General features: G+C 53.4%; 7 protein-coding genes across 9 annotated transcripts; 3 read left to right on the forward strand and 4 right to left on the reverse strand.

Annotated features, from left to right (window-relative positions):
* Positions 1–621: 621 nt before the first annotated feature.
* Positions 622–73,401, reverse strand: LOC141977494 (putative PIP5K1A and PSMD4-like protein). The gene is made up of 25 exons (XM_074939014.1): positions 73,272–73,401; positions 56,180–56,214; positions 54,826–54,915; positions 51,063–51,193; positions 50,291–50,408; positions 48,664–48,816; positions 47,002–47,301; positions 45,859–46,064; positions 45,112–45,195; positions 44,207–44,255; positions 43,684–43,768; positions 43,256–43,387; positions 42,122–42,251; positions 41,066–41,146; positions 37,477–37,561; positions 15,919–16,166; positions 9,763–9,903; positions 8,979–9,093; positions 6,701–6,787; positions 5,176–5,244; positions 2,991–3,206; positions 2,788–2,896; positions 2,045–2,176; positions 1,342–1,409; positions 622–958 (listed from the first exon to the last, which is right to left on the reverse strand). Exons 1-25 carry the CDS (start codon positions 73,327–73,329, stop codon positions 791–793), a joined length of 3,090 nt encoding a protein of 1,029 aa, XP_074795115.1. The 5' UTR covers positions 73,330–73,401; the 3' UTR covers positions 622–790.
* On the reverse strand, positions 19,758–19,996 carry LOC141977287 (small ribosomal subunit protein eS28-like). Its single transcript, XM_074938685.1, has one exon. The coding sequence runs from the start codon at positions 19,980–19,982 to the stop codon at positions 19,773–19,775; it is 210 nt and encodes a 69-aa protein (XP_074794786.1). The 5' UTR covers positions 19,983–19,996; the 3' UTR covers positions 19,758–19,772.
* Positions 73,402–87,062: 13,661 nt separating the features above from the next.
* VPS72 (vacuolar protein sorting 72 homolog) lies at positions 87,063–91,896 on the forward strand. The gene is made up of 6 exons (XM_074938684.1): positions 87,063–87,257; positions 87,786–87,938; positions 88,838–88,949; positions 89,221–89,400; positions 90,220–90,364; positions 91,130–91,896. The coding sequence occupies exons 1-6, from the start codon at positions 87,144–87,146 to the stop codon at positions 91,518–91,520; spliced, it is 1,095 nt and encodes a 364-aa protein (XP_074794785.1). The 5' UTR covers positions 87,063–87,143; the 3' UTR covers positions 91,521–91,896.
* Positions 91,897–94,941: 3,045 nt separating this feature from the next.
* TMOD4 (tropomodulin 4) lies at positions 94,942–112,147 on the forward strand. 2 transcript variants are annotated; one of them, XM_074938270.1, is made up of 10 exons: positions 94,942–95,077; positions 99,111–99,285; positions 99,730–99,886; positions 103,793–103,915; positions 106,008–106,097; positions 106,545–106,675; positions 107,689–107,796; positions 108,982–109,125; positions 111,079–111,223; positions 111,952–112,147. In XM_074938270.1, exons 2-10 carry the CDS (start codon positions 99,163–99,165, stop codon positions 111,972–111,974), a joined length of 1,044 nt encoding a protein of 347 aa, XP_074794371.1. In that variant the 5' UTR covers positions 94,942–95,077; positions 99,111–99,162; the 3' UTR covers positions 111,975–112,147. The 2 variants fall into 2 exon arrangements, with proteins under 2 accessions (XP_074794371.1, XP_074794372.1); XM_074938271.1 differs by lacking the exon at positions 106,008–106,097.
* A 6,070-nt stretch (positions 112,148–118,217) lies between these two features.
* On the reverse strand, positions 118,218–124,874 carry SCNM1 (sodium channel modifier 1). 2 transcript variants are annotated; one of them, XM_074938186.1, is made up of 8 exons: positions 124,738–124,874; positions 123,497–123,567; positions 122,194–122,282; positions 121,738–121,835; positions 121,556–121,656; positions 120,479–120,666; positions 119,564–119,690; positions 118,218–119,090 (listed from the first exon to the last, which is right to left on the reverse strand). In XM_074938186.1, exons 1-8 carry the CDS (start codon positions 124,786–124,788, stop codon positions 119,036–119,038), a joined length of 780 nt encoding a protein of 259 aa, XP_074794287.1. In that variant the 5' UTR covers positions 124,789–124,874; the 3' UTR covers positions 118,218–119,035. The 2 variants fall into 2 exon arrangements, with proteins under 2 accessions (XP_074794287.1, XP_074794285.1); XM_074938184.1 differs by having other exon boundaries at positions 118,218–119,095.
* Positions 124,875–125,512: 638 nt separating this feature from the next.
* Positions 125,513–133,089, forward strand: LYSMD1 (LysM domain containing 1). The gene is made up of 3 exons (XM_074938114.1): positions 125,513–125,896; positions 129,462–129,778; positions 131,632–133,089. Exons 1-3 carry the CDS (start codon positions 125,717–125,719, stop codon positions 131,789–131,791), a joined length of 657 nt encoding a protein of 218 aa, XP_074794215.1. The 5' UTR covers positions 125,513–125,716; the 3' UTR covers positions 131,792–133,089.
* Positions 133,090–136,793: 3,704 nt separating this feature from the next.
* On the reverse strand, positions 136,794–151,008 carry TNFAIP8L2 (TNF alpha induced protein 8 like 2). Its single transcript, XM_074938439.1, has 2 exons — positions 150,874–151,008; positions 136,794–137,398 (listed from the first exon to the last, which is right to left on the reverse strand). Exon 2 carries the CDS (start codon positions 137,391–137,393, stop codon positions 136,833–136,835), a length of 561 nt encoding a protein of 186 aa, XP_074794540.1. The 5' UTR covers positions 137,394–137,398; positions 150,874–151,008; the 3' UTR covers positions 136,794–136,832.
* Between the last annotated feature and the right edge of the window lie 104,563 nt (positions 151,009–255,571).

A 255,571-nucleotide genomic window follows, 5' to 3' on the forward strand; every position in this document is an offset into this window, starting at 1 on the left:
ATACTGTGGAGTTAGGGGACCGACCTGCACGCTAGAGGGGCTGCAGACTATGCAACGCAGCTTTCCATGGCAGAAGCCCTGTCTACACACAGGCTGTACTGGTGTAGTTAAAGCAATTGACCCCGAGTACACGTATAGCTCTATACAAAGGTGCTTCATACAAATATAGCTATTCCCACACAGGAAGGGGATGCAATACCCCAGTATAAGGCTCCTCTATCCCAGTATAACCAAGTCCAGACTAGGGGCTGTTCTGGTAGATCAGTAAAAAGAGAAGCATTCCCCTAACCGATGGTTATATCAGTACAAAATCTCTCTCTAAACCAGACTTAAGAGATGCAAGGAATTCCACTTGGACCCAACTAATCTGGTTTAAGTGAAGCCCTCTCCCACTCTGTAACCTCATGGGCCTAAGGGGGCAGCTTTCCCTGGAGGCGGGTCACCCCATCACTGCAGGGATTCTTGCACCCTGCTCTGAAGCAGCTGGTTCTAGCTTGGAGTCAGGAGACTGGGCAAGGTGCACCCCTGCCAATTCCTATGTGGCTCTAAGAAAATCCATAAGCATGTTCTATAGTTACTTTAGGAGGGAGATGGAAAAAAATTTAACGTTTTTATTAACTGTTACATCAAGAAAAAAAAATTCCTACCCTCGCCCTGTGATCGCTCCACAGCTACCTGGAGAGCAGTGATTAAGTAAGTTGAAGTTATTAGGTTACATGGACTGGAACATGCAGGGCTGAGATTATCCCAATCGCTTGGCAGCGGCAGGGAGGTCAGTACCCCAGTGCCATCACTTCTTCTCCTCTTCCTTTTTGTCCTTGTTCTCCTTGGAGGCCTGAGAGGCCAAGGAACCCATGGCATTGCGGATGGCCTCATTGTTGGGGTCGACGCCAGGCAGGTTTTCAAGCACGCTCTGTAGGAACTCTGGATCTTGCATCACATCATAATCATCTTCTTCCTGCACATCCATGTAGAGAGAGTCACTCCCCACTCCCTATCGAGAAGATTGGCCGGGATCTAACAGGCTGACACTGCTTGCTTGAAACACTCCACCCTGTTAGCAGGTGCTGAGCATGCTAGGGAAGGTTTAAGTGGATTCCAGGAACTCACTGAGCCTGGTAGCTCTTGCTAAGGGAGATGGGAGCGGCTCTGTGGGGAAAGGGGAACCTAGGGTGCGAGCTGAGGAGCCCTGAAGGAGGAACCCCAGCAGCAGCCAATCCTACTGACAACGCTTGAACTGAACTGTTATGTTAACCAAGTCTAAGGAGAGGGGGAGTTTGGACTCCACACAGAGTGGATGTCTTGAGAGATTGGGAAAGGGGTGGCTGGGGAGACCATCACCTTGGTAGGTTCTGATGTGTCCATGGCTGCACTGCTATCAACCTCTCCTGATTCAGCTTGGGCGAACTCTGGAGAGAGAAAAGAAATGTCTTGGCTACTGAGTATTCACCACCACCACCTTTACTGCAATCGTATTTACGCTGGGTTGTCAGCAGGGTGTGTATGTAAAGATATTGAAGGCGACTTGCCTGTGGCAGTTAGTGGGCCAGGAGTTTCACAAACCAGACATCCACAATTCCAGGCCTTCAGGTCAGGAGTCTGTCAGCGCTTGATCCCATCCTTGCCTTACCCAGCTGTGCTTATGCATAGCAGCATATGGCAAATCATTCCCTCCCCACTGATCTGCTGCTCCCTGCTACAGACACCATATCAGTCAAGACGTGCCTGGGATAACACCGATGGATGCAGAAGGAAGCCTCAAGGCAGAATAGTGAGAGTTGAGAAAGGAGATTCAGGCCTGAAGGCCTGACGTGAAGGTTCTGACACCCCTCGCCCCCAGACAGGTAGGACATTCATGGAATTCAGGCCCACTCAGACAAGCACTCACTAACTTTGTGCCTCTCCATTTTTGGGTGCCCAACCTCTGTCAGACGTTGATAGGTGTCGAGAACCTGCTGCTGTCTCTGAATTCACTGGGACAGCTCAGTCAGCACAGGATTTGTCTTCAGGGATTAGACAGATGTGCTACATTCTAGCCACTCACCTGGCCCTTGCAGAGACATCTGCATGGCATAAGCAATCTGCTCCTCTTCTGTCATGCTGCTAAGGTCGGGCAGGCCAGCTCTACCAAACTCCTGCTGGGTGATCGTCATCTTCAATAAGGCATCGTCTGAATCTAGCACAGGGATAAACAGAGTACACATTCCTAGAGCAATTCCCCAACAAATTCTATATTCAGAGAAGAATCCCTGCCCACCACTGAAGGGCAGCCACTTCTGGGGTGGGATGAGACAGCTGCACAAAGCGCACAGCAACAATGCACAACAATTCAGGACAGGAAAAAATACTGCATCCAACTGAAAGTGCAGGGGCAGTTTTTTAGGGAAGGCAGAATGTAGATACCCGAGTAGGGAGTGGGCTGAGATACTGGGGCTAACCGTATTCTTGTGGAAAGTGCCATGGGATCTCTAGCCAGTACAAGTGATCAGGGCCTTCTTTTACATCTCAAGTGAAGAGGAACACCACACTGGAGGGATATAAGGAACTACCATGTTGAAAGGAAGTGCACCCCTCCCTAATGAATCCCCTGCAGCGCGTAGGTGTCCATCCCATCCAAATGCAACCCAGGCCCTGCTTAGCACTGGAGGCTGGACACAATCTCAGTACAAAATGATCTGGCTGCATCAGCAGACTCCCCCGCCCCGCTGCACTGAACTCGCTGCTTTGCTCTGCTCACCCCGGCTCCTCCAAACGAAGAGGGATTAGATCCCCCGCCTGGTTTCTTACCATCCCCACCAGTGGCTGTAATTCCTGCCTCAGCAGCGGAGGCAGCTGCAGCTCTCCTGGCCTCTTCCTCCTGCCGCTGCCTCTGCTCCTCCATGGATACACGCAGTGCCTGTGGAGCAGACAATGGGGTAAACTCAAAGCGACAGCACGTTCACAAACAGTTCGGCTCCTTCAAAGCCATTCTTGGTTCCACCATCTCTTACCAGAGCCAGTTCTGGGTCCGCACTGGGATCTACTCCAAACTCAAAGTCGCTAGCGCCAAGGCCAAGCATGGCACCACCCTCCCCAGCCAAAATGGGGGAACTGATGAGGGCATCGGCAAGGCTAGGGCCAGGGGGAACAGTCACCAGGTGGGAACCAGTCCCATCCTTGCCGTTTAAGGTGTTAATGAAGGCAGTCAGCTTGTCTGTGTTGGCTTCCTAGGGGAGGGAGAGAGAGAGGGGGAGGGAAAGAGAGAGGTTAGAACCCAGACTGACTTCCTCCCGTTGACTTGGCTCAAAGGAAACGATGCTGGGCTGCCCTATGAACTGTAATAACCCTGACGTCCTCTTACCAGCTGGTGTTCAGGAAGGGAACTCATCTATAAACACAGAAGTACAGAGAACAGTGATCAGTATGCACCAGGGGTACGGAGACACACCACATTTCAGAGCTGGAAGAGGCCATCTATATAATGGGCCCCCTCCAATGGGCAACTAATTAACCCCCCCAGGAAGTCCCTGTGCAAAGTGAGGACAGTTGACCTGGAACATTGCTCTATTCAATTCATCCTGAGTTTGCTCATGTTTTAGAGTCCTGCTCAAAGGAAGTGCCAGTAGTTTCCTTTCATAGTGCTGTGACATCACTGGAGGATCAGGAACCTTATGGCCTGGGTGTCATCTGACAGTCAGCCTGAAGGTGTACCAGCAACACTAGAAAAGAGATTGTTCCCAACAACCAGAACAAACTTTGGCCTATTTCTCCTCTAACATGGGCACCACATGTCTTGAATACAGCACAAATTTTCATACAATTGCCCTCCACCAGAATCCATGTTACACTGAGGTTTTGCTCTGTCTATCCAGATAGAGCAGTTCAATGTGATACGGCAACAGGCCACTCTGCTTTGCAGCTTGCTCATCAGCTACGCTGGGAATGGTTGTGGTAAATTTCTGGGATTCAGCCATCTCAGTTTAGGGAATAAAACATCATTCTCCGCTGAGTACGAGTTGGCCTGTAGGAAAGACGGTTGGCTGGGGTATCATCCTGGCATCACTGATGCCACCCACACTCTAATGCTCAGGAAAGAACAGTCACAGAACTTAAGTAGGCCCTGTGAAGGCTGCTCCCTCCGGAAATCTGGAAGTGGAGTAGGGATTATTGGGGAAGAGAAGGGAAAACCACCAAACCAATTATTTTTCCCTCTCACCTGGAATGTCATTACCAGCTTGGTTCCAAAATCAACCAAAGTCTTTTAAAGTGGTGATAAGATTCTTTCATAACCACAGTGTTGCAGCTCAGAAACACCACTCGGACACATGGGGTGAGAGACCCTGGATGGAGAGGGGTCACCTCACAGGACTAGATGCCAGACCGACAAAATTCAACCACACTTTTATTCGCAACTATCTCCACTGTTCCTTAGCCTTATACCACAATACAGCCCTCTGCCCAAGGATGTCAGAAACCAGCACTGACTAATGTAGCCTGTGACTCACAGAGGTGTGTTCCAGATCATTAACTATATTTCATGAACAGTAATTGAAGTCTTTGATGCGTGGTTGCAAGGGAATATGGGAACTTCACACTGCCTTAGAGGTTTCATCCTAAGGATGGGTTGGGGTTTTTCATACAAAGGGCAAAGTATGTTTTGCATACAAAGGTTTGTGCCACCTGAGTGAAACTCAGAATTACAGCTGGCTTTCTATTTTCAGCCAGAACGCTGTGAGAAGGCAGGTGACTAAAGTATGCAGAAAAGAAGTTAAAAAAAAATATTAAAAGGCGTCCTTCAGTACCTTCATTTATGGAAACAATTTTAAAAATCCAATTTGTTTTCTTTTTGCCCTTCACGGATGGTGAGTCTAGACCAGTCAATTTCACTTTTAGTTAGAGTCAGTTTCACTAAAGCATTAGCAGAAGCCTGAAATGTTTGGGTAGGAAACACAGCAGGGGAATATTTGAGAAGAGAGTCTCCTTTGGAATCTGCAAAATATTAATGGAAGGATTTCTGTTGTCTGAACAGATCAGCCTTAAAATCCCTGCTGAAGAGATTAAGATGGGGGAATTGTGATAGTATTCTTCACTGGTGTTCCCAGATAGATAGGAGACAAGTGTTTGAAAATGAGATGTAAACCCCTGGCTGGAGTTTGTATTTCAAAGACTCTTGGGAGATCAGTTTAAAACTCTCACCTCTTCTCCAAAGTTGATAATGTCAACATTTACTTTCTCCTTTTTAAGGCGCTTTGCCAGTTTCACCAGCTGCAATAAAGAGAAAGGAGTGTTAGCCTTTCATCACTTGTCTTCAGCTCCTACATCTCCTCCACATAACAGAAAGCAGACAAAAGTGCGTGGGATTCGTTCATCAGGACACAAAGCCAGATATAAAAGCACCTAATTTACAGGTGCCAGTCTATACAAGCTTCATAGTAAGAGATTATTTCTGAACAGTAAAATGTTTGAGAGGTTTCATCTCCCTTATACTCCTATGAAAACCAAATAGGCCAGAACTTAAAATCAATCCTTAAAGCCAGCAAGCTTCTTTTAAAGAGACACACGGACAATCTGAATTACATTACGTCACCTTTTTAATTGTATGTACTTTGACTTAATTAAAAAGGCACCTATCTAAAATTCTGAATGTTTTTTTATAACAAAAAAAAAAAAAATCCAGACAAATACAATTAAGAGTTCAGACTTCTGACTGTTTGATACTTGAAGGCTTTTTTAATACTGCAACAAGACATTTAAGCATGTTCTGATGCATGATCCAATTTAAATGCCCTCACCTACTGGGGGCAGATTTAAATTTTCACAGTTGCAGGGAAATTATGGGGCGGTCAGACAATTATTTAATCACAACATATATTGAGATTCAAAAAGTTAGAGAGTTATAACTGTTAAAACACAAATTGTCAACATCACATCAAAATATACAAAGTAAATATCCTTAAATCAAACTAAGTTCTCAAGCAGCATTTTTCAATGGAAATATTTTTTCATGGGTTTGTATGTGTATAGCGAAATCAGTGTTTACCAACATTTACCTACAGAAATGGAATCCTTCCAAGCCTATGTATAGAATAGGCTAAACGAGGCTCTGTTTTGATAGAAACCTGTATTGCCTGGAAGCTGAGTTAGTTTATTTGCATCATTCCTTCTTTTCCATTTTCACACCCACCCTCCCACCCCCTTTCAGTAGCTCACATTCTAGTAGCAGGATTTATCAGCTAAAGAGTCATCTCACTGGGACATAAGCTTTGAGCCTTGCAGTTCTTGATACAGATTCAATAAGATTGCTGTAATATGAACGCTCATTAAGATTTCTTAGAACCAGGTTTTCTGGATATAAAGACTGACCAACATAGTCAGTTCAGAAACACATTGAACAGTTCCAGTTTCAAGAAAGCAGCTGTTATTAGGTACTTGATATCAGGGTGATGAGAGCAGTATAAACACCTAGATAAAGAAATTCCTGTGAAAACTGAAGGCACGTCTACATTTAAAAGGCTGCACTGGCTCTCCCATCGACACAGAGCTGTCTACACGGGGGTTAGGTTGGTATAACTACGTCGCTCTGAGGAGTGGATTTTTCAGACCGAGTGAGAGTGCCATAGTTATATGACATAAGTCTGTAGTGTAAACCAGATCTGAGGGTTCACCATTACGGATTAAACACACCCATGAAATTGCATCTAACTGGTCGTGCTTTACTCACATCTTTCTCGTTATCTTCCACAGGGCTCCCAACAAAGGCAATGATACGCATCTTGTGATTCTTGCCTTGACGATGTTTCAAAGCCAACTGGAAAATAAGAGTTGTCATCCAAGGTGAACATAAGAAAGGCCATACTGGGTAAGACCAAAGGCCATTATCCTGTCTTCTGACAGTGGCCAGTGCCAGCTGCTTCAGACGGAATGAACAGAACAGGGCTATTATTGAGTGATCCACCCCAACGTCCTGTCTCAGCATCTGGCAGTCAGAGGCTAGGGACACCCAGAGCATGGGGGTGCATCCATGACCATCTTGGCTAATAGCCATTGATGGACCAATCCTCCATGAACGCATCTAATTCTTTTTTGAGCCCACTTATACTTTTGGCCTTAACAAGATCCCCTGGCAATGAATTCCACAGGTTGACTGTGCATTGCGTGAAGTAGTACCTCCTTTGGTTTGTTTTAAACCTTCTGCCTGTTAATTTCATTTGGTGACCCCTAATTCTTGTGTTCTGTGAAGGGGTAAACAACACTTCCCTGTTCACTTTCTCCACACCACTCATGATTTTAGAGACCTCTGTCATATCCCCCCCTTAGCCGTCTCTTTTCCAAGCTGTACAGTCCCCGTCTTTTTAATCCTCAAAAGGAAGCTGATGGTGACGGATGTATCAAGAAAATGTAAATGCCCAGGAGGGAGAGGAGTTGCGTGGGATGGAAAAAATGGGACATTGTACACACACACCTTGGAATAATGGGATGAACCTGAACTAAATACCACTAAATACCACTTTTATGAAGCAAGATTCGTTAGACTGAGGAGTATTTTCAAGATGATATAAGCCGTAGTGTAATAAGCTGCTTTTAAGAGTCTGCTGCTTCCACAACATGCTTTATAAGGAACTGGCACTAGTAATGCCACTTCTCTATCAAAGGATTCCAGCATAACAAACATTAGTTTAGTTGCATTTGTGAGGCAGGTATTATGATCCCTATTTTGCACCCAAGGAAACTGAGGCAAAAGAGAATCATTAAGTGACTTACTCGATGTCTACACGGCAACTCCACACCCTCAGCTAGCCCGTGCAAGGGGACTCAGGCTCACAGGGCTCAGGCTGCGGGACCGTTTCACTGCTATGTAGATGTCTGGGGTCAGGCTGGTGCCCAGGCTCTAGGACCCTGCGATATGGGAGGGTCCCAGAGCTGGGTCTGAGCCCAGAAGTCTACACAGCCATGAAACAGCCCTGCAGCCCTAGCCAACTGGCATGGGCCAATGGTGGGTTTTTCTTTGCTATGTAGACATAAGTAAATCTGTGGCAGAGCTGGCAACAGACCAGAAGGTCGGCCTCCAAGTCTTGTGCCTTAACTACAAGACCATCGTTCCCCCCAGGGCTTTGGAGCGGAGCCCGGAGCAGCAGGTTTCTGCCTGTAGCTGGAGCGGAGCACAGCTCCAAAGCCCTGGTTCCCCCTCTAAATATATAGAGTAATAGCTTTCCAGATGTACACACCAGAGGATGACATGAGAAGCGCATATACCAGTACACAGCGAAAGTACAGGACAGAAGGGAGTGACTAAACTTTGAGACCTATTCCAGATGTTTCCGGGTAACAAATGCACTTCTCCTTTGTGGGTGCGAATTGACGGAATTTGGCCCCTGTAAATTGGCTGCACATACACGAGATATATTGCAACTGTAACCCAGCAATTTGGTAGCAAATAAAAAGCCATCTCCACAGACTCAGATTCTCTCTAGTTTATATTTCTCTTTCTTCCCCTTCACCAAACAGCCTCATTGATTTTCCCACACTCAACTTCTCAATAGAATTATTCACCACGGTAGCAGACTGGATTACATTAAATCCCATAACCTGGCTCAATTCCAACTCGGGCAGTTACATGTCACTTGTCTAAATTCACCTCACACTTTCAGATGAAGACATTTAGTGTCCTAAACTATGATGAGACTTTATTACAACAATACCAAGCCCTTATCTAGCACTTTTCATCCTTAGATCTCAAAGTGCTTTACAAAGGAGGTCAGTATCACGATCTCTATTTTACAGGTGGGGAAACTGAGGCACGGAAGTGGCATGAATTATTCAAGGCCACCCAGCAGGCCAATGGCAGAACCAGAAATAGAAGCTAGGTCCCCGAGACACAGTCCAGTGCTCTACCTATGAGACCACACTAACCGTAAGCAGAATGCTTTAGGATGAGAGGGGTTATAGAAATACAAGACGACGACTCATTTAAGAAAAGTCACGAACAAGGTGTCACTTACATGAGCAACTCGGATTCCTGTACAAAAGGTAATTTTCCCTTTGGGTTGCACCGTGTGTAATTTGGAAAGGATCCGTCCTGTGTCTGGGGTAAGTGTGGTCAACACTTCACAGTTACTAGAACAATATAAATGGTTGCATTGTTATACGAAGTCCTATCAAACTTCCCAATACCCCTTGTAAGGTAGTATCCTTTTGCAGGTGGGGAAACTGAGGCACAGGGTCACCCACAGTCACATGGAGAAAACAGCAGAAGCCAGTTATCCCTAGATCTGTGCTCAATACACTAGATCAGTGTTTCTCAGCCTTTTCAGGTTGGCAACCTGAAATGTGAGGTCAAAAGTGTGTGTAACTCCCTTACATTTACTATAAAAGGGTCAGAACTGCATCGATAAGCCTATGTAATTTGTGTTTTTTGAGAGGCTGACAGAATACTTAACCTTGCAGGATGAAGGTGTGCAGGGAGCGGGATCTCTGTTGTAGATTGTATTATAATCCCCTCCCTTATCCCCCGCACTGCCTTTCATGACCCTCTTACCCACATCGGGGTTGCAACCCACTGGCTGGGAAATACTACACCAGAGCAGTGTTACTCAAAGTGGTGGTCCACGGACCGGTGCCAGCCCGCGAGCCATCGGCTGCCGGTCTGCGCGCACATTGGGAAAACAAATTGCCGGTCCCCCACATCAGATAGCTCGAGAAGCACTGCCCTAGACCACACTCATTATTTGGGTGGGAGAGCAGGAGTCATTTTGATTTCTAGGAGGGGGAACTCTACAGACGTACTTAGCTAAGGTAATGAGCCCCACGTTGTTCTCTGGGTTGCTACGGGTTTTCGAGTGGCACACGATGTTGACAGCATCTTGCTGGGCCTGCAGGCGAGTAGGTAAAAAGTCCCCATTTCTCATGTATTCACTGTTGTCAACACTGAAATACAGAAAGAATCAGACAAGGTCAGAACTAAAAAACAGGCTTGTCTGGTTTTTACCCTAAGCTGGTTCATGAAAATGAAGCCTCAGGATCCTAGATCTGTGGCCAGATGGCTAACAACATACATGTCTCCTCGTCCTTGTCAATTCTTAAGGCAGAGAGGGAGAGAAGGAAGCATACAAGTAGCCTGCAAAAAAAAGTCAAAGGCTCTTCAGCCAAGGCAGAACCGACCTACAGAAATCCCATACTTTACATGCTCAAGAATCTTGAAATTCAGATGCAAGAACTAAACCCATTTTAAAGCCCTGGTTATAGTAGGACAATGCAGAGGCCTGTCCTTTGGGCCTATGGCACAGACTCTGAGAGCCCATAGTCCAGTCCATGAGTCCTAAAACTGGGCATGCAGCTCCCCCCTCCCTGTAACTGCCAGCTGAAGAGCACTCAACATCAGCTGCATGTTCTGAGATTCGCAGGTGAACACAAAGAACAAACAATTTCTCTTCATCCATCAGCAGTATTAGCTATGGCTGGAGACAGGACAAAGAATAGCTGGACCAATCTGATGGGGCAATACCCATGTTCCTATCAGTATGTATACGCAAATCTCTCTTAGGGTTATGAACATTTATTTGACGTTTTAAGAAGTAGCCTGCAGCTTTTTGATATTATAGCCACTTAGCACTGCTATAGTTGTAGGTTCCAAAGTGCTTTGGCAAAGGTGAACAAATATCCACGCCCTCATTTTACAGAGAGGGAAACTGAGGCACAGACAGGGGAGACAGGTCACACAGAGTCAATGAGAGCTGGGACTAGAACGGTCATCTGGTGTCTCACAGCCCCAGGCGCTAATGAAACATTTGATGCAGCTCAGGCTCCTGGCAAACTGTCAGCATGGTGGTGTCCCAGAGTCCAAGCACCCCCCGTTATACAGATTCGATTGTCTGGGATACGGTAACGTCTAGGGGTTAAAAAAGGAGACTGAGAAGCAGAGCTTCTGGGCTCTATTCTGGACACTGCCACTAACTCACCGGAGGGAGGGACTTTGGGTGAGTCACCCCTCTGCGCTTCAGTTCCCTCCCCCTGTGTAAAATGGGGCTAATTCTCCCTTGCTTTTTGCAACAGGCATTGAGCTCCTTGGGTGAAAGGTGCTAAACATGTGCCTAGTATTATCAAGCAGTGAATTACCAGCTCTGTGGTTTCACTTCTGTTCCCAACAGAGAACGATTAACATCCCAGCTCCCCCTCAGTTAACAGGAGCTGTTGCACTGCAGTTGTGACCTGTTAGCTACACTGACAGCGTAAGTCAGATTTACTCTCCACCCACCAGCCGGCTGACCCATTCCATGCAAGCTAGCACATCTGCAACACTGATGGCTTGCTACGATAGTGCTTTCATTGAGGATTGGCTGAACAAAGAGGGGCTCTACGCCAGTGGTCTCCGACCTTTTTATGCACAAGATCACTTTCTGAATTTAAATGCATCCCAGGATCTACCTAGCCCCTTCCCCACGGCCCCATCCCACTCACTACATCCCCCCTCCCTCCGTTGCTCGTTCTCTCCCACCCTCACTCACTTTCGCCAGACTGGGGCAGGGAGTTGGGACTGAGGTGTTTGGAGTGTGGAAGGGGGTTCCGGGCTGAGCCTGGGGCAAGGGTGTAGGAGGGGTTGAGGGGTGCAAGCTCTGGGAGGGAGTTTGGGTGCAGGAGGGGGCTCTGGCCTGGGACAGTGTTGGGGTCAGGAGGGAGTACGGGGTGCAGGATCTGGGAGGGAGTTTGGGTGCAGGAGGGGGTCCAGGCGTGGGCAGAGTGTTGGGGTACAGGAGGGGGTACAGTGTGCAGGCTCCAGGAGGGGGTTCAGGGCTGGGGCAGGGGGCTGGGGTGCAGGCTCCTGCTGTGGCGCTTAACTTGGGTGGCTCCCGGTCTGCGGCACAGTGGGGCTAAGGCAGGCTCTCTGCCTGCTCCAGCCCCGCGCTTCTCCTGGAAGCTGCCATCCCTACAGCCCCTGGTAGAGTGGAGAGGCATGTGGCTCTGCGTGCTGCACCCAGGCACCGCTCCCACAGCTCCCATTGGCCGCAGTTCCCCGTTCCCAGACAAAAGGAGCCGCAGGCAGGAGCAGAATGTGGAGACCCCCCGATCCCGCCCCCTTTCCAGGACTCAGCGGCGCGGGACCAGGGCAGGCAAGGAGCCTGCCTTAGCCCTGCTGCGCTGCCGGACTTTTAGCAGCCGGAGATCACGATCAACTATCAGAGACTCCAGGATCTACCAGCTGGTGACAATTGGTGACATTCAACTTGATGGCATGTTTGTCAATAACGTGATAACTTTGGAATGCCAGAGCTGATCCATTCTAAAAATGTCAGCGAATGTTCAGTCTAGGCATTAATGGGCAGAAACCTATGGATTTTGGTGAAAAACAAAACTGGGTCACTGATGCCTTCCGTGCCCCCCACATCTCAGCTCTTCCCAATAGAGTTTAAAATGCTGTGCCCCTGAATGACGTAACTCCCAGACAGAAGAAATAATGGAGGGCACATAGAGCCCCATGGGGCAATGAGGGGTTGCAAAGAGTTCCTGAAATAAGGCACACAAACAGCTTGTGGGGCAAATGGAGGCAAGGAGCCCCTGATGTGTGCAATGAGCTCAGCAGACAGAAGCAACTATGTAGTAGTTTTGTCTCTGTGCGATTTTAAACCTTTCACATACAGAATGTCACTGCACAGGATCCAGTTTTAATCCTTGCTCTCCTGGCTGTAGCACACAAAGCCACTTTCTCATGCCAGAAAGCATCATTTGTATTAAAATGCAAACCCTGTGTGCTGCTGAACACAAATATTCTTTACTACAAAAAGCAGCCATTCATTCACACACAAGAATGGAAGTGGATGCGTGTAGTAAGAAATAGCACATGGCATATGGACTTCAAAGTGCTTTGCTAACATTAATTCTAACAACCCTGAGAAGCAAGTTAATACTCTTATTTTACGAGACACAGACATCATGACTCCTCAAGGTGACAGTACCAGTGGCATGATGTGGGCCAGAAACCAGGACTCATGACTCCCAGTGCCCTGGTCTAACCCACTACACCCCCCCACCCACATGGCCCAGCTCTTCTTGCCCTGCACCTTATGCAGTTATTGTCACCATGTGAACCTAGTGTAACAATGAGGGTAAATACATTGCCAGACTAGAATGGTAGCCCACTGCACCCATTCTGCACTGGTGTAGGTGACCATACAATGTACAAGGCAACAATGGACTGGACTCACTAGATCTGGGATTTTATATTCCGATTTCAGAACTCACTCTACCAAAGTCATGAAATCAACAGCTACAAGAGAACAATAATTAACCTGACACTGTCTCTTATTTGAATCTGACATAGTTACTTAGCAAATCAAGCTACTGTGATGTCTCTATCCAACTAACTGAAGAGCTATTTAGTTACCATATACAAAGCACAATGGAAGTTTTGTGCATCTTATGAATCTCTGCCATTGCTACATTTGGTAATTAGACTACAGCAACTAATGGGTCTGAGGTATTGTAGTAACCATAATCTTTATTGTGCTCTGAACAATAGTAAGTTTAGTGATTTTTTTATGCATCTCTGAAGTATAAACTTATTTTATATGCCTGATTTTAGCTCTAGCTATCAGCTGGGTAATGTAGAAAGCAAAACTGACCACCATTTTACTTAGGTTATTTATACTCTCCAGTTCTTGGGGAGTGGGGGAGAAGGGTCAGACACTGTATCCTGTGAACAGTCTCTATTGTCTGCTCTTGTTACAAGTTACTCTGGGCCACATCAAACCCGAACCAGCCTTGGTTGTGCTATGAGATAACGTGTGCGGGGTGGACAGGGAGGAAGGTTGGGGGTCGAATCCAGACCGTGCTAAAGGTGAGTTAACACAGAGGAGGCCCTGGCTATCTTTGTTGATCCAGTGTGAAGTGGATTCTAGTCCAGCTATGTCAAATGCTCCCACTTCTCAGTCCCAACTGATCCTCCCAGAGGGCACCCCTCCCCATCCTCCAGAGTCTGACCACCACACTCTGCCCTGAAGATTCTCAGATTCTCCACAGCATCAAGCCCTCCCCAACCAATGTCAAATATTTGCCTTATCGCACCTGACCCAAATGTCACCACATCCCAGCACTGCCCCCCTCTGAATCTCCTGTCCCAGACTATCATCCATTGCCCACTAAACTAAAGCCCTCCACAGCCAAGGAGAAGCTCCCCATCCAAACAGCGGTCATCTCTATAGCCCTCCCAGCCCAGCCTTACATCCAAGTTAACAACTCTCCCTGCCCTTACCTCAGCCAGCACCAAACCACCTTCTAGCCTGGAAGGGACAGCCAGCTTAGTCCCCTCACCAATCCAGCATTAATCCTTCCTCCCATAAAAGGGCAGTGATTCCCTTCACCTTGTGACCACCCACTGATCCCCTCACTCTACTACTGTGCCCCACAGTCCAACCTAGAACTCAGTCACCCAACAGATCCCACTTCCCCCCACAGCCTTCTATTGATGCTGCCCATTCATCTTCTCCTATCCCATCCCCAGCCCAGAACTGGGATGGCCTCTGCCTCTTTCACATCCCTGCTCCCAACCTGCCACTCATCTCCCACTCTCAGAAATCTCCCCAGCCAGGGTAAATGCTCCATTTACCCCCTGCATGACTTTAACCCAGCCCTGCTCCAGACCCCCTTTCTGGCACCAGCCCTCCCCAACTCCCTCTCACCTCAGACTTTTCCCCACACTGAAATCTCCCCAGCCTGGGGCTATTCCACCCCCGCTTGCCCCGTCCTGACTGATTCAAATCCAGCCCTCCCCTCTCCTAGTTCTCCCCAACCCCATCAAGTCAGCCCTGCTCCTCTTCCCCATCCTCTTACCAGATTCTCACCCTGGTCCTGCCCCCACTTCCCCCACAGAGCCTCTCCAGCCTGACCCTGCTCCACATCCCGCACAACTCAACCCCAACCCTTCCCTTGCCACCCCCCCACCCCTGCTCCTCTTCCCCACCCCACCTGGGCCTCACTCTCCCCTCAGCCTGGCCCTGCCTCAGAGTCCCCCCTGCCTAGGGATATTCCACTTCCCTCGCATAACCCTAATCCACCCCCACCTGCCCTCCTCCAACCTCCCAACTAGCCCTGCACCCCTCCCCCCAGGACCCTAAACATATGTGCCCCCTACTTAGTCCTGTTCATCCCCCCCAGATTCTCTCCAGCCTGACCCAGTGCCATATACCCATTGCTCAACCCTATCGCCCACTCTGACAGCTCCCCCGGCCCCGCACTCAGTGCAGTTCTCCTCACCCCAAGCTGGCCCTGCCCACAGGAGTCTCCCCACCTGGGGATATTCCACCCCCTCACCTGCCCGCTGCTCTCCCCCATCCCCCCACAGCCAGCACTGAACCAGCCCCCAGCTCCACATCCCCCCCCCCCCCCGGTGCCGCTCTGCTCCACCCCGGATGAGCCCCCCTGCCTGACCCTGCTCCCCCTCAGCCCACCCCCACACCCGGCCCCGCCCCACACCTGGCAAGCCCCCCTGCCTGACCCTGCTCCCCCTCAGCCCACCCCCCCAGCCCCACTCCACCCCCAGAGCCCCCCTGCCTGACCCTGCTCCCCCCACCCAGACAGCCCCGCCCCGCTCCTCCCCCAGAGCCCTTCTGCCTGACCCTGCTCCCCTCAGCCCCCCACCCCAACAGCCCCCCGCAGCCCCACTCCCCCCCCAGCGAGCCCCCCCGCCTGACCCTGCTCCCCCTCCACCCAGACAGCCCCACTAACCCCCCTGTCCTGTTTCGGGCGAGCCCCCACGCCTGACCCCGCTCCCCCTCATCCTGCCCCCCGGCCGGGCCTGGACAGCGGAGCAGGAGCCGGGATGACTCAGGGAAACCCCGCGGGGGCCCGGTCCCCGCTCCCCGGGCCCTGGCCCGGCCTATCCTCGGCTCCTCCCCGGGGTCCCGGCCCGACCTCGCCCCGCAGCCCCCGGCCCCGGCCCCGGCTCCTCACCAGACCATAGTGCTCTCCAGCACCATCTTGCCTCCCTCCGAGACACCGGCCGGGCTAGGCCCCGCCAACAAGCCGCCCTCGCACTGGCCCAACCTCCAGCCAATCACCGGCGCCCATCTTAAAAGGTCGGCCGCAAGGGCCGCTGGGAGTTGTAGTTTCTTCGCGCCTTCCCAAGGGGCTACAGGAGGACAACTTCGTCCCCGGCCGGAGGGGGAAGGGCTCGCGTTGCAGCTAGAACCCACCCCCGCCTTGCAAGAAAAGTGCGTGCAGGCAAATCCTCTCACGCAGTGGGATTAGTTGCGTTTTATTCCTCCAGCAGGAAAAGTTACTTGGCCCTGAGGAATGGGCTTTTGCCCTGGAGGAATTGCCAGGTTTTTCCAAACAAAATTGCTTTGGAAATTTCCTGGCCCTGATGCAGAATTCACTTGCCGGCCCTTTGTTGCGATAATAATGGGGGGAAAGAGGAATGCGTGAAATACAAATAATGGGACTTACAGAGCTGGGAGGGAGGGCACTTGTACGTTGTAGGCCTGCGTGGAGCTTGCAGGCATTATTTTGAGAACGTTCTCTGGCCTGGGCTAGACAGGAGCTCAGACTAGATGGTCACAGTTGTCCCTTCTGGCCAGTTAAAACTGGCCTTGCAGGAATGGACAAGCACTTTATTCCCAATTAAAGCTTTGTAGATGTGCCATTGCGACAACAATTCCTGACGTGGCTGCCTGCCAACAAGTGAGCGATTTGGAATGTGTGTACCCACAAGTCAAGTACATGGAGGAGCGCAGCATCTGCTAATTGTTTGGGAGTAGTGCATGGATGAGTTAAGAGCATAAGAATGGCCATACTGGGTCAGACCAATGGTCCATCTAGCCCAGCATCCTCTCTTCCAACAGTGGTCAAGGCCATGTGCTTCAGAGGAAATGAACAGAACAGGTAACAGAAGTGATCCATCCCCTGTCGCCCATTCCCAGCTGCTGGCAATCAGAGGATAGGGACACTATCCCTGCCCATCCTGGCTATGAACTTATCTAGTTCTTTTTTCAATCCTCTCCCAAATCCCCTGTCCTCGCTGCGTCTCCCATCAGCTGATTGACCCTGCTAGGTCTCCGAGATCCATCCTACCCATTCCCCCATCCCTGCCCATCCTAATAACCATTGATGGACCTATCCTCCATGAATTTTTCTAGTTCTTTTTTGAACCCTGTTATAGTCGTGGCATTTACAACATCTTCAGGTAAAGAGTTTCACAGGGCGCCTGCACATTTCCTTGATCAGTATCCCATTTAGCTTCAATCCATCCCATCCCTGCCAGTTAAAATTAGCCGGAGGATGGTAGCCTTGGTTTACTAGGCTTGTGGTAACTGAAAACTCCCACATGTTGGGCACATATAGATCTTACAGTGTAAGCAAAGATACCAAACTCTTTTGTTAATTGTTTTAAAAGCAGCTGGTGCAAGAGAGATGTCCTGACCGTATTTGGCCATTGGGGGTCACTGCATTACCAGCTCAAGAGGACCGAACAGGTACTTGTTTTTCTCTGGAAGAAACATTTTTAAAGGTGGACTTGAGGTTTAGATGGTGAAATTCAAACCTGGGACCATTACGCATTTTGTTTAGGGAGTCCTTCTGCATGAGTGGCTTGTGATGATCTCTCTACCCCATGTTTAAAGTCAGCCCCAGTAACAAAACAATGAGCTTTGTTATTTTAACTTGCTTCATCCATCTATAATAAGGGAGACAACGTGATCTAGTGGGTAGGGCACTGGATCAGGAGTCAGGAGATTTGGGTTCTTCTATTCCTGGCTGTGAGGATGGGTGAGTCACTTCCCCTCTGTTTCCTCTCCCACCCTTTGTCTGCCTTATCTATTTAGATTGCCTAAGCTCCTTAGGGCAGGGAATGGCTCTATGTGGCTAGGTCTACACTACAGAATTACTTCGGTATAACGATGTCACTCAGATCCACACCCCTGAGTGCCCTAGCTCTAAGCGCTGATGTAGACAGTGCTAGGTGGACAGGAGATCTTCTCCCACTGACATAGCTACGGCCTCTGGCGGAGGTAGATTAATTCTGCCAACAGGAGAGCTCTCCCATCGGCGTAGCCCGTCTTCACAAAAGCACTACAGCAGCGCAACTGCATTGGGGCAGCGTTTTAAGTGTAGACCTGCTCTTAGTGTAGGTACAGCACCTAGCACAGTGGGGCCCTGATGTCACGTAGGGCCTCTAGCCACTATTGTCATATTAATAGTCAAAGAATAGTGAGTGCTTTTTAATCAGGAGATCTCCAAGCACTTTACCATGGAGGTCAGTATCCTTATTCCCATTTTACTTGGGGAAACTGAGGCACAGATAAGGGAAGGGACTTGCCCAAGGTCACCCAGCAGGCTAGGAGCAGAGCTGGGACTAGAACCCAGGTCTCCCAAGCCCCAGTCTAATGCTGTATCCACTCCAAGGCAAGTGTGTACATGGCTATGAAATTGCATCTGTTTTCTCATCACCATCTGCTGTCACTTGTCTCAGGCCCTGGTCCTGCTGCGGGGGCCCTGCCCAGAACCAGTTTCAGGATCCGGGCCTTGGATTGTGAGCTGTTCAGTGCAGAGAGAATGGGTTTCTCCAGCGTGCAGCACAGTGAGGTCCTGACCCTGTTTGAGGCCTCTGGCGATTACAGCAATATAAAGTAAGTCCCCCTTCTGAGCCAGCTGGGTCACACACATGTCAGAAGCCCCTCCCCTGCCAATTTGGACAGTTGTTGGTACATTCTGAAGGCACATGGGGGAGTGCAGAAGCACTTTGATTTCACCAGGTACCCCCTTCCCAGGACCAGCTCTCTAATTCATTGTAGAAGGAGCTGTTAATGACAAGGAGGTCATGCCAAAAAGGTGTGTATGGACAGTGACACGGAGAAGGCAAAATCCCTTTGAAAAACAGGGTTTTCCACCACAAGAGATGCTATGATTCAAACAGACCCCAGCTCTCGCCACCCGTCAGTAGGACATAGGCGGGGCTGCCCGCAACCCGGAAAGCAAGAGAGCCGGTCCAGTCAGGCCCCCACCCGGTTCTCTTTAGCTAATAAGCTAGCCAGGGCTTCCCCTAACAGAGTTATATGTACCACTGGGGGTACAGGAGCTTGATACTCCAGTCACATCACAGAATATTTTTAAGGGGCCGGTATGTGAATCAAGGAAGGCTGGGAGCCGCTGTGCCAACCCCATAAAAAATAATAGCTCGAGGGGAAACGTGAGCCAAACGGCCTGCATTCTGCTACCCTCAGCAGACAGCTTAGCAAAGCAAGCACACAGCATATGAAAACATACCATGTTCTAGCTAGGCCAATTTGTTGTTCAGCAGAGTTCAGCTGACATTTGACCTCTCTTTTTCTCCTTCCTTACAACTAACTTTGGGCCTTGTCTCTTTCATCGAAGGGTTGCAATATACCCTTGACTGCAGTGTGGGGTGATTTTCCGAGGAAGGCACTGCTGTCTGTCTAGTTCTTAGCATTGAGCCCTGGGATTGCATTCTGTCACCAGCTTGGCCACAGATTTTTGCACTGTGACCAAAAGCAGGTAACTTCAGCTCTCTGGGCGTCCATTTCTCCATCTGTAAAATAGGCTTATGCTCAAGAACCAGCGCTAGGCACTGTACAAACACTGAACAAAGTGTGACAGGGTCGGGCTAGATGGCTATAGGAGAGTTTTTTTTTTTTTTTTTTTTAACTGGAAAAAAATCCTTTACTGTAGTCTCTGAAACACAACATTCCTCTTCACTAAGTCAAGCGGAGTAGGGATGAACTGTCGCTTCTTCATTACAGGAAGTTGGAAATGATAGTCACATCAGGCTTGCCAACCAGCTGCAGCATAGATCAGCGTAATCGCCTTGCTTCACGCTCACACTCCAGCAGCGTCAGGACATCCCCCTCACGGACAGGCCCCTTTACGTTTCGGATGATGGATCTACTGGTGTCGTCCATGAATTCAACATGAACCTGGGTGCACTGGCCCTGCGAGCCCGTCCGGCCCAGCACCTTGGTGACCCGGGCCAGTTTGATGGGCTGCACGCGGTTTGTATCCATGGCGGCTGCTGTGGGTACGATAATTTTTTTTTTTTTGAAGCAAAAAAGGTATTTTTTTATTTGCATAACACACAAAACAAAACAACAGCATATGCAATGTGTAACACAGCAACCAATCACAATTGTTTTCTCATTAGCTTCAGGGGAGGGAAGTGTTCAAGCTTGCCTGGGCTCAGAGCAGGGGGCTTCCTCGACTCTCGTGGTCTTCCACCCTTCCGAATTACCTGGTGATCCAGAGCGAGGGGGCTTCATCGACTCTCAAGGTCTGCCACCGCCTCGAGTTACCTGGCGCCACGCCCGAGTGTCACCAACAATTCCCTCCTCTGAAAGCACCCAACAAAAGGGGCAGGCTGTGGGGTGACAACCCCGGGGGGAAGGGGGCACGTGCACCCACGTGTGAAAGGACCCCTCTAAGGTGGTGGTGTCCGCAGCAGCAATGGCTGGGGCTGGGGTCCCTTACTCTCTCCCCCAATCAAAGGGTCAAAACAAAGGGAGCCAGACGGGGACACCGAGCAGAGCGCCTCGGACAGCGCCCACCGCTCCTCAAAAGCATCAAGGGAGTCAGTGGACGCCGCCCAGAAGAACTCCGCCCAGATACATGAACGGACCGAGGTTCGGAAAATGGCCCCACAGTCACAGGAAACTCCATCGGCCAACCTCCTCTCTGGTTTTATAGATGGCCGTTTTAGCCAGGGCCAGGAGGAGGTTAACTAGGAGATCCTGCGACTTTGTGAGGCCACGGATGGGGAGTGCATAAATAAAAAGGTGAGGGGAAAAATGCAAACAAAAACATAATAGAAGAATTTTGAGGAGCCGGAACAGGGGCTGCAGCCTGGTGCACTTGAAATATACGTGCGCCAGGGTTTCCCTCAGACGGCAAAAGGGACAAGTATCTGGGATGGGGTTGAACCGCACCAAGTACGTGCCCGTGCTCACAGCTCTGTGAAGGAGCCGCCAACTGATGTCCCCGACAGGCCTCGGAACCAAGGTGGAATATAGGCTAGCCCACCGGGGCTGCTCACCCTCCAAAGGTGGGAGAAGGTCTTGCCACTTTATGTCAGGGTGGGACACTAGGGTGAGGGCGTGAAGGGTGTGGAGCACGAGTGTGTATAGATGTTTCCTTGGCGCGGTTTGGAAGCGTACGGGCTGCAGTTCATGCAGCCGGCTCGCCATAAAGGGATGAGGGGGTCGATTGGGTCTACGGGGCAAGGGTCCAATTAAAAGGTCCGGTGGGCCTGGGGTAGAGGGTGGGCGGGGCGTGCCCTCGAGCAGGGCCCGATCGAGGTAAGCTCTAGCAGCGGGCGGCAAAGCGGCCTTCACCTCCTGAAGTACACGCTGGGGGTACGAGGTCTGGAGAGCCCCATGCGCCGAGCGAGCGTCAGGGGATCCAGCCACTCTCCCTGGTCGTAGTCCAGGAGGTCTCCGATTCTCATGACTTCTGCCAGGATCAAGCTGTGGCGCACCGAGCGGGACTCCGCCACCTGCACACGGAGCTGGGGGTTGTGTAGCAGGGGCTCCGCGAGGAGATCTGTCCCCTCGGTGGCCGCCACAGACCTGGTCGTTAAAAACAGTTTCCAAGTCCGGAGGAGGTCCTGATTGAAGACTGGCAGCCTGGAGAGGTCTCGCGGAAGACCTCCCGGACAGAGATAAAAGAGCTGCCGGTCATATCAGAGCCTTCGGTTGCGGCACAGGATGGCGTGCGCCAGTATGCTCCATGCTAAACTGCCTGCACCATAAAGGAGCCTCTGTAGGGCCTGGAGGCGGAAGACGCAGACCTGAGTGTGCAGACACTTCAGGCCCTGTCCTCCTTCCTTCAGGGGTAGATGAAGAACCCTTATAGGGGCCCAGTGCGTTCCTGACCAAAAGAACCCCAGAATCGATGTCCAGAGGTTGGTCAGGAAACCCGGGGCTGGGACCAGGGTGTTGAGCGGGTACCAAAGCACGGACAGGACTAGTTGATTAAGCACCAGCGCTCTCCCTCAGAGGGAGAGACATCGGAGTAGTCCCGTCCATTTCCGGAGCCGTTCTATCACCCCGCCCTCTAAGTTTTCCCAGTTCTCCGGCAGAGAGGGATGCATGGCAGAAAGGTAAACGCCGAGGTAGAGCAGTGGACCCGCACTCCACCGGACAGTCTGAAGCGCGGGTGGGAGGGAGCTCGCCTGCCGCCAGTCTCCTACCGCCAAGCCAGAGCTCTTGACCCAGTTGACCCGGGCGGAGGAGGCTGCCGAATAGATGGTCTGGCAAGCCTCCACCCATGCCAAGTCGCCCGGGTCCTGGACCACGAGGAGCACGTCATCAGCGTACGCCAACAGGACCAGCTGCAGCTCCGGCTCCCGCAGCACCAACCCTGTCAACTTCCTGCAGAGGAGACAGAGGAAGGGCTCGATTGCCAGAGCGTACAGCTGGCCCGAGAGGGTGCACCCCTGCCGTACTCCTTGCCTGAAGTTGACCGGTTCGGTCAGGGTCGAGTTGAGCTTAACCAGACACTCTGCGGAAGCGTACAGCACCCGGAGAAAACCCACAAACTGGGGTCTGAAGCCAAACACCCTCAGAGTGCTCAGGAGGTACCCGTGGTCCACTCTATCGAAAGCCTTCTCCTGATCTAGGGACAGGAGGACAAACGACAGACCATCTCTACACCCGAGTTCCAAAAGGTCCCGAACCAGAAATAGGTTATCAAAGATACTGCAGTCCGGGACGGTGTAGGTCTGGTCTGGGTGGATCACGTCCACCAGCACAGACCCTAGCCGCAGCAAGATTGCTTTCGCTACGATTTTGTAGTCCGTACTGAGGAGCGAGACGGGATACCAATTTCGTAAATCGCGGAGGTCCCCCTTCTTCGGCAGTAAGGCGAGCACAGTTCGCCTGCATGAAAGAGGGAGGACCCTGCTCTGCAGAGACTCGGCCCAGACGGTGACTAGGTCTGGGCCGAGGACGTCCCAAAACACGGGGTAGAGCTCCACGGTCAGCCCGTCCATGCCTGGAGACTTATTAGTGGGCATACGACGGAGGGCTTCCGAGAACTCGGCCAGAGTCAGAGGCAACTCTAGCCGGTCTCGGTTGCTCGCGCTGACCATAGGGAGCTCCTCCCAGAGCACTCTGCAAGCGCCAGGGTCGGTCGGATCCGGGGAGAAAAGACTTGCGTAGAAGGCTGGGCCCTCCCGCACATCTCCACCGGTTCCGTGAGGGGGGTGCCGTCTTCTGCCAGGAGGCAGGTGACGTGTTTCTTGGCCCCCCCTCGTTTTCTCCAGGGCATAGAAGAAGCAGGAGCCACGATCCATCTCCCGAAGGAGGCGGATGTGGGATTGAACAAAGGCGCCCCGGGCCCGATGGTCCTCGAGGGCCCGGAGCTCCTCCCGCTTCTCCCGGCACACTCCGCAGAGGAGAGGGTCCTCGGGGCTGGCGGCCAGACGCCTCTCCATCTCTAAGACCTCCCGTTCCAACTGCTCTATCACCTCATTTCTCCGTTGGCTGGTACCCCGGGTGTAGTCGCGGCAGAAAAGCCTGGCGCGCACCTTCCCCAGGTCCCACCATCGCTGCGCCAAGGGAAAGGCACGCCGCTGCCCTCGCCAGGCCAGCCAGAATTCCCGGAAGGACGTCACGAAGCCCTCATCCTCCAACAGGCTGTTGTTAAAATGCCAGTAGGCCGGCCCCGGCCTCTCCGCACAGAGGGAGGCTGTCACGGTGGCTAGATGATGGTCAGAAAATGGGGCCAGCCAAATGCTGGAGGAGTGGGCTTGTGAGAGATGGGAGCGTGATAAATAAATGTGGTCCAACCGGGAGTGGCTCGACCGATGGGCTTCCACCCGGACAAAGGTGAACGTGGAAGTGTCATCCGGGTGGTGGTCGCGCCAGATGTCCAGTAGGGAGTGATGTTCGACTATCTCCCGGAGGGTGTCCGCGGCGGCCGGGCTCTGCTCGGTCCCCAAGTGGTCCTGTTCCTTGAGGATGGTATTAAAATCCCCTCCCAGGACCAGGCACTCGTGAGAATCTAAGGTGCCGAGGAAGGCGGACGCCCGCTGGTAGAATTGCAGCTGCTCCGGGCCCGATGTCGGGGCATAGACGTTAACGAGGTTAACCATGAGCCCCTCCATACGGACCTGGAGATGCAGCAGGCAATCCGGCACGGCCTCGGCGACCCCTAGTACCTCAGGCCGTAGGTTGGGGGAGAACAGGGTCGCCACTCCAGCCTGTCGAACCGTGGCATGGCTAAAGTAGACCCTGTCCCCCCACTCCAGCCGTCAACTGTCTTCGGCGGTCGGGTCCGTATGGGTCTCCTGCAGGAAAACCACAGAGTACCCTCCTTCCCGAAGGAAGGAGAGCACCTGGGACCTGCGCAGAGCCATCCTACAACCCCGGGTGTTCAACGTTGCGATGGTGAGAGGTGTCATGGGGAGGGTCGGGGGGGTCCTCACTGGCAGGGACGCTTGCATCTCCCAGCGGGCCGCGCAGCAGTCCGTGACCCATCCCGTAGGTGAGTAATTGTTCACAGAAGACGCGGACTCGCCAATAGGTCATGGCATCCTGCTTTCCTGTCCCTTTACCTTTCCCCATGAGGGCCCTTGTGGCCCGGAGGATTTGAGAAAAGTCCCCCCATCCCTGGAGAGCAAGTTGTACCTTGTTGCAGGAGCCACGGACATCCTCTAAAAACTTCCGCAGCTCTCCTCGCGGCTCGTGGGGGGTGGGGTTACGGTTTCCCGGTTGTTCCCCGGCAGGGCCCTTGGTGCAGCCCCGTGGTCCACTAAAACGGACAAGCAGGGTGCGGACCCCCAACGGGGTGCCTGATGGGCTGGAGCTTCTAGGCCCACCTCAAGCTCTGAGGCAATATGGGGCGGTGGAGGGAAAATAGCTGCTCCTAATGGGTCGGGGCAGGAGAACACAAAGGCCGCTCCCTGGGGGTCATCAGTTGGGAAAGGAAAGGAGACAGCCCCAGGGGCGGTGATAACATCACAGGAGGTAGACTAGATGGGGTAGGGGCACGGGCACGGGCGAGGTTCTGGGTTTCGGGAGGCAAGCAGCTGGATGGTGGCGCCTCCCGATCAGGCTCAAGGATTAAGGGGGTGGGGAGGGAGCTCTCAGTGACACTGGGCGCGCGATCTGTGGTGGATTTAGTGGCCACAGCATCAGGAGGTGGATTATCTTCTGTAGGTCCCCCGCCCGGGAAGGAAGTCGATTGCTCCGCACCAACGGGGGGTGCCCCGGTGACTTGTGTCCCGGCTGCGTGGCACCAGCTGTCACCTGAGCAGGCTCGGTGGTTGTCAGCGGGGTGCCATCAGCGGCCGGGTCGGTGGAGGAGTCCAGGGGCTCCTCGGAGGTGGGAGCGGAAGCAGCAGTTAAGGGGAGGGAGCATGGGGAAAAGAGGGGTGGAGTGAGGTTGCCCAGATCGAGAATTGCTGGTAAAAGGTCATCCTCCCCCTGGGCAACCGGGGTCAGATCTAGGGCCTCGATCTCCTCGAACATGGAGGAGAGGACACTTTCCACCGCCCCGGGGTTCTCCCCACCGGCACCCGCCACGATGGCTGCCTCGGGGTTCACGGGGGCTTCGGGTAGCGTCAGGACAGAAGGGGCTTCCTCGAGGGTCTCGGAGGGGAGGGTCTCCCATGGAGGGGAGGCACTACCCTCCAGTGCTGCCATGTCTTTCCCGGCTGACACTGGTGGATGGGACGCACTCGTGGGCAAAGCGGAAGGTTCGGCATCAGTGCCCCCCTTCCTGGTCTTCTGGGGGGCCTCTGCCTCGGGTGGATGAGGCGGAGCTTGAGCCTTCTGCTTGCCTCGCTTCCCCTGGACTAGGGCCCAGCCCTCCATGGCATCATCTGGGGGCTGGTTAGCAGGGGTCGTGTCAGGGGGCAAAGGCGATGGCTCAGGGACTTGGGGGGGATGATGGTGGGGTGGCATAAGGGAGGGAGGATTCTCCCTGGGGCAGGCTCTCTCCCATGCCTGGTGGTATCTCTGCCACACCCTCCTCCATAGGCCCCGCCAGATTGTCAGCAGTGAGGGCGGGGCTCTCCCACTCATCTGGGTGTTGTAGGGGAGGTGCCCCTTGGGCCTGAGCAGGAGAAGTGGTGGTCCGAAGGGGGGGGGCGGGTTCGGGTACCAGGCGGCCAGGGGCGTTGGCAATGATGGGGCCGATGTCCTGCCGGGTCTCGGGGATCCCTGATGCCCCTCCTTGCCGGGCTAAGGGGCAGTCCCTCTGGACATGCCCCGACATCCGGCAGAGGTAGCACCAGGCTTCCCCCATGGAAAAGTACACCCGGTAACGAGCCCCCTGGTGGGGGACTAGGAAGGACCCCTCGAGCGCCTTCCGTCACGTGCCGCCGACGGCAGTAAAAGTTGCACATGCCCGCGGAAGGAAAAAATGTGACGGAGGGTGGGGTCCTTGCAGCCCAACGGGAGAAGACTGATGACAGAAACAGGTTTCCCCAGGGTGGAAAGGGCGGGTAGCAGGGCAGCATTGGGGAGAAAAAGAGGGACAGAGGTCAGGACCAGGCGGACGCCCAGGTCCTCTAGCGGCTCTAGGGGGACAAACACCCCCCTCACCGCCAGGCCCCTCTCCACCGCTTCCTGGCTGGCAGCCTCCAATGCTAAGAAGAAAACGACCTTCCCATACATTTTGGAGGCCACCACAATGGCTGAGGGCCCCACCACCCTCGCCAACACCCACACGTAGGTCTCCACGTGAGGCGAGGCGGGCACCAGGAGGCATACGTCCTGGGGGCTGAGGGAGGGACATCCGCAGAGCTGGTGGAGGGGGCAGCGGGGGAGGACGCTGTGGTCGGTGGCGGGGCTGCAGCAGTGGGGGTTGCCCCTGCCATGGAGGGCCCAGTGGTTTTAGCGAGGCCCTTCCCCTTATTCTTGCCCTGGCCTTTCCCGCTGGCTGGGGGGGCTTCCCTAGAGTCTGGGGAGGTGATGAGCATGGCAGAGGTCACCCCGGTGACCTCCATTGCCGATGCCCCAGCGGGGGCAGTGGCAGGTGATTAACAGGAGTTGGAGTCAGGTAGAAAGGGACAAGCTGTGGGGTGGACAATTCGGGGGGGGGGGGCACATGAACCACCGTACGCTTGTCCAGAGAGTCCTGTTTGGTTGGCTGGTGCTTCTGGCCCACGCGGTGGAATCAGGGCGAGCAGCTGAGTCCAGAGGCAGATGTCAGACAGCCAGCAAAGATGGTGGAGTGGGGGGGGGGGGGGGTGAAGATCGTAGTGTGGGGGTTGGGAGGACACAGATGGATCGGGGGGCAGCTCCATGCCACACCCCTGTGTCCCTACAAACACAGTTAAGACACAGTCAAGGCCTCCCCCCACATGAGAGCACAGTTCGAAAGTTACTCAGTCTTAGGCCCCCTCCACGGCAATTTGTAGATTCCCCGGGCGGTGTTCCTCCGGTGGACGGCTTTTTCTCTGTCTGTTCCGGGCTTTCTTTTTTGCATTCCAGAAATGCCGGAGCAAGTGATAAGAGTCCTCTCGACCGGAGACGGGTCCGCAGACAAACAGCAAGCGGCTGGGTCTGGGGTCTGGGTCCGGGGGCTGGGTCCTTCCACTCCCCCACTCTGGGGAAGCGGGCTGGCAGGCCCCCCTCTCTCAGGCGGGGGGTTTTCAGCTGGAGCAGCAGCAGCGTCCGAGGGCGTGCAGGGGGGGCTAACAGCCGGCCGGCAGCCGGCCAGCACTCTAGCAACAGCAGAGAAAGAAAAAAAAACAACAAAAAGAAAAGAAAGGGGGGAGAGCATCTGGTCTGGTCGGGGGAGAGGGGGGAAGCCGAAAGCAGGGGCAAAAAGCAAGGAAAGCCCAGGCCAGAGGGTGGTGGCAGCAGCAGGAGAGCAGGCTAAGTAGGTCCCTTTTCCCTGGGTAAGGTAACAGGGAAGGTTTCAGAACAATCAGGAACCTTCTGGAGACAATTAAGACAGGCTGATTAGAACACCGCAGCCAATCAAGAAGCTGCTAGAATCAATTAAGGCAGGCTAATCAGGGCACCTGGGTTTTAAAAAGGAGCTCACTTCAGTTTGTGGTGTGTGTGTGAGGAGCTGGGAGTGAGAATGCGGACTGTTGGAGGACTGAGGTGTACAAGCATTATCAGACACCAGGACGAAGGTCCTATGGTGAGGATAAAGAAGGTGTTGGGAGGAGGCCATGGGGAAGTAGCCCAGGGAGTTGTATCTGTTGCACAGCTGTTCCAGGAGGCACTCTAGACAGCTGCATTCCACCGGGCCCTGGGCTGGAACCCGGAGTAGAGGACGGGCCCAGGTTCCCCCCAAATCCTCCCAACTCCTGGTCAGACACAGGAGTCATCGACCGGGACTGTGAATTCAGAAAAACGGCCAAGCTGAGGGCTGCCGTGAAGCTCCAAGATGAGCAAATCCGCCAATAAGCGCAAGATCCACCAAGGTAGAGCAGGAATTTTGTCACAAAAAGACAATCCCTACCCCCAAAAGCTTCCAATCTAGGCATAAGACAAGAGACAACAGCTGGATACAGACAGCTGGAGGAGTGCAAGAAAAAAGTGAGGCCGTATGGTCAGCAAAACTGGCTTTGCACACCAACAGCCTAACTGTTGTCAATATTTTTGTAGGCCTTACAGCAAAGGAGAGTTTTAAGGAGGATTACAAATATAAGAACGGCCATACTGGGCCAGACCAATGATCCATCTACCCCAGTATCGTGTCTTCTTACAGCGGCTGGTGCCAGATGTTTCAGTGAGAATGAACAGAACAGGGCAATTCTTGAGTGATCCATCCCGTGGTCCAGTCCCATCTTCTGGCAGTTGGAGGTTTAGGGACACCCAGAGTGTGGGGTTGCATCCCTGACCCTCTTGGCTAATAGCCCTTGATGGACCTCCCCTCCAGGAACTACTCTAATTTGTGTTATAACCCAGTTATAATTTTGGCCTTCGCACTATCCCCTGGCAACAAGTTCCCCAGGTTGACACTGTGTTGGTTGAAGAAGTTCTTCTGTTTCTTTTCAATCTGCTGCCTGTTAATTTCATTGGGTGACCCCAGGTTTGCGTGTTCTGTGAAGGGGTAACTAACACATCCTTATTCCCGTTCTCCACACCAGTCGTGAATGCATAGACCTCTATCCTCTCCTCCCTCAGTTGTCTCTTTTCAAAGCTGAACAGTCCCTGTCTTTCTTAATCTCTCCTCGTATGGAAGCTTGTCCACCCCCCTAGTCATTTTGTTGGCCTTCTCTGCACCTTTTCCAGTTCACATCAATCTTTGTGCCAGAGGAGAACACTGTAGCTTTGCAACAGTTTACAGGGCGCTTGTCCCAGGCATGAGGGGCCGAAGGGGAGAAAGCACAAAGGTGTTTGAAAATGTAAGAAGTGGGTGACAGAGACTATCATGGGCTGATTGAAAGGTCGACTCCCACCTCCGATACCGAATGAGACATGACAGGGACAGTGGGGATAGGCTGTGAAGGGCCTTAAGCAACCTACGTCTCGGTGGGATGTATAAACAGGGAAATCTCGAGTAGAAGCAGGGAGATTATTTTACTCCTGTATTTGGCACTGGTGCAACTGCTGCTGGAATCTTGTGTCCAGTTCTGGTGCCCACAATTCACAAGGATGTTGAAAAATTGGAGAGGGCCAGGAGCATGAATAAAGAATTAGAAAACATACGTTATAGTAAGAGACTCAAAGACTTTCTATTTAAGCTTAAAGAGAAGGTGAAGGGAAGACTTGATTACAGCCTATAATTATATAGGGAACAATATTTAATAATGGGCTCTTCAGTCTAGCAGAGAAAGGTCGAACACAATCTAATGGCTGGAAGTAGAAGCTAGACAATTTCAGACTGGAAATAAGGTGTAAATTTAAAACAAATTAACCAACCATTGGAACAATTTACCAATGGTCATAATGGATTCTCCATCACTGACTTTTTAAATAAAGATCGGATGTTTTTCTAAAAGACCTGCTCTTGGAATTACTTGGGTCACGTCTCTGGCCTGTGTTAGACAGAAGGTCAGACTAGATGACCACAATGGTCTCTTTTGGTCTCGTAATCCATGCAATTGCTCTGTTTCAGAGCCTGCAGACAAACAATAGTTTTGAGAGGTGCGAACTACTTAATCATGTAAATGGATTGTTGATTCTGAAACCTAATGACAACTGTGTGCAAATACTATCAACTGTATGGATTAGAGCATGAGTTCCATGTCACATGAAAGACACAGGAAGAAACTGTCTCACTCCACTCAGCACTGGTGTGGCTTACGCTGGAGTAACAGATCCCGTATGGGACACCTCGCTTTAAGAAACGTGGACTAAATGGAGAGAGTCCAGAGGAGAGCAACAAAAATGCTCAAAAGTTTAGCAAACCTGACCTATGAAGATTGGGCACATTTAGTCTGGGGACCTGTAACAGTCCTCAAACATGTTAAGGACTGTTATAAGGATCAACTGTTCTCCATGTCTGTTGTAGTCATTTAGATGGAATACAGGGGCCCAAAGAGTCCAAGGTGTTAACATGATTCTGTTACTCTCCAACAGCGTAAAACAAGGTTCGGGGTTTGGTACTCAGATCTCAGCCTGTTTATACTATGGTGCAAACACCATTCAAAAATCACTAACTGCACTAACTTTAAGAAAAATGCAAAGCTTTAAATAAGGCTTTCATTTTAACACCCCTCCCTCTTTCCTTTGAGCTGGAGTTTTTAAAAGGACCCTCCCCCCACCTCAGCTGACCGTCTTCTAGATGGCATTAAAGATGGCCAGAACTGTCCTTTTGGGGAAAAGAGACACTAATTGAAATGGACTGGAGCTGGCATTGTTGTTATTCAAGTCCAATCCTGCTTTCCAGAAAACCAAACAAGACGAGCACACTCAAGGTGAAAGGAAAGAACAGCAAAAGAGAGACAATGCAGCTGGCTCTTTGGTGGAGCCTTGCTGCAGAACAAACACAAGACCACACAATGTGCCTATCAGTCACTCTGAGACCTGGCAAACTTGTGCCAGCAGTAGGCCTTTTAGAGCATTGCACTTTGCATATTTTGCAACAGTAGTGTAAGCTGTCCTTGCAATCACAGGCTGTCTTGGTCATTTAAGCCAGCCTCTTCTTAGACAGAAGGAAAAAGGGGACAGAGGCAGGAAAGAGAGGAAATAAGGTAGGGAAGGGAAAAAACATATTGGGAGAAAGACAGTCTCACAACTCAGGTGCTGTTTGGGATTTAGTTGGAGCTGGCAGAGGTGGTAGTGTCATCTGGGTCCCCTCTCTCTGGTCTGGTGTTGGATCATATTAAAGAAGTTCTGTATTAAAATCACAAATGAGTTTGATTTCCCCATAGTTTAAATTCCAGGGTATTACTAATTAAGAGGTCTCTTGGTTTTTGGTACTGTTTCTCTCCCTCTATGTGTGAAACTTGCAAGCTGCTAATTGTGTTAGTACATTCTAAGACAAGAGTCTGTTCTCAAAGCAATTCTTTGTAACAACTACTCCTCTCACAGAGAGAGACTCAAAGCAATACTCTGTAACAACAGAAATAGCACCCAGAGACTCCCCGCCCTTTTGTTGTATTCATCTCGCTTTGTTAACAATTGTGATTAAAATAGAGCTAGAGGATGTATGTGGATGGATGCTTGGTGTGGATAATAACTGAATGATCAGGGAGGTGCCAGCCTAAGAATCCAGTGTCCATCAGCTGAAGAAGGCATCAAGTGGAAATAACCAGAGGACCCCCAGAGGGCAGACTGGAATCCACCAAACAGCCTCAAGAATGGGAGAACCAAAGAACAAGATAACATCTGGCAGCACAGAGCCATCAGGAACGTCGACTGGCATAGGAAGAAATTCCTATAAAAATGGACTCTAGAAAGTGAGAACTTTGGGGTCTGATTCTGCAAACCAACTTCCAGGAGCATCAGATGTGCATCTGACAAGGCCCTGCTCCCTCCTCGTGTCCAGGCCACCTGGCCAGTGGCTTGGCATGAGCAACTCTAAGGCTGGTAACTACGATAACAGCCATGCAGAACCTGTGTGTGTGTGTGAACGAATGAATGAATGTGTGAATAAATTGAGATTGAATGGAATGTTATAGCTATAACTAACTGCTTACTATGATTCTTTCTGTATTCACAATAAATGTGGTATTTTGCCTTTTCCCCTTTAATAAGATCCTGCTGGTTTTTATTTTATTGGTATAACATTTGCCCAGTCAAGACGTCTCTCAGGATTAAGACGAAGAAGGTTCAAGGTCCCGGGAAATAATGGGGTGGCAGCTGCAATGGTGAAACCCATTCCTTTCCCTTCTCTTATCTTTTAGACCGTGTTTGCATCCCCTCCTTTCAGTAGCCAGCTTCCCCCCCTCTTGTCTTTTGAGGACCCCCAGGGAGGAATGATGGGTGGAATGGCTCCTCCCCCTCATTTTGTGCACCAATTATGCTTAATTTGACACCAATTTGAGTTAACTGATTTTCAGTCCCACACTTCTCTCATTTACTAGGCATGATCTTAACACAGTCCTTGAATTGGATCAGGAGGACTTGGGGTTTGGACTAATTCAGTCCATCTCCATTTTTATCTTCTCCCATCAACACTTGTAATAGGTTATCGTGACACTTTTATGAACCTTCACTTGCTCTTCACAGTTGAGCTGACAATTAAGATAAATTTGTAGGCCTAATCATCACAACACATCCACTGAAGGTAGGACAAATAGTAATAGGCTTAATCTGCAGCAAGGGAGATTTAGGTTAGAGAGTAGGAAAAACTTTTTTAACTGTAGGGGTAGTTATGCTCTAAACTAGGCTTTCAAGGGAGGTTATGGGATCTTTGTCATTGGAGGTTTTTAAGAACAGGTTGGACAAACCCCTGTCAGGGATGGTCTAGGTTTATTGGTCCTGATGCAGGGCAGGGGACTAGACTTGACTTCTTGAGGTCCAGTAGTGACCCTGAGGAGGAGGAGAAGATAGAGAAGAGAGGTAGGAAAGAACGCAGGGAAACAAACAGGGTCGGAACTGAAGCAGACTGGTTGATGGGCATATGGGCTCCATCCACTACTCCAGGGACAGGTTCCCCTAGGGGGCCACAAGGAAAGTGGCATAGTCTTGGAGGTGAAGCAGAAGACCGTCTGAGACTGCAGATAGTTTGTCCAGGGAGAGTTTGATACTCTGGCAGGGCACGGCTACAGTGACCTGGCCAGAGGGCTGTCACAAAAATGGAGCACTCCAAGTCCAGTGTCTCTACAGGGCGAATAACCAAATGAGGAGGCACCAGACTGGTAGAGAGCTGATCCCCAGACCTAGATGCAAGGAGCCGCCGCACTGGTGAGTGAATCCCATCACAAGGACAAAATTAAGCGTTCAGTGGGACACCTCTCAGGCCAAGTCTAGGCTACAAGCACCACAGCAGCACAACTGCAGCACTGTCGCTGTAGTGTAGACACTTCCTCCACTGATGGAAGGAGTTTCTCTGGAGTTAACCCATCTCGCTGAGATGCGGTTAGCTAGGTCAGCGGAAGAATTATTGTTGACCTAGCTGCATCTACACTGGGGTTAGGTCAACTTAACCGTGGCACTCGGGGTGCAAAATTCTTCACAGCCCAGAGCAACTGTTAGGTTTATTTAACTTTTCAACTGTAGACCAGGCCTAAATCGAAGCAGTGAACAGAGTGTTAGCTAGAGCCGCTGCAGACAGCTCGCTCCAAGCCAACAGGTCTCAATAATTCTCCTTTTAACAAGCACAGCTCAGAACTCAACACTTCAACAGCAGTTCCCTGAACTTAGTCCTTACCAGTGCAGACCCTTCCCAGCTCTCCTTGTCTCGCACATCTACCATCTCCATTGCTGCATGCTGGGAGACGGCTGTATGAATGTTATGAAATGGATGAAGTATAGTTTCAAGTCCCCCCAAGCCACCCCTCACCACCAAGAGGAATAAATAAAATAAAAATACACACCTTTCTGGGTCTGGTAGCACACTGTGTATTGTAATATCCCATCACAGCGATATTATCCCCTGTGTAGGACAGGCTCCTAAGAGACAGCTTTTGTTTTTAATATTCAATTTAACAGCCAACGATGGCAAAAGTGTTACAAGGTTAAAATGACAATATTCACAACACGGCACAAGTTGTTTCATAAGGATGTATGCTTGACAGGTCAGATCCTCCCTGGTGGACTGACGAAGCAGCAATGGACCCTGCCGTGTGGAATCAAAGCTGTCAGCGTAGACTGAGCAGGAAAGAGGTCCAGCCATCAGCAGCTCTCGATTCCTTCGCCCCGCATTTCAGTCCAACAATGGAGGGGTAAGGGTAGGGTGAGAGGCTTAAACAGGGAGCCAGGATCAAGGGTGTTGACCCCTCCCTTCGCAGACCCAACTCTCTGAGCCATTAGCCAGACAGCGAACCCCTCGTGATGGAAATAACCGATCAAGTTTTAATACCTTACACCAGTTATCCTGCCACTTTTAGAATGCAAGAAGCCTTTGCTGTTAAACCATTGCAAAGCAGAGGTTGATAATTATGATATATAAATGTCAACGCCCTCCCTCCCCCACCCTCTGAATAACTATTCCCGGAATAAAACATTTAAATACAACTTCATAAATATTAAATCATGAACAAAAAAAAACAAAACTGAATTGGTTTCTTTCCTCCTGGTAAAAAAAGGATTTGAGTGCGGAGGGAAGATCAGAAAGCGTGTGTCTAATATAGACGATTCATCAGGATATGAAGAATAACCTGCCGAGTAGAGGGGAGAAAGAGGGAAATTGCACTAGAGCGGTTTCCCATTGTCACTACACTGATCTTCAAGGTACAGGTCTCATCAGGACATTGCTTGACGTTTAAATCTAGATAAAGAGGTTCCAGACGTTACTCAGAGACCACCGCTTTCCTGCTTGACTAAACGCCTTTGCGTTTGGACACCTGGCTGGCTCTCTGTGAGAAAGGCTGTTCTGCCTTTCAAAGCTCTGTTTGTTTGTTTGTTTTTTAAACTAACAGCTTGAACTCTATCCACGTTAAATGTGGTTGGAAAAAAAAAACCCCAAACACTCAGCCCTGATACATCAACTAAAAAACCCCTTCTAAGCCGCTACATTCTTCGGCTTTATTAGCAACGACTGCTAATCGGCATACAAAACTCTTGCATCTGCAAGAGCAACAATTTGAATTTCTCTATTTTTTAATCTGTGAAAAGGAGGTGGGGGAGGGTCACTGTTTTTAGGGAAAAAAGACTAAGATTCATTTAATTTAAAAAAAAAACTTTAGTGAAAATAAAAATCAGTACAACATATGCTCAGGTTTCTAACCATGTGTCTGCAGCTGGTAACTTGGTAAGGACTGCCACAGTCTTATGTACAGCAAATGGCTAAGGTAATACAGCAATGCGTCTTTTCAGCTGACTCTAATAAGCCGCAGCCTTGGAATCAGAGCGCAACACACACTTTTGTTGAGGCAAAAAAACCCGCAAAATCTGTTGCTCTGCACAGAGACCCGGCAGCCATTTATATGGAGTGGCATTATGGGAATCTCTATTTGGAAGCAGTCAGAGCACTGTGCGCAAAAGGTAACCCTGATGCCAAGGGGTAAGACACAAGCATAGCTATCAAAAGGGAATTTAGCTATTAAAAAAAAATGCAGATTTTACAAGTTGTGTCCCAAGGAGGACACATAATACTGGGAAAAAACCAAGCAGGATTGGTTTGGTCCATTTGCTTAAGAAACACTGAAGGCTTAAAAATGTGCCAGGCACCAAGATCTCCCCAAATCTCTGTTGCTTCTCATTCTGTGGGAGGATGAGAGAATAAAGGGGTCGTTTAAAACAGGACAAAGCAAAGCAAAAACCTCTCTGACATCTTAAAAGTGTCGCACATTCCAAATCCTTCAAGCACCAAGCCGTGATAAAGCACCAAGTCTTGTGGGCAGGTCTGTTCCATGTCACCTTCTCAGGATGATGATGATGATGCAACGTCATAAATGCATTAGAGACTACTGCTCTCAAAATTAGTTTATAGAAAAGACATCCATGATCAATACCTTTCATGTGTGACCAAAAAAATGTCGCTCCCCTTTCTGCTTCCCTCTGATGCGGGACATTTTTGGTGGAACACTGATAAAACTATTTTTAAAAAGAATAGATAATTGTCGCAGCCTAAAAGAAACGATATGACTGAATTCAAGAAACTTAAATTAATATAAAAACCAAACACCATGTTGATCTGTTGCAAAAACTGTTCCAACAAGGCTCCAATGTCCATTTCCCCTGGTGCTCTTCAGAGTTGACCTTTGTTCTTGCAAGGTTTGTGATGTCCTCAGTCCTAGGTAACCAACTCCCCCAAAGCCAGTTCCTTTTCTCCAGAGGACTCTGGCCTGCATGAAGCAGCTCCTGCTCCTCCTTGGAGATGAGAAGCCTTGCTCCTGCCACTATTCGAAGAGAGGACAGCAGCAGAAAAACCAGATGCAACCAGCCACAGGTTGAGGGCTCTTTTTCAGAAGAGGAGGTTGCTCTGGGCTCAGTCATTGTTAATACTATGACACTAAGTATGTCCCAAGCCTTCCACCTTCTATGGATTCTGTCCGGATAAGATTTCTAGGATCAGCCGCAGGGGCTGAATGTTTGTCAGACTCTACGGCCCACGCAGAGTACAGAGAAATCTTCTGCTCACATCATAACTGTCCCTCTGTTATTTCACTGTAAAGAGAAAAATCAATAGGTAGAATATTCAGGAAGGTTTTCTAAACAGTTTGAGTCAGTTTCTTCCTTGGTGAAAGGTGCTGGATTGCGAAGTGGTTGTGGTGAATAAGAGACAAGTCCAGTAGCAATGCAAAGCCTCACTGACATTTCAAAAGCTAGTCTCTGAACAGGCACAACCACTCTGTGCTAACGTGAGTGTCTTAAAGCGCTTCCTTCCTGTCCTTGAGCAGTTAGGGCAGTGGTTCTCAACCTATTTACCATTGTGGGCCACATGCAATACTACCTCTATGGCCCTGAGGATGTCACATGGGCCGCAGCTCTGTGCTGACTGGGCTGCAAGTTGAGAACCACTGATCTAGGGCCTAGCAATTCTTGGCCTCTCCGAGGCAGACACTGTATTAAAGGATGCTGTCTAGATAGGTCATAGGTTTGGCCTACACTTGACTGTGGTTTTATATGTCCCAAATCATGCTGGTGGTTCACTTTCAGCTTGGACAAGCGACTGGGACCCAGGAGCCCTGGTTCTATTCTCCGCTTTTCCATAGACCTGCTTTGGGCATGTCAGCTCTGCACCTCAGTTTCCCCTCCCACTCCTCGTGCTCTCTGGTGCAGAGTCTCACTAGATGTCTGCGTAGCATGCAGCACAATTAGGGTCCAATCTCAGTTGGGGCCATTGGTATCAAAGAAACGAAGTAATTAATTGAGTTAGTCTGTTGCATTTCGGGAGGCTCACACCCCAAGCACAAAACACCTGCATTTCCACCACCACAGGGGAATATTTCAATTGAACGCCAAACGAAACCTTTTTTTTAAAGCTGCGACTAAAACTGCCCGACAGAGCCCTTCTTGCACTTATGGAAATGCAGGCACTTACAAAGCTTATCTCCGTCTCTGGTACGTCTTCAAAATGTTCTGTCAGTTCTGAGGAGCGTTCTGTTACCAAAGGCCCTGCGGAACCACTGGGGGAAACAGAAAAAGGGCACCTATAAAGCTGTTTCTTCTAAATAAGCCTTCAAAATTCTTCGTGTTCCTTTGGGTTTCCTAATACGCCCACAGTAATATCCAAGTGATGTATAAAGCATCTCTTAGCCACACGTGAGATGTTCCTGACTCATTGGCCACCTTGGCATGTGTACTTGAAAAGATTGCACCAGGAAAAAAGAGAGACTCCACCCCAAAGTGACTCTGCCAGTCTGGAATCCAGGTTTCCCCTCCCTGCCTCACAAGAGGGCTGTGATGCGTTACTGTCTCTCCGGGGAAGACTGCTCCTTTCCCACATTTTACATGGGTACTGCAGAGATTTTTATTCAAAACAAGAACTGCACTCATCACAGACTCAAACTAAGGGGAGTTTCAGGCAAGCAGGTGGGGCCCACCAGTGGGTGGTGACTCATTTAGGGAAATGCAAAGAAAGGCCAATTTACATCATGTTTCCATTCCACAAACATTCCATCCCTAGTGTTTACACAGTTGGAACAGTCACCTTCCCTCCCCTGGTTTTAATTGCTCTGTTTATTGTGTAAACGTGGATCTTAAACACTAGATGAGAACGCTTATGGTTCAGATAAACCAATGGCTCCTCTTTACAAGCACAGTGGTTTTCAACCTTCTTTCATTTGTGGACCCCTAAAAAATTTCAAATGGAGGCACAGACCCCTTTGGAAATCTTAGTCTGCGGATCCCTAGGGGTCTGCGGACCACAGCTTGAAAACCCCTGCCCTAGCACACAGTTGGAATGTAAATAAATACTCCTAGCTGGAAGCCATTTCAAAGAGTCGATAAAGTGACATAATGGGCTAGAAAAGTGTTTCTCAACCTTTTCAAAATGGCAATCCCTTATTCAAAGTCAAAAATTTTCATTGTCCCCTAACATTTACAATAAAATAAGCAGTTGCACCAATGGTAAGTCTCTAATTTGCATGTGTGTTTCAAGAGGCTGACAAGACCTGACCTTGAAAAGGGCCAGGGTGCATGGGGAGTCGGGGAGAGAGAGTTTCTTTGTTTTAGATTGTAATTTTTTCATGCATTGCGACCCCAACGATTGCCTTCTGGGGCTGGCGATGCACTGGTTTCCAAATCGGGCCTCCCCACCCCTCCCACTTAGCAACACAGGATGGGCAGTGTGGTCATGATCTCCTGACTCCACTTCACAACCCAAAGGTTGAGAATCCATGAAGTAGATAAAGGGAAAGTTCAACCTGGTGAGCATGGATGTCACACCGTACCGTGCATTACACAGGTCAGGAGATGCTAGTCACGTTACAGTCACTGTCTTAAAGAAAGTTGTGACGGGATAAGGAAAGCCACATGCTTCTGAAGTTGAAGGCACTTTGGTTTATGCTGCTAATGCACCCAGGGCTTGTTGTTTGCTTCCAGCAGGCTACACCTTGTCATCTGGTGCTGCGTGCATCATTGGCAGGGTATGAAATGTATAGAGCAGTCCTCCACCTCGCAGTTTGATAATATTCGGCACATGAAAAGTGGTCACCCTGCAAAGCTAGGACCTCTGCTCAATAATCTTCTGTTCACATTTAGCAGACTGGAGACACTGGAGTCCTTGTGTTTGGACACAGAGGGTACCACATATCTTTCCTGCCTAGATTAAGCCTCACCTATTTGAGTGGTTACTCAGGGCTGAACTAGCTACATCCTCTGCTGAGCTTTCTGAGCTGTGAACTTCCAGTCCCACTGACCTACACAGAGATTAAAAGGAGAGACCCTCAGCTGGTGAATACAACACTCCAGACACTGATTTTACAAAGAGGGGAAAGTCTGGCGATAACCCACATAAAGCTTGTGTTTTAAAATTAAGAAATGATATCCTAATTTTAAGGTAATTTATTTAGTACCACAGAATCCAGCAAAGGGATGAAGAGAAATCCCCCACCTAAAGCCATGAGGAAGGTCAACCTATGGAACTCACTGCCACAGGATGCCAATGAAACACTATGGCTGAATAATTTATACTTTATTTAGCTGCACAGTTCAGGGATCTCAAAGTACTTCACAAACAATATGAGAGTCAATGGCAGAGCTGGGTCTAGACACACAGGGGAGTCCTAACTCCCAGCCCCATGCTTTTCTGGACTGACCCCTCTCTTCATTTGAGGTTATACAGCATATAAGCTGACCCCCACGTCTCTCAGGGAGACATTCTCCTTCCTACCTGCACAACACTACAGCTTTCTTTGAAGCACCAGGTATTGGTTACAGCAAAAGGCAGGACACCAGACTGAATGGCTCAATGGCTCGATCCAGCATGGCAAGCCTACTCTGCCGTCAGTGCTGGCCCGGGGCACTCCGTACATAAAGCTGTGCAGGGGCAGCCACATATCAGTGGCAGGCACCAGGGGGTTGGCTTTATCCCTCACAAAGGCAGGCAGGATTTGCTGCAAGCACATGCTAACAGCGTGGTATTGCTTACAGAGCTCTGAGGGGCGCATCGTCTTCAGTGCAGACTGGGCACCGTTCACAGAGGCATATAGCAGCACTCCACAGCAGGGGAAGTGGCTGTGCTGCAAACCAGAGATGGGAGTAGTTCTTTCAACCTGGTATTGCAAAATAGGGGGCCCATCCCCTTGTGTTTAGAACTTAAGTACCGAGCAAATTAGTGCCTTTCCTGACTAGGTCTTCACCCTCACCTATTGGAGCGGAAGCTGAGAATTGTTCTAATTGTAGAGTTTTCAGACACGTGAACTTGAACTCCCACTGACCTACACAGAGATTACAAAGGTGAAACTCCACACTGAGTGGTAAATACAAAACCACAGGCTTGCTGACTCTATAGAGAAGGAGAAACTCTGGTTTAATTCCATGTAAACAATTACTATAGTTATGAAACTACCTCAGTGCTAGTCTATTAATACAGTGCCCTGGAATTTGAACACAAGACCAAGATCCTTGCTCTAGCAATCTGTCCTCACTTGTATCTATGGGAGGTTAGAGAAAAGTAATTGCATCTCATGATTGCTTGCAGGGGTCAGGAAGGAATTGCTTTCTCCATGTGTAGTGTTGCCCCATTGGCCAAGTGTATTAATGGATGGGTGCGGGAGGGAAGATGTTTCCTTCCCTTAAAAATCAAATGTTCACAGGATTCCAGATTTGATGGACCAGCGGGATTAACCCAGCAGGGCAAATCCTACAGATGCTGGGAATATTATGTCATGCAAGGACAACACCATACCTTGAAGGCACTTATCGTTCCGCCTTCTGGCTTACAGCAGCCGTGGTGCATATGTAACTTGGTGCAAGCACCCACTGTATTACATGGTATTACATTACATATGACGAATTCCCAATATGCAGAGCACTTATAGCCTCTGAACAGTAAAGGGGCACATGGCAAGTTGGTCAAGTGGTCCTACTAAAAACAGGCTACTAAGTACTTCATCTACAGACGGATGAAGTCAAAATTCTGTTTAGAACTGAAGAGGTTTCAGGCAAAGCATGATCCTCGCCCTCACCTATTTGAGCAGATGACAGGAGCTGTTCTAGCCAAATCCTTTGGTGAGGTTTCAGATTTGTGAACTTGCACTCCCACTGACCTAAGCAGAAATTAAAGGAGAGAGACCCTCAGCGGTGAGTCAAGAAAAAGCCTCAGACATGCTGACTTTATTGAAAAGGAGAAGATCTGGTTTAGGATCCCTATAAAGAAGTGTGTCGGAGATGGGCAAATTATAAATTTATATTCCAGTTCTGGCCCACTGGTTTGGGCTGGGTTTCTGACATTCTGCAGTCAACGGACTATGATTAATGAGGACAGAATGTTTCTGATCATTTGTGATATGAGAAATGAGCATCAGAGCAGCTGTGTGCTTCCATGATCCAGACTGCCCCCCTCTTACAGCCCCTCCTATTCTCTACCATTCTTACCCCTTTTGCAACAAACAAAAGATTCAAGGGGGTCCTTTCGTTGCTTCCTTACAGCTGTCTATGCACATTCATCTCCTAGCAGATGCACTTTTAAAATGCATTTTCTTTTGGCCTCATTTTCAGAGGTGTTAAGCACCTATAATTCTACTGGAATCCATGAGAGCTGCAAGAGCTCAACACCTCTGGAAAAAAAAAAAAATCAAGCAAATTCTGTCGATCCTGCTTGCTACTTGCTCATGTTCTCCTGCATGTCTTTTTTTTTTTTTTTTAAGTGACAATTCACCAGATCACCTACTGTAAAAGATTTCAAACGATCAAGTAAAAAACCAAAGCTGCTACACAGTTCAAGCAAGGAGCTAGAAGGCCAACAGGACTCACCACCTTACAAAGCAGAGGATGCAACACTGCCTTGGTCTTCAAAACACAACACTGCATGTTAATGGTGTTACAATGACCCTTTGCATCTGGTACTGAACCGGTCTGGCATGTGTCGACTGCTCAAAAGACATGTAGTTTGACAAGCATACCAAAAAACGAACACTCCATGAAAGCAGCAAGCCCTGTGACTGATGTGATTGAAAGCAGAGTATCCCAGCCTGCAGACAGCAGTGCCCTCCCACGCACAGTTGTGATTAACGGAGAGGTACCTGTTGGCTGGAGAGTTAAGGCCTCCGCTGCCCAATGAAGAAGTGGACAAGGTTGTTGCTATGGAATCACTGTTAGCTTCGTCTACTGGAGGAGTTCTGGGAAGGAGATCAGGGCGACCAAGATGGGAACCTGTGGGAAGAGCAGAGCAGATAGCAACATAACGAATAGCATCCCCTGGCATCAGCAGCAATAACTAAGCATTTGCCAAGATCTTCTGTAGCCAATGCTGCTTCATGTTACAGAAAGTCATCATGCAGGAAACTACACAACAGAATGGTCCAGTCCAGCACATTTGGTATCCATTCTCAGTGAATCCAGCTCTTTGTGATACAGTCTCTGTACTAACATTTCCACTAACACGCTGGCAGGGCATGATCCATAGGGAAGGAGATCAAAGCTCAGGACATCACTTAGGCCAATTACATAGGACTTACCATACTGGATCGGACCAGAGGTCCGATCAGTCCAGTATCCTGTCTTTATACAGGCCAGTACTAGATGCTTCAGAGGATGGGGTAACAACGCTGCTGACATGGGATAATCCACCCAGACCACATTAGGTCTCCTCCTGACCTCTAAGATAGTCTTAGACCCTGAAGGCTGAGGTTTAAAATCCCTTCCAGAATTTGTTACGATAAGAATATCCAGTTGTAATTCATATAGATGTCCAATCTCTTTTTGCTTCTTGCTAAATTAGTTCTTGATCTCATTCACTTCCTGTAGCAGTGAGTGCTACTGGTTAAGTGTATATTATGTGGAAAAAAAGTCTCTTTACTGTTCCACCATTAATGCACCACAATGTTGGCAGGTCCCCAGTGGGCTGAGAGACATTTCATGAAAGTCTGACAACTCCTCTAGGCCTGCTGAAGACCCCTCAGAATGCCATACCCCTTGAACTACGCAATATATTAATGGCTGCATCTGAGTCCGGGTAGCTGCGATTAGATCTGTGATCCCAGGATAGTGCTCTAGCAAGCTTGCAGACTCGGACAGCGTGTATTGAATGTCCCCACAGTCTCACCAGTGGAAGTCTTGGATCACAAAAATCTGGGCTGAACCAAGCTTCCTTTGCTGTTCTTTTTTTAAAAGGAAAGCAATTCCTGTCATCTGGGTTTTCTAGTATAGGCACCAACCTTGCTCCACATCTGCTTCTGCTGTTACTTGCGCTTTAGTTTCACACGATGAATGGTAAGGGGCTCCGCCTTGACCCGTCCTCCGAGGAATGGTTGTGCCAGACCGGCTCTTTTTAGAAGGAGAAAGTTTTACTTAAAGACAAAAGCAAAGAAAGATCTTACTTAATATCACATTTTCCAGAAACAAAACAAAATCTTACATAGCAACATCCATAACCTTCCCCATTATTTAATGAGAAAGTGTAGCACTCTGAAGAAAGCTGATGGATGAAAGACCCTGCCCTAGGAGTTGCCAGTCACATTCTGCGGGGCAGGAAGATATACCAGTAACCCTGACACAGCACAAGTTTCCTACTGAGCAGACGCACCTCCATTCATTCTCTCCCTGACTATGGCAGCCTCCCAGGAACCTGTGAAGAGATACTTACATGGTATTTTCTTGAATGCAATGTTGCACATGAATCGTTGAAACCTTTCTGCATAGAAGCTGGGCCTATGCACAGACACAGTGTCCTAAAAACATCCAAGGGACAAAAGTTACACACGTAACTATAGTTCTAAGACAACATGGATTTCTTTTAGAGTAGGTTTACATTTGGAACAAGTATGGTCACGCTATATTAAAAGCGTCTTTATAAATGGTGAATAAACAATAAAGTGATTAATAGCTGCTGGAAGCTTGAGTCGTATGTGTTATAAAGACATCAGTAGAAGTTGTTATAGATGGTTGTAAGCAAGCTACTAACTTGGACTAAATTTATTGCATTTATTAACATCTATCAATAATTTGTTGATCTTTATAAATGTACCTTTACTATAAGGTCTGACCATAGATTCTACTTTAAAATACATATTTCTACACACACAACTATCTGTTTGATGGGACACCTGGTTTGAAAATACTGCTATCAGGTAATTTAAGAGTCCCAGGATAAAATTCTTGCTACATACCCCATCGTGCACCAATGCTTTCCATGAGTGCTCCAATTTCTTAACGAATCTGAGAAGTGAGATTTGAAAGCAGTGAACAGACCATAGTAATTTTCACATTTAGGCTTTGCAATCACTATTAGTAAGTTACGTTCATTGCTGAAGTTTGGCTTCTTAACATTGACAGATATAACAGAAATGCACCTTTTTCCTAAAGCCAAAGTAATTTACAGACCTAGTTAAAAGAATCTAAAAACATTCAGTAGCAGTTTTATTCTTTTAGGGGGCGATTTTAGGAGGCACTGATGGCAGTGAGAGAACGCCCATTGACTTCTAATGATAAATGTAAAAAAGATCTCAAACTGAAAAAAAAAAGTTAGCTAGAATTTCAAGTTAGCTGGAACTAGGGGTGTGGTAGCACCCCTGGGCTTGAGGTGGTTTCCATCATACACAGGGTTTACAGTTTGGTTCAATGGCTCTTAGCACCCTCACTGTACAAATTGTTCCAGCACCCCTGGCTATGCACCAACTCGACACCAACACTACAAACATCTAAGCAAAGTCATAAAACTATATTTCATTCCAGACACTATGGCAATTTTAACCTACCACCTATTTTTCTCAGCCACTTCCTGCACACTCCCTTCAGCATAATCACCAAGTCTAAGAAAAACCTGCCCTGTAAGAGCAAGCCTGTACTCTGACACTGAATAAACGAGGGATACAAGGTCCAGAGGAGCATGCGGAGATTTCAGCTTATGAAAAACATCAAGGAAATGGGGCAAGAAAACTACAAACTGTTTGTAGTCTTCAGTAAACAAGCCAGAGAGTCTCAGACTGTTGCAACCAAACAGGGCCAATTTTATTACTGGAGGTTTATTTTATCCACTATTGTCAACATATAGGTGTCACATAAAGGCTCTTACCTGTAGGACTGTAGCACATCAATAATACCAATATATAAAAGCAGCCTTTCCCCCTTTGAATTTCGGGCTGGAATGCCTCCCATTCTAGAAAACAAAAACAGGAAGCATGAGATTTGCAGGCTTTACCCTGATCAAAGCAGTTTTCACTCTACACAACTAAGCCTTACATGGGTTAAATGTTAAGCGGATTAACGAGTGGCAACATGCACCTACTGCTGAGCTGACAAACTCTAGTGAAGACAAATCAGAGCCAAATGTTAAGTCAGTAAGTTACCAAAACATAACAGGAGTTTATCCCTGTTTTCTGTACATTGTCTATTTTACTGAAACTGTGGGCTGGTTAATTGACAACTGTCCACTTTGAGAAGAATCCAAGAAACCTGGAGTATCTGGTGCTGGTCACTCAGAGACAGGAGCTCAGGTCTGATCCGCTACAGCAATTCCTATGATCCCTGGAGGCGATACTTAATATTTAGCTGTTTGAGTACAGCTTCCAGGTGTGGTACAGACACATTAATCCTCACACATCCCAGTGAGGCAGGCAAGCAGAGGCACAAAGGACTTAAGTGACTTGCTCACGATAAGGAACTGAAACCAGAACTCAGGACTCCTGAATCCCAAGCCTCAGGCTCAGCCCTACATCACTGGTACCTAAAATCACACCTTCCTTATCAATCCTTGAATTTTACCCCATCTGCTCTAAGTATGAATTGGCCATGTTAATTTGAACGATCAACCCAGACATACTGGTCGTCAGTCTCTATGGTGCCGCCTCGCCGGGCTTCTCCTCGGATAGACTCCATAGCCGTGGAGTAGAGAGCTTTCTGGGTAGCTGGCCTTCGCGTGTCCGACTGGGCCGTCCCATCCATTATCGCACGCTCTCTCTGTGCCTGATCAATGTTATGGACGGCCACAAGCAAACTATAATCCATGATTTTAAAACTCTGCAGAACCTGGACGGAAACAAAGTCAATATGGCATCATTTACGTTTTGCAAGCTACATGAATGGTTAAACTATTCCAGTTTTATGCATGCACTGAGTATTTTTGCTTAGTGTTCTGAAAATACCAAGGGGATGGCCTCTATATAAACACCCAGTGATCTTCACCCACAGATATCAATGAGCAGCTTTACAAAGGAAGGTAAAATATCAGTATCTTTCTTCTACAGACAGGGCAACTGGGAAAAGGATTTGTGCAGGGCTGCACACCAGATCACTTGCAGGCACAGAACTCAGGTCCTCTGACTCTCCGTCCGGTGTCCTATCTGCTGGATCACACAGCTGCTCTAAAACTAGGACTCCTCCTACTGTAAAAGTAGTAAGACATTATTGGGTGGCAGGGCATAAATTGGACTGCTCAGGGGATGGGGAAGGGGAGACTGCACTGTACCACTCTAGATTACTGATTTGAATTTTACCCAACTCAGAAACATCTGAACATGCAAAAGAAGTCTGTGGTCTGTCCCGTTCCCAGTGGACATCATCATACAAATGCCAACCAATTAGCCCTGTAGCTGGCAGTCATGGCAGAGGTGCCAAAGATTGAATGTATCACGGTAGCCGAGTTCCCTGGGTCAGAATTGAGTTGTACAGGAAGGGCAGTGTTTGGAGGGGGTAACTGCACTGCAGCTGCCTGGGCAGTGCCTTTCTGGGGGACAGAGGACTCAATTCTAGCATCTTTCACTTAAAAACTGCACTGAAGAATTATCCAGACTGTAGACACACAAAGAAAAAACAAACAAAAACAAACAAAAAACAGGGCAAATGCCAGGCCTAAGAAGCTTTAGAGTGACCTTGGGGTACACACATTTCAAAAGGCATGAAGTAATCCACAGAGAAGGGGGGAAAAAAATCGGTCTCAATTCAGCTCATCTCACCCTTCACTCACCAAACAATCTCTCTGCAGCGTTTTGCACAAGGCATTGTACATATCAGAGTCTAGGAACAGGCCATCGGGGATGTCCTGCATAAAATCCAGGTCTTTGTATGTCGGGAAGACCTTTTCCCGCTCCTTCTGGGATGCTCGACGCTTATAGGTGGAGCCTTTCAAGTCATACTTCAGGTGCATTTTCACAGAGCGGGGCAGCAAGTTGTTCATCACTATGATGCGGATGTTCTTCCCTCCGGCCTGCACGCAGTACAGACCATAGAACTTAGGCAGCAGCGTCCGAGGATTCTGATTCAAGTTCTAAACGTCCAAAGACAGAAGACATAACTTCAGAGTCCAGGTGACTCCCTACATTCAGAGTGGCTAGCTATTTGCTCTTAACTGGTGTATCTGAATCAAAGCAACCTTGTCTGGGATCCAAAGTGATTATCAGCAAAGCAACGAATCAGGGATGGGTGAACTTGGGGCATAGATTGGTAACTCTAGGGTAAGAAATGTTTTCTCTGCAAAACTGAACTCATCAGATGCAGCTTTTGCACAAAGAAGGAATTTGCACCTTCATCCACACAATTATCTGCCAAAGGCGATCTGTGGCAGCCAGCAGGGCAAAGGAGGATTTTTGTGCTTAGTCTTTTAGTTTGCCACTCCCTCCTCAAGCTAGGCTCTTGCCAGATCTAATGCTAAGCAGGATAAGGCTGGGTGCATACTGGAATAAGAGATCCCTATAACTCTGGTAGTTGCAGAAACTAGCATTGGTCCAGTTTCCCGGCCTAGTAATATGGGCAAGGTGCTGGTGGTGCCATGGGTAGGTAAGAAGAGGTCTTAACCAATGCATGTATTAAGAATCCCATGGCACTTTTCTAAGCCAGGGACATGAACTCCATTAACCTGTCCAAATTCCCACTCAGGGAGGCAGTTAATAAAGCACTCTGGGACCATCTGCCATCTCTAGGGGGATTATGTATATATCGTATGTTGGGGTTGGATCTGATTTTGTTCTAGGACTAGCAGGGCCCATTTATCTATTTATGATCACATTTTTAGTCTCTTTAGACAGACACTCAGAGGCCCTGGAATATGGGCATGTTAAATTTAAACAACAAAGTAGCGTTGGTTGGGCAGCACTGATGGAACAAAGAATGGCCCAGAAGGGGGGAAAGGAAATAAGGAACTTTGCTAGTCTTTGCATATCATGGGTATGAGCTTCTTGCACAAAACCTGACTGAGCAGACGCACACATTCAACCACAAAGAATCTAGCAGTGCAAGCCTGAATGCTAGGCAGGTCCCTTTCAGGGAGACGGGCACTCTTCAAAACAACCCAAATGAGAAGGTCTGGTGCAAACCTTCCTGTGCTGGCCCAAAGAGCTCCAGCAGCCTCTATTAGTCACATGCAGGAGGGTGTATCAGTATTAGCCAGCAGAGGCAAAATGGAGTTGACCAACCCAAAGGGCTCAGGTCCAGATTTTCAGAAGTCCTGAGCATCTACCCCTGCAGCAAATGGGAGTGGAGTGTGCTCAGCATCTCTGAAAATATGGCCTTGAAACCAGATGTAAATCCGCCGCCCCGCATGTGACCTGCCAGTTACGACGATATTCTCAAGTTTATGCTGTCAGAGAAACATCATTACAACACACGCAGAAAGGTCACCCAAGCAACTTACCATATAGTAACCCGGCAGCAGCTTTTGCAAGAACTCTGCTTCTTTGTGCTGAACTGTTTTAATGATAAACTCGTCATCACTGGATACATAGAAGAGGGAACCACTGGCCCCGGAGTTGGAGAGCTCAATGAGTGGCTCACTGCAGAGCGAGTACTGAAGGGGGGTGGGGTGGGGGTGGGTTTGAATTAAAAAGCAAAAGCATAAGATAAACAAGTAACAAAGCACAGGCATCTTTATCGAAGCTTTAGCTAAAGGGTCAACTTGAGTGTCTGAGTACGTGTGTTCTAACCCACGAAAGCTTATGCCCAAATACATTTGTTAGTCGCTAACGTGCCACAAGGATTCCTCGTTAATTTTTTTTTTTTTTTTTAGAGATGGCGTCGTTACACATCCGCACAGGCGCCTTTGCAAAGCACTTTGAGCAACCCCAGTGAACAGCAGCATCATATTTTGCCCACAAACAGATAAATATACAATTCAGTATATAGACTGGTTAGTAGTTCATTAAGTTAGATAAACTAGAGATGTTTTATGAGAATAGCAAGTCATGGCACAGCTTTTAGAGTTGGGGAAGCATCCAGCATGACTTTCTCTGGAATCCGTGGCCCTCAGGTTAGTGCTTTCTCATGTCCATAACTTTGTGCTAGAACATGTCTTGTTTGGAGAGATTACAGGTAGGCATGGAGATGCAGTTATAAGCCTGTGATGTCTCAGCAGCTCTGCTCCCTCCCTCCCTTTGGGTTTCTCGCAATTAGTAGTAATTTGTATTAGCATAGCACCTAGGAGCTCTAGTCAAAGACGAGGACCCCGCTGGGCTACTGCAGTCGCTTGCTACGTAAAGGAATGGTTTGGTTCCTTCCTGAAACTACTGGCCCATTGACCGGCTACGGGGCAACATATTCTGGCCAACCAAGGGGCCCTACAAGCAAGGATCACACCTCATTTGAATAAAACAGAGGTAAGAACTGCTGCATCCTGCTAGAATACGGTGGCACAATTGCAGAGATTACCTGGCCCAGTGTGCACAACTCCATTTTGATTCTAATAGCCCGATCTCCACATCAAAGATGGGATCTGCACAATAGAATTCTGTGGGCTGTATTTGGCCCTGTGAATTCTGGGGGCTGCAGGTGCCGCTTTGGCCACCCCGGGTTAAAGCAGTGGTTTCAAGGGAGCCTACAGTGGGTCCAGGCTAGGAGAGTCTCATGTGAGGGTGCCGGAGAAGCACAATCAGGATGGAATTGGTACAGGACCCAGTATGGACGTTCAGAATACACTGCTGCGAATCTGACAGTCAGACCAGGCAAGTCTCATTAGCTCCACTCCAGAACATAAGGCAATAATCATCAGAAGGGTCAAGAGATCCCAACAAGGATAAATACTGATCTGCCCACATTGGGGATCAGGCTGATGGCTGTAAGTGCATTCCCGGCCAAGGGCTTTTTCTTGGTAAACTTTAATTAAATAAAGGCAAACCCCAAGAAAGGGGGCGAAGCTGAGACAACATCCATTGGTGTGTGCACAGTGTTAGGAGTGGGACCAGATAGAGGCCATTTATACTGGGGAAGAAGGGAAAAATACTAGTTATCAAGTATGACAAATAAAACTGGCTTCCCCAGTGACTTACCAGATAGTCATCTGGCCGTATTCCAAACAGTTCACGGAAGTAGCGAAATGCTACAGGAGCATACGTTTTAAACCGGAAGTCATTGTAGTGATGAGCTGGGGTCAGGTTACTCCCTTCACTGTGGGGGAAGGGAACAGATGGTTAGAAATACACACAGTACTTTTAAAGGCCTCTTTTAAAATAAAGAAGGACCACCCCAAGACAATTTTCTACAACCCCCAAAAACAGAACACATGGCAAGTTTAACGCCTTAAATCCGTGATTCTCAACCTATTTACCATCGTGGGCTGCATCCAATACTACCTGTATGGCCCTGAGGATGTCACTTGGGCTGCAGCTCTGTGCTGACTGGGCTGCAAGCGGTGGGCTGCAGGTTGAGAACCACGGCCTTAAATTCTCTTTCATTAACCCTCGCATGCCTCAGAGCTCCAGCAGGTATTTTTCCGTCATATATAATGCAAGAACAATCATTGTTGAACGCTTGCTCTAATGGAAAGGTTGAGTAATACCTAAAATTAAGGGCTGAGTTGCATTCTGTTGTGTGGTTGCCATATCAACAAGTGCAGAACTAGCCACTATACTATTGTGTGCTTTAGAGACGCCTGTACATGTCTTAGGGAGCTGATTTGGAATCAGTGTTGCTTTCTTCTCTTAACTCCCAAACCTACAAGTAAAGTAACAGTAGTAGCTCATCATAACCCACAGGAAGACCCATCTCAGAGTGGATAACCCTAAGTAAAAGCATTTCACAGAGCAGCAAGCAAACTCTCACCTTGGGAAGAAAATACTTTCTACTACATAGAAGTCTTGCATGAGAACATCTCGCTCCGGTTTGGTGCTCAAGCTTCCTACTGTGTGGGTGATGCCCAGTTGAATGGCACCTTTCAAGGCCGATGAGGTAGTCTGGAGGGGAAAAGGAAACAGGAAGTCAAACAGAACGGGTTAAATGGATGACTGTCTTAGAACAAAAAATCTGCTCCAATTTAAACTAACATCCTTCCAGCAGGCACTAGATGGTATTTCGTACCCATAAATCCCGGTTTCCTTTCTTTGCTTTTCTCTAGCTGGCTAACTTAGTCTTTGGCTGCTTTCTTTCATGTCAATCTGCTTGATGGGAAACATACAACTTATCATTGTACAGCAAGATCACCACATGAAAGAGATCCTGTTTCCAGAATATTTAAGCTGCTGCCAAACTCAGGTGACAAGGGCCCCATGTTCCACTCATCTGACGCGCAGAGTGTATAAGACTAGCTTCTGCCATATATTAGGGATGGGGATACCTCGACATCCCTGACAAAGCCCTAACAATCCTTCCATCTCATTTTATCCCCATTCTGCAGCATTGCTACCCCAGAGGACTAAGTTAGCCAGCTAGAGAAAAGCAAAGAAAGGATTTTATCTCCTTCCAAGGTGTTCATTTCCACTCCTTACAATGACCGGAGTGGTGGCTATTGAACAGCAAAGTACTCTCGTTCCTCTAGGAAGCGGACGAGCATGGTATCTCGATCTCCCGAAACCTAGGTTTGCATGATCGGGTGGCCTCGGCATAGACTCTGGTCTTCCTCAAGGCAATGTAGAGTCCAAGCATGGAGCTAGCCCTCAAAATAAGCTAACCTCACAGAATGCACACTTGTGGGTTTCAACCCTGTATTCTCACCGTCTCATCCTACTCCTTTGCTAGGCTTGTAAGCAATAATAAGAGGCTTAGCAGAATTTTTTTTTATTTTTTTTTTTAAACAATGTTGTCTGTAATAACAATGTTTATTTTTAAGCATTTAAGATTTGTATCTATTTAAATTTTCACAGTTGTGCAAGATGATAGGTTTTAAGCACTTCTTATTTTTATCCATTTAAATGTTCATAGTTGTGGTAAATTATTTCGGGGGAAGTCAGACAATTCTTTAATGACAGTAGAGGTTGCGGTTCAAAAAGTTAAAGCTTTGCCAGTGTCAAAACACAAACTGTCAACACAGAGAAAGCAAATATCCTTAAAATCAAACTCTAATAAGTTCTCAAGCATCATTTTCCTTTGCCTAGCTGGACTTTTGACCAGTGATGGAAATGTGTGTGTCAGTTTGTGTGTGCACAGTGAAACTGCGGTTTACCAATAAAAATCGGATCCTTCCAAGCCTAACTAACAGCTGGTCATTATAGTTTTAAAAACAAACCATAGCTTTGCTGCTGTGGCCTCTGCATAAATCGTCCAAGAACAATGCAGTATTATATTCCTGTGGCAGCTATTTACAAACATCAAGAATCTGCTAGTCTGCTCATGTCTACAGAACTGTGATTTTGTCTTAGGCCATTAACACTTGCTGAGATCCAGCTTGTTCTAGGTGGTCATGAATCTTCCAGGATGATGCAGATAAGATCTGTTTGACAACTACTGAAGTTACATGGTCTGTGTCAATTCCCTGCTTATAAGACAAACCTACTGCAAAGGTTGTTAAAACTACGGCGGAACAGGTACAAGTTGTTTACATACAAGGCAACTGAACCAAAACCAAAATCCTGAGCAGGTGACTCAGTAGGTGGTGTTCTTCTGACAGTCAGTATTGAACCAATACCCCAGCAAGGTGCCAAGGGACACCGTGCATCCAAGACGACATCCTGATGACTTGGTTGTGAAAGACAGAATTTAACCTTGATGACTAGGCCAGATTCCAATTTACGCAAGTACGTTTTAGCTTCCCTAGATTTCCCCTCCATTGCTGCTAAAACGAATGCTCTGGCTCTTTCATCTGAGTATCTACAAAATCTTTCAAAGATGAATAAACAGTCTCCATTTATTATCAGTCATGTTTATTACAGTAGCACCTATGGGCCAACCAAGAATGAGGGCCCCATTGTGCTAGGCACTGTACAAACTCAGAAATAAAGAGCTTATTATCTAAATAGACAAGACAGATGCAAGGTGGGACAAGAAGTAGAACACACAAGCAGAGTGGACAGTGTGATGGCAGCAAACAGGTTAGTTCCACTATTATTATTTTTGGGGGTGGGTTTAGTTAGGAGAGGATCAGTTAATGAAAAGAAAAGGGAAGGGGGTGAGCAGGACAGAGCAGAAGAAGGTAAATGGAGATGGAGTAAGAGACCTGTCCAAGGTCACACAGTAAGTGACAGAACTGAGAACAGAACTCAGGTTTTTCTTGATTCCATCAGGTTTTAGACCACTTCATTGCATCCCTTCACTCTCCTTACTAACCAGATCCTAGGATATGCCCATGTGAGATTTATCACACAGTTTGTCTAGGAGGTTGGAACAGAGTTCTCCTAAATACCTTTCCTTCTTGCCTTTTAAAATTAATATAGGTGAAAAATCCATGCAAGCTCAGCATACTGTTCATACCTAAAAGGTAGTTTCACTTTAAAGATAAAGAAACTGAACATCAGCTTGGCATTGCTGCATTATCTGTGGGTGCAAAGAGCCACAATCAGGTTGCCATTAAGCTGTGTGCATTTTTTTCCCTCATCATAAACTGAGCAGTCAGCTGCCTGTTTACAATTGTTTTAACAAAGGGCAGAGAATAAATTAATCAACATAGTGCCTCAAGGAAAGGAGGGAGACACATAACCACAACAACAACAACTTAAGTAAGGAGAGCCTGTTAGTCATTTCCAGGTAACCCCATTAGGAGCCCCCCGTTACTAGTTTCTGGGGCCCCTGCAAACATATTTAAGTGTCTCATCTAATTCCACTTTGGTTGCTGCCTTCTCCCAGCCAGTTCTGCTACCTCCTTCTCCTCCTCCACTCAGCATGCTGGGATACTGGAGATCTGAACTGAGAACCCCAAGCTTAAACATAGTCAAATATAGTAAAATTAGAGAGACTAGATTCAACAGAAGTGCTGTTTAAGTTCTCCCCCACACACTCAGTTCCCTTTTTTTCCAGGTAATCTCTAGAAGTGAACCCCATCACCAAACAGTACGTGGATATTAAAGCATGGCTGGATTAAAGATTTCAAACGAGAAGCTTCCACTTACATGAAGCGAGAGCTGCTGAAAAGCCTCGATCATGCCATTATCCATTTAATCCAGACACGGGAAACCACTCTTGTTGTAAAGCAAGTTGGCACATACTGATGAAGTCCAACGAAAGTTAGTAGCAGTGTCCAAAAATCCCCACATCCATAGGCTGGTTTAAGAAACCAACACACACAATCTGCCTTTTGTAAAGCAAATTCCAGCAAAATCACAATCTGTAGCTGCTATCGTGTCCAGACAGCAGCAAGCGCACTCAGTAAATGAGAAGGGTCCTAGAAAGTGTTGCTAATGAGGGAAGGTTTAAAAAATAATCCTGTCTTTAGGAGGCAATGGCAGAGAAGCTACTCCCAGAGCATAAATTCAGCCCTTCAGCCTCTGCAGCCTGCCAGTCTTTGCTCCCACCGAGATCTTCTTTAATGTTTGTCACGCAAGTTACCCAACCTTTTATGCTAAATAGAATGAGTCAGAAACCTTGATGCTCTGGGCAGCATTAATGTAGTGAATAGGAGAATGAAAACAATCAGATTAATTAGCTGAGATGCACCTACCTTTTTATATGTCGTCTCACCAGTGGAATCTACTCCTCTATGACCTTTTTTTATTGTCTGTGAGCCAGGCTGTCCAGAAGAACCAGACATCTAGGAGTATGGGTGAAGACAAGAACCAAGAAGTTTTAAAAAACAAATATCCTAGGTGTATCTCTCCACCCAGAATCAAGAGGCATAACTACAGAGGGTTACAGGGGATCTCTCAGGGGTAAGCCTATGGAGTTGTATAATACATTTCTTTTCAACTTCCACCTTTAATACAAAGATGCAGCTTGCAGAAAACTACAGGTCCCAGCGTGCAATGCTTGGATCAAGATGGAGCACCACTTCATGGGCTGCTGCTGAATATTAATGTGGAGGGGGACATTATATGGCCTAACTTCATCTTCAAAATAGAGTGACATTAAAGAACCTTGGAGAGATACTAGTTTCCTGGGAGTTTCCTGTGTGATGCAGACCTGGAAGCTAAATAAAGGGGTAGAGGGGACTGTCTTCACAAAATGCAAGCTAGAGGAGGAATTCTGGTTCTGTACAAGGAGGGAGTTTTCAGGTTGCTCTTAGAAGCCTTAATTTCCAGCAGACTGGTCCTAAATGACCTTAGGCTGCAATCAGTGTGCGCCTTCCTTTACTGGTATGACTCATGCCCATGAAGGGTATGGCTATACCGCAATCACACATGACTGCAGCTTGGGCAGACATACTCTAGCTGGCATAGGTATTGGGCTTGTACATCTCATGCTCACGTGCGGACTGACACAACTTCACTGCTCCAGTATCCGAGCTAGCTAGATCAAAGCTAGTATGTGCGCTCAGGCTGCAGTTACACCCCGTGATTGCAGTACAGACATACACTTCGAAGACCTGAGGCCTTTGAGGAAGTGAGCTAGGTTGGTGGTACAAGTTAATCTAGTTTCTCAGGCGGAGGTGGCAATTTTAGCTGCATCTTGTCTACTACTCTATGACCCCTTGGAAACTTGCCTGGGTCATTGTCTTCTGTGTAAATGGCCATTCTGTTGCTCTATAAACTGTGTTCTTTGGTCAAAATGAGTTGAACTCAGGCTCTGTGGCTTAACATTTATATAGTGTTTTGGTGGAATGGAATCACTTGAAATTCCATGGCAATTAGGATATAAAAATGGACCCAATTCTCTTACAAGGACAAAGGCCCACTGATTTCACAAGTGAATACACCAGTTCATTGCAGCCTTATAATTGCTTGTTCAGCTTTGTCCCCCGCTTTCCCTTTCAGATTCAAGCCATATACAGAGCTCAAAATGCCTCGTTAAATAGAAAGCACCTGTTTATGACAGTGCCCAGGGAACAAAGCACACCATTTTCTCAAGAAGTACCTTACCTCTGAAGTGAATGATTTTTTGAAGGTTGCTGATCCTGTCAAGATAGAAATTTAAGAGACATTTAGCAAAGAAACAGGTTATTATATATTGTGGAAAAAGCCTGACATACTGCCGTGATTTGAATGTTTTAGTGCATCTGAAAAAGCACTGACTCATGTTGAATTTTTTCTCAACTTCTCTTGCTCACAGCACAGGGAAAATTTTTTCAGGCCATAAGGAAATGTCATTCTGCTTACCACACAGCCATCGCAACTTAACTTTGTTTATCTCCCATAGTGTAACTATTTGCTAGTCTGATCTCTCCTGCTCAGCCAGATTCCAATAATTTTTTAGGTATGTATAGAAACTCAGGGCCAAATTCAGACATTGTGTAAGCTGATGCAACTTTATCAAATTCAACTGAGTTACACCAAGACTTAATATGGCTCTAACCAACCACTAATTAAAATCACTACATCAAAGACCCAATTTTCATAGTTCAAGCTTTGTGATGCTGCAGTGTCAGCACTTCCATTATAAACTTATTTCCAGGAGTTTTTACAATCACAACATAAATCCTTTGAGTCGAATGTTAAGATTCAGACGATACTAGGGCTAAATGACAGTGAGGCGATTTACTACTTTTTCCACCTTTTGAGGCCAGGATTCCAGTCCTGTTTCTTGGATACGGGAACAGAAACGGACTATGATCCTGCTCTTTTGTGGATGTTTGTCTAAGCCACAAAACTACCACATGGATAGGCAATAACACTCAGAAACAGCCCAGAACTGTAAAAGCAGAGATGCTGCCCCCACATAAAATGAAGTCATGGGAATACTTGCATTTCTTCCCTTTCCTCTACCTGGGACCAAAAAAAAAAAAAAAAAAAAAAAAAAAACACCCCAAAAAACTGCAGCACATCCTCCCCGGATGAGAGCCACAAATACAGTCTGATTAAGCTTATTTCTCAACCTTGGCAACCTCAGTCATTCAAAACAGGGGCAAAGAAAAATTAAGAAGTGTTATGGTGGTAAGAAAACTGCATTTCAGCAAAGCATACAAAGGCACTTAACAGTCAAACTGACCAATCTTCCGATCCATTTATCAAACAAACAATCAAAGCTCCCATTTCAAGATAGACGAAACAGTGAGCAAATATAATTCTGTGCCAAAAGCTTTTTACTAACCAAAGTGAGAGTATAGCGACCGGCTTTTTTCACCCCTTCTGTTCTCCCCTTAAGGCAAGAAAGGTGTCATGACAGGTTTCATTTTTATGTATAAAGTTCCACACATTCAGGAGCTATTCCCTCCCCTCCCAGTACATTCTGTGGTCTTCATAAAAATGAGTAACGCACCGCTGTATTCATGTGTACTGAGTTGCAAGTAGCTGTGCTATGCAAGGCCATAGATCAGTGGTGTACAACCTGTGGTCCGCGGACTCCTGGCAGTCCGCAGACTACGTCTAAGATTTCCAAAGGGGTCTGCACCTCCATTCAAAAAAAATTTAGGGGTCCGCAAATAAGGTTGAAAAGCATTGCCATAGACCAAAGGCAGTCAGCTAGCAGGGCAGCCAATTCTGCACATCAGTTGGAGCCATTTGTCCTGGGACATAGGTCCAAGGGCTCAAGCTTTTGCTGCCACTTGGCCAGCTGAACCGCTGTGGAGTCAAGGAGGTTCTCAGAGTTTCCTTGGGCTCGAAGCCGGAGGAGCCCACTAGGCTATCACTGTCCAACAGTCCAAGTTAACAGCTTTTGTTCTCGACCCCCGCCCCCAAATAGGAAGTTCTGTCCCTACAGAACAGTCTGGATCTGAAAGCAAACAGATTCCCAGTTGGAAGCTAGCTTCTATGCATTTCAGTCCTGCTAACAGGAGCCACGCAGTCATAACCGTTTTTCAGTATGCTGTTTTAATGAGAAACTGACAGTGCTCCACTCTGTCACCTTGCAGTACAGGTGACTGCTCTGAACAAGGCTTTCCACACTGTCAATGTCTGGGACACAGTGGTGCAGGAAGCAACTCAGTCATTACAATGCAGCACCTGTTCAGCAACAGTTGTGCCCTATTTTCTTTTCAAGTGAGTATACTGTAAGTATGTAAATCAGATATTCTTTATAAGTCACACTGAACCAGCAGCACAGCTAGCCCCATCACCTTAGAGATTAGCTATGTTAATAATCATCCATTCGAACCCTTAAATTCTATGCGGATTGACCTAAAACTATTTATTCAAAAGGGATAAATAATGAGCCTTTTTATACCTTTTCAAATCACATCCAAGAAACAATAAGCCAAAAACCAAAAACGCAAATATAAAAAATGTACCACTAACTTTTCACTTGTGTAGCACTTCTCAACTGAGGATTCCAAAGTATTTCATATTCGCTTGACCTCTATACCGAGGGCGGCCAAACTTACTGACCCAGCAAGCCGCATATGACAATCTTCAGAAGTTCAAGAACCGGAGCACACCTGCTGGGGTTTGGGGGGTTCCAGCCCTGCTCCTGCTGAAGCCCCAAGCCCCGGCAGGTGTGCCCCATGGGGCTGAAGCCCTGACACCCCTCTCCCTGCTGGGCAGAAGTCCCTACCCCACCACCCTGCTGCAAGGCAGGGGTCTTGAGCTCCCCCCACAGTTTGGTAGGTGGAGAATTGGGGGGGGCGTATACCGGGGGGGGGGGGGTAGGAGAAAGGAAGGGGCCCTCTGCCAGCCACACTAACTGTGAAAGAGCCACATGCGGCTTGCAAGCCATGGTTTGACCACCCCTGCTCTACACTAATGTGACAGGCACTCTCATTTTACAGAGGTTTAGACTGTAACGTACAGGGATTTGCCTGAAGTCACACAGCAAATCAGCATCAGGACTGAGAACAGAAACCAAGAAACTGGCTCTACACGGCACTGGTGAAGCCTCAGGTGAATACTGTGTCCAGTTCTGGGAGCCACACTTTAGGAAAGATGTGGACAAATTGGAGAGTCCAGAAGAGAGCAACAAAAATGATAAAAGGTTTAGAAAATCTGATCTATGATGAAAGTTTAAAGAATTGGGCAAGTTTAGTCTTGAGAAAAGATGATCGAGGGGAAAGACCTGATGACAGTCACCCAGTATATTAAGGGCTGTTATAAAAGGGACAGTGAACAATTGTTCTCTATGTCCACTGAAGGCAGGACAAGCAGTAATTGGGTTAATCTGAAGCGAGAGATATTTAGATTAGATATTAGGAAAAAAACATTCTAACTGTAAGGAAAGTTAAGCACTGGAACAGGCTTTCAAGAGAGGTTGTAGAATCCCCACCATGGAACTTTTAAAGAAGAGTTTGACAAACACCTGTCAGGGATGGTCTAGGTTTAATTGGTCCTGCACAGGAGGCTGGACTAGATGCCCTCTCAAGGTCCCTTCCAGCCCTACATTTCTATGAATCCCCATTCCTACTTTCCTGGTCCAAGTGGATGAGCAACATTGTCTCCCATCACGTAATTCTAGTGAATGCTACCTGGAAATCAGATATACACATGATCTCCAAATCAAGCACCACTGTCTACAAGGAAAGATCACTAGCCAGCACAGGAAAGTTGCTGTAACAAGGATCAGTAACCAACACACACCCCCTACCATGTGCAAGACAGGAAGCACTCCCTCCCTTTCTCTAGTTCCTTCATTTCCAAATGAATGTGCAATATCCGTTGATTGCGATATCTCCAACCATCCTAGATAGGAAGGGTTCTGAGTTCCTACAGAGATTCTTTCCCAGGTGTCTGGCTAGAGGGACTTGCTCTCATGCTCAGGGTCTAACTGAGCACCCTATTTGGGGTCGAGAAGGAATTTCCCCCCAGGTCAGATTGGGGGAGACCCTGGTGTTTTTTTGCTTCTCTGCAGTGTGGTGTGGGTCACTTTCTGGTTTGAACTAAAGTAAATGGTGGATTGTTTGTAACTTGAAGTTTTTAAACCAAGATTTGAGGACTTTAGTAACTCAGCCAGAGGTTACAGGCCTATTGCAGGAGTGAGTAGGTGAGGTTCTGTGCGCTGCAATGTGCAGGTGGTCAGACCAGATGATCATGATGGTCCCTTCTGGCCTTAAAATCTATGAGATTGGGCAATAGGTTATTTCCCTTTGTCCACAATAAAGATGGTTAATTACACTTGAGCACTAGAATGAACATGCAGCAGAAGTCTGGTTTCCTAAGTAAAGAGGAGATGAATGTAAACAGGCATGTACAATTCCTGTAAATGTTGGGAGTTGCCTGCAAACGCATAAGCTTCCTCAGTTAAAAGCATTACTAGTTTTGGCCATAGGGAGGCATCATATACAGAGCCAGGAAATAGTTAAAACTAAAAGACTTTCCATGCGAGGAAGTTAGAGTTACTATTCTCTTTTTTAAAAATGACCATTTCTTCTGCAGTATGTGGAGAAATGAAGAGCAACAGCGTTAGCTAACTCCATGAGCACATTTTCTACAAAACTGAACCTTTAGATAAAGCTTCACTTGTGCCTGGGTGTTTCTAAAAATGTGTTGGAGCTGCTTAAATTCATGAGTGTTTTTTGAAAAAAAGAGGTACATATTTTTAAAATCTACCTCAAGCGTTTAATTAAAAACAAGCAGGTGATTGACTGAAGAATTATGGTAACTATTTTCAAAAAAAGAAAAGGAGTACTTGTGGCATCTTAGAGACTAACCAATTTATTTGAGCATAAGCTTTCGTGAGCTACAGCTTTGTGGTTTAATTCCATGCCTGGCCTCTCTTTTGAGGGGACTAGATAAGTGTTAGACATTACCTATGCATTCCCCTCCAAAAAAAAAAAAAGGATGGATTATCATATGTTTGTATCTTTTAACATTACACAACCAATCCCCAAGAAGAATTCAGACTGTCCATAGAGTTATTTACTGGAAGCTGAATCAGGAGAAGCAAATAGAAGCTGGCTGAAAATAGTACAGGACCACTACAAGTAGCATGATTCTTACAGCACATCAAATAAAGATCAGACTAAAAGCCATACTGAAGCTATTGTGGTGCCGTTTTGGTTAAACAGTCCGCGAACTGCTCTGAAAGGAGTATGCAACACAGAAATTCAGGTCAAATTCTCACCTCACTAATTTGTCTAGAGGATAGGTGTGCTAATTTGGGGTGGGCAGGAATCATAGCCACCAGTGTCTATAATTTATGGAGCTGTTCAGACAAATTTCAGTTGCATCTCATGTTTTAGATAAAAATAAAAGTGAAAACGTTACCACATCCAAACACATCATCAAGAGCTACACTCTTCAGGGTATGAAGCATCTTACAAGCTAAGCACCAGGGCCACATCAAACAAGCATGCATTGAAGCTGCTAGAAGCTCTTGTGAGGAAAGACGACATATCTCCATTTCCTCTCCTAATTTCAGGTTTCATCTCAACCCTGCCAGCAGGCAACTGGAGAGGCACATAGAAAAGCGATAATTATTATTATTTTTTTTAAATTTAGGATGGCTTTCAAAGGTTCTGCGGATGAAAGACAGCTGAGATGTTTTCAGAAAGGCATGGCAAGCAGGTATGAAAGCATAAAATGAACCTGACTAGAATAATCCTGGCACATACATAGCAGTTTAGATCTCAGGTGGTAGCTCATACTTTCATATAACATGCACTTAAAAAAAAAAAGCCATTTAATTAAAATAGCAGCTTCCACTGAGCAAAGTTACAGCACCCATCTACTAAGCCTACAGAATGCTTGATTCTGTATCACTCTTCTTAAAAGCCAAGACAGTTATGTAAAGTGGGCTGTTTGCTGCTAGTTATTGGATAGGAAGAAAACCCATGCTTCTGAAGCACATACTGTATATGAAACTTGTCTACCTCTTTGAGATGATACTGAGCAGCACAAAAAGCTGAAATCTATATGAGGAAAAACAAAGCAAAAAAAATGTGAATTGAAACTTCAACCCTTAAAAAAAAAAAAAGGAAAACTTACAGGAACAAATTTTAATCAAGACCAAATACAATTTCTGTATGGTAAGAAAGAGGACACCTCTCAAACTGTGTAAACTGTGTAAAAATTTTTTTTTAAAATGTTGAGTTCTTAACAAGACACCCTCACCCTGTTGCGTTCATTCACAGCAAAACTCTTTTGTAACTCTAGAAGACGAGCATCTAAATATTTCATTTGCTTTTGGTAAAAGGATCTTATGGACACTCCAGGAGCCTGGCTTGAACGAAAAGTCAAACCAACACTGATCATAATAGCTGGAGATGGAAGAGATCCGTTAGATCATTCAGTCCACCCCCAGCCAGAGCAGAATACAGTCCTCTGAAAGAGGATATAAAAATGTTATTAAAGTTAATGTTTAAAATCAAATTTACACAAGTTAAGAAGGAAGGTACTGTACATCTGGGGTCAGGCTGTTGGATCATATTAAAGAAGTTCTGTATTAAAATCACAAATGAGTTTGATTTCCCCATAGTTTAAATTCCAGGGTATTACTAATTAAGAGGTCTCTTGGTTTTTGGTACTGTTTCTCTCCCTCTGTGTGTGAAACTTGCAAGCTGCTAATTGTGTTAGTACATTCTAAGACAGAGTCTGTTCTCAAAGCAATTCTTTGTGACAACAACTACTCACACAGAGAGAGACTCAAAGCAATACTCTGTGACAACAGAAACAGCACCCAGAGACTCCCCGCCCTTTTGTTGTATTCATCTCGCTTTGTTAACAATTGTGATTAAAATACAGCTAGAGGATGTATGTGGATGGATGCTTGGTGTGGATAATAACTGAATGATCAGGGAAGTGCCAGCCTAAGAATCCAGTGTCCATCGGCTGAAGAAGGCATCAAGTGGAAATAACCTGAGGACCCCCGGAGGGCAGACTGGAATCCACCCAACAGCCTCAAGAATGGAAGAACCAAAGAACAAGATAACATCTGGCAACGGAGCCATCAGGAATGTGCCATGAGCTGATTGATTCAGCAACAGCATGATGAAGCAATTCCCATAGACTGGCATAGGAAGAAATTCCTATAAAAATGGACTCTAGAAAGTGAGAACTTTGGGGTCTGATTCTGCAAACCAACTTCCAGGAGCATCAGATGAGCATCTGACAAGGCCCTGCTCCCTCCTTGTGTCCAGGCCACCTGGCCAGTGGCTTGGCATGAGCAACTCTAAGGCTGGTAACTATGATAACAACCTTGCAGAACCTGTGTGTGTGTATGAATGAATGTGTGAATAAATATGAAATTGAATGGAATGTTATAGCTATAACTAACTGCTTACTATGATTCTTTCTATATTCACAATAAATGTGGCATTTTGCCTTTTCCCCTTTAATAAGATCCTGCTGGTTTTTATTTTATTGGTATAACAAGGCTTGGGTTATGTATAAACAGTTGATCTTGGCTGGAAGGCCAAACAGTGAATGGCATTTTGAAGTTCTCTGCACCAATAGATCTATCCAACAACTTATGTTAAGAGCATTCCTAAATGTTTTTGATTTAAATTTGCTGTTAAAGAACTTCTGGATTAAGACTTGCTAAATTTTGTATATTCTTTTTCACAAGCTACTCATTCTTAATACCACAATTTGCTAGCAGTCAGCAGAATTAACACATGCATGAATGACTTTGTTGCCCTGGATTAGTGCACAGCTTTGTCTCTCAATATTTCACTTGTACTATGAACTAATGGATCAGAGCATGAGAGAGGATATTTCTGAAGTTACTGGGATGCTGCTGACAATGACTAGGCTCACAGCGACGAGACCAACAGCTTACTGGGGAATAGCCCACAGGAAAATGCTAAACATTTTGCGCCACGTTTTCATGGCAATCTCCTCTTGTTGCTTTACAGGACAGGAATAAACTATTCCTCGGGGCTTAGATACTACGGCAACAGGCACTTTATAAATACTTAATACAGATAGTTGAGCTCAGACATCAAGACATCCAGAAATAGAAGGAAACATAGTAAGCTATGTGGACTTTTACTCCATTATTGCACAGAGATTTGGCAAGTTGGGGTGGGGGGCAAAAATCAAACAGGTTTTCAAACTTCTCTCCCTATCTCCTTAAGGTCTGTGGATGAAGTTCTGTGCTCATGTTAGTAAGAGAGCATTGTAAACCTACTGGAACACAGGAATTATAAACTCGCTGTTGGAGATAGTTACCATAACAATCCCAGGAACAGAGATACTTAACAGCAACTAACTATTTTGGGTACTGAACCAAAACCCACTGAGGTCAGTGGGAGTCTGTATGGATTTAACTGGGTTTAGGATCAGACCCAGAGCTGTAACTAGGCATTTTCGCATATGGGGCAAGCAAGCATATTTGCACCCCCTAAAGGTGACGTGGGGGGGGGGCACACAGCATCACATGCTCCCCTCCCCCCCCCCCAGATTTCTGCCTTCAATTTAGCACAAAGGTTTTCAAAAGGCACACTCCCGTTTGAAAACTGTCACCTGCTGGCAGATCAGATGCTGATGGGAGCTGCCTAGCTCACTCAGGCCCCTGACTCTCCGCACTGTGGGTGCCGGCTGACTGCCCAGCAGCCCTCCTTGCCCTGCTCACCTAGCTGTGCCACCTCCGCACGGCTGGGCACTCCCCAGCCAGGGCATGCGGCACAGCTCCAAGCTGCACCCCGACGCGCTCTTGCCTCTCCCGCAGGAATCTGGCGCAGGCTGGTGATGCCCCTTGGAGCCAACCCCTTCCCACCGAGCCTGCCCTGCCTGGGGAACACCTGGCCATGCAGAGAGGGAGGGCTGCTGGGCAGCCAGCCAGCGCCCTGGCTCCTACAGTGTGGAGAGCTGGGGCCCGAGCAGCTCCCACCAGCTTTCAATCCGCTGGCTCCTGGCAGGAGGCTACAGGTTTCAAACTGTAGGGCAAGCCCCCCTAGGGAGGTGCACCCAACAATTTGAGAACTACTACGTTAAATGGAAGGCAGAAATCTAGGGGAGGCATGTGACCCCACATGACCTCCCTGCCTCACTTTTCCACCCCTGCGGCTTTGTGCCCTGGGTGGCTGCCCCGCCTTGGTTACAACCCTGATCAGGCATTTGAGTGTGAGTGTTCAATAGAAACCTAACAGACCTTTCTTTTTTCCTGTTTTCTGGTCCAGGAGCATGCTTAGAAAAGATCATTGTTCTCAAGTGCATTTTTAGTGGCAAATAAAACTGTTTCTAGTTCTGTGAGAACAACACACATTAAAAGGATTTTCTGATGGACATCTTGCTATTTCCCTCAACAAGCCCTTGCCCATTGCTGATTTTGGCAGCTAAGGTTTCATGAACAGCTAGAGTTGATGATTAATGTGTTTTATACCACCACTAAACTGGCACTGCAAACTTTGGATTGTACAATGCATTTGCTGCTTGCTTTGGCTGTGCTCAAGATAGCAGTTAAGATCATTTTGCAGTAAAGTGGGAAAATCGGATGTTAATCAGAACTATGCAACTCCAACGTCCTGTATCACATGACTTGCCAAATAAATACAAGATTTATGCACATGGCATTGTGGGGAGCAAGCGAAGAACAGACAAGAGACCTCAATGAATGATTCACAGATGTGGAGCAGACAGCCTTTGTGACTGAAGAAAGCCATGGAAATTCTTAAGGCGAGAGGAGTGTGCTCCAAAGGACAGGGAACTAAAAGCCACTGACTTCTGATCCTGGCTGATGTTGTGAAGGCCAAGACTATAACAGGGTTCAAAAAAGAACAAGATAAATTCATGGAGGATAGGTCCATCAGTAGCTATTAGCCAGGATGGACAGGGATGGTGCCCCTAGCCTGTTTGCCAGAACCTGGGAATGGGCAACAGGGGATGGATAACTTAATGATTGCCTATTCTGTTCGTTCCCTCTGGGTAACCTGGCATTGGCCACTGTAGAAAGATAAGATACTGGACTACCTTTGGTCTGACCCAGTATGGCTGTTCTTATGACTCTTACACACTCCCCTGTAGTGAAGTGATTTTCCAATACCTCTCTGCCTCGATTTCCCCATCTGTAGAGGAGGAATACCACCAAGCAAGCAGGAGGCTGGGTTTGCAGATTATTTGGTAACAAGGATAATAATGTTTTGAAGATGAAGAGCATTATGTAAGTATGAAACAGTACAATTAAATCCTGGTAAGAGTCAACAAGCAAGTGCCGCAACAAAAAGCTATTTAATTACAAAGGCTAGATGTGAAAGTAATGTAAATGTGTTGTTTCTAAAAGGAGAAAAACCACATTCCATCTCTCATGGAAAGATTATCTTAAGTTTCTTGGCTCCTCGAGACACAGTGGCAGACTTCAGTATCTGCAGAAGACAGTTCAGCCTTTCTGAAAGCATGAGCACTCTGACAGGAACGCTTTCTAGACTATTTGATGGGCTAAACATTAACTAATCCTCACAACACTTTCACATTTACTTCACAGAGCTGTTATTTCCATTCTACTTAAAAGGAATTTATGCTGAGAGGTTAAGTGACTCGATCAAGGCCACAGAGGGAGTTGGGATTAGAAATCAGGGGGTACTCACTGGTCCCTTGTCATGTGTTCAGGCCATGTTTTTCTCCCCACTTTGGGGAGGCAAATTGTCATTTACCAGCAGAATAGAATTTAGGCTACATCTAAAATGCCATTCTGTCTCCTGAGTGCTATGGCTTTTAGAACTAGGGAGAGTGGGTGGGGATTATAAAACACCTTAACAACACATTTAATGGCATTATAATTGTGATTACTAAGTAATCAACAAAGATCAAGAACTACCTACAATATCTGTGTCACATTTTCTGGTTTTCACTGCATCTAGTCTTTAGGGCTGTCAGTTTCACTCTTGACAGAGTGAAGCTCTCCATCACCAAAGAGATACTGCTGCTTTTGCAGTATCAATGTGCTTTAGTCCTGAGCTGGAGGGGCCCACTTCTAAGGGCTTATCTACCCAGGGAGCTACTCTTGATTAACTCCACTTAGGCTAGTCTAAACTATGAAATTAGGTCAGTATAACTATGTTGCTCAGGGGTCTGAAAAATCCACCGCCCTGAGCGATATAGTTAAATTGACCTAACCCTGGTGTAGACAGCGCTAGATGGATGGGAGAATTCTTCTGTCAACCTCGCTACTGCCTCTCAGGGAGGTGGATTACCTACGTCAACGGGAGAACCCTTCTCATTGGCATAGGTAGTGTCTTCACTTAAGCACTACAACAACAGCACAGCTGTGTCACCGTAGTGGTCTATGTGCAGACAAGCCTGTATTCCAAAATAAGTGTACCTTATTCCAAATTAGCTTAGTCCATATGATTAGACTAACTCAGCTAAGGGATGCTTATTCTGGAATAAGAGTGTTCCTGTACAAGGTTAATCAGAAACAGACAATAATCCACTTTAAATTCACACCCTACCTTATTCCGGATTTTCATGTGGAGAGAAACACTAAGGGTAAGAGGAAAAAGCTTAGTCCTTGGCCTCTATTGCTGAAATTGTCAACGGTAGTGGGTAGATGCCTGTCTAGTGTGATCTGGACAAAGACAACTATACAAACAAAGCAGTAACAACTTTCAGTCCCTACTAACCCGGGTTGTAATTGAACCACTCACCTAGAAATAAAAGACTTCAGAGCTCATTATTTTCCAGGGGTGTCTGCAAATGAAGGACTAGCTAGAGTGGCATGGAAGATGAAGACGTTAAGATGGGTTGCTCTTTAACAACACGTGGCAGCATTAAAGGCTGTGTTTTCCAAAAGGGGGCTCAAGTTTAAGAAATTCAGGAAATGGTGTTATAGTTTATCACCAACCTCCCCAAACCATCGTACAGTAAAAGCTGTGTTATCCGGCACTTTGCCAACCGCAAAGCTCTAGAAACCAGCACTTCTGATATCTCCATTAAAAGTCCGGTTGGCATGGGACTGGCAGGCTCCCTACCTAGTTCCACATGGCTCCCCAGAAGTGGCAACATGTCCCTGCTGCTCCTAGGTGGAGGAACGGCCACGGGGGCTCCATGCATTGCCCCCACCCCGCCACGAGTGCTGGCTCTGCAGCTCTGGGAACTGCGGCCAATGGGAGCTGCAGGGACAGCACGCAGAGCCTCCTAGCCGCGCCTCCACTTGGGAGCAGCAGGGACATATCGCCGCTTGCGGGAAGCCGCCCGAGGTGAGCACTGCCTGGATCCAGCACCCCAAAACCCCTCCTGCACCCCAACGCCCTGCCCTGAGCCCCCCCCTGCACCCATACCCCCTTCCAGAGTCCTCACCCTGCACCCTCTCCCATGCTCCAATCCCCAGCCCCCTCCCACACGCACACTCCCTCCCAGAGTCTGCGCTTTGCACCCCCTTCCGTGCCCCAACCCCCTCCTGCACCCAAACTCCCTCCCTCCTTTGGTAAGTATAACTCTTAGTTAACTGGAATTTTTGACTAACTGGCACCCCTCCCCAGATAAAGCTTTTCCTGTATTTTCATGCTCTTCTTTCTAAAGTACCTTCCAAATAAGAAAATTCCAGCTTCATAGACCTGCTTGTATTTTGCTTAGAAAAGCAAACACACAACTTTGTTCTTTTAAATCACTTGATACCATCTCTCCTCTCTTTCTTAAAGGAGAGGGCAATTTGGCCAACATCTGCATGTGTGTTGCAAACATAAGCTCATGAAGTTTTTCTGCACTAGGTTTTTCTTCCATTTCCCACCATTGTTGCTCCATTAGTGGTAGCAACAGTGACAGTGCAAGTTTAGACCAGGGTGAGACAACAGTGCACAGTTTACAAGAGTATTCAGAAGCTGGGAATGGGCGACAGGGGATGGATCACTTCATGATTACCTGTTCTGTTCATTCCCTCTGAGGCACCTGGCATTGGCCACTGTCGGAAGCTAGGATACTGGGCTAGATAGACCTTTGGTCAGGGAAACTGAGTCCCAACCCCTCTGCATGCAAACCATTGGAAAAACAAGGAAAAATAAGAAACTCCCCCACTTCATCACACCCTGTATCGCCGTTCTTATGTTCACATTGTTGACTACCCACTGCAGATCATTTTAGGTTTTGACAGGGTGAATAAAAATAGATTTTGGGGGGCAAAAAAAATCAGATTTTATAATTTAGATAACAAAATATAACAATCGTTTTCTTTTTAAAAATGAATCTGTTTAAAATGAATCTGAATTTAATACAATATATGTTAAGACCAAAACCTATAATCTCTTAAAACATTTATCTAAAAAAATATATGTTGAATCCATGAGTCCCTATTAACTTTAAGTTAAAGGCTGATTTTTTATATAAAGAAATTATCAGGGCAAAAACATCTAAATTTTGAGGTCAAATTTTACAAATATGGCACAACAGATCATGTGCTGTGTCAAGGGCTTGTTTAAATAAAAATAAATTTGACATGTTTTGTAATAATAAGCAATATGTCATTCACCCTTTTCTAAAAAGTTAAAAATGTAAAATCAATAAAAATCTGAAAATATCAAACTATATATGACTGCTTAAATAACCTTCCTAGAGAGCAAAAACATGTACCAAATCTAGTGTAAAGACTCTACTTAGTTGTAAATCAGCATGTTTTAATCGTTATATCAAACAATGAGAATGCACCCTTCTTAAGAAAATAACCAAAGTACAAATGGAAAAGCTCCTTAACATTTATAAGTTAAATTGAGCCTTTCCACTTGGTGATTTAAATCAATCCACCCTAGGTTTTGAAGTTTATCTCTGTAAGGAAAAGGGCAAGAGACTCTTTAAAATTGAGGCTTACGACTCCAATAGTTAGGGCCCTCCCAAATTCACAGTTCACTTTGTCAATTTCACGGCCACAGGATCTTAAAATCGGTGAATTTCATGATTTCAGATATTTATATCTGAAATTTCATGGTGTTGTAACCATGGGGGTCCCGACCCAAAAGCAGATCATGGGGGGATCCCAAAGCTGTTGTAGGGGGGCTGCAAGATTGCCATACTTACTTCTGTGCTGCCTTGAGAGCCCAGCTCTGAAGGCAGCAGCTGCGGAGTTTACCATAATTTAGAACCCCCTTGTGCAATTAAACTTCAAATCTGTTAGAAAAAGTCTACCTCCACTCTCAAAATTAGCAAAAAGAAAAGGAGTACTTGTGGCACCTTAGAGACTAACAAATTTATTTGAGCATAAGCTTTCGTGAGCTACAGCTCACTTCATCGGATGCATTCCTAAATTCAGTGCCTTGCATAATGACAGGTTTCAGAGTAGCAGCCATGTTAGTCTGTATTCGCAAAAAGAAAAGGAGTACTTGTGGCACCTTAGAGACTAACACATTTATTTGAGCATAAGCTTTCGTGAGCTTCAGCATGCAGTGAGCTGTAGCTCACGAAAGCTTATGCTCAAATAAATGTGTTAGTCTCTAAGGTGCCACAAGTACTCCTTTTCTTTTTGCAAATACAGACTAACACGACTGCTACTCTGAAACCTCTCAAAATTAGGTTAGATCTGAGGCTATATTCCTTTGTTTGGAGATCTGAGAGAGGGGCCCAAACTCAAGAATGAAAACTCAGTTGGAACTACCTATGGAGTGGCTACTGCACAGAACGCAAAAAGAACCAAGGATCTGAAGTCTCACCGGGCTACTTTTGGCACGTTTTGTCCCGCTTCAAAGTGAAAGCAACGAGATGTGATCCTCTTGGGTGTTTCCACACATAGTTAAAAAAACAAACAAGGATGCAACATCTCCATGTCCTGTAGAGAGGGTGGGGGAAACGCTGCATGAGTGGACTTTAAGGAGGAAAGGGTGGAACAAGTTTCAGAAACAGTCATACCCTTTATGTATGCAGAGAGAAGCCAGTAATTGAGAAATATGCCAGAGGGTAAATAGCAACATGTGCCACTCTGGAATGTGGATAGCCCCCTAACAACCGTGCCAAGTCTTTAAGTGGTTTTAGTTGTACTGTGGGGAGGGACGGAGCGCACTCTCCGTGTCCAAGCTAAGAAACCATTTTTAATATCCAACTACTATGCTCATTCTGCCTGAGGAAGGCTGTACTCTGCTTCCTCTGTAGCATGACAATGCTGCTCCTGGGGTGCCTGCGGGTGTTTGTTGGAGAGAGAACCAAGATACCCTTAAATCCTTGAGGAGAGGGTTGCTGAATTCAGGACCAGAGTTTACATCCTCCTGTGGCACAGCAGTAAGATCATGAGATAAAGCAATTGTCATTTGAAACAGAGGGAACAGTTACTGGTCTAAACCAGTGTTTGCTAATTAGTCAAAGACTAGAAAATCTTAAAATCCACACTACTGGACAGTCAAAGGTTTAATGGCCATCACTTGTCCCAAAGGCAGTGGCTGTCTACACTGCCATTTTACAGCTCTGCAACTTTCTTGCTCAGGGGTGTGCAAAAACACCCCCTTGAGCGCTGCAAGTTTCAGCGCTGTAAAGTGGCAGCATAGACAGTGCTGACAGCTACTCCCCTCATGGGGGTGGTTTTATTACAGCACGGCAGCACTTTAACGTTGCTAGTGAAGAAATACCCTTGGACTTTTTTTTTGGTAAAGTGGCAGCAACAGTAGGAGCACTCGTATAGATAGCATTTTTACTGCTTTGTTAATGCTGCTTAGAACAGCTCTAGATGACATTGTGACAAAGATGTTAGTGCCCTGTCTACACTAGAGCTTCTACCATTGCTACCACTCTGGGAGATTTCCCAAAGTAGTTTAGTGCAGACAAATCCATAAGTGATGGGCAAGAGGAAGAGGAGAAGGTGGAAAGATTATAAAGCCTGTGCAGTAAATGCTAAACAAAGGATACATAGGTCAACAGATCACAAAGGCTTGAGTGATCGTTTGGAATGTAAACTAAAGGCCTTTTTAAAAAGTTAACTTGCATAAAATCTCCCCACTGTATTTTCCACTACATGCATCCGATGAAGTGAGCTGTAGCTCACGAAAGCTTATGCTCAAATAAATGTGTTAGTCTCTCAGGTGCCACAAGTCCTCCTGTTCTTTTTGCGGATACAGACTAACATGACTGCTACTCTGAAACCAGGCTATAGAGAGGTGTTTGCTTTGGCCTATTATTAGGAGACCGAACCCCACTCCTGTAAAAGGAGGATGGCGCTCAGTAACACCCCACCCAGTGATACTGCAAGAATTAGTGTCTGTGAAGTGCTCTGAAGATGCAAGGTGGAGATGTGTGTAAGTGCTAAGTATCTGCCCCTTTGTCTCCCAGGGGTAGCTAGCTGCCACAACCCCATTGTTAAAAGAAAAGGAGTACTTGTGGCACCTTAGAGACTAACCAATTTATTTGAGCATGAGCTTTTGTGAGCTACAGCTCACTTCATCGGATGAGCTCATGCTCAAATAAATTGGTTAGTCTCTAAGGTGCCACAAGTACTCCTTTTCTTTTTGCGAATACAGACTAACACGGCTGTTACTCTGAAACCCCATTGTTATTACTACTAGCCTCCATCACCAGGTTTAGCAATGGCATTCAGAGCTCCTTCCAGCTCCTGTCAACACCATTTCTGGTTCAGCTCGAGCTAGTAAAGAGAAGAGACCAGGACTTCAGAGGCGATGAATGTTACAACAGCAGCGACAAACACCCTCACACCCTGGTAAACAGAGACAGGACTAGCGAAGCTTTGCCTTGGCTTCCCAGAGGTGGAGCCGCTTCCTAAAGCAAGCCTGATGATAACTTACACTCCCACAGCACCGGGCCTCCTCCTGCAGGGTCCCAAAGCACCCTGAGGAGCGGTCTCTGCACACAGCCAAGCTACTCCCCCCACCCGGGACCCCAGTTTCGGCAGAGCAGCGCGGGGGGGGGGGGGGCCGTGGGAAGCACCCCGCCGAGCGTCGCCCGATCGCCTGCCCTCAGCACCAGACCCCTGGGCATCCCCAGCAAGGGCCCCACAAGCGAAGTGTTTGCAAACCCCAGCCCCGGTTACAGAGGCGAGCCCCTGCACCCCCCGCCCAAGAAAGGGGGGGAGGGAAAGGGGCGGAGAGTCACATCTTCGCCCCCAGGCTCCGGGAGCAGAGCCACGCGGTAGGGGACGAGCCAGCTCCCGCCCAGCGACCCCCCACCCCACAAGGGCCTCGGCCCCCAGCGCCCCCCAGGTCTCCACACAGCGGGTCCCTCCTCCCTTCCCCCGCCCCTTTGGGAGGTTACAGGCCCGCCCCTCCCCTCAGGCGCGCGCCCCCCCTCTTACCCGCGATGCCGGCGCTGCTGCTGCTGCTGCCCCCAGACTCGGGGCCGGCCGACGCCATCTTGGAGCTTCTCCCTGCTCCACTGGCCGCCGGCAGCTCCTCCCTCCCCCCGGGGGCCCCTCACTTGGTGCCGCCCGCCCCGCTCCGCCCGCGGCTCAGGACCGCACCATTCGGGCTTAGACAGGGTGGATTACTCCCTCCGACTTGGACTCGCCCGGCTGGCTCCGGACCGAACCACTCAGCGCGGATGGGAGGGGACGGTGAGGAGATGCCGGGCTTCGGCCACCGCCTGTTTTTGCTAAACTCGGGGAGCTGGGCGCCCCTTGGGCTGGCTACAGCGCATGCGCACCGAGGGGGGGGCGGCTGAAGCCATAGTGGAGGCCGCCATGGGTCACATGACAATGGAGGAGGGCACAAAAACAATGATAACCCCTTCTAGATTGATGTCAAGGGGTGGGCCTGGCACATCATGGTGATACTGGGATGTTGCCATGGTAACATAACATGGCTTGTCATGACTTCATTTGTGTTGCCAGGATGCTTCGACCTCACCCCGTTGCCATGGCGTCTTATGTCCTGATCTCATTGTCACATCGTGTGTAGCACCGCATGTCCTGACCTCATCGGGTCATGGCACCACGTGTCCTGACCTCATTGTGGCACCTCACATCTTGACCTCCCCGCGTTGCCACAACATATCGTGTCCCTCCTTCTCCAGATCATACCAGCCGCATACATCCTGACCTTATCCCGCTGTCATTGAGTGATGTGCTGACCTCACTGCATCAACATATCGTGCCATGACCTCACCACCACATTGCCATGATGTCACGTTGCCTTGGCGTGTTACATCCTGACCTCGCCGTGTCACTAGCTGAGTTGAGAGATCTGGGATTTGCAGTTTATAAGAATGAATTTTCTACTTGGTAAGAGTCTAATCTTATTTCATAGTGGAAGATACTAAATTTCCATGCCTGATGTATAATTTTTGGACCAAATTGTATGTTAAGTCAAGTTCAACAACAACAGTTTAATGGTGTATTGCTGTCATTGGCCCTCCAAGTACAGCCAGTCAAAGGGAGGAGATTTCATATATTGTACTGCTTTAGATACAGAGTTCACCAAGAGCAATCAGAGACCCCGTAACCCCAACCAGTTTAAAACAAAGGGAGTAAATACCATTTCACCTAAAACACTTCCTCTATTACATCCTCATCTACCACATTGCCATGGGAGGTCAAATCACCACGTCACATCTAAACCTCTCCATGCTGCTGCGTCATGTCGTGTCCTGGCGCTATCGCTTTGCGACGTGTCACCAAGTCATGTGCTGACCTCGCTAAGATTTTGTCATGGGTATTTTTAGTAAAAGTCATGGACAGGATGCGGGCAGTAAACAATAAATCATGGAAGCCCCAGCCCTGCAGCGCGGAACTGGAGCCGAAACTCCGTGGTGCATGGCTGACAGCCGGAGCCCCGCCACGCACGGGGCTGAAGCTGAAGCCAAAAAAGTCACAGAGATCTGTTAATGTCACAGAATCCATGACGTCTATGACCAAGTCAAATCCTTGGAATTGCAGCACCATTTTGCCATGAGAAACGTAACCATGTTGCATCCCAAGGCAAGTGCTTAGCACATCTTGACACCACAACAGTACAGCATGGACCTTTGGTTGATGCTGTCATGTGCTGGCAAGAAACTACATCATGTTGCATTGCTAGGCAATGGCCCTTTGTCACATCAGGATATTCTGATACCTAATCGTGGTCTTTTGGATGACATCATATTGCATCACTGGCCAGTCTGACATGTTGTCATGCCAAGACAAGAGTGTTTATGCAGGGTATCATGCCATCTGCCTGACCACACCAGCTTGTCACAATACTACATGACAGCCCCTGTGGGTCAGCGCTGCCATGTTGCAACACAGCAAGACATTGTAATGTTTGCAACATTAACTGCTTGTGTTTTAACGCAAAGTTGTCACATTATGGCAAGTCATCATGCCATGATGCCATGTTAGTGTACTTTGGCCCAGTTTCATCATGGACCACAGCCAGGGAATGGCCTCTAGAGTTCAATGTGGTTATGTTGCATTATGGCCTGTCATCTTGCCGTGCAATTCTGGCATGTCACCTTTTGATGCAAAGTTCTTCTTGGTGCATCATGCTGTCCCAATGCCTTGATGGTGTCTTGGTGCAATGTCAAGATCCTCAGGCTGTAGTGTCATCTCGCAATGCCAGGTGAAAGCACGCTGCAATGTCCGGATAGCACTGAAAATCTCGACTCAAAAGTAAGGGGGTCCTCCTGAGTAAATCTGGATGATCAAATCTGCCTTCCCAAATCCTCACTGCAGTTTCACTTGGTTATGAGATTCTTCTTCACTTCCTGTCATGTAGCATTGCTGTGAGCTGTTAAACAGCTGCTGCATTCCACCCCAGAGCTGGTTGCATTTCAATGATGAAGGCAATAATTCAAGATTGCAAAGAATCTGGGGATGAACAATGCCTTGTAGGTGCAATAGATTATACAACACTATCTTTGACAGAGAGGCATGCCTTAGTTATCTGAGCACAGAAGTAGCGAACTCCTGAGTTCTAGTTTCAGCTGTGAGATTGATTCCATCTCTGGCCTTGGGCAAGTCACTTAACCTCTCTGTCTTATTCTCACTTCCTGTAAAGTGTGGATAATAACACATGTTAGGGGGCTTATTCCTTCACCCACTTACTTCCCTGGTCCTTCTCGCATGAACAGAGAGCAACAATACCCAAAGTCCAAAGGTGCAAACAATTTGATGTTTATTGGGGTGAACTTCTAGCAAGCATGAATCCAGTTTCCTTCCTTAGTGTCCCCCCTTCCCAGCTCTGACACCACAGAGCCTTACACCTGTGTCCCTGTTCCCATTCCTGCCCTTAGCCAAGCATGATTTCAATTTCCTTACCAAAAAGAAAAGGAGTACTTGTGGCACCTTAGAGACTAACCAATTTATTTGACCATAAGCTGTAGCTCACGAAAGCTCATGCTCAAATAAATTGGTTAGTCTCTAAGGTGCCACAAGTACTCCTTTTCTTTTTGCGAATACAGACTAACATGGCTGTTACTCTGAAATTTCCTTACTCCCATTCCCTGTTCCCATTTCCCCCTTTAGCAAAACATGATTCCAATTTCCTTACCCCCATTCCCTGTTCCCATCTCCCCCACTCACACACCCACCCCCCCACTTCCTGATTGACTGCAGACTATCTAGTAAAACTTGAGTTCAACTTAGCTATACCTTAACCAATCATTTTCCTGAAATTTAACTAACCAATCCTAGCATATTGTAACATGATTATGTAACCAATTATATCCCACCGCCTTAATTAGTTTACACCCAGCAAAATTAATTATACAGCAGACAGGAACAATCACAGAACCAGACAGAGATTATACAGACAAACAATAGCAAAGTGGGAACTATAATGACAAAACAATACAGAAGTGAGGATTTCACATCCCAGCTATTGAGAAGTGAGTTCTTGCCAGACAGGATGCTATCAAACTAAGTTTCCTTTTACATTTTCTAGGCACTTCCCTTTCTCTGGAGGGGATCGGCATTATCAGGACAGGATTGTATTCTTAACAGCCCAATAGCACCTTATTTCAGTGTGACTAGTTTGGAATGTAAGGATGTGACCATTGGCTTCCCAGCTTATGGCTGCCTCTGCTGCTTAGCCAAGGGCCTTAGCCTAAGAACAGGCCTCATACTGTCACAGTAAGAGAAGGACCTTACACTGGCAGACAGTGATTTTGATTCTTTCTTTTATACCTCTATAACTAGCCAAGTGATAAGAATACACCTAAATTCTTCGAGTACAGGCCTTTACCGACAGGCCTGAATATCTATATCCTAAGAACACATTATTATCCCTAACCCCTATACAGCATGGGCAGGAGGGAATTGTTAATTAATGGACATTCATGAAGCGCTATGGAGGTCAGAAATGCCATGCATTATTTGTAACTGAGTCAGTGTGATAAGGGAAACCCCATGTTCACATGGATAAGACCCTCTGCTGTGAAAACAGAATGGGACTTTTGCAGCTGCTAGGAGAGTCCTTGTTTTGAAAGCTCCCTGTCAAATTAAGCACTGCTTTATTTTAACTGGTGACTCAGATAGGCTACCAGCCTTGAAACAAAGCATTGCATTACACCCCTGTCCTTTCCAATCTGTCAGCTCGGCTAACCGATCCTATCATTTCCCACATCAGGGTAATAATAGGTCTGTTTGGGATGACCCTGTGGGCAGGCATTAGAAAGCTTCTGCCACCTACAGGCAAAACATGAGAGCTGGCTGTCAGGGCTCCACATCACAGAAGGAATGACAGCTGCTGTGGGCATTTCAGACAGATCCAATCTTCTCATCTTTAGCAACAATCACCAAAGAAAAGATAGCTTGGCCCAGTGAATTAAGGAGAATTTCTACTAATCTTGATTCCATAAGAAGACTGCTCAAATGCGACGTAACAAGAATATAGTCAAACTGTCGACAGGCCAGTCCTTTAACAGGTGACAATCAATAAACCATGGGGCAATTGTAATTATTTTACATGTCAAGTGATATTTCTATATTACAAAATCCAGACTCCGGGATGTTTTTTTGGTTGTTTCTTTCCGCCTCTTCAACACTAATTTAAACCTGGTAATTCTCAGCTCATAGTAATTATGAGAAAATCAAATTCCATCTGCTGCCCTGAGGCAAATCAGGAGAAAACTCCCAACTTGGACTACAATCTGCATCCTGCAGGCAGCTGTATGCAGACAGACTCCTGCGCCCTCAGGGAGCCCTTTGTCTTCAAGAGGCCCTGTGTAGGGGGCTTGCAGGCCCCACACTGTCCTGATTGACCGCTGTTATTTTTAAGTCGAGTTCATTTCCTCTTGTGAGCTGGTCATTCTAGCTGCCCTGTTCACAGGGGGTGATACCAGTTTCCCATTGTTGCTTTGCCTATGATAGCAGGTCTGTCTTGGAGGAGACTTCGCAAAGAATAAGAATTGTACTTTGACTTTACATGGACCAAGTACTGTGCAGACATTACTTAATTCACCCTGGTTCATCCCCCGGGGAGGTGGAGCCTTACCATTATTCCCATGTCGCCCATGTGAGTTCTAGTCCCATCTCTACCACAGACTCGTGGTGTAACTTTGGGGAAGTCATGTCCCCTGCTCTGTGCCTCAGTTTCCCTATCTGTAAAATGCGGGCAATAATAACTACCAGACATCGGGGCTGTCAGGGTTAATTTGAGATAATAAAATAATAGGAATTTGGGGCTAGAAGGGACCTTAAGAGGCCATCTAATCCATCGCCCCCACCGTCTGCTGAGGCAGAGTTAGGTATACCTACACCACCCTGAGAGGTGTTTGTCTAACCTATTCTTAAAAACCTCCAATGACGGGGATTCCACAACCTCCCTTGGAAGCTAATTCCAGTGCTTAACTATCCTTAGAGTTTGAAAGTTTCCTGATATCTAACCTGAATCTCTCTTGTGCAAACTAAAAGGATTATTTCTTGTCCTAGTCTCGGGGACATGGAGAACGGAGAACAATCCTTGGGTGGAAGGTGCTATAGACATGCTAATGATCCTGTTTATCTGACCTGGATTTCCAGGTAGGCTTCTGTCTCCAGGCCTAGTGACCACCAAACGTACCTCAGTAATGAACTCCTTCTAATGAGGCGAACTCTCACTGCTACAACTGCACAGTGAACCACTCAATTTCCTGTTTTTGTCAGAGCATGTTTCATCCCATGGACTCTTGCTCTTAGTCATGTTAGTATTAAAAGGACACTGAAATTCTTTCCTGGTTTTTATTATCTTCTTTAGATAGCCAAATATTGACTTGTGAAATTCAAGAGGGGTCAGGATTTCACTGTTTCTGGAAACTGACTCATTCCCGTGGTGTCAAGCCTGATCTCCTTTAGAAAATTACACCTTGCACCAGTTATTTACCCATGAAAAGTCCCCTGATAATGCTATGTCTAAAACCCTTTTCCAGATGCAGTTAGCCATTCTCAGTCCTTTCTTGAAATGTAATTCTCCCAGACATGGGAGCGGGCAACAGGAGGGCCAAAGAGCCATTGCCCCATACTTTTTAAACAGGGGGGCCATGCTGCCCACTTTTGAGAACCTGAACTTGGCAGCAGGGGTACATTGCGAGCAGTGGGCAGGGGTCCTTCTTACTTCTTCCGGGGTCCTTCTTACTGCCCCGCTTTGACCTCTGATCAGAACTGGATTGCATAAAGTCAGAACCCCTTCCCTTGGCCCAGCCCTCCCATCGGCATGACGGAGGGGTGGCTGCGCCAAAAGTGAGTGGCATTGAGACCCTGTGCCCCAGGTTGCAAAACCACTCACTCATATTTGGAAAAAAGAAAAGGAGGACTTGTGGCACCTTAGAGACTAACCAATTTATTTGAGCATGAGCTTTCGTGAGCTACAGCACGAAAGCTCATGCTCAAATAAATTGGTTAGTCTCTAAGGTGCCACAAGTACTCCTTTTCTTTTTGTGAATACAGACTAACACGGCTGTTACTCTGAAACGACTCATATTTGGCTGTCCCTCCCTTCAACTTCTGCTGTCCTTCTGGCACCATTGCTCTCCTCAGACCTATACCTCGAGTCTCCCCTGCAGATATGCACTCATGGATTCAGTGACTGAAACTTCAGATACAAACACAGATTAAAAAATCCAGGCAGAAACCATGCAACCACCAGGACTGGTGCTAAACATTTCCATTCCATAGGAACGTAGGGAAATGTCTCATTGGATCAGACTTGAAGTCCACCTGTCCAATAATGCCCAGCATCAGCTACTTCAGAGGAAGATGTAAGAATCCCACAGCAGCAGATGTGGGATAATGTGCCCCTCACAATAGATCTCATCCTGGTCTCTATGGGTATGTCTACACTACAAAAAACAAAACAAAACCAGCAAGTGGGTTTCAAATCCCAAGCAGGAACATCTCCACACAGCTGTTTTGAGCCCTGTAGACCAGGACTCTGAGACTTGCTGCCCTGGGGTTTTTTTTCCCCAGTGTATACGTACCCTATTAGTCAGAGATCAGTTTAACCACTGAAGCATAAGCCATAATATCCCTTCCAGAATTGTTGTTAGCAGTAACTATGCTAATTCTAGATATTCTGGTTATCCATAGAAATATCCAATCCCTCTTTGAATCTTGCTAAGTTCTTGGCCTTAATGATTCCATGTAGCAGTGGGTTCCACAGTCTGTCTACGCACTGTGTGAAGAAGTATCTCCTTTGATCAGGTTTTAACTTGTCACCTTTTCATTTCATTGACTATTCATTCCAGATCACGCTGTTTTTCGTTGTGTGGTTTCCTCTATTCTCCATTTGTACGTTGTGTATTTAGATAGCAAGCTCTTCAGGGCAAGGACTGAGTCTTCTTACAAGTTTTCATGACTAGCACACTGTTGGCTTTGAATACTACAGTGGTGAGTGCTCCAGAATACAAGTAAACTCTGATGATCCCAACTCCAATTATCTGAAATGTGGATGATCTCACGCCTTGTCTACACTGCCACTTACAGTGCTGAAACTTTCTTTGCTCAGGGGTGTGAAAAAACGCCCCCCTGAGCGATGCAAGTTTCAGCGCTGTAAAGTGGCCGTGTAGACAGTGCTACCGTGCTGATAGCTACTCCCCTCATGGGGATGGTTTTATTACAGCGCTGGGAGAGCTCTCTCCCAGCTCTGGAGACACGCGCGACTACACAGCCATGTTGAAGTGCTTTAATGTCGGCTGTGTAGACATACTGAAATTTAGAAACGTTTTCCAAACCAGAATTTTATTTTTTGAGAAGTGTGATTGAAATTGATTTGCTGACATTACAGTTTCCGTCTGGCTAGCCCAGGTTTCCCTGTAAATGATAGATAGATAATGATCTTAGTTTTCTATAGTTTTGTTCATTCAGAAGAGTCCCAAAGCTCTTTACAAATTACAGAAAGACTGGGCATACAGAAGTCGCTTCTTCCACCATTCATATGCAGCCACCTCTGGCGTGGAACACAGCAGTTGTTTAACAGCACACAGCAACACTGTGCACCAATTTAGAACAGGAAGCAAAGATGTTATGTCTTAAATTGGAATTTGGCCAGGACACTTGGATTATTATCCCTGCTACTGTAATGGGAGCATCAATGCCCATACAGTGTGCTGTACCTGTTCTGGAGATAGACAGGCGGCTGTACCTGTTCTGGAGATAGACAGACGGTTTACAAACATTACAAACATCAATAACTTCTTGGATTGCATGGGGGACTTTTAAAACTAGACGAGACAAAGCATTAGAAAATGTACCATAGAGAACAAATCTTCCCTGGTCTCAGGGAGACGGACTGGATAATCTAATAGGTCTTTTCCACCTCTTCCTTCGATGATTCAGATTCCCATTGACTTAAGTGGGTTTTGGATTAAGCTCCTAGAGGCAAGGGAGAAGAGACAGTTCCAGAGAGGGCTTTGTTTTTTGCAAACCTCATTGTGGTCAAAAAACCTTATCTGGTAACAATCCAGAATTATGGCTAATCCATCACTGAGCACCCAGCGCATACCGAAAAGATTACTGCTTAAGCCCTTAATATATTAGGACACTTTGTAAGCGTTGTTACTGGACTGAGTCGCAATGCTAGAACATAATTTGGACCTGCTGTAAATCAGCGGAGCTCCAGCGGCTTGTTTCATAAGAAGGGTTTCAGAGTAACAGCCGTGTTAGTCTGTATTCGCAAAAAGAAAAGGAGGACTTGTGGCACCTTAGAGACTAACCAATTTATTTGAGCATAAGCTTTCGTGAGCTACAGCTTATGCTCAAATAAATTGGTTAGTCTCTAAGGTGCTACAAGTACTCCTTTTCTTTTTTCATAAGAAGAGGGCCATACTTCCCGGTTGGGGCAAGCTGGTGATTTGAACAATGTAGAACAAGTCATTATCCTGCTCAGACTGTCCTGCTAATTTCAACAAGCCAGATCCTGAGAAGTGCTGCACCTCCCACGAAACTAACATGAATTCTAGGGGCACAGCAGGATGCGGCCCATTCCTCAGGTGCCCAGATACCATGGTGATGGGCACCAATATAAGACCCTACATGGACAGATATGTGTGTATGGAGATAGCTAGATCATTCTTGTGATTTATTTATTTCACATTCATCATCATCTACGTTGGGAATCCCTTGAAGTTGAGGATGATTGTCTTTCATGGATTGTCTATTTCAAAATATCTGTAGGTCCGCTGATGGCTGATAAGGCCTATTCTGGAGCTGCACTCTCTGCCACATAGCAGACATGTTTCCGAGCAGGGCAGGTGACCCTGGGCTATTGGTTAGGGACATAGCATGCTCTTTCTGTCACTTCTGTTTTTCCGTTACATGTAATCATATCTGATTCTCAAAGTGCTGAATTCCTTGCCTCAAGCAGTTCCTCCATTGTTGTCACTCCTGGGTTATACATTCCCACGAATGCAACCAACCAAACACATGCACGCTCTGGACTCTGAGCCTGATTCCCCATTGTCTTGCGTGTTGTGTTGTCATTTACATCAATGCAAAGCAGGTTTAAAATGATACTGTTCCAATGCAGGGTAACCATCAACAAACCTGAGAGAGAGAGAGATGAAATTTGAAAGGGCAGCGAGGAGTAGATTGGATGTGAGATCAGATAGGTAGGATGGAACGAGTGTATCATACAATCTCCAAATGTTATTTCTTGCAATTTACACTAGGAGGAGCTACTGGCTCCAGCAAACTTGAAACTAGCTGAAACCCTGGCAAGTCAGGTTAGATTTAGTCCTGGTCCACACTACATGGTTAGGTCGACGTAAGCTGCCTTGTGTCGACCTAGCTGTGGAAGTGTCTTCACTTAAATTCGTGCTCGCTATGCCGATTTAGTTAAACCACCTCCCTAAGCAGTGTAGAGTCACGGTCGATGTAATTAGGTCGATGCAGTGTTAGACACTGCGATACTTATGACAGGTTTCAGAGTAACAGCCGTGTTAGTCTGTATTCGTAAAAAGAAAAGGAGTACTTGTGGCACCTTAGAGACTAACCAATTTATTTGAGCATAAGCTTCTGTGAGCTACAGCTCACTTCATCGGATGCATACTGTGGAAAATACAGAAGATGTTTTTATACACACAAACCATGAAAAAATGGGTGTTTATCACTACAAAAGGTTTTCTCTCTGGAAATGGTCCACCTTGATTATCATACACATTGTAAGGAGAGTGATCATTTTAGATAAGCTATTACCAGCAGGAGAGTGGGGTGGGGGGAGAGAAAACCTTTTGTAGTGATAAACACCCATTTTTTCATGGTTTGTGTGTATAAAAACATTTTCTGTATTTTCCACAGTATGCATCCGATGAAGTGAGCTGTAGCTCACGAAAGCTTATGCTCAAATAAATTGGTTAGTCTCTAAGGTGCCACAAGTCGTCCTTTTCTTTTTGCGATACTTATGTCAACTGTTACTGGCTTTCAGGAGCTGTCTCACAATGCCCCACACTGGCAATACAATTAATACAAGCGCTCCTGGTGACGACGCATACCACCAACACAAGGAGCCAAGTGTGTGCACACAAGTGCTTCAACAACTGCGGTGGATGTATGCCCTCATTAGGTCATCATAATTGTGTAGTGTAGACATGGCCTCAGATGCCGAAGTTTTCTCTACTTAACAGACCTTTAAAATGACCTTTCAGAAAAATGCCATGGAACTTCCTATGGTGTGAAAAACCCTGTAGGTTCCAAATTAAACTAAGCAGGAGTTAGATTCTCAGTACATATTTTAGCAACAAAGCAAATCAGCTGATAATTCGTTAATCATGCATTTTCAGCTCAGTATTGTCAGTTTCTTCCAGGTATATTATAAATCTAGATTTATAACAAAGATGAGTTAATCATGTTAGGAGATCAGAAATGAATGCACCATGATAAAGTCATGCCTTGTGGAAAATGTTGAAAAACTTCCTCAGCAGAGACAGTTCTGCTGAGATCTGAGATTTGGTTTATTTTTCTTTGTGGACCAAATTCATCTCTTGTGTTAGTGGATGCAACTGCTATTGACTTCAATGGGATTGTGTATATTTACACTCAGGGTGCGTTTGGCCAGTGGGTCTTTGTTCCTTAAATTGGGATACATCTGCCCATTGGTCTTATTTCCCACTGGCAGTCAGAAATCTGTTTGTGCCATCACAGTTGGGCTGCGGGGGAATTTTAATATCAGAAGGGGAAGATTGGTTTTGACACCACTCAAAATGTACCAAGGGTCATAGTGGATTCCCCATCACTGGCAACTTTTTAATCAAGATTGGATGTTTTTCTAAAAGATCTGCTCTAGGAATTATTTTGGGGAAGTTCTCTGGCTGTGTAATCCAGGAGGTCAGACTAGATGATCACAAAGGTCCCCCCTGGCCTTGAAATATGAAGATGTGAAACCTGTTTTTGTGCCAAACTTCAGACTCAAATCAGCTTCCTTGAAAGTTTCCCACAAATTCTTAGCAAGACTGAACTCACATTAAAACACCAACAACAAAAACAGAGGCTGATTCATGGTCCTGCATTCAAACTCAGTGGTTTGGGCTGAGGTTTGCTTTATTGGTTGGGTCCCCACAGCTGAGTTACCTCCTGGTAGTATGACCATCCCTCCCATTTTTAAAGGGACAGTCCAGTTTTTGGGGACTTTTTCTTATATTGGCGCCTATTACCCTCTACCCCTGTCCCATTTTTTCACAATTGTTATCTGGTTACCCTACCTCCTGGGAGTGGGGTGCTGAGATAATTAATTAATGTTTGTACAGTGTTTTGAGATCTTTGGATGGAAGGCACCATGGCAGGGCATAGAATTCTTGTGAATGATCCTGTTTAAATGCAAACAGCTTTAGCAACAATAAAACAAGGAAAAGGGAAAACAGGAGATATCAATCAGTGGAGCTGGTTCTAAACAGCTCCTGTTTTGATTTCAGTCTTTATCCCCAAGATACGGTTTCAAAGCAAAAACCAAGAGCACATCAGGGAAATCAAGTGAGCCAGGTATAAACAATCAGTAACACTAGGAGGTATCAGGTCACAACTGCTCTCAGAATAATTAGGCAATTTGCCAGCTTGCTTCAACAGACCGTCTGAGATTATATTTCCTCTTGACCAAGGTCTGAAGCTGAAGGCCAGGTTTGGTCAGTGGAGTTACATCTGCTCATTCCAGCTATGTGATTCTCTCAGGCTTTGCACCACACGTCACCATTGACACCTGTGCCAAGCGAGTGTGAAGTGCAATCAAATTGGGACAGCAGTGTTTTACGTTTACGTTGTACAGGTGTAACCAGTGAGGCACAGTATGAGATGGGGAGTTTTTGCTGTGTCTCTTTGTGCTCTGTTGATGATTTGTTCGGTCATGAGTGGTCCCCATTTTGTATCCTTCCACCAGCAGTGTTTCCAACTCTTGCCTTTATCTTTCTTGCTGCTGCACGGATCTCAATGGTATTTTATGTCAAGTCTTGCAGCTCTTAAAGCCCCAGTTGCTGGAGTTATGTGATTACATAACAGAGTATCTCTTTGCTTTCATTTTTTTAAAAAGGCCAGTGTTGCCCCTTTTGACCAAACTTGCTAGTCACTGCTTAGGGCCCCGTGGGTGTTCCAGTGGAGAGTAGAAATTGGAGCTAGGTATTTCTGTGATGCAGTTTTGCTTATTTACAAGGAGTATACCAAGTCCTGTGCTTCTGAATGCAGAGGAAATCAAATAGCAAGGAACAGCTTCTGTTGCTCATAGCACCAAGCACGAGCTTTTCAGCCTGCACTTCTGACCCAAAAAACCTCTCCCCAGGTTTCTTCTGGGGTCAGCCACATGCTTTCAGCTGCTCATTCCTCCAGGTTAGCTTCTAGTTCTCTCCTCTGTCTGGTCTCAGTTTCTGTGTGTTCTCTTCCCCCCAATACCCAGGTGAACTCAGTAGGTGCTGCTAGTCTCTAGGTAGACTTCATTAGGGTTTGTTTTAAGTGTGGCCCCCACTGTCTCTTACAACTAGCTTAAATGGGCAATTTATTCACACTTTTGACTCATCCCATAACAAAGTTTCACCTGCCCCAGCTCATAATAAGAGTAGGTTTCTAGCCCTCGTGGCTGCAGAGAAAAGCTGGAAATCACAATGTCTTAAGTCTCAAAAACCAGATGGCCAATCATTGATTATTTTTTATATTATCATGATTTTATATCAAGCTGGTCTTGTGGGTTTTTTTGCGGGGTGGAGCTGACTATGACTGTCGGGTGCTGGGGGCTGGCAATAGTGTCCCAGGGCTCCAGTGGCTGCCAGTGTGGCAGCAGGAAGTCACTTGTCTCTGTGGTGAGAACTGCCAGTGGCAGGGGGCTGGTTTCCAGTGGAGTGGATGGGATTTCTCACGGGGGCAAAAGATGTTGTGCCCCCAGGGATCTTGGGTTGGGTGCCTCTCACAAGCTACATAGGGCTAATCTGGGTCAGCATGTGGAGGGGAGACCCCATATTAGGCTGACTAGATGTCCTGATTTTATTGGGATCGTCCTGACTTTTGGGTCTTTTTCTTATATAGGCTCCTATTACCCCCCCTCCCCATCCCGATTTTTCACATTTGCTCTCTGGTCACCCTACCCCCTATAGAACCCTGACCTAGACAGGTGTGCAGACCCCCACAAGCCCCGCCCAGCTTCCATCGATCTCTCAGTGCTCGATCGTTCTCCCCTGGCCGCTCCTACCGCCTCGATCTCTCGGCGCTCCGCTCCGCGCCGGGACGGGCTGATTTCTCTCGGCCTGCGCTCGCTCTCCCCTGGGCCAGGCCGGAGCAGTCGCTCGGCGGCGGCGGCGGAGCGAGATGAGCCTGGCGGGGGGCAGGGCGCCGCGCCGCACGGCGGGGAACCGGCTGGCGGGGCTGCTGAATGCCGAGGAGGATGAGTTCTACCAGACCACCTACGGGGGCTTCACGGAGGTGGGGCGAGCAGGAGGGTGGCCGTGGAGAGGGGTCCGGGGTCCGGGGGAGGGGCCCCGGGAGGGCGGGGGGAGGGGCACCGGGAGGGGCAGAGCCCCGAGGGAGGGGGCTGTGAGGGGCCCCGGGAGGGCGGGGGGGAGGGGCAGAGGCCCGGGGGAGGGGCACCGGGAGGGCGGGGGAGAGGCCTGGGGGAGGGGGCTGTGAGGGGCCCCGGGAGGGCGGGGGAGAGGCCTGGGGGAGGGGGCTGTGAGGGGCCCCGGGAGGGCGGGGGAGAGGCCTGGGGGAGGGGGCTGTGAGGGGCCCCGGGAGGGCAGCGTGGGGGGCTTTGTGGGGGGAATCGGTCCTTTGGGGAGCAGAGTTGGGGGGTGGGGGAGTGCAGCAAGGCCCTGTGGAGGCTGAGCTGGGGGGCTGTGGGCTCCTTTGAGGACAGCTGTGATTTGGGTGGGGGCACGAGGCAGAGCGGGACTCCCAAAGGGGCAGCGGGATCTGCTCAGCTGTGACTGTCGTTTGCCCCCCTCTCCCGGGCAGGAGTCGGGAGATGACGAGTACAAAGGCGACCAGTCGGACAGTGACGACGAAGTGGACTCTGACTTTGACATTGACGAGGGCGACGAGCCGGCCAGTGACCAGGACGATGACGAGCCCAAGAGGAAACGCAGGGTGGTCACCAAGGCTTACAAGGTAAGGGTGGAGCAGCTGGTTGTGGTGCTGGGTGACCCAGCCTCTGGTTCTGTATTGGGGTAGTACCTAAGAACACCCACCAGTCATGGACCAGGACCCCAGTGTGCTGGGTGCTGTATGGACAGTGAAGAAAATGGTGGTCTCTGCCCCCAAAGAGCTTCCAATTTAAGTACAAGACAGGAGACACTAGGTGGGTACAGACAGGGGCGCACAAGGAAACAACAAAACAACCGCAGTCAGCATGATGTGCAGTGGTCTCAACGCACCAGTTGTCTAATCGCTGTTTCTGATATAGCCCTGTTGGGCTGAGGGAGGGACCCACATGAAAGCTGCTGCCAAAACTCTTAGTACAACCAGATTGTAATCTAGTGTAGGGGGTAGCCGGGGAGTTCACAGCAATTCCATGTATAGGCTGTTTCGTTTATGATCTTGGCGGCAGCAGAACCCTGAAAGCATCTTCAATTAGTGTGTTTCAGGAGTGGGAGTGCAGGCTCATGGGCAGGACTCCTGGGTTCTATTTCCAGCTCTGGGATGGAGTGTGGCCTCATGTTTAACCAGGAGATGGGCAGTCAGGACTCATGGGTTCTTTGCTGGCTCTTGAAGGGAGTGATGTCTAGTGGTTAGAAACTGACCATAATAAACAGACTGCAGCAATGGTCAAAGTAAATCGGAGATTGAAAATGTTCTTTCTGTAATCAAAGGTGTAACTAGTAATACAGGCAAAGCACTTTTCTTTTTAAAGGCGTTTATGTTGGCAGGGGCCCTCTTGCAAAAACAAGCTGCAAAATCCCTTGTGGCTCTTTATTTAAATGGGGTTGAACTCTCCAAAGCAGCATTAAATAGCAAGCCCCCAGGAGGTTCTTTTTTTCCTCACATCAGCTCTTATCTGAACCTACTAGGAGCCCATCAAAAGCCTGAGACCCAAGAAGCCCGATACGGCTTCCAGCAGCTCCCAGAAGGCGCGAGAGGAGAAGTCTGCGCCCCTGGAACTCCAGGATGAAGTGGGAGACAGTAAGTGTGGCTGATGCTCATTAGGATCAAATTTATTGCCTTTAGGTGAGATGAAAAACTGGTTTCTGAAGGTTTTCTCGAAGCTTCTGCATCGATTTGCAGGGCAGAGGTTTGATTCAAAGTTATTCAACTACAACTGCTGGGCTGAGCTATGATCCACGGACAGGGAGGAATCATCGTGGGGTTGCTATGCTGGTTTCTTGGTAGCTACGCTGTCTCTGCCCGCCGTACCCAGTGTCCTGACTTTCCCTCCCACTCCTCGGGCTTACAGGCCGCAAGTACATGCGCCAGTCGACTACGGAGCACACGCGCCAGACCTTCCTGCGTGTCCAGGAGCGTCAGGTGCAGTCGAAGCGCAAGAAGGGGGGGCAGAACTATGACAGGCCGCTGACGCAGGAGGAGCTGCTGGAGGAGGCCAAGATCACAGAGGAGATTAACCTGCGGTCTCTGGGTGAGTGACATGGGTAGGAGGCCCTGGGAAACACACAGGCTCTTCACTCAGGTTGGCAGCAGGAGCCTGGTGCACCAGTCAGGGCTGTACTGGTCTACTGGAGACAACATGATCTGATGGGCGTTACGATTCCCAACCTTGTCCTCTGCCTAAGTTCTAGTGCCAGCTCTGGAAGGGTGTATTATCTCCTAGCTAGAGCAGGGGACCTGGAGCTAGGACTCCGGGGTTCTGTTCCCAGTTCTTGAATGAGAGTGGAGTCTAGTAGTTAGAGCAGTGTGGGGGTGGAATCTGGACTCCTGGATTTTATTTCTAGCTCTACCATGGGCCATTCATTTCACCTCTGTGTGCCTTGGTTTCCCCAACTGTAAGCGTGGATAATGCTACCCAAGCATTAGTTCTGTGGATGATATATAGACGTGCCTAGGCACCTCCACTCACCATCATGAATGGTTCAGAATTATAGGCATAATACAGGAGGTCTCTGGCTCATTCAGTTACTAGCCACCCCTTATGGGAGCCTGTGTGCCCCTCCTTGGTTCTCCGAGCACCAGGAAAGAGTTTACAGACCATTGGTGACCCGCGACGTGTACTCTGAGAGCTTCTGGTGTGGCACAGATCTCTCTGTCGAAATGCTGGAGTCACAGTTAATGGCTCTTGCAGTGGTTCCATGTGGTACCTTCCAGTGTGAGGTAAAGAGCTCAGAGCTCTGAAGGCAGTAGAGCGGGCTCAGTAGCCGGACTGTTGACTGGTGGTCTTCTCTGAGCTGCCCCATCCTTCCAAGCCCTGCTCCGTTCACCTTCGGTTCAATCGCCCTTGCAGAAACCTATGAGCGGCTGGAAGCTGACAAGAGGAAGCATGTGCAGAAGAAGCGGAAGTGCGTGGGGCCGGTGATCCGCTACTACTCGGGGACCATGCCGCTGATCACTGACCTCGGGGTGAAGGAGGAGAACGTGGATGTGGAAGGGTAGGTGTTGGGGATTGTATTTATTCCTCCCATCTCCCTAGCCTGAACTCCGGCCCCTCGGGATGGGCTGCCAACTCCCTCCTAGGTCTCACTGTCCCTGCTGACTCCTACACTCTGGCTGGCAGGTGCCAACCCCACTTCCTAGGGGATTCCCCTGAGCCAGCTCGTGGGAGACGTCAGCCCCATCTTGCAGACCCCAGCCATTCAGTCAGTCCTCTTTGGCGTCCCAGCTTTCAGCTGCTTCTCTGAACTGGATCCTGAGCCCCAACAGCCACCGATTTCTTCTTCGTCAGCAGCACAAGTGTGATCTGGATCCCTCGAGGTGGCAGGTGTTTGGTCCCTGGTTAGCCTCCGGCTGAGGACATGGGGCCAGTTGTGGAATTCCCACCTGGACCTAGCTTGAGTTTCAAACACAGCTCAGGCCCATGCTGATCCCTCGCTCCTCCCGTACTCCAAGGGTATCCCAGGTGGGGCTGGTAGGATTAGAACTCAGGCTTGGACAAAGCAGGGCCATGCCTCCTTTCGCTAGAACCTGCTGCCCCAAGATGGGATTTGTGTGGGGTTTGCACCCTGACTTATGTGGAGGTTGCCTGGAGATCTTTACTGAGCACAAGTGCCTGGTACATGCTTTGTCTCCCCTCCCCCGCACCTCCCAAAAGCCCCATGCGTCCTTGTGCCCCCTCATCCCCAGAGCCCTGGATGTTCTTATTTCCGCTGTTACATTTGAAGCTTGAGCTGATTCCTGTGTTTTCTCCCCACCCCCAGGTTGGATCAAGACACGCAGCAAACAGCAGAGGCTCCCCAGGCTTCCGCCTCCCAGGCTGGCAAATGCTCTCGCACCTTCATCACCTTTAGCGACGACGAGACCTTTGAGCGCTTCTTCCCTAAGGCCAAGCAGCCCAAGCTGCCCGTGAAGGAGATCTGCCCCGTCACGCACAAGCCGGCCGTCTACCGGGACCCCATCACCGACATCCCCTACTCCAACATCCGGGCCTTCAAAATCATCCGTGAGGCCTACAAGAAATACATCACTGCCCATGGGCTGCCCAACGCGGCGGCTTCCGCGGCCCTGGGGGCAGGGCCGCCCACAACGGACCCAAATGTCCGGGCGACCAGGCAGAAAATCATCATCAAACAAACCGTCCCGGCCACATAAAGCCCAGGAGTGGTTGTTCCCTTTCCAGGAGGGAACTTCTTAAAGGGACACAGGCACATTTGGGTGGCTCAGTATTGACCCGCCCCTTCTACTTCCCTGTGTATCTTTCTTTCAAACTCAAACAGGTGGTGGTTCATTGCTCTTTATTTATTATTTTATTTTTTAATAAAAAAAGCAATGCCTGCAGCAGTCCCACCAGAACAAACCAGCGTGCACAGCCCCTCCCTCGCAGGAGACCCTACAAAAACCAAACCAGCGTGCACTAGAGGAGCTATGCAGTGGGTGGGATCACTTATGCTGTAAGGAGGCAGGATGGATTTTAAGCTCGGAAATGGTGCCTGTTTAACAATTTAGAAAGATAATAAAGTGACAGGACGGACGCTGTCTGCACTGTGTGGCTCATTGTGGGGAGGGGAGGAGCTGGTGAAAGAGGCTGGATTCTGCGGCAGCCTGACATCCCGTCTCGCTGATCACCGCAGGGGCAGTGCCAGTGCGCGAGTGCCCTGGAGAGCGTCAGGCCCCGGGTGACGTTCAGTTTGTTCTAGCTGAGACTGCGGGCAGGGTAAAGCTCCCGTTGCAGCAGCCAGAGGCACAAGGAGCGGTTTGCGCTGAACCCCTGACTCGTGGCACCAACTGGAGCCTTGGCAGGGCTGTAAAGTACAGGCGGTTGCGTGACTCGGACAGATTAGTTGGTGTCTGCCTCCTGCCAGTGCTCCAGCGAGGCTTCGCCAGCCTGCAGGGCTCTGATAAGTGTTGTCAGTAACACCCCTGGGAGGTCCAGAGCAGCGTTTTATTCCTCGGGATTGTCAGGCATCCTTGCCAGCCCGGCTGCTTCAATGAGGAGAGAAGGGAAATAAAAGAACCCACCATTCCAGGGGTGATTTCCTCAGTTGCCCTCCCTGCCCCTGCCCATCCGATTTCCTACTTGTGGCCAGCTTGATCCCTGCCCCCTCCCTACTCATCTGGTTTTAAATGTCTCAGGCACTGGGGCTTCCGCACCTTGGGGGATGAGGCTGCAGCTCCAGAGAGCTTGTTAACAAGCCATTCCTGAGTTTCAGCTTAAATTTCTCTCTCTCGTTCCTTGTTATCCCCCAAGCAATTCTTCCTCCTTGCAGCTGGCTAGCATCGTACCCCCATCCCCTGCCAAAGGGTACAGCTTAGTTCTGCCTGTCTAGTGTCTTATCCAGTCCCGTCCCCAAAGTATCTGAATGCTTTGCGTACAGTCATGTGTTGATCCTCCCAGGGATTTAACATTATCCCCATATTCCCCAGATGGGGAAACTGAGGCACGAGGTCTCATGCTACCCCAAGGAGTCAGAGCTGGGAATTGAATCCAGATCTTGAATCCCAGTCACGTGCCTTAACTGCAAGCTCATCCTTCTTTCCTTACCCCACATCTCCATTAAGCTGTCTTCATAAATTAGCCCCCCACCCCCTTTCTCTAATTCAGTTTAATAGATTATAGGCCAGAAGGGACCTTTATTAGTTGTATTACGGTAACAGATGGGAGGTGTAGTCATGGACCAGGCCCCCATCGTGCTGGGAGCTGTATGTTCTTTGTTAGGTGTATTATGGTAGCAGCTGGGACCCCCCCCAGTCACGGACCGGCTGTCCACTGTGCTAGGTGCGGTACAGGCACATCAAGGAGTGCCAATCTTTAAAAAAGGGAAGAAGGAGGATCCTGGGAACTACAGGCCGGTCAGCCTCACCTCAGTCCCTGGAAAAATCATGGAGCAGGTCCTCAAAGAATCAATCCTGAAGCACTTACATGAGAGGAAAGTGATCAGGAACAGTCAGCATGGATTCACCAAGGGAAGGTCATGCCTGACTAATCTAATCGCTTTTTATGATGAGATTACTGGTTCTGTGGATGAAGGGAAAGCAGTGGATGTATTGTTTCTTGTCTTTAGCAAAGCTTTTGACACGGTCTCCCACAGTATTCTTGTCAGCAAGTTAAGGAAGTATGGGCTGGATGAATGCACTATAAGGTGGGTAGAAAGCTGGCTAGATTGTCGGGCTCAACGGGTAGTGATCAATGGCTCCATGTCTAGTTGGCAGCCGGTGTCAAGTGGAGTGCCCCAGGGGTTGGTCCTGGGGCCGGTTTTGTTCAATATCTTCATAAATGATCTGGAGGATGGTGTGGATTGCACTCTCAGCAAATTTGCGGATGATACTAAACTGGGAGGAGTGGTAGATACGCTGGAGGGGAGGGATAGGATACAGAAGGACCTAGACAAATTGGAGGATTGGGCCAAAAGAAATCTGATGAGGTTCAATAAGGATAAGTGCAGGGTCCTGCACTTAGGATGGAAGAATCCAATGCACCGCTACAGACTAGGGACCGAATGGCTCGGCAGCAGTTCTGCAGAAAAGGACCTAGGGGGTGACAGTGGACGAGAAGCTGGATATGAGTCAACAGTGTGCCCTTGTTGCCAAGAAGGCCAATGGCATTTTGGGATGTATAAGTAGGGGCATAGCGAGCAGATCGAGGGATGTGATCGTTCCCCTCTATTCGACATTGGTGAGGCCTCATCTGGAGTACTGTGTCCAGTTTTGGGCCCCACACTACAAGAAGGATGTGGATAAATTGGAGAGAGTCCAGCGAAGGGCAACAAAAATGATTAGGGGTCTAGAGCACATGACTTATGAAGAGAGGCTGAGGGAGCTGGGATTGTTTAGTCTGCAGAAGAGAAGAATGAGGGGGGATTTGATAGCTGCTTTCAACTACCTGAAAGGGGGTTCCAAAGAGGATGGCTCTAGACTGTTCTCAATGGTAGCAGATGACAGAACGAGGAGTAATGGTCTCAAGTTGCAATGGGGGAGGTTTAGATTGGATATTAGGAAAAACTTTTTCACTAAGAGGGTGGTGAAACACTGGAATGCGTTACCTAGGGAGGTGGTAGAATCTCCTTCCTTAGAGGTTTTTAAGGTCAGGCTTGACAAAGCCCTGGCTGGGATGATTTAACTGGGAATTGGTCCTGCTTCGAGCAGGGGGTTGGACTAGATGACCTTCTGGGGTCCCTTCCAACCCTGATAGTCTATGATTCTATCCCTGCCTCACAGAGCTCTCAGTCTAATCCAGGCTGCAGAATTTCTCTTGCACGTCTGATCCTGAGCTAAAGCCAGGATTCCCAGTGCGGTTGCATGGGTCCTGGAGTGAGAGGGGTCCTCTCTTCTCAGCTCTGCCAGGATGCCTGTGTGGCTGGCTCTCATTCCTGCTGCTAAGGCCTCCTCCATGCCCTGGCCTCCTCCATGACCTCGCCACCTGCAAAGCAAATCAGGGGCAACCGAGAGCTGCCCCCCTTCATGTGGCAATTCTGGCATTTGACCACTGGGGGTCTGCAGGGCTCTGGGAAAACTGGCTGGGCAGTTGGAGTGATTGATAACCAGCCTGTCTATGTGATCTCGCCCTCCCACCCTCCCCTTTGCCCAGCTGGAGCTAAAATAATAATATGCTGATCTCACACACTTCGCTGGTGGTATCCCTTGCCTCAGCACTGCGCTGCGGCTACTTTCACCCAGCCTGGAAAGGCAGCGTCCTGGACTGCCAGGGGAAGGTAAGCTGGAAGCCTTGCTCCCGGGCGGTAGGTTTCTCCATGGGGTGCGAGGCTGGTCTAATCACAAAGCTAATATTCTAAGCGGCTTGCCAAAGGGGCACAGGGCTGGCTTGCCCTCTTCGGCCATTGCTCATTGGGCTGTGGATTCTCACCTCAGGCTTGCATTGAAGGGGACGGGCTGCCCATGTGGGATCAGTGCCTGCTTTTCTGTGGGCTGTAGGGCACGTGTTCCTCTTGTAGGTAGGTGAAGGCACCCTTCCCTGGTGCACTGAGAGACCTTCTCTGCCTGGGATATCCACTGCTTGTACTTGACCCTCCGGGTAAACAGCTTTGTCTCCTATCATGGCTCCGTGCACGATCCTCATGGCTTTCGGCTACTAGGCCTGCTTTTCCCCCACCAAAAGAATATAAAAAGCATGACAGGGCTACGATGTGGATCCTCCTACGCAGCCCAGAGTGCTGTATAAATGGTACAGACTCCTACGGGTCGGTTTGACTAGCGCTGAAATGTGGCTACCTCTGGGGAGGGCTGCAGCAGCTGATATAATCGTTTAGGACAGGGCCCGAGTACCATAACTGCAGGAGGAATATTAGCTAGGCAACATCGCAATTCACAGGCTGGAATTTGGCTGGGACTCTGGGGCTAACATCCGCTGAAGCACTAGGGGATCTTTAGCGATGGGGGCTTGTATGTGTTACACCTGTCACACAGCCCTCCCTAGTGCCCCGTGCTGACCCAATACGAGCGCGCCACCTAGCGAAACCTCCAGCACTGCTTCCGGCAGATCTGGGTGGGTGGCGCTTGGAGGTCTCCTATCCAGCTTACCCACCCAGCCTGCCCCTACTCAGCCTCTGAAACCTAGTTTGATCCCAGCACCAGGTGGCACAACCGCAGACCGAGTTGCTTGGAATAAAACAAGAGGACGGTCAGGTTTTGCCCTGGGGAAAGGCCAAAGGGCTATTGCCAGATTCCCAGAGCCCTCCAGGACATTGTGCCCTTGCTTTGTAGTCAGAAGCCAGCTTAGCCCCGGTAAGGCTGCGGCTACATGTGAGCACCTGGCCGCTGTGATCTCAGCAGAGCAAGGTCAGGCAGAGTCGGGCCCAGCAGGGAGCACGTGGCCACAGGGGCTGTTAGAAAGGCTTTTTTGACCGGAGCTGGTGTCTGGCTGCTGCTTTAACATGCTAATGGGTAATCATATAAATAATTCCCTCTGTGGCAGGTCCCCTGGGTGGCTGTCTCTGGCCTGCGTTAGACAGGAGGTCAGACTAACCGATCAGAGCGACTCCGTCAGGCCTTAGCGGCAGTGGGCTTGATTCTGATCACCCATATGCTGGTAAATCGAGAGTAACTGCACTGAAGACTGGTGTGAGATCAGAATCCCTCCTGGTGGCTCTGTGGCAATGTTATCCCTGTGCCCTGGCCAGCCCTGTCTGCTTATGTAGTTAGCTCATGACTCCCAGAGTGCCCATCACCGTGGGGGCTGGGCCCTGCGCCAATGAGCTTACAAGCAACAGATGGCAGGGCGCAGGGCTTGAGCGGGTGAATGGTCTGTAGACGCTCCCCTTAACACTGCCAGAGCTGGGTACAAGGGCCTGAGGACAGAGGTGTCGACTTCCCCAGTTCCCGGAGGGTGCTCGACCCCCGCTCTGCCCCTGGCCCTGCCCCCACTCCACTCCCCTTCCCCAAATCCCCCACCCCTTCCTGTCCCAGCCCTTCCCCCAACCCCCCCCCACCTCCTGAACACTGCTGAACAGCTGATCACGGTGGGCGGCAGGCACTGGGAGGGAGGGGGAGGAGCTGATTGGCGGGCCGTGGGCGGGTGGGAGGGGGAGGAGCTGATCCGTGGGGCTGCCGGTGGGTGCTGAACACCGACTATTTTTTCCCCATGGGTGCTCCAGCCCCAGAGCACCCAGGGAGTCGGCGCCGATGCCTGAGGGTGAATGCGACTCAGGCCCATTCTTGAAGATGCTTCCCAGCTGAGCATCTCAAAGCACCTCCCATTGTACTGGATGGAGGAAACCATGGGGCTGTCTACCCTCGGAGTTCATAGATTCATAGCTGCCAAGGCCAGAAGGGACCATGGGGATCATCTAGTGAGACCACCTGTGTAACGCGGGCCAGAGACCTGCCCCAAAGGAATTCCTAGCGCAGAGCTGTTAGAAAAACATCCAGTCTTGTTTGAAGCATGGTCAGTGACGGAGAATCCACCATGACCCTTGGGAAATTGTTCCAGCAGCTAATTACTCTCCAGGTTAAAACATGCACCTTATTTCCAGTCCGAATGTGTCTAGCTTCAATTTCCAGCCATTGGATCGTGTTTGGCTTTTCTCTGCTCGTGTAAAGAGCCTATTATTCAATACTTGTTCCCCATGTGGGTATTCACAGAGTGGGATCAAGTCCCACCATAGTCTTCTCTTGGTTAAACTAAATGGACTGAGCTCCTGGAGTCTCTCGCTGTAAAGCAGGTTTTCGAATCCTTTAATCCTCCTTGCAGCTCCTCTCTGACCCCTCTCCGACTGGTCAGCCCTGTGGGCGCCCCGAGATAGCCCCGGAAAACCCACCGTACCGTGTAGCACTTTGCTCAGTGACTATTTAAGGCCCGTTTCTCTGCCCTGTTTCAGACCCCGCTCCAGCAGGGATGGGATGGGGCGGCCGTCCCACCTGTTCTCCAGCTGCCAGCTGCCACCGCTCTCCGAACAAGCATCAGGGACATGGCACTGGGCGCCAGGCTGACCCGTGTCAAGCCAGGTTGGCAGATTCCTGGAGCAGCTGCCTCAGCAGTTTTGATCAGTTGAAGGGCGGATGGTGCTGGCTGTGTCACTCCTTCATCTGCCCTTTAGGTTTAGCCCCCAGCGCCCCTTCTGTGCCCAGCAACTCCCTTCAATCCCTGGCCTACCCCCCTGATGCTTGGAGCCTTCTCCACCCCGAGCATGACACCCGTCCGTCCCCAGGGTGTCCATTCCCTCTCCAGCTCCATCTTTATCTCAGTGCAGGTGCCCTCCCCCTGCCACCCTTAGCCCAGCCCCACCACCATCCCTGTCCCACTCTTGGCTGCGTTCCCCTTCCAGCATGGACCTATGGCCCCCAATGGACACTCTGGTCCCCTCCAGGGGCACCCTCTGCATCCTCCCACCCTGCTCAGCGCGTCTGCGTCAGACTCGCTCCCTTATCGGCCAGTGCCGATGGCTGTGGGGCTGGGACGAGCCCTGGGTGGGGCTGTGGGGTCTCTGATAAGGACACTGAGCTACTGCAGCTGTTTGGAGACAGGGAGGGGCAGCTCCATGGAGGGTGGGGGGAGGAATAGGGGCTGATTTCGCCATTTGTGCCACGGGCCCTTGTGCTGAAGCTTTGGGGATGGGGTGGGAGACGAGGGCAGTTAATGCACCATCCCCTTGGGAGGGGCGGGAGGTTGGCTGGGCCTGGCTGCTGGATTCCTGCCCGCTGCTACTCTGGACCCTGCAGTGTCTTCAGACAGCAGGGATGCCAGGAAATTCAATAATATCCACTGGCAGTGAGTTCCACAGGCTAACCTCACTAATATCTAGTGGCAAGGAGTTCCACAGGCTAACCTCACTAATATCCCATGGCAAGGAGTCCCACAGGCTGACCATACAGTGGCCAGGAGTTCCATGGAACAATCTCACTAATACCCAGTGGCAGGCAGTTCTGCGGCCTAACCTGATTAATAGCCAATGACAGAGAGTTGCACTGTCTAGTCTCACTAATATTCAGTGGCAGGGAGTCCCCTGGGCTAATCTCTCTAATATCGAGTGGCAGGGAAATACACAACCTAACCTCGCTAATAGCCAGTAGCAGGGAGTTCCGTGAGCTAACCTTGCTAATATCCCACATCAGGGAGTCCCACTGGCTAATCTCACTGATATCTTGTAGCAGGGAGTTCCAAAGGTCAGCATCAGTCCTGTCCCTCTGCAGTGACCCAGCGGTCTTGTGTGGCAGCAGGGAGTCCCATGGGTGAACCTTATGAATGCCCCGCTGCAGGGAGAGCCCACATCTGTTTGTGTCCCTACCCAGGCTAAGTCTCTGCTCGGTTGCTGAGGGGGGTTGCCTCCGACGCTGCTGAACCATGACGTCCTACCGGATGGAGCTGGAGAAGTACCGGGACATTGACGAGGAGAAGCTTCTGAGGGAACTTTCCCCCGAGGAGCTGGACCAGCTGGACCTAGAGCTGCAGGATATGGATCCCGAGGTGAGGCCACCCACAGGGCTGGCAGGGGAAGGAGGTGATGCTGCGGCTTGGGGGGAGTTGCTGACCTCCAGGCTTCAAAGCCTCACTCCAATCCCCACCCCACCCCTGACCCTGGCTTTCCCTGGGCCTTTGTGGTGCAGCCATGACGGTCATAATACTCTTTGAAACTCCGACCAGTGGGGGTGGGGGAGAGTGCAGTTCAGTTCAGTTCAGTGGTTAGAGCAGGGGGCTGGGGTCTATTCCCAGCTCTGGTACTAACTCCCTGAGTAAACCACTCCCCTGCTGTGTGCCTCAGTTTCCCCACTGTAACATGGGGCATTGGCGCCAGGCTTCATTCATTGCCATTTGCAAAGGGCTTTGTGCCCCTCCTCAGGGGCAAGGGGGCTGTGATCTCTATGGGGGGGCTTGTCCCGCCAGTGACCCCTTCCCGCCTCCCTCTTCCAGAACATGATGCTCCCAGCCGGGCTGCGCCAGCGAGACCAGACCAAGAAGAGCCCGACGGGGCCACTGGACCGGGACGCCCTCATGCATCACCTGGAGAAGCAGGCGCTGGAGGTGAAGGAGCGTGAGGACCTGGTGCCATTCACTGGCGAGAAGAGAGGTACCAGGGCAGTGTGTGTGTATGTGTGTGTGGGTGCTCGGGGGCTTGGCTCAGCCTGACCCGGCATTGGCACAAATGGCACAGACTCTGGCATTCGCCTGATCTCCCCCCTGGTTGGGGGAGAAGGGCTCATGGCCCAATCTGCTAGGAGGTCCCTGCCCATGCCATGGGGCCTGTGCCAGAGGATACGTGTCCCCCACCCACCAGGGCAGGGTTAGGCTGGTGGGTGGATATGTGCTCTTGGCAGCTGTGGGGGTTCATTCCCCATGGGGGCAGTGCTAGAGGGTACCAAGCCCCCATGCAGGGACAGTGCCGGGGGGGCAGGTGCCCCACACCAGTGGAGGGGCAGCACTTAGGGGCACACCGCCGCCTGTGTCTCTGGGTGGCCAAGCAGTGCTGGGTCAGGTGGACCAGGCCAGCGAGAATGGCCCTATGGGGGGCCCTGCCTTGGCCTTTGTGGGGTGGGCAGGGCTGTCCCTGGGTGCTGCTGGCCGAGCGTCTGCCCAGGTGCTGGGCTGCAAGGCTGGGACGGAAGGGATTATACGTAGCTCAGCCCAGGAGCTGAGGCCGCTCCAAAGTATCTTGGTGAGTGGCTCGGCTGCCCTGTCCGCTCCAAGCTGGGGCCCCATCAGCCCAGACACAGCAGCTCCTGGCCCTGGAGCCCACCCCTTGTCCTGGCCACTCCCCATAACCCTGGGCAGCCGGCAGGGGCCAGCTCCTTGGGGCAGGGCGAGGGCAGAGCTGCTGAGGTTTTGGGGAGGCAGCAAGGTCTAGTGGGCATGGCACTAGGTTGGGCCTCAGGATACCTGGGTTCTATTCCCACTGGCCTACGGGGGGATCTTGGGCAAGTCCCTTCCCTTCCTGGTGCCTCAGTTTCTCCTGTCTCCCAAGTCTGTCTGATCTATTGAGACTGAGCTCTTCAGGGCAGGGAGCGCCTCCCACTCTGGGTCTGTGCAGTGCCCAGCGCAGCAGGGCCCCAGTCTCAGCTCTGGATGCCACCCTAAAGGGCCAATTCTCTGATTGGGGACCCCTCCTGTGACGCTCCTCCCCCTGAGCTGCTGGCCACAGTGCTGTGCACTTCAGGGTCCATTCCCCGGCGTCACCATGGCCCCAGGCCAACAGCTTCCTGTGGCTTCCATTTCGGCTGAAAGGGTGGCTGGGGCCAGAAGTGACTCCCCTGCCCCATCCGTGGGGCCTGGAGTCAACCTGGTGACCCCAACTCACCTGGGAGACTCACCAGGGAGGCCCAGGAGGGAATGGGCCATGGAGGCTGAGCTGCTCTCTGGCCCCAGAGGGGTCCCCACGGGGGGGCAGCATAGGAGAACACTGAGCCCAGGCTCTGCCCGTCCTGTGAATGCCTGGGGCTGCCAATCAGGGGACGTCTTCTGCCACACTGGACAAATTATAACAAACATCCTCCCAACCCCACGGAGATCGTGGCGCTAAAAGATCCACCCGGGGCCCTGGGAGCGCGGGGCCCTAGAACATCAAGGCGAGGCCCTGGGGCAGAGACAGAGTCCTCGGGAGATGCCGGGTCACCTGCCTGGCTCCTGAGCACCGCTGAGCTCTAAATCTGCCTCTGGCTGCTAGGGCGCTGGACTCGTCGGGAGCGCCAGGCTGAGCTGGGGGGTGGCTGAGAAGCAGGGCTCTCCGACGGCAGCCCGCAGGGGCGGGGATCCTCCCGCCTCACTCAGCTGGCCGGACAGGAGCTGCTGACGGTGGAACCCCCATTACGCAGGTGGAGACAGCAGGCCTGGTGCTGCTCTGGCCTGGGTGTGGTTGGAAACGGTTCCCCATAAAATCCTCCCTGTGCAGGGGCCTCCCCATCCAGTGGGCAGCTGGCATGAGGGTCCCGTCCCCACCCTGCTCCCACCCCCGCTGCAGGGGGTGGAGCAGGGGTGTGGCTGCGGCACCCTGTGCTGTGGCTATTCTCGGCTCCCCAGGGTCCGTACAGGGTGGGGCGGGTCTGTGGCCGTGGTGCACTGCGCTGTGCCTATTCTTTTCTCCCCAGGGCCCACTGGGACCCCGAGGCTGCTCCAACTTCCCCTGGGTGCCAGGCAGGGCCCTGCACCAACCCAGAATCCAGGGAGAGCAAAGGCGTCTTAGCCACCCCGCACCCCAATCCTGCTCCCAGATCAGGAGCAGAGTGACTGGGATCGGGCCCAGTGCAGGGGCTCCACATGTCCTGTCCATAGCCCCTGGCCACCCGATGGCCCATTATCTCCCCGCCTCCCCTCCGGAGCATGATCACAAGCAGGCGCTGGCACTGCTAGGCTGCGAGTCCATGGAGCCAGGCCAGCTACACAACGTCTCTTGTGGTGGGTTCTGTGCTGCCCGGGAGGGACGTGCGGCATCAGAATGTCATGCTCCGGGAGATGGGCCCGATGCGATGCGCCGGTGAAATGAAACCCAGGCCAGGGTGATGCTGCCCCCGGTGCCCCAGCTGGGCAGGAGGTGCCCGGAGCGGTTGCTGCTGCAGCATCCTGAAAATCGGGTGTCTGACAGCGGCTTTCCCCTGAAGCTAAGAGCCCCGAGGCGCTTCCAGGCTGGTTAGTCACATCCGAAAAGGTCACTCTCCTCTGCTCCATCTCCCCCAGCCTTCCTTTGGACCCTGCCCAGCGCAGGACCTCCTAGTTTATGCAGTTTCCTGTCCCACCCTGTGACCGTGGCCTGCGGGCACCTTCCAGGCGTGGATGAAGCCACGTGACTGACCCCTGCCATGTGTGGCTTGTTCTCTCGCCCGGGGAGGATTGTGCGGGTTGGGGGAGTGTTGGGGTTGGAGGAGGGCGAGGTGGAGAAGCAGACAGAGGAGCAGGGGGAAGGCTGGGACGGTCCAGTCCTGGGGGAGTTCGTGCCCCAGTCTGGGACCAGCCCGCCGAGGAAGCCCCAGCTGCTGCACAGTTGGTAGAAAGTTCCCCTGGACCTGGACACAGGTCCTCAGATTTAGGGTCTTCTAGAGGTGCTGGGCCACTGAGCTCTTTGCGGGTGAGGCCCGAGGCTATTCCACGGGAAGACAGCATCGAGAGCAGAATATTGGGCCGGCCCTGATCTAACTGATGTGGGATCTCACGCCACTGCCAGAACCCATCCCAGCCATCCCAGGTTCAATCCTGGGTGCTACATTCTCTCCATCTCTGCACCGATCAGGTCCATCTGTCCCTCAGTGCTCCCCCGTCTGTTGGTCTGCACTTGTTGTCTCTCGCCTTACGCTGTCAGCTCCTCGGGGCAGGGGCCCGCACCTTGCGGTGTCTGTGTGTAGTGGGGCTGGGGCTCTGCAATCCACACCCTGATAACCTCTAGCCCTGGGGGCTGGCACGTGCTCCCCGCCGTGAAGGGGCTGGAGTGAATGAGTCACAGGAATTTTACAGAGCCGAGGCCAGAACTCCCTGCGAGGCTGTCAAAGGGGTCGGCCGCACTCTTACATTCTGTCACTCAGCGCTGCCCCGGCCTTTCAGTTGGAGTCTCCTTTGCTTCCTGTCCTGACCTTGTGTGGCTGCTAAACAGCTACAACACTCTGCCCCAGAGGTGGCTGCATTTGTGCACCACCCGGCTGATCTGGGACGGCAATTCCCCCTGTCACTGGGGGAAGCAGGGATTCCAGGGCAGAAGGCACTGTGGGAATCGAAGATGTTGTCACCAGTCGATGGCTACCTGGCATCAACAGGCTGCTACTTATAACCTCGTGGCGGCCGGGGGAATAGAAACCACATCTTCCTACTCTAAAAGTCCAGGCTCCTGCCACGTGAGCTGCTTGAGAATCTCCACTGTCTGCTGGCAGTATAGGTCCTATGACACACACCTGATTCCATGCAGCAGAGCACAGTGGAGCACATATGCTGCTATGTTACAGTTCTAAGCTTTGCTGCTCTTCAGCCCAGACACTAACCCCAGTCTGTCTCTCTGCAGGAAAACCCTTTATCCCAAAGAACCCCCAGCGGGAGATCCCCAAGGAGGAGCAGATCACGCTGGAACCTGAGCTGGAGGAAGCCCTGGCCAATGCCACTGAGGCAGAGATGTGTGACATTGCAGGTGAAGGGCCTGGGGCCCTTGGGGGCAGCAAACCCAGTCTGCTTTGGGGCCACAGCAGTGTGGAAGGCAGCAGTGCCCTACCTGCGTGCTAGTGGCGAATGCCCGGGGCCAAGGCTCTGGCTTGACGTCACTGTGGCTGCCATTTCCGGGGTGGGTATGTTGTGACTGGGGGCTGAGTGAATGTTGGCCGGGTCCTGGCACTGGCGGGGATTCAGATGGAGCTAATGAGATGCTGAGCCCCCCAGGTTGGGTCATAGGTTCAATCCCCACTCCCAGAGACCTCTGGAGCACGAAGCTCCAGCTCTGCTGCGGAAGCTGAAAGGTGAGGCTGTTGGCCAGGGCTGTAGCAGGCTCATCATCTGCCATGTGTGACCGCTCCAGGGGGTGGGAGATGCTGAGAGCAGGGACCAGGTCCCGCCTACCCCACAGGGGGCATGGGCATCATCATGGGGAGCCGGGGTGGGTACCAGGAACAACCTCGGGCCTTAGAGCTAGGGGGCCCTGGGGACAGCTGCCCTAAAACATCCCTGAGGGGACGCAGGGTGAGGGATAGGTCGGGGGAGCAAATGACAGGCCTGTGGGCACAGGCACCACTGAAATCGACGGGCATCTTGCCACCTATGCCAGGGCTGGATTTGACCTCTCAGAGCTCCTGTAATTAACAAGTGTGTCTTGCAAACGGCAGTGGGGCTAATGGCAGGGGAATGTGTTGAGGTTTGGGGGTCTGCTGTGTGTGAAAATGCCTGGCCAGACGGGGGAGCTGTGGAGTCTTGTGCAGACGGAGCATGCCCGGGGAGCTTGGCGTCTCTGGACGAACCACGCGTGTGAGAGGCTGCCGTGTGCGTGTGGGCAGAGGCGGGTTTGTGCGTGTTGTATGCACGTCCCTGTGTGAAGGCACGTGTGTGAGCGTATACATGCGTCCGGGTGTGTGTATGTGCATGGGCCCCTGTGTGTACCCAAGCCTGTGTGAGTCCATGTGCGGACGTATACCTGTGGGTCTGCGTGGTTGTATGCACCTGTGCGAACACATGCACCTATGTGAATCCACGTAGGCGTGAGCACATGGGCACGCATGGCCTGGCGTGCACATATACTCACGAGTGTTTGTGCCCTCGCCTTGCTTCAGGGGCTAGTACATTCAGGCTGGCTCGTTGCCTGGCACAGATACATAGCAGACCTCTTAGCTCCTCGGGTGGGGGTGGGAGGGCGTAGAGGGACAAGGCGGTAAAGCGAGATCTAGGCTCACCCCATTCCTAGTTCAGCAGCACAAAGCTCGACCTGCTTGAGATCTGGGACCCAGCTTTGGTGCCCTGCCCCCATGCCGCCTCAGGGATGTTACTGCTCCTGCCCATACAAGCCATGATGAGCTCCGATTCCCAGAGCTCAGCAGCGAGCGAGCTGGCCGGGAGCCAGCGGGTGGCTAAAATGAGAAAGGCAGGCTCTAGGGCTATCCGCTTACACCCGCCGGGGAGATGCTAGGCCAATAAAAATACATGGGGCATGTGGTGAGAGATTACATTTAGGGGCTTTTCCTATGGCCTCCCGCAGCCAGCCGCGGTCGGGTTGTGAGCGTGGCCGCAGGGCTGCCCTGTGGCCTGCCACAGTAATAGAGAAGTGCCATCAACCTCCAGGTCATGGGGCACTTTGTGAGCCTTGTATGTATAGGAATTGCTTGCCCACCCACTAACATGCAGCCACCTCTGGGGTGGAACACGGCAGCTATTTATAAAAGGCATCGTCACCCACTATGTGCATACTGCCATCTCTGGGGTGGAAGATTTTAGACAGGGAGCACTCTCTCAGTGGTGAGACAGCAGCTTCTGGCAGGGAATGTGGACGCTGCTTGTACAGGGATCCCTTCCTCTGTGCTGAGATGCAGCCACCTCTGGGGTGCAAGGTGGTAGCTGTTTAACAGCAAACAGCAACATCCCGACTGTCACTTAGTGCAGTTTAGTGAAATTGGCCAGGAGGGTGCAGGGTGGGCCGAGGACAGCAGAGAGCTGCAGCGACCCCCACCCCCTACCTCTGCAGCTTAGACTCTCGGCCTTTGTTATTAAACCCAGCGGCCTGTTTGCTGTTCCCTCCCCGACAGCCATTCTGGGGATGTACACCCTGATGAGCAACAAGCAGTACTATGAAGCCATTTGCAGCGGCAACATCACCAGCACCGAAGGCATCAATAGTGAGTGCGCTCCACCGGCCCGCGGGGCGGCAGGGCGGGGTTTGCGCTCATCCCACGCGCCAGCTGACTCCGGTGGGGTTGCTCAGTCAGTCGCAGAGCTCACGGCCCGGGTCCCTAGGTCTGGATTGTTCCCCCTGCGGGACTGTGAACCTGCTCTCAGGAAACGCGGGATGTGAAACCAGCAGATCTGGGATGAGCACGAAATGGGGTTTATCAGTTCCTCTCTGTTTGGATCGTTACGAGTGACGCAGTGCAGGAGATGTCAGGAAATGGAGGGGGCCAAATTCTCCCAGCATGTACCCAGGCATAAATCAGGAGTAGCCAAAGCGGGGCACCTTCAGCGGCTCAGCGGCGTTCCCCTGGCTCCGAGGCCGGGTGGAGCGTGAGAGGATCGGGTCAGCGAATCTCCCCCTGCTGACCTGGTGGTGCGCGCGTGTTTCCCACCAGGTGTGGTAAAGCCGGATAGGTACAAACCAGTCCCAGACGAGCCGCCGAACCCCACCAACGTGGAGGAGACCCTGAAAAAAATCCAGAGCAACGACAAGGACCTGGAGGAGGTCAACCTGAACAATATCAAGGTCAGCTTCTCCCAGGGCAGCAAGGGGCATGGGAGAGGGTGGGAGCCCTGAGCCGTGGGGACATCTGACTGGGAAAAGCCCTGGGGTGAAATCCTGGTCCTACTGGGGTCAAGCATAATGGGGCCATTGATTCATTGGGGCCAGGACCTCAGCCCCTCGGGGAATAGATATCCACCTCCCTCCATCTATCTACCCCTTGGATCCACCCGCCCGATATCCACCTCCCTCCATCTATCTACCCCTTGGATCCACCCGCCCGATATCCACCTCCCTCCATCTATCTACCCCTTGGATCCACCCACCCAATATCCACCTCTCTCCATCTATCTACCCCTTGGATCCACCCGCCTGATATCCACCTCCCTCCATTTATCTACCCCTTCAATCCACCCGCCAGATAACCACCTCTCTCCATCTGTCTACCCCTTTGATCCATCCACCTGATATCCATTTACCTCCATCTGTCTAGCCCTTCCTTGCATCCATTCCTCGAGCCATCTCCCTGCATCTGTATACTACTTTGATCCATCCATCTACTCCATCCATACGTACCCCTTTGTGACCGAGGGTGTCTGGGGCCCCCCTCACTGGAAATGCCGAGGTCAGGGCAGGCTGCGAAAGGGAGAGCAGATACTCCCAACATTTTCCTGATACCTGACATGGCATATCTGGCATAACTCATTACAATTTTACAATATTGATATTCGTAATATCCTCAAATGTCCCCCAGATTCCATACAGCGTCACACGCGTGGATCCATCCATCTACTTCATCATCTATGTACCCCTTTGATCCACCCATCCATCTATTCCTCCATCCCCTCATCCATCTACCCCATTGATCCATCTCTTTACCTTATCCACCCCACTGTATCCCTCCCTCCCTCCATCCACCCATCTATCTCATCCTCCTCATCCCCCATCCCATCGACCCACTCATCTACCTCATCCCTCTGTCCATCCCTCCATTGTGAGGCGAGACAAACCCGTTTTCTCACTCTCTCCTCCTGCAGGACATTCCCATCCCGAAGCTGAAGGAAATCTGCGAAGCCATGAAAACCAACACCCACGTGAAGAAGCTGAGCCTGGTGGCGACTCGGAGCAACGACCCCGTGGCCAAGGTAAGCCCTCCCACTCCCGACAGACGGAGCCGCTCGGAGCATCCCCAGTTGCCGTTCTCTCCGAAGCTTTGACAAGCCATAGCTGGCACCAGAATCCCCGGGGAGTCTGACTCTTCCAGAGGGAAACAGCTTCCCCAATGGAAACGAGGGAAGAATTTTCCCTGGCTGGAGACTTAAGCCCCGGCTGGATTCAGCCAAGTCCTTAAGCAGTGCTTAACTTCACGCACTGGTGTAGGTCCCGTTGACCTCAGTGGGTACGTCTGTACTGCAGTCGGGAGGTGTGACTGCAGCGTGTGCAGACGTGCCCCAGCCGGTTGATCTAGTGAACTCGGGTAACATAACGGTGCATGGCAGGGGCTAGCTGCTCGTGCACATCCCCAGGGGCCTGGGCGGGCAGGTCTCGCCCATGCAGCTTCCCTGCTGTTTTGACTTGCGCTGGCTTTGCTCTAGCGAGATCCCAGCTAGCTCAGATACGTCGCCTCCCCGTCGCAGCGTAGACGCAGTCAGAGGGGCTTACGCTTGCTTCGGTGCTCTGCTGAATGGGGTCTTCAGTCTCAGCCCCATAGCTCGTCAAGCAAAGAACCACCCGGGACAGATGTGAGTCACGAGGCTTAACACACTGTCTGGAGGGAGCCCAGGTGATGATTGGAGGGAGCCCAGCTACTGGGATGATTTCCTGAGGGTCTCGGTGGATTTCAATGCAAACGGGATGTTTCTCTCACAGATCTCTCCAGGCCTTGTTTCGGGGAGGTTCTGTGGGCTGTGTGAGGCTGGTCAGGCCAGATGGTCCCAGTGGCGGCTGTGTTGACAGGTCCTGGGTAGACTTTTCAGCTCAGAACTGAACCCCCGTTCCACAACCTCAGCCTGGGGCTCCAGGACCATGCCGCAAACCTGGCTTGGCTGGAGCTGCGTGTACTAGCGCTGTCCCTTAGCCAGCAAGAGCTGGGAGGGTGAATGTGTCTCATGTCACTCAACAGCATCCCTGATAACTACCAGCCTTGACTTCCATCCAGACCAGGTCTTGAGGGTGGTGTCTAACTTGGAGGCCCTTATGTGGAGGGCCAGCGACCTTTTAGCTTTGTGTTCTGTACGGGGGCGCTGCGTGGGGAGGATGTCACCACAGCAAACCCTGCTTGCAGGCTGTGAAAGGTTGATGCGACTGACTCTGGTCTGGGACTCCCACAGGCCGTGGCCGAGATGCTGAAGGAGAACAAGACTCTTCAGAGCCTCAACATAGAATCCAATTTCATCACCAGTGCCGGGATGATGGTCGTCATCAAGGCCGTGCAGCAGAACACCATGCTGGCCGAGCTCAAGGTGGACAACCAGGTACGGCCCTGCCCAGCCACTAGGGAACACCGGGACGGGGCACTGGAAGGGCAAGCGAGTCCAAGCGTCATCTGACGGGTGGGCAGGAAGTGAAAGGTGGGGTTAGCGGACGTTGGACATCGTCGGTGGCTGGGATACAGACCTGTGTGCTGGGAACCCCTCAGTATCAATCCCAGCTCAGCTTCTGTGGGCACATGGGGTTTCAAATGCTGGCCCTATTGACATCAGCGGGAATTTGGCAATTGATTCTAATAGGAGTGTGACAGAGAGGGTGCCTCTCAGTGCCCCCTTGTGGCGTGGGATGGCTCTGCAGCATCCCTGCCTCAGTTTCCCCTCACCCAGGTTTTTACAAGGTCCAGGTGTTTATCAGTTAGAACTGCCCCCTCAGGCTAGGAGGCTGCTAATTATGACAAAGGCAGGGCTGGCCCCATTTCTCCTTAAAGGATCCAGTCACCCTGTGACCAGGAAGCTGGCCATTGTGTGCCTCAGTTTCCCGCAGGTAAAACAGGGATAATGCTACCTGGGTTCGTAAGGGGCATTGTCCACCTTCCCTAGCCAAGGGACAGATATTGTAATAACACTCCCTTATCTTTCTGGGGGTTAGGAGGGTTCACCTTTGTAGACAGAGGCTAATTATTAATGATCATCTCTGCTGGCTGCACATTGCTAATCGAGAGCCTGATCCGGGGAGGGGCTGAGTTCGCTCCGCACCCAGTGGCAGTAGTTCTCAAACTTTTGTACTGGTGACCCCTTTCACATAGCAAACCTCTGAGTGCGACCCCCCCTTATAAATCAAAACCACTTTTTAATATACTTAACACCATTATAAATGCTGGAGGCAAAGCGAGGTCTGGGGTGGAGGCTGACATCTCGCGACACCCTGAGGGGTCCCGACCCCCAGTCTGAGAACCCCGTGGGTCCATGGAGCAGAGGGGCTCAGCGCCTTGCAGCCATGGGCTGTGGGTTTGGTAAGGAGAGGCCCCATGAAGTGAATGGAAAGGCTCTGGTTGACTCCAAAAGGCCCCGGTTACTCAGGACAGCCAGATGCTTGGGCCGCTTGTCTGGGTCCAGAGTGAGGGCCCGGTGGAGGGTGCAATTGGGAACAACCAGCCATCTGCCCAGAGCTGTCGGGCCTGGGGTGGGCCCCATGCTGGGCCACAGGCCCTGGAGAACCCCGACTGCTCCTGCTTTGGGGGGTCAGAGCCCGTTAGATTCCAGCAGCCGGCTGTGAAGGCAGGGAGCTTGGCAGGGTGGACTCAGGACCCGACCCAGCGCCGTGCCACCATGCGAGTGCTGCCCTGCCCATAGCTGCTCCTGGCTCTGAACCCCACGGGCAGGGGACCCGGCCTGACGACCGCTCGGCCTTCCCTGCACAGAGAGAGAGAGAGAGAGAAACAATGGCTTGATCCTTTTGCTCCAGGCTACCACCCTCGGGCCCCCCCTGCGAGAGATCAGGGAGCCAGTCCAGGCCCGGGTCCTGGGCTAGCACAGGTGCCAAGGCTGGGCCATGCCTTGGAGGCCGGGGCGGCCGGCGGGACCCTAAGCACCTGAAATGCAGCCTCCACTTTACTGACAAGGTCTCCCAGAGGCCGGTGTCCATCCACAACAATCCCCGGTTTCCCGGGGGTGAGTAACAGGAGACGAGGCCTCTCGCCCTAGGGGCCGGCTCTGAGCTGGGCTCTGCTTTGTAGTCACCTCCCAGCAGCTGGTGTGCGATGAGTCTGGCGGCTGTCAGGCCAGCTCCCAGCCGCCTGGCAGTCTCTGCAGAGAGACCAAGGGGCGGCTGGGCCCTGGAGGGTCTGTGTGTGTGTGTGTGTGGCAGGCCAGTTGGGCTGGGCTGGAGGCAAGGCTGGTGGGCAGCCTGGGGGAAGGTGGGAGCAGAGCTCCTCACCCCTGGGGCTAAGCTCAGCCGGGCGCTGGTACCCACCGAGGCTGCCGTTCCTGCCCCCGCAGTCTCAGCGGCTGGGGGACTCGGTGGAGATGGAGATGGCCGCCATGCTGGAGAAGTGCCCCTCCATCATCCGCTTCGGGTACCACTTCACGCAGCAGGGACCAAGGGCCAGAGCCTCCATTGCCATCAGCAAGAACAATGAGCTCCGTAAGTAGCAGGCTGGGGAAGGGTGGGGAGGGGAGAGACCGACGGCTCGCCCATTTCCCCGGCCCCACTGCAGCAGCTCTGTGAGTCCGAGCTCCCTTGGCTTTACAATAGGCCCTGGCCCCAGATTTACCCGCATTGATGTGGCTCTGCTGACGATCTGAGGTCTGGTGCGCTCTGCTCTGGGGTGCAGCGCCTGGTTGACGGTACATTGCTGCTCCCCTCTAGCGGCTAGACCAGACAGAGCAGGTCCGAGGATGGCGCTAATCGTGCTGGTTCTTTAGCTTAAGCAGCCGAGACCTGTGCATTTGGATGTGGAGGTTCAGGGTTCAATTCCCCGCCCCTGGTGTCATTCCATGTGCTGCTGATTAGGACAGGAAGTGAAGGCTCCCCCAGCTGGCTGAACCTGCAGTGGGGGTGTGAGAGATTAGAATGGGAGAGCAGGCCATGGACTTCACCCAGGACGGGGATTAAGACCGCGGCAGAGGTAACACCCCCACGGACCATCCCACTGGGCCGCGCATTGCTGATGGATGTCAGCCTCTTCACTTCCTGTCCTAAACCGCCCAGCGGCATTTCCTTCCTGCCTATCTCCTGGATGGGCTGGAGCTAGATCTGGGGAGGGGGAGAAGATTTAGGGAGGTCGGTACTGGTTGATTTATAGAGGGTGGGGTGGGGGCCTCTGGGCTCAGCTCTGCGCCACCGATCCCCTTGCTGTGTCTGCCCCACAGGTCGCAAGCAGAGGAAGACATAATGCCCGGCGCCTGGCCCGTGTCTCTAACGCCTCTCCGTGCCTCGAAGCCATCGGCCCCGGCCGGCTGGTGCCCTGCGGCCAGGGCTCTGCCTCCAGCTCAAAGCAAAGGGGAGCTTTTTGTTCTTTTTGTAGATTTCCTGGAGCCGGCCCTCAGCTGTCGGCCCCCCGCCCCCCCTCCCGCCCCATCTAGTACTTGGAGTCCCCAGCTCAGGTTACTTGTTCTTAGGAAGAGAATTGAAGCGAGTGTTTTGGTTCTCACTGTAAATAAAGAGATCACTATGCGGACAGAGGGCCCAGGCTCCAGCACTGGGGTGGGGAGTGGGGACCAATACTGTGTAGGGCCGGGAGCCTCCTCCTCCCAGGGGCCAGTCCCAGCTGCTTCAGAGAAAGGACAATTCTTTCCCTTTGCACCCTGGGCTGCAGCAGGGCCAGCCCCTGCCCCGGCCAGCAGAGCTGGGCTCGCCGAGCCGCAGATCAGTCCATTTGCCCACTTGTCCCCCAGCTCCCCACTCCAGAAAGTGGCACCCTGCTCCTGGATTCACCCCCACCACCTGCACTTCCCTCCTTTGCCCCTGGATCCCCTCCCCGCCTTTAACCATGGAACCCTCCCGCCCCTCCCCATCTTTAATGCTGGATCCCTGGCTCTCCCCTCCTTTAACCCGGATTCTTCCCCTGCCTGCACCTCCTTCCTTTGCCCCTTGACCCCCCTGCACCCCTCCCCTCTCTCCCCCCACAGCCTCCAGCTGTCACATTCCTGACAGTGGTCCCTAGAGGCTGCCCTAGAGCTCGGGACCCTGCCCTAAGGCGCTCACCCTGTAACTAGCCAAGGGGTGGGAGGGGAAACTGAGGTGCAGCGCAGGGAAGTGACTTACCCAAGCTCACCCCCAACTGGAACAGGGCCTAGACCCTGTGGCGCTGGTGGTGGGGCCCTACCCCCTAAAGCGCTGTGCCTTGAGTGTACCGCTAATCTGACTCCCCCTCCCTTTTCCTGCCAGGCTCCCGTGCGCTGCTTGTCCACGGCCCAGTCTGGAAGGTCATTTCAAGGATGCCACTTCCCCCCTGCCCCTTCCTGCCGGCCGGTGTACGCACCTTCCTCATACTCCCCCCAGGCCCACAGCCCCCTCGCACACCTGCCGCCCAGGGCAGCTCCTGGGGCAATGGAGAGGCTGAGAATCAAGGGGCACCATGTTGGATGGGGGGGTCCCCCATGGGCACTTAGCCCTGCAGCCTCACTCCTGATCACCCCTGAGCTGGTGGTGCCCCTCAGGTCCAGGTTTCCCAGCCAGCCTAGCTCCTTATGGCCCCCTCCCTGCTGCCCAACAGGGGCTTCCCCCGCCGTGATGGGGGGATGGGCATGGCCCTACACGGCCATTGTCACTCTGACTCCAGACCTGGGGATCCCTGGGAACAGACACCCCTGGGGCAAAGGAGTTCGGATTCAAGCTCCACAGAGGGGCCATCGTGGGGAGGACCGATGTGGCTGGCCTCCCGTGCCCGGGCTGGGAGAGGGGAAGGCCCCCAAGCCGGGCGCCGACTGATGGGCTTATATGGTAAGGTGGCGTGCTGGCTCCCTCCCTGTCCCCGCAGCCGTCACGCCCACGGGCTGATGGGGGCAGGTGGCATTAGTCAGCAAGCGCGTTCAGGGCCGTGCTAAGCCCTGCCCGGCCTGGGGCTGCCAGCCTCGTAAACAAGCGGCATGGCTCCCACTTGTGCGTCTTACTCAGCATCAAAGGGCTGCGGCCCCAGGCTGCGAGGAGCAGGGATGAGTGATAGGGATGGGTGGGAGGCGAGGGGAGGGGGCTGGGGCTGGGCAGCTGGCAGGGCTCGAGTCACTCGGCTTGGGTCCCTGCACAGGTGACTACAGGCAATTCCTGGCCAGCACCACCAGGGGGCAGCACGGCAGGGGGCTATGGAGCTGGGCTGGCTCCCGACCCCTTTCCAGGGGGTGGCCACACCTGCCTGCTGCAGAGCCCCAATGGGAGGAGGGGGTATAGTTTCAGCACAGGACACCTGGGTTCCATTGGTGGGTCCGAGGAGTCCTGCCCCATGTAAGGGGCAAATCAGGGTGGAGGCTCAAAAGAGCTTTATAAAGGGAAGGCAGCATGGTCCAGCGGTTAGCGCGGAGGTGGGGGAGGAGTCAGGACGCCTGGGTGCTATTCCCCGCTTTGCCACTGACTCCTTGTGTGACCCTGGGGCAAGGCCCCTCTGTGCCTCAGTTTCCCCCTCGGTAGTATGGGGCCGCTGATTCTCCTCTGCCTCTATAACTTGCTTTGAGATGCGCAGAGGCAGGTACTCGGAGAACAAAGTGTCCTGTGGGCCCCTGGGGGCCAACCGTGGGAGAGGGCCCCGCCTGTCGAGGGGATCCAGCCCCACCCGGCCCTCTGGAGCAGTGACCCTGATGTAGCTGGCCCCTGGGGCTGGATAAGTGGGGGTAGGTGGAGCAGGGGCCGCTGCGTCACAGCAGAGAGGAGGCGAGACACCATCAGCTTTGGCTTATGCCCATGATCCGGTGGATACTGGAGGCAGAAGTGGGGGGACTTCGCGACTGAACTCCGGCTGTCTCCAACGGTGCTGGGCACCCAGCACGGGGGCAGGGACAGGAGCCTGCGGCTTCCAGGGCTGGCACAGCTGCAAAATGGCACTGCCCCATGGCGCCACCCTCCCCACTGACCTCACCGCTGCATGGACCCGGGCTGGCGCCTGCCGGGGACTCAGCGGCTAAGCTCTGGCACGATAGGCTCCCGGAGCTGCCACTGGGGGAATGGCCGCAGGCAGGCAGCACCGCAGCCAAGTGCCCCCTGCCCTGGTGTATTTATACCCCTGGGATCAGCCCGTGAAACGGAGCGAGGGTGATCGGGTTACGGACCAGCGCGGACGTCACCCTCAAGGAGAGGAAGGAGGCCAAGGGTTTCCCAGCCAGCACTGTCCCCCATACCCAGTAATCGGGGTTGGACCCTATCTCCACCAATGGCACCCCACCACACACCGCCTTCTCCTCTTCCTCAGCTGGATGAAGGCTCCTGTGATCCTTCCCACAATGCTCCCTTCCCCTCCAGGTGGCCCCTTGGCTGCCATCAGTCAAGTGTGTCACACTACCCCTCCCCCCAAGCCGGAAAGGTTTATAAGCCCTAAAATTTACACGTCTAGCAGCTGGAAACAACCTATTAAAGCAGGCGGCTCAGCTGTCCTGCGGGACGCTGAGCAGGGTGTACGCGGCTGGTGGGGGAGCGTCTCACGTGGCATGAGCCAGATCAGGCCAGCTTCGCGCAGGGAGCGCCCACTCCCATAGCCGGGACGGTGCCCGCCTGCTCCCTCTGGGCGGTGACTCCCCCCTGCCCGCAGTCAGCTCCACTGAGCCCAGCAGGCCCCATGCTCCTGAGGGAACTCCAGCTCCGGCCGCACCCAGGGCCGGCCCCTCTCCCTGCAGCCTGGGCCCCTTTCACGCCCCGTTGGCACCAGCACCCGACCCCATGATCCCCCCCTGCAGCACCTTGCTGCCAGAGCCCTTCGGCGCGATTCAGCCCGGGAGCACAGCCTCCCCCCGCAGGCACCCAGCGGGCACGGCCACCCAACACCCGCTGCCTATTTATAGGCAGGAGCCTGACCTAGAGGCCAGACTGGCCTGGCTCAGCCCAGGCTCCCAGGGCCTTGTTCACAACCTGAACCTGGGAAACGTGGCAGAGCAGTGCCCACAAGGTGCCTGCAGGGGCAGAGCTGCTCCTAAACTGCCTGCAGGCAGACGAGAGGCAGCACCCCACACCACAGCTCTGGCATCATGCCAAGCATCCCCCCCCCCCCCAAGGGGCTCAGGGGCCACAGCCCCTTCGGCCTCGCAGCTGAGGTTCACAGCATGAGGTTCTCCTCTGTGCCTATTCCACCCCCAAAGCCAAGGGCCACAGAGTGTGCGGATTCCCCTCCGTGACCTTGGCCATGGGTTAAGGGGAGCTGATCACTCCCCAGGGCAGCCCCTGCTCTGCCTGTATTCTGGGGGGGTGCATGTGGCCCATTCGTGCTCAGCAGGGCCCTTTGGGGCTCAGATCAGCTGCTCCAAACTTGGGGCCTGCTGATCAGGAGGAGGATCCAGCCAGTCCCCTCACTGTGCTGGAGGCAGAGAGCCCAGGGGTAGCAACGCAGAAGCCACACGTGCGGTGGAGCGGACGCTGCCAGGGAGGAAACTTTACCCCAGTATTTAGATTTATCACTGTCCAACAGTGGTAGCTAGACAGGGGCCCCTCGCACCAGGCACTGCAGACCCAGTGTGAGAGACAGCCCCTACCTTAAAGAGCTCAAAGTCTGAATAGAGCAGACACACACAGGGAAACTGAGGCACATGGAGGGCAAGGGACTCGCCCATGGTCATGGAGCATATCAGTAGCAGAGTCAGGAAGAGAGCCCGGCTGTCCTGTGGCCCAGGCCTGCTCCACCAGACCTCATGAGGAGTAGAAGTGGAGGGGGGAGCCGGCAGGCCTCCAGGCTGTCGTTGTGCCTCCCAATAACTAAGCTTACGGCGCCCTCTGGGAGGCTCCGAGGGCTGCATGGAAGAACACCAGGGCCAGTAGCTTCACAATCTTTTTTCCAAGCCAGGGCCCTGTGGTGCCGATCCAGAGGCCCCACACCTGGTGCCAATCCGCACCCCCTTCCCTCAGCTGCCGTCCTCCTTAGCTCCTCGAAGCAGGACGTGAACCAACCAGGGGTGCTTGAGAGGCTGGCAAAAGGGCCTCACATGCAGCCTCCATCCTTGTTGAACCGAACAGGAGATGCAACCCGGTCGCTTTCGCAAGCAGCTCAGCAGGTGGGTCGAGGCCCTGGGCTCCCACCCTTGCTGAGGTCGCTTTCACGACCTGAGCTGACCCTCCACCTGCAAGTTCTGGGCCCCCAGCAGAAAGGCAGCTGGCCAGTTAGCCCCCCTGTGCTCATGCCTAGCAGAGTTCAAGCTGTATTAACAAATGCTGGAAACTCAGTGCAAGCACAGTAGCTGGGAACGTTCAGGATTCGAACGTTGAAGGCCCACAAGGCTCTGAGGTCTGCCAGCATGCATGGCAGCTAGAAAACTGACCGGGAGCCAGGACATCTGGAGGGGCCAACCCCAAGGCCTTGCTGGGGCCTGAGCAGGGAGGATACTGGGTCAGGGAGGCGGGGAATGGGGATAGGAACGGGCCAGGGCACAAATCGAGGGCTGACTAAACCTGGAAAGCTCAGCGGGGTCAGTGGGAACCAAGAGTTGCTCGCTTCTCACTCTCCTGGTGCAAATCAGGCATGATGCCTGATCAGTGGAGTTACACCAGTCTGACCGCGGACTAGGAAGGAAGATGATCCGGCCTCTGCGTTTCTATCACTGGGTCTAAGGACCCACAAGGGCTACAGGGAAAAAACAACTGGGAGACTGGGAGCTCTGGGGGGCAGGGACATTGGTCTGGTGTGTGTTTGTGCAGTGCCTAGCACCACGGGGTCCTAGCCCATAGCTGGGGGGGGAGGGCTGGAGTGCTACCGTGATACACCTAATATGGGCTCCTGAGCGCTACTGTAATACACCTACTATATAATGTACAACACCTAATGCCATGGGGTCCTGGTTCATGGCTAGGATGCCTGAGCGTGAGCGTAATACATCTAATATGGGGTCCTGGTTCATGGCAAGGGCTCCTGAGCAGTACCGTAATACACCTAATGCATAACATACAGCACCTAGCACAAGAAGGTCCTGGTCCATGACCAATGCTTTAAGGTGCTACCGTAATACACCTAATATGGGTACCTTGTACATGGCTAGGGCTTCTGAGCACTACCATAGTACATGTAATAGATAACTTCCAACACCTAGCGCCATTGGTTCCTGGTTCATGGCTAGGGTGCCTCAGCATTAGAGTAATACACTTAATACATAACATACAGCGCCTAGCACAACAGGGTCCTGGTCCATGACCGAGGCTTTAGGGTGTTACCATAATACATCTAATAAATAATAATTTTAGACCTCTGATCCAGCAAAGCACTTAAGCCTGTGCTTAACTGTAAGCCCTGATTTCAAATGGGACTGCTCCCATATTTACAATTGAGCATGTGCTCAGGCCCTGGAATGCCTCACAGGGACCATCACCCTTTTCCTTGTTACTGTGTGTGGTCGCTAACATACGTATATTTGAAATGAAGCGTCAAATGTAATGCAAATAGGAAGGTGCCACCTCACCAGTGGGCTGCTGCAGAATAGGCCCCAGGAAGTAGGAGAACAGAAGATGTCTGTACTGCTTTTTAATGTACCAAGCCACCCCCGCAGCACAGGGAGAAGCCAATTCGATTTGAAGATCAACTTTTTAAAAACAAACTTAAACCACCGGGGGAAAAAAGGCCAGAGAATTGCCTGTTAGGAGAGAGCATTGTCCCGTGAGCTCTGGGGGGCAGGGAGCGTCTCTTTGTTCTGTATCCGTGCAGCGCCCAGCACAATGGGGTCCTGATCAGCAGCTGGGATGCCAAAGTGCTACCGTAATACACCTAATAAAAGTGATCAGAACATAAGTGGGAGTCAGGACTCCTGAGTTCTACTCCTTGCTGCCAGTCAGTGCCTCAGTTTCCCCACATGAAAGGGGCATGATACTTTCCTCCCTCTGGGAGAAGCTTTAAGATCCTGGGTTGAAAGATGCTAGATGAGCCCGAAGCACTGACTTCCTCCGGCACTCCCCACTTTCCCGTGTCCCGCCGAGAGCTGCGTCTCACCCTTGTGCTCATCCCCAGAGACAGAGCAGACCTCGTGCTGGAAACCTGTGGCAGTGGCAACATGACAGCTCCCACTGTGAGTGACCCCAGCAGTGTCTGTGGACACAATGAAGCGGTGATGGGGGTTTCTAGGAATTGTTTGGAAACATCCTTCTTCCCTGGTGATTTATATCCCAAGTCAAAGCCATGAGAAGATGCAGACAGGCCATTCCTGCCCCCGCTGCCAGCCCCATCCCAAGAGATCGGTCAGCGTTGCTCAGTACCGGGCCCGGTTCCTGGGGGTATCCCACTTGTTGGAGATGCTGAGAAGTCAGGATGGAGGCAGGGACGGTGGCTCATCCTCGTCAGAGTCAAACTCCACGTTCTCGTCTTTCACCCACTTGCCGGAAGTGTCCTGGATCCAGCCTGAGCTGAGGGAAGGACAGACAGTCAGAGAGTTACAAACACTAGGACAGGTGGATGCCAACTGAAGAAGACTGAAGGATGGTGTTAAGGAGATGGTTTCTCTGCTGACATGGCACAGGACTCCTAGGTTCTATACCCAGTTCTGTCAGTGCCAGTCTTTCCATCCCACTCCCTGTGCCTCAGTTTCCCTTCACCTGTGAAGCCATCCCTTTGTAAAGCATTAGGAGATGGATGGGCGAGGAGCGCTGTGCGGGACTGCATGCATGAGAGCCCAAGAACTAGATGGGCAGAGCCATGAAGGACAGATGGTAGGTTATACCCCCGGGCTGGCCCCCAGCAATGGGCTGGATAGGACTTTGGGGGCTTTTCCCTTTGCTGAGTGTTGAGCTGAGCTCCTACCACTCAGCCCCAGGGATCGGACCCCTGCCGATGCACCCTGCTGCTCTGTGGGGAACAGGCAGAAGCCAGCTCACCTCCTGAGCAGGAGATAGTGCTCCAGAGCTTGGCGCTTCTCAGGGCTGATGGCTTCAGGCTGGGGAGACAAGGAGGATTTTCCTTTGCTGCTTCTCTTGATCCTCGCAGCAGGTTCCTTCTGCAAATCTAGAATGAGAAGAAAGGGACGCGATGAGGCTGTGAGGCCTTGGAAGGTCGGGATGGAACATCGCTGCCCACCGCCCGGCACCTCTGCAGAGAGCTCATCACCTCTGTGGACGTACTTAGTTCCGAGCCAAATCGGCGGCTCATGGGAGGCTGAGATCAGGGAGCTCATGTGACAGGGGTAATAGCACTTTGCATTTCTACAGTGATCTGTAAAAAGAAAAGGAGTACTTGTGGCACCTTAGAGACTAACCAATTTATTTGAGCATAAGCTTTCGTGAGCTACAGCTCACTTCATCGGATGCATCCGATGAAGTTAGCTTATGCTCAAATAAATTGGTTAGTCTCTAAGGTGCCACAAGTCCTCCTTTTCTTTTTGCGAATACAGACTAACACGGCTGTTACTCTGAAACAGTGATCTGTAGTGCTGCTCACAACCCTGAGTGACAATGACGAATGCACCCCCCAAGGGAAACCAAAGCTTGGGGATTTGCCCCAAAGCAACATAGCAAATCAATGGTGGGGAGAGTAAGAGAACCCAGGAGTGTGGAATTCCAGCCCCACCCCACCGCCCACTAGACCCTACTCCCCTCCCAGAGCTGGAGATAGTACCCAGGAGTCCTGACTCCCAGCCCTGCCCCATGCTCTACCAGGCAGACAACAGCAGTGGAATTTCCTGAGGATTGCAGAAACACATGAGCCACTACAGTGAGACAGGTGAATGTTCGATTTAACTGTCCCCAGGCGCCTCAGTGGAAGGGGCAAGATCCTGGAGCCTGTCAGCCTCATACCTGCTCGAAGGCTGGCGTGTCCAGGAAGCTGCATGGAGTGGGGGACGTCCGCAGCAGCACATCCCTCTTCACCTCTCACCACGGAGCTTCCCGGCTCTGCCGGCTGCTTCCCAACGGCACTCCCGAAGGCAGCGGGGGCAGCAGGCTCCCTCCCAGAAGAACTAACGCTTGAGCTGCTGCCATCGGACCTAAAACAGACAGCAGGTCCCGAGACTAGTGTTGACCAGCTGCCCAATGTGCACAGCCACAGTGACAACCAGGGATGGTATCTTGCTGTCTAGAGTCCCATCCGTCGGAGGACCCCAAAGTGATTTCTGGACAGGGAGTAACCCGCACAACTCCCCACGTAAGGAAAATAAATATTATCCCGGTGTTACAGATGGGGAAACTGGGGCACGGAGGGGACATGACCAAGTCAGTGGCACAGCTGGACACAGAACCCAGGAGTCCTGATCCCCAGTTCCCTGTTCTAACCACCAGCCCCGCTCCCCTCCCAGATCTGGGAACAGAACCCAGGAGTCCTGACTTCCAATCCCCCTGCTCTAACCACCAGGCCTCACTCCCTTTCCAGAGCTGGGAAGAGAACCCACGCATCATCTTTCCTATTCCTCTGCCCTAACCACCTAAGGCTGGGAACAGAACGCAGGTCCCCTGCTCTGACCATTAGACCACACTCTCTTCTCAAAGCTGCTGCCTTTACATGATACGCGTTCCACTGCTGAAATATAAAGCAGGCATGGAAGAGACTTGCAATCCCTCGCTCTGAAATCATTCCCACTATTTGGAGCCTGACCTACCAGGAAAACGACCAGCTTAAGGATTCAGGGCCAGATCCCCAGCTGGTGTAAGTCAGCACCGTGCCATGGACATCCACAGAGCTATGCTAACTGACACCCACTGGGCGAATGGCCCTTAGAGAGGAACAGAGCAGAAAAGCCTGCTGTGGGCAGATGTCCAGCAGATGGTGGCGCTACCCAGCAGCAAAGACCTTGCCAAGGTTGTGCCAGGCTCACGTACCAGCCCCCGATGCCCTGGCAAACCCTCAACCCGAGCTGGCGGGGAACGGATAGGTATTACCTGTTCCTTCGGCAGCAGCTGTTATAGGGAGAGGCTTTCAGCAAAGCGTTCTGGGCAATCTTCCTGGTCTGAGCCAGCAAGGGTGCAGGGCACGCAAGATCCTAAGGAAAACACAGACAAGCTCAGGACAGCCAGCCGGGTAAAGGTCGTGGGAGGGGTTCCCATAGGGCGCAAGTGCCAACCTGCGTGCCCTCCTCCTCTGCCCGCAGGAACTCCTGCTGCCGCCGCTTCTGCACCTCATTCTCATGTGACCGCTTCTTTCCGTAGAACGTCTGCAGGCCTGGGACACAGAGAGAGACAGACACAGGTAATCCAGGCGCGAGACTCTCGCCAGGCAGTACCTGCCACCCAGCCGGGGTTACACTGCCAAAGGGCTGCCCAAGTGACTGTCGGTTTGGGGTGGCACAGACTGCCCCCTTCTGCTGTGTCTCAGGGGGATGGATGGATGGCTTTGAGCAATCCAAGCACTATAAAGGTCCAAACCTTGCTGGGTCATCTCAATCTGTCTTCTACCTACCAGCACCACCGACTGCCCCTGAGCTTTGGGAGTGAAGCTGGACTCTTCCTTCCTCCTGCACCATCCCCACTACCCAGGGTCTGCAGCTCCCTGAGCAACTGAGCCCTTAGGGCTGACTTACTAGCTACGTGTTTCTTGCCGGCCCTATGGACCGTCAGCATGTCAAGCGTGTCAAAGACTGGACGGTGGAAACACACTGTGCAGGCGTATCTGAGAGAGAGGAAAAACAGTCACATCAAGCCGGGAGCATCCCCCGTCACGCACACCTATTAGGACAGATGGCCCCCAGCCCTTCTTATCAGCGTTAAGAGACACAGTGCAGTAGGTAACGCTGAGCTGGAAGAGACACTAGTTACATCCACTAGAATAAATTACCATGATTCTCAGATTCACCCAGCGCAGTGGGACCTCAACAAATGTAACTGGCCGAGGTTCTCAAAGCACAGGCAGCCAGGTTAAGTGTTACTATCCCCATCTCACCCATGGGGAAACTGAGTGATTTGCCCAATGAGTCAATGACAGAGCTGGGAAGAGAACCCAGGTGTCCTGACTCCCTTTCCAATGCTCTGGATGCTGGACCACACACCCTCTGTTTTGTTATCCCCAGTTTACAGTTGAGGAAACAGGTCAGGACAACGTGAGAACCAAGGAGAGTCAAGAGGTGAACCCAAAATTCCTGGCTCCGTGGCCACTGGACCCTGCTCATTCTCTGACAGACTTCCAAAAGTCTGAATGCCAAGCCAACCAGTCTGAGTGTGTAATATTAGCCAGAGGCTCTCTGGGGGACGTGTGGCTCTTTTACATCTGAAGAGAAGTGGGAACTGCAAAGCCAAAATGAAAACTAAAATTAAAAAAACCCAGATCAGCCTCAATATACAGCCCAGATCTCAGCACCCCGGATTTTGGTGGTGTTTGAAATCCAGATCTGGGTCTAACTTTTACAGATTGTCCCTATTTTTATAATGGGCCTGAGCAAACCATTCCTGAATGCTGGGGCCTTAGAAATCCAGATCTGAATTTAATAACAAATAACAACCCCTAGCTAGGTCTTATCTAGTGCTTTTCATGAGTAGAGCTTGATAAAGGAAGAGCAGTATTCTTATCCCCATTTTACAGATCAGAAAACTGAGGCACAGAGCGATGAAGGGATTTGCCCAAGGGCACCTAGCAGGCTGTAGCAGATCAGGGAAGAGAACCCAGGTGTCCTGATCCAACTCCAATATTCTGTGCATTAGGCCACACTGTCAATTTTGCAGCTTCAGTCCCCAGAATAAATAAATACACTAATTAATGAATTGAACCGATTCAAAGGATCATGGTTCTATGTGGGCTTTAGGCTGAGGTTGGATTTTATTTGACCCGATCTTTATGGCATACGGTCTTCTCAGAACCATATTGCTTGCTGCTGAATGGATCTAACGCACCTGCCGTTCCTTAGCAACAGCGCCTCGTCCTCCGGGATGTAGTTTGCCAGCAGATCTGCAACTCTTCTTTTCTGAATAAACAACGAGGCCACGTTACTGAGGAATCAATCTCTCTGGCGTAGGCAGCAGAGCAACTGGCATCAGTGTGGCCATAGATCAATAAGAATAACAATCTCTAGCTCTTATCTAGTGCTTTTCATCCGTGGGTCTCAGAGCACTTTACAAAGGAGGCTGGTAGCATTATCACCATTTTACAGATGGGGAAACTGAGGCACAGAGCAGGGCAGTGACTTGCCCAAGGTAATCCAGCAGGCCAGTGGCAATGCTGTGAATAGAGCCCAGAGCAGCAGGGATGGGGGGGGGGGAAGAGAAGCCAGAGGCTGAGAGGTTTTGGGGTGGTTGGAGAGGGCCAAGGGGTGTTAGGGGATCACCCTGGGGATGGGAGAGTGGTGGGGGGAGCATTGGGGTGACTCGGGGGTTGAGAGGGAAGCTTGGGGACTGCTCTGGGGCTGCAGGGCAGTGGGGGAGCCAGGGGGCGGGGAGTTGAGGGGATTGCTCTGGGGATGGGGAGAGCTGGGGAGGGGTCACGGGAGCTGGGAGGATTGGGGGGGGTCACTCTGGGGAGGGATTGAGGGGGAGCCAGGGGGGTCCCTCTTGGAATGGGGGGAGCTCAGGGTAGCGGGGAATTGACGGGAGCTGGGGGATCGCTTTGGGGATGTGGGGAGCCAGGGGGTTGTGGGAGGACTGAGGATTCGGGGGGGGTCACTCTGGGGATGGGGGGCTAGGGAGAGTCGGGTGGGATCGCTCTGGGGCTGTGGGGAGCCGGGGGGCTCTGGGGGGACTGAGGAGGAGCCGGGGGGGGTGGGGGGCTGTGGGGAGCCGGGGGGGGGGGGCTCTGGGAAGACTAAGGCGGAGCCGGGAGGGGGTCACTCTGGGGCTGCGGGGAGCCGGAGGGGTGGGGGGCTCTGGGGGGACTGAGGCGGAGCCGGGAGTACTGTGGGGGGACTGAGGAGGAGCCGGGGGGGCTCTGGGGAGACTGAGGCGGAGCCTGGGGAGATGGGAGGGCTCTGGGGAGCCGGGGGGGGGCTCTGGGGAGACTAAGGCGGAGCCGGGAGGGGTCACTCTGAGGCTGCGGGGAGCCGGGGCGGGGTCGCTCTGGGCACCTGACGCGCCCCGGCCCAGGACAGCTCTGCGGAGCCGGGGTGGCCGACCCCGCTGCCCAGCCCGACCCGGCCACCCACCTGCAGCACGTTCAGCTGGCCCGAGTCATCCCCCTCCCGCTTGAAGGACATGGCGGCGCTCCGCGACCCCCGGCCGCGGTAACCATGGGAACTGCGGCCACCCGGCACTTCCGGTTTGGTTCACTTGCCGGCCTACCCTTCCCAGCATGCCTCTTGGCGCTCCGCGCGGATAGGCCCCTTGGGCTAAACCTCCCATGAAGCATTGAGAGGGGCCGAGGAGGCGGGGCATGCTGGGAAATGTAGTCCCGGACCCTGGCCCCTCTCCCCTTCGGCGTGGCTTGTGGTTGGGCCGGGGGGGAATGTTCCCGGTTGTGCCACCTCTTTGGCCCCAGAGGGGCGGAGCACGGTTATGGGGTGGGAGGAGCTGCCAGGGATCCTGGGGGGGCAGGCAACTAACCAGGGAGAGACTACATGTCCCAGAGGTCTTTGCGTGGGGTGGGAGGGGGCGGGGCTGGCCCCGCCCCGCCCCGCTCAGCTGTTGGGGGCCCGCTGAGCGACACAGGAGGCTGCGGGCACTGGCTGCTCTGCTGGGGAGGGGCCGCTGGGGGGTGGCTGGGTCCGGGGGAGCGGCTGGATTCCGAGGGGGGGGGGATTTGCCCCTTCCCCCGAGTAAAGAAGGAGCTGGGGAGGGGACAGAGAAGATTGAGGAGACCCTCCCCCCAATCCCTCTCTGGTGTAAGGGGTGGGCAGGAAATTGGGGGACCCCCCTTCCATCCCCTCCCCCACCTGTTCAGAGTGGGTTTTTCAGCGTGGGGCGGAAATTCCCCCCCCCCCGCCTATGCCCTGGAGTAAAGGCTGAGGGGCGAACAAGCAGGAAAGCAGAGACCGTTGTGGGGGGGCTCAGAGTGGGGGAGCCCTGGCCTGGCTGTTTACTCTGCTCGAGGGGGGTCCTGCCATGAGCACCCCTCAGGAAAGCCCCTCCAGAGCCCGGGCACCTCTGCTGCCCGCACTGGTGCCCCACTGACTTGGGGGGGGAGGGATGGCCTCCCCCTCCAGGCAGGGGTCCCCTGGAGGGGCTCGGCTGCTCTGCGGCAGCAAGACCCGGTCCTACGGCAGCCTCGTCCAGTCCATGTGCTCCCCGGTGAGGGAGAGGAGGGTGGAACATCGCCTGGAGCCGGGGGACACCTTGCAGGGGCTGGCGCTCAAGTATGGGGTTACGGTAGGTCAGCGCAGCAGCTTTTTATTGCAATCTGGGGGGTGCAGGTGACCTGGCAGGAGGGCCCCAGTGAGGTCCCACGGTTAGAGCGGGGGACAGAGTGCCGGACTCCTGGCTTCTCTTCCTCGCTCTGGGAGGGGACTGGGGTCTTGTGGATGGAGCAGGGAACTGGAAGCCAGGTCTCCTGGGTTCAGGGTGGATTTAATTTACATCAAATTGACTTAAATCATTATTTAAATCACTAATCAGGAAGACTTGATATAATAATGGATTTCTGCATAAAAGTGCATTCTTGTTGGTTGTTATAACCTTAATACACAACTTCACAACTCAGAGATAGATGTAGGTTTCATTTTTAGAAGGTATGCACCATACATTTTTAAAGTGATTTATTTTGAAAACTTTTCAGATTAGTTTTACAGCTGTATCAGAAAATGAATGTTTGGTTATTTCATTTACCAAAGGTAATTGAAGCAGATATTTATGAAGTCATTGGAAGGTGAACTATCTCCAATTCAAGAGACTATTCATTAATAGGATTTTCTTGCCATGCTGTATTAGGAGGAGAACTTCACCAGACGGACATTTAAATTGTTTTATTTAACTAAAACAACGACGTTAAGTATTCTGGATTTTTTTCTTCAACAGCAAACATATAATATTTTACCAAAACAAGAATATGAATTTTTGAATTTAGTTAAACATTCAAGTTTTTTAAAATCAGGTTTGTTTTGGTTAAAAATTGTTTTTAGCTAAAATAAATAAATGAAATGTTAAAAAAACCCCAACCTGCCCCCCTCCCCCCCAAATAAATAAATAAATTGACCATGTCAGCCAGGTCAACATGAGAAACTTAAAATACTGGCTTCTGCAGATAACTCAGTTGTCTTCACCTTCATTTTCCTGTTTGTTCATAATCTGGAAAAGAAAAACAGGCTTTCCTGCTTTTTCAGGTACCAAACAATTTCTCAATTTGCAAAAAGAAAAGGAGTACTTGTGGCACCTTAGAGACTAACCAATTTATTCCAGCATAAGCTTTCGTGAGCTACAGCTCACTTCATCACTACAGCTCACGAAAGCTTATGCTGGAATAAATTGGTTAGTCTCTAAGGTGCCACAAGTCCTCCTTTTCTTTTTGCAAATACAGACTAACACGGCTGTTACTCTGAAACCTGTCAGTTTGGAATTTGCATCTGATGAAGTGAGCTGTAGCTCACAAAAGCTTATGCTCAAATAAATTGGTTAGTCTCTAAGGTGCCACAAGTACTCTTTTCAATTTGGAATGAATTAGTCTAAAGGAAGAAAATATTTTTTCTACACCGGCAGAAGAAGCTACTGCTGTTAAAAGTGAGATTATCACTTCAACAGTCTCTGAATCCAAGTGCTTAAGTGACTTCCACCAGTTCACTGGTGTGACTTTCTTTAAAACATCATCAGCAAACATATTTCTTGAATGGTTCTTATTCCCAAACTGGGTCTCTTTTATGGGTAGATAGAAAGATTAACCTAAACAATCTATACAAAATTGGGTCCCTAATCCATGAACTATTAGAACTCATTACAAAACTTTTCTTGAACATTACTTGAATATATATTCTCATACTAAAGAATTAGAATTTATAATCCCTAATCCATGATGAGATATCTGAGCTATAATGTGTCTTAATTAAAACTATCTTTAGATAGGTTTTTTTTTCTCAAAAGGAATTTTAATACAAAAAAATCATTGATTTTTATCCACCCTGCCTGGGTTCTACTCCCCACTCTGGGCCTCAGTTTCTCTATTACAAAAACCAAGTTATTGCTATTGACCTATATTTGGTAAAGCGCTAGCTATCTGATTTCAAATTGCCACAGGACTGGTGAATGCTCCTCAAGCTGCCAGCTCTCCATTTCCAGGCCCTCCTGAGGACGCTCTTAAGCGATCCTCTCAAGAAATGTGCGAAACAAGCAATTATATCTGTAGAGTGAATCCTTCCCCTGGGTTTCCTAATGCGTCCTGGCTTTCATTCTTCCCCTTGTAGGCCCTGATTCTGCAGCTTGGCTCCAGATTGATTCTCCCCCCCCCCCGCCATTTTGTACAGTGCTTGGTGTGTCTTGGACAAGGAGCTCTGCCGAAGCATTTAGCGTTACCCTTTTTCAGTTTTGTTTGCCGAGTGTCTGGGGTGAAGCAGGGAGGGTCCTGTCATGAGCACCCCTAAGAAAAGGGGCACTGGGAGGAGTCACCTCTCCAGAGTCCAGGCACCTCTGATCCCCCTACAGTGAGGACTCCTGGCTCTTGTTTGAGGCTACTCCAATACACATAATGAACCCTAATAATTGATACTGCTCCAGAGCAGTGCCAGGGGATTGGCTGCGAGATCAGAGACCGAGTCCCCACCCCTAGGACTCTACAATCCAGCACCCTGATTGTGGAACTCTGAGCGGGCACCCCTCTGGAGTCCCTGGGGTGTGGCGGTAAGGGGGGGTGCACGGGGGGCTGAATGTCTGGAGTCTCATGCAGGATCAGGGCTCCGACCCTGTACTCGCTGTCTCCTCTTGGTCCCTCGTGCGTGCGGCTGCCTCCTTGTGAGGCTGATGTGACCCTGGTAATGTGCGCATACACACACACACACGCTCTCACATCTTTCTCATTTCCTGTTTTTGCAGCTTTCTGTTCCTTTGGCTTCATGTGGCTCTCGGGGAGGGAGGCGGGGGGCAGAGATCAGTTTCTGCTGCAGAAAAAGCTTGCCCCGGTATCACCTCCAGCCTGGCCGGGGCCTGCATGTGTGGTCAGGCAGCAGATGGCTGTTGAGTGACTCTGGGAGTGTAGCAGTTTGAATCTTGACAGGCCCTGCAGCCTGACAGCACCAGTTCAGTCTTCCCCATGACACATGCATGCTGCCCCCTGCTGGTGTGCTCCTGCCCTGCAGCTGGAGGGGCTGGGAAAGCGGGGAACTGTCTCTGGGGCTGCCAGCCAGGGGGGCCAGCTGTGTTTGTGTGACAGATGCTGAGAACCTGCCAGCTCATTTTGCAGGAGCCCAACAAGCCACCAGTCAGGCGGAAGGGAGGGTCTTTCGGTCTCTGGGCTGGAGTTGCGGCACGTGCCATGGTGGTGGACTCCCAGCCCGTCTCCCTCATCCACCCCTGGCTGAGTGTAGGAGACAAGTGTGCTAGGGGGTCCTCCCTGCCTAACAATGGGACGCCTCTCTCCCAGCCACTGGGACAGCACAGTACTTGCCTGGCTGCATTGAACACCATCCTCCAGGGGCTCGGTCAGTTTCCCTCCCCCTCCTACCCTGGCATTCAAGTTCCAGCAACCCCCTAACCTGTCTCCCTGCCAGCGTGAGCCCGGCACCCGCAGCCCAGATCACATCATGTGCACACTTGCCCTCATTGCTCTATTTGCTTACTGGTGCCCTCCACCCCATTTCGGTGGTGCCATGATATTAGGTGTCCAGCCTGCAAAGAAGCTTTAGGGAACAAGCCCTAGATCAGAGGCAGTTGTTCTCCTGGTGTATAGAGAAGGGGGTTGGTGACGTGTGTCCCAGGCCTGGAGGGGTCACAGGTGCTTATGGTCTCTTCCCAGATGGAGCAGATCAAGCGGGCGAACCGGCTGTACACCAGTGACTCCATCTTCCTCAAGACGACACTGCACATCCCCATCCTGGTGGAGCCCAAGCAGATGGCGAACGGCTTAAACCTGGAGGAAGAGGAGGCGGAGGAAGGAGCCAGGCGGCCTGCCACAGGGGAGGAGAAGCCGGTGCTGAAAAATGGCCCTGTGACTAGCACAGGTGCCACCCCCTGCCACGACCTCTCGGCCGCGGATTTCTTAAGGAAGCTCGACTTGGAGATCAGCCTGTCCAAGAAGGCTGCAGTGAAGAAGCTGCGGGAGGGGGAGATCGCGTAAGTGCCACCTTGAGGTTACTGTCGCGCCAAGTCACTAATGCAGTGCCCGGGCTGTATGGGTAGAGGATCAATCCCCAGACCTGCTCGTAGGCCCCTGCCAGCTGCGCTAAAGGAGAATCTCCGCTGGCTGCCCTTGGGTTAGCGCTTATATCCTCTGTGGGGCTGCTACAGGGCGAGGTGACCCCACAAGTGCCAGCTGCCTCCTGCAGGGGATGCAGTGATGCCTGAGTACCCCCCGCTCAGGTTTTACATGCCCCTTGGCGGGGAGGGAGAAATTAAAGCCCCAGCGAATCAGGCACCATGCTTGTCAAAGTAAAAGAGCCCAGCGCCGAAGCCTGTGAGATCCTCCATGTCCTGCCCCATAGTCTGCTCCTCCCCAGCCCCCCAAGAAACCCACTTACCCAGGGGTCCCCAAGCCTGAGGGGCGGTGCCCTGGCAGGGGGCTGTAGCGAATGGAGGTCGGAGAGTGAGGGGTCGTTCCTTGCTGACGGGGCGGAGGTGACGTAGCCTCAAGCTTTGGCTCCCCCGCCCCGTGACGTACGGTGGCCAGGTGAGTACCGGTGCCATCGGTGACAACATGCAATGCTCATGGCAGCTAGGATGGGGGAGTAGAGATGTGCACGGTGGGGAGTTCTCTGAAGGCGACAAACTGCGCCCGGGTTGCTGTGTGCGGCTCACAGACATGTTTGCTTTGATGCTGTTTGTTCCCAGGGCCCCTCCCTCCCCCAGCTTCATCTCCCACTGGCGCTGTGCGGGCAAGAGATAAGAGCCAGGAACTCGTGTCCTGCCGGGCATGTGCTGCTTGCTGCAGGGTGTCGGGGTGGGAAGGAATTCATGGGGGGCACTGGGATGTTTCCTGGGTTACTCCAGGGAAACGGCCATCGGTCGCTGCTGGAGGAGGGGGAGATGCTGGGTTGGATGGGGTCTGGGTCTGATCCAGGCTGTCAGCACCTACCTCCCTGTGGGTCGTGGGGCAGACCTCCCTGTGCTGCTGGAAACGGGGATTGACAGAAGCCGCTCGGTTATTTTCCTCCCTTCTGTGCAGTGCTGCAGGGGGGTTAAACAGCCAGCGCATTAGCTCAGGGCACAGCCAGAGGAGCCCGCGGCCACCGTCTCCCCTCAGTCGGCTGCTGTACAGGGAATGCCCTTCTCCTGGCCTGGGAGTCTGGCACAGCTGGCCCTCTGAGGACTGTGTTAGGGGAGCTGGCTGGGCTAAGGAGCCGGCCGCTGCTTGCCATTGACTAGCCTCTGCGCCCACTAGAGGGCGCCGTTGCCTGCGTTGAAGATCTCTGCAGTTCCTATCCCAGGCCTGGCCCCCCAGCTCGGGCAGTGCCCCTCAATCCTGACCTGCAGCCCCCTCCTACCCCAGCCCTGGGCCCCAACCCTCCAGCTTGGCCAGTGCCCCATAATCCTGACCCGCAGCCCCCTCCTACCCCAGCCCTGCGCTCATCCCCCAACCCCAGTTGTGCCAGTGACCCTCAATCCCAGCCCCAGAAGTCCCAGCCCATGGCATCCTCCCCACAGCTCTGCTGATTCACTCCAGCCCTAGGTTACTTTGTAGCTTTGAACAAAGATCCCACAGGGATTATACAGGCCTCCCTACACCCTCCCCATCTGTACTCTGTCATCTCTGGTCCGTTGCACCCCTAGGTACCCCACTCCCCATGCTGGCCCAATGTGTCTAAAGGGGGCTCTTCCCTGGATCCTTCTCAGCCCCAGCACAGGGTGGTGTGTCAGTTCAGCCCCCCTCCCCGCCCCGAGGAGGGCATGGCTGGGGGGATCCCTGAGCAGGGCCTGTCTGCGGTGGTCATTCCCTGTCCGAGATCTAAGCCCCTTCTCTCTCCCCGCAGAATCGCCAGGGCTGAGCCAGGAGCCAGCAGGACCTGCTCCTATCAGAGCGAGCCCTTGCCTCACGCGCAGCAGCGCTCCCTGCTGGGCCCTGTGCCGCTCACCAAAACCACCCGGGCTGCCACGCTGCGGGACCAGGAGGATGAGATCTTCAAGCTCTGATGGGCGGAGCCTTCTTTTCCCCATGGACTCGCCTCTCCCGTCCTAGCCGGCGCGTCCAGCCACGGGGGGAAGCGGGGGTGGCGCAGGGTTTGTGACGGCCCTGCCAGGGCTACGGCCCTGATCCCGGCAAGAGCCTGCGTGAGCCCTCCCGCTGCCCCTGCCTTTGCGCCAATCTGCAGAGGGATGGGCTGGCTGCAGAGGGATCGGTGTATGGGGACGTTCTGTGGCGGGGGGGGCGTGCACTGAGGTGTGTTATGGGGGTGACTGGCAGAGCGCCCCCCTGGGGCGGAGGTGTCTCGGCGGCACGCTCTAATGTCCGGCTTTTTCTGCATTGCTCTGCTCCTCGCTGGCCTTTCCCACTGCCAGGCTCTCATCCCTGGCTAGAGCAGCAGGAGCTCCCCATCCCAGCATGCCAGCCTCTCCCTGTCCCGTCCTGTCAGGTCGCCTGCAACCCCCTTGGGTCTCCTTGGCTCCCCCACTCAGACTTTAGGATAAGGCCTCGGGATCAGGTCCTCCGCCCTGCCCCACCCCCCATCATCTACTGATGCCCCTCAATCCCGACCCGCAGCCCTCCCTGCTCTTCCTGTTGTGGGACCTTGGCCTTAAATGAAACAGGCACCTTCACAAGCCTGACGTCCTGTGGGATGGCAGGACTCCCTGGCAGCTGATCCCATAGGACACCTGGCAGGCAAGAGTCAGCGTCGCCTGCAGCTGCCACCGCCAGCGAGCCCACGGGGGGTCGGGCTGACAACGTTCAGCTCCCCCATGGGAAGGGCTCAGTATCCGCTGTGTTGAAACCCAGCCCCTTGGGCCTGAGCAGTAATCCACCCAAGTCTTTCCATTGGGGCCTGGCTTGGGGGCTGAGGGGGCAAATTCCATATGCTGCTTGGCCTGTGTTTCAGGTGGCTTGTAACTGGCGTTTGTGGGCCGGGGGTGAATGGAGGGACTCCCAGAACAGCCCCTCCTTGGAAGGCGTTAGCTGCTTGAGCCAAGCCAGAAGCCCCAAACTCTGTATGGGGCAGGTAAGCTGGACTCTGATTTCCCCGCTCGTCTGTTTAATTCAGCCGTACTGATTTGGAACTCTTCGCTGTCCAGTACGGCCCAGCTCTGGAGAGGGAATCGGAGTTAAAAATAAAACCCTCCCTTAGGTTCCTCTTTAAAGCCGCCTCATAGCTAAGAGGCCCAGATCCTCTTTAAATAACTCTGCCAGGTACTTTTCAGGCTCAAGATTGAGATCGGCCAGCGGCTAAGGGACCTGCAAATAAAAGTATGCCATCCTGATTGCTCTTTGAACAAAACACGCAACACGGCTCCGTGGTAAATCATTTCTGTTCCTCCCTTTTATTTCCCTGGTGAGGCACAAAGCAGGGTTGGGTCGGCCTTTGTACAGCAGTGGCAGTCAGCGGGGAGGTGCTCCAATAATGGGTCAGATCCTGCTCCCATAGAAGTCGCTGGACGTTTTGCCCTCCGTTGCAGTGTGCGGCCGGTATTGGCGGATATGTTGTTTGTCTTAGGCTCTCGATTGCAATGCGTACGGCCCACACCTGTGTTACAGGGAAAGCTGTGTAGCCCAGGGCAGGGGCCGCGGCAGAGCTGTCTAGGGGCAGCCCAGGGCTGGGAGAGCAGCGGAGGGGTGGGCTCTGCGTTGGGATTGAGGAGCTGCGGCAGAGTCTGAGCAGGCTGGGATAGTGGGCGCTGGGGTACGGCAGAGCAGTGGGGGGCAGAGCCGGTGCAGGGTAAGGGGGGCTCCTGGGTCAGGGGTGGGGTGTGTCAGGGGCCTGCTGATGCAGTGAGGGTGGGAGATTGATCTGTCGGGCTTGCAGTGATGGGAAAGCAGGACCAGCGCCTCCCCCTGGCTGAATCCTGAGCGGCTCTGGGCCTGTCCCTGTGGCAGCTGCTTCTGCCCTGCCCGCTGTGCCCGTGTGTCCCGGTGACCTGCCCGCGATGCCCCAGGCTGGCCTTGCCTGCAGTCAGCCTCTCCCTTGTAACTGTCCGAGTCCCGCGGGCAGCGGTGCCAGCAGAGCTGCTCTCCGTCCCTGGCCTCTGCCCAGTGCACCTGGCTTCCGCTAACCGGTGACGTTGCATCCCTGCGTGCGACAGGGAACTGCGGATTCCTCTGTCTACTTCCTCCTTTCCTAGGTGGAGTGGTGGTTGGATGCCCATGCTGGGTCTGGCCTGGGGGCCCGGGCGATCTCCGTGTCCCTTTAGTGCGTGGGCAAACAGCCTGCTCTGAAGAGCCCCCCCACTTTTGTGCCATGGACACCTGTATGCTGCCAACCTGGCTGTGACCCGTCAAACTCATTTCACACAGGCTGCGGTACAGTAACAGCTTTTAATTGTGAAGCTTATAGGGCCCTAGGCTCTTTAATGGCTGCAAGGAGCCGCCTTGAGAAAACCGGCACCTTTAGCAGCTCCCCACAAAGCACTGGGTTCAGGGCTGAGGTGGCTGGAAGAGCGCCCCCTACTGACTCACCAGTGCAAGCTGCGGGAGCTCCTCTTCCAAATGCTGACCAGGTTGGGGCAGTTCCTAAGGCTAATCACATTCCTCCTCTGATTAATTACCTGCCTGGCTGTAGTGGGACCAGCACAGATGCTCATCTGCAGGGAAGGTTTTACTTTTGGGGTCTAATATCATCCGGAGAAGGCAGCAGCTCCCCCAGCTCTGGATTTACCACGCCCCTGTGGGTCGGGCAGCGGTGGGAATCGAACCTGTGACCCCTCCGTCTGCAAATGCACCAGCCAAATTAAAACTGACAGCCAGGGGTTTCTGTAGTGAGGGTTTGGACTGTTTTAATTTCTGGGGGCCAGAAAGCACTGGGCATGTGTCCCCCCCAGATCCAGGTTTCTTAAGGGGTGGGCTGTGAGGGCTAAATGGGATGGGCACAGGGCAGGGGCGCATTCTAGTGCCTGCATGGCCGGGACCCAGTTCCACTCTGCTTGTGTCCCCCTTCCTCCCACAGGGACCCAGATCCTATCGCCCATGGATCTCTTCTCTCTTACCCACGCAGTGCGGGAGCCGGTGTTGCCCAGGGGCAGGTTTCAGCAGACTCCCCCGTGCTCCGCCATCCAGGGAGAGCCTCCCCGTGCCTCAGGTCGCAGTCCCCTTTGCCCCGGCTGCCCGGAGGAGCAGCCGGAGCCGTGCTCTGGATTGCGGTGGGAGCAGCCGCGCTGCGTCAGTCCCCCAGCGCTGCTTAAAAGTGGTCGGGCCCTGGGCGCACCCCCACACGCCCCCCCCCCCAGCTCTGCGGCATGTGGAACTTTGAGTAAGCGCAAAAACTTTGGAGAAGGGGGGGCATTTGTTCCCCCCAACCCCCACTAATTGATGCCACCTGGGCACTAACCAGCCTCTTACCCCAATCACGAGGGGGAGACAGAGCCATATGCTGGGTTAGCGCCAGGCCAGCATCTGAGTGCTGGAGAGCGGCTGGGGGGGAACCCCTGGGGTGTGTGGAGATGAGGCCAGGCTAGCAGAGCGGGGAGGCAGGCAACCGCTGGCCTCGTGCCCCCCTTGGCTGAAAGCACCTGGCTCCCAAGGTGGCTCATGCCTCGTGTTCACGAGCCCGGTGAGGGGCTGTTTTCCCAGGGAGCTCCCGCTTTGGTCTCCCCTGCCTCCCCCTTCCTTCGCCGAGTGCTGTTTGATGTTGCAGGCCTGGGATGTGCCCAGTCCAGCTGCGTTCTCGGTGAGCTGGCAGCAAACCGGGCAGGGGATGGTGGCTCGCCCACCCTTTAACTATGCCCATGCCAGCCAAGGTAGCCTTGTCTGCTGATCTGTTCCCCACGTGCCCGCTCCGAGGAAGCTGCTGGTATCTTTGCTTGACCTCGGCAGCCCCTGGGTTCACTCAGGCCCCAGCTGTGGAGGGAGCCCAGCTGCTAAGGGGCCTTCTGGAGTCATGAGTTGTCTGGGAGGAAATCGCCTGACCTTCCAGCCCCCCGTAGGCTGCCATGCCTTTGGCCATAAACTGTGAGCCAAGGGATCACGGTGCTGGCGGGGAGGAGGGGCTGGGACAGGAGGACAGAGTGGCCAGGGAAGGCATGGGGGGGACCCTACCATTTGCTTGCAGGACCTTTGACCGACATGGAGTTTGTGACCTGCATGGGGTCCCCCCCATTCTCACCCTGCTCGTGGCCTCACCCATGTCTTTGGCTGCGTCAGCGGCTGGGCTCGGGGAGGGAAAGTCCTAAACTCTGCATTGCTGCAAGTCCTGAAACTCTGCATTGCTGCATTGCACTCTCCTAAACCTGAGCTTGATGGTGGGGCAGAGCTCCGCGGAGCGCAGCCCTCGGGACTAGACCTGACCGCTGGGGAACCATGTGGCAAGGACAGGGGCTGACGCTGGTGGCTGGTCCCTTCCCCTGGGCATTGCGTTTCTGTGCAATTGATGTATAAGCTCAGAATCTGCCACCCCCGACCCCTCTGTTTTGCTGGCTTGGTGGAGCCTCGACTGATCCCTTCGGCCTTGGGCAACCCTGCAGTGGGGAGTGTTTCGGGGGGACTTGATCTATTGTCTTCATCGTCCCAGCCCCATAATGCCCTGCAGCGGGAGCTGAACCCAGCCCCACTTCCGCCGGCCTCACAAACAGAAGCATCAAGGGGTAGCTGCCCAGGCCGGCCCTGGCTCCCCCAGGCAGCAGATCCCCCACGCAACACAGCGAGACGGTTGCGGCTTCTCCCCTCTTAACGTGTTAGTAACGACAAGACGAATGTGTACAAAAATAACCACTCTGCAAGAGTCATTGATGGGGAGAAAGAGTCGGGGACTGGGGTGCTGATCCATGAGGGCGTGGAGAGGTCTGGGGCGCATGTGGAGAGCCCGGACGGTCCTGAGCGCAACCAGGACACGCCTGAGTCTTGATTGTCCTGTTGGATCATCCAGTTCTCCATCCCCTATAAACCTGAAGGTCCTTGCTCCTTGGCTAGGATTTCCATAGGTGCCTAAGGGAGTGAGGTTCTTCCAGGCCCCCATTGGATACAAGCCCCCAACTCCCATAATCTTTTGCTGGCTGAGAAGGAGGAGAAAGGCAAGGCCCCCTCCCACCCCCCTCACAGCTTCCCCTCCTCTATCAGCTTGTTCAAGCCCTGGCAGATCTTCTGCAGGTGGGGCCGGTAGGGCTCCCCGGGGCTGTAGAGGTGGCTGAGCAGATCGTCGTTGGCGAAGTGGTCAAAGACGTGGCGGATGCGGCTGTGGGACTTGGCCGTCAGGTGCTTCTCCACCAGCTGCAGCAGCATATCCCGGCAGTCCTGCAGCAGCTGGGTCAGCACGCCCGGCTCGAAGGTGAACTCCACCTCGTAGAAGCTGACGGCCGTCATGGCGCCCTGGTGCAGCTTGTGTTTGAACTCCTCCGCCAGGCCCAGCTCGCCGGCGCTGAACCGGTTGTTGCGGTACAGCACGCTGATCTTGACGGCCACCTTGATGAGGTTCTTGATGACCTTCTGGGCCTCAGCCCGGTTCTGGGTGTGCAGCTTGGAGACCCGGTACAGCTCGTCCAGGATCTCGCTGCTTGTGTCATCCAGGAAGACGTTCGCCACCGACTTGCTGGCCATATGGCTCAGGATCTTCTTCTCTGCCTGCAGGGCCAGGTTCCTGGAGCTGAACGTCTCCATTGTGGCTGCAGGGAGAGGAAAGAGATGCTGCTGTTACGGGGTGTGGGGATGACAGAGGGCACTGTGGTGAAGGCTCTGTGCTGAGACTCAGCAGAGCTAGCGTTGAGTCCTAGCTCTGCCCAGGCATCTTCCTGTGTTTGTATGAGGAGCTACAGAGGGGATGTGGACAAATTGGAGAGAGTCCAACGGAGGGCAACGAAAATGAACAGGGGGCTGGGGCACATGACTTACGAGGAGAGGCTAAGGGAACTGGGCTTGTTTAGTCTACAGAAGAGAAGAGTGAGGGGTGATTTGATAGCAGCCTTCAACTACCTGAAGGGGGGTTCCAAAGAGGATGGAGCTCGGCTGTTCTCAGTGGTAGCAGATGACAGAAAGAGGAGTAATGGTCTCAAGTTGCAGTGGGGGAGGTCTAGGTTGGATATTAGGAAACACTATTTCACTAGTAGGGTGGTGAAACACTGGAATGGGTTCCCTAGGGAGGTGGTGGAATCTCCTTCCTTAGAGGTTTTTAAGGTCAGGCTTGACAAAGCCCTGGCTGGGATGATTTAGCTGGGGTTGGTCCTGCTTTCAGCAGGGGGTGGGACTAGATGACCTCCTGAGGTCTCTTCCAACCCTGATCTTCTCTAATTCGATGAGTGTATCGTGCTGTAGCGCTGATCTGGGGGTGTGACACCCTTTCTTTCCACCGACCTGAGTGACTCCTTGAGGGGCCGGCTTCTCTGACCCAAGTGCTCTGGAGGTCTCCCCTCCATGGCCTCACCTGGCTTGCTGAGCGTCAGAGTGCTGACTGCATGACGCCAAGGGAGTATCTGCACTAACTTTGTTCACCTTCCTGTGGGTTAGGGGCTAATGACTGGAATGCAGGAGCCCTGAGTTCTATCCCATGCCCTATCCTGATTTGTGGGTAATTCTCTCCTTTCTCTGTGCCTCAGTTTCCCCATCTGTAAGATGGGGCTGCTGCTGCTGCTGTCCTCTTTTAAGGGCTAGGGAATTTTTGTTACCATCATTCCTTCTCCAATGACTCCCCCCCATCACTCAGCAAACATCCGCTCTCTGTGTGTCTTGTGAACCCCTTTACAGACTGTGATTTGGGGTCACGGCAGACAGCCCCTCTCCTCTAGTGCCCTCTGCATCCCACCCCCTTGCGGTTAGCAGCCCCGTGTTCCTTTTATGCCATTGCTCCAGGGCCGGACGTGTCGCATTGGGCCAGATGGTGGGGGCTGGAAGGGGGAGGGGATGTGGATCAAACCATCCCAGTGCAGCCCTAGCGGAAGGTACATCTCACCTGGGGCTCGTGGACTTCTCTGACTCTTAGCAAAGCGCTGATGAGACACGGCCACCCCAGCGCAAAACTGTGCACAGATGTTCTGCCTGAGTGCCATTTGCAGCAAATTTATTCCTGGTGAAACCAGAGGCCAGCGGGTGTTAATTGCCCTCCTTGCCAATTTATACCTGCTGAGGATCTGGCTGAAAGACAGACCAGGGCACAGCTCGGGCAGACACAGGGCATGGTTCCCAGCCATGCTGCCCCTGCTCAAATCCTGCTGCTGCCTTGTCTTGGAGGGGATGCCCTTGGAGCGTGAGCGTTCAGTGCCTGGCTCGACCAGAGCGGGAGCAGTTCGGTGGGATCGTCGAGGCTCAGCGCTGCTAACCGGAGTTTTGCCCACTTCTCATTTTGGGGTTGATGGCATTTACCCACGTCTCGTCTCAGGACTGAAGAGCTGACTCGCTCCTCCGAGAAGGCCAGCTCGGCTGCATGTCCCCCCACAGCTGACGTGCGTCTCTACCAGCTGGTCATACTCAGCAACAGACGAGGCACGGAAATCGTGGCTTGTCAAAGTCTGAAGTGAGCCCACCAGTGCTCGGCACGCGCGGATCGTCTGAGACATCTGCCGACCGTCACACCCTATGATTCCTACAACTTGACGTAATTGGCTAGACTAAACCCATTCAAAATCAGGGCATCTCTGTACCCCTTTGTGCCACTGATGCCCCTGTGTGGCCTGGAATACCTAAAAGGTTAGTTTACCCACTTCTTTTTTTTACTGCTGGGGCAGTGAATGAATGACAGAGGCTTCTGAGGTGAGGATTTGCCAGGAACTGGGCTGAGACCCCCAGCTCGTGACACAGATGCCTTCTTTTGCACTGTCACATCTCCTTTGCAGCAGTGCCAGTCGAGTCACGAGAGCGGCCCTGGATGTACAGGCCTTTGGGGGAGTCAGAGTCCTGGAGTTAAATCCGGATCGCCCGCTCTGTGTGATGCAAACCGCTAACCCCACACTGTGCCCCTGATTAGCCTCGGCACTCTGTTATCAAAGCGCTCTACAAAGGAAGGGCAGTGTGGTTATCCCTGTTTTAGAGAGGGGGAAACTGAGGCAGATTGACTTGCTTGTGGAGCAAGCTGGCATGGTGGGAGGGCACTGGGCCCATAACCCAGAGATGAATGGAGCAAACCATTCTCTGCTAGCCCTCGCCTCCTTCTGAGGTGAAGGATGGTCCAGTGGTTAGGGTACTAGCTTAGCAGACCTAGGTTCAAGTCCCTCCTTTGCCACAAACTTCCAGGGTGACCTTGGGCAAGTCACCTAACAGCTCAGAGCCTCAGTTTCCCCATCAGCCCAATGGGGATAGTTACCCTGCGCCACAGGGGTGTTGTGGGGAAAAATACATTACAGATGGTGAGGGGTTCAGCTAATAAGGTAAGGGGGCTAGCTAAGTCCATAGAAGACAGACAGAACGCCTTGCCTCAGAAAAGAATCGACTGTTTACATGGATAACAAAGAACGTCTGCAAATGCACCTGTCAAATTAAAACTAACAGCTAGGATTTTCTGTCTTGAAGATTTAGAGTTCTTTAATTTCCGGGGGGGCCTGATTCTGAGAGAATGCTGAGCATGCGTCCCCTGCCAAATCCCGGTTCCTTAAGGGGTGACTTGAGCACAAGTGTCGTGATTTTGGGTATTTTTCTTCAAGCCCCAGCTCCTGGAGTCCTGTGATTATACAAGAATCCCAGCTTTCATTTAAAAACAAAGTGGGTTTCTAGCCCTTGTGGCTGCAGAGAAAAGCTGGATCCCCACCTCCAATGGCTCAAAACCCTGAAGATGAATAAAAAAGCTTCTTCCCCCACATGTATTCTTTGGCTTAAAACTCATGAGATTTTTAAAAACAATCTTGTGATTTGGGGTGGGGTGGGGGGCCTGTTTCATGACTTTTCAACTGCTCAGCTGGGCACCCCAAAATCACTAGTCACCCTTCCAAGTCTTGGCCCCTGATATTTGCTTTCTGGTGCTTCCCCCCCCCCCCCCAAAAAAAAGATTGCAGGCTGAAATGCAGCCACCTCTGGTTCTCAGCACACAGCAACACTAAGCAACTTTAGGGCAGGAAGCACCAAAGACTACATATAGAATGTGGCTGAAATCACAGGGGGGAGAGTGCCCCCTACTGAGGCCAAAGAGCCTGGAGAAGGACATGCTATGTGGAGGGAGTGTGGTCTAGTGGTTGGAGCAGGTCGCCTCGGTTCTAGTCCCAGCTCTGGGAAGGGAGTGGGGTCTAATGGTTAGAGTGGGGAAGGGGACTGGGAGTCAGGATTCCTGGGTTCTATTCCTGCTCCCTGCAGCACAGCGCCCCCTAGCCCTGCATTGGGGTCAGCTGGGGACATCTCAGCTGGGGACAGGCTGCTCTGCCTGGATTGTGACATGGCTGAATCAATCGGGCCGAAAGGAGGAAGAGGAGTGTGGATCAGTGTGGAAGAAGAAGGCTCCCAGTTAGTCTGCCTGAGGGGCCCTGCTGGGGAAGGGATGGGGGACAGTGCCCCTGCCAGTTTAATGGGGCCCCGGTGGCTGGTATTGTTTGGATAATTGCAGATTCCTCTTCAAGGGAATTTCCGCTCAGTGTGAGGTCCCAGGCTGATCTGGCTGTCTCCAGCTGGAGAGGGGTCTGGGCAGCCAGGGTTCCCAGCAGCGCTGCTGGCTTTGTGTGTGCTGGGAAGGGGAGGAAAGACCAGCTGCTGGACCGAGGGGACACATCCTATGATAAGCCGTGAGCAGGGCTGAAGCCAGAAAGGGCTGGAGACAAAAGCCCTGATTGGCAGAGGAAGGGTGGGCTCGGCCTCTGCAGATCTTGGTTCTATTTCTGGGTTGACCCCACTCTGCCTGGGTGGGCAAATTAGAGCATCTCTCTGTGCCTCAGTGCCCTGGCTGCAAAACGGGGCTCGGCTCCAGGTCTCATTTTGAAAGAGAATAGCGCCCCCTACTGAGTCCCCAGCCTGCTCCCTGCAGCATAGCGCCCCCTAGTGCTGCACTGGGGTCATCACTGCCTGCAAAGGGACAGCCCCCCCATTAGTGCCCCCCATGCTCCCTGCAGCACAGCGCCCCCTAGTGCCGCATTGGGATCAGCACCTACTACCAAAGGACAGCGCCCCCTATTGGTCCCCCTGCAGCATAGCACCTCCTAGTGCCGCACAGGGGTCAGCAGTGACCCAGGAGGGAGAGTGCCCCCTACTGAGCCCTCCCACTCCCTGCAGCACAGCGCCCCCTAGTGCTGCGCTGGGGTCAGCACCGACGGCAACTGGACAGCGCCCCCTATTGGGTTCCCCCCCTCTCTGCAGCACAGCGCCCCCTAGCACCGCACTGGGGTCAGCGGTGACCCAGGAGGGAGCACACCCCCTACTGAGCCCCCCCGCTCCCTGAAGCACAGCGCCCCCTAGTGCTCGGGAGGATAAATGCAGCAATGACTGCAGTGTTCAGCGCCAGTGGTGCTGGGGGCAGGACAGGCACCTCCTTGCTTTAGGACCTGTGAGGCGGAGCGGGTGAAGGGAGCCTGAGGAAAGCAAACACCCCAGCTCTGCAAACTCCAGCACGTCGAATCCCACCTGTCCCCTTCTCCCCCCGATGTGGGGGAACCACAGTCGCAGCCCCCTGCCCCATACAACTCACCATGAAGCAGCCCCTCTCCAGTTTGGAGCCCTGATTCTCAGAGCTTCATGGGTCACTGGGCACCTCTCTCCTGTAGGTTCCTTGGGAGTTCGGTGCCTAAATATCTTTGAGAAGCTGGGCCTTGATTCCTGCCCTTGGGGCAGGGAGGCCTTTAATCTGCCTTTATGTTCCCCCAGGTCCAGGGCTGCCCAAGGCCCTTGTAAAGCAGGGCAGCCCAGGGGAGCCCCGTCCTAATGCAAGGGGAGGGGGGAGCGACTGCTGGGGTGATGCAGAGTTGGGAGGCTTTGCAAAGGGGATGGTGCAGCGATGCAGGGGTGGGCAGGGTTAATGCACGGGGTTGGGGGCAAGGGCGCTGCAGGGCTGGAGCGTCGGCATGGTTGGCACTGCAGGGGGATGGTGCAGTGTTGCAGGGGGAGGGGTGGTGCAGTGTCCCAGGGCATTGCAGGGGGATGGTGCAGTGTTGCAGGGAGAGGGGTGGTGCAGTGTCCCAGGGCATTGCAGGGGGATGGTGCAGTGTTGCAGGGGGAGGGGTGGTGCAGTGTCCCAGGGCATTGCAGGGGGATGGTGCAGTGTTGCAGGGGGAGGGGTGGTGCAGAATCAGGGGACTGGTGTTGCAGGGGATGGGTGATGCAGTATTGGGGTGGGGGGAGGGAGGACGGCACACCAGCGCAGGTGGGGGAGGAGGCAGGGGGCAGGTTCTGTGTGCGTCTCAAGAGGCTGTTTTGGCAGCGCTGCCCACGCAGCCCGTGTCTTTAGGCCTTTGGCTCTCCTGGCTTTGGCAAGGAGGGAAATTCCCAGCATGTGGCAGAGCTTGCAGGGAGGGAGCCGAGATTGCCACCCCATTTGTGTCACCAGTGGCTACGCTGGATCGATACCCTCCCTCGTGCTTCCGGGCCAGCCGGACAGAGGCTGCCCGCCCTACCTCCCTTACTGCAAAGCTGCCAGGAAGTGCCTCTTACCGCAAGAGAGTTGCAAAAATGAGCTTGAAACAAACACTTTCTCTTCCCCTATGTCTGAGCCTGGTCACCTCGTGAGGAACTGGGCAATCAGACTCTAGATTTCTAAGACAGCAGCACGGGAAGGCCCCAACCATCCTCCAGGCTCCATCGTGCTTGGTGCTACACAGACACAGAGCAAGGGACACTCCCTGCCCTGAACGGCTGCAATTGAAATAGATCAGACTTCCATATTAGCCAAGTGGGGAAACCAAGGCACAGAGCAATCCTGTGATAGGTCCAAGGGCAGAGCGAGGCATTGAACCCTCTCGAGTGCTAGCGAGCGCGCTGCTGACACCGAGGCCAGCCTTCTGGTTGGGCTGGGGAGCTTAATTAATGTTGGCAAAGCTCTTTGAGATCCTTGGTTAGAGATCGTTAGAGCAGAAAGTTTCTCTCTCTCTCCGTCTCATGCACACACAGCTTTACTTCCTGTTTTTCTCCTTGCCTCTTAGCATAACAACTGTGTCTCTTCCTGAGCCCGGGTCTGGTGCTTTCCAAAGAGGTCAGATTTGTCCAACCCCTGTTCCACCTTCCCCATTGTCTGTTTGATTAAGACGATGTCATGGGAGTGTAAAGGGGGAGGATGAACATCTTGGCACAGATGAGACCAGGAAATGGGAATTCTGGTAACAGGGGCATTCCCTGGCTCATGGCCAGGGTGGGGGGGCGTGGGCCTTTAAGTTCAAATGGCTTTTTGCTAATTTAGGGTCAGTATTTCTTAGTTTTATTATATTATTAGCCCAATAGAAAATGCTCAAAAGATTTGAGAGCAGTCATCAGATTGGGGGTGAGGAGAAGATAGCGATGAGATGCAACTCAGGCTCCGCCCATCAACCCCCAAGCTCCTCCCACAATCCTATGATCAGTGGTGAAATAGTTAATATTATGCACCACCATCATCAGGATGCAGTTAGCAAGCCACTGAGATAATGGAAGTAGCTCAGACACCACTGACCAACCCCAAGCTCCTACCACAGTTGCAAGGCAGCTGGATAATTTGGCTAAAAATGTGACCACCAGTGAAATAATTAACCACATTTACATTTATATGATAACATTAGGATCCAGAGTTAACAAACCTATTGACATAAATGGAGTGGTTCAGACTCCACTCACTGGCCCCAGGGCAACTGGATGCTTCCATTAAAAGGTGCTCAGCAGTGAAATAGTTACCCACCATGACACTGACCCTCTCATCATCATTATGGTTCAGAGTTAACAAAGAAATTTACATGAATGGGGGTAGCTCAGGCCAGCTCCACCCACCAGCCTCAAGCTCCTCCTGCAACCCCAAGCTTAGCCCACAGAAAGCAACTGGATTTTTGTTGGCTAAAAAAGCAGTTAACAACCTTAGCATTTGCACCAGCATCCTTAGGGTTCAGAGTTAACAGCCTGCCAAGCTAAAGGGCATCGCTCGTGCCCTCGCTCTGCGCTATCAATTCAGGCTGCTGCCTCTGCAGACTCAGGAAGGCAGCACTGCCTAGGGTCACCCTGGGGATGATGTGATGAAATGGATGTGCAGCCGTTACGCTGCCGATGCAGAGATCTCCACAGCTGCTTGGCTGTGCTTTGGCAGCAGCAGGATCCTCTGCATGCTGAGTCAACCCTCTGCCCTGGGGCCTGGATAACAGCAGATTTCATTCTGCTGGCTGAGTGCCTGCATCTCATCCGGGGAGACTGGCAGCCCTGTTGAGCCGATGAGGCGGAGCGGTGCAGTCAGCCATCCTGGCAAATCACAGGGGAAGGACAGACACTTGCTGCGTGTCGCTCACCGGTGTAGCTGCTGGCGGCTGATCCGGTGAACATGATCGTTGGAGACAACTAGCTGTGTGCGCCATGGTGCTGCCTGATTCCCTCTGTTACTGGAGTCCTGCGTCCCATCTCCCACTCCGGCTTGGGCAAGGGATGGGGCCTCCCAGCTCTCGGCCAAAGAGCCTGGAGAAGGACATGCTATGTGGAGGGAGTGTGGTCTAGTGGTTGGAGCAGGATGCCTGGGTTCTAGTCCCAGCTCTGGGATGGGAGTGGGGTCTAATGGGGGAGGGGGCTGGGAGTCAGGATTCCTGGGTTCTATTCCTGGCTCTGGGAAGGGAGTTGGGGGTCTCCTGGTTAGTGAAGGGGTCCTTAGGGATCAGGACTCCTGGGTTGCATCCCTGGTTTGAGGAGGGGAATGGCGTCTACTGGGGAGTCAGGACATCTGAGTTCTGTTCCTGGCTCTGCCGCGGAGGCTGTGTGACCGTACACAGGTCACTGCTTTTCTGCTTGCCCTGGTTAAACTCTTGCCCGGCAGTGCAGCCTGCTCCCTTGGGCTGCCCAGTGATGCCTTCAGCAGGTGCATCCTCTTCCCCCAGCCTCCAGAACCCCCTTCTGCTCCTGGAAGGATACAGCCATTTGGGAGGAAGCTGGGGCGGCCAGACCAGGGGGCCTGGAGAAGTCATTTGTTCCGGCGGAGGGGAATGCTAGCCCTGCAAGCTGGCTTGAGCTCAGGTGTGGGAGGGAATGGGGAACAGATGGCGGGGCTCTGCGGGGCTGTAAGCGGGTTGTCCCTGCTTGGGGCTTTTAACCTGGACGGTGGCAGTGGTGCCTAGAGGTTACAGCAAGGGACTTGGGAGTCAGGATTCCTGGGTTCTCCGTTCCCACATCTGCCACTGAGTTGCGGTGTGATCCCTGCCCTTTCTACCTGCATCCCCGCAGGCTACCTGCACCCGTGCAGGGCCCTGTGGGAGGAAGCTTGCCCGGAAGCTGCCTGGGCCGCACCTGTTCTGTGGCTAGTGGATGCTGCGGTCCAGCTGTAAGCTGCCCTGGAGCTGACCCAGATGCCCCTTTGGAGGCGCCCCCTCTCACCGCTGCGGGTGGCTCTGTCTCTGAGCTGTCCCTTCACCCTTTAGTGCCAGGTCACAGCTTCAGGACCCACTGGCCATGCCCACCGTCATGAGGCATTACAGTCAAAGCATCCCCCTCCACATGGCCTGGCTGCGCTTCACAGTGACCCTTGACAGGCCAGTTTCTCGCTCTGTTGCTAATCAGTTTCACTCTCGCTGGGTTTCCAAGGCTGCCGGGGAATGTAACCTCAGGGAGAGAGGCCCCCAAGCCAGAATCGGAACCATCACGCCGAGCCAGCCGCCAGCCCTGCAGACTCCGCCCGCTCAGCTAAAACGGGAAGCAGCCCCGAGCCCCCGGGGTTGCAGAACCAAGCCAGCAAGGATTTGCAAAAGCAGCTCTTGAGCCAGCTGGCTGGCTTGGCCAGCATCCTCGTGGCTCGCTGAGGCCAGTCTTTGCTGCTTGCCATCCCCTCTCTGCCCATTACAGGAGCTGGGCTGATTATTTCGTCTGGGCTTTGCCCTCTTTCTGTCCCATCTCTGTCCTAAGACCATATGTTACTGAGCCCCTGGAGGGCAGTTAATAAGATGAGTCAATTGGGTGGAGAGATTAGCATAAAGCCCAATTAATCAGCTGGGCAGCAGCGCATGGGTCCTGACTGACTTGACAGGCCCCACTAATGGGATAATGTGCCCTCCTTAGACACCATGCAGTATTGGATTTGAGTTGGAATCCCTATGGACTGGGGTGCTAATCTGGCCTAGTGGTTAGAGCAAGGGGAGTGGGTGCCAGGACTCCTGGGTTCTGGAGGAGAGTGTTTCTAGTAGTTACAGCAGGGGCGATTTGACATCAGGACTCCGGCTTGCCCTGGGACCTTTGGCACATCACTGTGCCTCTGGGCCTCAGTTTCCCCATTCGTACAGTGGTGATGATCCTGACCCACAGGGCCTTTGCAAAGCTCCTAAGTGCCAGTGCAGACCTGGAAGCCACAACAATCCTCCTGAGCACTTTGCAAACACAAACTCAGCCTGCTGCCAACTCCGGGGAGAAAACCCAATTATCTCTGCATTACACCCAGGAAGCCTGAGCCATCCAGGTGAAGTGACTTGCTCCCCGCCCCATGGTGAGTCAGTGCCGGAACTGGAATGAGATTCGCAGCCTCCCGCTGCCCCTCTCCCAAACTTCTGTAGGGTCCAAGACTTCCTCCTGGGGCGGAGCCAGGCAGGATCTCAGCCAGCGGGGCTGGAGGTGCCAGCCCGTGGTACGGTTAGTCACCCCCACTGGGGTCTGATAGCTGTGGGCCAAGAGAATCCCCTGCATGTGCCATCGCGGGGTAGGGCTGGGAATGGTGGTCCCTGTCTCTGTGCGAACAGCACCGTGTTCCTCACTGGGCTCCCACCGAAGCCAGACAGGTCTGCAAGGAAGTGACTCTCCTTACGTATACAGATGGGGTGTTCCTGGGCCTCCGCCAGCCTGACTTGCTGCCACGCAGGCCTGAACGTGGGCACGGGGCGGTGATCTGCAGCCTCAGCGGCCTGGAGGCAAACGCTCAGCGGAAGGAGAGTTCAGGCAAGGGAACAGCTGGGAAATGTCACTGGCATGCCGGCCCCACCGCCAGCAAACCCGGAGCAAACAGGAGTCTGGGTGTGCCACAGCTGCAGCACCGGCAAGTGGGCACAGCAGGGCAGTGCCCACCCGGACTCCTGGGTTCTATTCCCCGATAGAGGAGAGCGAGTTAGCTCGTGGTTAGAGATGGAGAGTCAGGACTCCGGTTCGATTGCTGGTTCTGGGAGGGGAGCGAGGACTAGTGGTGAGAGTAGGGGACTGGGAGCCAGGACTCCTGAGTTCTGTTCCTAGCTCATGGAGGGAATGTGGTTAGTGATGAGGGCTGGGGCCTGGGAGCCAGGACTCCTGGGTTCTATTGCGGGTTCGGGGAGGGCAGTGGGGCCTAGTGATGAGGGCTGGGGCTGAGGAGCTAGGACTCCTGGGTTCTAGTCCTGCCTCAACCAATGACTTGTCTACAGCATTTTGTTCAAGTTACGCCCGCTCTATACCTCAGTTTCCCCCAGTATATAATGGGGACAATGATCATTCTAGGGCTTGTGAGGCATCTAGGATTTCAGATCCCTGGCGCAAAGACACCCTGAGGTGTCAGGGATGCTCTGACTCAGCTCCATGCCGGGCACAGGCCCAGCCAGCGGCTTCGCTAAGATCACACACACGTCGCCCAGCTGTGGGCACCACATACAGCCCAGGAGACCAAATCGCCTTCTCAGGATGAAAAGGAGGACTTGTGGCACCTTAGAGACTAACCAATTTATTTGAGCATGAGCTTTCGTGAGCTACAGCACATTTCATCGGATGCATACTGTGGAAAGTGTAGAAGATCTTTTTATACACACAAAGCATGAAAAAATACCTCCCCCCACCCCACTCTCCTGCTGGTAATAGCTTATCTAAAGTGATCACTCTCCTTACAATGTGTATGATAATCAAGTTGGGCCATTTCCAGCACAAATCCAGGTTTTCTCTCCCCCCGGATTTGTGCTGGAAAGGGCCCAACTTGATTATCATACACATTGTAAGGAGAGTGATCACTTTAGATAAGCTATTACCAGCAGGAGAGTGGGGTGGGGGGAGGTATTTTTTCATGCTTTGTGTGTATAAAAAGATCTACACTTTCCACAGGATGCATCCGATGAAGTGAGCTGTAGCTCACGAAAGCTTATGCTCAAATAAATTGGTTAGTCTCTAAGGTGCCACAAGTACTCCTTTTCTTTTTGCGAATACAGACTAACACGGCTGTTACTCTGAAACTTCTCAGGATGTTTTCATTTAGTTGCCTGCCTATTAATATCCCTGACAAGCATCCAGCACAGCGATGGGACATCAGAAAGCTACCGGGCTTTCCCACGGGGATGCCCCGCAGAGGCAGAGTGCAAAAGCTCAGTAATAATCAGACCAAGCTTTTGCCATCAAAGTACTTCCCCAGGGAGGTCAGAATCGTCACCCCTATTTCACAGATGGGGAAACTGAGGCATGGAGGCACCCTCCCCACCCCCAGCAGGGCCAGGAATAGAACACAGGTCCCAGGCCAGTGCGCTAAGCACTAGGCCACACTGCCTCCCTAGGATGGGGAACAGGACAGCAGCCATTTTGGCTGCCATGCTGGGAATTGAAGCAGGGATCTCAAAGCTGGGGGCTGTAACTCCACTGACTGGTGGGCTACCAGCATCTTAGCTAGGGCAATGTCCTCTTAACCCCTCCTCCCCCACCCACGGGGAGAGCAATGCACCCAGGCTCCTCTCTCTACTCTGCCAGCAACTGCCCCCCGCACCCCACCACCGACGGCTCGTGCCTCGGCCGCCGGTCTGGGATGCCCAGCTGGCTTTAATGCCCCCACCGACCCAGCTACCTGCGCCATTACTGGGCTCTGCCTCGGCCAAGCGATGCGGCGTCTCGGCAGGCCCGAAGCCCTGCTATGCTTGGGGTTTACTGCCCCCTATGGACCAGCAAATGCCTGAGCCTCCCCAGCCCCGCTAGCCTTTCCCGGCTCCCTGTGCCCCTGCTTGGGGGTGTGTGTGTGTCTCTTGGGATGCAGGGGAGGGGGGTGCTGTGGTGCATTTATCCTGGGTCAGTGGGTTTGCTGAGATCTCCCTTCCCTCCTGCCTCAGCTGCTCCTGCCTTAGGCACATTGACCCATTCACAGCTGTCCACCAGGGACACACATCCATCGCCTGGGGTGTAGTGTCCTTCGCACTCAGAGGATCTGGGGTGTCCAGGGCGGGCAGCCTCCATTCTCCCAGTACTTCAGCTCCAGGGCAGCAGGGAGAGCCTTTGGCTCCCTCCGCGCACCCCCCAGCACAGGCCTGCTTCGCTGAGAGAAAGGCAGAGGAGCGAGACGCACGTGTCTGCTCAGAAGTCTCCTGGCCTCCCCCTGCCCCCGCTTCTGGTATCAAACCCAGCTTCCCCTGTGGGCAATGCAGCCTGGTTAAACCCTTCCCAGTTGGGGGCTTCCCACCCAGGAGTCCTGACTCCCAGCCCCCTGCTCTAACCCACTGGGCCCCACTCCTCACCCAAGCCAGGAATAGAACCCAGGAGTCCTGACTCCCAGCTCCCCTGCTCTAACCCTCTAGACCCCATTCCCCTCTCAGAGCTAGGACTAGAAGCCAGGAAACCTGGCTCCCAACCCCACTGCTCTAACCACTAGGCACCATTCTTCACCCAGAAGTGAGACCAGAACCCAGGAGTCCTGATTCTCAGCCCCCTGGCTCTAACCCACTGGACTCCATCCTCTCCCAGAGCTAGATAGAACCCAGGAGTCCTGACTCCTTGCCCCCTCCCTGTACACCCTTAGTAGGGCACAGACCTCCCCCAGCCAGCATCCTCCCCCCTCCCCATCCTTCCCTCCATCTCCGGTGCTCCGAGGTGCATTTGGAGAGGAGGCAGGGCAGGAGTATCTGGGCGAGGAAGGAAGCGAGCGAGACTCCTGGCCCTGTTGCAGCGCTAACCTGTGCCAGGATCCAGCCCCGTGTCCCAGCCTGATCTCCAACCGCCCCCCATTCCATCCTCGGTGACTCAGAGCCGCTGCCTGTCGCAACTCGTTACGGCAGAAACTGAACTGAAAACGACACCCCCCCCATTCCCCGCAAACAGCCCTCGTTCGTTCCCGACGCACTTGGTTCCCGACGGGACGGGATGCCCAACGCGCCCCCTCGCCAGCGCAGAAGACACTCACCGCGTCCCTGGCTGTCGCCTGCCGGCTCCCCCTGCTCATACAGGCTCCCCCGGAGCAGGCTTTGGCATGGAGGAGGGCAAAAACCCCAATCGGCAGCACACTGACGAGATAACCTTAGTGAAACTTCCTTGAGGAACCGTCGCTGGGGCCCGCCCTCGTCAGCTGACGGAGCTGACTTATTTCGGGGCTTGAATTGCTCCCTGCAGACACAAATAACAGCCGGCTGGCAGGCAGAGTGGGTCAGATACGGGGGAGATTTTTGTTTCCTCTTTAAACTTCCTGAGATCTTTATCTTGAGGCGCTTTGGCCTTGGTTTGGCTTTGGTTCAGCCTGATCGCGCTAAGACAGGGGGCCTTCACCCATCTGCCTGATGATCACAACGGGGCTGCAAGGATCAGCCCCTTCCCACCATGGTGGCACTTTTAATCTCCCTTCAGCAGAGGGGGAAACTGAGGCACAGAGAGGGGAAAGTGACTTGCTTTAGGCTATGCGATGAGTCACAGAGCTGGGAACACAACCTGGGTGTCCTGACTCCCAGTCCAGTGCCTTACCCACTGGACCACATGGCTGGCCTTAATCTTGTTAGTCTCATTATATAGCTTGGGAAACTGAGGCACACAGAGGGGAAAGTCATTGAGCAAGGCCATATAGCAAGTCAGTGGCAGAGTCCTGAATTCCATTCCCTCTTCCTAAGGACCAGGCCCTATGCTCCCTCCAAGAACTGCGTCTAGAACATTGGAGTCTTGACTCCCAGCCCCCCCGATCTAACCACTAGACCCCACTCTCCTCCCAGAGCCAGGGATAGAACCCAGGAGTCCAGGCGCCAAGCCCTCCCTGTTCTAATCATGAGACCCCACACCCTTCCCAGAGCTGGGACTAGAACCCAGGAGTCCTGGCGCCTAGCCCCACTGCTCTAACCACAAGACAAGTTCCTTGCCTTTGCTGAGCAGCGCTGGGCTTTGGAGCTAGCCCATCCAAGCTGAGGCAGCGTGGCTAACATCAATGGTACCTTGTGCAGGGGTCGGATTCCCAGGGTGGGGTTGGAGTCAGAGAAAACCCCGCTGGGTTTGCAGGGGCGGGGCACTGACTGTTCGGAAATCCCAGCACTGAGTCTGTAAACTGGGCACAATGGACCTACCCCGGGAGTGGGAGGTTGTGGCAGGTAAAGATCTCAAGGCATCATGCTGGAGGGGCCGCTGGCCACACGGAGCCTGGCAGAGCCCTGAGCCAGCACACCTGATCCCATGCTGCTTTCTGCCAGGCCGGACCCCTCCTGCCTCTTGCCTCGCCAGGTCACACCATTGCTTCAAGCCCAGCCCCCCTGTCTGCCCTGACCCCCAGACCAGCCAGCCACAGTCCCCGGAATCCTGTTTCCTGTAACTTCTTGTCTGCCCCTTGACAATACACGCTGCTGTGGAGGGCAGCCCCCGTCTCCCCTAAGTGCATGGGGCAGATTTCTGCCTGGCCTCAGCTTGCATGCCCTGAATTAGAGGGGCTGCTTCCCAGCTGCTTGCTTCGTGCTTCTTGCTAGCCTGGCTATTCCGGACAGGGAAGGGAGCTCAGACACATGCTGCATCCGGCTGCCTGGGATCCATGCGGCCGCGTCCCTCTGCAAACGTGGGCAGCAGGCCATGGCGGCGAGCTCCGGTGCCCGGAAGACTGAGCGCCATCATGACAAATGGCTATCCTGCGGAGTAATCCAGGGGGTAACGAGAAGGGGCTGGAGCAGTGACCAGGCAATCGGGCCCTCCGGAACGGGGAGCTGCTGCTGAGTTCTGCCAGCCCCGATTACCGAGGCCCAGTAATTGACTGTCTGGAAAGGGTTGATCTCCATCACGGGCAGTTTTTAGAGCTCTGCTCTAGCTCGAGCTCCACAGAAGGCAGTTCTCTGTTCTGTGCCAGCCGGGATGATCGCAGCGGTCCCGCCTGCCCTTCCACTCCAGGGCTCCAAGGCCCACCAGAGACAATGGGAGTTTGCCTGTTGATCTCGGGGGGCCCTGCACCAGGCCCTAAACAGAGCGGGGCTGAAATACATTCTGCTGGCTGAACCGCAGAGGCTGGGTGAGTGGGTAGAGCGCTGGGCTGGGGTTCTGGTCAGTTCACTCTGGGAGCTCTTCGGGACCAGGGTTCTCTTGCCCTTGTGCGTGTGTGCAGCACCTAGCACCCCAGGCCCCTCCCATAATAACTGCAATCTACAAACTCTTTCATCCCCCCCCCCCCGCCCAATTGACTTCCCCATGAAAATAAAAGTGGTACTGGGGAAACAATTGCTCATCGGGGTAGGCAGGGTGGTTTGAGCACTGGGCTGGGATTGCAGAGACCCTGGCTTCTATTCCTGGCTTTGCCACTGGGTGGCTGAAGCAGGTCACTTTGCCTCTCCGTGCCTCAGTTTCCCCATCTGTAAAACAGCCCTGTTTGAGCCTACCCTGCCTTGGAAAGTGCTTTGGGATCCATGGATGCTAAGGGGATGTGATTATTCCTTTGCAGGGAGCAGGATTCAGAGTGGCAGGACCCAGTCCTGTCCCATGCAGGCACCTGGGGAGGCCGGAGGACAAGTGGGGTGGAGGAGTGGGGTGGTGCCGTGCTATTTAGAGCCCCAGCCCTTGATCTGCAAGTCAGCAAAAAAAACCCCCAAAGCAACACTTTCTGCCTAGCTTGTGCATTTGAAGCCTCTTCCTTTATCTGCCATCTGTCCCCCTACCTCCCCTACTTCCTCTTCGGAGCGCTCATGCCGTGAAAGGCCAGCCCCGCTCTTCCTCTTGCACTTCCTCCCGGGTTAGGTGTGGTTCTGGGGCTGCTCCGCCTGCCAGCTCCCCGGGGCAGCACCTCGACACTGGGGTCTGTGAAAGAGCCTGACTGAGCTAGATGACCCCAGATCCCACTGAGGTTTGGCAGCTCAGCTCTCCCAGCCTTGAACCCTCCGGGCCTCAGTTTCCCCCATCTGTAAAATGGGGAAAATAATCATTCTGCCTTTCTCCCACGCTGTGTCTGCCTTGAGTGGGAGCTCTTCTGGCCAGGAGTCTCAGCAGTGCCCAGAAAATAGGCCCTGATCTCGGTCGGGGTCTGTGCAGTGCCCGGCACAACGGGGCCCTGATCTCCGTCGGGGTCTGTGCAGTGCCCGGCACCACGGGGCCCTGATCTCGGTCGGGGTCTGTGCAGCACCCGGCACCACGGGGCCCTGCTCTTGGTCGGGGTCTGTGCAGCGCCTGGCACAACGGGGCCCTGATCTCGGTCAGGGTCTGTGCAGCGCCTGGCACCATGGGGCCCTGATCTCTGTTGTGGTCTGTGCAGCACCTGGCATCTGGGTCAGGATCTGTGCCGTGGCTGGCACAATGGGGGTCCTCATCTTGGTTGGTGTCTCAAGATGCGACTGTCCTTTCGATGGGGCCTAATGGGGTATCTCCAACTTTAGGGAGATCCAGAAGCACCCAGAGCTGTGCAGGGGCTGAGGGGTTGTCCCATCTGGATGGAGAATGTACCCGGTTTCAGTTGGGCAGTGAGATCCAGCCATACTCTGGGCACTAACCCCTCCCGCCCCCCCAAGGCTCCTCCTCCCTCAGCATCTTCTCATTCATTAAGAAAAACAGAGCTTGGCCTGAGTAAAGGATGAATGGTTCCCCAGGCAACGGCGCGGTTTCCTGCCAGCTTCCTGTCTCATGTGATGGCATCTCACAAGGAAGGATCTGCTGAGTGCTTTGGCCCCCGCGTCCTGAGCCAGGGGATTCGGCTGCAGCTGGGGCAATCCCGGGGGGATGCCGTGCTGTCTGTCGCCGTCTCCCGCCCGCCCCTCTCAGCTTGGGGGTCACGACCCACCACGGCCATCCAAACAGGGTGGCGAGCGCCCTCCCTTGTGTCCCTACCCCCAACGGTTGTGAGCTAACCCCGAAAATGCCAAGCCATGCCTGCCTGAGTCTGCAGACAGCCTGGCACTGGAGCGCTAAGGCAGGGCTGCTTGCCAGGGGGCTGGGGTTGCCACCTCTCAGCAGGCTTCGGGGAGCCATAACCCGCTGCTGAATAGACGGGGGGTGGGGTGGGGTGGCGTGGCGGCGGGGTGGTGGTCAGGAAAAGAGCATTCCAGTGTGGAAAAAATTGAGACCCACAGCCTTCGAGAAGGGCCATTGGAAGAGGCCGCAGTGGGTCCTGCTTTGGTGGCATGTGGTGCATATCTGCCAACCAGGATGGCATCTACCCATCCCTGTGCTACCCCACTGGCTGAGGGTCAAGGACTAGCTAGAATTGATGCATCACCGGCTGATTGGGATGAAACCTGAGGCCAGCCTGCTTTCTGCTCTTGCTGCCAAGTTTCCATGCCACCCTCACCCCAAGGCTTCAAATGCCAGCCTGTCTGGGCCATGTCGAGCGACACCTTGGCACCAGGACTAGCACAAAGGAGCAGCTAAAAGGCTTAAGCCCCAGGGAAGTTACATCTGTGCAGGTTCAAGGCATTTGTCTGGGCCTTGTCATTAAGGCACAACCCTGGGCTTCAGGACGCCTGGGTTCCAGACCTGGCTCTGGGAGGGGAGTGTGGTTTAGTGGTTAGAGCAGATGGGTTCTCTGGGGATAGAACCAAGACTCCTAGGTTCTATCCCCAGATCTGGAAAGGGAGTGGGGTCTAGTGGTTAGATCAGACAGGGCAGCGAATCAGGACTCCTGGGTTCTATCCCTAGCTCTCGGAGGAGAGTAGGGGGCTAGTAGTCAGCATTCCTGGGTTTTATTCTCTGCTCCGGCAGCAGAGAGGAGCCTGGTGGGGAGAGGAGGGAGGCTGGGAAGCAGGACTCCTGGGTTCTCCAGACGGAGTGGGGCTAATGGTGGAGTCAGGACTCCTGGTCCAATTCTCAATTCATTCATGGTGTGACCTTAGGGGAGCCATTTCCTGCTGTTTGTTGTGCCTCAGTTTCCCCCTCTGTACAATGTGCTAACCCCCTACTGCCAGGGTAATTGTGAGGCTGAACTGAACTCTCTGATATGCTTTGTGATCCTGAGTGTGCTAGAGACAGGCAACGGGGCAGTCACCATGACTACTCCGTTCATGTTTGCTGCGGGAATGAATTTCCTGTCGGGGGGAGAGGGGGCATGGGCTGAATCTCCCCAATCTGGCACCATGCGGCTTCCTCCGCCCCCTGCACTGATCCAACTCATCGTTAATACCAGCCCTCTGGCTGAGGTGCCGGGGCAAGTCGCAGGTGATGGCTGGTGGCCACTGGTTGCCTACAGCCCAAGCCCAGTAGCCAATGGGGTATCACTGGCCAGCTATTTCAGCACCAAGGACAGGGGCTGCTGAGCACCTTGAGCTACCCACCCCCCTGCCCCACCCAGGTCCCGTCCTGGGGTTTTTGGGTCTCGATGTCCCGCTATGGGAGGGGCCGGAAGGACAGGCCCAGGTGCTCCCCAGAGAGCAGGTGGAGCCTGGACAGAGGCAAGGCCAGCTGCCCCCACCATGCACACACCGCCCCCTGCAGGGCGAGAGGGGAGCTGAGCCTCCACCAGCCTTTGACCTCTCTGCCAAGAGGCCGTCTGCAGCCAGGTGTCTGGCACATGGGCCAGTGCTGGGTCGCTCGGGGTCAGTAGTCCAGGCTGCAGGCCGGCCAGGTGTTGGTTATTTTGTCCTCCCTCCACCGGGATGCTCGTTCCCCTTGGGATGGGCAGAAGTCAGGGGTATGCAGGAAAAAACAACCTGCGTCTTCACTGCACCGAGCCCAGCGGGGCCAGGGAGCCAGACAAAGTCCAGGGAGCTGAAGCCAGACACCGGGGGGGCCTCACTTGCGCCCCTGCAGGACAGGACTCGCAGCCCAGCCTGGAGCAGCCTCCCACTTTGATGGCAAATGGCGAGAGAGAGACGGGAAGGAGGCAAGGCAAAGGAGTGCACCTGTTCACACTCGGCCTTGCACGTACACACTCAACCCCCATGTGCATATGCAAACACCCTGTGGTGCGTCTGCACTCACCCTTCACATGTACCTAGGCACACCCCCCCATATGCATACCCCCCACACGTGCATATCCACACCCCCATGTGAATACACAATCACCTCCACATGTGTACATATGCACACACATCCCCACACACCGACACACATGTGCATATGCCCACCTCTGCATACACATGTGGGCATATGCACACGCTACACATGTGTGTACAGGCACATGCACAGTAAACGTGTGTGCCTATGCACCTACCTTCACAATCACTCCCAAAACACATGGACTCTCACCCCCCCCACATTTGTACATGCACACCCCCACGTGACCCTTAAACTCAGATGGATTCACCCCAAAGCGTAAGTGCACATGAACACACCAATAACAAACCCCCAAACACATGTGAACTCACCCATCCCACGTGTACACACGCATACAACCCCCCACACATGTACCCACTCACCCACACCCATCTCAATGAACACATGACACATGCGCACGCACACGTGTCTACCCTCACTCACACCCTTAAGGGGCCAAAGCTCCAGCGGGTGTAGATTGTCTCAGCTCCACTGACATCAGTGAGCCTGGCCTACGCTGTCACATGCGTGCACACGTGAACATACACGCACACCTGTGCAGTCACACAAACAGACCCAGAGCCGCAGCCCCAAACACACACACACACACATACACACACTGTACAGTGTAAGCTCATGAAATTCGCCCCCTCCCTCAATGTGGAGAGGAAATATACAACCGCTTTTTACCCCAAGTTATAACTGGTTTGTGATAAAGCAAAAACAAAATTATGAACTACAAAAGACAGATTTTAAATGATTATAAGGGACTGCAAACCATCAAAGCAGGTTACCTAGCAAATAAACAAAAAAGCTCAATAGACTAAAGAGATTGGATATGAGTAGCAAATTCTCACCCTAAATGATGATTTAAACCTGCTGCAGGCTCTTAAAGGGCAAGCTGCACTTGCTTGTAGCTTAAAACCCCAGGTATTCCTTTCACAGGCTAAAATCCCTCTAACCTGGGTCCAGCCCTTCCTGCCAGTTCAGTCCTTGTTCCTTAGGTGTTTCCGAGCATCTCCTTTTCAGTGATATCTTTACATGCCTTATCTTGCACAAAACACACCATAATTATGCCATACTCAGATCACAATAACATTACTATGAAGAATATGGGGCATAGGGTCACAGGATCATCTGAGAGGTGCTTGTTCTTTACATCAGAGCCAGCCTGCTGCATCCGCCAGGTGTCTTCTGAGTGGAAGCTGGGTGAACGGAGAGCTTCTCCAGCCACCCAGAATGGTTGGTGGGACTCCAGGTGGGTGAAGAAGGTTGTCATGGAGCAGGTTAGCGGGAGCTTTCTTGTGCTCACACACCAGTGCCATCTCTGGCCAGCTGGCTGGAGGAGGGATGTTTGTGAGGAGTGGAAACCAAGGCAATGAATCATAGAATATTAGAGTTGGAAGGGACGTCAGGAGGTCATCTAGTCCAACCCCCTGCTCAAAGCAGGACCAGTCCCCGATGTTTGCCCCAGATCCCTAAATGGCCCCCTCAAGGATTGAACTCGCAACCCTGGGTTTAGCAGGCCAATGCTCAAACCACTGAGCTGTCCCTCCCCCCCAAATGGAACAGAGGCAGGCCATGGAGTCACTCCGTGCCTCAGTTTCCCCATCTGTCCATGGCAGTGTTTTGAGGCTACATACATACAAGAGTGGGAAGCGCTTTGAGATCTACTAGGGAACTGTGCTATCTAGGAGCTAGGGATTGTTACATCCGCATCATCATGTGCATAAGCACCCAGGTCCCCACTTCCGCACATACTCCCATCCACGCAGACTCGGTTTCACACACTGAGCCCGGGAGGGCCATCGACAGTCTGGGCCGTGGTCGCTGTGGCTACATTTGAAGGCATCTGGGGAAGGGGGAAAGAGTTTTCTAGTCTCTGCCGGGCCAGCGCCCTCCACAGCTGAGGGAAGAGCCCTGCCCCTGGCACTGCCATGGGACCATGCTGTGCAAAGGCAGCCCAAAGGGCGTTCAGGCTATCCTGGGGGGATGCTGTGGGTCAGTGCCCCAGTCAGTGGCCTGAGGAGGCAATTGACTGGAGAGGTTTAACCGTTTCTTTGCCTTGTTCAGCTCGCTGGCTGCCCACCCCTGCTGGCAGGGAGCAGGCAGCTGCCTTTGAGCCTCAAAGCAGGAAGAGAAACTTATGGTTCCTCTGGAGATGGGCAAGAGGCTAAGAACAGAACTCAGCACTTCTGCATCTCATGTGGAGGGACCTCAGAGCCCTCGGCCCCCCTTCACCACTGGGCCGTGGGGCAGGGCTATGAACTAGTCACAGAGAGGGGTCAGGGATGATTCAGGAGTCCTGACTGCCCGGTCTCTGCTCTGTTTATTATTAACTTCTATGACAGTGGGATCTGGAGGCCCCAACTGAAATTGGGGCCCCATCACGCCGGGGTGCTGCACAGACACTGCATGAGAGACAGGCCCTGCCCTAGAGAACTGACCATCTAGACAGACCAGACAGACAAAAATGCCACCATGGCTAAACAGCAGAGGAAATGAGCTGGTTGGAGGCATAAAGGCACCCTTTAAAAATGGAAGTCAGATCCTAGTGAGGAAACTAGAAAGCAGCCAAAACTCTGGCAAGTCAAGTGCGACAGTCCAATAAGGCAGGCCAAGAAAGACTCTGAAGACCTTCTAGCTGAGGACACAAACACTAACATCAATTTTTGTTTAAGTATCTCAGAAGCAGGAAGCCGGCCAACCAAGCAGTGGGGCCGCTGGACGATCGAGGTGCCAAAGGAGCACTCAAGGAAGAAAAGGCCAGTGCAGAGAAGCGAAATTAATTCTTTGCATCGGTCTTCACGGCAGAGGATGTGAGGGAGATTCCCTCACCTGAGCCATTCTTTTTAGATGAGAGATCTGTCCCAGACTGAGGTGTCAGTAGAGGAGGTTTTGGAACGAATCGATAAATTGAACAGTAATAAGTCACCAGGACCAGATGGTAACACCCAAGAATTCTGAAGGAACTCACGTATGACATTGCAGAATTCCTAACTGTGGTATGTACCCTATCGCTTAAATCAGCCTCTGTGCCAGATGGCTGGAGGATCGCTAATGTGATGCTGATTTTTAAAAAGGGCTCCAGAGGTGATCCTGGCAAATACAGGCCGGTAAACCTAACTTCAGTACTGGGCAAATTGGTTGAAACTGTAATAAAGAACAGACTGATCAGACACATGGATAAGACAAGTTGGGGAAGAGTCAACGCTACTTTTGTAAAGGGAAATCATGCTCACCAATCTATTAGAATTTTTTGATGGTGTCAGCGAACACATGGACAATGGTGATCCAGTGGAGATAGTGTACCTGGACTTTCGGAAAGCTTTTGACAAGCTCCCTCACGAAAGGCTCTTAAGCAAAGTAAGCAGCCATGGGATAAGAGGGAAGGTCCTCTCATGGATCAGTAACAGCCTACAGGTTAAAAGATAGGAAACAAAGGGTAGGAATAAATGGTCAGTTTTCAGAATGCAGAGAGGTAAATAGTGGTGTCCTCCAGGGATCTATACTGGGACCAGTCTTATTCAATATCTTCATAAATGATCTGGAAAAAGGGGTAACCAGTGAGGTGGCAAAATTTACAGATGATATAAAATTACGCAAGCTAGTAACGTCCATAGCTGACTGTGAAGACTTACAAAGAGATCTCACAAAACTGGGCAACAAAATGGCAGATGAAATTCCATATTGATAAATGCAAAGTAATGCACATTGGAAAACAGAATCCCAACTCGACATACACACGGATGGTGCCTAAGTTAGCTGTTATCACTCAAGAAAGAGATCTTGGATAGGTCCCTGAAAACCTCCGCTCAATGTGCAGCGGCAGTCTGAAAAGCGAACTGAATGTTAGGAACCATTAGGAAAGGGACAGATAATAGGACAAATAATATCATAATGCCACTCTATAAATCCAGGCTACGCCCACACCCATGAATGCTGTGTGCCGTTCCAGTCACCGCATCGCAGAAAAGATATATTAGAATTGGAAAAATTGCAGAGAGGGGCAACAAAAATGATTAGGGAGATGGAACAGCTTCTGTATGAGGGGAGATTAAAAAGACAGGGATTGTTCCTCTTAGAAAAGAGATGACTATGGGGGGATGTGAGCTAGGTCTATAAAATCATGACTGGTGCGGAGAAAGTGACTAGGGACGTGTTATTTATCCCTTCACATAATACATGAACCAAGACTCACCCAATGAAATTAACAGGCAGCAGGTTGAAAACAAACATAAGGAAGTACTTCTTCACACAACGCACAGTCAACTTGGGGAACTCCTTGCCAGGGGATGTTGTGAAGGCCAAAAGTATAACCGGGTTCAAAAAAGAATTAGATAAGCTCATGGAGTTGTGATTTAGTTGGGGATTCGTCCTGCTTTGACAAGGGGATTGGACTAGATGACCTCCTGAGGTCCCTTCCAACCCTGATATTCTATGATTCTATTGAGTATAGGTCTATTAGCCAAGATGGTCAGGGATGCAACCCGAGGCTCTGAGTGTCCCTAAGCCTCTGACAGAAGCTTGGACAGGACAACAGGGGATGGATCACTCAATAATTGTGCTGTTCTGTTCATTCCCTGAGAAGCATCTGGCACTTGGCCAGAGTCAGAGACAGGATCCCAGGCTAGGTGGGCCATAGGGCTGACCCAGTGTTGGCCGTTCTTACATTCTCTCTAACCCTAGCCCATGTGCGAGAGGCGGGCATTGCTTCAGCCAGCCATAGGATTGCAGCAGAGGCTGGTGTTACTGCAGGCTGAAGGGAAGCAAAGCCTTCTTAGAGGAGATTGCCCAGCTTCGCCGAGCAGCGAGGGGCCTGGACCAGCCCCCCCCAGGGGGAAGGGCAGGGAATTGTCCGTTGCTTGAGGCTGGACAAAGCTCTAGAAGACACATGGTAGAGAACAATCGAACCCAGGGCTCTGGGTAACTGACGAAGCAGGACATACACACGGGCCAGATCCGCAGCGCCATATGCCCCATGTAGCCCAATCAGTGGGAGAGCTAACAAGGGTCATTTAGCCACTGATCCAATAGGAACCTGTCATTACTTGACGGTCACCTTCACCAGGAACTGCCGAGGCGTTAGAGAGGCTGTCGCTTGTTCTTTCCACCCGTCCAGGTTAGCCAATGTCTGTCTATTCTGGTTATCCGCCAGGGGAAGTGTTTTGCAAGAGGGGACTTCTCCTTTTCAGCTGGGTTACAGGAGCGACTCTGACAGTCCTCCCCATCCCCGACTGCCCATGGAACCCTGGAGTCCTGCCTCTCAGCCCCCTGCTCTAAGCACCAGGTCCCCTTCCCCTCCCAGAATCTGGGACTAGCACCCTGGAGTCCTAGTTCGCAAGACCCTGCCCTAACCATTAGACACCACTCCCCCGCTAGATGCCCATGTTGTCTCCATGCTCCTCCCTGCTTCGCTCATTGTTCCTGTTTTACTGGGGCTCTGTGGCACCCAGGGCAGCGTCTCTCTGGACTAGTGTTGCATTGCTCCGTCACACCCCCCCTGCAGACGGCTGTGGTTATGCTGCCTTCCAGTCAACACCTGACTCCAATTAACCTGCAAAGAGTCAGGTGAGGCCATTAAGGTAATGTGAACACCTGACTCTAATTATGACCCTTCTGATACTATAAAAGGGCTCACTCCAGTCAGGCTGAGGAGAGCCATGGGGGAGGAAGTGCAGCTGAAGGGCTGGTTAATGAAGACACCCTCAAGTCATTACCTGTGCAGAGAGCTGCTGTGGCTCCATGTGGCCAGCAGGTGTCAGAGTAGCACCAGGTTAGCCCTGGCCCCATGGGCTGCTACGGGAGGCCAAAATGCTGATAACCCATCCCTGCCCTGCCCCAAGCTCAGGGCAGCCCTGCAAGACATGCCCACGTCCCTGGGGGTAGCTGGGCTCCTGGCTAAGGGCTCAGATCGCAGCAGCGACCAGGGCTGGCTGTGCAGTCACAGCGCGAGAGCCATGCAGCCGTAGGTCGCAAGAGAACCGCTCAGAGCAAGGGCCCACCCAGCCCTGCATCCCCCCAAACCCAGCCCTAGTGGGGCAGACCACTGGCCAATCTAGTGCAGTCGCCCACCTCGCTGCAGGCCTGGCCTTGCCTGCATGGAGAGCTGCCACACGCCCGCCGTGGTCAATGAACAGGTGGATGGCCGCACACCCGGCCGCATAAGTGGCAAGATGATCTGGGAGCCAAAGTCCAGGCCACCCTCTTGAACAGCCCCTGGGAAGAAAGGGTTAAGCTGGGTTTGATCAGGGCTGGTCTAAGCCTAAGTTCCCTCTAAGCTGCATGGCTGCACAGCTGTCTATTAAGACTCGCACAGGGGCTCAGGGCTGCGGTGGGGAGAGATGCCTCTCCACCGGCCCCAGCACGGACCTGCCCCAGACTTGCCACGGCCGGGGGAGAGGAGCCCCGCCCTCGGCCCTGCCCCGCCGGAGCTGCCAAAGCTGGGGAAAAGCGCCTCTCCCCCTGCCCCAAGCTGCTGTGGCGAGAGAGGGCTGGGGGAGTCCTCTCTTCCCACTGCAGCTTCTGGGCAGCCTGCACCCCCAAACCCCTCATCCCTGGCCCCACCCCACAGCCCGCACCCCCCCGTACCCTAACCCTCTGCCCAAGCCCTGAGTCCCCCCTGCATCCCGAACCCCTCAACCCTAGCCCCACCCCAGAGCCTGCACCCCCAGCCAGAGCCCTCACCCCCTGCACCCAACCCTCTGCCCCAGCCCTGAGCCCCCTCCCGAACCCCTCATCCCTAGCCCCACCCCAGAGCCTGCACCCCCAGCCAGAGCCCTCACCCCTGCACCCAACCCTCTGCCCCAGCCCTGAGCCCCCTCCCGAACCCCTCATCCCTAGTCCCACCCCAGAGCCTGCACCCCCAGCCAGAGCCCTGATCCCCCCAAACCCCAACCATCTGCCCCAGCCCTGAGCCCCCTCCCGAACCCCTTGGCCCCACCCCATCCCATGAATTTTGCTATGTCGCCTCCATATTGGGTCATGTTAACAAAATTCGTTCCACACACGGACATACAAAATTAGAGGGAACCCTGGCTGAGCCCCCTGCATTTGGGATGGAGACACTGGCCCACTGCAGCGCTGCACTCTGGCCAGCCGCATCTGCCCACCCCGGCTACCCCATGGCATTCGCCCAGCTGAAGCCATAACAGTAGCCGGTGGGGAGAGAGGCGTGAGCTTCGAACTCCCCCTGAACATCACAGGCCCCTGGGTTTCCCGTCACTGACGGAGTCCTCCCTGAGCAGCAGGTGACCGCGGCTGCTTGCGGGCTCTGCCAGCCCAGCTGGTGGCAGAAGCAGGGGGATCGGAGACAGGCCGCTGAGCCCAAAGCTCCCAAATACGGCACAGCCGGGAGCGGCAGCCTTTGGGCCAGAGCTGAGATGGAGGATCAGACACAGTCACCACGGTGGGGGTGGGGGGGGGGGCTGCTCTGAGCTGCCTTTGACCCAAACTTTGGCTCTGATCAGGGATGGGCAAAGCCCCGGCTACAGCTCCCCCCGGCACGTAGGATGGGAAGCGTCTCCCGGCGGGCGAGGGCTTGGGGGGTGGGGCTGTCATGGGCTCCCCCCGGCTGCGTCAGGGGCTGAGGGCGTGTTGCCATGGGCTGGGGCTGAGTTATGGGGCGACCCCATGTCAGGACGCCATGTCCTGATCTCCCATGGGGCTTTGTTTCGGGTCGCAGTCCTCTCTCAGGGTGGGTCCTCCCCTCCCCCACTCCCCCAGCAATGGGCCGGGCGGGGGGGGGGGTCTCTCGAGAGACCCTGTCCTGCTGCAGAGAGCTGACCCTGGGGTGGATCTGGCCTCGTGGCGGGGGAGTGGACTGAGGTGGTGCCCGCTCTCCCGCACAGGAGTGGTGGTGGCAGGGGGACTGACCAGCAGGGAGCAGTAGGGGTTCCCCAGAAAGGGGGGCTGGCTGGAGCCGGGCTTCCCACTCGTGGTGGGCAGAGTGGCTGGGTTGGGTGCAACGTGAGTCCGGGGTGAGTATGTGGGGGAAGGGGACACCCACTGGGGGTCCGGCAAAGGGCATGGTCCAGGCAGGTAGAGGGTGGTGGCTCTGCATGGCTCCCACCAGTCGGGGAAGATCTTCTGGCTCCTACTGACCCAGGCAGGGGGCTCGGCTCCCGGCAGGATGGGCCCAGCCGGGGGAGGTGACTCTATCTCCCAGCTGGGACCAGCCTCCCGCAGGGGAATTGGCTCCCAGCTGGGCCAAAGCAGGATTGTGTGTTAGCTGCACCAGTCCCAGCTGTTCAGCCAGGGATAGGGGTGGGCTCCCCATCTCATCCCTCAGCACTCCCTGCAGATCAGCCCCACCAGGACCACGTGCAGGGGGGCAAAGGCTCCAGCAAGGGGCCGGCGATCCTCTCGCTGGCCAGTCTGTTAACCTGCTCACAGGCTGAGGGCTCCAGCTGGAGCTGCCCTCGTTACTTTAATGCAAAGGGTGGGGGGGAGGGGATGGGATAAAGCAGGGGGATGGAGGGTACTCGGGTCTCAGGAGCCAGTCGAGTGGGCTCAGCCACACCGCTAACCCCTCTGCTGATTGGCCAGTGAGCAGGGGTGGGGGGGGGCATAACGATCACCGAGGCAACCCTGCCACTGCCGTGGGCACGTGCCCCAGCAGGGTTGTCGTCCTTCCCTGGGCAGCGTGGGAAACTGAGGCATGGGGAGGGGAAAGGACGTGCCCCAAAGTCTCGCAGAACCTGGGAGCCTAGGCTCCAGGTCTCACCCTGCTCTATCCCCTAGCCCCCGCTCCCCTCCCAGAGCTGAGGATAGAACCCAGGAGTCCTGATGCTCAGCCCTTGCCTCCATTCTAACCATTTGACTCCACTTTCCTCCCAGAGAGGGAAATAGAACCCAGGAGTCCTGAAACCCAGGGCCCCACCCACCTCCGCTCTAACCATTAGACCATCCTATCAGTCCATGCCAAGCGCCCTGTTAATGAGGCAGGGCAGGTAGCCAGGCGTGGGCCCATCCGTATACCCCAGGCACCAGACTGACCCAACCCCAGGGAATCAGCTGGCTGCTTCTAGTTCCAACCGCTGCTCTCCTGGTACCAGTACACAGGTGGCCGCTAGGTGTCCCCCCTCACCTTTCCCTGCCCGATTCACACACCTTCCCCAGGGGGAGTGATGGGAGCAGGTGGCTGGCTCAGAAGGTGGGTGTGTGCAGTGGGATCATGCCCTCAACTCCCCTTTCCCCAGGCCTGGGGGAAAGGTTAATGGCTGCCCCCTACCCGCTGCCCCGGGCAGGCTACATCCTGCCCCAGGAGACCTTTTAATGGGGGCTTTGACAGCAGTGAGCACATCATCTCTCCACCGCGGATCGAAGAGCCAAGCCGCACGCAGGGAGACATTAAAGCACTGAACGGGGGCTGGCTGCGGCTGAGAGCGACTCTGCCTGGCTGCTTGGTGTCTCTCCCTGTGTGTGTAACGTTCCCCAGAAGCCAGCAGGCCCCGGATGAGCTGCGACCCACAGCAGGCCTGTTGCCTGGAGTGTAGCTCGGTGGATCAGGGGCAGGACCCTGGAGCTCCAGGAGGGAGATCGGGGAGTCAGGGTGCTGGGGTTTTCTGGGGCTCACCTCAGGGAGCTCTCTGGGTGTCTTTTCCCTGAAGGGTGAAATGAGGGGCACAGCCCCCCCTGCTCTGGGGTGGGAGTGGGCGAGGCAGTGTTTGTACAGTGCTCTGCCGTCCCTGGCAGGAGGGGCAGAGGGCTGGGCTGTTTCCAGAGACAGGGATTCCAGGGTTTCGTGGTGCCAAGGTTCCTGCTTCTGGGCAGCGCCCAGGGAGATGCCATCGATTTACCTTGAAAGGGACCTGGAGCCTTCACTGCCACAGCTTCCCCCTCGCTGGCCCCGTGCGGTGACTAGCCGTGGACCCCACGGCGGAGTGTGGGGGGGCCTTGGGACCCTCCCGCCCAGGGCCTGGCGCTGCCATGCTGAAGTTGCAGGTTCTGACGGTTCGAGTGCCGTACGGGGGGCAGGCCGAGCCCTGTGTTGGCTAGGTTACAGTGGGGGGTGGCCTCAAGAGCAGGGGGCACGGGGTGTCGGGGCACCTGGGTTCCGTTCCCAGCTGTGGGAGGGGAGTGGGGTCTAATGGCTGGAGCGGGGTGGGGGTGCTGAGTATCAGGACTCCTGGGTTCTGCTGCCAGATGCACCCCTACCCTGAGCAAGCCCCTCAGGCTGTATAACATGCAAGCGCCCCTGTGGGTCTGGGGTGGGGGGCTCATTAACTCTTTGCTAAGTACTTGGAGATGGGTGGGTGGACGGTGCTGGGACTGACCTGCTGGGCATCAGCAGTGTCTTCCTGTGGGGTGAATGGGGGTCGGCTCCCCACAGCGCTGGGTAACTGGGCACAGCGATCAGCTCCGCATGGCGCTGGGTGACCGTCTGGGCACAGCGATCGGCTCCCCGCAGCGCTGGGTGACCGTCTGGACACAGCGATCGGCTCCCCGCGACACTGGGTGACCATCCGGGCACAGTGATCGGCTCCCCACAATGCTGGGTGACTGTCTGGGCACAGTGATCGGCTCCCCGCGGCGCTGGGTAACTGGGCACAGCGATCAGCTCCTCGCGGCGCTGGGTGACCGTCCAGGCACAGCGATCGGCTCCCCACAACGCTGGGTGACTGTCTGGGCACAGCGATCAGCTCCTCGCGACCCTGGGTAACTGGGCACAGCGATCGGCTCCCCATGGTGCTGGGTGACTGCCTGGGCACAGTGATAAGCTCCCCGCGGTGCTGGGTAACAGCTGGACTCTGTGCCTCTTGCTGCCTCCTACCCCCCTGCTCCCAAACTCTTTAAGTGTCTCCTTCCCTTCCAGCTTTTTTATCCTATTAGGTGACAAACTGCTGCTAATCCCCATAACCCTGTCCTGAGGGCTGAGGTCATGACTGATGGGGCCTCATCATGTCCCACTGCAGGGGGCTCAACACTGGGGCAGCTTCTGGCAAGCCGAGAAGCAGGGCACTTAGCAGGCAGGCTGCCCCCTTGTCTTCTTGTCGCCCGCAATTGTGTTAGTAGAAGCCAGTGGGTCTGTCTGGTCAGTTACCTCCCTGTCTTCCTCCCTGCGGCCAGTCAGAGGAAGGGTGGCCATGTGGCTGGGGTGTTAGTGGGCGATCTGGGGCCCAGTCCTTCCTCTGCCACAGCCACCCTGTGTGACCTTGGGCACATCTGGTAGCTGCTCCGTGCCTCAGTTTCCCTGCCTGCACCATGGGGATAACAGCCCTGCTCCCAATGAAGCCACATCAGTGATGCTCAGACTGAGGCTTGGGAGCCGCAAGCGGCTCGTTAATTCGGCTCTTTGCAGCGGGTGAGTTAACAATTAACCGGTCTAAGTTATTAACCAATCAGGGTGCATTTACTATGCTAGCAACCAACTGGAGAATACTTGCTCAGCCATTTTGCTGTGAGAATAATCTCTCTATATAAATAGCAAAGGAAACCAGGAATGCCCACTCCCGTGGCTCTGTGGGGTAATGCCGATCACGAATCTGGCTCCCGAATCACCGAGGACTGAGTATCATGGAGCTAAATCCACTGACGGGCTCAGACGCCCCAGGACTGGGCGCTGCATCCACAGGAGACTCTGCCCTTGACGATGTCCCACTTACTCTGGTTTCCCCCAGGCAGTTCCTAGCTGTAGTGTTTTCCCCCTATGGGTCCTGCATCCGCCTCTCCTCTCCCCCAGGCTGGGGCAATCAGGAGTAGGGCTCTCTGCCCAAGTCCGTGGGGTGAAACTAGCGAGATGGGAACCTGCGCCGGTGATGGTAGGCGGGAGGGGCTCTGCCCAGTCACCAGGAGTAGCCGCAGCCCCTCTGCTGAGTGGCAAATGTTGTCCCAGGTGTGTAGGACCAGGACCCCAAATGCCCAGCACCCACAATGGGACCCCATTACGGGCCGGATTTCCCAGAGTGCCCGGCAGTGGGAAACGAAGCGCCGGGTTTTCCAAAGAATCCAACCTCTTTAGACAATCTGCCCCCACCCCCAATCTTCACGGGAAGACCCTCTCCGTTCTCCGCCCTGGGCTTGTGGGACAGCCGTCCCCTGAATCACCCTTCCCTAGGGGAGAGCAAAGCGGCTAGTTCTCGGGGGGGTGCTGATGCCAGGTTCCCGGTCGTGGGTGATTTGTGCAGGAACGTAAAATCACAGAGATGTCAGGCTGGAAGGGCCCTTGGGAGGTCACCACGTCCAGCCCCTGGCACTGAGACAGGACCAAATACACCTAGACTGTCCCTGCCAGATCCTATGAATTAGGAACATCCATCAATGCCGGGGCTTAACACTGCGGCTGCGACGGGCCGGCAGCGAAAGGAAGCTCCTGCCTTGGCAACAGCTTCTGTAATAGCTGGAAAGAGGCACAAGCAGCCTCTCCCGAGAGCAAACCCAGGGTGGGACCGTGAGTCGATGAAAACACTAGTGCAACGAGTGTGCGAAGCACCAGCCGACCAGCATGGCAGCATTGCACGCTTGCTTTGCACGAGCGTAAGTGACAGCAGGAGGGGGCAGGGAGAAAACAGAATCAGGCCTGGTGTTTAGAGACAGTTTAATTTTGTGCGTCAGCCCAGCTTGTGTGTGTTTGTGTGTGGGGGGGTGTAACTCAGCGGGGGCAATGCACAGGATGTGGGGGGGTGTGAAGCCAAGCAGGGGCAATGCATGGTGTGTGTGTGGGGAGGGTGGGGGTGTACAGTATAGCCAAGTAGTGGCAATGCGTGGGGGGGTGTAGCTGAGAGGGGGCAATGCATGGTGTGTGTGTGTGTGTGGGGTGGGGGTATACAGTATAGCCAAGTGGTGGCAATGCGTGGGGGGGGGGTGTAGCTGAGAGGGGGCAATGCATGGGGTGAGTGTGGGTGTGTGGGGGGGGTGAGTGTAGCTGAGTGGTAGCAATACATGGGTGTGTGGGGGGGTATAGCTGAGAGGGGGCAAAGCATGGGGTACAGGAGTGTGGGGCTGCATGGGGCCTGCCCACAGGTTTGCTCCTCCCTGTATCCACCTCCCCACCTCATTCCCAAGGACCCGAAACACTCGGGCCCCTGCAAGGGACAGGAGAGGAGGGCGAGCGGCGGGGGCAGCGGAGCAGGGCGGGGGGGGGGCAGTGGAATGGAGGGGGCAGTGGAACAGGGCGTGGGGGGGCAGCAGAGCTGGGGGGGGCATGCAGAGATAAAGCAGCGCCAGCGATTTAAGGCCCAATTCTCATTCAGCCGATCCGCGGGGGCTGTTTCTGCTCGGGGAGCCAGTGGCTCTGGGGTGCCGCTAAACTGGCTCTTTGCTCGGGCCTGGGCCTGCACGAATCCCCCAGCTCTGTGGTCTGCACAATCCAGATGATCGGGGTGGGTGGGGGATGTGGGGGTTAGACTAGATACCTCCTGACGTCCCTTTCAACCCTGAGTTTCTATGATATTCTATGATTCCATGTGGTAATGTACAAGCCCCGCTTTACCATGGGCAGGGGCCGGCTTGTTGCCCAGCCCACATTAGGTGCAGTAAAATCCCCAGGCCTTGCCCCTTTGATCATCGGGGCTGAGGAATCTGGGGAGCAGGAACCGGTTCAGGGAGAAACCGATGCAGGAGAAACCGATGCAGCGTCGCGCTGGGAAGCGAGGAAACGAGCTCTTTGCAGCCCTCGCTGCGCTGGATTCAAGGTGATTTCCTGTCTCTGAGTCCACTGGCTCCAGGCAGCTATGCTGGTGCACACGGGAAGGGCAGCAGGCCTGCGAGGGGCTGTGCATGGGGGAGCCCTCCCTCCCCCCAAGGCTGATTCATTGATACCCTGAGGTGTGAGATTTCCATAACCGGTGGGGCGGGGGGAGAGACGGGGGGGATCCCAGGGGACAGCGCTATTTCCAGCTGCTTGCCAGCCCGCGTTCTCGTTAGCAACCCGGTGGGCTGTGCCCGAGCCTGCACTGGGGAAGAGCAGTATTTTTAGGCTGAGAAAAATCACATACACACAGTGCGTGGAGGGAAAGTGCTGACTCGGGCAAATGCAAATGCCAAGGATGCTGGGCTGGGGGAGGCTTTCTGTTTGCAATTGGCGGGGGAGCCGGCTTCTTCTCCGTGGGGCAACGGCAGGGCATGGTGCCTCTGGAGTCAGCTGCTCTCTGCCAGCCCTGCAGAACCCTGCCCAGGTCCCATGGAACGAAATAACAATAAACCAGTGCATTTCTGCAGCAAATCTTGCCCAAAGTTTGCTCAATCAACGTACCCCCATAAACTCCCCATGTAGCTATCTATCCGAATACAGCCCCATCTCTCTATCCCCATACTCCCCTTCTATCTATCTCCATACACCCCATCTGTCTATCCCCATACCCCCCCCCCATTTATCAGCTTTGAATCTCACAACACTTTGCAAGTATCAATTACCTCCCATCGCCCTTGTAACGGGACATAGAGAGATCACCTCACCTACCAGCGAAATGCGACCACTTCTGGGGAGGACTAAGGTAGTAGTCTGGCCGCCCACAGCAATGCTATCTAGTTTGGGCCCAGAAGCCTGAAACCTTGGGGGAGATTCTAGGAGGCAGAACGTAACTGTGGGAAGTGGGAAGTGGAGGCGGACAAGGGCCTGTGTCTGATGCCCCTGCTTGTGTGAAGAGTTCCCAAGCACTCAGGAGGGACCTCGGCTGTTGGCAGCTCGCTGCTCATCTGCGGACAGCGTGGCACTTAGCCATGACCCACCCAGATGTCTGGGTGCCCCGGTCGCCTGGCTCTGATTATAACGGGTACGATCTGCAGACAGAGTGAAGGAGGAGGAAAGAGGCTTGGGGAGTTGAGGTCAGTTCTCCAGGGAGCTCAAATCCTCTCCCTCAATTTCTCTGTAGCTCCCTCCCTCCCTATCTCTCTCAATCTCCCTGCTCAGCTCCCCAGCTCTCCCCCCTCCCCCACCTTCTAGGGCTCTTGCATTTAGCCAGCCTGTGCGATCACTTGGAGGAAATTACCTTCCCTTTTAATAACTCTGTCTCGGGCTTCGCTGCCGGGATCCTCCGTGGGCGGAAGGGGGGACTTTCAGAGTCAAAGCTGCAGGGCTGGGTGGCTCGGAGTAGCTGCCAGGTGTGGGCTGGAGTGGGGGGCAGCCCCTTCTTAGATTAGCCCCAAGAGGCCTCTTGGCTTCTATGAATACCTCGCGCTGCAAGGGATTTTCTCATAATCATAAAAGCCCTGGCTGTGGTCTTGGCACTTTTGGATCCCACTGAAACCCCCCCGCTGTTTCCCCTTTGCCCTCTCTGGGGCCAGAAACTGCTCAGAGCGGGGCCCCATTTCCCCTCCAGCTGGCGAATCCTCAGACAGGGGCGTGAGACTGACTCACCCAGAGACCACTGGGAATTGCCTGCCCTGTGCAGGACTTACTGGGATCCTGGGCTCTCAGCAGGCTTGGAGCTCGGGCCAGGTTCCTGCACGACTCAGGGAACCAGTGAGCTGGGTTACAAGCCAACCTGGAGAGCTGCAGGGTCACCTCTGGCTGGCTTTCATGCACCTCTGACAGATCTGTGGCCAGCTGGGGCTACTTGCTTGTCATTAGGCTGCTGATCATGGTCTCTTGGGTATTAATCGCAGTGTGGCTAGAACTCACATCGCCCTGCTCCAAATGCTCTAACTCCAACACCTGAGCTAAAGGACAGGTTTCAGAGTAGCAGCCGTGTTAGTCTGTAACCGCAAAAAGAATAGGAGTACTTGTGGCACCTTAGAGACTAACAAATTTATTTGAGCATAAGCTTTCGTGAGCTACAGCTCACTTCATCGGATGCATCCGATGAAGTGAGCTGTGGCTCACGAAAGCTTATGCTCAAATAAATTTGTTAGTCTCTAAGGTGCCGCAAGTCCTCCTTTTCTTTTTGAGCTAAAGGAGAATCCTTACTAACCAGTAGCACTATAGGGCCTCTGACACAGACTTAAGCTGTTCTGATCCCATCCTGTAGAGGGCAGTAGTCATTGATAAAAATCCCCCGTGTCCTTCCCTGTCAGTTGATGACACAACAGCACAGGTCATCCCAAAGCACTTTCCAGACTGCTTTTATCCCACCACTGAAATGCAGCCACCTCTGGGGCAGCACAGGGCAGCTGTTTTAATGAAGGCACTGCACAGCCCTTTTGCATAGGACATGAAGGAGAATCCTGTATCCCTCCTGCAAGGGGAGTTTATTGATCATCATCATAACATATTAAGAGCCATGTGCTGTACATTTATTAGCTGTATTATGGTAGCACCTAGGAGCCCCAGCCATGAACTAGGACCCCGATTGTGCCAGGTGCTGTACTTTATTTATTAGGTGTATTACGGTAGCACCTAGGGTCCCCAGTCACAGACCAGGACTCCTGGAACTGAGTGGCTAGGGGCGATTTGCCAAAGGGCTCAGCTCCAGTTCAGGCAGGTGATCATTTCAACCCAGGGGCAGTGGCTGGGTGTTGAGCACTCGAAACTCTGGCCACTTATCCAGACTCACGCAGCTCCCTTAGGACTCCTGGGTTCTATCCCAGGCTCTGCCACCGAACTTGGGTACGTCCCTTCCCCGCTCTGTGCCTCAGTTTCCCTCCTCACCCTTTGCCTGTCTTGTCTGCTCAGTTGGTGAGCTCTCCAGGGCAGGGCCTGGCTCTCGCTCTGTGTCCATACAGCGATGAGGCCCGGATCTGGGCTGGGGCCTGTAGATGCTACTGTCCTACAAACGATTATGAATTAATCAATTATGCAAATTCTGGAAGGGCTATTAAAATCTTGGGCTTCAGGGCTGAAGCTGAAGCTGATCTCTGCCTGTTCGGGCTCAGGATGAGAGCTCCTGTAGGGGGCAATTTATGTCTGCTTCTGGGGGGTTCTTATCCCTTCCTCTGGGATGCAGGACACTGTCAGAGCTGGGATACTGGGCTGGATGGGCCTCCGGGCTGATCCAGAGACACTGCAGTTAACACCCCTGCTCTGGCTAATTAGAGCCTGATCTGCATCCTGACCCAGCACAAGCTCCCCGACGCTGATTTGCAGGGGAAAGGATCTGTAGTATTTTCAGGGGAAAGGATCCTCTTCCCACCCCCTGAGCCATGCAGTCTCCTTGGTCCCCGGAGACCTACCTGCTGTGGGGAAAGCCACTTAGTTTCCCTGACACCTCGGTGTCTTTGCAGAATTGTTTGCAAAATATTATTTGGGTTGCTCCAGCCGGCTGTATGATAATAGACTTTCTAATGGGCCAATTTTTCCTACTCAGTTGATTTCTTGCAACCTCAGCCGTCTCTGGAATGGCCACATTTTTCATGCGTTTGCTCTAGCTGGTGCTTTCTCGCCTGGTGCTTGGTAATATTACATCAGCAGCCGGGCTGCCTTCCCCATGAAATGGATTAGGCAATAAAAATATAAACGGGGCAGAAAAATATTTCAGGGAAAGGGGATTTTAATGGGAGGCCTGGAATGAGACTTGGATTGGAGTTTGGTGCCCGCTCGCCCTCTCCCAGTCAACGAGCCATCTACCCTGTTCCGGGGGTGAACTGAGGATTGAAATATGCAAGTGTCCTTGTGGAATGGATGGATCGCGAAGATGGCAAAGGAGTGTTCAGCTGTGTTGCTGGATATCATGCAGGTAGAAGGCACCTGCTGGATGTTCTAGGTGCATCCAGGTAGAACCCACCTGCTGTACTGTTGGGTGTTCTAGGTATGTCTAGATAGAATCCCCTTGCCGTACTGCTCGATATTCTAGGTACATCCAGGTAGAACCTACCTGCCACGCTGCTGGGTGTCGTATGTCCATGTAAAACTCACCTATCGTCTTGCTGGATGTTCTAGGTACATTCACGTAGAACCCATCTGCCGAATTGCTGGTTGTTCTAGGTATATCAAGCACATCCTAAAGCTCCATTGACTTCACTGGACCACAGCAGCACATGGCGACGGAGTCAAGGACCCAGGTCCAAAAGCATTAGGCTGCACCCTCTTTGGAGAGTGCCTGCTGCTCTCACCTCTACAAAGCAAGGTATCCCTGGGCTGGATAGTCTGGTCGCCACCAAAGCACATGGGAACAGCCAGGCCCTGATATCCCAGGTTTGATCCCACACTCTCACGGTGAGGAAGAAGAAAGGGTATTACCACTGAACCTGCCAGATCCTGAGAGTCTTATCAAGCACCAGACCCTCTCCAGCCCATTTGCAGCCTGGCAGGAGGAGACCAGAAGCCAGACAAGTACGTGGTGGAGTCCAGTGACCATCTCAGAGGCAGAGCGAGCTGTCTAGCAGGGGGCACGGCAGCTGGGCTCTGACACTAGCCAAGGAGCAGCAATGAAGGCTGCTGGAAAACCAGAGGGGCATGAGGGCGCGATGCCGGCGCGTCTCGCCAGCCTGATGGAGAATTGGGGACAGAGGGAGCTGAGGAAAAAGCAAAGGTCCCCGACCTGGGCTGCTAGAGATGAAATTGAACAAAAACAAGTGTGAAACTGCCCAGTCTCCATTCACGGTGGGATCCAAGGAAAGAACCTCCGTGGGTCTGAGAGTGGAGGCTGGATCATCTCCAGCCCCATCATTCCCACAAGGAAGGGCCCTTGTTTTTCCTGCAGACACGTGGGGCTGGATCCTTGGGTGTGCCAGTGTTGGTTTGCGGGGGCGTGGAGGTCAGAGGTCACATTATGGCCCACACTGGTCCTAGGACCAGCCGGGGAGTGAGCTGGGCCCTGGCTCAGACAATGGTAGCCCTGTACCCCCGCCATGTTCCCAGATGGGCCCTTCTGCATTGCTGGGGAATCCCCCTGTGACAGGGGCATCCCGCAGCTGTTTGAGGGGCTCAAAGAGAGGCAGTGCTAACGGAGAGGCTGATCTGATCATGTCGGGGAAGTATGTGGCCAGGACTCTGTGCACGGGGCGCAGGCAGCAACGGGAAGCACCGAGCGAGGGAACTAGGCCAGGCACAGACCGGGAGGATTTTCATTAATTGATTTAGGTCGTTAATTGCTCCAGGCAGGTGCAGTCAATGGAGCTGTTAAAGCAGGTGAAATTGGGTTGTTTTGCTCCGCAAGCAGCGTGTGTGTGTGTGTGTGGCGGGGGGTGGGGTTGGTGGTGGTGTGTGGAGTGTGTAGGTATGGGGGGGGCAGGGAGCGGGAGAGGATGTGTGTGTGAAGGAGAATAAGTGTGTGCAGGTGTTTATATGTGCAGCTGTGTGTGTGTATGTGTTTGGGTGTGTGTGCACACAGGTGTGTATATGTGTGTGCATTCTGGTATGTGTATGTGTGTGTATATCTGTGTGCAGGGTGAGTGTGTGTGTGTATACAGGGGTGTGTTTATATGTGTTTGTGTGCAGGTGTGTGTGTATGTGCATGCAGGTGTGTGCATACAAGTGTGTGTGTATATCTGTGTGCATGCATGTGCAGGTGTGTATCTGTGTGCAGGGTGTGTGTGTGTGTGTGTGTATACAGGGGTGTGTGTGTATATGTGTTTGTGTGTTTGCAGGTGTGTATGCGCATGCAGTGTGTGCATACAAGTGTGTGTGTATATCTGTGTACAGGTGTGTATCTGTGTGCAGTGTGTGTGTATACGGGGTGTGTGTATATCTGTGTGTGTACATGTGCAGGTGTGTGCAGGTGTATATCTGTGTGCAGGGTGTGGGTGCGTGCACGAAGGGCTGTGTGTATATGAGTGTGTGCGTGCTGGTGTGTGTGTATTTACATGCAGGTGTGTGCATACAGGTGTGTGTATATATCTATGTGTATGTGTTTGCGTGGGTGCAGGGATGTGTGCATGCAGGTGTGTGGATGTATAGCTGCGTGCAGAGGGGGTGTGTGTGTGCAGGGCTGCGTGTGTGTATGTGCATGCGGGTGTGTGCATACGAGCGTGGGTGTGTATAGCTGCGTGAAGGGGTGTGTATATGCAGGTGTGTGCAGGGCTGCGGGTATGTATGTGCATTCACAGCAAGCATGGGGAGATGAGGAACGCTGGGGCCTGCAGCTCTCACCCTCTCTGATTGCTGTCCGTTCCCTACAGCAGCCGGACCTGGCCACATACTGAGTGCCACGGTTAGCCCTGGCGAGAGGCGCTGGACCGAGAGCCCGGCAGCCCCGTGCAATCTGTGCCCTATGCCTGGGCAGCCTTCCCTGCCACGCTGGCCCTGCCACGGACCCTGCCCCCCAGCAGACCACCCGCTGGAGGCCCATCTCTGTGGCCCAGTCAGTCCCTGGACCCTTTCCATGGGCTGCCACGGTGGGGGATGGTTAGTGCCAGCCATGGGGGTGGTTTTGTACCACAGATGCTGGGAATCAGACTAAGACCAAGCCTGGTTCCGATGGCTGCAGGATGCCAATAGGTTTCAGCTCCCACCAGCCAGAGCTAAATTCATGCTGGTGACCTAGAGGTGAAAGGTGCAGGGGCCTGACGGGTGGATCTCTGTGCCTCCCTTCACACTCCTCTGGCATTGAAATGCCAGGCTGCCATTGCTGCTAGCCCATTACGGAGTGGCTGGGCCATTATGGATCTCACTCCTGGCTCGCAGGACTGGGATAAGGGCCCAGGTCCTCTCTAGCATCCAACAAAGCCCGGAAGGGTGGCGTAGCGTATCGGACTTGGGTACGGTCCCCAGAGCAGCGACATGTCTGTGGAACTCGGTCTGTCTGTTTCTATATAGTTAGTAAACACAGAGAGTTGGAACCCAACCCGAGCCATGTGGTTATCTCATATTCTTCCCGGCGCGTCCCGAAAGCAGAGCCACAACAGATGGCCCAGCGATTAAGGCACTGGGCTGGGAGCCTTGGCTTCACTTCCTAGCTCTGCCATCGACTCCACGTGTGACCCAGCATGAGTCACGATGTCTTTCCGTGCCTCAGTGTCCCCCCAAGGAAGGATAATGATCCTTCCTTTGTCTCTTGAGTCCGCGAGCAGCAGCAGTCTCGTTATGTTAGCCTTGCTCAAAAGGGCCCCGATCTGTACTATACTGATGACGGCGGTTTGGTGGCCTGGGTGAAATGAGTTTGTTGGGTCTCTGCTCCTAATAAATAGGTTTGTGTGTTACGAAGGTTACCTCTGGGACTCCTCATTCTCCTTAGCAGCAGTCCTGAGCAGTCAGGTCAGGGGTGAAGCCCACTGGCAAGGCAGCTGCAAGCCTGGGTGCCTCTCGCCAGTGCTGAAATAAATCAAGAAATAGAAGATTTTATCACAGGTTCGTTGCATCCTGGCAGGAATCCCCACTGGCTGCTTTCAGGAGGGCTGTTGTATCTCTGGATCCCAGTCCAGAAGCAGGGAGCATGGCCTGTAAATCCAGCACACTGTCAGTGAACAATAATTCAGGCCTCAGTTGCTCTGTTCCAGGGGAAATGAATAGCTTGGAATTCTCTGCAGTGAGATTTGGCCGGCTCTGAAGCTGCTACAGAGCACGCTCAGCCAGAAACTTTCCAATTAATATTTGGCATAACCTTGCCTTCTCCCTGCAGTTAATACAGTGTGGCCAACTCTCGTGATAGTTGGTGTTTCCCTTCAATCCCAGCTCCTGGAGTCCTGTGATTACACAAGACTCTCAGATGGCATTTAAAAAAAAGTCACTTTCTAAGTCCTTGTGGTTGCAGAGAAAAGCTTGAAAATGTGCCCCTAAAGGCTCAGAAGCCAGAAAGCAAAGAAAAAGAGCCCCAAATAGAGTGTTTTTTTAACCTCGTGATTCTTAAGCCAGTCGCAGGACTTTCTGTGGCCAGACGTGTAAGTTTTGAACATTTGAGGTTGGTGATATTATAGAATCCAAGTGAGTTCAGGGCTCCAGCATGCTGGGTGCTGCATGACACACAGCGAGAGACAGGCCCTGCCCCCAAGTGCTCCCAGGCTAGACAAAGGGTGGGAGGGGAAACTGAGGCATGGAGACGGGAAGTGACTTGCCCAGTGTCAGAGGCGGAGCTGGCGAAGGAATGCGGGGGCCCCAGTCTAGAGCCCAGGCAGGGTGGCTGGGTTGCCCCTGTGTGCCCTGAACATGGATATTCCTGCGTGAGACTTTACAGTGCTCTGAGGTATTGGAGTTACTCCCCAACTAGCCACTAGGGGGTTCTTGCACCTGCCCCTGGTGCCCGCCACTGCAGGGTTGATAAGCCACGGTGCCAATCCTTCCTGCTGCCCTTTCCCCATGGTTACCTTTATCCATGGTGTGGTCTCTGCGACACCACAGCGAATTGTCACGGAAGCCATTCTGATGTCACGGACGCAGGCCTGTGAGGTCATCGCTGAATGGGGCAGGCTACGAAACAGGTGTCCCCCCCATCATACTCTCCCCCACCCTGAGGGGACCCCATTTCGGACTCCGCCTCTGTCCTGGGCCTCACGTCCGAGGCCACCAGTGAGTGCGGCACCTGCCAGCTGCGCGGGGTGAGAGCCGGGCGCCCGTTTGCGACGGAAAACACCCAGTTGACGAAATCGCAACATTTCTTTGGAACGTGTCAATTTCATGAAATATTTTGGTGGGAAAGCAGGAGCACCTTTCATTTTGACGTTCTCGTTTCTAGTCTATTACAGTCAAAATGTAAGGCTCTTAGATGTATAGATCCCAAGGTGTGGTCATCTAGTCTGACCTCCTGTAGGATGCAGGCCCGAGGACATCCCTGAATGAATTCCTGTCTGAACCAGAGCAGATCTTTTAGGAAAACATCCCACATGATTTAAAAATTCCCCATGGTGGAGAATCCACCCAAGCCCTTGGGAAGTTAGTTCATTCCCCTCACTGTTGAAAATGTGTGCCTTATTTCCAGTTTGAATTTGTCCAGCTTTGATACTCAATAATATTTTGTTTCACGAAAAAACTCAGAGATTTTTGATTTCAGGATGAAATCCATTTTTGGAATTTCCCGCAGGATGGAAATTCTGGTTTATGGCCAGCTCGTTAGGGTCTGGGTGTAGGCGCTCTGGCCTCTAGTGGTCACGGCTGATCATATCCACAAGTCAAGGGCGGCCAGGAGATGGTAATCAGTGAGCTGGGATCAGAACAAGCGTTACTGGCAGCCAGGATCAATAGGCCAGAATCAGGCTGGGATCTGAGATCAGAAAGCGAGGTGAGGTGTGAAGTCACAGCCAGCCAGAAAGCTGTGTGGTTGCCCGAACAACTTGCTGGGGCACCCTTTGGGTTAAATAGTTAGCACGGGCCAATCAGAAGGCTGCAGGGTGCTGTCACTCTGGACCCTTTGGGCAGCACTTCCTGCGGTGCCTAGTCCCCACAGTGCTCCTTGGATGGAGCTCTGCATGGCCTCCTGGTGGCGATGTCGGCTATCCCCAGGCTCTGTGACCCGGGTTCTAGTCCCACAGAGCCTTACGTGGCTCTAGCTGGAGTTGTTTACAAAGGGGCCACTTCAGAACTGGGCTGAGACTCAGCAAACTCGTCTCATGCAACAGCCCTCAGGTGATGACCAATTTCCGAGCCTTAACTTGGATTGGAATCTTTGAAGCTAGGGCCTCTTTTTCTCTGCCCTACCGCCCCCAGCTGGTTCTCCGCACTGGGGCAGGGAGGACAGGACACGAGCGTGTGTGTGTGTGTGTGTGTGTGTGTGTGTGTGAAAGATGCTTCGCAATCGGCAGAGATGGGGGAGGAGACGTGGTGGAAACATCCGACGGTTTAATGGGGATTTGGACGCGGGCTCTTCGTTGGCAGGCGCTGCCTGGTAGTGTCTAGACAGAGCAATATGTCACTGTCTTTCCCTTCACTCTGAGCAGTCATTTTCCTCTGTCCCCTCAGGCAGATATTGGGCAAGGGGTAGCAGGGGCTGCCGAGGGTGGGGATGAGGCAGGGGGAGGGGGAATTGCTGGCCCTCACTGCAAACTCTGCAGTGCCAGGTTCTGAGCTAGCCATGGCCGGTGGGTGAAATTCACCAGTGCTGCCTGGGCCTCCTGTTAGCTCTCTGCTCTGGGGTGAATTTCATGCAGAGGCATCCCTGGGCTGTTGCATTGTTGTGACCACGAGGGCAAGATGTGGGACCCAGGAGGAGAGATTCTCCACAGGACGTCAGACCGGAATCTATGATCAGAATGGTGCCCGCCTGGCGCTGAAATCTACGAGATTCCCCCTCCCCGCCGCACCCACCGGTGTGTCCCAGCCCTGCCCTGTCTAGGAGCAAGAGGGGAGATCTGCCCCTTTGCTGGGGCTGCCGATGACAGGGCTCGGTTGTGCCAAAGTTGGACTCTGGGTGCCTGGGTGGACACGTAACCAGCCCTCAGGAAGGGCGGGAGATGGAGGTCTCTGAACCGGGCGGACAGCAGATTTGAACATGTCTCCACATGAGCAAGTGATCCCCGCTCCCTGGGCTACCGTTTATCACGGTGCCACCAACCCACCCCGCTGCTTAGAAATAGTGTGAGCTACACGGGCTGCAGTTGGCCAAAGCAAGACAGGGCTGGTAGCCAGGGCTGGCCTGCTGCTGAGGCAGACACAAGGGGCATGTGCTGGAAACGCTGTCCCCAGGGGTGTGGGACGTGGGGCTTTAATGTGTGCAGAATATTAAGGATAATATTACGGTAATGCCTGGAGGTCACAGCTGAGATCGGGTCCCCATTGGTACCAGGTGCTGCACAGACCCAGAGTAACCAAGATCATGGCCCTGTCGTGCCAGGAGCTGCACAGATGTAGAGTAACCGAAATCATGGCCCTGTTTTGCCAGGTGCTGCCCAGATGCAGAGTCAGAGACAGTCCCTGCCCTGAAAGCTCACAGTCTGAAATGAGACAGTGTTGCCAACTCTTACGATTTTATTGAGAGTTCCATTATATTGGGTGTGTTTCTTAAAGCCCCAGCTCTGGGAGTCATGTGATTTCCTGAAACTCTCAGCTTTACTTAAAAGAAGTGGGATGTTTCTAGCCCTTGGAGGGAAAGCTTGGCATGTCCTGCAGCCTCCAAAACCAGGCAGAACCAATCAGAACCTGATGTTTATTGTGGTTGTTAGAAGAGTCTCTTGATTTTGAAGCTGATCTCGTGATCGTGGGGCTGGCAACAAAGGGGGGATCGTGCCCCCTTTCACAGATGGAGCAGCTATGTCCGGTATTGGTCTGGTCCCCATCACCACAGTAACTGAGCACCTCACAAGCGTTAATGTATTTAACCTCACAACCCCCAGTGGGGCACAGCCGTTATCACCATTGCAAAGGTGGGGAAACTGAGGCACGGAGCGGCCAAGTGACTCGAACAAAGTCACACAGGGAATTTGTGGCAGAGCAGGGCCTTGACCCCAGGTCTCCTAAGCCCTTAGCACATGCCCAGACCGCTCACACGGAGGCCAGAGCAAATCCCCAGCAGCTCACTGCCTTTACCAGAAGGGGTGTTATTTCAGAAATTTTTTTTTTGCAAAGTTGATTATATTCTACCCTGCAAAGTAAGGAGGGAGCAAAATGTGGAGCACACAGAAAAGTCAGGGGGCAGGGGCAACTGCCCCCTTGCCCCATAGCAAGTGGTGCCCCTGTTTGCCAGTTCTGAGTGTTTGCTCTCAGGTCTCAGGGGATGCTGGGCCCAGGCCACAAGGCCTGGGAGTGAAGGCGCCCAGGTAAACGCCCACACCGGGCTATGTGTCTGCAGCTGTGCCAGCTCTGCCCCCCAGACACCCTTGCCATGGGGGCTGCGGGAATCAGTGCTACCTTGGGGCCCTTGGGGGACACTGACCAATGGGTGCGGGGCTTGGGGAGGAAACTGGGGACCCAGGGCAGAGCTGCCTCTGGTTTCGGGGCTGTTTGGGCCCCTCTGCTCATGAGGCACGATGCAGGTTGTAACTCCCAGTGGTCACCTACTGGGGGTCAGTGAGTTGCTAGGGCTGGCTTGTCTCTCATTTACCCCTCACTGGGTAACCTGCCTGCTGCAAGCGAGAGGCAGGACTGCACTGTGGTTTGGCTGCTAGCCATGGACTATCGCTGCTCTGCCACAGATTTCCTGTGTGACCCTTGGCCTGCCACTCGGCCTCTCTGTGCCTCAGTTGCTCTTCTGGCTGGACTACATCTACCACAGTGCATCATGGTCTCCCTTCCAGTGCATCATGGGAGTTGTAGTTCTGGGGGCCTCATGCCCCTATTTGTCTCAATGGACCAGACTCTCTGACTGAAGTACATCTCCCATGATGCACCTCAGTCTCCCTTGAACAAATGCAATTGTGACGCAGCAGGGAGTGGGGCGGATTTGACCTGGGGATGTTGCAGGGGAGTTTCACTGGGGATGGGAGACTTCCCTTGAGGGAAGATACCTGAGCCTGTAACCTGAGCCAGGAGGGGGGTTGCGGCGAGGTGACACCTTCTGCCCCGGAAACTGGACAAAGGCTGGAGGAGGAGCTGTGGGGAGGCTGGGTGAGACGGCTGGAGGGGTTTCCAGTTTTGGGAGTTGGCTAGGGTCTAATCTCCCTGTCCCCCAGAAGGGCCTGACTAAGGGATCCTGTTTATGCCTGCAAGCTCTGGTTTGAACTGTGTTCCTGTCATCTCTAATGAACCTTCTGTTCTACTGTCTGGCTGAGAGTCACGGTGAATCGCAGGAAGTGAGGGGAAGTCAGGATTTATTAGAGATGTCTGGTTGCTTGGCCAGTCCTCCAGGTCATCCCCCGATTAACACCTCAGTGAGCAAACGGTGGTGCACCCCCACGTCCTTAGGGCCCTCCTTGGCCCCCCATTTCAGATGTACCCTCACCAGGGGCACCTTGAATGGGGTCCTGCCCACCCCCATCAGGGTCACAGGGTTGGGCACCACCCGATCTGGGGCCACCACCTGGGGCCGGGCCAGCATCACCTCAGCGTTCATGTCCCAGTATCCATTGACCTTCCTCCCATCCACCTCCAGGGGAACAAGGCACTCGCTCCACAGGGACAGCCCCGCGCCCACCCTGTAAACTGAGAACCTTGAGTCTGGAGCATCCAGCCCTCCAGAGACGTTGGTCTAGGGCACTCCCCCATCCTGAGCAGTTGGAAAGCTGTCAACCCCCCTGTCCTGGGAAGCCTGCCCCTCCTCCGGCTGGGTCCCTACCCAGTTAACCTGTGTGGATTCTGTCTGCTCAGTCTCTCCTTGAGCTTGGGGCACTGGGTCCATATGTGGCCTCTCTGGCCACAGTGATAGCAGTTCATCTTCCGTTGGTCCCCTCGAGCCAGTCGGTTGGTCCTGATGCCAGATGTTCCCCTTGGGAGGGGGTTCTCCATATTCCCCCTTTGGGAGGTCCCATGGTGACTCTCTCTCTGCATCAGGGCGGGCCTGTTCCTTTGGGACTCCTCCCTGCAACCCCCTGACCGGCTGTTAACAAACTCATCAGACAGCCGCCCTGTGTGTCGCTGGTTCTCTGGCTTTTTGTCCTCCAACCATAGCCTCAGGTCAGATGGGCACCGCTCATACAGTTGCTCCAGTACCACCCCTTTAACCAGGTCCTCCTTCGTCTGGGCCCCATCTGCCCACTTGAGGGCATATCCCTCCATGCGGGTGCCCAGTTGCAGATATGTGACCTCTGGGGTTTTATACTTACTCTGGAACCTTTCCCGGTACATCTCGGGAGTCAGCCCAAACTCATGTAGCAGGGCCTTTTTGAATAGTTTGTAGTCCCTTTTCTCCGCCCCTTCCATTTGGCTGTACATCGCCATGGCTTTGGGGTCCAGTAAGGGGGTGAGAAACTGGAGCCTGTTTGCATGGGCAACCTGCTGCAGCTCGCAGGCCGTCTCAAAGCAATCAGGAATTCATCTATGTCCTTCCCTTCCTTACGCTGGGTCAGGATGCACTTATCAAAGTTCCATGCCATCCTGGATCCCCCCTCACTCACCACAGCTGGGGCCTTGCTGCTCCTCAGCCTGGCCAACTCCAGCTCATGCTGCCGCTGCTTTTCCCGCTCCTCCAGCTCATGCTGATGCTGCCTTTCACGGTCCTCTCGCTCTTTTTCGCGATCCTCTCGCTCCTTCTCTCAATCTTCCAGCTCTCTCAGTCTTATCTCCCTCTCCTATTCCAGCCGCCTCAGCTCCAGGGATGGGGAGCTCCGCCAGGAGGATCCCCTGCTCGCTGCAGGGGTCAGGGTGCCCTCGGTATTCGCTGGGCTCCTTCCAGCCCCTCCCCTAGGCATAGGTAGGAGGGGTCTCGGGCAATGTTCCCTCTAATTTTTGACAGGCCGTGTGCACAAAAAATTTCTTCTGTGCAAATTTTTGACAGGCCGTATGTGCAAAAAATTTCTTCTGTGCAAATTGTTGTGCTTCTGTGCAAATTTTTGTGTGTCTGGTGTTTCGCTGTGAGTGCGGAGTTTAGGATCTGTGTGTGTGCGCGCATGCACACAGCTTAGAGGGAACGGTGGTCTCAGGATGCCCTTAGTAGCAGTCTGACCCCTCCCAGCTGGGTCAGGCACCTGGGCCCACCTTGCATCTGCCAGGCTGCTTCCCTCAGAGACAGGGATCAGTTCCTCCAAGCGATCCTCCTCCTCCAGCTGGGCAATCAGCTGTTCTTTGGTGAGCCTCCCAATGCACAGCCCCCTCTGCCTGCACAGCTTGACCAGGTCGCTCTTAAGGTGCTTATTATACATCCTTCTGCAGGCCACTCCCGGGCCTGCGTGCTCGCAGCTCCCCACAGTTTCCAGGAGGAACCCCTCCTGTGCCAGCCCTTCTCCAGGTCACAATCTCTCTCCCAGAGTCAAGCTGCAGACTCCTCCGCCACTGAGACTGCTCGCCGCAGTCCCCAGGGGGACCCTGCTATTGCAGCAGTCCTTCTCGCTGGTCACACACTCCCGGGGTTAAGCGTAGCTCCTCTGCCCCCCGAAACCTCTTCTCTCTGAATCTTCAGCATGCCTGGTCCTCGTCAATTCCCCTTTGTTTGCTGCTTCCCGGTCACTTACTGCAGAAAGTGCTGTCCACGGGGTGCAGTAGATCCCACTGCTTCCACCAGTTGTCACGGCATGAGGGGGAGTCAGGGCCCTGCACCCCCACTTCCTGTGATTCACCATGACTCACAGCCAGCGAGTAGAACAGAAGGTTTATTAGAGACGACAGGAACACAGTTCAAACCAGAGCCTGTAGGCATAAACAGGATCCCCTTCTGGGGGGCAGGAAGATTAGACCCCAGCCTTGGGGCTCCCTCCTCTTCCCCAGGCAACTCCCAAAACTGGAAACCCCTCCAGCCGTCTCACCCAGCCTCCCCCCAGCTCCTCCTCCAGCCTTTGTCCAGTTTCCGGGGCAGAAGGTGTCACCTGGCCCCAACCCCCCTCCTGGCTCAGGTTACAGGCTCAGGTATCTTCCCTCAAGGGAAGTCTCCCACCCCCAGTGAAACTCCCCTGCCACATCCCCAGGTCAAATCCGCCCGCTCCCTGCTGCGTCACAGCAATGCATCATGGGAGATGTAGTTCTGGCCTGGAGAGGCGCATGGGGCCCTGCATGACCATTCCCAGGAGGCACCACTGAAGCTTAGGAAGACACAGATTCGTGTGGAGGTGGATGGAAATTCCAGCTCTAACGACTCTTCCCACTGAGGGCAGTGAGGCTGCTGCCATGGCTAGTGAGACACACAGGCTCGTAGATCGCGAGGCCAGGAGGGGCTGCTGGGGCTTCTAGCCTGACCTGAACAGCAAGTGCTTGTGTTGCTTGGCCTTGGGCTTGAGTCTGTTGCTCGCAGCATTGGAGACAAGGGGCCGGGTCTGAGCCGACTTGTGTGGTGTAAAGCTGGAGCAATTTGGATCCAGGTCTGTGGGATTGTTACCGCTGGGTCTGAGATCCGGATCTGGCCCCGGATGCAAACGGCTGCTCTAATCTCCCAGGGATGTTCAGCTCTCTGTTCCACGCTGTTAAGGAGAAATGCACGGTGCTTGCACTTAATAATCAACACTTTGCAAATCGGTAATGACTCCCAGCCAAGGATTGCACCGCACTCCACAAACGTTAATTAATTTAAACTCCTGTGGGGGAAGGAAGGCTCCTTATCACCATTTTGCAGTTGGGGAAACTGAGGCAGTTGGAGCGGGACTTGGAATAGAATCCAGGAGTCCGTGCATTCCCGCTCCCTGCTGCAAGCCAAAAGGCTCTCTTCTGGCATTGGAATTATTTCAAGTTTCTCTCCAAATAGGATGGCTGAGCGTGGAGCCAATGTCTCCACGAGAGCTGCAGCCACAGGTGCTGGAGATGGTGGGGGAGGGGGTAGGTTCATTGCCTGCCCCCGCCCTTTTAAAACCCGGCTGGCAGGGAGTGTGCCGTGAGCTGGCCCAGTTGGCTGGCACCTGGGTCCTGCTCTGCTCTTAGCCACATGCTGGCGGGCAGGCCCTCATCTGTTGGCTACCAAAACTGCAGTGGAGGGTCCTCTTGGTGCCAGGGACCCAGTGGGTCTGGGAAGTGGGATGGACCTGTCACCCAAGGGCTTTGGGCTGGTCATCAGGGAGAGTAAGGTGAGGGGGACAGGGGCTCTGGAAGGAGTGGGGAGCAGGGTCTCCAGGAGGGGGTGCTGGTGGGGGCGGTAGGGACTCTGGGAGAGTCAGGGTGATGGGGGGTTGGGTCCCCAGAAGGGTGGGGCTCATGGGAGGGGTAGAGGCTCCGGGAGGGAGCATTGGGGGCGGCAGGGGCTCTGGGAGGGTGGGGCTGGTGGGGGAGCAGGGGTTCTGGGGCAGCAGGGGGAAGGGGGAGCTGGTGGGAGGGGGCAAGAGCTCTGGAGGGTGCTGGCGGCAGGGGCTGGGGGCTGTGGGAGACTCAGGCTGATGAGGGGTGGATCCCCAGAAGGGAGGAGCTGGTGGAGAGGGAGGGGGTCTGGGAGGGTTGGGCTGCTGCAGGGGTGGGGGTTCTGGGAGAGTGGGGTTGGTGGGAGGGGCAGAGGCTTGGGGAGGGTGTGCTGATGGTAAGGGGGCAGAGGCTCTGGAGGGTGCTGGTAGGAGGGGTGAGGGCTCTGGGAGAGTCAGGCTGATGGGGGGTGGGTGGGTCCCCAGAAGGGTGAGGCTGATGGGGAGGGAGGGGACCCGGGAGGGTTGGGCCGTTCTGGGTGGGACTGGGCCCTCCACTCTTGCAGTTCTTCCAGCGCCTGTGGTTGGAGGCTGCACTGTGGGGGGCTGGGTTTTGGTTATTTTTTCCCCATGGAGGCCAAAGTGATTAATGGCTGGGCGGGTGAAAAACACCCTCCCTGGGTTGAACAGCTGTCATGTTCATCACCTGCCCCACCCTGCACCCCCGCCCCGGCCCTAGGAACCGTGAGCTCCCTGGTGCTGGGCTCTGTCTCCCCCTCCTTGGCGGGCACTGTGATGCTGGTGCCCCGCCAGGCTGAATGCCCATTTAGCCATGGCTTGATCTCTCCCGTGGACGGGAGCGGACTCATTCTCAGCTCCTTGATCCCTGGATGGCGGCGGGTGGAGCGGGATGGCTTAAAGTGGCTCTGAGACCCCTTTGTGCTGCCTGTTTTCTGGGGCTTGTTTGGTTCCCAGGGCAAGTTAGAGCAGCCTCAGGGTTGCTCTACCTTGCACCCTGCTCCCCATCACTGCTATGGGAGCTGGGAGAGAGCAGAGGATAGCTAAAGTGCTCTGTGCTTTGACTCCCCCTGCCCCGATTTACCCCATAAGTGGGGGCTGGAAGCAGGGCGGGTGCCAACCCCACACCAGCTGGGGAGGCCCCTGTCCAGGAGAGATACTTGGCGGGGGGAGGGAGCTGTGTGTGTGTGTGTGTACATGCAAATCAGAGTCTGTGGAGTTGTGTATAGGTAATGGTGTGCATATGTACAGGTGCATGTGTACATACATGTGTATGCATGTGCATTGCCTGTGTATATGTCAGCATGTGTGTTTGCACCTGTTCACGAGTGTGTGTGTGTACAGGTGCATGTGCGGCCACTTGCGTGTGTGGGTCCGCTTAGGCATTTGCAGGTGTTCATGTGTGTCTGCGCGTGTCTGTATATGCATTTGTATGTGTGCAGAGGTGCATGTCTGCGTGTACCTTTGCGTGTGTTCCCAGATGCCTGCATGTGTACACACGCCTTTGTGTGTGTGTGTGTACGCGTGTGCATTTCCCGCGTGCCTAACCTGGGTGCGTGTGCACTCACGTGCGTGCGAAAGCCCAGGTAGGCTGTTTGCCATGTGGCCTGTGCCTGATTGAACAGGGGGGTGGATAAAACACCCCCCCCACTACCCCCCCGCGCAGCTGAGCATTTCGCAATAATGGAATTTATCAACCCGGCGAGATGTGACTGGCCTTTAAAATGTTTCAATGAACCTGGCGCCGCCCTGGAGATTGATGGTCCCTGGGCACACGGGTGACGATGCCGTGGGAAGAGCGTTTGCACGTCTGCTGGGTTTTTTTCAAGAAATTTCATTATGGAAACCGTTTGGGATCCATCAGATATTTCTCCTCTCTGAATGAGAATAACATTGGGGGAGGGGGAGAGATCCTGGAGCTGCTGCATTTTTCATTTCAGAGTCTGTTTATTATTTGCAGGTAAGAATCCTCTTGGCGCATCTTTTCTCCACGGGTGTCCAAGGGCCGAGACTCAATGGTTGCAGCCTCAGGAGGGAGTTAGCCATTCTAGGATGGGGAAACCGAGGCAGCGAGAGATTAGGGGAATGTCTCGTCCATGATCACACGAAGAATCATTGGCAGAGCTGGGAGTGGAACCCAGGAGTCCTGGTGCCCAGCTGTAGCCACTAGACCATACTCCCTCCTAGAACTGGGGATGGAACCCAGGAGTCCTGGCGCTTGGGCCTTTTCTCTAAACACATCCTCCCTTAGATGAGCTGAGACAGGTGCGTGCCAATATCTTGCTTCGGGGGGCGCTCTGCCTGTGAGCTGGGTCCGGACGGAATCATCCCTCCGCCCCTGCCCCAGACTCAAGCAGTCTTCCCTGGCTGGCCAGCTGCAGGCCGAGGGAGCTGTGAGCCCCGACGCGCAGGTGTTCCCACCCCAGCTGGTGGCAGGATACAGGCCTCGGGCCGGAGAAGCGACCTGGCGCCGTCGCTCTGACCTTGGGAAACCTGCTTCCTGTTTATGGCGCCCGTTGCCAAGTGAGGGGCCTGAGCCGGCCCCACTGAAATCCACCAGGAGTTTGGCCACTGACACCCGGTGCAGCAGGAATAGGCAGGAAGGACACAATCCAGCTGGGTGCCTGGCGCAAGCTTGCCAGGTCTCGGGGGGTACGTCTACACTGCGATAACAGACCTGCGGCAAGGCTGGCTCAGACTCACGGGGCTCAGGCTGTGGGGCTAAAAAGGGCAGTGTAGGCGTTTGGCCTCGGGCTGGTGCCCGGGCTCTGAAACCCAGCGAAGAGGGAGAGTCCCAGAGCCCAGGCTCCAGCCTGAGCCTGAACGTCTACACTGCTCCTTTTAGCCCCACGAGCCGCAGCTGACTCAGGCCCTGAGGCTCGGTGCTGCGGGTTGTTGATTGTAGTGTCGACGTTCCCGGGGTGGCTGATCCGAGCGGGTGCCGGGCTGCGTTTCCCCCGCAGTGAGGCTGAAGGTGAGAGTCAATCCACGAGGCAGACACTGCATTGTCTATCGTTCTTTGGGTGTTTGTCTGGTTTTGCCTTCTAGGGAATGGGAGCGGACTTTCCCTGTATCTCTAATGAAAGGATGCTGAGTGCTGTGTTCGCCATGCTGTGAAACTGGCTGATCTCTCTAAACCAAGCCCCCAACCTTGTTTAAACCGTTTAATGTCTAGTGACCAGGTTATCTTAACACTGTGGATGGTTTAAATTCCTTTATTCCATGTAAATTAATACACCCTCTCCCGTCCCTGCTCTGGTGCTGCCCCTCAATCCTGACCCGCAGCCCCCTGCTAGCCCAGCCACGGGATCCCCGCCACCAGCTCTGCTGTTGCCCCTCAATCCAGACCCGCAGCCCCCTGCTAGCCCAGCCCATAGACAGGTCTGCTAATCAGAGAATCATAGACTATCAGGGTTGGAAGGGACCTCAGTAGGTCATCTAGTCCAACCCCCTGCTCAAAGCAGGACCAATCCCCAATTTTTGCCCCAGATCCCTAAATGGCCCCCTCAGGGATTGAACTCACAACCCTGGGTTTAGCAGGCCAATGCTCAAACCACTGAACGATCCCTCCCCCTCCCTCAATCCTGACCCAGAGCTCCTCCTGAAATGCCAGTCCTGGGCTTCCCACACACACAGCTATTTCGACCGAGGCCCCTCAAGCTGTGTGATCTTTTACAAAGATTGTATTTTTCCTGAAAATATCATCAGCAATAAAAACCAAAGGAGGAATATATATATAATATATATATATATATATACATACATCAGCTCCCTCCGTCTCTAAAGAGCCGCTTTTCGGAGCCATAATGTGGCATTTTTGAAGAGCTATTTCATGACTCACAATATTGAGTAAGTCCAGAAATTTCCAGTTATTTGTGGTTATTGGGTGAGTTTCCTAAATGAAAAAAGAAAATCTAGTTATTCAGCCCTCTTTTCCCAGACACAGCTGCCACCTGGCCACTCCAGGGGCCAGCGTGATCCCTAGGAAGACAGGCGGGTTTTTAACAGGTGACAAAGTGAATCAACATGGTTAAAATCCTAGTGTAGACAAGGCAGGTTGTCGTTTGGCTTGCCCCACAGCTAAAACTCCGGTCCAGGGTATCCTCCTCTCACGGCTCCAGGAATGCAGCATCCTTCTGCTTGGCCTTGACAAACGCAAGTTTACCTCGCTCGCCTCCATTCAGCGGGCTGCTAACAAGACCATCGGCTTTGCCCATGTCACCACTTTTGCCGCACCCCTCTGCGGGTTCCACCTTGCATATCTCATCAAATGAGAGCTGATTGTCTTCTCTTCCAAGGCCTTTCACAGCCTGTCCCTGCCCAACCCAGCGTCTCCCGCCTCGGAGCCTCCTCCAGCACTCACTCCTTGAGTTTTCAAACAATCCCCCATCCGTGCTTCCCGCCCCCCATGCTGCCCTTCACTCTGGCTCCCTGGAAATATCCACCAAGTTATCTCCTTGTCCTCCTTAACTCTCCCCTCTGCTGTGAGGCCTACGCCAGGAAAAACACACCCATGTTCATAGGACGGAGCTGTGGGGAAGTGAATCCCGCCGCGGATAGGTTGTGAATTGCAAGCATTAGAACAGTGGTCCCCAAACTTTTCAGGGTCAGGCCCCAACCTTACCACTGTCCGTGCTCCCCCTTCCCGCCCCCGCCCCGGAGCCGGGACTGGGGCTTCAGCTCCTGGGGGTGGGGGGGACAGACAGGGGTAACGGGGCCAAGGCTGGGCCGGCAGCTGGGGGCAGGTCTGGGGCCAAGGCGGGGAACAGAGGTCCGAGGCTGGAGTGGGGCTGGGTCTAGGACTAGGGGCCAAGGCTTGGGGCAGGACCGGGTGCGGAGCCAGGAGCTGGGCCTGCAGCTGGGGGCAGGGTCAGAGCAGAGCTGGGAGTGGAGTGGGGCTGGGTGGTGCTCCCTTCCTGTCCCCCATGAGGGCTGGCCTGGACCCCCCGAAAGTTCATCTGCACCCCACTAGGGGGGCACGCCCCACAGTTTGGGGACCTCTGCACTAGAACGAGGACATCCATATGGGGAGCTATTCTAGAGGATTCTGGTCAGTTTCCCCCTTGAGACATGCAAAGCCAAACTGATCCACAGTCAGGGGTCAGGTCCCATCAGAATCATGAAATCGGCTTAAAACCAGGGGATTTTCAAAACCAGTCCCCTGTGGGATCTGCAGCTTGGCCATGTGGGTCGGAGTCGCATTTTCCAGTTTTTCTCCACAGTCCGGGGGTGTCTGAGCTCCTGAGGAGGGCACAGAAATGAGACCAGCTTTAGGTGAATCCTGCGGGTACCCAGCTGAGATCAGGACCACCCTGCACCAGGTGCTGCAGACACACAGGGGAAAGACAGTCCCTGCCCCAATAAGCTCACGGTCTGGATGCACAAGGGGTGGGAGGGTAAACTGAGGCACAGACACTTGCCCAGGATCACATAACCGGTCAGTGGCAGAGCCAGGAATAGGAGCCCAGGTGTCCTGATGGCCAGCTGAGTGCACTAGCCACCAGATCCTGTTGCCTCTTCTTAAAGGGCTGCTGCCCGTGTCAGCAGCACCCCTGGTCTTTATGCTCTGCTCAGGAGCGGGGAACCCATTCTCTGCATGGAGCCCATGGACAGAACGGGCCACAGAGACGGAGCTCCTTTCTCGGCCACGGGGGTTGCGCCGGGTCATAGCTAAGGATCATTAGAGCTCACCCTGAACCACATCTGATCCAGGCTCCTTCCGAAAGGTGCAGGGCTCCTGTGATGCATCTCAGAGAGTCAGGGGTGCCCAGCCTCCAAGCCACCTGGCCAAGTCATGCCACTGCTCCCTGCCTCAGTTTCCCCATCCATAAAGCAGGGCTATTGGGAGACTCGTTAGCGGCGGAGGGCTCAGGCCTCTTGCATGGTGCTCCACCGGAGAGTCAGGTTTGCCCAACACCTGCACAAGGACACCCAGCTGCTCGCTTAGCGCCATCCAGGAGCAGCGCACAAATGTCTCCTGCAGGAAACAGCCGCTGGCACGTCCGCAGTCGACCAATCAGAACCTGCCTCCTGCTGTTTCTTTTTTCCGCTGGAGTCTTTTAGCAGGGGAAGAAAGAGCGAGAGAAAAAAGGTAAAATGCATCCAGATGGGAAAACGATTAAAAAACCAGATCTCTTTATTTTTAGCCTGTTTTTTCTCCCCGTCTGGCATTTTCTGGGCCGTGTTGCTAGCTGGGAGATGGGCAAAAACAGCCTTAGAGGAGACGGGCATGAAAAGCCAAATGCTTTTTTGCTTGAAGCCCTCGAGGAAAGAGAAACATAAACAACACGGAGAGAGAACGGCTCCATCGGCCTCCTCCTGGATCGACCTCTTCGATCCCAAGCAGCTGGGCCGAGATGTGGGGAGAGTATTCAGGGTACTTCCCTGGAGCCCCCTCTTCCCCCACAGAGACAGAGCAGGGAGTGAGGTGGGGGCTGCCTTTTAAGCTGGGGGGGAGGGCAGAGCTTGCAGATGGGTGAGTGGAAACAGCCTGACTGGGAATTTGGGAGCAACCTGTCAGGAGACTCGATTTTTGGAGCGCGGGAAGGGGAACTGGTTTGAAAGAATTAAAATGGGCCAGATCCCAGCTGGTGTCAATCGGCCATAGCTCGACTGGAGTCAATGGGGCCAGCTCCCCGGCTGCTGTGAATGGGCCATAGCTCCATTGACTTCCATTCAATCCATTTACACTAGTGTGGGTTCTGGCCCTCTGGATTCAGTGCTAGGGAGGGTGATGGCTCGGTGTCCCCACTGCCCCGACTCGTCAGCAGGCACTTGGCTGCAAGCAGGGAACGTCAGTGGGGCTGCTGGCATGTGCTACGGTTACCCACAAACCCCAACCCCTCACTGAGTGGGGCCTTCCCCTGGCACAGGCTCCCCAGCACGGGGGGCTCTGAATACTCCCCCAGACACAGGGTCAGGTCATCACACCCATTGGGCAGATGGGGAAACTGAGTTGCCAAGAGGCCATGTGATTCATAGGAGGGACTGGCAAAGCACAGGCTAGAGAATTCAGGAAGTCTGGCTCCCAGCCACCAGCCTTCCCCGTGCTTGTTCTAACCACTAGATCCCACACCCCTCCCTGGGGATAGAACCCAGGCATCCTGGCTCCCAGCGCCAGCCCACTAGACCCCATTCCCCTCCTGGCTGCCTCTAATACAAACCTGTAAAGTTTCCAGATGAAATGTAGCTGGTTGTACGACCCTGATTTAGACACCAGGACTGCAGTGCCGCTACCCTCCCTCACACTCCACCCTGCCCACTGTGGTTCTCACCACCCCCCACCCCGAGCTGGCTGGCTTTGCTGTGCCATAGTGGGGAGGTCTCTCTGGTCCCCATTTCTCCCTCCCTGACTTGCCACGTGGGCCCTGCTCTCTGGACTTGCTGGCCCTGCGGCAGGGCTGCAACTCAATCAGGTTTGCTTTATGTTACACACCCAGGAATGGATTGGAGCCTGCTGCCCCCTTTCCCCCCGGAGCAGCCATTTGGGTGCCAGAGCTTGGTGCTCACTTGCGCTGCGGGGTGAACAGCTGGTCTCCTGCCCTCTGAGACAGGCCCCCGCAAAAACTGGCCGGGCCTCAATCAAGGCTATATATTGATGCTGACAAGGCCTGACGTGCTCACTACACCTAACACGCTGTTGAAGTGGACCCAAAAGGCGACATGTAATATAGCGTCAGCACGCTAATAACTCACTGATTGTTAATAGACTTGGGTGACGTCCGTATGGGGTGTGTACAAAGGGTTACGGACCGGCGCTAGAATGAGGTTCTTGAAATGCATTTGGTGAGCTATGTCTTGGCCCAGCCTGCCCCAGACAAAGGACCGGGTACTCGTTTGTCTGATCTGTCTAGTCATCGGGCGGAGATAACAAAGGGAAACAAAGCCACCACCCTAGTAAGGTGGGAGAGCATCTCTCGCGGGGATCTCACCCTCAAATAATAAGTAATTGAATCAGCTGCTTGTAGACACTATGGCTGTATTGGAAAAGCATAACAAGGAAGGTCCTTTATGACTGCTCATGACCCACGGGTGATTAATAGCCTTGTAACGTGTCTGCACTCACACTACCTGAGGAATCATGGATACTCACTGACATTAGGCTTTAAAGTCTGTGACCAAACAAAGGGAGAAACAGGTTTTCTCCCCGACAGGAGGAAAGGCAGCTGCTACCTGTCTCCTATGAACCATAGGCCAAGTCTACACTACACACTTACTGCAGTATCACTATGTTGCGCCGTGGTGTGATAAATCCACCCCCCTGAGTGACGTAGTTACACCGACTTACCCCCCTTGCAGACAGCGCTATAGGAGAGCATCTCCTACAGACATAGCTACTGCCTCTCGCAGGGGCAGAGTTATTAAGCTGACGGGAAAGGTCTACACTACACACCAAGGCAAATTTGTAGTGTAGACCTGCCGTAAGCGAGGTGTGACCAAACTCAATGGGAGCCCCATTTATATACAAATCATCAGGAGGTGGGGAGTCCCCAGGCAGGGGAGAACAGCAGGGCTCAGCCTGAGTCTGGGCACAAAACAGTGAATTTAGGAAGATATATGAAGCTATCTGGGACAGACGCAAGGGGCCAGAGCTCTTGCAAGCTGTGACAGATGGATCCTTCAAGCAAAGGGGTCTGAAGTCCCTAGGGACTGAATATCATAGGTGCTGACTCCATGGGTGCTCCGGGGCAAAAAAATAGTGGATGCCCAGCACCCACCAGCTGATCAGCTGTTTGGTGGTCCCTGCCAATCAGCTTTCTGGCAGTGGGCAGGAGGCGTTGGCAGGAGGGTGAAGAGCAGGGGCAGGAAGAGGCGGAGCAAGGGTGGGGCCTTGGGGGGGGGGGCAGAGCAGGGGATGGATCAGACCCGGAAAGGAGAAAAGTCGGCCCCTGTGCTGACTCTCGGTGTGAAAACTGCTTCGGCAAAGATCCTTCACCGAGGAAGACAAGGGAAACCAGCCCCTTGTGCTGGTGCAGAAGGGCTGGACTGAAAGTCAGCTGCGGGTGGGAAGGGAAAGATTGGTTCAAAATATACCTTGACCCAGTCAAGAGGATGGTGGTGGTGGGGAGGAAGGATCAGATGCAGCAAAGCAGGAATGGGGCTTGTGTCCCTGCGTCCGCTGCAATTCCATCTTGGCCCCAGGAACAGACGCCCCCTGCTTCCTTGCCAGTCATGCTGGCTCTGGGGAGAGGGCAGATGGCTGGGGTGGCACGGCACGGGGTGGGCGCTTTGCCTTTATTCCAGATCTGGGCGGGGAGGGAAGGGGGCAAAGTGTTTCAAGCTGAATTTCAGGTTGATTTGCATTTTAATAAGTGAGTCCCCCTCCTTCTTCTTCCCCCCTCCCCCCTCCCTGAGGGGCCCAGTGTGGAAAATGAAAGCGGGGCCTGACACAGGAATTTATCAAATGTTGCCTGATGAGAAATTATAGCTACTGGGGCTTTAATAAAGCAGCATGCGGCCTCCCCCGGGACTGAGTGCTTCGGGGCGGGGAAGGGGGGAATTAATGTGGGAGCTGAGGAAAGGGGGGGGGGGTGAGGGTGATACTCGGCGGGATCGATTCTCCTCTCCCGTGGGGTTTGCAGCTGGGCTGATAGTGGAATCATCCCTGACTGACTCCCGTGTAAGGGAAGGGGCAGTGAGGCCCCAAAGGGACGGGGAGGGATCTTGACTAGGAGATGGCTCCCCTGGGGTCCCTTCGGCTCCCATCAGCTGCAGCGTCTTGGGGCACTTCCCGAATTCGGGGGTTTCTAGACGAGAAAAGCGACACAAAGGGCAGGCCGGGCCTGAGCTGGGAGGAGATTCCAATTCCGGCCACACGTGGGGGTTCTCCTGACACACCAGGTCTCGGAGTCATGGGGTGGATCTCGGCTTCTATTCAAAGGAGACCACGTTCCTAGCCCCTGGCATCGGGAAGAAAAGCTGGAGGAAGTGGTCCCTAAAGGCTCCGGACGCAGAAGGCGAATAGACAGAACACAGCATTGATTATCCAGTAAAATCTTGGGATTTTTGAAGAGTTGGGGTTGGCGATACCGCAAGAACCCAGGAGTCCTGACATTGAGTTCCACCTCATGCTAACCACTAGGCAACACTGCTCTCCCAGAGGTAGGAATAGAAGCCAGGAGTCCTGACTCACCAGTCCCCTTGCTCTAACCACTAGACACCACTGCCCTCCCACTGCCTAGATTAGAACTCAGGAGTCCTGACACGCAGCTCCCATCCCCATTCAAACTGCTGTCAGCCAGGTTTTCTGAAGTGACCACCCCAATTAAAAAACAGCCGTGCCTCAGTTTCCACAATGATGCAAAGGGGATGATGCTATTTCCCTGGTTCCTACAGAGGCTGCGAGGATAGAGGCATTACGATTGGTGGGGGGCCTTGGCTACTTCAGTGTGTGGACCGGTAGAGGTGATGGTCTCTGGCAAACCCCCAAAGGGACAAGGGTAGTGAAGACCCACCAGACTCATTTCACTTGTGGGCATAGGCACTGCGCTTGTGCAGGCTGGTTTGTTAAAGACCAGGAATCCCCAGCACCATCTTGTTACATCATTAAAAACCAAACAAACCTCCCTTCTCTCAGTACTCTCCCCACTCAAAGAGTTCACAATCTAAACAGACAAAGGCCTGGGAGGGGAAACTGAGGCACAGCACCTGGCCCAGGGGCAGAGTATCAGGGAAACAGAGGCACAGCATCTTGCTCAAGGGCAGAACAGCAGAACTGAGACGCGAACACAAGGCTGCTGACCCCAAATCTAGTGCCCTCCCCACAGAACCATGGAGCACTGTTATTGAATTTCCCTGCCTCATTGGGGCACCCTAGGTCCCCCTGTCCCCGGTCCCCACCATTTCCCAGGCCACGTGGATTGGGTATATGATTCTGCCATAGAACTGAATTACAGTCCTGGAGGATGCCTCCAGAGACCATCCAGTCCCCTCCCTCACGCTGCCGCAGGATTAAGTATATCTAAGAATACCAGGCAGGCTAGTGGTGTCTCTTCCTGCCCTGATCTTACTTGAGTGCCGTAGGGCTTTGGCAAAGCTGGCCAAATGGACAGAGTCAATAATGCAGCAGCCCTGGCCTTGCGGCCACCCAGGCCCTAATCACCATTCTCCCCTCTCCTGCTTTTGATGAACTCCTTTCACAGCATCTCCAGGCGTCTGATCTAATCTCCTGTAATTTCCCTACTGATCTCCTGGCTGCTCCCTCTTTCATGCAGCTGATCAGATGCTATAAGAAACCTCTTTCATTCCCATCCCTTCTTCCTTGGCAGATAAGGAAGCGCATTGGCATTTAGTGCAAAGAGAGAATAAACAAGCCCTGGCCTGGAACTTGCAATGGTGCTGCGTCATTTGGTAACTTACGCGCCTCGGGCCCTGGGAGCTGAGAAATCTATTTTTTATTTCCCATCTTCACTGAGAAATGAACAGCTCCGGGGTTTGCTTGGTCTAATATGTTAACTCTAAGAGGGAGCTCCCCCGGGGTTCTGGTTACACTGGCCAGATAATAATAATAATTAATAATAATACATAGCACCTGCTTTATAAAATGGGGAAACTGAGGCACAAGGAGGGAAAGCAACTTATCCAAGGCCAGAAGGGACCATCTAATCTGACCTCCTGTATAACACAGGCTGGAGAACTGCCCCAAAATAATTCCTAGGGCAGATCTTTTAGGAAATCGTCCAATCTTGATTTAAAAGTTGTCAGTGACGGAGAATCCACTTGCCCAAGGTCACCCAGCCAGTCGCAAAGCCAGGAATGGAACCCTGGTGTCGCATGCTCTATCCACTAGACCACACTGCCCCCACCATGCAGAAGATCCAGAGGGTTCAAAGGCAGAAGGTCCATTCTCACAGCCCAGAACACCTCCCCCGAGAGAGTCCTGTTGCTTGCAGTTGAACTCAGAGCATCACCTTTCAGAGAAGAGACACCCGAGCTGCACTGTTAAAGTCTCCCAGTAAAGTAGGCTCCACCACATCTCATTTTACCAACCCCCAAATGCTCCAAAATTGTGAGGCAGATCCCCCCCAAATCCTGCTTAGAAATCATGAGATTTTAAAACCCTGATCTATCACAGGCCCCTTTTAAATTCACCTTCTGGCTTTTGAGCATCACATTCTCAAACTCTTCTATGCAACAAGGTCTGGAAACGTAATTAGGTTTTTTCCCCCAGGAAAGCTGTGATTCACGCAACTCCAGGAGCTGGGGCTTTAAACAAAATCATTCTGGATATCCCTCGGGAAGTTCGAAAGGTTAGTTCCCTTTGTCTGGTGGAAAGTGCCATGTATGCCCAAAAGGGAGTGACCCACTTAGGTGACTGGTAAGGGGGCTCTGGAACCTTTCCTTTCTAGTTGACCAGTTCCAATTGTTATGCAGGGGGTTGGGCAGTTCCCCACACTTGTGTCTTTGGTCTAGAGGCAGTCAAGCCATCTCCTGGAAGCTATTGGGTGTGATGATCAATTTCTATTCAGGCTAAGGGAGGGGGGCAGTTAAATACTCCTTTGTTTAGTGATAGCTGAAACAGTGGAAAGCCACCACCCATGAACTAGAGCGCATGCAAGCCTGGGCAGTGGCTGGGACATGTGGTCCAAGGAGTTCCCCAGGGGTCTGGTAAGAAATGCAGGGGAGAGGGATTGATTTGATGGCAGCTGTGCATGGCAGAAGGAAATAGTGACAGAAGGTACAGGTGCCTTCAACACACCCTGCACTAACTGCACTCCCTGCTTGAGAACTGACCAAGGACTGGCTGGACCGCGGACACTGGAGTCGGTGCGCTGGGGGGATTGTGTATTTGTGGGATGCTCCCCAGTGCTCTACCTGTTCTCAGGGGATGAAGAGAGGAGACGGTCTCAGGGTGGGGTGGGAGATTTCTATCCGGCCTCTTTCACCAGCACTAAATTCCCAAGTCGCCCAAACTCAGCAGCGGCAGTGCGGCAAGTGGGGTCATGGCCAGGACTAGCGTCTCAGCCCGCCTGCTGCCACTTTGCAAGGCGGGGAGGCGCTCCAGGTCTTTGCACGAAGGGAGATGATTAGAGGCAGAGTCGAGTGCTTGCCCGAAGCTCCGTGAATTATTCAGTTATTCAAATTGGAGGGTTATTAAAACTCTTCCGTGTGTGGCTTTTGTTTTATTATTTGGGAGAAGGGGAGTTCGCAGTGGAAGGGAAGAGGCTGGGGTTCGGTTCAGAGCAGCTTTCCCTGCGCGGGGTCGCTTGCAAGGCCTGCGGCAGAGCTGAGTGAGGAACCCAGGAGTCCTGGTGGTTCAGAGCCAGCACTTCATAGCTTGAAAGATCCCAAAGTGCTTAATAAACTAAGATCAAAGGTCGGCATCTAAACCAGAGGGCAAGCCCCACAGCTGCCATTGGGCAACACTCCCTTCCCAGAGCTGGGAATAGAACCCAGGAATCCTGAATCCCAGCCTCTACCCCTGCTCTAACTACTAGAGCCCACTCCCTTCCCAGAGCGAGGACTAAAGCCCAGGAGTACTGACTCCCAGCCCCCCTGCTGTAACCACTTAGACCCCACTGCCCTCCCATAGCAGGGAGGAGAACCCAGGAGTCCTGTCTACCAGCCTACCCTGCTCTAACCACTGGTCCCCACTCCCTTCCCAGAGCTGGGACTAGAGCCCAGGAGTCCTGACTCCCAGCCTCTACCCCTGCTCTAACCACTAGTCCCCACTCTTCCTCACTCGTCTGTGTTGCAGCACATAGGAACCTGGTCCCCGTGTTGCAAAGCTGGGCCATTCACAACAGAACTGGCTGGTCCTTGCTGGAGCTGGGCAGGCAGGTCCCCTCCAATCTCTCCCACGAGGCCTGTTTGAAACATGCCTCCAAGGTGCTTGGCCCTTTCTAAGCTCCCCTAGGCTCAGGACTGAAACCCCAGGAGCAGCCCAGACCAGCACCAGCACCAGGACTCACCCGGGGAAGGTGGGGCTGCGTGCAGAGATCTTGCATGCTGAGCCTGGGGGGCCTGCAGAGCCGCCCTCTGGATAGCAGAACCTGTCCCTGCCCCACGTGCAAACAACATTGGTGGAGAGCTGGGTTTTATTGCTGGCCCTGCTCGGTGACCTTGGACAAGTCACGGCACCACTCTCTGCCTCAGTTTCCCCATCTGTACAATGGGGAGAATGAAGCTTAGGAGGTCGGTGAGTGCGGTCCTAGTTTTAATCTTCCACTTATGACCCTGGGGAGTGGGGGGGTCCAGCAGTGCCTGAGATACGAGTCACCTTCACATCCAGCTTCCCCTCCTTCGCTTTAAAACCCTTTGCTCTTCTTCTGCAAGGTGGGGAGGGAGCCTGTAGGGGGCGCTAGTGTCAGGGCTGACACATGCCATGGGCTGTAGCCTAGAGGGAAAGTCTGACATGGGTATCATTACCTGTATCTAGGGGCCTCACCTGAGAACCTGCCATGGTGCCCGGTGCTGTACAGACACACACAGGCCCTGCCTCCGAAGAGCTTGTGATTTAAATAAACCAGTGTGGGAGGGGAAACTGAGGCACGGAGAAGGGGACGGGACTCGCCAAAGCTCAGCAGCAGAACTGGGAAAAAACCCAGCGCTACCTTCCAGTCCAGTGCTCTACCCATTACATGACACAGCCTCCCACGGGAACTGGCTGCTCGTGGTGGTGGGGGAGGGGGGCATTGGAGCATTTCCCTCCCGAATTTCCCACACCCCAATACAGGGGGGCATTGGAGACGGATCATGCTGGGATGGTGAATGGGACCTGGGCAGTCGGTGCAGGGCAGGGGCGGTGGGACAGGGTACAAGCGGAGGGGCAGGTACTGGGAGACGGTGATGCCGAGCCCTGAGGGACGTTGGCGTGGTTCGCTGCCGCGCGGTAAGCAGCCTGGCCCAGGCCCAGCGCCTTCTGGAAGCCGTGGCTGCTATTGAGCGGGGAAGAGTAAGGAAGTCTGACCTTTCCCCCACTGTAATTACATCTCGGAAGGAGCTCGGGGAGGGGGGAGATCAGAGCCCCACCCCCATCTCTGCAGTTTGGCATTACATCACAGGAGGTAGATGCTAGCAACAAGCCCCCCCTGCCACAAACAGCGGTGGGCTGGACCCTCTCCTGGACCCGCTGTACAAATTGAAACCACCCCAGGGGTTATTAACTGGGGAGGAGGGGGGTGTAATGCTGGAGCAAACCATGGTGAGCCCAGACTCCTGGGTTCTCTTCCTAGCTCCAGGAGGGGAATGGCATCCAGTGGGTAGAGCAGGATGGGAGACAGAATCAGGACTCCTGGGTTCTATTCCCAAGTCTGGGAGGGGAGTGGGGTCTAGTGGGTCAGAGCTGGGCAGAGGGGTGATCTGGGAGTCAGGACTCCTGGCTGCATTTCCTTACTTGGCGTGGAAGTGTGGCCTGCTGGGAGGGGGTCTCTGGGGTCCTCTTCTTCCTGCTTTTCACTTTAGCCTGTCTGTGCCTCGGTTTCCCCAGCTCCACAATGATGATGATGCACCTGAGATTTAACTCCTGCAAAGCAGTTCAGTTGTTGTGACTCCCAGGGACAGGGGTGTGTGTGTGTGTGTGTGTGTGTATCCTGGACCAGGCTGGGCATGTGTGTCTGTCTCCTTTCTAGGGCCAGAGTCTGTGTTTCTCCCAGAGCCAGGTTGTGTGTGTGTATACAGGTATTGTGTGTGTCCATCCATGTCCCCAGGGCCAGGCCAGGCTGTGTGTGTTTCTGTGTGTGAGTGTGTGTGTCTGTGTGTATACTCATGGTGATGGCGAGGTGCTTCTACAATCTACCTCCAGCTGCAGGAGGCAGGATGGAGCCCAGATGCGGCGCTGGTTCATTTTGAGTCACTGTCTTCAGTCAGAAACTTTGGGGCCATTTCTCTTTCAGCCCATCCTGAAGGAGCTGCCTTAAGTGTAACCAGTACAGCAATGCCTGCCTGTGTCTGCAGCGAGCCTGAGCCCATTGCTGTGAGTGGGAGGAGCTGACCTGAGTGTAACCAACACAGTGACACCTGCCTGAGTCTGCAGAGAGCCTGAACCCATCGCTGTGAGTGGGGGGAGCTGACTTGAGTGTAACTGACACAGTGACACCTGCCTGAGTCTGCAGAGAGCCTGAGCCCATCGCTGTGAGTGGGGGGAGCTGACCTGAGTGTAACCAACACACTGATAACCGTCTGAGACTGCAGAGAGCCTCTTGGGGGATTGGCATGGCCAGTCCCTTGGCAGAGGGATTCCCCTGCCCACTTGGTTTGCCTGACACATGATCGCCTGTGTCTCTCCCCCTACCCCTGCTCAGGATGTGTTTAAGGCCATGTCTGCTTTCTGTAAGCACCAGAGGAGCCCTGCAGGGTTGGTGTGAAATTAACAAAAGGAAGAGAGGAGGGGAGGAAAAAACCCTTCCTTGGACCAGATGGTTCCCAACCAAAATAGCCCAGCAATTAAAGCTTTAAATACCCTGGAACAGCAAATTCAGGTGCTGAGAATAAAGATGTACTTTCTGTGTGCCGAGTCTGACAAACAGCAGGCGAGGGGCCGAGGGTGCCCCGTCACCCTTCACCTTCCAGGCGCTTGGCCTGATCCCCAGCTCAGGGCCGGCAGGAGGTGCTGCAATGGGAACAGCGGACAGAGAGATGGGGTGCCAGCCCTGGGAGGGGAGTGGGGTCTAGTCCTCGGAGGAAGGGACTGGTAGGCAGGACTCTTGGGTTCTCAACTGCAGAAGGAGAGTGGGGTTGGGTGGTTAGACTGCTGAGTGGGGGATGGGATCGAGAGTCAGTTCACAGAGTCCAAGCTAAAACAGGACCATTGTGATCATCTAGACTGATCTCCTGGCTAGCACAGGCCAGACACGTGCTCTGAAATCATTCCTAGAACGGAGCTATTAGAAAAACATCCTGTCTTGAGCTAAACGTTGTCAGTGATGGAGAATCCACCACGACTCTTTTTAAGTTGTTCCAAGGGTTGATTGCTAAAATTTACACCTTATTTCCAGTCTGAATTGGTGCAGCTTCAACTTCGAGCCATTGGATCCTGTTCGACTTTTCTCCGCTAGATTCACAAGCCCATTATCAAATATTTGTTCCCCATGTAGGTACTTTTAGACTTTGTTCAGCTAATTAGATTGAGCTCCTTGAGTCTCTCACTATACATCATGTTTTCTAATTCTTTAATCATTCTTGTGGCTCTTCTCTGACCTGTCTCCAATTTATCAACATCGTTGCTGAAATGGACACACCAGATCTGCACACAGGATTCCAGCAATGGTCGCACCACTGCCAAATACAGAGGTTAAATCAGTGATGATTTTGTGTTTTCTTCCGGGTCATTAATAAAAACGTTAAATAGTAGAGAGCCAAGAACCGACCACTGCGGGATGCCACTCGAACCACACTCGCTTGATGTTTATAGTGACATTTTGTGACTTATCAGTTAGCCAGCTTTAAATCTATTTAACCTGTGTCATGTTAATTTTACAGCTTTCCATTTTTTTAATGAAAATGTCCTGAGGTACTGAAATTAAGTGCCTTACGGAAATCCAAGTGTATTATATCAACACGATTTCCTTTATCAACCAAACTTGTAATCTCATCTAAAAAGATATCAAATTAGTTTGACAGGATCTATTTTCCATAAACTCATGTTGATTGGCATTAATTATATTACCCTTCTTTAATTATTTATTAATCAAGTCCCATATCAGCGACTCCATTATCTTGCCTGGGTTCAACGTCAGACTGACAGGTCTATAATTATCTGGGTCATTCTGTTTACCCTTGCTAAATACTGGCACAATAGTTTCTTCCAGTCTTCTGGAACTTTTCCAGTGTTCCAAGGCTTATGGAAAATAAAAATGTATGGCCCAGTGAGCTCATCAGCCAGCTCTTTTAAAACTCTTGGAGGCAAGTTATCCAGACCTGCTGATTTAAAAATGTCTAAATTTAGTAGCTGCTGTTTATCCTCCTGAAATACAAGTGAAATGGACAGAGTATCATATGAAATAACTGCATAATCTGCTTTTCTCCCAAATATAGAATGGTAATATTTATTGAACACTTCTGCCTTTTCTGTGTTATTATTGATAATTCAACCATTTCTATCTAATAATTAACCACTACATTGCAAGAATTATTTTTGTTCTTCATACACTTAAATAACTCCTTCTTATGGTCCTGGACTCTGCTTGCCTTTGATTTCTCCCTGTGTCCCTTTGCTTCCCTTCTCAGTTTTCTACAATTCCCAGTTTCTGGTTTATATTCTGATCAATTTCCCCTTTCTGCCATTTGTTGTATATATATTTTTATTCTGAGAATGGAGTGGAATCTAATGGTGAGAATAAGGGACAGGGAATCAGAACTCCTGGGTTCTATTTCCAGCTGCAGAAATATGATGAGATCTAGTGGTGAGAGTGCTGGTGTGTGTGTGTGTGTGTGTGTGTACAAATAGGAGTCAGGACTCCTGGGTTCTATTCTGAGCTGCAGAAGGAGAGTGGGGTAATGGTTAGAGTATAAGGGAATGGGAGTCAGGATTCTTGGATTCTACTCCCAGCTCTGGGAGGGAAGTGGGCTCTAGTGGTTAGAGTAAAGGAGTGGTATTTAGGACTCATGGCTTTTATTCTTGGCTGTGGAACAAGAAAGTACGGTCTTGTAGTTAGAGCACAGGGTCAGGGGAGGCTGGGAGCCAGGATTCCTGTCTCCTGTGTGATCTTAGCTGTGCCTCAGTTTCCCCTTCAGTATGAGGGGATAATGCTACCCCTACCTCACAGGGGGTTGGGAGGAACTAATTGGACCCTGTTTGCCGAGCTCCATAGAGATGCCAAGCACAACGGGGTGGGCTCTGTCTGAGCTCATCAGCTCAAAGAGGGCTCCCTTGGGAGTGCCCCTGCTCCAGCCTCTTCCTCCCTCGCCAGCCAGCGCCATGTGACCCATGCATTATTCATCCCCGTGGCTGCTCTCCCTGGCCCCAGGAGCAGGCTAAGCGTGTTACTCTGATTGCCAGTCATCTCCTGCCCTCGTGATGGATGAGTTCATATCCCGGCAATTACCTTGGCGGTGGCTGGCTGGGTCTCCTCACTGCCTCGGCACCAGCCCCGCATCACATCCATTTCCCCTGATACCCCTCCAGCCCAGGGTGGCTGAGATGTGATATCTGGGCACAGGGAAGGGGTGCCCTGCCCTGGCCACCCAGGTAAGCTTCTCACTCCTCTGGTGCCCTCTGTAAAGTCAGTGCTGAGCAGGTGGTCCTTAGGAGGCACTCTCCCCTCCAAACTGGCGCTAGCCCAGCCTTCAGGTGTGGACCATAGGGGGCGCTGTGCTGCTGGAATTTCTACCCCAGAGACCCTGCCCGCCTTGGATCATTACAGACCCCGGTGCACTGCCCATGTGAGTCAGGGTGCTTAACCCCCGTGTTCCAGCCAACTTCCAACCTGGGAGGATCACATTCTGTCTCCACGGGCCATTTCCCTTGCAGACTATATCCTTCACAGTCCAGCTGCTCCGGTCTACCCCAGAGCTGGCTGCATTTCAGTGCTGGGAGAGGAATTTCTGCACAGGGTTGGGTGTGGTTTTTAAATGACACTGGGTTCCACCCCAGAACTGGCTGCATTTTAGTGCTGGGAGAGCAATTCCTGTCTATCATTGTGTGTGGCTGTTAAATGGATGAGGCTGCGTCTGGAAATGCACGGGGGAGGAGAATCATAGAGTATCAGGGTTGGAAGGGACCTCAGGAGGTCATCTAGTCCAACCCCCTGCTCAAAGCAGGACCAATCCCCAGTTTTTGCCCCAGATCCCTAAATGGCCCTGTCAGGATTAAACTCACAATCCTGGGTTTCGCAGGCCAATAGAAAGATAATTTGCTGGGTCTAGAATGCACCTGAAAAAACACATCCCAGATTAAGGCTCCAGAAATAGAGGGGTTCTAGGTTTAGGTGCTAGAAGTGTTTGGATTCTGTAATCAATGGGAGGGTCAAGGCTCGGTTCTAGCTCTGGCATGTATCTAGCTTTGAGTTGTAGAATCACGAGGAAGTTTTGTTGGGGTTCTAGAACCAGTCGGGCAAAGGAAGTTTGTGTTCTAGAGCCACCGGGTTGTTTGCAGCGCAGCTCTAGAGCCATCGGACGAGCCCTGTCTATGTTCGAGAACCACGGGCCTGCTTTCAAACTAGACCAATTGTGTAATAGTGTTCTCGATCAAATGGAATGTCTGGCTCCAGGTTCTAGATTGAAGGTCTAGACCAGTGGTTCTCAACCTATTTACCATTGTGGGCCACATCCAATACCACCTGAGGATGTCACATGGGCTGCAGCTTTGCGCTGATTAGGCCGCAGGTTGGGAACCACTGGTCTAGAGCCATCCGGCTCTGGAAGCCACAAAGCTGTGGGCTGCTGCACACGTCTCTCTTGTTCTCCTGGAAGCCGGGTGAGGATCCTTTCCTGTCGGGAATCCCTAGCGTTGGTGGCACGGCCTGTGGATGCGGCAGGGGCACCAAGATGCACTGGTGGCTGCGTTGGCAGGGTGATGAACGGCTCCTCGTGTCTGGAGGAGGTAGTGGGAGCCCCAGGGCACGTGGCTCCACATGATCTGTGGCTGGGACCGGGGGCAGTGTCTAGGCTACTGCGACCTTTCAATGGGCTCTTTGTCTGAGGCAAGGGATCGGAGCTGCCCGGGGAGGGGCTGATTTCACAGCAGACCCATTAACTCTTGGAGACCAGCTCTGGGATTTTCCTGACACAGACAGCGCCCCCCCAGCACAAACACGCCCGGCTCCAGGGTCTCCAAGCCACACTCCTCCCCACCCCACACCCAAGCCCCAGGGACTGCAGCATGCTGTCACATGGCCTTTTCAGGGCAAATGGGCGTGTGGGGGGGTGGCACCCTGTAGCTGGCACTCTCTTCCCAGCACCCCAAAACCCAATGGAAACAGCCAAACTCTGCCCCGTTTGGACCTGCCCTGGCCCAAGGCTCTGGTTTGTGACATGACCCTGGGGCTGGATCCTACGGGCTGACCTGATCCCTGGGGCGTCGCACAGGGAGGTTGTGGGGGGGGGCAGATAATGCTTTGGGGAGGCCTAAGAAGGGGTGAATCTAGCAGGACGCGAGGGGAGAGTGGGATCCTCTGTGGAAGCCCGACGTGCCCAGCCTGCAGCCCTTTGCACCCTCACAGTGGGTCTTGGGGCAGAGCCAGCCACAGCCTGCCTCCCCCCCAGCCCCCCAGCTGCTAGCCCACCATGGGGAACAAATTTCACCCTTGATGTCCTTGCTCTTCAATGGGTGATGGCTCCGGGCAGTCCAGGGGGAACTGGCGAGGGGGGACAGGGGAAGGGAGCTGCAGAGAAAGTGGCCACAGCCATCACAGCCATAGAGAAAGTGAAGCCGGATCCGCCCCCCCATGGGCCGGGTGGATCCCTGGGAACCGCTCAGTCTGTCTGGGACAGCAGCGCCCCCCCAGGACCCAGCAGCACCTGCCCTCTGCAGCAGCTCTGGCTCTGTGGGTGCTCATGGGGCTCCCTGACCCTCTTCCCCTCCTGGCTAGCGCCTGTCTGTTTTCTTTCCTACTTTCTCTGTGCTCTCGGTGTCCCTCCAGGCCGCCCCTGGGCACGGGATCTTTCAGGGGGAAAAGGCATCAGTGGTTATTTACGGCTCTCCACGCCATCCAGCTGCTGGCCGGGTAATTAACAATGACTATTAATTACAGACGAGATTAAATGGAGGCCAGGTGGTTATGCCAGGGCAGGGAGAGGCATGTGACTGTCTGTCTGTCTACCTGCTCTCTTTGCTCTGTGCCCCCCAGCCCAGCCCCCACCCTGTCTGTCTCCTGCCTCCTTTGCTCTGTGCCCCCCAGCCCAGCCCCCACCCTGTCTGTGTCCTGCCTCCTTTGCTCTGTGCCCCCCAGCCCAACCCTTGCCCTTGTCACTCTGCCACCTTGACCCACAGTTCCCAGGATGCCCTGGTACCCGGCCTGGTGCCCAGCCTGGTGCCACAGGGTTTCCACTGGCAGCCATTCCCTTCAGGGCTGATTTATGGCTCCATTTTCTATTATGGCCCCTGCTTCACAGCCATTGGGAGACGGTGCTGGGTGATGGTGGGGGGCAGGATAGACTCCCCTGGGGCAGGGGCGAAAACATCATTGCTGGTGAGACAGGAGCTGGGACAGAGGGATTGTGGGTAGGACGGGGGGAGGAGACAGTCCATGCTGTCAGTGCCCACTGCTTTGACTCCACGGTCCCCCCTTAGCCATAGAAATGTCTATGCTCATGCTCACAGTGAGATCCTGTGGCAATGAGTTCCACAGGCTAACTGTGCAAGGTGACCCCCAAATCGACGACTCCCCCTTCCGCATAAGGAAAACAGGGATGGGGCCTAAATAGGTCACAGGACCCCCCACCCCCCATTGATCATGCTGCACAGCTGGTCAGATGCACTGTGGCCTGTCTAGCACCAGAGGTTGGTCACTGTTGGGCTAGAGGTTCTCTTCCTGGCTCTGTTGCTGTATGAGGGTGGGTGAGCCCTCGCCCAGCTCAGTGCCTCAGTTTCCCCACTTGTAGATGGGGCTAAACTAATGGCATCAGGAGAGATCCCCAGACAGCACCGTGGGGAGCACTGCTGAGAAGCTCAGTTACCTCCCATACCCACGTTGGCAAATGCTGCCCATGGAGGGGCACCCACTGCTTGCCCTGGCTGCTAGCATCAGACCTGGCATTCCCTGTCTTTTCGGGCAGGACTATTTCCTGTGTGCCCACCCCCAGGAGGAAGGACACCCTGCCTCAGAGTTGTGCTTTGACTCTCGCAATAGTCACAGCTCTCTGGATGGAAGGAAACCCGAGATCTCTCTCCTGGGGGAGCGACACAGAGCAGGGCGGCCCCTGAGGCTGATTAACTGGAGCTGTGAACACATTGGAGAGGAGGCTTTTAATATCCGGGCAGCGCCAGCCAGAGTCGGGGGGAGCGGGACCCACCTGTGCCTAGAGAAACACCCCGGGGTCTCGGAGGGCTGAATAGGGTTAGGGAAAGTGGGGCAGGCATATCCACCTGGAGGGTGGGAGGGATGTGGGCGGTTTGCCTAGTAGTCAGATCAAGGGAATGGCCGCCAGGATGCCTGGGCTCATTTCCTGGCTCTGGAAGAGGATTGAGTCAGCTCTGGTTAGACTGATTAGCTAGTAATTGGAGTGGGAGAGTAGGAATCAGGACTCCTGGGTTCTCTTCCCAGCTCTGGGAGAGAATTGGGGTCTAGGGGGTCGTTGGGGGCACTAGATGCCGGGACTCCTGGGTTCTCTTCCCAGCTCTGGCCCTGCCTCTGTTTCTCCCATTGTCAGAAGGGAGAGACCACCAGCTGCCCAGGGCCTCTGTTAAAATTTGTCCGGTGCTGCTGATCCTTGGCTAAAGGTGTGGGGGGATGCATCTGTGCAGCAGCCTCCCGCCAGCGCCATGAGAATTGGCTGGACGCTCTGGTGGTTGGTGAGTGGGGGCTGAGCTTTGACACCCTTCCCAGGGGCGCTTTGCCAGGGCCCACGTCTGGCAACCCTAATGCCACTGTTTGAGGTTTTGAGCTAATTGCCATCAAATGCAAGCAGCCTTTGCTAGCACTTGGGGTTGAGCGGTGGGGTTGGGAGTCAGGACTCCTGGGTTCTATTGTCAGTTGTTAAAGTGGAGCGGGGGTGGGGCTAGAAACCAGGACTCCTGGGTTCCATGCCTGACTCTGCCAGACTTCCTTCAATTTCTTTTTCTGTGCCCCGGTTTCCCCATCTGCAGAGGGGGCTACACCCCCCCTCCCCTTACAGGGTGGGGGTCACATTGGTAAAAGGCTCTGTGCTTCGGCCTGGACGGAGCTCCAGAATTCCCCGTTCCAGTCACCCCAGATGTTCTGGCAATGGATGCAGCAGAAATTCTCTGCACGCTTTGGCCACGACGGGCTTTGTGTTGTCCTCACGTTCCCCCGCAGTGTGTCGTGACGGTTGCATGGTGCAGACACACTCGGCTTGTGGGTGTCCCGGGGAGTGGGTACCAGGCAGACATGTGGTTCAGGGAATTACATGCACGTCCTCAGCAGCAGCTGGCTAATCCCCGCTTCGTTAAACCAAACAGCACTGTCGGTCTCTCCCCACCTCTGGGACGCTTATGCCTGGGAAGTTCTGCCTCTCCAACGGCCGGATCTGGACCCACTGACCGAAGTATCCGAGCACCTCACCGCCTCTAATGCATTTAGCCTCACGACGAGGCCGGGCCATGCCACTGGACCACGTCCTCCAAGGTATTTAGGCTCTTGACTACCGTTATTGCCATGGTACAGATGGGGAACTGAGGCAAAGGGGGTGTCTCCATAGCAGACTGAGGCTGGGCTCAGGTTCGAGTCCCGCTTCTGTCAGTTGCAAGATGGCTGTGTCAGAGCAGGGCCTTGACCCCAGGGCAGCACCCTACCCCCTCCTCTCTGGTGATTTACTCTTACGGGGCAGCCAAACCTCAGGCAGAGGGGCTGGCATCCCACAAACAGGGCTTAAAAGGTGCCTAGGCCCTAGGTACTGCGAGGGAAACCACAGCCCCAGGCTCTTATAGATTCATAGATACTAAGGTCAGAAGGGACCATTATGATCATCTAGTCCGACCTGCACAATGCAGGCCACAGAATCTCACTCACCCACTCCTGCGAAAAACCTCTCACCTATGTCTGAGCTATTGAAGTCCTCAAATCGTGGTTTAAAGACTTCAAGGAGCAGAGAATCCTCCAGCAAGTGACCCATGCCCCATGCTGCAGAGGAAGGTGAAAAACCTCCAGGGCCTCTTCCAATCTGCCCTGGAGGAAAATTCCTTCCCGGCCCCAAATATGGCAATCAACTAAACCCTGAGCATATGGGCAAGATTCACCAGCCAGATACAACAGAAAATTCTTTCCTGGGTAACGCAGATCCCACCCCATCTAATATCCCATCACAGGCCATTGGGCCTATTTACCATGAATATTTAATTACCAAAACCATGTTAACCCATCATACCATCTTCTCCATAAACTTATTGAGTTTAATCTTAAAGCCAGATAGATCTTTTGCCCCCACTGCTTCCCTTGGAAGGCTATTCCAAAACTTCACTCCTCCAATGGTTAGAAACCTTTGTCTAATTTCAAGTCTAAACTTCCTGGTGGCCTTCTTGGAACTCGAGATAATTATTTGCCAATTAACAGCTTTGTAAATACTAAATCCAGGCATCTCCCCCACAGGTTTGCTTCTGGCAAGGAACCAATGATGGAATTTTACCCTTAGCTTACACGGCCAAGCCACGTGCTAGTTATTCATCTTCTGGCCAATTTGAGGCTGGGTCTCCTGGTTACTAGTGCAAGTGAGTGTGTGCGCACTTGCACGCCCGTGTTTGCGTGTGCACGTAGGGAGCAGTCGTGCCTGGGCCGGATGGGGTGGAACGTACGAGAATCGCAGCCGTGCCGGGCACGTTCCTCTCGCTCCTCGCCGCGTCCCCGTCTGGAGATCTCCAGGTCGAAGGTGACCGACGGCCCTGCCGGCAGCCCGGTTCGTTTCCTCGCTGCCGTCCCCCACTCGACGGAGGTGCTGATTGCGGGAGAGCTGGGTTTGGGTCTGTGCGCAGGGCTGAATAAGAACAGAGGGAGCTTTGCTGCTGCGTCTCTAGCGCCTCCTGCTGTGGGGTTACGTCCCTCAGCCAGCCGGGTCCAGGTGAGTGCCAGCTCCTGGCTGGTGATTCGTGCTGGGGTCAGTGATGGAGCTGACCTGGGAGCCCCTGGTCCAAATGGGCTGACCCCGTTTGGTGAGAGGCTGCCGTGAGCATCATGTGTCCTCTCAGCTGTTTGCACCCACCTGACCTTCTCTCCAGCCCTCGCCACGGCGGCCTGGGGCTGGTGGCCTCTCACTTGACCTCACTGTCCCTGGCCCGTAGGACACAGTGGGGCCATATTGCTGCAGAGAGGTGGGCGGCTAGACAGCCCTGAGCCAGCTGGCAGCCTCCCTCCATGCCCCCATGTGCTCTGCCCCCTGCTCCACAGGGCTGGCTAAATCCTGGGGCTGGCTTCGAGCTGCCCGCTTCTAGGGCACTACACCGATGGCTGTGCCACGCCGCCATCACCCCAGTCATGCACCGCGCCAGCGTTAATGTCGTTCTCCTGGCAACCCCCCGTCGCGGAGTCCCCGGGCGCTGCTCGGGAACTGCTCCCCACGAAGCCAGGCAGGACTCTGGGGCAGTCGCCTTTCTGTGAGCAGCCTGTCTGCAGGACACACAGCTTCCACCTTCCTGGGTCTGACCTCGGAGCATTCAGCATCCTCTGCCCCTCCCTGCGCTTCCCCCAGCGAGTCCACCCAGGCTGGGTCCTGGGGAAGCCAGAGGGTCCTGCCCCCCAGCTCCGCAGTCAGACGTGACTCTCAGCCAGAAGGTTTATTAGACGACAGGAACATGGTCGAACACAGAGCTTGTAGGTGCAGAGAACAGGACCCCTGAACTGTGTCCATTTTGGGGGGCAGTGAGCCAGACAACCACGTCTGCACTTCACTCCATGTCCTCAGTCAGCCCAAACTGACTCCCCCTCCAGCCCCTCCTTCTCTTCTGGGCTTTGTCCGTTTCTGGGGCCAGGAGGTCACCAGATTCCTTTGTTCTCCAACCCTTTAGCTCTCACCTCGCAGGGGGGAAGGGCCCAGGCCATCAGTTGCCAGGAAACAGGGTGTTGGCCATTCTCGTGTCCAGACCCCTGCACACACCTGCCCTCTAGGGCTCTGCAAGGATCATACACCCTTACCCCACCACCTAGATACTTAAGAACTGCATAGGGGAAACTGAGGCACCCCCACACTATTCAGAGGAAACATTAAGAACAGTCCTGCTTCATCACATCCCCAGACAGCTGGGCAGTGCTGTTCCCTGCCCCTCCCCACGCACACACCCCGTATACATGGGCAACTGAGGCCCAAAGAGAGCAGATCCGCACAGGCCTCTAACATCTATTGAAATCAACCCTTGTGTGGATCTGGGCTTAAGTGACTAGCTCAGGGTCACACAGGAAGTCAGTAGTAGAGCAGAGGGAATTGCCCCCATGGCTCTGGAGTCCCATGTTGTGTTGACCCTGACCCCAATATCCCTGGGCTGTCCTGCAAACAGTGCCCTCTTTCGCCCATCACCATTGGGCGGGGTGAGGGGGCGGTTAGCCCTGGGATCCAGCTCATATCCCTATTTGGGCCATCACATCCTCCTGCCTCCCTCAGACTCCCCCAGTGCTGTCCACAGCTGTTTGGAGCATCACGCTCCACCCCAGAGCTAGCTGCACCCTAGTGCATCGCTAGGAGGTGCTGTGCTGCAGGGAGCAGGGTGGGGGCGCTCTTCCCTTGCGGTCAGGGCTGGCAGTGCCCCAGTGCAGTGCTAGGAGGGTCTGTGCTGCAGGAAACAGGGTGGGAGGCATCGCCTGGTTGGGGATGGGTAAGCAGTTCCTTGCCTAAGGGATGGAAGCCACTGGAGGAGATGCAGTTTTCTCAGGGCAGCTGGGAGCATGGTGGGGTGGGTTTCTTTGCTGCTTCTCTTCCCCGGCACCATGACCTTGAACACCGCCCAGACATGGCTCAGACAGACCTGATCTCTCTCTTGCACGCCTCTGCCACGCAATCTCCGAGCCACATCTCCCTCCACCCGATGGCTGGGGAGCAACATGAAAGGCTGCAATTATCTCTCCCGGCCAGGACTCCAGCACTCCCGCCGGGACTCGGGGTGTCTCTCCGCAAGGAGCCGAGCGCTGACGCCGGGGCTGCTCGTCACATTCACCTTGCTCAGGGATGGATGCCTGCGGCATCCCGGGGACAGCGCTGGTCCTCGGCGTGGGGCTTTGCCAGAGCGCTCTCCTCCCTCCATCGTGGGGCCCCTTCCTGGCCAGACTGCGGCACCAAGGACAGACAACGGGACCCCACCTTGGAGGCTCCGGGAAGGACCCCTTGGAAGTCAAGGCCCACAAGGACGCAGGATCTCCCGTGATCTCAAAGCACATGAGTGTCATTAGCCCCATGTCACACACAGGGGGGATGCTGCCCCGAAAAGGACCTGGGTCTCCTGGGTCACAGTCCTGTGCTCTGTCCACTAGGCCGCCCTGCCTCCACCCGTGGATGAGTTAAAACTCCAGCAGCCTTGGCTTCGCTAGGGCTACTACTGTAATATCCCTACTCATCCCTCCCCACAAAAAAGCTGCTCCCCTCATCATGACTCCATCATGCGAGGTAGTGGCTGCCCTGTGCCCACTGCCAGCCATCCCTGGCACAATCTCCCCTTCCATGCCTGCCCTAACCTGGCCTCCCTCCCCGCTCAGCGCCCGGTTTGTCCGCTAAGCAGCCCCCCGACCCTCCTCACCGCCCCAGCACGGGCACCTAACTGGGGAGAGCTACAAGGGCCTGGCGCGATAGGAACAGGCTCATCCATCCCCGTGGGCGCCGGGGCCATGCCAGAAATTTATGTGCCATTAGCACGTGCGTGGGTGAGAGCCACTGAGCAAAAAACCCCCGGCCAGCGACGGGAGCCCAGCGATAGCGGTGACAGGGCACTGTCGGGCGGGGACGGTGTCCCCGCTAATGGCCCTCCCCCCGTTATCCCTTTAACCGATGGGTGCAGGGACGGGAGACCTCCGTGGAGCAGCTTGGGGCTGTAGTAAGGGGGGAGGAGTCACCAGGGGGCCCAGTACGGAGCTGGCGTCCCACCACTGGGGCCATATAGCCTGGTGGATGATGGCCCAGTCAGCTGTGTCCTTTGTGCCTCCCTGAACGCTTCAATTTCCCCCCCCCCCTCACCTTCTTCCACCTGCGTTCAGGATTCCCCTTCACTTCCTGCCTTGCACTGTTGTGTCGCTTGGCTGTTCCAACAGCTGGTGTGTCCCACCCCAGAGCTGGCTGCTTTTCAGCACTGGCTGAAGCATCTCTCCCCCCACCCCCACAAAACACCACGTGCATCCCTGACACTAAAAAAAGCCAGCCCTTCCCCAGGTCTTCTAAGCCGCAGTCGCTTTCACCCCAGCAGCCCCTGTGACGTGGAGAGCTGGTTCCAGAGCGGATCGGGGGCTGGCTGGGTGAAGCAGCAAACAGCCGGGGCTGGGGCGGGTATTCATCCACCCAATTAGACAGCTGCAGGAGACAGAGGGGGGCTGGGGTGGGTCCCCCCAGCTCTCCAGGCGTAAGACAAAGCATCTTCGTCTGAGTCCTACCACCCTCTGGGACTGGGATCCCTCCCCCAGGCCCCCTGATACCAGCCCCCTCCTGGGGGCAGCAGAGCAGGGCCCCTCGTGCGGAAGCATCTCTCAGTCACCGGCAGGCAAGGGAGGTGCGGTTTCGTAGCAGGCCGGCTGGCCCGGAGCAGTCAGGAGCCCGGTGCCCCAGGGCAGAGTCTTCCTGGCCCTGGGCTGGGGGGAGATGGGCTGGAGGGCTGCTCTCCCCCCAGGGATGCACGGGGAGCGGGGAAGATTGGGAACAAAAATCCAGGGGCTGAGCTCTTGGTTCCTGACCCGCGCTGGAAGCTGCTTCTGGGTGGTGCCCCATTCCCGGGCACTCTGTCCTCGCCTCGCCAGCCCAGTCCCCGGGGAAAGGCGCTTACGGGCACCCGGCAGTGGCTGCGCTAGCCAGCAATGAAGGGTGCCTGGAGCTGCACAGCCTGCATGGATCCCGGGGGGGCTGAGGCACCACATGCTGCACCCAGCTCCGGGGCGGCTCTTGAGCAGCGTCGGCCCCCAGCAAGGGGAGTCCTCGGTCCTACCCCCAGCTCCGTCACTGACCTGCAGCAAGTCACGCCCCCGCTCAGTGCCTCGGTTTCCTCTCCCACCCTGTGCTGGTGAGCTGGCAGGCAGGGCCTGTCTCTCACCCTGCTGGCGCAGTGCCCGGCATGGCTAGGCCTGCGGGTGCTACCCTCACACTGGGAAAGGCAGAGGTTAATCCCCTGGGCTGGGATTTGGCTCGGAACGCAGGGTTCACAGCCTGGCAGCTGGGCAGCATGCCAAGGAGCTCAGTTTTGTGGCAGCGCTGGGCTCTGAACTGGTACATAAGAACATAAGAATGGCCATATTGGGTGAGACCAAAGGTCCATCTAGCCCAGTATCCCGTCTTCCGACAGTGGCCAATGGCAGGTGCCCCAGAGGGAATGAACAGCACAGGTAATCATCCAGTGATCCATCCTCTGTTGCCCATTCCCAGCTCCTAGCAAACAGAGGCTAGGGACACCATCCCTGCCCATCCTGGCTAATAGCCATTGATGGACCTGTCCTCCATGAACTTATCTAGTTCTTTTTTGAACCCTATTATAGTCTTGGCCTTCACAACATCCTCTGGCAAGGAGTTCCACAGGTTGACTGTGCATTGTGTGAAGAAATACTTCCTTTTCTTTGTTTTAAACCTGCTGCCTGTTAATTTCATTTGGTGACCCCTAGTTCTTGTGTTATGGGAAGGAGTAAATAACACTTTCTTATTTACTTTCTCCAAACCAGTCATGATTTTATAGACCTCTATCATATCCCCCCTTAGTCGTCTCTTTTCCAAGCTGAAAAGTCCCAGTCTTATTAATCTCTCCTCATACGGCAGCTGTTCCATACCCCTCATCATTTTGGTTGCCCTTTTCTGAACCTTTCCAATTCCAATGTATCTTTTTTGAGATGGGGCGACCGCATCTGCACGCAGTATTCCAGATGTGGGTGTACCGGGGATTTAGAGAGAGGCAATATGATATTTTCTGGTATCTGGCTGAAAGGGAAGAAACCCCTCCCTGAACCCCCAGCCCCTGGGGCAGTACCTCACCACGCTGCTTCCCTGGCTTTATTAACCCCCCTGTGCCCTGCAGGCTAAATGCCACCTGGCCCAGGCACCCCGCCCCTCACTGGGCCCTTCAGCCCCCTGCTGGCACATCTCCCACCCCCTAGTAGCTACAGCCCAGAACAGCGGGTATGACTGATACCCCCCGGCCATTGTAGTTGTGGGACACACACCCCCCGGCCAGGTGGGGCACCCTGTGGAGGTTTTGGGGGGGGGCTCATTAGCTGACATGGGTCTCTATAAACGCCCCCCTTCCCATGCCCAGCTCCCCCCCACCCTTCCTCTGGATGTGAAAGCTCAGCCTTGCCCTGGGAGCCATCAAGCAGGAAACCAGTTTGTTCATTGCACTGGCTAATGCAGCATGGAGACGGGGATTATGGGGGGGTGGGGGGTGGGGAAGCACCATGCAGGTCCCTTTGGGTGGCCCCGGCCTTTGCTTTAACCCCATGCGCGCCAGGCCTGCCCCTTCGCCGGGCACCCCAGCGCATCGGGGCAGGCAGCCCCACTGGTTGGGGGCGGCTTTCAGGTCCCCTCCCCCCTTCCAAACCCCTATTAATGCTGTTGCATATTCAGTTAGCCCATTAGCGGGATTAACTCCCTGTCTGAAGCAAGGGCCTTGGGGACCAGGAGCTGGGGGCCGTTCTGGGCACTGAACCGGGGGTCCCAGAGATCCTGGGGGCTGTGGGGGGCTCAGCCAGGGAGAGGGGTGGGGGCTTAGAGCCGGAGCAGCAGGAGGGTGATTTAGGGCTGCAGGGGCCATGCCCATCCCCATCTCCCCAGCCAGCACTGATTTCCCTGACCTGTTTCAGTGGGAGACTCCACAGACCCACGGCCCTGAGTCTGTGCCCTTCAATGTCACTGATCACCGGCGAGGGCACGGTCCCGATCCTGAGTGCCCCCGGTGCCCAGGGATGGGTGAGCATCTTTCACTGCAGCACCCTTAAGTGCAGCAGGGTGAGGGGCTGAGTGAGGGAGCTGAAGTAGGGCAGACGATCGGACCCTCTCCTTGGCTGGCAGTGATGCAGCCCCCAGCCCATCACTGTGCCAGCAGACTCCCTGCCGGGCATCGGGCTTGGCATAGAGATGAAGGGCCTGGAGTGGGAAGAAAGGAGAGATAAGCGCCCATGGGGGGGGGAGGGAGCACGTGAGCCAGCGTCTAGTCTGGCAGTCGGGGGGGGGAGATGAAGGAAGGGGGGTCCATTTGCTCTACGCCACCCCAGAAGACAGGGACATATGGCGGGGTGTCCATGCGGCAGCCCTGGGAAGCTGAGCTTGTGGGGAGGAGAGGTCATAAGTGCAAGGAGTTTCTGGGGGTCTCAGCATAGCCATGCCCCACTGAATGGGCCATGGGGCCTGAGACCCCCGATTGCCCCTCAACGGGGGGTGGGGGGGGCGCGTCCCTACAAGGCAGGCCAGGGCCAAGGCCCTTGCGGGAGGCTTGTGGCTACACATCTGATCTGTGTATAAGCCCAGCACCCCGTCCCCTAGCACCAGTGACCCAGTCTCTGCCCCACCTCCCGCCGTGGTTGTGGGAAGGATCCTGGCTGGGACAGTCGTGCAGGAATCTGGCCGGGGCTGGGGGGAGGAATCCAGCCGATCCCACCCCAGAAAGAATCCCAGCCCCCGTGGGGAAGAATGGCGCCTCTGTGATCACCAGCCCACGCCGGGGCACCGGGCTCCAGTCAGCAGGAAAAGAGCCATGGGGGTCCTGCCTCCTGGTGCTGGCCTGGCCCTGAGGAACATGGGACCCCAGCCCCCCACTTGCTGGCCCCTGCAGCTCCGTCCCAGAAGAATCTGGACCCTGGGGAGCAGGTGTGGGGGGTGAGATCCCTCATGTGCTGATGGGGGAAGGAGGGGCAGGTTTGCTAGCACCCAGGCATGCCTTGGGAGCCCAGCTCAGGGAAGGGGGGGTGCCTCCCCCCACTGCGTTCCAGGGTCTGGCTTGTGCCAAAGGTCCTCCTTTGTAGGCAGAGGCCAAATCCTGGCTCCGGAGCAGGGTGGGGGGCAGTCAGTGGCTACTGTGGGGCAGGTGCCTGTGCCCTAGGAACTAGGATGAGACCCCCCCCCCAACTCAGCCCCCACAGGGGCCTCCAGGCAGAGGGGGTCGGAGTGGAACCAGCTCCACTGGGCTGGAGGGATCTGAACCCTGGGGGCTCAGCTCCCAGCCCCAGCTGGCCTTGACTGTTCACCTCATCCTGGAGCTGGGGTTGGGGGCGGGTGTCGTCCGCTTCCCTCCCAGGGCCGGTGCCGGATCATTCACCCGACCAGGCCTAGGGGGCCTTGCCAGACACCGCAGAAGCCTACGGTACCCAGCAGAGAATGGCAAGTTTGTAACACCAATGACTGAGCTGTCAGGAGTCGCGGTTGCTTTGCCAGCAACAGAATCACGGGGCTGCCGGTGCCAAAATGCCCCTGGGGAGCGACCAGCCGTGCCCGCCGGCTGATTGTTCTCTCCCGGTGTGCGTCCACAGAGCCTGCGAAGAGTGGGAGGGAGGCTCGGGGAGACTGGGAGTCAGGACTCCTGGGTTCCACCCAGCGCTGGGAGGGGAGTAGTATCTAGTGGTTAGAGCAGAGGACTGGGCGCCAGGTTGCCTGGGCTCTCTTCCCAGCGTGAAACCCTGCAGACAGCAACGACGGCTTCACCCACAGCTCCAGGCCTGGCCCCCCCCGCCTGCTCCCCCAGCCACATTCCTGCCCGCGTGTGCGTGGCCCCGGCCAGCCGCATGCCTGCCCTTCATTCCGCAGCGCCCCCGCTGCATTCCCGCAGGCGGGGTCAGCCAGAGCCCAGCTGGGCCCCGCCCTCACTTGCACCCAGCCTGCTGGCTCCGGTGCTGAGTCCTAGTGAGCCTGGATCCCCCCCTCCCGCCATCGAGCCACCTGCCCCGCCCGGGCACAGAGGGGCCCCGGGCTCTGGTAACGGTCCAGATGCTGCAGCAAACCAGTGGTATCCCTCTGCCTTCCACCGCCGTGCCAGCCTCAGCCAACTCCCCCACGGACCCCCAGCAAATGATCCCATGACCCCACCCCCAGCTCTGTCGCTGCCTCTCAATCCCGACCCACAGCCCCCTGCTAGCACAGCCCTGTCCCCCACCCGCTCTGCCAGTGCCCCTCAATCCCAACCCACAGCCCCCTGCTAGCTCAGCCCAGCCCCCCGCTCTGCCAGTGCCCCTCAATCCTGACCCACAGGACCCTGCTATTCTGACTCCAGGCTCCCCCAGCATCCCAACCCACAACCCAGCCTGTAAAGGGTTTAGGGCTCTCTCACTGCGGGGTGCGGTGGGATTCTGGGCTAGCTGGAGGGGTACCTCCCGAATGCGGGGATCCTGGCTTAAGGACTAGAGTGAGGCCCCCCAAGTCCCGTGGAGCCAGTGGGGTGCCAGGGCCCAGCTAGCTTTGCGCCCGTGTGATGGGTCCATGGGGACAGGCCCCGGCGTTCAGCCCTGCTGGTACCAGCTCAGGGCTCCCCAGCTCAGCCTCATGGCGAGGGCAGCTAATGGGGAGCCCGGAGCCCGTTTGGGCTGAGTCAGGCAGGGGAAGCCGAGCACCCGCCCTCTGCGGGGCAGGGGGGCATTAGCTCTCCCCACAATCCCCTCCCCTGCACCTCCTAGGCTCCAGGACCCCCTCAGGCCTGGCAAGGATGGGTGGCTTTGGGGAGGTGGATGCCCTGTCGCTCCTGGGGGCAGCCTGGCCAGGAGCCCCGGTGGTATGGGGCGGTGACCTGCCGCCTATCACAGGGGGATCCCTGGCCCTCGGAGGGATCCCAGGAGTAGATGCCGCAGAGGGGAAGGTTCTCGTGCTGTCAGGGGGCAGGGAAGGCTGGTGCTGGGGCAGCGAGAGGGGTGGGCAGCTCAGCCTAGGTAGGGGTTGGGGGGAAATGCCTTTGCCCCTGTTGTTTGGGGGTGGAGGGAGGGGCCGCTGGGTGCCTCAGGGGATCAATGGGGCAGCATTGTGCTGATCTAAAAAAGGGGATCCCTGCTTCCTCGGGGGGGGGGTTGACATTCCCCTGCCCCCCAACAATGATCGGGGGGGGGGGTGTCAGCCCAAGAGCCCCCAGGGGTGGCGGGCATGTAGCACTTTCATTAATTGCACCCAGCTGGGTTCCCAGGCCCTGCCGTGTGAATCTGTTGGGGGGGGGTACCCCCCCAGAGCTGCCTGTGCCAAGAAGCCGTTAATCTCTGGGAGCTGAGGCCTCATCTGTCTTTGCAGCTCAGTGGCTGGTTTTAATTAAAGGGGCTTTAATCTGCATGGCCCTGGGGGAGCGAGGGAGCAGGGCCTGCCAGGGAGACAGTGACAGTGGTGGGAAGGATGGGAATCTTGGGAGCTCTGCCCTCACGGATCCCTAAGCCCTCCCCCCCCCCATGAGATTCCCAGGGCACTTTAACCAGAGGTCAGATGACACTCCAGACAATGGCTGAGTTTGCTGCTGATCTGTGAGAGCCATGCTTCCAGGAGTCTCTGCCAAGCCCAACTAGCTGGGGCCAGCCTCCTGGTCCTCTGACTGCTAGGTACTCCCCTCCTAGAGCTGGGATAGAACCCTGGAGTCCTGACTCCCTGCACCCCTTGCTCTAACCACTCGGCCCCGCTGCCCTCCCAGAGCTGGGGATAGAACCCAGGAGGCCTGGCTCCCAGGGCTTTGCTCTCCTCCCCCTCCCAGAGGAAGGAACCCCCCTGGACCCAAATGGATTTTGAATGCCCTAATTTGAACAAAATCTTGGAAAATGTCCTGTTTAAACCTGAGCAGCTAACCTGGAGGTGGGGCCAAAATAGGAGGCAGGAGCCTTTCACCACTAGGGTCAGCCTAGCCCCACCTCAGGCTGGATGGTGCCATCTGACAATCCCCCTCAAGATCATGAGACTGTCTGAAAAATCATGAACTAAAAAAAAATTTAAAAACAAGTGCTGGGTTCTGTTTCGTCAGTGCCTGGTCTTTGAGATGTTTGGGGTCAGGTTTTCCACCATCGCATGGGCTAGAAAATTCCCCCTTTATATTTTATTGGAAGCCGAGCCTCTCCTGAATTCCCATGACTCCGGGAGCTGGGGCTTTACAAAAAAGCAGGAGTCTCGTCAACATTATCTCTGGTACTTTTCTGGCGCCCATTACTGCATAGCTGAGCACCTCCCAGTCCTTAATGTATTCATCCTCACAGCCTGCCCCGGGCACCAGGGTGGCTGCTTTTCTGGAGCCTACCGGCTAGAGCACTGTCCTAGGACGCTGGAGGTCTCTTCCCAGCTCTGCCACTCGGTTGAGTGACCTTGGGCAAATCATTTCCCCTCGCCGTGCCTCAGTTTCCCCACCTGTAAAATGGGACTAACGATACCGGCCTCCTCTGTAAAGTGCCTGTACCCATCTCTGGTCTTCTCCTTGGCCTGTCAGCACCTTGCGGCAGGGACTGTCTGTTCTGTGTCTGTGCAGCACCTCACCCAGTGGGGTCCTGGTCCATGAATGGAGTATCTAGGCGCTACTGTAATACACCTAATAAAGAACGTTCAGCGCCTGGCACATTGGGGTCTTACTCCATGATTAGGAGCTGTTCTGATCCAGCTAACAACAAATAATACCCATAATCTGGAGGAAAAGAGGTGAGGATCATTATTTTGCAGACGAGGAACTGGGCGCGTCACCATTTCAGAGCTAAGCCGAGCACAGCCCCTAACCGGCGGTAGGTCCGCCACAGCCTGGTGGGCCAGGCTGGGGTAAGCTGGGGGGCAGGCCCTGTGTCTGGGGGAGCAGCCAGCCTCTCTGCAGCTGGCTGCAGAGATGGGGAGCCCCAGGCGCAGCGGAAACAACCGGAGGCTGAAGGGGAGCAAAGAGACGGCGGAGGGGAAGTGACGCTTTGTGACACCCTGGAGCAGCCCGGCTCCGAGAGGATGGACGGGCGGGTGGCGAATGCCGCAGGCACAGATCTGGGCTCTGTTCCTGGCTCTGCCACAGACTTCTTGGGGGAGTCACTTAATCTGTGCCTCCATTTTCCCAGGTGTAAAATGGGGCTAGTGAGCCTCTCCTTGCCCGGTTGGCCTGTGAGCTCTCTGGGGCAGGGATTGTCTGGGCAGCGCCTGGCACCACGGAGCCCGGCTCGCAGCTGGCCTCTCCTGGTGCTGCTGGAATGTAACTAACCAGAAGAAAGGGAGTGTTTGGAGCAGGGTGACGGGGCAGCAGGGGTGTCACGGGCGGGAAGTTTCCACACAAGAGCAATTTCCCTGCCCAGCGTGAATTGGGGGACGGAGGAGGGGGGTGTCTGGCAGGCGTCAGAGATGCTCTCGTGGCTTTGTGTGACACGATGCTGACAGGCACCCCCTGGTGGCTGGGGCTTGTCTGTGCTGCCCCTGCTCTCTCAGGGTTTGCAACAGGGGTTAGCGGGCGTGAGCACAAAAGGAACAGCCAGGAGCTTCTGGGTTTGCTTCCCAGCTCTGCTGCTCCCTTACTGGGTAGCCACCGGCCCTGTCTGTGCCTCAGTTTCCCCATCTGTAAAAGGATCGGCAGGGGATAAATATAGTGCTTCCAAAGGGAAAGCGTGAGGGCATGCTCCAGATCATTATTGAATGGTGTGGGGGGGGCCGTACTGGTGGGATTGCAGGCTCATGGTGGTGGGGTGACCCCTTTGGGGTCTCTGGAAGCCTACCCCTCTAGGAACCCCCAGCCCCACGCACAGCTCTGCGTGGGGGAGACTGGGGTGATACAGCGCCTCAGGCTGAGCTGCCTACTTGGTTCCTTTGTTTCTCCATCGCAAAACAAGAGCCACCTCCCCTCGCTGCCGCTTGCTTCCCTCTCGGAAACCCGCTTCCTGCAGCCGCGGCTGGCTTGGCGGGGGATGGGGGCAGGAACCGAAATAAGTAACTCTGGCCCGGCCACCTGCAGGCAGAAACCCATGGGATTAACCCAGATTTAACCGGGAAGCAGGACTCCTGAGTTCTGGTTCTGGCTACAGGCAGGCAGTGTGGTCTAGTGGTTAGAGCAGTGGGGCGGGAGGGAGTCAGGATGCCTGGGTTCTATTTCTGGCTACAGGGAGGCAGTGTGATCCAGTGCTTAGAGCAGTGGGGGCAGGTGGGAGTCAGGATGCCTGGGTTCCGTTCTGGCTGTGGAAGGAGAGTGTGGTCTAGCGGTTAGATGGGGAGGTGGGTGGTCTGACAGCCGGTGTACCTGGGCTCTCTCCTGACCTCTGGGAAGAGAGTGTGTTCTAATAGTCAGAGGTAGGTCCTAGAAACCAGGACTCCGGGGTTCTATTTCCAACAGTGGCTTGGATCCTAGTGGTTAGAGCCAGGGAGGACACCTGTGAGTCTGCCAATCACATGCTGGGTGGCCGCAGACTGGCCACCCATTGGCTAACAAGGCCGAGATGACGGGTGCCATTGGCGCATGGGTGATCATTACGAATCACAAAGCTCTGCCAGTAATATGATGGCAACAGGTGGAAAAATCCCTCCCCCACATATCTGCCGCCTAGCTCCTTGTGGGGGGCACAATGCCTCTGGTAGGTGCCTAGCCCCACGGCGGGGCCTGACGAGCCCTGGCTGGGGCAGCAGCTGTCACACAAAGAATCCCTTGCTGATTAATTCAATCCCAAAAGCCCAGATCCCAGCAGTACAACCAGCCCTTGTCTTTATACCGGGCCAGATCAGCCCCCTGGCCTGTCTCCCCACCCTGTCCTTCGCAGGGACCCACAGGCTGTGGCATGGATCCATCTCGGGGCCTGCACAGGGAGAGGCAGCCAAGCGCCATCTGTGTTTTGGCTACCAGGCCCTTTTGGCTTCAGCTCCCGCTGAAATCTTGTCAGCGACTCAGCACTCCGCCCCCAGCCGGGCCCGGGGGAGGCAGTTCTCCGAGACGCGGTGGCTGCATCCCGAAATGACAGCTCCTCCGGGTACGTCGGCCCGGGTAAAGGGACGCAGGAATCGGCAGAGCTCAGCAGACCCGAGGCCCATTTCGCCCAGGCTCTGACAGCACCAGATGCTTCAGAGGAAGGTGTCAGAGCCCCACAGTCCTATCTCCCCCCATCACATCCTGACCTCCATAATCAGAGACCGGCTTAACCCCGGAAAGAGGAAATTCTCCTCACCGATGGTCTTTTAGTCGGCATTATCCAGGCTAATCCCAGCTCGTCTTGTCAGCCACAGAAACATCCAACCCCCCTCTGAATCATGCTGACTTTGGGGCCTCAGCGCCGTCCTGTGGTGGTGAGTTCCGCTGGCTAATCCTCCGGTGTGAAAAAGGCTCCTCTCTGACCAGCTCAGCAGGGCACCTTTCATCCACCACCCCCTTGTCCTGTTGCGAGACAAAGACAGAAGCCCCCGTTCTCCCTTTGGCATTAATGAATTAGGATCATCATTATTGATCGGTGTGGCGATAACATATAGCCACCCCAGTCACAGACCAGGATCCCATTGTGCTAGGTGTTGTCCAGACCCAGAACAAAGAGACAGCCCCTGCTTTAAAGAGACATGGCCAGGATGACAAAGTATTTAGACACCTAAAGCCGCAGAGAGGCACCTAGGCCCAGATCCTCAAAGGCTTAATGCCAATGGGAGTTAGGTGCCTAAATACCTTTATCAGCCTGGCCCTTACATGCTTTTCTGGTGCGAATGATGGGTCAGGAAAAGGTCAGCTTGAATGCACAGGGGGGAAGAAGTTTGGGGTGGGCAGGTGCGTTGCGCTCAGGGCTGTGGGTTGCCTGCCAGTGTGTCTGAGCCGCACGCATGGCCCTGAATTCATTAGCATCCCTAACGCCCAGGGAGATGGATGCCTTCGCGAAGCAGAGCAGAGGCGAGGAATCAATGCAGTGGAAGCAACAGACGTATGGAAGAATGATTCTTTGCTGCTGCTCTGGCAGGTTGGGTGGGAGGGGATGGGCTCTGTGCCGCAAGGGCTCCGTGAGGATGGAAGACGCTAAAAACCAATCTAATTAATAATAAAAACGAATGATCCCAACGTGCAAATCAGGGGGGAGCTGAGGTCAGGCTGGGATGAGACAATGCGTAAATGAAGCGCTGTAGGGCAGGAGACAAACAGGCTAGGAGATCTAGTGGTTAGAGCAGTGGGGACTGGGAGTCAGGTCTCCTGCGTTCTGTTGCTGGCGTTAAAAGGGGAGTGGGGTCTAGTGGTTAGAGCAGAGGGGACGGGTCGGGTTAGAGCAGGAGGGCTGCAAATCGGTATTTCTGGGTTCTATTCCTTCACTTGGCACACAGCCTGGCTTTGGGCAAGTCACTGGGAACCTCTTTAACCCAGCCTGTAAAGTGGGTTTAATGACACCTCGCTCCCAGGAACGCTCTGATCTTTAAGTGATTGTGGAGTGCTTTGAAATCCTCCGATGAAAAGCACCGCCTGAGAGCAAACTTTTATTATTACCCCTTACAAATATCCTATTTGGAACATTCATTTTCATAAGGTTTTTTTTTCCAGGAGGGTTGTGGAACATCGTCGGATAATGTTTCAGTGCTTTAAAGTACGACAGAGATGAAAAATTCCACAAACGTATGCTTTGCGAACAATTTTCTTAGTCAAATTAAACCATAACACTGAGCTGCTTGCAACAACAATTCAATTACACTTGAATATTTGTTAGTACAGGAGAGAGAGACAGAAAAGGAGAGAGAGAGGTGCCATTTCTGCTCCTTTTATTCTTGTTCCGAGAAGTCAGTAAAAGGTTTCCGGGACTTTTAAAACTATTTCATAGAGGGGGTCTTAGTCTTTCTTCTCATGAATTCTCCAGGTCCAGGACAAGTGCAAAGAGAGACACTTAGGCTATAAAAATCAAGAGCACCACTGCAAAATGGGGAATACCTGGCTAGGCTGTCGGACGGCTCAAAAGGATCTGGGGGTAGTGGTGGATCACAAATTGAATGTGAGCCAATGATATGATGCAGTCGGGGGCATGCGCAAGGGGGGGCAAGCAGGGGCACGGACCACCTAATAATCGTCGGGGGCACAGGAAGACGAAGCTCCTGCAGAAGTCAGGGCTGGGTGGAGGGAGAAAGGAAGATGGAGGGCGGGACCTGAGAACAGTCTTCAGAGATGTTAAGGGCTGTTTTAAAGATCAGTTGTTCTCCAGATCCATTGAAGGTAGGACAAGAAGTAATGGGCTTCATCTGCAGCAAGGACTAGGAGCCCAGCCACGGCCCAGCACCCTCCAGCGCTAGATCCTGTACAAACACAGAGCGAAGGGATGGTCCCTGCCCCAGCCAGCTTCCAATCTCAGCATAAGACAGGAGCCACGAGGTGGCAACGGACAGGGAGTTTATACGGTGGGGTTAAAGGGACAGCCATGTGCTGAGCCGGCCGGAGGGTACAATGCAGAAGGCACCCTCACCCCCTGTTGGGGCACAGCGTGTGCCCCTGTCCCCTGGGAGGCGCAGGGCCAGGCAGGATACAGGGAGGGGTGGGGGTGAATAGTCCTGGTTCTTGTTCTGCAAAGCCAATGTCCCAAAGCGCCCCTGGCCCCCGGCTTGGCGGGAGGGGAATTGAGGCTGGAGAAGGAGCTGAGGGGTGTGTGATCTGTGAGTGCCACCCTTGTGGTCCTGCTCGCCCCCCCACCAGCTTGGGGTCCCCCCTCCCCACACAGCTGGGTGCGTTAGAAGAACCCAAGCGCTGCAGATGTGGAGGGGAGGGGGAAGTGGTATGTTACACACAGTGACGCCTGCCCCCGGATCTAGGGGCTCTGGGAGAAACCAGCCTGGGCTTCTCCAGCCCCTTCCATCCCAATGGATTAACCCCACCCCCTGCCCTGGAGCTGCGTTGGTACCATTAGCCCCACTCTTCAGGTGGGGAAACTGAGGCACGGGCGGCAGTGCAGCAAGTCAGTGGCAGAGCTGGGAATGGAACCCAGGAGTCCTGATTCCCAAACCCCACCCCCGCTGTAACCACTAGACCCCATGCCCCTCACAGAATTGGAAATAGAATCCAGGAGTCCTGGATCCCAACCCCACCACTCGAACCACGAGACCCCTTTCCCCTCCCTTCCCCTCCCCTCCCCTCCCAGAGCTGGGAATAGAACCCAGGAGTCCTGGGCCCAGTCCGGCCAGGCTGTGAGTCTGGCTAATGGAGCGCGTGTCTGAGCTTCGGGGAGCTTATGACAGGGAGATTGAAGGGATTTGCGGGTTTAAAGGTTTACGGAGCAGAGAGGCGAGCGGCCCCAGCGGGCTGATGCAAGCCGCCCATATGGTCCCTCGTTAGCGCTGCCAGCCAAGCCAGCCGGAGGGGAGGGAGCGGGGCCTGCACTCCGACCGCTGCGGGGGCCAGGAGGAGGCAGATGATGCTGGGGAATCCTGCCCCCCCAAGTGCTCCCTAGTGCCCTCCCCTTGCAGATCGGACCCCAGGCTGGGGCTCAGCGAGCACATTAGGATCAGCAGCTCCCGAGCTGAAAGGGAGAGCGTGTCTGTGTGCGTGGGGGGGTGTTCCCTGTATTATCTCAGCTCCCCACCCCACCCTGTCTGTGTTGCATGGGGTCTGACCTGGAGGGGCAGGGAGCCACGTGAATGCAGCAAGGGAAGGGGCCACTAACCTGCCCCCCTCCCTCGCTCAAGCCTTTCTTCAAATTATCAGAGGGCTCTGGACATCCGCCCCCTCCCGCCCAGCCACTGAGCAAGGGGGAGGCAGGTCCCCAGGAAAGGGGCAGTGGGTTCCCCTGGGGAGAGGATAGGGGAGCAGCGGGTTCCCCTGAGGAGGGGGCGGGGGGGCAGCACGTTCCCCTGGTGACAGGACAGCACCTTGTGCTGGTTTGGCCATTTCTTCCCTATAGATAGAACTTAAGCCCCAGTAAAGAGATGATCCCACTTAGCCGGGACACCGGCTGCTGCTCGGGGACATGCTGCCCCCCCCCCCGGCTCCCTCCTCGACAGGCCCCAGCGCTCGCACGCCAGCTCACCAGGGCCCCCGCCCCGTGTGCACACACACACGGACACACACACGCACACACACAAAGCAATATGCAGGCTTTTGCGTGCACCCCCATCAGTGCCCCAGCAACACACAGAACCCGCCCCCGCAAACACCAACAGCAGGGGATCGCCTCCCCCCGCCCCTGATGCAGACCTGCAGGATGCACCTCAGTCCACAGACATACGCTGCCCCCCCAGTGCAGCCGGCCCTAGGCTGGTAACATACAGACCCCCCATTACACAACGTCCCCTGTGCAGAGACACTTGTTCCAACTCCAGGGCTGGGATAGCAGGGGGCTGCGGGTCGGGATTGAGGGGCACCGGCAGAGCTGGGGGATGGGGGGAGCCCAGGGCTGGGATAGCAGGGGGCTGCGGGTCGGGATTGAGGGCCACTGGCAGAGCTGGGGGAGGGGGAGCCCAGGGCTGGCATAGCAGGGGGCTACGGGTCAGGATTGAGGGGCACCAGCAGAGCTGTGATGGGCATTGGGGTCCCAGCACTGGAAGGATACAATATAAGGGCACTTCAAGGCAGGACTTGGGTGCGTTGGCAGAGCGGCGGGATGCGGACGGCCAGCTGGCCGGCGGCACTATGGGCCACTGTGCCAGCCTGTCTGCTTGCTTGGAGCACAGTGGCCTGGGGCAGAGCCGCTCCATGGCTCCCAGATGGAGCCTCCCGGAAGCCCCACTGGTGGGGGGGGGCACTGCAGAGGGAAATCCAGGAACCCTGGGCCACCTGCGGCTTAGCACAGACCCTTTTATACAGGGAGGGGAGGAGGGCGGAGCAAAGAGGCCTGGCCCCACCCAGAACACAGAGCCCCGCCTCCTCTCCGCATAAAAGGCCGTATCCAGGACAAGGCACTGGGTTTTGGGTGCAGGGTCGGGCAGTTGGTGGAGCAGCTCCCAGGGCTGGATGGTGCAAAGAAAGGGATCGCTGGAGGAGGGGGACCCTGATCCCCCCGGGCCATCTGCTGACATCGGTGAAGGGGCGCTGAGTATGGATGGATCTTGACTGATCCTGGTCCCTCCTGAGGCAGCTGCCCTGGGGTACCCTCCCCCCGAGGTGGTGTGTCTCCCATCCCCCCTTTGCCAAGGCTCTGCCCATCCATCTCCCCCACCCCCTGTCCATGCCCGCAGGTGACTTTCAGCTGCCCTCTCACGATGCATATTTAATACATCTTGATTTTTTCCCCACCTCCCTTTCTAAGGGGCCCCTGTGCAGCCTGTTTTCTCTCTGGTTACTGTAAGTGTCTCGGCAGCGTAATATTAATAGATGAGCGTAATATAGCCGAGCCATACATAGTGCTGCAGCTGTTTATTGCCGGAGCGCTAATTGCCTCTGCATTTAATTGTTTTCGCGTGATGGATGGGGATAACGACACCCGGAGCAGGAGGGCCTGGTGTGGTTTTGTTCTTGGCGGCGCTGGCAAAAAGGAAACCGTGTTTCCAGGCTGAAGTTGCCGGTTTCCTGCCCCTTTCCCCCAGTGGATCCCGCTTGGTCGGGATGCTGGGGGCTGGGAATGGGAGCCAGAGCCCGGCTTAAGCCAGCACTGGCTGGCACCAGCCGGAGCGCGTGTTTGCTGGCCCTGGCGTGAGCTGAGTTTGGAGGGGCTCTGCCCGGTGTCCACATTGCAGAAGCCACCACGGCAATTGGCCTTGTTAGTGCCTCAGGCAGGGCCCCAAGGGCCGAGCGGGGCCCTAGAGGCTGAGTCCCTTGTGTTGGCAAGGAGGCCAGGTGTGGGTGAGCAAGTGTGTGTGCGTAGGGTGGTGCATGTGTGTATGTGCAGAGGGTATGCGTGTGTGCATGGGTGTGCCTGTGTGTAAGTACATGGGGTGATACATGTGTGCATGGGTGCAGGTACATGTGGGGACATGTGTGTTGAAGTGCATCAGTGCGGTGCAAGGGCGAGTGTGTGTGTGTGTTCATGGGGGTGTGTGCATGTGGGGACATGTGTGCATGTGTTTAAGGGCATGGGATGCAGGATTGAAGGGGTGGCACAGGAACCAAACAGCCATGTCCCAGCATAGCTGGTGGCTCTGGCCAGGCACCCTTGCCCGCAGTGGCTAGAAGGAATTAAGGGTCGGGGGGCAATGAAGCCACCCAGCCTTTTCCATATCGCTGAATGGGCGGGAGCTTCCCAGCTACACCTGGGCTCAGTGGCAGAGGGAGATCAGGGGTCACGGTACAGAAAAAGGCTACGAGCCAGTGAGTTAAGTCAAATGTCAGGACGGAGCTGGAAATGGTAATGATACAGCTCTTCCTCCTTCCACCGCCTGCAACGCTGCCCCCTGCTGGGAGCAGAGCTGCTCCAGCATGTGTCATAAGCCCTATACCGCTAATGGAAACAGAGCAACCCCCCCCCAACTGAAATGGCTAAGCCCCCAGCCCTGCCCCGAAGCCGTCCAGTGTGCCAGGTGGCAAAGTGGAGTCCACTTAGCTGGGAGATTAATACATCTGGTCTTTCCTTTGCTCCCGCGGAGAGTTTAAACAATATAATTAGGTTCCTGGAAACAAGATTAGCTGGGGCTGGTAATTCAATTCCACCCCCAAGCCCATTCCGCCTTAATCTCATTGCCGTCCCCTCTGCTCCAGCGCTGACGGTGCCGGCTGCCAGGTTTCCTTTGTGTCCTGCCAGCCCGGCTCCTGGAGCTGCACTGTGTGTGTGTATTCTAGGCACCGCTCCTGCAAGGCCTCTAGTTAAGGTTGCCCGACATGACCCATTATAAGGCCTTGGTTGAAGTGGCTTATAACTTTGCCAAACGTCAACTGTCTGGCTGGAGGTTTCCCACGCCAGGCGTCCACTGCAGGGTAAATTTTTGGGGAAAGTTTCAGCTAAAATGGTTCAGCCGTTTCCCAGAACGAGACTAGCAAAAAGAATACATTGTTTTGGCCCATCTTACATGTTTCATTGAGACGCTTCAACCCCTTGCCCACCTGCGCTTTGCAGGGGGTCACCCTGGGGCCCGGGATGTGCCTTTTGCTCTCCCTATGAAAATGTACCCCAAGGAAATCTCAGTTTGCACACGCTCAGTGCAGACACAGGAAGAGTTTGGGAGCGAAATCCATCCTAGTCTCCATCCATGTGCCCTCCCCAGAGAGTTACGGGCAACCTTAATTCTGCCGTTTCCGAACATTTGGGGGCTTGACTTTGCCATGGCAACGCTCCGCTCACGTAGCTTTTGTGTGCAAGGTGCACGCGTGGGCAGATGTTTTATTTACATATATATTTGTCCCCTTTAAAATAGTTCCCCATCTAGGTCAATTACAGTGTCACTGCAGAGACGGCGGAATTATCGCATCGTCGGAGGAAGCTCGTAAATCACTCGGGGCCAGGCTGTTTATGATCCATGTATCTTCCCAAGATGCTAATGAACTCCCGTAATGCACCCTCCGTCTCCACGGCTCCCCTCTGCCTAAATCCTCCACGGTGGCTGCTAGGTCGAGCTGGGGGACTAGCTGACAGAGACATGGCCCTTGGCTACCCAGCCTCAGGGGTGGAGGAGAGGACGGCAGGTCAGTCAGGTTCTGACCAAGGGGCAAAGCAGCTGTCTGTGCCCCTCTGGAGACGTGGGCCAAATTTCAGATTCACTTGCTGGGGATGCCAAGCGCCCCCCCCCCAGTGCCAATGGAGTTATTCCAGATTTACACCGGGCTCAGGAGAGAACCAGCCCCAAAGATTCCCGCCCCTCAAGAAAGCAGTGTCCTGACCGTTTACTGACCAGCCCAGGGTCTATGCCCATAACAGAGGAAGGCCCAGAGCCGCAGAGTTTGATCCCAGCCCCTCTGTTTTGGGAGTATCCAGCTATGATGGGGTTTGGAGCGTTGCAGGGCTAGGAGCGGTTCTCCGGACCCAGAATTCAGAAGCATTTGGGCCGCTGGCTCTGGTCCAGCTCTAAGGGACAATCGACTCATCAGTGCTTTTTGCTTTCATGCTTTGTTCTCAGAGCACCTTATGAAGGAGGGTATGTACTCTTTTCCCATTAGCTTAGAGGGGGAAACTGAGGCAATGGGAGACGGGAAGGACCTGCCCAAGGTCACAGCTTGAGTCAGTGGCAGAGTCAGGAAGAGAACCCATGAGTCCTGACTGCCAGCTCCTATTGCTCTAGCCCACCAGGGCTTGTTCCTTCGGCCTTTGCCGGGAGGATGCCCTTGTTCCAAAAGCCACTGGGAAAAATGGAAGGATCTGCCGCACCACCGTTTGCCTGGAGAGGGCCCCAGAGCTGGCACAGGGTGGATGGGGAACTGCAGCTCCGAAAGGACAGCAGCCTTGGCCTCAGGGCTGAGGGGGTCGGCTGGCCTCGGCTGTGGCTTCTGATGAAACTTGCCCCCCCCGGGTCCCAGCGAGACCGGGAACGCAGACTTTGCCCCCCTTTTGTGGAGAATGTGCCGCAGCTCCAGGGGTCCCGCGGTGGAGCGTTGCCCTGGCAGACAGCGGCTCCGGCATGTCTCCGGGGGAGGCAGCGGGAAGGAGAATTCCAGGGACAAGAGGAGACAGGGGCAGAGAGAGGTGGCTGGGGATGGGAGAGGCCAGCACGAGGCACCTCCTTCATGAGGCTCCTGTCCTGTACCAGCCCAATTCAAAGCCCCTGCAGAGAGTGCCCAGCCCCGGCCCCACTCCGCGGGGACAGCCCGCTCCTGATGAGCCTTTCCCAACTAGATCCACTCGCCCCGCGTGTTTTCTCATCCTGCGCTGGCATCGGGGAACACGTGAGCCAGCGGGAGGCAAGATCAGAGAGAAGCTGAATTTGAGGGCCCCGTTATTATGGGCATGACGGTAGCACCCAGAGGCCCCATTGCTGCCCAGACTCAGAGGGCTCCCTGTCCCCAGAGAGCTCCCAGTCTAAAGAGGATCCTTACCCCGCATCTACAGATGGGGGAAACTGAGGCCCAGAGAGATGACGCAGCACGGCCGAGGTCACCCACAGACTCAGTAGCAAGAGTTGGGACTTAAACCTAGATCTCCCACACCCCCATCCTTACCCTGCTCCCTGGGCTGCCATCGCTTTAGGTGAATGAGGACACAGCCCCTCTCCAATATTCACACCCATGCAGCCCACTGTAGCCTGATCCCCTCCCCACACTCGATTGCCCCCCTGCTCGTTCTTTAACCGTTTGCTCTCCCATCCCCCCAAGGGGAGCAAATCTGAACGGCCACGGAGCTAGATGAGCTCTGCCAAGGACGGCCTCCCCAGCCCACCCCGGCTTCCTTCCGCTGGTTCGGCAGGCCCCCGGGGGAGCCCCAAGCAGGAGTCGCCAGCCCTGGCAGTTGGGACCCCTTCATCGCTATGACCCCCAACCTGCAAACTGTGCTGCCTGGCTTGCTTTACTCGTCGTCCCCACCCCCCCACCCCCTTCCGCCAGCCCGCCCGCTCAGACACGATGCCCACGAAACAATCATTGTCGGGGGATTTTTCACCGGGGGTGGCGGCTCGTCAGCGCGGAACAGGGTCTTGACAGGTGGACAAATGGAGGCAATTGAGGAGCCTGCTGGTAGGGCTGTGCAAGGCGGCTGCTGATCTGATTGTTTGCTGAGTGATTGCTCGCTGGGCCTTGGGCTCCAGCTCCATTTAAAGGGACACGGGCCATCTCGGGAGGTGTGATCCCTCCCCGGCCAGCTCTCTCAGCCCTCCCCTCCCCAGTCTACTGCAAGGGCTCTGGGCCCACAGCCGGAGTCAGAGAGATTTTGGCACCTCACTCCAGCTTGAAATCTGTTCTCCTGGGATGTGGGCGATCTGGATGCAATGCAATGCACTGCTCACGCAGACTCCCTGTGTGACCTTGCGGGACTCACTATGGGCCAGATTTTGATATCTATGGAAGTTAGGCACCAAAATACCTTTGAGGGCCTGAGGCAGGGTCCATGTTGTCCTTACTCTGGCCTCCATCATTGTAATACCAGAGCACCTCCTCGTCTTTAAAGTAATTATCCTCACAGCGCCCCTGTGAGGTCAGGCAGGCCATTATCCCCATTGCACAGCTAGGGAAACTGAGGCAAGGAGCAACGACGGGCAAGACTGTTACAGATATTTAGCCCCCTAGCTCCTGTTGATGTCAAAAATCCGTCTCTAAGTGACTCGCTCAGCGTCACGCAGGGAATTGAACACGTCTAATGCCTAAGGCCCTACAAAATTCGCGGCCATGAAAAATGCATCACGGACCGTGAACTCTGGTCTCCTCCCCATGAAATCTGGTCTTTGGTGGGCTTTTACCCTCTACTGTACAGATTTCACCGGGGAGACCAGTGTTTCTCAAATTGCGGGTCCTGACCCAAAAGGGGGTTGCAGGAGGGTCCCAAGGTTATTTCAGGGGGGTCGTGGTATTGCCACCCTGACTTCTGCGTTGCTGTCTTCAGAGCTGGGTGGCCGGAGAGCAGCGGCTGCTGACTGAGGGCCCGGCTCTGCAGGCAGCAGCGCAGAAGTGAGGGTGGCAATCCCATGCCCCGCCATCCTTCCTTCTGCCCTGCCACTGGTGGTGACTTGGCCTTCAGAGCTGGGCTCCCAGCCAGCAGCCGCCGCTCTCCGGCCGCCCAGCTCTGAAGGCAGCACCGCCGCCAGCAACAGGGCAGAAGGAAGGGTAGCAGTACCGCAACCCCCCCCACAATAACCTTGCAACCCCCTCCCCCCCAATTCCTTTTTGGGTCAGGACCCCTGCAATTACAACGCTGTGAAATTTCAGATTTAAATAGCGGAAATCATGAAATTCATGATTTTAAAAATCCTATGACCATGAAATTGACGAAAATGGACCCTAAATTTAGTAGGGCCCTACAAATGCCCTAGACGCTGGCCAGCCTTCTACCCCCACTTCGCATGACAGATTCCCTCTCACAACTCTCTGGAATCTGGGCTTCCCTCTCTGGTCTATTTAAAGGGACACAGTTGGGTTTTTTTACTCCCCCTCTCCCCCCCCTCACCTTGTGCAGCTGCAGGCCAGAGCTATCATTAAGGCTCAACTGTGTTGGTAAATAGTGCCCCGCCTGATGCCTGGCAGGTGTCACTTCAATCCGACAAGGAGGATGGAGGGGGCTTTCCCAATTCCCCACCCCGCCAGCTTCCATTTCTACCCGTGCCAAGCGGGAGCTAACATACGACTGGAGCATCTTGCACCCGCATTTGCACGGGTGCCAAACCGCTGCACGCCGGAGAAGCAGACCCTGGAGCTCCTGGGAGGGCATGCCTGCCACCCTGCACAATGCTGGCATTGCGGCCTAGCGGACAGAACACTAAATAGGCACTTAAGAGACCTGCTTTCTATTCCTGGCTCTGCAGCTAGCTGACCTGGGGCTTCCCTTTCTGGGCCTCAGTTTCTCCATCTGTGAACGCCTTTGTAACAAGCATGGCAATTTACCACTGAAAAGCCCTCGCTAAGAGCAAGGCCCTGCTATTATCACCTTGCTTAAAAACCACTCCATGCTGCAGGAGAGGTGAAATATGCAGAATTACTGAGTTGTACCCGCCAAGGACAGTATTTTGTAGATTTGCTGGAGTGTTGTTAATTTCACAAGGCTAAACGCCCATTAATCTGCAATATTGGACTTATTTACACATCTCCACTGGCCTGGAGCTTCATCGACAAAAATTAAAGGGAATATATTTTGTCTGGAACCCCCTGCCGCTGCTTCCATTTCCCCATGCAAGTACCTTCGTCGGGGATGATTAATTCCTATGGGAAGGGGGCCAACATTTAATTATCTACATCAAAGAGATACCCTTGTAAACAAACAGCGCCGCCGTTACTTACTAGCCAGCTGGGCTCATTTGCCGTCAGCGGGATCAGAGTATTTTCACGTTTCCCATGAAATGTCTGAGTCAAAAAATGATGGGGGAGGGAGGGGGGAAATCTGCCCATCAGCGTCTTCAGAAGTTAATATCCTGCCGGGTCTTAAAGGGGCTCTGGGTTGGTTGCGTCAAATGCTGTAGCGTCTAAGGCTGACTTTGCACCCTTTTGTGTGTCCCTCTGTGACGACGTGGGGGATTTTCTTGTTTTTTCCTTGGTTTTTTCAATGGTTTGCATGCAGAGGGGGTGGAACTCAATTTCCCTGGGTGTTACTGGTTTAAGGAGGTGATGGGAGAGGGAGTTTGTTGTCACAGAGGACCGGTGAGGGAACTTCCCCGGCCAATGACCTGGAGAATGGACACCCCAGCGACTGGCGACCTGGTGACCCGGAGGCCCAGTTCAGGAGTCGCAGCCGGTTCTGGCTAGTGGGAGGACAATGGGCTGCGGAGAGAGGACCCCGGTGACCTGACCAGCCGGTTCCAGCCAGAGGGGGCCAGAGGAGGCCCCAGTGACCCTGTTTACCTGGAGAGAAGACAATGGACAGAGGCGGGGCTTGGGGCCGGTGATATCAGATGCCCAGCTGGGAAGCAGGGGGGCTCAGGGCTGGAGAGAGGGAGCAGGCTGAACCCACCTGGATGCAGGGGAGACTTGGATGTGCTGTGCTGAGGGAGGCCAGGCCTGAGGGCCCTGAGGGTTTCCTATGCTGCGTTCAGACGCTCAATAAACCCCCCTGTGTTACGCTGGCTGAGTGTCACTCCAGTCTAGAGATCAGGGTTGCATTATTCCCTTTGGGAGTGCAGGCCCCGGGGGTCCAGAGCAAGTGGATTCCCTGAGGGGGCCCACGGCAAGCAACAGGTGTGCTAAGAGTCAGAGAGGTGTGGCTCCAGGAGGCGGAGGGGCTTAACCCCCAAGAGAGAGTGGACTGCCAAGAAGGGCTGTCTCACTGAAGGGGGCTCCCCCCACGGACCGCATGGGGCCAACAGTGGGCACGACCTGTGAGTCCGTGACACCCCCTTTGTGTGGCTTAAGCTTCACTGGAAGGTGCCTGTTTAACAAGCCCTGGGGCTGGTGTGGAAGTAGTGGACTGGGATCCAGGACTCCTGGGTTCCCAGATTCAGCTCCTTGTGGGATCATGGACTGGGATCCAGGACTCCTGGGTTCCTACCCTCAGCTCCAGACGGAGCATGGATGGGGAGCCAGGGCTCCTGGGTTCTGAGTATGAACTCTATGTGGGAGTGTGGATTGAGAGCCAGGACTCCTGGGTCCCTAGTCTCAGGTCTGGGTGGAGAACAGACTGGAGATAGGACTTCTGGGTTCCCAGTCCCAACTCTGCGTGGGCTAGTGGTTAGAGCAGGGAACTACTTACAAGTTCTATACTCAGCTCTGCAACCATTTCACTATATGGCCTTGAGCAAGTAACGTCCCCACTTGGTGCCTCAGTTTCCCCCTCTGAAATAATGGGTTGATAAATTGCTCCCTCCAAAAGCTTGAGATCTCAGGATGAAGGAAGCTCGACAGGGGCAGCTTGTGACTTAAGAATTCCTAGAGGGAAGGTCCTGGACTCCAGGCTGTAGGCGCTCTCCCCAGTGGACCGCACCCTCAGCCAGCCAGGCAGCTCCAAGCTCCTTGAGCTGAAGGGGAATCTCCATGAGCAGTAGAATCATAGAATCATAGACTATCAGGGTTGGAAGGGATCTCAGGAGGTCATCTAGTCCAACCCCCTGCTCAAAGCAGGACCAATCCCCAACTAAATCATCCCAGCCAGGGCTTTGTCAAGCCTGACCTTAAAAACTTCTAAGGAAGGAGATTCCACCACCTCCCTAGGTAACGCATTCCAGTGCTTCACCACCCTCCTAGTGAAAACGTTTTTCCTAATATCCAACCTAAACCTCCCCCACTGCAACTTGAGACCTTTACTCCTCGTTCTGTCATCTGCCACCACTGAGAACAGTCTAGATCCATCCTCTTTGGAACCCCCTTTCAGGTAGTTGAAAGCCGCTATCAAATCCCCCCTCATTCTTCTCTTCCTCAGACTAAACAATCCCAGTTCCCTCAGCGTCTCCTCATAAGTCATGTGTTCCAGTCCCCTAATCATTTTTGTTGCCCTCTGCTGGACGCTTTCCAATTTTTGCAAATCCTTCTAGTAGTGTGGGGCCCAAAACTGGACACAGTACTCCAGATGAGGCCTCACCAATGTCGAATAGAGGGGAACGATCACGTCCCTCGATCTGCTGGCAATGCCCCTACTTATACATCCCAAAATGCCATTGGCCTTCTTGGCAACAAGGGCACACTGTTGACTCATATCCAGCTTCTCGTCCACTGTAACCCCTCTGTCCTTTTCTGCAGAACTGCTGCCTAGCCATTCGGTCCCTAGTCTGTAGTGGTGCATGGGATTCTTCCATCCTAAGTGCAGGACTCTGCACTTGTCCTTGTTGAACCTCATCAGATTTCTTTTGGCCCAATCCTCTAAGTCTCTCTGTATCCTATCCCTACCCTCCAGTATATCTACCTCTCCTCCCAGTTCAGTGTCATCCGCAAACTTGCTGAGGGTGCAATCCACGCCATCCTCCAGATCATTAATGAAGATATTGAACAAAACCGGCCCCAGGACCGACCCTTGGGGCACTCCACTTGATACCGGCTGCCAACTAGACATGGAGCCATTGATCGCTACCCCTTGGGCCCGACAATCTAGCTAGCTCTCTATCCACCTTATAGTCCATTTATCCAGCCCATACTTCTTTAACTTGATGGCAAGAATACTGTGGGAGACCGTGTCAAAAGCTTTGCTAAAGTCAAGGAACAACATGTCCACTGCTTTCCCCTCATCCACAGAGCCAGTTATCTCGTCCTAGAAGGCAATTAGATTAGTCAGGCATGACTTGCCCTTGGTGAATCCATGCTGACTGTTCCTGATCACTTTTCTCTCCTCTAAGTGCTTCAGAATTGATTCCTTGAGGACCTGCTCCATGATTTTTCCAGGGACTGAGATGAGGCTGGATCCTGGATCCTCCTTCTTCCCTTTTTTAAAGATGGGCACTACATTAGCCTTTTTCCAGTTGTCCAGGACCTCCCCCGATCGCCATGAGTTTTCAAAGATAATGGCCAATGGCTCTGCAATCACATCCGCCAACTCCTTTAGCACTCTCGGATGCAGCGCATCCGGCCCCATGGATTTGTGCTCGTCCAGCTTTTCTAAATAGTCCCGAACCACTTCTTTCTCCACAGAGGGCTGGTCACCTCCTCCCCATGCTGTGCTGCCCAGTATTGAGGTCTATGACAGTATTGGGGGTCTATGACCCACAGAGGAGAAATTATGGTTCCCTCCAGCAGAGGGCAGTGGCGATGCACGTGCTGCAGCCAGGAGTAAGCGCTGGCTTCTGTTCAGAGCCCCGCAGCTTTTGGCACACATCTGTGGCTCACTCTGCCCCGCTCACCTGTGCTCCCTCCTCTGGGACGCTCCTGCCTCCAGCAAAGTATATTGGGACATGAAAGGCATGTTGCTGGAGCAGCGGCCCACAGGTCTCTGCACTGTCGGATGTTGAACACTCATCCCCTATTCATGCTTCCGTCAGGTGCACCCAGCCCAGATCCAGCCGTCACTGAGACAGGCTGGGTTCGTCCCATGGCGAGCTGCTCACTCTGCATGGCTGGATTTGCTGCTGGCTCAGCAGCAGAGAAGGATGAAGCCCCAACCACAGGCCAGTGGATTCCCGTCACAAGCCAGTGCCCCTATGTATCCTCCATGCCTGCGGGGGCCCAGCCGGAATCCTCTCTGACGCCATCGGGGCAAAGCGCTCCAGCGCGTCTGGGGAGCAGCTGATTTCCTCCCCCTCAAGTTTCATGTTCGATCTTGATCCAGGCAGGCTGGAAAAACCCACAGGGCCAGAGTCTGCCACCAAAGCTTATCTGACATCGCTAGCCTGGAGCTGAACTGGTTTAGAGCAGCCGAGGAGACTCTGGCCCCACCTTGCATCCCTCTGCCCTTTGTGTTGTTATTATTTACTTCCCGTAGCATCGAGCCAAGATCAGGGCCCCATTTTACTGGGTGCAGAAGAGACCCCAACCAAGATCAGGGCCCCATTGTGCCAGGCACTGCACAGACCCTGACTGAAAACAGGGCCCATTGTGCCAGGCACTGCACAGGCCCCAACCGAGAGCAGGGCCCTGTTGTGCCAGGTGTTGACAGACACAGGGTGAGAGACTGTCCCTGCCTCCAAGAGCTCACAGTCCAAACAGACAAGGCAAGGAAAGGAGGATTATCCCCATGTCGCAGGTGGGGAAACTGAGGCACAGAAAAACACCGTGACTTACCTGAGGTCATCCAGGAGTCTGTGGCAAAGCCAGGAACAGCACCCAGAGCTCCTGAGTCCAATGCCTTAACGACAAGGTCATCCTGGAGAAATAGCCAACCTTGTGCATCCAAAAACAAAAGACGTTAGAAGAAGGTTATTTAGATGGCGAAGCCCTTGAGAGGTAGGAAAGGTCAGCGTTAGGTTTGTCTGGGCACTGCTTCGGCCCCCTTGCGTGGCCACCCTGAGCTTCAAATGAGGCACGGGCCCGGTGCAAAAAACCCAGGACAGATGCTGCCGTGAAATACTGCCCAGTGATGCAAACGCACCAGAGGTGCTTCAGCAATCGTAAATCTGGCATCCCCTGGCTTTCGAGTACTTGGCTTTGCCACATAAATAACGGACCTTTTCTGGACAGGCTTTTTTTATTCAGGGAAAAAACAAACGTTCCCGTGTGCAAGGGCGAGCGCCCCTCCCCCCACGCCCTGTGTCAGCGGGAGCAGTGTTTCTCCGCCTTTTCGATGCCAGGGCCTGGTTTGCTGGCGCTGCCTTCCGAACCTGTGTCAGGGAGATCTCAGGGACCGGGGCCAGGCCACGAGAAACACTGATCCGGAGGGTTTGAACCCTGAGCTTTCCCCACAAGCTGCTACCACCTGAGCCCCAGCACGTCCAGCAGCTAGCAGCAGGAGAAAGCTATTATCCCCGCGGGGGCCAGATGCCAGAGCTGTCTCTTCCCCCACCCGCCCTGCTACAGCTCTTCCTATCTGTTCTCAGTGCAGCGGCGGCTGCTGCTTTGGTGTCGACGCCAACCCGGCCTTAGAACGGGTCATTATTTTGCCAGGCTGCCAACGGGTCCCCTGAGGGAGGCAAGCACGGAAGGGCACCGGTGATTTCTGACCCTTTAGATCTCAGCAAAAGCTGAGAAGGAAATTGCAATGGGACAAAGAAAAGGCACTTGCTGAGCCCCAGGGTGTTCCCAAAGCTAGCCCTCAAAGGAATGATGGAGGTTCCCGAAAGCTTTTGGAATGGGACAAGTTAGACAACCTAAATACAGGAGTATTGACCTAAATACCTGCTCCCCCTCTAATAATCAGCTCTGACGCCCCCTGCCAGGCTTCCCCGCTCCCCCAAGCTTTTAACGCTAAACATAATCTGAACCAAGCAGACATGGGTATTGCATCATTTCACTGGGATTGTACACCTATGAGGAGAGACCGCACTCGAGCCAGGCAATCAGCACCTGTCTCTCCCGTCCTGTCTGGCCTCGCTGTAAACTCCTCAGGGCAGGGAGCTGTTTCCTGCCCTCGGAGCCTCTAGGATCAGCACAATGGAGCACTCGGAAAACACTAATGACTAATTAGAGACTGGGAGGCCGGGGGGGGGGGGGGGAGCACGGTGCGGGAAGGATAGCTCAGTGCTTTGAGCATTGGCCTGCGAAACCCGGGGTTGTGAGTTCAATCCTTGAGGGGGCCATTTAGGGATCTGGGCCAAAAATTGGGGATTGGTCCTGCTTTGAGCAGGGGGTTGGACTAGATGACCTCCTGAGGTCCCTTCCAACCCTGATATTCTATGACAAGAGCCAGAGCCTCTGGGAAGCCCTGACCCTCCCTGTGCCCACTGGCTGAGATTAGAAATACTCCCACCAGGGCAGCTCTGTTCTCCACTGCCCTGGATTTTGGGCCTGATTCGCCCTTCACCTACCCCGTGTACAGCCATCTGCCCCCGTGCAAAGTGGGTGTGAAATGCTACCCGCGCCACTGTGCAAAGCATGGGATGGCGGCAAATCAGCTTTTCCACCCTGACTGGGAGCCCTCCCCCAGCTCTTGCCAGGGAAAAGCCCGAGGATCTTTCAAACCCGCGAGGACTTGGGTATGTCCCACCAGCTCCCAGTGACTCCGGAGCGTCTCTGCACGGAGTCTGCCCAGTTCCCGAGACCCGTCCATCACCAGCGAGGTTCTAATGATGGGCAGCCTGCCGCGTGCGGGTGGTCGATGGATGGGCTTTGGCAGCAGGGAGGAGGGCGGCTTGCAGACATGTCCAGAAACGCACGTTTCCCGTCAGCTTCAGATTAGAAGCGAGAGGCCTGGAAAGCCACCAGTCCCTGCTCGCCAGATCCTCCCGTCAGCCGTCTGCACTGCAGTAATACAGGCCCCAGGCCACTTCAGTCGCTGCCCCCTCGTGAGCCCTGGCAGACGGAGCCGCTTGGCCAGGCAGATGCGCGGGAGCAAATCGCCCCTTGGCTAACCTGCGTCGTTTCCATTGATGTCAACGGAGCTAGGCCAGGCGACGCCAGCCCAGGAGCTGGGCCCTGTAGGAGGCAATTGGGCAGCTGGGGCGAGGCCGGGGATTGTTCTTTGCAGGGCAAATCGTCAGCCGGTGCAGAGCAGCAGGTGCTAGCAGTGGCCAGTGCAGGCCAGTGTGTGTTAGCCCCCCCCCGCCCCCCCCCACCGAGGCCCGATCCACAGGTGCTATGATTCTGTCACAGCTACCTCTGGGGTGGCTGGTCCTGGTGAAGCCCACATGAGCCGGGGTCTTTGCTTGTTACACAGAGGGCCTGGAGATGTTAATATCGCCCTTGTCAGTGTCACTGCTGGTCCCATTTTAACGCCTGGTTGCTTGTTCCCCTGCCCCTCGCGCAGTTAGTTATGCCAGTGCAAGGCGGGAGCACAAGCCTCCCTGTTCTGTTTCTCTCACGCTGGGAGCCAGCCCCCTGAGGTCTTTTGCTCCCCCTCCACACACAGATCAGTGGGACTCTGGCCCGAGAAAGGGACCCGGGATCTGGGAACAGAACCCAGGTGTCCCAACTCCTGGTCCTCACCTGCAACAATAAGACCGAGTGCCTCTGACCAGTAATAAGGACGCTCAGCACTAAGCTCTGCACAAACATCAACTAATTAATGCTCCCAACCCCCATGGGAGGGAGGTGAGAGCATCTTTTCATCTTCAAAGCACTTTACCACCTTCAGCTAATCCTCGCACACTCCGGGGAAATCGACAAGTGCTGTAAGTGTCATTGCTGTCATTAGCCTTCTTTTGCAGATGGGGGAGGAAACTGAGGCACGGAGTAGTGACTGGCCCAAGATCACCCAGCCCATTGAGCGCAGAGCTAGGAACGGGACCCTGGAATGCTGGCTGCTACTGTCCAATATGGGATGCCGCTCTTTATAAGTGCGTCGGTGTTAAACAGCCAGCGTTTGTCTGCTGGTTACCGAAAGGGGCAGGGAATTTTACAGCAGCCCACGGGGGAAATGGGACAGTTGGATGGGCAGCGCTTCCCTGGTTAACGCTGAGCAGGCTGAGGCTGTCAGGCAGCATGCACTAGTGGTTAAATCAATGGGCTTGGAGCCAGGACTCCTGGGTTCTTCTGCCAGCAGCTGATCTTAAACAAGCCCCTTTCCCCTCTCTGTGCCTCAGCTTCCCCCAATGCTGACATGCCTGCCTTGCAAGGGGGTCTTCACAGTTAATGAGCCATGGACTGCAAAGCGCAGTGGGGTCCCCCAGTCAAAGCTGCTTTAGAAATGCAAAGAGCTACAGGGGCCAAATGATCTTTTCCCTTCCCATCTTACTGAGTTAAATGCCAGACCTTGCTGGTGCTGCTTTACAACAGGGAAGAAGAGCCCTGTGAATGCCCCCATCCATCACACATGGCAGCCACTAAGCCAGCCAGCAGCCTGGGGCTTGAGCCAGAAACAGAGCCAAACGCTCAGGGCTTGAGCTAAGGTGCCAGCCGCTCTCAACCCACCACCAGTGACAGGGGAATCCGGCAGCAGGGACCACGTAACACGTATCTCAGAACGACCAGTGGGTTGCACGCACTACATGATCAGCTTCTGCTCTCTAGTGTAAATCCAAAGTAATCTGGAGTGACTCCACTGACTCCCCATTTACAATGGTGTAACTGAGGTCACGCTGGCCCTTCTGCATTAGCGAGAGCATAGACTTTCCATCCCAGTGGTGGAAAACACAGTAACCTCATTGATGTCACAGCGGCCCCTCCAGATTCACACCAGTGTAATCCCCCTCTGATGAGTGTGGACAAACCCCCTTGAGTGCAGTGACACCAGCTGGGTGAGCCAACATGACTGGCTCAACTCCCTGCCACTCGCAGGCCGCAGCATTACGAAAAAACTCCGGCTCCAGAATCCCAAGGGGACAGGAAACCAGAACAAAGGGGCAGGAAGTGGGTTTAATTAAAAAAAAACAAAGCAGCCCTCCACAATCCAGCTTCGGTGTGCTCAGCCTGCAGTCTGGGCATGTGGCTCCCAGGAACGGCCCTGAGTCCGCCTTTGGAAGGGGTTAGTATTATGTGTATTACGGTAGCATCTCGAGGCCCCACTCAAGAGCCAGGGCTGCAGAGCGCTGCAGGGACACATCCGTGTGTTCCAGGCTAGGATTTAAAGGTTAACTAACAGGGTTTAAAAGTCAAGTGTAGACACGTTAATGCTGGATTTCATGTGTGCTAGGCAGCCTTTCCCAGTGGCTGGAGTACTGCAGTGGGAGTCTGGGGCCATGGGTTCTATTCCTGGCTCTGCCACCTGGCCTGCTGGGTGACCTGGAGCAAGTCTCTTCCTGTGCCTCAGTTTCCCCATCTGTCAACTGGTGATAATGGCACTGACCGCCTCTGTAAAGTGCTTTGAGATCTGCTGATGAAAGAGCTGGGATTATTAAAATGGTAGAGCTAAAGTCTAAAGGTAGAGCTAAAGGGGAGAGCCTAGCTTAGCCTATGTTTTGGGCCCTACCAAGTTCACGGTTCATTTTGATCAATTTCACAGCCAGAGGGTTTTAAAATTGGTCAATTTCACGGTTTCCGATGTTTACATCTGAAATTTCATGGTGTTGTAACCAGGGGGGTCCCAACCGAAAAGGGAATTGTGTGTGTGGGGAGGGAGGGGGCGTGGGTCACAAAGCTGATGTAGGGTGGTTGCGGGATTGCCACCCTCACTTCTGGAGTCCGAAAGCAGTGCAGCCAAAGAGCTTCCTGCAGCTGGGGAGGTACCTGGAGGTGGGTCTGATCTCCCCGCAGTGTTGGCCACGCAGAGGAAGAGGCAATCCAGTCCCTCTCCAGCCCAGCGGACTAGCAGCTGGGGCCTGGTGCATGATAGGGGCTCCTGGCGGGGGTGCCCCCAGCTCTGCCCCTCCCCCCACCCCTCCGATAGCTAGATTTCACAGGGGAAGGTCTGATTTCATGGTCCGTGACATGTTTTTCACGGCCGTGAATGTGGTAGGGCCCTACCTATATTACAAGCAATGTGGCTTGGCTCCACTGGACGGTTAAAACACATTGGTAACAGCCCTTTAATCCTTGTCTAGACAAAGCCCTGGTGACAGAGAGCCTCTGGGCCCACAGAGTTTGCAATACAAGCGAGAAGAACTATCAACTGCCTTTTACAGGTGGGAAACTGAGGCACAGAGCCGGTTAATGATGTGCCCCATGTCACACAGAGCATTTGTGGCAGAGCCACAGTTTGAACTCATGTCTCGCAAACGCCAGCCCTGTGCTTTAACCACTAGACCAGACTGCCCTGCTAGCAGAATGCCACCTACGTGGATCCCAAGGACACTGGTGTCCGCACCGATTGAGCTGATCCAGAGCAAGGGGAAAGCCAGTTCACTCCATCAGCTCCCAGCCCGTGCAGCCACTGGATGGAGGCTGCTCCCAAATGCCACAGAGCCCCCTCCACGCTTGCTGCTTCGGATGTAAATGAGCTCATTGCATTCATTCCCCTGCTCCATAAGCAGACGTGTATTGTCCAGCTCAATTAGCTCCTCTGACAGTCCCAATCAGCCGGGCCCCGCGATGTCAGCCAAGGGACCCAGTTGGGGGCCACTCATGCGTCAATCCAGCCACAAACCACCGAGCGGGGGGATGAGGCGGGCGAGGAGCATGGCCACGCTAACAAAAGGCCGATTAGCGATCAAGAGCCTGTACAAACCCTCCTTCGTTAGGCTAGCCGCAAGCAGCGAGCTTCAAAGACCGATGCCCCCAAATCAGTTCTAGGCAGGGGATACGGAGCAGCTCCCCAGCCAGTGCCAATGGGCGTGGCACCCTTGAGGTCAAAGGACCCAATCCCCAGCCGGTGTGAATGGGCACCGCTCTATCAGAGTCAACGGGCCAGATCCCCAGCCAGTGTGAATGGGCACCGCTCTATCAGAGTCAACGGGCCAGATTGATGCATGCGACACTGAAGTCAAAAGGATCTAGCCCTGCCTACGTCGCAGGGTGGGGACAGAAACATCTCGGGTGCTTCAAGTCTTCAAGGACCCCTCCCCCCAAGCCAAAAATCTGTCGGTGCTTTAAGAAAAGCAGTTATATAATCCGCTTAAAGGAATTGAATTTGTATTCCCAGCGTGGCCGAGATCCATACTGGACAGACAAGGGAAGACAGATAGATACAGAACCGGAGTGAGATAATGGTGGAGGGATGAGAGAGATCAGCCTTTGGTGGGGGAGGCAAATAATGACTAGATAGAGAGATAATGGACAGAGAGATAATGGGGGGGGCTGGCTAGGTGGAGAGGTAGCGAATGAATGGCGAGGTAATAACCTGGCGCTAGCAGATGGATGTGGGCTGGGTATTGATCTGACAGTTTAATTCATTTGAGGTCACCGCGATGGAAGGTCATGGTGGAGCCTGAGCGTGGGAGAGCAGCCGTGTTTCCCCAACAGATCAGGGCTCCTCTCCGAGTCTGGGACGGAGATAATTGGGTTCAAACCTTCCCCGGGGGCGGGGGACGGGGGGGTCAAATGTACATGACGTCCATCTGTGGCAGCCGCTCGTGCTGAGTCAGGATTACTGGAGCACACCGAGGCTCCCCCGCACAGGCCCGTACGCAGCCTCTGTGTGGGAGAGGAAGGAGGGGGCGGTGGTTAAGGCACTGGGCCGGGACCCACGAGACCGGTGCTCAATTCTCAGCCCCATGAGTGAGTCACTCCATCTCCCTGGACTGTGTAAAACGGGGCGCATGGTCTAGTCCCCCTGTGAACTGCTGCCCCTCGCTCTGTGGGTGTGGGGCAGCCGGCACGATGGGGCTAGGCCCCCCCACCCCCCGTGGGCTGCCGTAACACACGGAATAATGACACCCCTGCTCCTGGGCTGGAAGGGGGTGATGTAGAACGTCTCTCTTCGCCTGGGTCAGGGGAACCCCCCGCCTGCCCAGTGTCTCTGTTAATGGAATCCAGGGGGTTACATCATGTCCCATGGCAGGGGCTCTGAGTGCGTGGCATGTGGGGAGCCCCGTCTGTAGCAGATTACACACAGACCTCAAACAGCTCAACGAGAGAGACCACGGGGAGTGCTGAGCTCCCATCCTAGCTTTTGTAGAGCAAGGGGATGGCAGCCAGGACTCCTGGGTCCTATTCTCAGCTGTGGCGTTAGAGGTTAGAGCAAGGGTTCTGGCAGCCAGGACTACTGGGCTCTATCCCCAGCTCAGGAGAGGAATGGCATCTCGTGAGTAAAGCGGGGTTGCAGGTGGCCTGGGAGTCAGGACTCCTGGGTTCTATTCTCAGCTGTGGGAGGGGAGTGGGGTCTACTGCTCAGAGCAGAGGGAGCTGGGACTCAGGAGACCTGGCTTCTATTCCTTGCTCTGCCTGTGATCAACCATCTGACCTTGAGCAAGTCTCTGTCCCCTCTGGGCCTCAGTTTCCCTCCCCGGTCCAATGAGCACAGTGCCACTTGGTGTCTCCGGGGAGCGGTGAGGCTTGGCGAGTTCGGAGCACTCTGGCGCAGGGGGAAAGCTCGCTGCCAGTACGCAGCATCGTGGGCAAGAGAGCAACGGAGTCCTGGAAACAGCCCCGGGGTGCCCGTGCTGCTCCAAGAGCAACGTGAGGGCAGCTGCCTTGGACCCTTTCCTGTCCCGCCGCACAGCCCGGCTCGCTCCATCGGCCTTAGTTCTTGAGACGAGGGGATTTTCCTGCTGGATGGAGATGAACATTTCCGCTGCCCTGTTTATTAACGATTCCAAGCTGCCGGCGCCCCACCACCACCCCGCGCACCGACGCAGGTAAGTGCCAGCTGCCTGGCACGCCAGCTCCCTCCTTGCCGCTTTTAAATGCCAGCTGCAAAGCCTTTCGCCGCAGCTGCCGGGTTCTCCCAGCCAGGCCGCTCGCCACTGATGTCCAGCCCGAGCTGTAAATCAAGTTTGAAGGGAAACGTGCCTCTCCTTGGAATCGCCTGGCGTAAAGCTCAGGCTGCCGCCACAGCCGGCCATGGCACGGGGAAGGGCACAGAGCCAAAGCCCGGAGTCTGCCTGTGAGAGGCCAAGACGCCGCTGATGGCAAGTGCAGGTTACCGGGTTGGCGGCCGCCCGGGAGAGCAGTGGCAGCATAGCAAGGCACGGTTCCTGTTAGCCGATTCCCCTCTCTGCACAGGTGTAGCCACATGGACGGCTGCCATCCGGGGCAAACCCTCTGTTCAGGCAAGGCCTGAAAGCAGCTCTTTGGGTAGCCCCCGTGCAATGAGTTTGTGGGTTCTCGGCCCAAATCCTAGCCAGTTGGCATCCAAGTCACAGATGCCATTGGTGCGGCCACCTCCCCTTATCAGCAGCGGGGAGGGATGTTGCCCCTTTGATCCCAGCAGTTTGCCAATATCTGGAGTCTGGCCGGGCTGTTTCCAGTAGGAGGAGAATTGGAGGCTGTGAGCAGAGATAGTCTTTGGTGCAATCTGTATTATTTACAGAGGGTGGGCACAGAATCCTGTCCCCCTGAACGCAGGAGAAACGAACAACAGCAGGGAGTCTCCTTGTTCTGAAGTCCCCAGGTCTGCTCCTCCGGCAGCTCTGCGCCCAAGAAACCCCGCCTGTCTGCTTCCTCTCAAGGTCACACGACTGCTTCCCCTGGTTTATAGCAACCAACACACACAGGCTGTGTCCCACCTCCTCACCCCTGGCCTCTGGACCCAGAGAAACCCTTCAGCCCACACGGCTCAGCTCTGACCTACCATGTCCCTTGGGGGCTGTCTCCATTGTGTGGAGCTCCTGCTGCTACCCATCATTGGCAAACTAGCCAAACGTGAGCCTGGCTCCCCGGGCTTTATCTACTTTCTCACGGTGAAGCGTGTGGACGGAGACACACTACAACAGGGAAGAAGTCTGTACCGAGGCACTGGGCCGAGCCAGCAATGTGTGGTCTGAGGACACACAGGAAAGTGCCTGAGGGCTTTGTGTGTGAAGGGCGGGGTGGGCTTAAACCCATCTCAGTGCCCACATCAGACCTCCAGTGTAGACGTACCCAAAGGGGCTTAGTTGTTCCTTCCTTTGAGACTGAAAGAGAGTCTGAGATTGCCTCTGGATCAGAGAGTCCCCTGGTGGGGCAGCCCTCAGCCGGGCACCTAAACCCCATTGAAATGCATTTAGGTGCCTAATTCTGCTGGGCTGCTTTAAAAATTCCAACCTAAAGCTCGAGTTTAACAAGGCTATAAACCCTCAAGCTTCAGGGCAGGACCCCCACCTCTGACTGCCGGGGTCAGGAGGGGACGTTGCCTGGGGGCAAGTTCAACCATCGCGGCAGGGAGTCTTATATGTCCCTTTGCAGCAGCTGTTGTCAGCCACTGTGGGAGATGGGTTCGCCAGCTAAACTGGCCCACGGGTCTCATCTGGTGTGTTAGGTTGGGGGATACGGAGCTAGATGGATCCATTGGTTTGATTCTGGCTATTCCTGTGACTGTGAGATGGAGCTGCTGAGATTTCTTCCCATCAGAAAAGCTTTTTCAAGCAAGGCAAAGCTGCTTTTCAAAGGGGACAAACATATTCTGGGGGAAGGTTCCGTTTTTCATGAAAATGAAACATTTCCAGTTGATTTGAATCACAAAGGGAAATTTTCAGGGGTTTGTTTGTTTGGATTTTTTGGGGGGGAATCTATCCCATTTCTTCCTTTCCCTCCCCTTTTTTTCCAGTGTGGGGGGAGGAGAAGGCGAGAGAGGGATGGGTGGTCACCCCCCATGCCCCTCCTACTCCTCCTGCCCCCAAAAGAAAAATTATTTCATTTTGATTTGACAAAAAATTAAAAATTCCCAAGGAAAGATTTTTAAAAAATGATTTTCCCCATCTTTTTTGAATGTTTTCCCCAGAAAATATCTTCCAGCCAACCCTTTGGTAAGCACATCAGACTTCCAGTGTAGACGTACCCAGAGGGGCTTAGTTGTTCCTTCCTTTGAGACTGAAAGAGAGTCTGGGATTGCCAGATTCACGAATCAGGATCCCCAAATCATGAGATTGGCTCAAAAATCATGAGATTCTTTATATATATATATATATATAGAAACACTGGAGAGATAATATAGGTAAGATACCATCTTTTATTGGACCAACCTCACCTACCTTATGAAAGCTTATGCTCAAATAAATTGGTTAGTCTCTAAGGTGCCACAAGTCCTCCTTTTCTTTTTGCGAATACAGACTAACATGGCTGTTACTCGGAAACCTCACCTACCTTGTCGCTCTCTCATATCCCGGGACCAACACGGCTACAGCAACACTGCACACATATAAATATTGGGTTATTTTTTATTTGCCTTCTCTTTTCTGAGCCTTCTGGTCACACCCAAGGCATGTTTTCAAGATCTTCTCTGCCACCACAAGAGCTGGAGACTTGGATTTTTAAAAAACAATTTTAGCGTCTCACCCCATGCCTCAGTTTCCCCATCTGACGCGTGGAGCCAATGATACCAACTTCCTTTATAAAGCGCTTTGTGCTCGACTGGTGAAATGCACTAGGTAAAAACGAGGGATTATCATTAGACTGGCCCTGGTCACCACGGTAAAGCTGCAAAGGAAAGCTGGGGTTCCCACCTGCCTCTGGGTACTGGGGGCTTCAGAAACACACTGCAGATCACGAGACTTGGCAATGCTGAGCCAGGCTGCTGGGGGCAAAGAGCTGGCCATGGAGTTCCCTGGCAGCAGCAACGTTCAAGTGTCTCTGTTGTTCTCAAGGCCTCGGGAATTAAAGGGAAGTGGCTAATATCAAGAGCCCTTAACACACACGCGTTGCTAGATCCTGCAGTGTCACCCCCTCCCTTGCAGTTAAGCAACCGTGCCTGCCCCCAGCTACCTGCCATGGATTGGGAGAGCTGGGAGTTTTTTTCTGGGGCAGGGATGTCTTGAGCAAGCCCAGGCTTGGGAATGACACATCCACCCCCCGACTCACCCCTGCCCGCCCTCCGCCTAACCCTGCTTGCTCAATTTGTTGACACAGAAATGTGTAATAATTACAAGGGCCCAAGGGCTGGGAGGGCAGAATAACAGCAATCTGCTAGCCGCAGCCTGGCAGAACGGGGTGGGATGGCTCAGAATCCCTAAGGAAATGAGGCCGGATTGCTCACTCGGGCTGCTGGCTAAGCCAGCTTGCTGTTCTGTTCGGTGCAGGTTTTTATACCGTGGTATCTGAGCATTAAGCCCCAACACTGCGCCTCCATCATGTGTCGCTTGTTGTCTCATTCTCTGCTGCAGAAGGGGTGAGCGGCTGGGGGTTGACAAATACTCCTCATATTGTAAACGCTGCACTGTCTCGTTGGCCCGCATTTATACAGGGTCTGGAACAATGGTCCATGACTGAAGCTCCTAGGCACTACCGTAATACACCTAATAAATAACGTACAGCACCTGACACAATGGGGGCCAGGTGTGCAGCCGGAGCGCCCAGATGCTACCATGATACACCTAATAACTAATATACAGCGCCTGGCAGAATGGGCTCTGGTCCATGACTGAAGGTCTGAGGCACTGCCATAATACACCTCCTAACTAATGTACAGCGCCTGGCACAATGGGCTCTGGTCCATGACTGAAGGTCTGAGGCTCTGCCGTAATACATCTCCTAACTTATGTACAGCGCCTGGCACAATGGAGTCCAGCTCTGTGACTGTGGCTTCTAGGTGCCACCACAATACAAATATTAATCAAAGGCAGACTGGCTCATTTCACAGCTGTGGCTAGTCCACCAGCCACGCCCCATGGAGATGCTCCCGATTTTTCCCAGGGTGACAGAGGAATCGGGTCCGGTCTGGAGACAACTCTTCATCCAGGATGGAAGCCCCAGCGCCCTACACAGCAGACAGGGCTAGACCCTCTGCACGTGCGGGGTTTATAAACTAATTTATTTGTGGGGACAAAGTGTCCACCGATGGGGCCTGTGATTGGTCACCTGAGTCATGTGGTTTTGTTTCTGCTCCCTCATTAGGTGACTGAGGATGTTTTTTTAATTAAGACTTCCTAGCTCGGTTCTTATATGGCCCCCACCCCCCATTACCGTTGTATCTGGGCGGCCCCTCCCGCACAGGGATCAAAGCATGCGCTGGGCAAACTATCCTCTCAGTGCTCCCTGGGAGGGTCATTTTAGATCCCTTTTACAGTGGGGGAAACTGAGGCACAGACCTGTCGCCTTGCCACAGCCCTGAGCTTTGCACAGCTGTTTGCACCCATGGAACGTGTTGCCCTTCTGATTGGCAGCATTTCACCCCCGCTGCGCAATAGGGAACCCAAGCAAGATGCAAGCAAAAGGGAACCAGGCCTGAGATTCAGTGAATGGAGCCCAGAGATGTGAGCATTAGATTTCCAAAGGATCTCAGGGCCAGACCTTCAAGGCTTAACAGCCCCTAGTGGGGCCAGATTTTCCATAGCGCCCAGCAGCTACCATAGGGACAGCTGTGATGTGAAGAACCCAACCCCAGACATCCTGCGTTCCTCTGAACAGCGGGTCATTTAGAGCGATGCCTATGTAATTAGATGTTTTGCTAAAAGGTCTGCTCCAGGAACTACTTGGGGGCGGTTCTCTGTTATCCAGGAGGACAGATGAGTTAATCTGTGGAACTCCTTGCCATGGGGATGTTTTGAAAGTCGAGACTATATCAGGGTTCAAGAAAGAACAAGATAAATTCATAGGGGATAGGTTAGCCAGGATGGGCAGGGATGGTGTCCCTAGCCTCTGTTTGCCAGAAGCTGGGAATGGATCACTTGGTTATTACCTGTTCTGTTCATTCCCTCTGGGGCACCTGGCATTGGCCACTGTCGGGAGACAGCATACTGGGTTAGATGGACTTTGGTCTGTCTCAATATAGCCATACTTATGTTCTTATGATCACAGCAGTCCCTTCTGGCATTCAAATCTATGACCCTATGAATACAGCAGCTAAGCTCTGCAGAAAGTCTGGCCCTAAATAACTTGCCCGGTGTCAGGCTGGGAATCTGTAGCTTTGTTGTCTCCTTCTGCTCCCTTGTCTATCTGTTTGCAGTGTTGCTGTAGCCAGGTTGGTCCCAGGGTCTGAGAGAGACAAGGTTGGGTAGGTGACAGCTTTTATTGGACCAACTTCTGTTGGTGAGAGAGAAAAGCTTTCAGGCTCTACAGATTCTTCTTCAGGGTTGGGAGAGGTACTCGGCGCGTCGGAGCTAAGTACAAGGTGGAACAGAGTGTTAAGCGTAAGCAGTTAACACATGTTGCAAGAGACCCATCAAGGGGCCGTGTGCAATTGACATCTCTGCCATCGTAGGCCAAAGGAGGGTCATAGATTCATAGATATCAAGGTCAGAAGGGACCACCATGATCATCTAGTCTGACCTCCTGCACAACGCAGGCCACAGAATCTCACCCGCCCACTCCTGCGAAAAACCTCTCACCTATGTCTGAGCTCAAAACTGAAGTCCTCAAATCATGGTTCGGGTCAGTGGGTTACAGATTGTTGGACTGAGATGTGATTCTGCCCAGGCCAGGATTTTTTAGTGGCGAGCACCGTTGTGAGTTTAAGCTCCGA

Source organism: Natator depressus, chromosome 24 (assembly GCF_965152275.1).
Source record: "Natator depressus isolate rNatDep1 chromosome 24, rNatDep2.hap1, whole genome shotgun sequence".
Taxonomy (NCBI): Eukaryota; Metazoa; Chordata; order Testudines; family Cheloniidae; genus Natator; species Natator depressus.

Bases quoted from the DNA above. Each gene is read 5' to 3' on its own strand.
- LOC141977287 (XM_074938685.1), bottom strand. From the start codon at position 19,982: ATGGATACAAACCGCGTGCAGCCCATCAAACTGGCCCGGGTCACCAAG.
- LOC141977494 (XM_074939014.1), bottom strand. From the start codon at position 73,329: ATGGCGTCGGCCGGCCCCGAGTCTGGGGGCAGCAGCAGCAGCAGCGCC. The intron at 46,065-47,001 runs GTGAGTGAAGGG...GTTTCCGTCCAG, and splicing joins CGCTGCAGAGAGATTGTTTG to GTTCTGCAGAGTTTTAAAAT. The intron at 44,256-45,111 runs GTAAGAGCCTTT...CTCACTTCTCAG, and splicing joins GATGTGCTACAGTCCTACAG to ATTCGTTAAGAAATTGGAGC.
- VPS72 (XM_074938684.1), top strand. From the start codon at position 87,144: ATGAGCCTGGCGGGGGGCAGGGCGCCGCGCCGCACGGCGGGGAACCGG. The intron at 87,258-87,785 runs GTGGGGCGAGCA...TCTCCCGGGCAG, and splicing joins CCTACGGGGGCTTCACGGAG to GAGTCGGGAGATGACGAGTA. The intron at 89,401-90,219 runs GTGAGTGACATG...TCGCCCTTGCAG, and splicing joins GATTAACCTGCGGTCTCTGG to AAACCTATGAGCGGCTGGAA.
- TMOD4 (XM_074938270.1), top strand. From the start codon at position 99,163: ATGACGTCCTACCGGATGGAGCTGGAGAAGTACCGGGACATTGACGAG. The intron at 99,286-99,729 runs GTGAGGCCACCC...TCCCTCTTCCAG, and splicing joins TGCAGGATATGGATCCCGAG to AACATGATGCTCCCAGCCGG. The intron at 103,916-106,007 runs GTGAAGGGCCTG...CCTCCCCGACAG, and splicing joins AGAGATGTGTGACATTGCAG to CCATTCTGGGGATGTACACC.
- SCNM1 (XM_074938184.1), bottom strand. From the start codon at position 124,788: ATGTCCTTCAAGCGGGAGGGGGATGACTCGGGCCAGCTGAACGTGCTG. The intron at 121,836-122,193 runs GTAAGTCAGCCC...TCTGTGTCCCAG, and splicing joins CGGCAAGAAACACGTAGCTA to GCCTGCAGACGTTCTACGGA. The intron at 120,667-121,555 runs GTAATACCTATC...TGTCTGTTTTAG, and splicing joins AGCTGCTGCCGAAGGAACAG to GTCCGATGGCAGCAGCTCAA.
- LYSMD1 (XM_074938114.1), top strand. From the start codon at position 125,717: ATGGCCTCCCCCTCCAGGCAGGGGTCCCCTGGAGGGGCTCGGCTGCTC. The intron at 125,897-129,461 runs GTAGGTCAGCGC...GTCTCTTCCCAG, and splicing joins CGCTCAAGTATGGGGTTACG to ATGGAGCAGATCAAGCGGGC. The intron at 129,779-131,631 runs GTAAGTGCCACC...CTCTCCCCGCAG, and splicing joins CTGCGGGAGGGGGAGATCGC to AATCGCCAGGGCTGAGCCAG.
- TNFAIP8L2 (XM_074938439.1), bottom strand. From the start codon at position 137,393: ATGGAGACGTTCAGCTCCAGGAACCTGGCCCTGCAGGCAGAGAAGAAG.